Below are 288,358 nucleotides of genomic sequence, written 5' to 3'. Positions count from 1 at the left end.
TGGCTGGCTCCCTATAGGAGCTGGCACCCCCAAAAGTCCCCATAGCAGTTTTAAACTTGCTTGTTGTGGCCAACCCTCAACCGCGATTGCAATAGATTAAAAGGATCGACTGCATTAGTGAAAAGCAGGGAGTTATTGTTTCTTTAAAAATTAATATTCTTAGAACCCTCTGGTGGATTTATGTCATTGAGCAGTCCATTTAAAGATAAACATATAACATATTTTTATTGATTGGTGTTAGATTTTGATTGTGTAGCACTTTCTTCTTACTGTTTTGGTACTTCTAAATGCTTTGCACTTGTTTCTTTGATAAAGCCTGGCTGTTCTGATCCACAGTTACCCAGGACTGAGCTAGGATTTTACAAATGAACCTGACTGGATCTGATATAGATTTGTGTTATTATTACATGGTGAGGTTGCACAACCACATCATATAATAATCCCCATTTCCTCACAGCAACCAGACAGTGGATACACCAGAATTGTTTTGGCATTCAGTTTCTACTACATTCAAAGGCACCCCAAAGTGTTACATGTAAACCCAGTAGACTTGTCAAGCAGGAACTGACATTCAAGCAGGATTAATAATGTCAAAATGAATGCTTCCAGCCCCTCACTGCATATTCGGTCAGCCTCAATAGTCATCTCAGCGCATCAGGGCAGCCTGTTCCCTCCTGGGAAGCACTTAACGCCTATCTAAATGCTAATTACTGGATGGCAGAAGTAAGAAAGCCAAATCAAATACGCCTCCATGAACTTCAGGCATGGAAAAGGTAACATTATAAAAGTTTATTTTTTTAATATTTATTAAAAATCTGTCTTTACCATTGAATTGGATTTCTAACTATTAAAATTATCTGTCTAATTATTTTTCTAGCTGGTCCCATTCCGGAGAGTAGAATCTAATCTGTACTCTTGTTTCTGCATAGGACAGCTAGGCCTGCCACAGTGAAAATATATTTTAGAGCTTTGCGTCTGAAGGGGCATACTAATATTATCTTTTTCATGTACCACTTTTAAAAACAATATACGCAGCTTTGTGGGCTACAAGACTTACAAAGGGGTGACTTGCTGATATTTAACATAGAGGCCAGATTTAAGAAAAGTGGTGCTGCACCCACTGCAGCTCCACATTTCTTGCACCCCTTAGTGCCCCCCTAATGCCACCATGTGTGCGCTGTATCTAAGATACGGCGCACCACAGCAGTAGTTAGGGAAATAGCATCAGAATTATTGACGCTAGTTTGGAGCTTTGCGAGGTCAGCGTAAAACATGTTGTAAACAATGGTGTGCCTCCTTTTAACTCCTGCTCTGAGCAGGCGTTAAAAGGGCTGAAAAAAGACGCAAAGAAATCTCTTAGATTTCTTTGCATCATTTTTTCTGCCCCCCTAACGGGGGAATGCCCCCTTTGCATACACTATGCCTGGTGCAGGCATAATGTAGCACAAAGGGCTACAAAAAAGTGCAATACATGCATTGCACCACTTTGTACATTTGGCGTGGTGATTTTGCTTCGTTGGGTCACCTTAGCGTAAAAGAAATTATGCTAAAGTGGCGCAAGGAGGCGCTAGGGGCTCTTAAATCTGCCCCAGAGTTTTTTACCTGTCAAAAAGGGCTAATTCTGACAAGTCGCAGTGCATGTTTTCCACTGTTGTAGATAAACTGCACAGGTAGACCTGAAGCCATGTTTGCACATCCATTATACTGGATGGCACAAAAGGTGCTGCACTCATCAAGTGGCATTTAACTTCCACGCCATTTGATACATTTTGAAGCATATACTAGAGACATATAGTTAAGTTAAATATACCTATTAGAAGTATGCTAATTCAACCGTGTTTGGAGAGAGTGCACAGGCACTTTACTACTGATTCACAGACGTAAAGTGCTCAGAGTTCAGAAGCCAGCAAAAATATAATGTCTAGGAAAACGTGAAAAATCCCGGGTGACTATGCCAGACAGGCAGATTTCCTACAAGACCATATCAATGGTGAATTGTGCTAAAAAAAATATATTGTTATGTGCAGACATAAGGAAATGCGTATCTCCCTGATATAAGTTGGTATAGTGGCTACATCATTAAATTATGTGACATCCACATAGAGTCTCTTTAAAATACATACGGTGCCGATTCACCAAAGCATTAATGCAGATGGGATTTAGTGCCAGAGGATTGGTTGTTTACTTACTCATAGATGGCTTTGTGCATTGGGCCTAAGACATGCAATCCTATTAGAAAAAGTTCACAGGGCAAAGCCCTTTGTATTTGTACTAACTGTATGTGAATGGCCCCTGAATATTTCCATTTCAGTTACTTGTGGGCAATTTACAAAGACATGCAAGAGTATGTAAAAGGGTACTATAAGAGTAGCCCTGCATGTATTTTTATGAGTAGGCCCCCTTGCTACAAAATGAAGAGCCTCATTACAACCACTTTACACCAAGTTCTGCAGTTCCTGCTTTGGAGCCTAGTTATTTCCTATATAGCTGGGTTACTGGAGCAACATTTAGTATTTGGAAGGAGTGAGAAACATTCTCCAATTTCTGGAGGAAACTGTAAATAAGGTATAGCATGCACCGGCAACGGCAACATTTCCTTCATCACAGCGATAGGACTGTGGAGGAAATTCAGCTCGTGGATTATTCTCAGTATTTAAAGTTCCATAAGAAATTGGTGAATTGTAGTCCCCTCCCAACAATAAATGAGGTCCTGTGTGTGATACATGTTATAGGTCAAGCAGAGGGACATGGATTGGAACACAGAGTCATGAGTCTTGCCTAGCGTAGCCCATCCAAAAACCATGCATAGGGCTACTGTTTTACATTGAAATGTAGGCAATATTTTCTCTCAGAGAGTGCTTGCTTTGGAGCAATTTATTCACAGCGATTCCCTATCATGACTGTTAGTGCTATAATCATTCAGTAAATGGAAACAGAAGTAAATAAATATATTTATGGTGTAGGAGCCGAACCCCAATAATCATCTGAACCGCAATATTCAATGACCCGATATTTGACCAAAATAGTGTAGCTTCAGAGTCTTCAGTTTCTAGCAGTTCGAGACTACAATCCTCGTCAGGTAAACACAATTTAGCAGAATTAAACAGAATAAAACATTGGAAGCAATAATAACTGAGCTTGCGATAAAAAATAAGGTAAAACAGGAATTTAACACAGCATAATTAAAATGTGATACAGAGAAAAATGATGAAATGCCCAGAAGGTCTAACACAGAAGCAGAGATAAATACAAAATCAATAAAACTTTATAATGTCTGGTTAGTAAAATTCTAAGGGCCAGATGTAGGAAACACTTTGCGAGTCGTAAACGGCAAAATCTGCCGTTTGCGACTCGCAAATGCGTGTTTCCTATGCAGAAATGCATTTTGCGAGTCGTTACCGACTCGCAAAATGCATTTCCGAATCGCAAATAGGAAGGGGTGTTCCCTTCCTATTTGCGAGTCGCAGTGGTATGCAACTCCATTTGCGACCGCGTACGCGGTCGCAAATGGAGTCGCAGTTACCATCCACTTCAAGTGGATGGTAACCCACTCGCAAATTGGAAGGGGTCCCCATGGGACCCCTTCCAGTTTGAGACTGGACCCCAAAATATTTTTTCAGGGCAGGGAGTGGTCCAAGGGACCACTCCCTGCCCTGAAAAAACTGAAACAAAAGGTTTCGGATTTTTTTGAAATGCAGCTCGTTTTCCCTTAGGGAAAACGGGCTACATTTAAAAAAAAAAAAAATGCTTTATTTAAAAGCAGGTCGCTAACATGGAGGCCTGCTGACTACAGCAGGCCTCCATGTTAGCGAGTGCCTATACTTGCTATGGGGCCGCAATTTGCGACCCACCTCATGAATATTCATGAGGTGGGTCATTGCGACCCCATAGCGAGTTGCAGTCGGTGTCTGAGACACCGTACTGCATAGCAATTTGCGAGTTGCAAATTGCGAGTCGGAAGGACTCGCAATTTGCAACTCGCAAATTGCTTCCTTCCTACATCTGGCCCTAAGTATCAAACTCATAAAGAGTACTGACAGCATTCCAATAGTAAGTGTAAGAGCATAAGAGGAGGATGGCCTTTCCCTTGGGAGGAAAATAGTAAAGGATGAATCTCCCTGGACAGACAGAAATCCAAATGTCTTATGGACAAATCACAAAAGCTATTAATAGATTCTGCAAATTCAATATGATTGTGATTAGATTTGCATTGGCAAGTCAGAAACAACAATGTAATCTTCTAAATCATTAGTACCAACTAATTTCTTAAAGTAAGAGAAATCTGCTGCTTGCTCCCTCATCAACAGCACTCCAGAGATCTACTACACAAAGGAAACAATTCTTAAACAATAGCTCATGGACTTAACACATCTACACTAACACTTCCAGTGGAAGTCCTTGAAAATGACACTTTAAGCACACAATGGAATCTCCATTCACAATATATATTATGCAATGTTATATTTCACTGATATAGTGAGGTAATTCACTTGATGCTCTGGGAAAACAAGGCGAGAGATGGCTTTGCAGTGAGACACCAATTAGGATTTGGTGAGCAGGAGAAAGTTAAGTATAACACCAAAAAGTGCATCCATTTCAAGAATAATGGCGTTGTAACCGTATTGGCGCGGAGGAAGCACTCAGGACTCGCGTGTTCTATGTACAAGGTGTTTTATTTGTAGGGTTTGGTGGGTTAAAGTTCAGGTAAGTTGAAATCTTTCTTCGACTGCTGTGGATGTGGTGGCTTTTACTCTCGTGGTTCGTTCTTCACTCTTCTCTTTCTGTCTCCTTGTCTCACAGGTTTCCGCGGGAAGCGCATGTGGAGAGAACAGAACAGCAGAGGTAAGTGTTCAGGGGTTTTCCACTCCGTAAGGTTTACTTATTCTCTCTTCCTGTCTTTCTTTTCAGTTCTAGTATTCGTTATCTGTTCTTTTCCTGTTACGGTTTCTTTCTAGGGTACTTCTCTCTCTCTATTTAATCTTGGCCTATGTCTCATGATTCGTGCATCTTCTATCCTCTTCTGTGCCCGTATGATCCTGTGCGCAGTGTCTTGGGTGCGGACTATACGGGATACTATGCTTTGTTGTGGTCTGGTGATAGTGCTTCCCCAATTCTCTCCCCTTTCAGTGCCCGTGCCTTTTATTTCGCCCCCCCCCTTCTCTCTCTCTCTCTCTCTCTCAGGGTAGTGGTCCCACGCACCTGGTTCTGCCACGCTTCTCCAAAAGCGTGGCGGGGTGCAGCGTTCCGTCCTCCCGGTTGCCTGTTGCCAGGGATCCCGTCGGACGTCTCCGGTCTTCTCCCCATGAAGAACACTGGTTTCACCGTCTCAGGGTTCTGTTCGGGCTCTGCTTTCCATCTTCCTCGTCCGCCTGTCCTTCGCCGTCTTCCTCGTCTGCCTGTCCTTCGCTGTCTTCCTCCTGGACTCCTGTTTCCTCTCTCCTTCCTCCGTCCTCCGCAGGTTCTGACACCGGAATATTTGACCTCCCGGCATCCTGCGCCCACCGACCATTCCACCAATCACAGGAAGGGAGGCCGGGAAGGTCTGGATCACAAATGTCAGCGTCAGCACAAGTCAAGGCCATGTGCGGGCGATCTGAATCCAGCCCATCACAGGCGTATTACAGGAAAATGTGGCAGAACCATTCATAGCATTATTTACACTTATAGGTGACCTACATAAATTGTTCCAGGTGCAACATCATTAGTTTATTGGTTACGACTACGTGCATCACTAATTATCAGTTATATTTTTCCCCATATCTGCCCATTTTGCAGATTTTAAAAAACGCTACAACAATGCACTCTTGGTACTGAATATGTCCTTTGTGCCTTTTGAATTCTGCTGATGATAGTGACAAAAGGTCACTGAGTGACTCGTGGTTCACTTTTGCTCAAACAAAATCAAAAAGTACAGTATTAAAGGAGGACACTGTAATTATTCTTTCCCTGATTTTCTTGCATGCATCTGTCATTTCATTATTCCCATAAAGAATAAGATTGCAAGTTGAAATCCCTAAATCCCACAAACTTAAAGAGAGAAGTGATTTATTTCACTCTTGAGGACTAGGAATTTCCACAAAAAGTTTCCTCAGACCCTGAAAACAAGCGCTAAGAAGCCAAGGGTAGCTCTGCCAGCAGAACCTGCAAAGGGGAGGAAGCCTTCTGGAAGGATTGTTGGCCCTTATCAAACAACCACAAGAAAGGGAAAATAAATGAATCCACTAGCGGGCACTTAATGGGGAAAATCCTGAAAATAAATAAATGTTATCAGTGGCATGTGAGATTAATCAGAAACTTGATTGGTTTTCTGCTGTTCGGGAACTGGGACCATTGCTCTCCTCGGATGATGGGCCTTTCAAGAAGAACGTGAACATCAGGCAGTCATTGCAGAGGGAGGGGAATTTCTTTTGGCAGGTACAGGGCTTGGAGCTTAGCTGAGCTGGAAGCACTTTCTGTATCTCATCAATCATGCACAACCGCGCTGGGCTGACGCCCGTTCAGGTTCAAATATTTTCAATTGGAATCCTCTCTCACTGAGCACATATTTAATATTGTATTTTTAATAAAGCTCATGATCGCATCCAGGATGAGGCCGATGGAGGACCAGATAAGGCAGTTCTATGACTACTAAACAGTTCTAAACAGGCATTGCCAAATCCAATAGGCCAGGGATGAATGCGCTAGTTTATTGTAAAGACAGGCATGCACAAGTATGCAGTTTTGAAGGTGCTAGTAATGAGAAGCTGTCAGAGGCAATGGTAGCTGTACTGTCTTCCCCAGCTCTGGAGCATGCAGATGAATTATGCCACACGCGAGCTGAGATCAAACATTAGTTTATTTCTCAGCATACACTAAACCACCATGCAGTACATAATTCCTTCCCTCATCTACACCTTAACACCTCCCCGTACATTGCGTACTTCCTGTTCAGAGTCCGCCCAGGACCACAAGGATTCTAGTGCGCATAACATCAAGATGCTACATCTCCCCCTTTGTTAAATAAAAAAAATTGCGGATATCACCAAAATCACTTTTCCTTGATCGCCGAGGTTCTTTCACTTGTCTGCCAGCTCGGGTGATTCGAGATGATTGGCGTTCACCCTGATCAGGCAGCTGCACCACAGGCTCATGCTCTTGAGCCCGACCTGCTGCCTGGGTCACTTCCTATACAGTTTCAAGTGTTGCAGTAGGTGTTTAAATTGTGATCTGTCCCAAGTGATGGATTTTCCAGGAAGATGCGCTGACACCACATCTCCCTTGCAGGCCACAACCTGTAAAGGAACAGCAGCAAAAGCAGGTCTGTTTTTCGTATGCATTTCTGCTTAACCAGTACCCAGTCTCCTATGTCAAAAACTGTCTCCTGGGCATGGCAACACTGATCTGCATATCTTTTTATTTTCTGAGCTGCATTGGTGGCTTAAATCTTGTCAGTATTCACTGATTGATCAGGGGTCCATTAAGGTAGTTTTTTTCTGATGACTCTCCCAAATAGTAAGGTCACTGAACTCTCACCACTTGTGGAGTGAGGAGTTGATTCATAGAACCAGAGGGCCTGCCACAGGCCTAGGTTTAAATCAATTCCTTCCATGGACACTCGTTGAATGACCCTCTTGAGGTGCCCAAGAATCATTCAAATACACCATTGGCTTGGGCCACGAGGGTGTACACTTTTGGTGTTTGGCCTTGAGTTGCACAAGGAATTCTTTGATCTCTTTGCTGTTAAGGGGCAGGCCATTATCAGATTTGAGGATTTCAGAGATAACCCACATTGGAAAGATGCCATCAAGCCATTCTATGACTTTGTCATTGGTTGCTAAAGATAGGTTTTCTACCAACAGGATGCATGAATATTCACCTATGACTACCATGAGTTAGTATCCATTTCCTAAAGGTCCAAAAAGGCGAACTGCAACTCTTTCCCAGGCCCCAGGCATGGGTAGGAAGATCATTGTCACTGGGTATTGTGCCAATTTGGGGGATAAACAATTAAAAATGTGGCAATACCTTCAGCTCTTTTTCGACTCACTCGTCTAGCTGAAGAACCACACTTGATCTACTAATGCACTTTTGGTGGCTACAGCACCACAGTGTCCTACATGGGCCAGTTCAAAGACCTGCTGTTTGAGGCTTCCAGGTATGACAATTCTCAAGCCTCACAGTATCATTGTTTCTTGGGTGACTGCTACCTCATCCTGCAAATTGTTGAACTTTTAGATTCAACAGCATAAGCAGGGGGTGGTATTTCTCCTCCATGATCTCATGGTAATCAGTTCTGTGATTATGCTCATGTCTTTATCTGCATTGGTGATGATGCCAAGGCACTCATGAAAAGCAATTTGCTGAGTTTTGCTCCCTCCCCAGTTTGTGCACAATCTCATAGTCATACTCTTTTAGTCGTAGCTCCCACCTTTCGATGTGAGGGGACAGCAGAACACTCCAAAAATTGTAAGCAACGCCTTATGATCGTTAGGACAAAGCGCAATATTTGAACATACTTGGTGAGGGCTATCAAACAGAAAATCCATTTTTTTGAGTGAAGTTTTCATGTGAGAACTGTTCATAGATGTTTTTGGCCTGAACCCTGATTTAATTTTTTTTTTAAATGAAGGGCCAGATTTAAGAAAAATGGCGCTGCACCCAGTGCAGCACCACTTTTCTTGCGCCCCTTAGCGCCCCCCCCCCAATGCCACTATGTGTGCGCCATATCTAAGATACAGCGCACCATGGCAGTAGTTAGGGAAATACCATCTTTTTTTTTTTTTTGCTAGTTTGGAGCTTTGCAGGTTTAGCGCCAAAGAATGTTGGCGCTAATCCTGCAAAGCCAATTGAGGCCCATCGTAAACAATGGTGTGCCTCCTTTTAACACATGCTCTGCCAAAAAGCTCTTAGATTTCTTTGCTCCATTTTTTCAGTCCCCCTAACGGGGGTACACCCCCTTTGCATACATTATGCCCGGTGCAGGCATAATGTAGCACAAAGGGTTACAAAGTGGCACAAAGCATGTGTTGCGTCACTTTGTAAATTTGGCGTGGTGATTTAGGCCTTGTTGGGCCACATTAGCGTCAACAAAAATGACGCTAATGTGGCGCCAGGAGGCGGTAGGGGCTCTTACTTCTGCCTCTAAGTGTTGTATGTTATCTGCATAGCTTTCCAGTACATTTGCAGGTCTCTGCCCTTTTTGCATTTGGGGAGGCAGTGCGGGGGAAGTAGTGATGGCAGGAGATGCCATTTTGGGTTAGCGCTCCAGTCGTTCACTCGTAGCTTTAACATAAATGAAGCCTGGGGTACAGATACACAACAGACGTGTGCAGCATGTGCGCCACTGGCAATCTGAAGGCGCACCTAAGACAAGCCTGTTTGCACCCATCCATGCCTGAAAGGGTCCAGGGGCCAGGAACTCTTGAATGTGTCATATAGGTAATATCCAGTATTCCATCCCTCAGTTGTTTGCCCTTCGAGGGGCAAGTAATGACAGACGCCATCATTCTATGGACCCAGAAAGGGTACAACCCCAATGTTCCTTTTGCTGTTGTCCTCATTCCAGGGACTACTACTTCTAGAATCAAGCCTCCTGAGAAAGCCAACTAACAGCTATTTCTAATACATTGTAGGTCTCTCCCTGCCATAAATTAGAAATGTACTCATTTTTGAAGAGAAACAAACAGATGCCATCTTCCTGACGGAAACTTGCTGTGGGATGACTCAGAACCAGATGTTGCACAATCTTTACCTCCAGACTATTACATCTTCAGGAAATATCACATGGACAAGAAAGGTGGAGTAATTGCTATACTTCTGAGAAAACAGTTTAGGTGTCTTATTGAACATCCCGCTGTCCCCCACCTATACCTTCTCAGGGATTCTGTTATACCAGCCTCCAGGTCCCTGCGGGGATTTTTTTAATTCTCTTCCTGATGTGGAGGCCAGTCTGGTCAATCAAAAACCCAGCCAAACTCTCTTGGGTGATTTTAATATTCACCTTGAAGACATTACTGGGAACAAACCAGCCGGGCTGGTGCAGGGCGCCCTGGCAACTGGCCTAATCCAACGGGTGAAAGGTGCCACGCACAATAAGGGGCATTTGCTTGACCCAGTCGTTTTTTTAATGATACACGGCTAAAGGCCCAAGCCCCATTTCCGGTTATATGGTCTAATCATTTTATGATACCTATTACCATTGATCTCCTGCATTCTCGTTCCTCTACCAGTTCATCATCCAGGAAAGAGTGTTGCTGGTCTAAACTCTCTCAGCACTGTGATACCTGACTCCAAACCAGATCCCAATTTGGCTTACTCTAAACTTTCACATTGTATTAATCAATCTCTGGATCTTGTACTCCCAAAAAGAGAATGTTCACCAGGAACCCTAAAACTAACTCAGCTCCATAGTATACTCTACAACGTAGAACCTTAAAACAATTGTGTAAGAAACTGAACAGATCATGGAGAAAAGACTACACAGAGATAAACAAAGCCAAATACAGGGAGACGGTTTGAAAAATATCATGGTGAAATCTTACTGGCAAAAAGAGCTTATTATGATGATAAAATAAAATTGCCTCCCAGAGAAATACGTTGGATTGTTAAAGCACTTTTAAACCTCTCCTATAACTCTTCAATGTTGCTGGAACCATCACCCACCCAGTGTAATAATATAGCAAAGATCTTTCAGAAAACAATCAATGATATTTATGTCACTTTTTTCCAACCAAACTTGAATAATAATCATTTGGTCAATAATGTGGACCTACGACCTTCCACTGTGACCTTTGAAATGTTTCACAATATTACACCAGAGACTTTTGGAATGATCTCAAACCATGTTAAATCAGGTTCTCCATTGGATCCCACTCCCCAGCCCATTGTGGCCAAGGTACTTGAACAGATTCAACCTTCTCTGGTCAGCATCTTGAATTCAACCCTGGCCACAGGGGTGGTGCCCTTGGCTTGGAAACACGCTATGGCAAAGGTCCTCCTTAAAAACCCAATCAGGACCCCATTGATCCAGGGAATTACAGGACTACATTGCTCCTCCCAGGATTAAGTAAAGTTTTAGAAAGACATGATCACATCTTTCGGAATTTCTGGAAGAACATAACATACTCCACCTTGCCCAGACTGGGTTTAGACCCAAGAATGGGACAGAAATTGCTCTTCTAGCAGTGGTGGAGGAACTTAAGGTGTTGTTGGATCGAGGGTGACTCAGCCACTACTGTCCTCCTCAACCTCAGGGCAGCATTTGACATGGTCCACCAGAATACCCTTATTGAGAGGATCCAGAATGCAGGAGTAATGGATCGTGTTCTCTCTTGGCTTCATTACTTCTTCAGTAATAGGACCTTTCAAGTGACCTTTCAAGTATTAGAGGGTGATTGTACCTCTGTCATTTTCCCCCCTGAGCTGTGGAGTCCCTCAGGGCTCTTCTTTAAGCCCTACATTATTTAATCTATACATGCGACCTTTGGCGGACATCGTCCTATCATATGGGGTTTCCATAATCTCATATGCTGACAATACACACTTGGTATTTGCCATTTCCCACTCACAGGACCTCTGAGCCCCAAACTTTGGTCCCCGCCAGAAGGCTGTAGCTGACTGGATGAGGAAATCCGCCCTTGACCTAAATGGTGACAAAACAGAACTTATGATCCTGGGTAATTCATTGACCTCCTGTATGGATTTGGATTAGCCTGGTGCCCTTGGCACTCTCCCCACTGTTAGGGAAACAACGTTTCCAACCCTCCGCAGAGTGACGCAAGGAAGACACAAGAACCAGTCAGGGCTCCGGAATAGATGAAATGTTTGCTAAGGTACCAATGTTTATTGGCAGGCCAAGGCAGAAGGTAGATACACATCCCAGGGTTACGCCTTAGAGACAATCTTCTTCTGCCCTGAGTCATTCTTGTCGGATCTTTACATATGTTAGAAAGTGCTGTCAAAGCAAAACCGCGAAAGGGGACATAGTCCAAGCATGGGCAAGCATATAAAAAATAGAAATGCTGCAGATACACAAACTTCAAGACCATAGTGTAAAATGATACATACCGCAGTTTTGGCAAAAACGAGAGACCAGAAAACAGGTGGGCAGTTTTTAGGCAAAAGGAAACTATGACCTTGTTTGTGGGTTGGTCTGAAGGGCTGAACTTAGGGGCATATTTATACTTGTTTTGTGCCACATTTGCATCATTTTTTGATGCAAATTCAGTGCAAAACTTACTCCATATTTATAGTTTGGCACTAGACCCGTCTAGCGCCACATTTATGGAGTTAAAGTCATTTTTTGGATGTGGAAACCTACTTTGCGTCAATGAGATGCAAAGTAGGAGTTCCTGTGCAAAAAATGACTCTATGGCCTTAGCTCCATATTTATCCCCCTGTGCTAAAATCATGCATGGGGGAGGAGGGGTCAAATAATGGCGCAAAGCTTGCTTTGCACTATTATTTAATACCTGTGTCAGGGCAGGTGTTAGGGGACCTGTGGGCCTATTTCCATGGTGGAACACCATGGAATAAGCCCACAGGTGCCCTCCCCAGGCCCCAGAGACACTCCCACCCATACCAGAGGGACAGCGGAGGATGGGGGACCCCATCCTAGGTAAGTATTTATTTTTTTAAGTGCTATTGGGGGCCGTGAAATGGGACCCCTACATGGCACTGGGCACCCTGTGCTGGCCATTGGGGTGGTGGGCATGACTCCTGTCTTTTGTAAAACAGGAGTCATGTGGTGTGGATGATTTTGTGTCAAAAAATGATGCTAGGCTGGTTAGAGTCATTTTTTTACTCTAACCTGCCTAACGTCAACCTTCTTCTATACCGTCAGCCCCACCCGGGTAACATCATTTTTTTTTTTCGCTGGCCTACCCTTTGCACCGGCTTGGACCATTCCGTAAATATGGTGCCCGGCTGGTGCTCAGAAATGGTGCAAGCCGGTGCTAAACATTTTGGTGCAAAACTGCATTAGAGCAGTTTTGCACCAAAAAGTATAAATCAGGGCCTTAATGTGTGAGAACAGAGCCAAACGTAACGTGGCTTTGAGAGGTTTGTTTGCCCAGCTGCGTAGGTATCAGAGAGGTCAGCAGGGAAGACTTGGTGCAGAGCTGAAATAGTAATGTGATGAAGAGGGAACCACTCTGTGAAGAAGAGGGGAGCATGGAGCACATGAGCAAACAGCTTGGCCAGGGACAGGAATAGATAGCTTAGTGGGTTTCAGATAATGCGGGAGAGAATTGGAACTTAAATATGATATCTATGTGATACACACACACCCCAAAGCCTGCTATAAGAGGCCTTAGATTTTGACGGGATAAAGCTCTTACTATGGATAGTCAGACCATTGAACTGGCCTCAACCTGCTAAGGCATCCTTAGAAGGCTCAGGAAAATTCTACATCTTCTCCCGTTTACCTCTAAAAGAATTGTTGTACTGGTGCTTATTCTGTCGCATTTGGGCTACAATAATTCTCAGTATCTAGGTGCACTAAGAGAAGTGGTGAAGAAATTAGAGGTCGCTCAGAACTCGGCGGCCAGGATACTTTTTCAAATTCCCAGACATGAATCAGCCCATCGGGCCCTTAAGTTTTTGCACTGGTTGCCAGTGACTCAAAGGGTCAAATATAAGTCCCTATGCATTGGTTGCAGGGCTCTTCTGGGCACAGACCCTCGAATAGGCCAATCCCTGATTATTCTTTATGTTCCCATAAGAACATTGCGGTCTACCAACTCCTGCTCCGTAACGGTCCCCCCCTTTAGAAGAACTAGAAAAAGAGGTAATTTGTTCTATTGCAGTGCTGCAAAGCTCTGGAATTCCCTGCCTTCTCTCTGTGAGCTGTAGACTCTGTATTAACTTTTCAAATACAACTGAAAACCTGGCTGTCCTGACCACCCCTGACTGGTTTTCTAAATAATAAGCTGTGTTCTTAGCACTGGGATGCATATGGGTTGGTAAGCACTCTACAAATGCACTAATAATGATCTGTGATGACAGTGAATTGTTTCCATCAATTAATACATGAAAATGTTCACAAGCCCAAATCACAGCCAGATTCTCCTTCTCTGGCTGAAAGTAAGCATGTTCCGTATCAGACAGGCTTCAACTGGCATAGGCCACTATATGTCTCGGAGCATATGAAGGGTCATCATGTTAAGCAAGGATCACACCTAGCCCCACCGGGCTCATATCAACTGTTATTTCAGTTGGGGCCAAAGTAGGCCATTTCTGTTGCATTCTCAATCGCAAGTTTAATGTCTTTTAAACTCTGGTCGCATTACAGAGACCACTGGAATGGTTTCTTAATTGGGTAGTCACTTTAGCAAATTGCGCATGTATCTTGAGCAATAACTGGCCATGCCTAAAATGGAATGAAGCATGGTGATGTTATCGGGGGAACAAGTGCATGATAGTGCTTGCACCTTGTCTGGATCTAGAGTAATTTCCCCTCAGAAAATATGTGCCCAAAAAATGTGAGTTTGGTTTGAGGAAGAGAGAGAAGAGACACTGTCAAGTAGATGAATAAGCAGCACCCTCCCACCCTGGCAAACTTTGCTGGTGCAATGATCCATTGGTAGTGTTTGTGGAGGGTGCGTATTGGCCCGCACCATTGAAAGTTGGGCCCTGGGCAGTTGCCCTTCACAGAAAGCACAGTGAATGTCTAATAAATTTAAATTTGCATTAAACACAGTAGAAGATAGGCTTCCATAAAAGGTGGGCATAAATTTAGGTAAAAATCAAAAAAGTGTATTCAAAGTGTACATTTTAGTAATATGGAGATTGCGCCTAGTGCAAACAGTTTTACAAATGTCCATTAAAAGCAGACACTCCACAACTCAGCTTGAAACACCCCCCACAATATCTCTCAAAAACAGCTGGCACCCTAAAGAGAAAGTTTGTTTCTTGTTTCTGTGTCTGCAAGGGATGAATTGTCGCACGGGTGTCAGGGATTTTTGTCAGCAATGGCCCTTATCACAGTCTGACGCATAGTAGTGCTGTTTCTCTGCTTTCGAGATGAGCACAACAACAGTTATTTATCAATTCAATATATATTAAAAGTGACTATTACCTGACACCAATGCCATTCTTAAAGCTTTGGGGGCCTGAAATGGTCTGCATTGTCACACTGGTATGAGTGTGATGGTTAGTAGTTATGTTGGTACTGTAATTGACAGCACCAGCTGGGGCAATGTATTGTGCAAGCTTCAGTAGCCTCCTGACGAGGGCCCTGGCACTTATTGTTTTGCAAATTAAGCACTAGTGCCTGCCCCTCTCTTGGCATTACGGCACAGGAGACCTTGCACTTCAGCCTAGACATTTAAACCATAACACAGGTCTTTTAGAACAAAGGCTAAAATTACAGACAAATGGCATCCATTGAATCCTTCACCAGGGTCACTCTAACAGGGAGATTAACTGAATGACAGGATGTTGAGCTAACGTGGAGGCTCCAACCTGGTTCCCCAATCCCTTTGACAGTTACACCATATCTTCTCTGCACCAACCCCAAAGCACCCCTCCCCCCCCCCCCCAAGCAGGACCATCCCTACACCCCCCCTCCCGGATCCTCAATTTACATCCAAGATTCAGATGGCCAGGTAGGCCAGCAGGTCACCCGTGCTGAAGACCCTCCCTTCAGCAACTCCGCTTTCTCTATAACACAAAAGAAGCCAACAACACACTCGCAAGCGCTCAGTGACTAACAAGAGTTTTCCCGCCCTGCAGATGGCCGCTGAACAATGTACAGCTGCTGAGACTTGGCAGGGAGCTGCCACATACCGCGAGCGCCAGTGCATTCATCACACAGAATATGGAGCTTTTTCACCAGGCCCAATCGCCTCTGATTGATGATGTATCTCAACATGAGGTCTGTGCAATAAGTGCATGTGTGTGTGTGTGTGTGTGAGAGAGAGGGTGGAACATTCTCAACCCAAATCACGCTTTGGCTTCAACATCAACAAACACCTTAAGGATATGGAGGTCACCTCAGGAAAGTCTTCACCTCTAATTAACCCCCCAGGGCATGGCCTGCTGGAAAGTGAATAGAGCTCTTTTGGAAAGTTACTTTGCAGCTCTCCTTCTGACTTCCTTCGTCTGGCCATGGCACTCCATCTCTCTCATCTTTTCACATTTGATCTCCTCCCCCCTCTTTTTTCAAGGTTCCCTGTAAGGATAGGCTGAGCCATCGGAATTATGGGGCAATGGAGGGACAAATGATGCTGCAGGGTTCACAAAATTATACAGCAAGAAAAGACAAATGATGCTACATAACGCCACACCATCTGAGGCAGTGTTATTTCGTTATTTTGCCCTATCAGCACCAGTTAATATCGTCTGGGCAAGGATGCACCTCATTAGTACCAGTTGTGCACAATCAGCAACAAAAAGGTCATCAATTTACCTTTGCACAACGTCTGCACGCATTTTTTTAAATAACGTTAGTTCCATTTGAGGAAGCAACAAATGGGCAGAACGGGCAGATTTGCTAAATTTTGGTGGAATGCAGCACAGGAAACACAGTTGCTCGCTGCATCAATTGGGAAGACAATGACAGTGCCATATCTATTGAGACATGGGGCTGTTTCCTCACCTACAGCGCTAAGAAACTTTTGGCTGCCATGCACCAACAAGGAAACCCGTGCACTATAGTGAAGTGGTGAGTGCCTTCTGTTAAACAGGTTTTGCACTTGAAGAGAACCGTTTCATTACAAAAAGGATGATTTAATACTTTGTATGTGCAGCACACAAACAATGTTTGAAACGTCTTGAAGAAAGGAAACTTATTTCATTCCTTATGCGTGCCTCGTGAAGGCACAAGTTTAGGTGCAAACCCTCATCTGCCTATGTTAGTAGATAGGATTACTGTCAAAACCCTGGGGTGGCTGCGTGGGAACGCCCATGTACCACCAGTGGAGCTCCCCCTTGACACAAAGTAGTGCATAGCCCTATTACTTTAGGCAACTTTCCAACATACATTAGGATTTGCATTGGAAAGTAAATCCCAATACAACATTTAGCTCGTGTTTGTGTCGTTTTTGACACAAACCCAACACAAAGTGCTAGAAATTTTCCCCACATTTTTCAGCGTCAATTTATGTGGTACATTATGTATTATGTGGCAAATGCGTCAAATGCACAATTATGTGAAATTGCTTCAGACAAACAATTGCATAATTCTACCGGTTCCAACCATAAGTTAAATGTGAATGTTCAGTATTTTTTTTAACTATATATTTAATTAATGTTTGCAGACCCTGTGGTGTGGTAGGTGCTTTATAAATATAGTTAATCATAACGCGGGAACTGGGTTGTTTATAAAACTCCCAACATTATCAGATAAACTGTGCGACTGAGACGTGGTGATTCGCTCAAGATCACACAATTAGATCAGGTGAGACATCTGATACTGGAACTATGGACTCATGGGTTTATAACTATCAAATAAATCACAAGAGCACATCTCCTTCCCATTTTCTATATATTTGTCTTAAAAGGCCAAGACAAGCACACCTTTAAAATGGGCACATGCTGGTGGATGGGTCTCACATCTGAGTCACACATCACTATAGGAACATTATGGAAACCACAGTAACCATTAAAACACATGTTTATAGGCAGATAAGAGGTTCTATTTTCTGCAGAATCCTCCAGACTAGTGGTACATACCAAACCCCTGACAGCCTGGCAAGGCCCTGGTAAGGCAATACAGCACTTTACTTGTTTACGGTAACATGATCCTACTTTATAGGAGCTGATATGATGCAAGATTGGAGCAAGAGAAAAAATAATTCTCACCAGGTAACCATGGACATTGTTCCAGTACAATGCCAGAGATAGCAGAAGATACATCACACATTCGCCAAACCCCAATGGTGTCTTGTGCCTCAATCATATACCTTTCCGTTACCCATCAAAAAGCCTCCTGTTGGATGCTAATGGGATAGAAGGATAAGTAGTGGACACTACTCAACATAGACAAGTGCCCTAGGCTCATTTGTACGTTCTGTTCTTGCCTCCGCCTCATCGCCTCAGAGATCAGGTATTACAAGGACTGTGAGAGGAGTATTAATGGGCAAGCCAGGTGTGGCACTGCTACCCACGCCTACCCCAGCTTGTTGTTTATGCAGGTGGTGTAGGAAGTTGGCTCTGTATATACTATTTAAAAGTAAGAAATAGTGTGCACAGAGTCCAAGGGTTCCCCTTAGAGGTAAGGTAGTGGCAAAAAGAGATAATTCTCATGCTCTATTTTGTGGTAGTGTGGTCGAGCAGTAGGCTTACCAGAGGGTAATGTTAAGCATTTGTTGTACACACACAGGCAATAAATGAGGAACACGCACTCAAAGACAATTCCAGGCCAATAGGTTTTTATATAGAAACATATATTTTCTTAGTTTATTTTAAGAACCACAGGTTCAATATTTACAAACAATACTTTAAATGAAAGGTATTTCACTCAGGTATCTTAGGAACTTTGAATTATCACAATAGCATGTACAGTTTTGGCTACAATGGCAATAAGCTATTTTAAAAGTGGACACAGTGCAAAAATCAACAGTTCCTGGGGGAGGTATGTAAATGTTAAGTTCACAGGTAAGTAAAACACTTACAGGGTTCAAAGTTGGGTCCACAGTAGCCCACTGTTGGGGGTTCAAGGCAACCCCAAAGTTACCACACCAGCAGCTCAGGGCCGGTCAGGTGCAGAGGTCAAAGTGGTGCCCAAAACACAGAGGCTTCAATGGAAATAGGGGTGCCCCGGTTCCAGTCTGCCAGCAGGTAAGTACCCACGACTTCGGAGGGCAGACCAGGGGGGTTTGGTAGGGCACCAGGGGACAAACAAGCAGGCACAGAAAGTACACCCTCAGTGGCACAGGGGCGGCCGGGTGCAGAGTGCAAACAGGTGTCGGGTTTTCAATAGGAATCAATGGGGAGGCCCGGGGGTCTCTTCAACGATGCAGGCAGGCACAGGGGGGGCTCCTCGGGGTAGCCACCACCTGGGTGGGCTAGGCAGAGGGTCGCCTGGGGGTCACTCCTGCACTGGAGTTCGGTTCCTTCAGGTCCTGGGGGCTGCGGGTGTAGAGTGGTTTCCAGGCGTCGGGTTCCTTGAAGCAGGCAGTCGCAGTCAGGGGGAGCCTCTGGATTTCCTCTGTAGGCATCGATGGGGGGGCTCAGGGGGGTCAGCTCTGGCTACTCACAGGCTCGCAGTCGCCGGGGAGTCCTCCCTGTAGTGTTAGTTTTCCGCAGGTCGAGCCTTGGGCGTCGGGTGCAGAGTGGAAAATCTCACGCTTCCGGCAGGAAACATGTGGTCTTTAAAAGTTGCTTCTTTGTTGCAAAGTTGGAGTTTTGTTGAACAGGGCCGCTGTTCTCGGGAGCTTCTTGGTCCTTTTAGATGCAGGGTAGTCCTCTGGGGCTTCAGAGGTCGCTGGACCCTGGCGGATGCGTTGCAGTTGCAGTTTTTCTTGAAGTGGGGAGACAGGTCGGTAGGGCTGGGGCCAAAGCAGTTGTTGACTCCGTCTTCTCTGCAGGGCTTCAGGTCAGCAAGTCCTTCTTTGTCTTCAGGTTGCAGGAATCTATCTTCCTCGGTTCTGGGAGCCCTTAAATACTCAATTTAGGGGGGTGTTTAGGTCTGGGAGGTTAGTAGCCAATGGCAACTAGCCCTGATGGTGGCTACACCCTCTTTGTGCCTCCTCCCTGTGGGGAGGGGGGCACATCCCTAATCCTACTGGGGGATTTCTAAAAGTCAGAGTCACCTCAGCTCAGGACACCTTAGGGGCTGTCCTGACTGGGGAGTGACTCCTCCTTGTTTTTCTCATTATCTCCTCCAGCCTTGCCACAAAAAGTGGGGGCAGTGGCCGGAGGGGTGGGCATCTCCACTAGCTGGGATGCCCTGTGGCGCTGTAACAAAGGGGGTGAGCCTTTGAGGCTCACCGCTAGGTGTTACAGTTCCTGCAGGGGGAGGTGAGAAGCACCTCCACCCAGTACAGGCTTTGTTCCTGGCCACAGAGTGACAAAGGCACTCTCCCCATGTGGCCAGCAACATGTCTGGTGTGTGGCAGGCTGGCAAAAACGAGTCAGCCCACACTGGAAGTCGGGTATGTTTTCAGGGGGCATCTCTAAGATGCCCTATGGGTGTATTTTTACAATAAAGTGCACACTGGCATCAGTGTGCATTAATTGTGCTGAAAGGTTTGATACCAAACTTCACAGTTTTCAGTGTAGCCATTATGGTGCTGTGGAGTTTGTGTTTGACAGACTCCCAGACCATATACTCTTATGGCTACCCTGCACTTACAATGTCTAAGGTTTTGCTTAGACACTGTAGGGGCATAGTGCTCATGCACCTATGCCCTCACCTGTGGTATAGTGCACCCTGCCTTAGGGCTGTACGGCCTGCTAGAGGGGTGACTTACCTATGCCACAGGCAGTGTGAGTTTGGCATGGCACCCTGAGGGGAGTGCCATGCCGAATTAGTCATTTTCTCCCCGCCAGCACACACAAGCTGGCAAGCAGTGTGTCTGTGCTGAGTGAGGGGTCCCTAGGGTGGCATAAGACATGCTGCAGCCCTTTGTGACCTTCCCTGGCATCAGGGTCCTTGGTACCAGGGATACCAGTTGCAAGGGACTTACTTGGGTGCCAGGGTTGTGCCAATTGTGGAGACAAAGGTACAGTTTAGGGAAAGAACGCTGTCTGCTGGGGCCTGGTTAGCAGGCCTCAGCACACTTTCAAATCATAACTTGGCATCATCAAAGGCAAAAAGACATTGGGTAACCATGCCAAGGAGGCATTTCCTTACAGGTGGCATTTCTTAAAAAATGCGCAGTGTGAAAAACATGACACTGAACCCACTGTGATCTGAAGGCCACTATGTTTCCAATGTCGCTCTTGCTACCCTCAGTGGACGAGCAGTTACACAAGGGAGGACGTAGTTATTTTCCTTACTAATGAAAAAACAAGGAGTGGACATGTGTATCCGTGAACAGGAGAGGGCACAAAGTAGGAGTTTGTTCCAGAAAAACAGAAAGTGAGAGACCCTGAGGCACAGGGAGTTTTCCACTTGAATGTGAGGAGCACTGACTGATTTCTCTGCCCAGGACAAGAGGGGTGTGAATGTCACTGTGACCTGGCAGCCCTGTGGCGGATGACCATCTGATCAAAGGTTTCTGACAGCTGGGCCGACTGAGGCCCATCCATCTGAATTGTGTGGTTCCACCAATAGACTCAGGATGGGCATCTTGCCTTCTCATCAGCTCAGCCACTGACTCTGCCTTGTGCTAATCAGTATACGTGACCCTTCTTCCTCTACAGGATGTACTCCAGTCCTCCGCAGACATAAGCGTCACTACTGCACTGCCTCTCTGCCATCGTTTTTAAACACTTAAATGACCTGAACTTTTTGCTTGAAATAAAGTGCATCCCATAATTTGTCTCTATATTTCCAACCACTGGCCACTAAGGTCAGGACAGTTCTCTGGGGCCTGTGTGACTCAATGGCAGTTAGACAGCCCTTGTAATCAGTACTCTTGCTGTCCTTGGATTCCCAGTAACATAGTACTACTGCAAGATCAATTAATTGCCAAATACCTCTTAGGGTTTTGACTTTCAGGGTGTAGGAGGTCAAATAGTCAAGGCTTACTCTTAGAAGGTCATGTGGTGCAGAATGACTAGTTCAGACTGCATGATAGTTAACCACAATACATATTTTGCTTCAGCAGTGGTATTTTTGATACAACATGAGTTTAACTATAATACAATTATTAATAAGTAACAATAGAAATAATATTTCAATTATATTAAAATTTTAGCACGAGGATAAGGCAATTCATCAGTAGTCCAGGCTTGTCAGAGCAAACAAATGAATATTATTTTCAGTAAACTGACTGGAAAAAACGGGAGTCTATCAAATGTTAGTGGAAAGAAATAAAGCTACTCTATTCCACGGCTACATATATATGATTATTGCAAATAGGCCTATGATAGAACGGCTATGCAGATGGCAAGATTCCTCAAGCGCTCTCTTTGCCCCTATGAAAAGCTGTGGCAATATCTGAATGCTTCATCCTGCCAATCAGAGTGGCAACCTTGTTTTGCTCAGTCCAAGAGAAATAAGATCTGTGTCAAACACCTGGCATCGCCAAACCGGAAAAGACTATTAAAATCCAGCCCCCATTGGGATTACTACTAGGCTGGGGAAATGAGGGGTAGGGAAGTGGGGTCGATATGTTCATCCCTGCACCTTTGGCAAGCCTGGGGAGGATTTTGTTCATGCACTCCCTGACCCTTGGACTAGGCAAAGAAGCAGTTTTTCCCGACCTCCCAATTGGCCATGGTAAAACGAGTATTTTTCACCCAAAACACAGTGTTGTTTTTAAAAGAAATAGCCATTTTTCTTCCCAAAAAATAATACTCCATGTTCACCATATTCCAAAGAGGTAGCATATTTTTTGCGGTAAAAAGCAGTCAATTTCAATTTTTTTACCTCCTGTGATTGGGAACATTTTAAGCAACCAGAGGGGTTGTTCCCTTTTTTCAGTTTTCCCTAGGTGCACCGGCATTACAACATAAACTTTCACATGCATTGTAGCGGAAATATAAGTAACTCATATGTGCCCACCCTGGACAGCGACAGTTTGGGGATTTTCTTAAAAATGTCTTTACCAATGTTAATCAGATCAAGGAAAGCTACAGAAAGCATTTTTTTCAGTTTTCATACTGAATGTTTGTCTGGGGGGGCGCTAGATTGCAAAGCTGTGCCTGTTGAACACTTCTTAACTTTGCCCTCCTGTGACAAATTTGGTAAACTCAAGGTCTGTGTAGAGTGACATTTGCCAGTTATGATGAAGTATGTCGCCTTAACACCCACCAGCACAGCTCCTGACCTTCTGATATGATGTCTCAGATGACATCACAAATGACAATATCAGACAGTGAACATAAAGTAGGACATGTTATTGCAGATTTCCAAATACCAAACAGATAGCAAACCATTGCTTTTCTCGGTATCTCCATGCTGATTATATATGTGCACAGTTGTTTCCATTCCCTCTACCCACAACCTGCTGGTCATAGCAGACAACTATCCAATGCTGGGTCTTGGGATAGGGGATCTTGACTTACGCTGAGGCCTTACTTCTATCTGTATGCACCCTGCATACTTGCTGCAGACCTGATGGGCTTCAATATCATGCTTACAGTGGCGGCTCCTCTTGCCTTCCTTGTTTTCTGGTCCGTTTGTGTTTATTACACCAATGTTGAATAATAATCTATTATTCAGTCTTGTTATAATAAAAAGGAGGATCTCTGTCTGCTTCAGAGAGAGCTCTCCAGGGCTGCAGAAGTTCCATCCCTGGACTTGGGGCCCCAGCACGCCCCTATGGCTGCCCCATTTGTGATGTGCTAAGTGTCACAGCTAAAGGTGGACATGGGCGCTGCAGGCGTAAGCCCTCCAGTGCCTATGGCTGAATGCCAACCACCCTGTCACCCAGTGTTGAGAGAGAGTGTGGTGAAAGAGCAGAGGCCAAAACCTCACATCTGGACTGTGCCGGTTTGAGGTTTCTGTTTCATGCCCCAGTGCTGGGGCTGGAAGGAGCAAGAGGACAAACAGGGCTTGCAGCAAGGGAAGTGCGATATGCTGCGCATGTAGGTCAGTGTGAGCATTTGTGGGTAAGAGTGTGTCTGTGAGAGACAGCATGGGCATGATGGTGTGAGTGTGTGTGTGTTTGTGTGAGAGATAGATAGAGTCGGTGAGTGACAGTGCGTGATAGGGAGAGTGAGTATGAGTGTCAATGAATGATAGTGAGCGAGGGAGAATGACAGTGGTACAGTAAGGGAGAATGACAGTGAGTATTACTGTGAGGGAGAATGACAGTGAGTATTACTGTGTGGAAGACTGAGTGCTTTACAATCTGAGTGAGTCAGTCTGAGTGAGTTAGAACGAATGAGAGAGTAAGAATCAGTGAGGCTTATTTTGTCAGAGTGAGTCTGAATGGGCAGGACTGGGTAGAATAGAGTGAGCATGATTGAGACTAGTTGAGTTAGTGAAGTTGAATGAATCAGAGTAAGATTGAGTGCTGAGAATGAGGGGAAATGAGTGGGACTACACAAGACTGATGATGAGTGAGACTGAGTAAGTCAAAGTTTGAGTGAGTCAGAGAACGAGTGAGACTGAGAAAGTCATCGAATGAGTAAGACTGAGTGTGTCAGAGAAAGATGTGACACAGAGTGAGTTGGACTAAGGGACCAAGGGGGTCATCCTGACCCTGGCGGTAAATACCGCCAGGGCGGAGGTTGGCGGTAGCACCGCCAACAGGCTGGCGGTGCTCCGCCGGGCATTCTGACCGCGGCGGTACAGCTGCGGCCAGAAGCGGAAAGCCGGCGGTGTACCGCCGACTTTCCGCTGCCCATGGGAATCCGCCATGGCGGCGCAGCTTGCTGCGCCGCCATGGGGATTCTGACACCCCATACCGCCATCCTGTTCCTGGCGGTTCGCCCGCCAGGAACAGGATGGCGGTATGGGTTGTCGAGGGGCCCCTGGGGGCCCCTGCAATGCCCATGCCAATGGCATGGGCACTGCAGGGGCCCCTGTAAGAGGGCCCCACAAAGATTTTCACTGACTGCTGTGCAGACAGTGAAAATCGCGACGGGTGCCACTGCACCCGTCGCACCCCTTCAACACCGCCGGCTCAATTCTGAGCCGGCTTCCTTGTTGACGGGGCTTTCCCGCTGGGCCGGCCGGCGGTCTTCTGGCAGTCGCCCGCCGGCCCCGCGGGAAAGCCAGAATGACCGCCGCGGTCTTTTGACCGCGGAGCGGTCTTTCGGCGGGAACCGCTTGGCGGGTGGTGACCGCCGACCGCCGCGGTCAGAATCACCCCCTAAGTTCGCACAAGTGAGACAGAGTGAGACCAGAGGTGTCAAAGCAAGATTGAGTAATAAGTGATTCCCGAGTGAGATTGATTGAATAAGAATGTGGGTGGGATTCACTGAGAATCAATGAGATTGAGTGAGACTGAGTTCGACTAACTGAGAATCAGTGCGACTAAGTGATTGAGGAGTCGGAGTGAGATGAGCTAGAGTGAGTGAGTCAGGGTGGGACTCAGTGAGCCCTCCCACCGCCGAACCCACTGAGAAGTCAGGTTCACTCACTGGAATTCAAGTCAAAGATTACCCCTACCACACCAGCCGCCACTCATCCTGTACTGACAAGCGGCACGTCTCCAGCGTCTGAGTTCTCCCTCCATCCATCTTTAATTAGGAAGAAGTCGTATCTCCTTTTGTCCAAGGAATTTCTGTAGAGTTGATTGGTATTCTCTCACTTGAAACATTTTTCCAGCAGGTACAACATTTAGCTGAAAACAAAACTTGTATTTGAAGCATTCAGAAGCACTAGCGCATTGCTTTCTGAGCCAGTAAGTGCGAAATCGATGCTTTAGCATTGTCATTCTATAGAAAAGGATTTACCTTCTAAATAAACACTTGTCTACGTTGAATGCTGCACAAATTAAAAAATATTCAATTTGGAAAACTTGGGGACACAATTTATTTGCCAAAAAACGAATGAGTAATTCTAATGTCCTAAGAGCACTTATGCTAAGCCCATATACTCACATACATAGAATGTGTTAGCATATGTCAAGGCCTGTGACATATATTAATCTCAGCATACATGTAAAAGGCTTCATGGTCACAGGCATGCCCCATTTAAGCATTAAAAAGGCAGTTCAGTCTCCCTTCAAAGGCTATACCAGCTGTTAAAGGCCTTCTATGCGGGTGGTAGGGTCATTACACAGGGCAGGGCCTTTAACAACCTGTACTGGTTGAGAAAGAATATCTATAATGCTTTTAGAATATCCCTCTAGCTGAGGAGAGAATGTTCCAAATTGAACAGGGCAAAACACAAAGGGGGAGACTTACAAACATTTTTCGGTGGGTTAGCGACACAAATGTGAAGCTAACCAGCATAAAATATTTTTTTCCTTATTTACTTTCCAGTACTAAACTTGTTTTGCACTGGAAAGTACCCTAAAAGTAATGGAAAGCAGTGCAACCCCCCTATCTACAACAACAGTAGACAGGGTTTAGCGCCATAAGTTAAAGCCTTTTAAAAGCCGGTGTTAAAAGGAAACTGTTTTTATTTCTCCTTTCTTTTCCGACTTTGCACGTGTGCAGGAATTGTGCCCAGGCGTAGCATGTTGTACTGGAAAAGTACCCTTCTAGTACAAAACTTGTGCTAGACTCACGCACACACCCTTGAATTATGGCACAAAGACTTGTGCGTGACGCATGACAGCTAAAATCAGCGCAGGCGCTCGGGAGAGGGGGGGAAAGAGCCATATCTCTGTAGCTACGGAGCTCTCGTGCTCCCTCCCTGTCAAGCAGCGCAGCATTTTTCGATGCTGCATTGTCCTAAGTGACTATTTGGTAAATCTGCGCCGAAGACAAACCCTGGAATGTTGGAGCAAATCTCAATCCCAGCAATTAATGACCCTCCAATGAGCTACTGTGTTCAATGAAGCGCCCAATATTCCAATGTGCTGCTTGTCAGTGTCAAGTTTGTTTTTAAAGCATTTGCCACTTTTAATTTCCCAACTCTCATATATTTAGCTTCTATCCTTAAGGCTATTGTGTTAAAACCTTGCCTGATTCTCACTCTGAGCCGCAAACTCTTTCAGATGAGAAACACATTGAAAAACTGTGTTTAGCTCAAACTGGTTGCTCTTTGCTGTTGAGGGACGAGTAATACCATGTTGAGAGTTGGCTTTCGCTATTTCAAAGTAAGTTCATTTTTGAAAACTCAGTGGCAATTACAATAGTCCACAGCAGTATAAATGTTATATTTGTTCAGATATTTAATAGAGATCAGTCCTAAAGGCCCTGCACTGTTACACGTCAGGGGAAGAACCCCCTTTGAGGATCTGTGCCTCTCTATGAGGCGATCCGAAGTAATGGACATATGTTTACAATCGAAATTGCGGACGTTGCAGGATAAGTGGAAGGTCTTTCTCTGTAGAAACCTGTTATGGAACATCTTAACAAATAAAATATAAGTGATCAGCAACCAGCTAGAATTCAGAAAAGCAATAAAAAACTGACTTTTCCCCAAAACATGACTCAAAAATATACAAACCCTTTGTTAAATGTATCAAAATGATTCAAGATGGTTTTTCAAAACCCTAATGAGTCGAGCCCACTGTGCTACAGGATAGACCAGGACATTTTTGGAGGACTCCTGATTCTTGAGTACGATGATGAAAGGCTCAACATGGACCCATAAGAGTGGACTACAGAGGCACTCTCATTAGCCACTTCTATGTAGTAATAGCAAAGTGTATGGACGGAAAGTGCTGCTGTTTCTCTCACACTCTCTCTCACCCTTTGCAACACTTCCACACTGCCGCCACCCCTCGTGCCCTGCATCCCCTGTTTCCCGTATAGGTGGGTTACGCCAATGAAAACTGTAGCACTTCTGTGAGTGCCTTGACCTGGTCTGTGCCATGAAGCGAGCAGTTAACAACTCAACAATTGAAAAATTACTTTAGACCTCACAAGTGGTGAGTCCTACACAAAAGCAATGCAATTTAATAGTTAGTTAATGGTGATCCTTTCAAAGAGGGCAATTATTGTCCGGGCAAAAAAAGTGAAGCATTCTGTCATTCGGTAGAAGTGGCCTCTATAGGGAAAGATCAAAGATGGAGCACTCTGACACCTGCCTTTTACCCACCTGAAATGTGATTTCATCTGCAAAGAGGCCTAAAGATTCACCGGGTATGAATCCTAAAATGACACCTCTGTCCATTCCTCTCTTCTGTCCATTCTCACTCCTCCCCTCGCCCCATGTATCTGCTTGTCTGCTGTCAGACCCTATCTGGTTTGTTTGGCGCTGTATGCGTGCCTGGATGTCTGTTGTTTGTTGATGTGCTCCATTTGCTACCAGGCTCTTGCTGATTTGCACTGGCATTTTTCTAGCAGTTGAAAATGTTTCACAGACTACTCTGGCCAGCTCCCTTCTTCCAAATCCTGTTACCTCATGTCCTTTCCTCCTGCCTGGTCAATAAGGTACCTGAGATGGATGCACACTACTGCTCAGGCTTCTTGCTCATTTCCTCTCTCCTGGTTCCTCTTTCTGCTCTGCAGTTAGTTTTCACGTTTCGAGATTGTCTTATAGTAACATCAAGCACAAGACAAGCAACACTCGTACCTAGGGCTGAGTACCTGGCTCCATGTCAGGTGATATATGTGCTTGGGTTTTTTAAATGTGTGGCCGCATGTGTGCCTGTTTGACTGTTAGTGTGGGAGGAAAGTGTGAAGATAGGTTAATAAGAACAGGGGAACGGGCTGCAAACGAGGCCTGAGGTCAGAGCCCTGCCTTCATTCAGCCTCCACCAAACTGAAGGTGATCCAGGATTTGTAAAGTGCAGCAAATCACCTGTGAGGGTCCCGGGCGCTGAATTGTAGGCATGGGGAGATTAAGGGATTTGCCCAGAATCACAGGATGTTGAGCCGACGCTAAGACTCATACTTGGTTCCCGCAGTTATGAAGTCGTCAGCTCGGGCCTTTACGCCACCTCCTCTCCCTGTACGAAGGTACAGTGTTGTGTTAATGGTGTTTTTTCAACATAATGGCTCCTGCCACATGATGCAAGCACTGTTGGTGACAAATCATTTCAGGGTCATAGCTGTCCTCTAAACAATGGTTTTGTTTCTCAGAAACAAATCCCTAAGGCGAGGGTTTGTTTTTTAAAAACAAAAGATAAATGTCCATGTTGCACAGGGGAAAAAGCTAGGACATTTTTTGCTGTTTTCTTCCCAGGACCACCATGCCATGCAAAAACACAAAACAGAATTCATTGCAAAAGGGCAGCCCTTCTGACGTTTTCAGTTCTGTGGCCGATGGTCTGAGGTTTTTGATGGCAGAGTCATCTGAAGTTCTGCTTCTGGAAACAAATAAGTTCCGCACCTCTATATGAGATGGGGAACCACGAATTTGGTGGAAAGGGGTGTATGATGATTTAAGGGAGCTCTTGCGCTCCACCAAACGTAAACAGCCTTCACAACAAAGTCTTTACCCCGCAATGCCTTTAGCATGTAGGTAAGCACCACGCACATAAGTATTTGTACCTTTACCGTGCCTGTCTTTGCCACAATTGGTATTTTTTTTAAATAACGTAATTAATAAATTTTATTATTATTTTAAAGTATAGGTTCAAGTGTGGGTACTGGTGAAGGGAGGCAAGGGTCATTTTAGGGTTTAGTGTTGGACACTGGTAAAGGACGGTAAGGGGAATTTTAGGGTTTAATGTTCGACAATGCTAAAGGTAGGCAAGTGGAATTTTAGAGTTTAGGCATTGGTAGTGGTACAGGGAGGTAAGGGGACTTTTAACACTTAGGGGTGCGCAGTGGTAAAGGGAGGTTGGGGTATTTTTAGGGTTTGGGGTTGGTAGTGGTAAAGAAGGTAAGGAAAGCCTCAGGGTTTATAGGTGGGTATTGGTAAAGGCAAGGGCATGTATGTTGAAGCCATCTGCGTGGTAAAGGCTGTGTGGAAAAGGCAGGCGTGGTAATGGCATGCGTTCTTAGGACATACATTCTCCACCAAAGTAAATGAGCACCTTAATCTGGGTGAGCATGGACATGTTTAGATGTGATGCTCTATTAACGTACCTAAAAGCCAATGTGTGTCTCTGTACAATCTTTATACAAAACAGTCAAACACACAAGCGTTTTTGACGCTTTTGTGTTTTTCGTTGGGGAAACAGACCTTCTGTGTTGCAGCCTTCCATAAAACATATCGAGAATAAGGCACGGGGTGAACTGAAAAAGCTTGATCTATGGCGCTCTCGGGCGTTCTGAAGCTATAAACCAAGAGGCCTGAAGGGTTGAGTGGATTCTGAGTCTGCCAAGTCCCAGGAGTGACATGTGTACACTGGTGCCTCATTACTCATTCCAGTCACGCTTCTTTTCTTTGGATAAAACACGTTGCTATTTGTGAGTTCAAAAAAGGCAGGAATAAGTTACTTTGAGGGTTAAAGAATGTTTTACAAAGGCGTGAGATAACTTTTTTTTTTTATATAAGCGTTTTAGTAAAGCTGCCCATGTCTTATTTCAACCATTATGCATTCTTTCTTGGTAAAAAGTAAAGAGTCATGTGAGTCTCTCCACCACTTTCATTTGTTCCACCGTCTATTCAGAACAGTGGACAGGAAGTGAAAGGTTGTGCAACACTGCTTCTGAAGTTGTGTAGCATTGATTCTGAAGTTGTGTAGCACTGGGTCTTGCAGCTTTGTAAATTGAGAAAAAATAACTTAATCCAAGGTAAATTGCTTGCCCACTTAAGAGCTAAAATTAAAGCATTGCTTAATTTGAATTTATACTGGTTCATACAGGTGGTGGTCAGGGCACTCACTTTTGGAACCAACACATATTTTCTCATTAGCAGATACTGACACAGAGCAAGAAAGAGAAATGCAGAAACGGGGGGAAAAAGAAGGAAGAGCAATATAAAAAAGAGAGTGATGAGGAGGAAAGCATAAGATAATGAGACAGGATGTGTAGGGTGAAGGAAGAACGAGGAATAAGATATTCTCAACACCAGGCAACCATTGTATTCTGCAGCCCCACGCTCAACACCACCAGTACAGCTCTCCTAAAAAACACTTTGGGCACCTGCACTCGGGAGGCATTTGCCATGAATCTGCGTATTCTTGCTGTCCCAACTCCATTAGTTGCCTTACCAGGAGACGTATTAATTGTTGGCATCACTAGAGGTTATCTGCAGTCCTTGAAGAGACAGGGAAAGTGTGGATAATATGTTGGTTACCCTTACTTTACTTCTTGTCAATTTGGCACATAAGGAAAATAGCTGGATTTTAAATGCAATTGGGTCATATTTAGAGAAAGGAACTGTTTGTTTTAGTGTTGATTTGTTTGGTTGCCTATTTATTTAGGTGTATTTTAAGCGTCACCAACATTGGTCCACTGCACAGTGCTGGAACAGCCATTTGCTACACTTACAGACTTTTACCTTCCGAAGGTGTGCCACAGATGTGTCCCTTTCTGATTGATACCATGGACTTCAGGTAAAGTCCTCGGGGAGGTCGTAGAGTAGCTTGCTTTTCATTGGTCACAAATCAATTCCTCAATAGCGGGAAGTGTTTGTAGTGCAACTTCTGCTGGCTCTGACAAGCAGGCATGTGTGGCGACAGGGCTTTGAAATGTTGTGGGGGTGAAATTCCTCTGTTTTGTCTTAGGAGGCTGCGCTGACCTTCCTTTTTGCAAGTCCTATGTGTCTTCAAGCGACTTTGGTAATCATGGGAGCCCACAAGAGGTTTTCCCTCTAACCGTATATTTTTGTCAATATCAGAACTGGGCAGTCACGTCAGATGTCACTCAAACTGAACTCCTTTTGGGAGAGTGGCTCCTGTCCCCTACACCCAGTCTATATGAGAATGACTGTGGTGGTGGCATGTCTCTAGTGCAGGGGCTGCTTACCAGTGAGCGCAGTCTCCAATGACAACTGTCTTTGGTTTTAATCACGTCTTGGAGATGTGGGTGGGATGTGTGTGCACTGTGCTTGCATGACTGCATGTGTGGATGACGGGGGGTGCTGAAGTCCATTGAACTCGCCATGTATGTGCTGCACAATTGGTGATCTACTTTGTGCAGGACTGCAATTACATGTCCAGAATATGCAGGCTTACACGTGCACATTTTATTTCTCCTTCCCTGAAACTAGGTGTGTTTAGTGGACCAGGAAAAGAAACCAACATCATCCATTTGAGTAGCCTGGGTTTTCCTGATAAATCAATCCCACCCATCCCCAATTTCCTGTTTAATTAATGGCTGTTTACCTGGACAAGAGGCACATCCAGACTCCAGAACCCAGTTTTTTCCTGAATCAGCCCAATTGGTTCTAATGTAGGCAGCGGGATATTGAGTGAGAGTAAACTGGTGAGAATTAGCGGGAAGAGCAGCAGAATCCCTGGTGAACTAAAGGCATGCTGCACTTGTTCCGAAGGGATAGAAGTTTCCATCCCAGCTAGTTCTTTGTTGAATGTGTCACCTTGACACCCAGTTGGCCTGTGCATCAGAATCAACAGCAAAAAGACAGAGTTATGCGTGAGACCAATGCATGGTTTTCACTCTCCCGCCAGACTGCCTCAAGGCTGGGAAAGCCTATGGCATTGTCTTTCTACCTTACCTGCAGGAAAAAGGAAGGCCTGCTTGATTGCATGAGGAACATGACTGTGCCTGACAGAAGGTGTGACCTGTTCAAAGGGAAAGGATCTAAGTCCTAGCTGACTGGAAAGGCCTAGATTTGAATATTTCTACAGATGAGACTGGCCACGTATGACAAGGTCTCTGAGATCAGGCACTCAGGAAAAGCATGATCTGTGTCTGGTCAAGGAACTGCTCTATCGCTTTGGTGAGCATGCTCCGTACTCAAAACACAGTATGCCTATAGTGGCCTATAGTCACCTACCTTCATTTCTAGTTGGGCAAGACTGCCTGAAAACATCGGAGAGATAGAAAGTGACATTTTCCTCTGGAAAGCCCTCAATACGTTTCTCTTCTGTTAATTCACAGTACTCTCTGTTGGTAATCCTCTTTTAGTTCTCCTTAAGTGCCAGGAAAGCATTTTTTTGGGAGCACTGTTCTTTACTAAGTAAATAGCTAAGTAAGTAAATTAAGGTCACTTCTGATGAGATGAAAGATTACCTGAATCCCCATCCGATGACAGTGACAGGGATCAATGTTAACTTTTTTCTTTCTATCACAAAGCTGGCAGGCACCATATTAATATTTTTGGTCAGTACTTTGGTCGAAAATGTGCTAGGATCTTCTCGTTTTTGTTCTTGAGCATAGTTTCTAAACCCTCCTCTCCAGCATCCTGGAATAAGTCTTGACTGCTCATCCTCCCCATCCCAAACAGTTAAGAAGCAATAGGGAGTACATGGCTGTTTCAATTGGAGTGCATTACTACTGTGCCCAGGGACACCAGCAGTAAATGACTTTATCCACACAAGGTAAGGCTCAGTAATCCCTGACTACCCCACATGTCCATGAAAAGGCCTCATAGGTTCCGGAGAGTTACAAAAGGAGGGTCCCTGATGGGCATGCCCCCAAGTTTCTTCTATTAAACTCTTCCAGCTAATTGACAGTTTTTTGCCAGACCTAAGATTCTTGGTAGAGGAGTAGAGGTAGGACAACTGCTGTAGACAATAGTGCTGTGTGCCACAGGTTTAAGCATTGTGCGAAGGATTTTGAACTTGGTGTGCTCACAACCGTGTGTTGGTAGTAAGTATGCAAGGAGTTGTCCTTATCAAACAAGATGCTTATATTCTTCAGTTTCTGACGTGGGGAGGGGCCGCTCATAAGACCAGTGACCATGAAAGGGACTGTATACCAATTTGTGTCACTCAGCACCAGGATTCTCTATTCATGCTCTATTCAAGCACAGCTAGTAATCTTCCTTCCAAAAACAAAGGTATTTTAGGCACTGAGATGTTCTCATAATTACCAAGTTAATTTTCCAATTCATTGGGAATCTGGCCATTATGTTCCACTAACTCTCAAATCTCTTCTCCACAACTATAAAACATTTTGTAAAAATAAGATCGGCTCCAAACATAGGCTTTTTTATTCGGAATTTCACTATCTGATGATCTTCAAACTGGCAACATTTATAGTGAATTAATATTGCTGAATGCTGTATATTTGAACATTTGCCACGCGAAGTGCCTACATATTTATTTTTATATATTCAGCTTTGTTTTCAGTATGTTTTAGATTGCACATAGAATTACAGTCTAAGACAAATCGACAACGTAGTATGAGTCCAGCCTGCCCATTTCCGTACCAAAGGAAACCGACAGTGTCCAGTTTTACCCATAATTGCTTCAGTACTATTCACTGCAACAGCTTTGGAACAACAGCTCCCCAACTCCTCTCTGATTTTCGTGCTACCTACGCCTGTTCAATTTAATGTACTATTTAAAATATCTAAAATAATACATTTGATCATCTATTTGCACAGCAGTGCATTCCTTTTGACACTTTATTTTGGGCCATGGTGCGGGCTGATATAGGACCGTTTCTATACAAAGGTCACATAGCCTGTTTCCTGAGACCCGGTAACGAGGCAGGGGTGTCAGCCATAAACCCACAAACTAGAGGAGTAGTTACTTGAGGAACAAATGTAAGGGGGTGCCTCGCCTTAGGCATCAGTACCCTGAGACGCCCGTGCACCCAAGAGGAGTTATGCCAGCTGTCCGGGCTTAGGGTTGCCACCTTTCCCAAGGAACAGATATCAGTCATCTCTACACATTTTAACACTCTGAACGATTCTTAATTAGAAATGATATGAAATGGTCTGTATTTATTTTTAGGAAGTATTTCTTTCTTTATTTAATTATCAGTCAGGGGTAATTAGGGCAGATGTAGAACACATTTTAAAGTGTTTTCTTCTTACATTAACTGCTTAAAGTATGTACTGTTAAGGGGGGAAATGCTGACTTTATGGGATTTCAATTATTTTTGTACTGGCCAGGACATTAAAATACCAGTCGTACAGGTATAAAATCAGCCAAGTGGCAACCCTATAGGTGCCACAGTACACTGTAATGCCTCCTGCATCATTGGTCAGTAGTCACAGCTGTTACATAATTACAGCAATCCTCATGCAAGGCCACTAAACGAAATCGTTCCAAAATAGCTGTTGTGTTGTCATTTATAAGGTAAGGTGAGACCGTTTGGCTTTGCCAATAGACATTTTACCATCATTTTGATTGGATGACTTATATCCCTCTGCAGTACACATGCAGGGAACTACTTTTTTCTTTTTCTTTGAGCACTGCACGGGAGAACAATGGTTTTCTTTCTCTCACTCGTGTGCTGCCTCCCTCTTAAATGCATCCCCCTTTGCTCCATGTTGTGCCCTCCAGCCTACACCTCTCCTCATCCATTGTTTCTCCCACTGGGATTTTTTTTTTTAAATCCTACTATTCACCACCTCAAGCTCTTCTGTTGCTTCCCACCCACTCTCCTTTGTTCCTCCAGCATCAAATTCTCCCCACACATTCCTCCATTGCTCCTACACCCTTTCCATCCTAAAATACAAACATCATTGTACAATCTGTGCTTTCAACAATTTTAGAAACAGGGATCACAGTAAGGTGCAGTAAATGCACGTTTTCCACACTCAACTTGACCATTTGGACCATACAATCACCTCAGAAGGCAAAAAACGTAGGTTTTGTTTGATCAAGGCCATCAGAGGGGCCATTCCACCTAGAGGCATAGCTAGGATTCACTCATTTTTAGGATAGAGTGAATATAATGCCAGACGTGTGCATGGTTATGCTCAGATTATACTGTCTTTGAACTCTTCACTCAAACAGGAGGTGAACTTTGAGTGGTCAACTGTAGTCAGAGAAGCACTTGATGCTGTGAAAAATGTGACTGAAAATGCCCCTGCACTAAGACCTTTAATCTCATTGGAAAAGTGCATGATTACGATAGTTGCAAGTTTATTAGGACTGGGTGCAGTCCTTAGTCAATGGGCACAGGGCAAAAACATATACTCTCCTTTTCCCCAGATAGTCCTTAAGCAACCATAAATGCTTAAAATAGAGTGGGAGGCACTTGATTGTACATGAATAGTAGACAAGTTTAAAAATGATGGCCCTCATTACAAGCTGCCCACCAAACTCGTACCGCCATCAGGCTGCCTGTGCGACAAGGACACCGCCGGCCTTCTTAGGAGTTCACTGCAGGGCCAGCAGGTGGAACTAGCATTTATTCCCACGGGCCCTGCGGTGAACAGGGCCTTAACATTGACGCCTGCTCGTAATCAAGCCAGCGCCACTGTGGTGGTGTGGCGGGTGCAGCAGCACCCGTCGTGTTTTCCACTGCCCATAATTCAGGCAGTGGAAACCACAACCGGGCTGTCCATGGGAGCCCCTGCACTGCCCATGCCAAGTGCTACAGTCATAATGTTGTGGTCGGACCGGCACTTTGGCGGTGGACTGACTGCAACCATGACCCTGGTGGTCTGGTGACCACCAGGTTCACAATGGGGCCCCATTGTGAGGCACTAGTTTTGAAATACACACTGATCATAAACTATTGCTTTAAATGTTGAAGGGTGGTGGTGTTGGCAAGGCTTCAACCGGACATGTATGATTGCTATTTAAACTTCAAGAATACAAATTTATGGTAAAGTATGTTCCTGGACTAAAAACTTACAGGGCAGATTGCTTGTCCTGTATGCCGATAGAACATGATCCTGATAATGCGGAATGGGAGGATACTGGATGTGTAGTGGCTTCCCTCAATGCCATGAGTGAATATGGAGGTGCATTGAACTATAATTGAGAACTGCTTATTGGGAGGATGGAAAGTTATGTGAAGTTATGCAATACATTAAGAATGGTTAGCCCAGAAAATGCTGTTTGAGGGGTGATTTAAACATTTTTTCACAAGTTTGCAGTGAACTTTTAATCATCAGTGGCTTGGTCATGAGTCATGATCTTTTTGCTCCCCTGGAATCCTTAAGAAACAATATAATTGTATTAGCTCATGGTGAACATCCGGGCATTACGAAAACGTATAAAAATTTGAAACAATAATATGGGTTGCCATGTTTGGAAGCATAGGTTATAAAAGTGATTGAAAGTTGCAAAGAGGGTTTGTTGACAGACAAACATTGGAGAACGTCTGAAAACCACTACATCCAGTGTCATTTCCTAGTTCCCCTTAGGAAACAATTGCATTGGAAATGTTTTGGTCTGTACAACCTCTTGTCATCTAGGATAAAGTACCTAATTTTATTCATAGACTATCACTCCAAATTAATGTATGACTCCTTCGCTGGGTCAGCAAGTACAGATTCCGCAATTACAATTTTAGATCACATATTCAGTGCTGAAGGGTCACTAAATGAATTTGTAACTGACAATGGCACACACTTTTTATCTGACCATCTGTGTACATTTGTGGCGGTATATGACATGAAACATTTGTAGGTCACCTTTTATAGTCCGTCTTATACAGCAAATAGATTAATTAGGGAAGGTATTCAGACAGCATTTGACTCTGGTTAAATGTGAAGTAATCTCAAACAAAACGGTGTGTTGTTACAATATACTTCCCCACAGTATCGCTGGACTTTCACTTTTCAAGCTAATCAGAAGTTGTGAACCAAGAAGAAACCTATTTTCAGAATGGTTGAAATTAAAGCGTACTTTGCATACAGGCCGAAAAGAAAAAGGAGAGAAAAATCTTTATGAGAGAGTTCTTAAGAAACAAATATAAAAAGAATTACCTTGATAAGTAAAACAATGCCAAAACTTTGATTTAATAGCAAGTCTGTTGATACTAATCCAAAAAAGATGGAGTTACTGAAGGGAAGTCAAACGTTTGCATGCCTGTTGAGAAGTTGTGATCTCGGTGCAGTTCTACTGGAATTTAAAGGGTGCTGGAATAAGGGGAACGTTGTTCTCCTTACAGATGAGCAGGGTAAGATTATTCCATGATGCAAAGAAATCCTTCTCATCCCATTCCGAGTTTGACTAGTGTTCAAGGTTTGATGTGTCACACAATGGTAATGAAGATGATAATCATATGCTAGTCACATTAATCTTCTAGTTTGCAATTTCAAACCAGAAAAAGTAAAGTGGTTGATACAAACTCAATTTCTTCTTTGCATACATCAGATTCTTCATCCATCTCTGTGAGTGATGGAAAGGAAGTTTCTCGAAATACATGAATTGTTATGAGTATTTTGACCATGCCCAATTTGATAAACAATCATTAGGGAAAGCAGAAAGTTGTATTTGCTTAACTCCTTAAAATGTAATGACTATGAAATGTATTGATGTTGTCTTTTTCAATTTTAATGTTTTAGTTGAAGAGATGTTTTTGTTTTTATATAAAGGTGGGAATAATGTTACCTGTGATGTTTTATGTTATGTTTCATTTTAATGGATAATATTTTATTGTTTGCTTGGTTTCAATGAGCTTAATTGCATTCTTGTGATGCTAATGCCTTACTCATGATCTGACATGTAGAGGGTTCTCTCCTGAAGGTTCCCAGTCCCAGCCATTTGGCAGTTGATGTGGATCTTCAGAGGTGGATGGCTGCACTCTGATCGTGGGCTTGCATTCCTGTAATAAAACCAAACTAAAAATAAATACTCAGCTTCATGTCATTTTCTACACTGCAGGGTTTGTGTGTAAAAAAGTTTCAAAAATCCAGGTGGGCCAGCCGTTCAGGATCAGTCATGGCTGGTTTTAAAACAAAGAATAGTCTCTTCCACATTTACAATCCTTCTGTTCTTGAAGATAGTACATGTAAATTGACTAGATAAGGGTCTAAATGTCCTTACCGGGCTATTCTGTTTAGGGTTTTTCTTAACTATGGTTTAAAGAGGGCATCCTGATTGTTCTTTATAGTTCCTTTTTCCTCGTTATACAAACTACTAGGGGTCTTTTGTGTGTGAAGGCCTAGCCACGACACACGCATCAGGGCTGAAAACTATAAACCAACAGAGGGTATTGGATGGCCTTATGAAGGTCTGTTGGTTGTACTAAGATTAAGAGGGCCTACTCCCCCTACAGAATGAGACAGGGGGCTTGAAGAACATGGTGGCAAGAGCTAGACCATTCAATTTTGGTGCCAAGAAACCCATCAAGATATGGGCAGCAACACCTAAATGAAGAGTGAGAAAATCATTGAGCAGCCACTGTCCAGCTGTGTTTTTTGGGGGGTGCATTCTAAGCCATCAGGCAGGGTGCTTAACCTAAGCCACGGCGCCCAGGGATCATCATTTGGGTGGCAAAGCTGACACATCTACCCACAACAGAAAGAGAGACAAAAAGAGGTAACTAGGAGGGTGAAAGTTGCAGTCATCTGAAACTGATAAGCAGGGACAGGAGGAAAATCAAGCTCTTGATAGCAGTGCCCCAGTTGCAACGTGTTTCGCAAAAGGGGGTGGGAGAGTGGCTCTTAACCCATTGAGCCTTTGGATGGTGAACAGCAAGTGATGAAAAAAGCACAGGATACCACAGTCACACAAGACACTTGCAACCTAAACATGGCAGAAGCCGGCTGATGAAAACAGGCACATGTTAGCAAGTTAAGGCACGAGTCTGCAAGGAGTCCCTAAAAGATTGGAGTACCAAGGACTTCAATAACAACTGATCTTTCCAAAACGCATGTCTAATGAAATGGATATCCCTATTAAATTGATGATGCCACGATAAGTCATGTAGTTTGGGCCCTCCTTTGAGCAGGCACATTTTGATTACTGCTAATAAACTGCAGCCACTGTACTTCAACAATTGACTCTGTGTGCATGATGACAATAGGGTTGTATGGGTTCAAGTGGAAGTCTGAGCAGCTTGAGTACTTCATCTTGTGCCAAATTTTCTTTCTCCTTTACAGTAGTTGCACAGGATGTACAGACATTGCCCAAAGTGTAAGTTCGACCTCAGTTTCATGGGGTGGGAGAAAGAGAAGAACAAAAGGTAATTGTGATCAGTGGGCTTCATCTACGACCCTGGTGCATACAGAGTTATTATATGAATAAATCAACGGGTCTAGAAATGTATTTTGATCAGTCTAATTGAAGTGTCTGTCAGGTTCAATGTGTAATCACAGAAAGGACAGTAGTTTGATTTCAGAGCCTTGCCACAGAGGAACATTTTGTCTGTGTTTTTGTCTGTGTCTCATACAACACACTTTTTGGCACCTGGTACCACAAGCAATATGGATTCTTTCTAAAGAGTTGATGTACAGATCTGTCAAAATCAGCAAGAGGGCCTTGTCAGAAAGGACTGCTGAATAGTTATTTCTGAGGAAAAACAACAAGTGATGGACGGAATGCTGAACATTGTCAAACATTCACCCCCAGTACAGTGATCTGGGCCTAAATCCATCGTTTTTTTGCTGCCCATGCCATTCCATTCCAGTTTGGACCCAGCCATATGCAAATCAGTCTTGACCCTGTTCCCCCATGGGAACAGTCCAGGCCGAACTGCTAGGCCAGGTCGTCCCTGGACTGGAAACAAGCATCCTGGGACCGGTTTCGGGGTTTCACCCCTCATCAGCCAGGCTAGCTTGAATCCAGTGGCATAGGAAGCACGGGACCCACGTCTGGGCATACCCTTCCCACTTACGGCAACAAAGCAAAAACAACAAGTGATGGACGGAATGCTGAACATTGTCAAACATTCACCCCCAGTACAGTGATCTGGGCCTAAATCCATCGTTTTGTTGCTGCCCATGCCATTCCAGTTTGGACCCAGCCATATGCAAATCAGTCTTGACCCTGTTACCCCATGGGAACAGTCCAGCCCGAACTGCTAGGCCAGGTCTTCCCTGGACTGGAAACAAGCATCCTGGGACCGGTTTCGGGGTTTCACCCCTCATCATCCAGTCTAGCTTGAATCCAGTGGCATGGGAAGCACAGGACCCATGTCTGGGCATACCTTTCCCACTTAGGGCGACAAAGAAAAAACAACAAGTGATGGACGGAATGTTGAACATTGTCAAACATTCACCCCCAGTACAGTGATCTGGGCCTAAATCCATCCTTTTTTTGCTGCCCATGCCATTCCAGTTTGGACCCAGCCATATGCAAATCAGTCTTGACCCTGTTCTCCCATGGTAACAGTCCAGACCGAACTGCTAGGCCAGGTCTTCCCTGGACTGGATCCACGTCTGGGCATACCCTTCCCACTTAGGGCGACAAAGCAAAAACAACAAGTGATGGACAGAATGCTGAACATTGTCAAACATTCACCCCCAGGACAGTGATCTGGGCCTAAATCCATCGTTTTTTTGCTGCCCATGCCATTCCAGTTTGGACCCAGCCATATGCAAATTAGTCTTGACCCTGTTCCCCCATGGGAACAGTCCAGCACGAACTGCTAGGCCAGGTCTTCCCTGGACTGGAAACAAGCATCCTGGGACCGGTTTCAGGGTTTCACTTCTCATCAGCCAGGCTAGCTTGAATCCAGTGGCATGGGAAGCACGGGACCCACGTCTGGGCATACCCTTCCCACTTAGGGCGACAAAGCAAAAACAACAAGTGATGGACGGAATGCTGAACATTGTCAAACATTCACCCCCAGTAAAGTGATCTGGGCCTAAATCCATCGGTTTTTTGCTGCCCTTGCCATTCCAGTTTGGACCCAGCCATATGCAAATCAGTCTTGACCCTGTTCCCCCATGGGTCGCCAACTGCAACTCAACAAAGTTCAAGTAAATGAAGGGCTTAACCTGCACATGGGAATGGAAACGTGTAAACAAGGTCAAAAACGACTCGCTGCCTCAGTCTTTTTAACTTAGGGTTGAAACAGACATTGAACCAAGTTGCTCTGCTAACAAAGGAGACTGCTTTAGGTTGTCTACACCTGTGCCAAAATTGTGCTCACGCCGTATAGTGCGGGAAACTTCAGACAGACATTTAACCATACTTATACGGAGAGGGGCTTTAGGGAGAAACGGGGATGTAGTACGTCATTGATAGAGGGCCCTGTGTTATGATCTGACCTTATTGTGCAGTATTTAGTTTTGTTGTGTGATTAAGGTACTTTTTTGTCGTAAAAGATAAGCACTGGGCTGGACAATATGTTATTGTGCCTATTGATTAGCGGTTGAGTTTTTAACTCTTTCCCCCAACTCCCTGAAAAGCCTCTGACTGCTCGTCGTTACTATCCTGAGACTTAGATGTGAAAAGGTTGTCTTTGGCCCACTTTGCACAGCCATTGTAGGATGTACTCCACGACATCATTGCCAAACAAATTCAATCGCCATGTTTGGGTCCTAGTAGCCTCTGTCTGCACTATACCCGCAGTCCCTGAACAGATTCTGACAAGCATTTTTGTTTCCAGTATTACTATAACTCTTGCACTCAATTCAGTGATTAATTTGAGCAGGTAGGGCCCACCGGCACTCATTATTCAGCATCCGCACTTCTTTGTGCTCATTAACCTTTGACCCATGGCAACACTTAGAAAAACACGAAAGAGAAGGACGAGGGGAAAGACTGAAAACAGTGACAAAGAAGAACGCGGGATGAAACAGAACCTGCAAGCGTGAAATAAAGGGGCAAAAAGTGCCCGGGGGCGTGGGTAGAAAGGAATGAGATGAATTTAGGACTAGGGGCTCTAGGTTTAGTGTTTGTCACCCCGACATTCCGTAGCAAAGGGTGCAGAGTTCGAAAACAAAACTTTGGGTACCAGCACTTATTCTTTTACAAATTAAGCACAGACTAAATTCAGTCAAAACAAGTAGGTTTGGAACCAGGTCAGTATTTTAGCTACATGGACATTATTTTTATGAAAATGTCAGTAAAATATTGGTAAAATCAGCAAAATCAAGTATTTTTCAGCCTTTGAACTGTGGAACTTCTGACTTCAAATTAAAAAATACGAGAAGAAATCATACAAGAGCATTAATGGTCATATTAGCTATTCCTAACAGAGACAAAATTGCCAAGCGTATAAGAAATTAAAGATTTTTCATGAAATTTTATTGAAGCGTCAGATCCTAAACAGATATTTTTCTATGAGAAAGGCGACAATTCTAAAAACATGTGTAAAGTACACAGGTTGGTATAAAAGCACATCACGGACCAAATGCAGATTCTGCACACACAAAGATAAACCATCATTGCCCTGCTCCATCCAGTCCGAGGCTTAGATGTAGGTCGGTCAACATTGTGTTTCAAATTATGCAAGCTCCCTTCCAATAACCTCCACGTCCGCCCCTCCCTCCCACAACACCCACCCACACACACCACCACAGGCCTCCCACACGTGAGGAATGAATCCATGGCGGGAAGCCAGCAGCATCCTGATCAGGGGATCAGCTCTTTGTATGGATTGCCATCTGGATGCAGATTTGTGAAGCAAAAAAAAGCAAGGCCCAGCGAAGGAAACACACACGGGTCAGTCTCTTTGGTGAGAACTCTCTGAATGCGCGCAGGACCGTCCCACATAGGAGGCGTTTAAGATTTGTCTTGGGAGCCCTCCACGGCCTGTGGTCTCCCTGTGGTTTGCATCTCTGGCATATGTTTCCTTCCTTGGCTTCACAAGCAGACACGTCCCTCCCAGCTCGTTTGGTACCCAACCTGCCTTCCTCCTGGGTGGTCCTTTTTTGGTGGAAATGCCAAGGAAACCAGAGGTCAGGTGACCCCGGTGCATCCTCAAAATAAGCACACGTCCTGCTTGACAGAAACCTCAGAACAAGGCCACGACAAATAATGCGACCTTTCAGGCACACGTTCCACTCCCTGTTAGCTCTCAAAATAGTTTCTCTCACAACTCGTTTTCTGGTTCCCTGAAATCCTCTCACATTGCTACAGCCTCATCCAAGGGCCTTTCGAGGCATTTTTTTAATTAAAAACCTGAGCCACCGCTGGAAAACAGCAGTCAGTGCTTGTGGAAAGTACTGCTCGAGGGCAGGTCTGCACTTGCAGTATTAGGATATATTTGGCCTCTGCCTTCCAGGTTAGAAACTAGTGCTGAAACCTGTCAGACTTTGAAGTTGATACAATCCATGAATGTTACAGGGCGTATTTTCGGCCTACAAGCTAGTCTAAGAATGTTTCCTATTTTTACTGAATGCACCCTAAATAGCTCCCTTTATTGAGGTGCTAATTATTTCTAGAGTAGTTTGAACGAGTTCTTACAAATGTTCCTTCTTGTATCACCCAAAACCCTGTTTTTCTCAGAGCATTTCGAATTAAAAATGTTATTTTTCCGTGCGCTAACAGGGTTGTGACCTGGCCAGGATTTTAGCAGTGATATTTTCAGAGCAAGACCAGTACCTTGCTGTAGAAACTTTACACAGCAAATACAAACAGAACCATTTAAAAAGTATTTTAAAGCTGCCTGGCCTAATGACAAATTGTTAAAAAACTCAAAAGGGGTGGAATTTCCATATTAAGAAAGCAGACAGATAGATCTGATGAACTTTTCATTCATTTGCCACTGTATGGCTCCTTTATCGTCCGAAAACATTAAAAATCCTGAAATGTGCTCTGTGACAGGTGACAAACCTACCCACAAAACCCAACATTTGAGCTTTGGGAACATGTGAGATTCGAGTATATTTAGGGGTCTGTGATTGGTAAGGAAGCTCTGCTGTCACACCAAAACATGTAGCATGTTCATGGCATCAATCTTTTCTTTCTGTTTGTGGTGCCAAAGACAATGAAGGAGGCGATGGTACCTGCAGATCCTTGGTATCACGTGGCAAGATTTGAGGCTTCTATTGATTAACTCCTGAATGGTATTTATTTATAGTTTCCTGTGCCATTTGAAAGTTCTTGTGATTACATGGCCTGCATTGAAAGTGGAATATTGACAGGTAGGCTGGAGCATACATAATGTAATAAACATGTTTGAAATACACGATATCACATCAATTAAGAATCATAAAAAACGAATTATAAGACTTATATGGCTTTGATTATTGAAATGTTTTTATTTTTCTTGTATTAGTATTAGTCAAATGGCCTAAGCTTTAGTATTTTTCTAGGAGTACAATGTTGAGATGTTATGCTGACTTCATTGAAATTCTTTCGTAAACTTTGTCTATTAGCATTCCCACTGAAAGCTCACAGTGGTAACCTACTGCCCTTTTCACTTGGTTCATTCTGTACTTCTTTGTGATAACTATTGAAAGTTTTAATACGGGTCCTAGTTTCTAGTAGGAAACAATGCTAGTAAAAATGTCATGTTCTGTGCTGTTTTCTACAGTGTTAATGTTTTGCAGAAACTCTCCTCCAGAGAAGAGTGTCAACATGGGTCTATCTTGAGGAGGTATGAAGAAAGATGAATTTGGAGAAAAAATGAAATTCAATTGGTTGCTCATGATCACACCTCATAGCCTTTTCCAATGGAAGACTAGCTAGTAATATTTGGGACCTGAATTAAGCAAAGTTCCAGATGATATGGTTCTGTTCTGCTCTGTTCAGTTAAGTGAGAGTTATATAGTCTGACTTATATGTTTATGATTCTAACAGTTCAAATGCCTTAAGCCCAACTCTACTGAACTGTTGCCCTTTTCATGTTCCTGATGCCTATCGCTGAAGAACTGCTGTTACTGTGCTCTGCTTATGAAGACTCGGCTAACTGCTGTCTCTTTTAGGAGAGGTACAACCAATGTGCATTGGTTTTCATTGCAGTTTGTCCTTAGAAATCCAACCACATTTTTGATAGCATCACAGTTCAGATGTTTTCCTAATTAATTTTTCCAACATTTTAATTTTGCATGTGCCAAAGCCAAGCCCCACACATGCTTTTCGAATTAGAAGTAGAAGTAGGGATGTCCTACCCAACGATTGAATTGAGTGTCTATTAATTGATTATGATTGATTCAACTGCACAATTAATGAAATTGGCTACTATTTCGAAAATAGTTCTGTTGTTATTCTGTATAATTCTTTTGGAGTGTTTAATGGTGATTGTTCTTGTCAGATTAAGATTCCTCAGACGTTTTGGACAGCCTGTGTTATTTCTGTATTGCTGAAATCTGTGTTTTTTCATATTGTTTCATGACTTTAGTATTGTTAATATTAGGGCAGTAAATGTCTAAACACTACTAAATTGGTGTAGTGATTCATGGCCACATAGGTCATGGTGTGTGTAAATTACTGACTCTGTATTGCATATTGTTGTTGTTTATTTCTATTGGTTCTTATTCTTTGATTTGATTATCTTATTGCTCCTGTCTGAGTCAAAAGATTCGAGTCAGCCTCTGAGAGTAGTAGATGTCACTGCCCTATTAAGTGTCACCTAAGCTTAATTTAGGAGGTCACATGCCCACAGAGTTGTGTTGGGGGAAGGGTGCTTTTCTTTTTAATTTGTGCTGTTAGCAGCTACCTAACCTTTGGTCTGCCTCAGCGAATCTGATTAAGTGGAAAGGCTATGGTAACTGCAGCTACTGCCTCACTTCCTGCCTCAGACTGCCATTTTGGAGGTCAGTGCTCTAGTGCTCCCTCCTTACTTGGCTATTTTAGGAGCATGCCCGTGCGGACACGCAGGGAGGTACAGGCACTCCACACACCCCTCCTTAAGTTTTTGTCACGCGCTTGAATTTGCTGCATTTTAACTTTTGAGGGTTGTGTTGGGGGAGAGTGCTTTTGTTTTTAATTTGCATCATTAGCAGTTACCTACCCTTCAGTCCACAGAAGAGAATCTTAATGAGCAGAAAGTGTAGGATAACTGCAGCTTCTGCCTCACTTCCTGCCTGAGACTGCCATTTGGGAGGTCAGCGCTCTAGCTCTCCCTAATTATTTGTCTATTTTAGGAGTATGCCAACATGGACGTGCAGCGGACGCGCACAGTGGGCACACCAAAGGGGCACCAAAGGCAAGCCTGTTTGCGGCCATCTGCATCTGAATGGCACTAGGGGCCAGGACCCCTGCTGGTTTGAAGTCAGCCTCCAATAAGTACGCTAAACGGGAGCTGCTGGAACTTGCCACCATCTTCCCCAGGGCCTGCCATTGTGTGTTAGACCTTGCTATGGCAGATGCTAGGTGTCGGAATTGTGAGTTTTCACCTCAGACTCATTAAAGGCTAATACAGAAGGCAAGGTAACTCACACCCTTAAGACTTCGGCTAAGTTCTTCTCTATGAACTACAGGTCTGTAGTCAAACACAAACTGGATGTGTATGACTTTCTGGAAAAGCATCTGTCCGATGCTGTCTTCCTAACTGAGACATGGCATACAGAGGACTCTTCCCTGAACTAATTACAAGCCATCCCTAGGGGTTTTGGCATTAGAAGACTAGATAGACAAGCACAGGGAAGGGGGGAATTGCAATAATTTTAAAGCAACCACTACAGTGTAGTTTCTCCAAGCTTAGCATTGAGGGAAGTGAAGCAGCCTTCTTTGCGCTTACTTTGACCAGTAACAGTATGTTTTCAGGTGTCTTGTTTTACCGCCCCCTGGGCCCCACCTCCAACTTTGTCTCAAGGCTAGCAGATGTCTTGCCCCCACTGGCACTTCAATATTCGAATTTTATGGTTGTTGGAGATTTTAATTTGCACTTTGGTGACATTAGCGCAGTTTTGCGTGAAAAAGTATAAATCTGGGCCTTATTGTGTTGCAGCTATGGTTGTAACCGCAGATCTGGAAGGTTTGCAGTTGGAGCACACTCTGGATCTCATTTTTTCAAATGTGGCTGATATATTTATTTAGCATCCTATTCCACTCTCATTGTCTGACCATAGTGCTATTCCTTTTCTGGTCCCTTATGAGAACATGCTTAAAAGTCACACACCTGCCTTTGAGGGACAGGCAAGGCGGTTGGCCAAAGTTACCCTTCTGGAATTCTGAGGCACCCTGGCTACTAGCCCTCCTATTTTCGGCAGTTGTACCGACATAGCTGATGTACAGGTAGGAAAATGGATCAATGGAGCACTAGATCAAATTGCTCCTTCACAGATTGTTAGAAACAGGGTCTGTATGTGGCAGTGGTTTGCACCATGTCCAAGTAGGGACCCTCACTCTAGTCAGCGTAAGGGAGTCAAACAGCTAAGATAACCCCTGCTCACCCGCTTGGTAGCTTGGCACGAGCAGTCCAGCTTATCTCAGAGGTAGTGTGTAAAATATTTGTACACACACACAAACACACACACAGTAACACAGTCACAACACTACAAAAGGACTCCACACCAGTTTAGAAGAATAGCCAATATTTATCTGAGTAAAACAAGACCAAAACAACAAAAATCCAACATACACAAGTCAAAATCTCTCTTTTTAAAAGCTTAAGCAAGTCTTCATCTATATGAATCAATGGATGTACCTCTTTACCATCAACTTTCTGGGATGCGTCAAAAACAAAGACGATGCATGCCATAGGGGACGTGAGGCGCCGGAAAAGCAAAGCAGTGTGTCAGTTCCTTACTGCACAGGGGAGGTGATGCATTGATTCTTCCCTCACAGTTTAGATGATATGTGGGTTCCTTATGGGCAGGGGAGGTGATACATCAATTCTTTCCTCGCAGGAAAGGTGATGCATCAATTTCCGAACACATGGCCTCTGTTCCTTACTGAGGTGAAAAATTGGCACCCAGGGAATATGCGTGGAAAATCCATATGCGCTGTGTTGATGAGACTGCGGTGAAACTGTCACTGCATCGATTCTGTAGCCGTGAGACAGGCGCTGCGTTGATTCTTCAGCCGTGAGACAGGTGCTCTGTTGATTTTTCAGCCGCGAGATGGGCGCTGCATCGATTCGTCCGGCACGGCATGTTGATGCATAGATTTTGTCCTTCAGATCACTTCCATGGACCCAGTGACTGGAGGTGGCACCACCCAGGAGAAGAGCCTTGGCACTGGTAGATGAAGTCTTGGCTGTCCCTGAGACTTACTTACAGGAACCAAGCTTAGTTCAAGCCTTTGGAGAACCTTTGGAAGCAGGATGTAAAAAGCCAAGTACACTCCTTTCAGTCCCAGGACAGAAGGAGCATGCAGCTGGCCACCACAACAAAGCAACAGCCAGAGTAACAGTCCCTCCTACAGCATCCAGGTCTTCTTCTTGGCAGAATGTCCTCAGTCCAGGGTATTCTAACTATGTGGTGTCAGAAGTTCAGGACTTAAACCCATTTCTGTATTTGAAGTAGGCAAACTTCAAAGGGAAGACTTTGTAGTGCACAAGAGCCTGCCTTTTCCTGCACTGGCCCAGGCACATTCTAGAGAGTTGGATACTGTTTTGTGGGAGGGCAGGCACAGCCCTATTCTGGTGCAAGTATCAACTTCTAGCACCACTCTAGCACTCGAAGACCCATCAGCATGATGATGGGCCATCAGGATACGCAGGGCACATCTCAGCTCTCCTTTGTGTGACTGTCTAGGGTCAATGCACAAACAGACCAAATTTCATCCTGACCCAGACACGTATTCAGCAGACAGGCAGAGGCACAGAATGGGTAAGCAAGAAAAGGCCCACTTTCTGAAAGTGACATTTTGAAACTCACAATTCAAAAACTAACTTCACCAAAATATTTTTATGTATTTTACAATTGTGATTTCAGAGACCCCAAACTCCAGATCTCTACCTGCTCCCAATGGGAAACTACACTTAAAATATAGTTCAAGGTAATTCCCATGTTACCCTATGAGAGAGACAGTCCTTGCAATAGTGGAAACCACATTTAGCAGTAACTCACTATCAGGACATGTAAAACACCAATACATGTCCTACCTATTAAATAAACTGCACCCTGCCCATGGAGCTGTCTTGGGCCTTCACTAGGGGTGACATACATGTAGTAAAAGGTAAGGTTTAGGCCTGGCAAGTGGGTGCAATTGCCAGGTCGAACTGGCAGTTGAAAACTTCACCCAGAGACATTGCAATGACAGGTGTGATACATGTTTGCAAGGCCAATCAGTGCTGCAAGACCAATAGTAGCATTTGGTTTACAGGACCTTGGCACACCTGGTGCATTACACTAGAGACTTACTAGTAAATCAAATATGTCAATCATGGATTAACCAATCACCAGTACAATTTAGACAGGGAGCACTTGCACTTTAGCACTGGTTAGCATTGGTAAAGTGCCCAGGATCCTAAAGCCAACAAAAACAGGTCCGAAAAAATAGGAGGAAGAAGGCAAAATGTTTGGGGAGAACCATGCAAAAAGGGTCAAGACCAACAGAGAATAAAACCTTCCACAGACAAAACGCTTTGGGCAACTGGTTTAGTGAAGATCTAGTAGTTCTAAAAAGAAGTGCAAGCGCCTGTGGCACACAGAGTATGACCCTGCCAGCAAAAGGGACTATCAGGCAGTAAAAAAATCCACCATTGTTGCATAAAAAATGTTGTTGTGAATACTACACCAACAAATCTAAGGTGGCCCAAAACTTCTCTCGTGAGCTCTTTATTATGCTGAAGTCACTGTCATCCTTATCTGCAGTCTCACCTTTGACCACACCAACAGAGGAAGGATGCAACATCTTGGCTCAGGTCTTCCTTGAAATGGTAGCTAATATATATGACTCCTTTCCTGTAGCATCTAGAGACCCCCGCTTGGTTGTTTGGTTCAATTGGTCGGTGGATAGCTCTAGGTTACCTAATTTCAGGCTCATCAAGATTGAAGACCTGACTGCACTATTTGCTTCAGTAAAGTCAACCTTTCCGTTCGATCCAGCCTCCCCAACCATTTTGGAACAAAGCTTGGAGATGATCCACCAAGTATTAGGTGAGCTGATTAATAGCTCCCTGACCTCTGGCCAGGTACCTGTGAGATGAAAGTAAGCTGTGGTGGTTCCGCTTCTTTAAAAAAAAGCACTGCTAGATCCCACTAAACAGGAAAAATATCCTCTGGTTTCGTTGGCACCACTATTCTTTAAGCTCATGGAGAAATTTGTTAACAAGCAGCTGTTAAGTGTTACAGAGAGGTGTGACTTTTTACACAGAATCTAATCTGGATTCCGCCCCTCATACAGCACTAAGTTGGCCTCGTTGCTGGTGACAGAATCTATTCATCAGATCTTGGATGCTGACGACTCAGCTGCACTGCTCAGGGGCGTAACAAAAATTGAGAGGGCCCCCTGCAAAGTACGTAGAAGGGGGCCTCCAACTTGCTCAGTTAGGAGCTCTCGGGCCATGCTACTGTGCTGAGGAGGCACCCTGGAGCCTGTGGAGGCTGCGGGGGCCTGTGTTACACCACTGGCACTGCTGTTATTGAATCTCAGTGCTGCGATCGACACTGTGTCCCATAATATTCTGTTAGAAATACTCTGAAACTGCAGGGTGGGAAATAAAGCACTGCAATGGGTTGCTTCATTTTTGTAAGGGTGCGCCTTTGAGTTTTCACAGAAGTCCCACCAGTCAAATGTGTTCCAGTTGAAGCAAGGGGTGCCTCAGTATTCCTCTCTGAGTCCAACCCTGTTCAATATATACGTTGACTGGCAAGCGTAATTAAAAGCTACAGGTTCACAATCATGTCATATGCGGCTGACACGCAGCTCATCATTACGCTGTCAAAACACCCACCCACAAGGCCACTTCCTTATGCCTCTACCTTGCATAAGTTGCTAAATGGATGGACTTGAATTGTCTTAAGCTCAATACTGGAAACAGAGGTTCTGACCTTGGGCAATCACTTGAAAATCTAGTTGACTGCATGGTAGGCTAAGGAGACAGAGTTCTTCATTTAAAGCCCTGTGCAACTGCTGCAAAGCCCTGGATAACAAAGGCCCATGATACTTGCAACCAGTGTTAGAGCGTATGTACCGGTGAGGAACCTCAGATCAGCAGGGGAGATGTTGGCAATTGTTCCAAGAGTCAAGAAAGCGTGCATGGGCTACCTGGTGCCAGAACTGTAGAATGCTCTGCCCCTAGCAGTTTGTCAGGCCCAGTCAGAAGACGTTTTCAGGAAACTTAAAACCTGTTTTTTTTTAGCTCAGGATGTAGGGAGGGTTTAATAACTCTAGGGAGGCCTGTGGATAACTGTACCTAGCACTGGGACCCCTCAAATGAGGTAGGTGTGCGCTTTAGAAATAGTATTATTATTATTATTATTATTATGTTGTTCCAATTGCAAGGAATACGGCTTATGGCTCAGGAACCAATACAGTATTCTCAGATGAGAACAATTATTAAGTGACAGATACGTGACAGCAGCATGAGCAGCGTATAATACAAATGAATGATAAAGTAAATAATAGTTGAAGCATCCATAGCCCATGTAATTTCCCAACACTCCCTAATGGTAGACTATTTATTTTATGTCTGGAATATGTAACAGATCATAAGGAAGATTCTCCTTTCCTCAATAGCCTTTTTAGGTCCTGAAACCACAGCTACTCCCAATCTTTGCGAAATCGGAGCTGCTGGTAGAACCTTGTTTGAGACAAATGATAGCAAATAAAGAGCTAAAGGCATCATCTGGTCCAGTTTTGCCTATCTTCGTGCCCTATGGTCCATAAAATGTTTTGTTTTTGTTTTAAGTTTGCTTATACTCTTTAACAGCCCATCTGTTGAGGGTGATAAGCTGAGGTTTATATTTCCTTGATATTAAAATGTTTACATATCTGCTCCATGGTTTTTGACATGACGGGTATAATTTAGGCTGTTATTATCTTCCATTGGAGCCCCATCCATGATAGCATTTTGTCATCTTTTGTGGCCCATTAGTAGCGTGGTGGCGTTTAGCATGTAAATCGTCAAGGAGGTCTCAAGACAAAGTTGGAGACTCAACCATGAGTTCTCCCAGCCTCAACCCCCGGTGCTTTTGTTTACCAAACTATATATGGTGGAATAATAGTGGATAGCACTACTACTTTTCCACAGAAATTCTGGATCAGTGTATTGGTTTTTAATTTATTTTTATGTTCACTCATTTCCTCAGCAACTCCATTACCGTATGGACACCTGCTGGAAACAGGTAGCCAATTCAGGATCTTTCGTTCTGCAAAAATCCCAGTCAGAGTTCGGGCTATACTTAGGGACTGAAACATGTCGACCAGGCATGATGGTTGAAATATCCCCCTCCTAATGTATAGCCTTACCCACTCTCACCAAAATTAAGAAATGAGTTTGAGCGGGCAATAATTTTTTATTTTTTTTGCCCCATGCTTCTTGTACCTTCTCCCACTTGTTTCAAGTGAACCCCTGAAATAGGGATTTCGACTCACAATCCAACAGGTCTTTGGCAGAAACTTGTAAGAGCTCTCTCACCACAAACTTGATCCCACTGGCTCCTTCACATGATTACACGAGTGAGGCGTGGCTTTTTAATGGAGCATGCCACCTCTGGTTGGGTGAGTGCTTTTAATAAACAACCCCGATATTACCCTATTCCTTGGCCCTTGGCAGCATGTGGTAACCCCCATTATTATCACAGATGGTCACACTTCCTCTCTCTCATATTTGGTTTTCAGTGTAACAAGAGCCATCATTAATTAGGTCATTTTAACATACGACAACCTCCCATGGGGACTCTTAGTGCTTCGAAAAAACATTTGAAACCCAAAACTCAAAGAACAACAAATTCTCAATCAAAAACAAAGAAACTAATCAGAATGAGAAATTGAAGAGATCAATAGGTGAAGAACGCATTTCAGACCTTCCTAAAGGCAAGGTGCCAGGATGGAAAGTCACCTGCATGGGTAGGAGACTAATTTGCCCTGTATCAGTTGCCAGGGTTTCTGTTGTTCCTCATAAATGGCTGAGGGTTCATCAAACCGAGAAAGTCCCCGGAGCTGTGCTCTAAGGTTGTGGTGAACTCAAACTGCAATGCTCTTTTACAGAGTGTGGGTGTTCTCCTCTCTACTCGGGCCTCAACTGTGGCAGCAGTGTAATACCAGTGAAGGGATAGGTCTTCTTACCTGTACTCTTTGGTCGGACATGCGTAATGGCCACCATTATCTAAAAGTTCTGCTGACTCTCCTCTAGCTGGCATCCTTCAGGACCACATTTTGTGGGACATGCTTGGAGGGTAAATGCACTTGCCTATATATGTTTGTAGAGTCATCCAAGATTTATGACTGTGACTGACTGCAGGGCTGGCTTTGGGGTGGTCCGACTGGTGCAGCTGCACCTGATGCTGACTTTGGTGGGGGGCACTGTATTCAAAAGTAACATGGGTTTAAAAGCATGTGAGCTTCCTTGTACGTTCAGCAGTTTTACGCAACAATAAACATGTCAAGATTACTGTTGTGGTTAATGTTACTGCTAGTAAGAGATCAGAATGTTGTCTAGTGGCAGTTTTGACTCATCATAAAGTAGCACAGAGGGATAAAGTGCCTGCTGCAAAGAACGTGTACCATGCAGATCACAAAACTGAGTGTGAGTGAACTATGAATAGCACTTTAAAAAATGAAATGTTTGTCAGAGAGGGACTATGGAGAGATGAAGGGTACTGTTGGAGAGTTTTACTGAAGGAAGATGTGGAGAAGGAGGTCATGGGGGAGCAAGAAAGACTGTTGCTCTGGGCATGACCAATGCTAAAGCCGGCCCTGACTGCTCCTGCTGGAATCCACTGCACTTCACATGTTTCTAGCTCTCAAACTGGCAGCTGCCTTTGTGCAAACGCGACACCGGTCACTGCTGACAAGGCGCCTGCATTATTGCATTCCTTTCACCCCTTCCCCTTAGTATGGTTATTCCAGGGAGGAGGTGTGTCTGGCCTCAACCCATTGAAATAGCCACAGTGCCTCTGCCAGAAAGCTCCTTGCTCCTGCCCACTTCCTTCCTTGGTGTGTGTACCAGAAGGACCTGCTCTCTTGTCTAGAGACGTTAACCATCCTGTCTGAACCAGCTGAAACTGGGCCAAGTTAAGCAATAAAGAATGCTCTGCCTGTGCTCATGCATGCACTGTGACAATGCAGTGTCCATGCATTACAGGATCAGACGAGTCCCCGAGAATTCAAAGGTGACAGACAAATTGACCGGTCAACCTGTCTCTGAACTAGTATGTAGTTCCAGGATTTTCTCTACCACCAAAGCAGAGCTGCACACAAGCATAGGTGAGAAGATTTAGAGCCTGATGTAGAATTTGGCAGACAAGTTACTCTGTCACAACGGTGACAAATATCCCATCTGCCCAAATATAAATTCCATTATTTCCTGTGGGATTTATACTTCAGTGGATGAGTTATCCGTCACCATTGTGATGGGGTAAATCCGCCAATATATATATAAATAAATAAATCAGGCCCTTAGTTCCAGAAATGATGCTCTGCTGGTGACTTCTTTCCTTTCAGGCTAGGGAGAAGTCGGAACTAAAGATTGTGAAATAGAAATCATTGCATTAGTATAACTATCATCTGCTTCAGCCAAGTTTTCCTGCTCATGCTAACAAGGCCTAGAGGATAAGCCCATGTCTGAAATCGAGCCATATCCACCTATTAGGTCCTGAAGTTAAAAAAATGAAAACTGGCATGCTCAGCCTAAATGTTTATTCATTATCGTTACAAATTGAAGGTTATTTCACTTGTTCACATTATCATAAGCCTGGTCAAATGTTTATATATTTTTAAAGGAGCCACATGGCTACACTTTAAATATGTCCTTTGCTATTAAATCACGAGCTTTCCTAGGAAAATTCTGACAGGCTGTTTCAGTGATTCACAGACTATTAATTTTTCTTTGGTTAATAAAACCTTTTAGATTTCCTTTAGCATAAGAGGAGATTTTCTTTGGCATGACTCAAGAGAAAGTGCTGCTGTGACCACCCTGTGTGAAGAGTGACTGCTGACTGAGGAAAAAGATGTTGGCAGTCACTGCTCATCCATAGAGGGCGCCAGGGCGTTGACCCTCTGCTTTTCTCTTCAACTAAATACTTTAAAAGTTACAGCTTTTACATGAAAACTAATGATCACACGAATTGTTTGTTTGTATGTAAAAGCTGTAGAATCGCCTTTGCCTGCAGAAGAGGCCTCCACTGACATATTGCACATGTGTCAGGAAGAAGCGGTTACAGCCTGGGCTTCCAAAGACCCAACACACATCTGACCTGCTCCACTAGCGTCACACTATGCAGCATGTCAGATAATGGAGCTCGAAGGTTTGTCAATCATAAGCCCTCTTACACCATCAAAAGTTGGAATAGAAACAAGCCCTTGGCAAAGCCAATAGTTTTCACCTTTCTGTTTTTTTTCCATGTAACTGGCTTACAATTATAAAAATGTGTTTTATTAAATTGATAACAAACATTATTATTATAACATTTTTATAATATTCGTAAGCCAGTTACATAGAAAAAAAGGCAAAGGTGTAATGTATTGGCATGCGGGAAAGATGGAAGAAGACGGCAGAACACAGAGGAAGACAGTGTTATATTCTTGGCATTATTAACAAGTAATCTTGTGAGGAAAATCGGCGTCAGAAGAGCGTTAAAATAAACACACCACACGCATTGTTATTCGGTGCCTAACTGCCGTTCTAGCGCGAGCACTAGAATCTTTATTACTGGCTCCCTGACGTCATAAAAACAAACAATCGAAACTGAATATTGAGAGGGGTTTCTACGCGACCGCATACCAGCGGCTCGTGTAGATTACCCCTCACGAAATAAACTATCGGTAGTAAACATAACATTCCTCCTTCACTCAAAATAAAATAACAATTTAACAAAACAAAAAAAAAAGAAAAACACTGCAATGCATTTCAAAAATTCCTGAATACTCTAATCGCACACAGTCTTTCATTTTAACAGGAGCTGATATTCGGGAACGCAAAGTATATCTATCCCTGCCTCTTCTCGGCACAGTGCCAATCGGGGAAGAACTGTCTAAAGACTTGCTCGTAGGCTTCTCTGTAACAACAACATCATCAGATGATTCAGTCTCATCCATGGGCAAACACAGATCCGCAGCAGGGAGCCTGTCTTGTGCTGGAGAACCCTGAGTCATACATTCCTTCGGCAGAACAACAGGTGTACTCAAAACTGGCTCCCGAGAATCATGTATGGGCAAATAATAGGGTTTAAAGAAAGATATATTCCTAGTCACTATCTCTTGTTGGGCAGTGACCATTGTGCCTTCCACATTCACAACTGTCCAAGGGCTAGCTTCAAATGGGAGCTTGAACTTGCCTCCTGCATGTCTATTTTTTACTAACACCCAGTCTCCCACTCTCAAACGTCGCACCCAGGCTCTCCTCTTCTTAGACATCCGATCATTCAGCACCTGACGACTTCGCAAACGACTGGAAACTTGATCATGAAAACCACTCGAAGCATTCACTTGGGGCAACGTATCTCTCATACCCTGTACATGACACACTTCACTGGGAATAGCACCAGTGGTGCCATGGGGAGTCAGGCGGTACTCCCTTAGAAACTCAAACAGAGCACATTCTACATCCTTTTCCTGAGACACTGCAATTCTTAGCACCTTATTTAAAGTTCTCATAAATCGTTCAACTTCCCCATTAGCTTGAGGCCAGCGAGGGGTGATTTTTCGATGATGAATATCATGTGACACTAAATATTCTGAAAACTCATGGCTCGAAAACGGGGGTCCATTATCTGTTCTCAGCTCTTTGAATATGCCATGGGTGGCCATGATTTTTTCTAAACATGGCACAACTCGATCGGTAGTAGTAGAGGTCAAGACCTCCACCTCTGGGTATTTGGAGAAATCATCTATGGCAACTAGCATATGGCGCCCATCAGGAAGACTGCCTAAATCCACACTCACTCGATGCCATGGAGTGGGAGGAATTGGTTCTGTTATGATCGGAGCAGGCAAATCAGCAGGTCTGAGGATTTGACATGTGTGGCAATGTTGGATCGTCTGTTCTACCCTAGCGTCTATGCCAGTAAACCATACTTTACTTCTCAGTCTTGCTTTGGTCTTTACAATCCCCTGATGGGAGATGGGAGCTAAATCAATCGTTCGTTGCTGCAATGCTTCAGGAATCACCAAACGATGACCTCGCAGTAAGCACTCTTCCGGTGTCACCACCAACTCTTGGCGAATATTATGCAGGGAAGACAAAGTTACTTTGGCTTGTGTCGCTCTACGACCCATGTCTTGTTTTAGTAAATGCCACTTTCCATCACGAACACACGATATGGCCAACTGTAGCACTTCATCTACTCGGGTGGCCTCTTGAATTTCCTGGATTGAAATGGGATGTGGTCTTGACCGTTCCACCACCAATCTTATGTATTCTTCCACCTCCTCCGATTCCTTTTCCTCCTGAGTAGTGAGGGGTCTGGTGTGTCTAGACAGATAATCTGCCGGGTTTTGGGCTCCTGGTCGATACAGCACCACAAATTGATATTCCTGGAGCTGGAGGATCCATTTTTCTATCCTGGGTGGGGGTTGGGATGTTGACTTATTGAACAGGGGTATCAAAGGCTTGTGATCAGTATTTACTGTGAACGGATGGCCATAGATATACAAATGAAAATGACGACAGCCCCAATGAACCGCCAACGCTTCTTTTTCTATGTGAGAGTAGCGTTGTTCTGTGGTCGTCAAAGCTCTACTCGCATAGGCTACCGGGGCCCATACACCATCTGTTCCTTTTTGAGATAAAACTGCTCCCAATCCTACGGGACTGGCATCCACAGATATCTCGGTATCTTTAGAAGAGTCAAAATACACCAACGTGGTGTCTGCCGACAACGCCCGTTTAGTCGCTTGAAAAGCATCGTCCTGGTGAGCCGTCCACTCCCACGGAGTGTGAGTTTTCGTGAGTTCTCTTAACGGCGCTGTGAGAGACGTCAGATTAGGAATAAATCTTCCGCAGTAGGTCACCATTCCTAGAAAACTGCGAACACCTGTGACGGAGGTAGGAGGACGTGCCACCTGTATGTCAGCCACTTTTCCTGGATCAGGCCTGACCCCTTGTGTCGAGAAATGATAGCCAAAGAATGCGATATCTTGTTTCAAAAATTAGCATTTCTCCCTGTGTAGTGTCAGTCCATTTTGTCTAAGTCTGTGGAAAGTAGCACAGAGTCTTTTGAGATGCCCTTCCACAGTAGGGGCATGTACAAGAATATCATCACTCACATTGATGACCCCTTCAAGCCCAGCTAACACACCACAAATCGTGTCCTGAAACACTTCTGCGGCACTAGCAATGCCAAAACTGAGACGCTTGTACCACCTCAGCCCCACATGAGTTGAAAATGTTGTTATGGCCCTTGATTCAGGAGAAAGCAACAGTTGGTGATATCCGGCCCGAAGGTCCATTTTAGAGAACCACCGTGACCCACTTACCTCTGCCACAATGTCATCCACCGTTGGTGTGAGGTGCCGCTCTCTCCGAATGGCCACATTCGGCAACCTCATATCCACGCATATGCGCACCTCACCTGGTTGTTTTGGCTTTCGAGTGACAACTATGGGTGACACCCATGGTGTCGGCCCTTCAACTTTTTCAATAATGCCAGCTTTTTCCAATTTGGCCAATTCCTCTTCCACCTTTGGCCTCAGGTGAAATGCTATGCGTCGATGTTTCAGGGCTACAGGTTCAATCGTTTTGTCGATGTGTAGTTTCACTTGTCGCTCCTTCAAACAACCAATGCCTTGGAAGATATCTGCATATTCTTCTTCCAGACTTTCTACGGCACCCACATGAACACTGAAAGCAAAAGTGACTAGTTCCAGTTCCTCAGCCGTGCGACAGCTCAGTAACATCCCTGTTCCAGTTTTTGTGACATACACCTTTGCTCTGGTAGCAGTGTCCTCATGTACGATGTCTGTCGTGAACACACCTGCCAAAGGAATTGGGGTTGCCGACCCAAATGCATATACCTGCACAGTGGTTGGCCGAAGTTGGGGACGATTTGGAAGCTGCCGGAATACCGACTGTGCCAGTATATTTATCGAGGCCCCAGTGTCAATGAGAGCAGGCACTTGATGACTATCAATTTTCACTGTGCACCTTGGAATTCTCTTCGCCCTACCATTGCCTGGTTGTGTGGTGTGAATAATATACACTGTGCCTTCCGGTTCGTCATCATCATCCATGTCTAGAACCTCATTCTGTTGTTGGATGGTTTGAGCTTCATGTATCATTTTCCGTCCCCCTGGCTTAGGCTTCTTAGCTGACCTGCATACTTTCGCAAAATGGTTGAGACGTTGACAATTTGTACATTGCTTCCCCATTGCTGGACATTTTCCTTGGTGCGGATACACTCCTCCACACATGTAGCAGGTGCAACCCCCTCCCTCAGATTTATTCTTTTCTTTTTTCTTTATAGGTGTCGCCGCCACCACTGCGTTCACAGGTTCTGTCTTTATAGGTTTTACAAGTGCTGACTCCATATGGGCCGCCCTCACACGTGACAATTCCTTGGAGCGCCCCATTGTAAGTATGTCCACCATTGACATGCCTGGGACTTGTAAGATATGTTCCCTGAGCTTGGTAGAGTGACAGCCTTGAATAAACTGCGCACGAATCTCGTCAGCTGTATCAGGTAACGTACATGTGCTCGCTAACTCCCTGAGTCGAGCATAGAAGACATCTACAGACTCTTCCGGAAGTTGCCTGGCTTGCCTGAGAAGGAAACGCTCATAGTCTGGATTCGCCAATGGCTCGAAATATGCTGTAATTGCACGTTTCATAGTTTGATATGTGAATGGGGGACCATCTTCTACCACCGATTTGCTAACCTTGTGAATCGCAGGCCCTCCCAAATGTAAAAGCATCGGCCTTCTTCTTTCAGGGTGTATTGCTGCTGCCTCAAAATAGTTCTCCAAACGCTCCACCCATGTTCTCCATTTGGCAGTATGTGCTGATGGAGGACCATCAATTAGCAATGGTTCCAACGCCGGGAACGAATTCATGTTGCTGACAGTGTGTACTTGCCAAATAGGGACCACTAGCAACTGACGTTGACGTCCACTCAGTAATCTAAAGTGTCCCAAATACTCTGTGTTGTGTTCACAGGCACCTAGTTATTTTATTATTTATTTATTTATTTATTTATTTTTTGACCCATCAAATGTGCAGTCCTACTGCCACGCCATGAAAACCTTGAATATAGGTTTATTTTTCCATTTCCTCACCTGCACTGCCTCAATGTTGTGTCTTCTCCCTGCTCCTGTCACTCATCAAGAGTCCAGTGGCTGCAGCCTCTGTCTGAATTTCTTGAATAGCGCTCCCCCACGCACTTTCCTCTAATCTCCTGATGGGGGCGTGGTTGTTTTCTTCTTCCTTTCTCTTTTCCTTTTTTTTTTTTTTAACAACAATTCTCCTGATGAGTTGAACTCACGTCAGCTCCTTCTGCCGCTGAGCGATTTAGAAACACGGCCGACTGCCCATGCTTCTACAGAGTCTACCACTTGAGAGACTCACCTCCTGAGTTTCTGCTCACCGAACACCTCAAAACGATGTCACATCAGCCACGCACCCGCCTGTTACACCAACACCACAGGCCACTTGAGGTGAGAAAACAAATCTAAACTGGCATTGATTGGGGTGCGAGGGTCGTATCCCATCCTCGTCGCCAATTTTGTTATATTCTTGGCATTATTAACAAGTAATCTTGTGAGGAAAATCGGCGTCAGAAGAGCGTTAAAATAAACACACCACACGCATTGTTATTCGGTGCCTAACTGCCGTTCTAGCGCGAGCACTAGAATCTTTATTACTGGCTCCCTGACGTCATAAAAACAAACAATCGAAACTGAACATTGAGAGGGGTTTCTACGCGACCGCATACCAGCGGCTCGTGTAGATTACCCCTCACGAAATAAACTATCGGTAGTAAACATAACAGACAGAAGATGGCAGAAGAGAGAAGACAGAGGAAGATGAAAGAAAGATAGAAGACGGAAGAAGAGAAAGATGAGAGCAGACAGAAAACGGAAGAAGACAGAAGGCGTGAGACGAGAGAAGATGGGAGAAGAGAGAAGACAGAAGATGTGAGAAAAGTGCAGACGTGAGAAGACAGAAGATGGCATGCGGTAAAGAAAGCAGCAAAGACAGAAGACGGTATGCAGAAAGAAAACAGAAGACAGACGGCAGTGAAGAAAGAAGCCAGAGAAGAAGGCATCGAAGAAAGAAGACACCAGAGAAGAAAGACGATGGCATGCAGGAAGAAAAAAGAAGACAGCAACGAAGAAAAAAGACAGAGAAGACTGCAACAAAGAAGGAAGACATCAGCAAGGAAAAAAGACGGCACGCAAGAAGACAAAAGTACCTTCAGCATCACAGTCAACGGGAAGGACACTGGCCGGTGTCCAATAGGAAGTGACCAAAAGGAGTACTAGGCCCACAGGCAACTCGACAGCAAGATCGGCGTAGAAGACGCAGACGAAGACAGGAAGTGATGTGAGGACGACGTGCTGGCCAATCTGAAGCACGTCAATCAGAACGATGCTGGAGTAAGCCAATGGTAAGTTCAGGTAAGCAGGGGCTGGTTCCAAACCCCTTTTAAGTTTTTTTTACCAACAAAAGATTTCGCAAGCATGCGTGCAAGCGCTAGTATAGGCGAAACCTAAGAACTGATTTACTTCCAACCCAGCTTCGGCTTCTGATTCCTAGAAGCTTGTGAACCTGGCCGTGGAGTGCTATTTGAATAGTTGGATTTAAGGGATTTGGGAATTGTGGCCCCATGAGAGCATGCCAGCTTATGTTGAAGTCAGAGAACTAACACAGGTAAGTTTTATTTTCAGCTCTGGCACTTTGTATGAGTCTCTGTACGTGTGTTTGCCTGCTTGCCTAGAATTCCATGTGTATGTCTGTGTTACTGTCGCTGTTATATACGTGTGTCTGGATGTGTATTTATGTGTATTTCAGTGTTTCTATGTGTGGGCATGTGCGGGTGCTATTTGAAACTAAAACCCTGTGAAGAAGCAGGTCTTGGGACTGGGGGGTTGGCAGGAATAGGGCCCTGTGGAGAGAAGTACACCTGCTTGCTGCATTTCCCTCTTCCAGTTCACATGTTCAAGTCATCTCTCACATTTTTGCCCCACCACCTTTAAATTCCACAGGCCACCACTGGATGCTAGACTGTGCCTTTCAGGAAAGGTGAGCCTGCCAGTGAGGTCTAGAACCCACTGATGGTAGGACTAGGGAGAGCGAAAACATTTAATTTGCATTATTAAAACATTTATAAACAAAATGTGATTTACATTGCTAATGAGTGCATATTAATCACCTAATTTGTAGCTGTTATGAGCAGTACTGAGATAACATTTTAAATAGTTACCAGAAAAATGGAGACGAGGAGTGGATTGGTGTGCACAGCGTGAGAGGCTGGTGTATGAGACCAGGGGGTGCCCAAACAAGTATGACAAAGTGTGGGGGAAGTGGGAGGCCATGACGTTCACCTAGCTTGTAGGGAGCAGTGCAATTGGAGGAGCGGTGCCGTCACCAAAGGAGATGGAGGGAGGATTCCCTCCCTTCCCTTCCCCCCTATCTCCCCTATCCTTCTTTAAGAGGCTGAGTTCATGTCACTGACTATCATCTCAACGTATAGCTATTGCTTACAGAGTTCTGACCGGGACCGGGGGTTGACCGTACTCGAGCACCAGTTGGTTTCATGTTATTTGTACATGTATTATTATTTCATTGTTTCCTGCAAAAGCAATAAAAATGTCTTTTTTTTTAAAAAAAAGTTACCAGTAGGCACTTTTCTATTGCTATTTTAAAGGTCGACTGTATTAATTAAAGGTCGAAAGGCCTGCACATTTTTTAGTCGCTTGTTTTGCACATTATGCGTTTTTCCATTGCAGATGCTGTTTCTTTCCAGATGCCTTTAGTTAGCTAGTGAATAGTTATTTGTTAAATATTAGAGGACACATAGTGAGGTTCTCATGGAAGAAGAAGATGCCAGTGTGAGAGAGTGTCTCCTTGGGAGAGCTGTCTGTGGCTACTTCCTTGAATAATTGGTCTAACAATTCAAGGATATAGCCATGCCTGGGTCATTGTTTAGACATACCTGCTCCCAGTCTGGAGACAACTGATTGGTTTCTAAGAGTGGGAACAAGCTGAAATGTTACAATTAATGTTTTTGTCAATAATAATAGTGTGTGCTCCTGAGACTAGTTAGGAGAGGTACTTGCTGACTTTGAGCTGAGCAGTCCCTTCTCACGACTGATGATCTCCCCAGCCTGAGTAAGAAGTCTTTATGCCTAAGCCTTTCTTATTCTCTCATTCAGAGACATTTTTGGGGGTTTCCTGAAGCTGTCACCTCATTTGCTTAGACTAAGTGTCCTTTTACCCGGACCATACTAGCTACATTAGATTAGGGATTTCCTTTATGGAACACACTTTCTGGATATGCTGTATTCTTTAGAAACTACTCTCTGATGTTCTGTTTTCCTTATTCTGAAAAATTGGCTCTTGGACCCTTTAAATGTGTAACTAATAATGCTTGAATGGATTAATACAATTGCTTTAAATAAATATTTGTTAATAAATCCTTTTTCTGTTTATTTAAATTCTCTTTGTCGTTTCCTGTGGAGCCAAATGGTTTCACTGTTTATAGAAATGTATTCGAATGTTAGCTCCTAAGTTCCTCTTCACATCGACTAACAAAGGACCATAAACCAGTGGCAGAGATTGTATGATTATTATGCCCATAGACTAAGATTTGAGAACCCCCTCAGCTCCTTCCTACTCAAATACTCCAATATTCCTTTAAAAAGGGATGCTCAGCCCCAGCTGATTCTGAAACTGGAGCTGAAACTTCCTGCCTGCATGACCTGACCCAACCAGGTCAACAGCTGATTTAAGCACGTAATTATCATTCTATGTCCCACCCAAAGCTTCTGCTTTACAAAACAATTAAATAAATAAACAAAAAAATTAAATTAGATAATCAATTGAATTAAATTAGATCACTGACTGTTAAGCTCCATTTACGTTTGCAATACAGCAGTGAAGGAAACTTTGTACAGTGAAAACCACTGTATAAATTTAAGGCACTAGTTTTTCTGCCATTTATTTGTCTGACATTTTCGTCTCCATTCATCCATCCCATACTAATTTTTGTCACCTTGTTGGAATTTACCTATACTTAATTTTTTGTCATATGCCTATTTTTATTTTGGGGGTGGGTAGCAACAAGTAGCAACTAGTAAATGGAAAGTCATCCTTTTTAGGTCCGGCTTTACACACGACCTTTTGAGTTTATTCAATGTATATGCTTAATATACTTACTTATAGGGGGTGCCCACCAGCCCTCTTCCTGAATTGGTCTGCTACTGCATCATTCACATTTTTCTTCCACTCACTATAGCATACAGCATTTGGCAATGGGTCAGCACCGTCAGGCACTGGCTAACTTTATGTGAATTATGGCCTTCTGCCATTTACAAGGAACACATCTACAAGTAAAGTAGTTTGCTTCAGTGTCAGAGGCTGCAATGGCAATCAGTGATTTCAGAGAATAGAAAAAAACTTGCTTTCAGGGAGCTTTTTTATTGCTGAGAACCTACCGGCTTCTTAAACTATGGAGTTTTGCAAAATAAAATGACAAAACTAAACAATCATTGACAAAGTCCAAATATTGGCATACAACACAGACCTACTGCCCATGCCAGTGCTTGCTCTTTCTGTCTGCATTGTCAGTATGCAAAACTATTCAATTGGCAGCATGGGGGCTACACTAAAAAGAAGTCATAATTTCTAATGTTTTCCTTTTTCATATGTAGGCCATTACAGAAATTGGGATCTCATTTCCATAACAGACGTGGAAATGTAATTTTAATTTACTGCATTAAGGCATGTCACATGTTGCTAGCTTGCAGCTTGAACCATTTTAACAAAAATAATAGCACGGACTAGGGAGATTATATAGTAAGCACTGACAGAATATCGGAACCAAAAATATCGAGGACCAAAATATAGAGAAGGTAAGTGCGAATAGGTAAGTATAGATTTACTATTCTTAACTCCACATCTACATACCTTGAAGATTTATACATTGTCAAGGTACCCTATATGTGGAGTTATATATGATAAACAAAGTGCTTGCCTATAATAACTTACCTTCACAATATTTTTTTCCTCGATATTTAGACATGATATTTTGTCCCACAATATTTTTGGTTCCGATATTCTGTCTAAACAACTCAAATACTCCAGCGCCAGTAGCATCTGTTTAGAGGAGATTTGACTTTTTCTTCTCAAAGCACAGGTGTAAGGAAATGCCTCCTTGGCACGGTTACCCCCTGACTTTTTGCCTTTGCTGAGGCTAAGTTATGATTTGAAAGTGTGCTGGGACCCTGCTAACCAGGCCCCAGCACCAGTGTTCTTTCCCTAAACTGTACCTTTGTCTCCACAATTGGCACAACCCTGGCACTCAGGTAAGTCCCTTGTAACTGGTATCCCTGGTACCAAGGGCCCTGATGCCAGGGAAGGTCTCTAAGGGCTGCAGCATGTCTTATGCCACCATATGGACCCCTCACTCAGCACATACACACTGCTTGTCAGCTTGTGTGTGCTGGTGGGGAGAAAATGACTAAGTCGACATGGCACTCCCCTCAGAGTGCCATGCCAACCTCTCACTGCCTGTGGCATAGGTAAGTCACCCCTCTGGCAGGCCTTACAGCCCTAAGACAGGGTGCACTATACCACAGGTGAGGGCACATGTGCATGAGCACTATGCCCCTACAGTATCTAAGCAAAACCTTAGATATTGTAAGTGCAGGGTAGCCATAAGAGTATATGGTCTGGGAGTCTGTCAAACACAAACTCCACAGCACCATAATGGCTACACTGAAAACTGGGAAGTTTGGTATCAAACTTCGCAGCACAATAAATGCACACTGATGCCAGTGTGCACTTTATTGTAAAATACACCCAGAGGGCATCTTAGTGATGCCCCCTGAAAACTTACCCGACTTCCAGTGTGGGCTGACTAGTTTTTGCCAGCCTGCCACACACCAGACATGTTGCTGGCCACATGGGGAGAGTGCCGTTGTCACTCAGTGGCCAGGAACAAAGCCTGTACTCGGTGGAGGTGCTTCTCACCTCCCCCTGCAGGAACTGTGACACCTGGCGGTGAGCCTCAAAGGCTCACCCCCTTTGTTACAGCGCCACAGGGCATCCCAGCTAGTGGAGATGCCCGCCCTTCCGGCCACGGCCCCCACTTTTGGCGGCAAGGCTGGAGGAGATAATGAGGAAAACAAGGACGAGTCACTCCCTAGTCAGGACAGCCCCTAGGAGGCCCTGAGCTGAGGTGACTCTTACTTTTAGAAATCCTCCATCTTGTAGAAGGAGGATTCCCCCAATAGGATTAGGGATATGCCCCCCTCCCCACAGGGAGGAGGCACAAAGAGGGAGTAGCCACCCTCAGGGCCAGTAGCCATTGGCTACTGCCCTCCCAGACCTAAATACACCCCTAAATTCAGTATTTAGGGACTCCCAGAACCAAAAAAGATAGATTCCTGCAACCTAAAGAAGAAGAAGGACTGCTGACCTGAAGCCCTGCAGTGAAGACAGAGACGACAACTGATTTGGCCCCAGTCTCCCTACTTCGACAAAAACTGCAACAGCGACGCATCCAACAGGGACCAGCGACCTCTGAAGCCTCAGAGGACTGCCCTGCATCTAAAGGACCAAGAAGCTCCCGAGAACAGCGGCCCTGTTCAACAAACTGCAACTTTCTGCAACAAAGAAGCAACTTTAAAGACTCCACGTTTCCCGCCGGAAGCGTGAGACTTTCCACTCTGTACCCGACGCCCCTGGCTCAACCTGCGGAAAACAAACACCTCAGGGAGGACTCCCCGGCAACTGCGAACCCGTGAGTAGCCAGAGTTGACCCCCTGAGCCCACACAGCGACGCCTGCAGAGGAAATCCAGAGGCTCCCCCTGACCGCAACTGCCTGTAACAAGGGACCCGACGCCTGGAACCAACACTGCATCCGCAGCCCCCAGGACCTGAAGTAACCGACCTCCAGTGCAGGAGCGACCTCCAGTGCAGGAGCGACCCCCAGGTGACCCTCTGCCTAGCCCAGGTGGTGGCTACCCCGAGGAGCCCCCCCTGTGCCTGCCTGCATCGTTGAAGAGACCCCCGGGTCTCCCTTATTGCTTCAATACAAAACCTGACGCCTGATTGCACTCTGCACCCAGCCGCCCCTGTGCCGCTGAGGGTGTACTTTCTGTGCCTACTTGTGTCTCCCCCAGTGCCCTACAAAACCCCCCTGGTCTGCCCTCCGAGGACGTGGGTACTTACCTGCTGGCAGACTGGAATCGGGGCACCCCTGTTTCCATTGAAGCCTATGTGTTTTGGGCACCTCTTTGACCTCTGCACCTGACCGGCCCTGAGCTGCTGCTGTGGTTACTTTGGGGTTGCCTTGAACCCCCAATGGTGGGCTACCCTGGGCTCAAATTTGAACCCTGTAACTGTTTTACTTACCTGTGAACTTAACATTCACTTACCTCCCCCAGGAACCATTGATTATTGCAGTGTCCACTTTTAAAATAGCTTATTGCCATGTTTGTCAAAACTGTATATGCTATTGTGATTATTCAAAGTTCCTAGAATACCTGAGTGAAATACCTTTCATTTGAAGTATTACTTGTAAATCTTGAACATGTGGTTCTTAAAATAAACTAAGAAAATATATTTTTCTTTATAAAAACTTATTGGTCTGGAATCAGTCTTTGAGTGTGTGTTCCTCATTTGTTGCCTGTGTGTGTACAACAAATGCTTAACACTACCCTCTTATAAGCCTACTGCTCGACCACACTACCTCAAAATAGAGCATTAGAATTATTTCTTTTTGCCACTATCTTACCTCTAAGGGGAACCCTTGGACTCTGTGCACACTATTTCTTACTTTGAAATAGTATATACAGAGCCAACTTCCTACAGCAGGTAAGATGCTGGATCACTGCCCATGAGGATGACTTCTGATCTCAGTTGGACTCAGACCCTCAGTGCGCTTCTGGGTAAAGCTTGCACATGTCTGTGTTTGAGAAAACACTGCACTCATTGGTCCTCAACGAGGCATCTAGATGAGGCCAACTCAAGCCTCGGTCCCTCGTGTCCTGCGGGGACAGTACACCTCATCACCCTAATCCAAGGGCATGCTAACAATAGTGCAGCAAGTGCAGTGGCACCAGGGCACAGGGGTGTATGGGGCTCACTGCATTGGAACTATGTTTTGTTTCTGCTACCAAAGAAGCGAATAGGGGCCTCATACTGCTTAGATGTATTAGGGTCCATGGTACCTCTGTTACCTCGCTGCCCCAATACAATCCCAGAAAAGGAGAGAAGTGTTTCAGGCCTCTATCGTACAGCTGCTTGCAGCTGGCCTTGCATATGCACTGGGCCAGGAAGATGTCAACCAGACAGAGTAACAGCCCAGTGTCTCACCACATGTCCCCAGGAAGCTTTTCTCTCAAGCTGCCAATTGGCCCCCGTTTGGCATTTCTAACCGAATGTTGTTTCTGGGTGTTTTTTAGAGCGAAGAATGCACACAAAACCTAAACTAAGGAAATGAAAATTAAGCAAAACAATAATAAAATGGCATTTATTAATGATTCAAATTACGAGTTTTGGCATCGACCTGCATGTGCAATTCGACATTTGCTAAGAAAAGCAAACAATGCTTGTTTTTCACTGATGATTCCCATCTGACTAAATGAAGTCAGTATTGTTCTTTTCTTTTCCAAGTAAAATGGAAGTACAGAGTATTTAGCCAGACAAGGCGGAGTGGGAAGGTGCATGTGCCCACACCAGCTTGCTGCCTGCCAGTCAGTAGGGCATGTGCTCATTGGTGGCACGCTGAAATCAGAAGGATTTATCCATGGCTGGGTCATGCAGTGACCTCAGTGGACTACTGTCTAGTTTGAATATGGCCGTGTTATTGCCCTCTGCTGAGGTCGTTTACAGCTGTTAACTTCCAGTTCTGAAATGATGAGCCTGAGGTGAGGGAAATGGCTCTTAATGGCTGGGAGCATGATGCCCAAAAGACTAGTAGCCATTATCCTCCCATTTTCACTCCTCATGTGTTAACATGCCCACGGATCATGTCTGCCTCGCGTCCTTGTTGCACCTAGAAAAGAGAAACCATTGTTAAATGCCATGATTCTATCTAATCTGATTGGCTGAGCTAATTTAAGCACTTTATAGAGAGTTATCATACTGCATGACCTCCTCGAACTAAAAAAGTAGCCAAAAGCCTTAAAGTGGATAGAATGCAATGTTCTTCATCAAGAATACCGCTCTTTCTCTTGAGTTCGCCCCTTAGAGCATGCTCCTACCTGAATATTGCTGCAAACATCCAGGCAAAATATATCAAACGCATTTACATCCGTAGATGAAAAATCCATCCTCGGAAAGAGCCTGGGAGCAGCTTTACGCCAAAGCATACCAGCCATAGAGCACAAATGAGGTTATGATTTAAAGGTTTGGAAGCCATTGACTTTTTTCATGTTACCTTCACAATCTACCCTTATGGTAGCACTGACAGTGGAAAGAGTTGACAGCTAAAGTCGTCAGGTTAAAAAATAAACCATGTGATATTAAATTAAAAATGTAAAACTGCTTAGAAAAACCTGTGTGATATTTCTTCTAGTTGTGTCTTCTTTTTTGTTATAACAATTGTGGGGATAAACAAGCAGGCTTCCGCTCTCACAGGTGCATGAAGGCGGCCATGTCTATACACTGACGACTCTTGGGACCTGGCGCTTCTGACGCTTTTGAATCAGTAGGATTGGACACTCTTGAATACTCTACACTGTTTGATAGGCTTGCGAGAATTGTAGGTGTGTCGGGGTGCTGCTAAACAAAGTGGAGTCTTGGTTGTGAACATAAAGGCGTGATAGCGAGGCAGACATTGGCTAATACTTGTAGGGTACAATGTGGTCTTGCCGTGAGCAACAAGGATCATGACTGCCATGGCTCCTCTTTGTTATCTAAATTCAGCCCTTTCAACAGCTGCTGGTTAATCTGAGCTTCAAATTTAGGAACTCTGCTGGAGAAACTCTAGTAGCGCTTCACCTGGCCAATGATGCCCCAGGAGATGAAACTGAGGTGTTGAAAGGGCTGCTTCCATCCCAAAAAGGATGAACAGTTGAATGGGAATGTCTGGGCTTGAACTCTTCTCAATCAGAGTTTTATCTAGACAGAACCGATCATTGACAGGGAAAGAGAGGAGGAAGTGAGTGAGGATGGGCGGCAGGGAGGGATTGATTGACGAGGAGAAAAGCTGGGAGTAAATATTTCCCAGATTTTGCCAGCACAGTTTGGAACATTGGCTCAGATGACTGATGATAGCTCTTACTGTTAACATGTCTCAAAGTCTAATCTTTTTGAGTAGTTTTTTCCTGGCTTTATTAAGCACCTAGACATCCTTCCAGGTTTTCTGGTGCTTTGCAAATATGTTTGATTGATTATATTTGTGTTTGCAGTACCAGTGCTTAGCCTTGTGTGGTACTTGGCTTATTCCAAGGATGAGCTGGAGTACATTAACACCTGTTTTGCCACTTTTCTTTGATACAGTACCATCAGAACTGTATTTTGTGAATTGCAATTGTCTTACTCTTTTCTTGGTGTGTGTAATCAGTGAGCACTCGTGCCAGAGATGCCTCCCAAAGATCTTCCTCATCAAGGACATCATCATGAGCTTAAGTCATTTGGAAACAATCCTGTATCATACATAAAAAGAAAGTGCGCTCACTGTCCACATGGAGGTTGCTATTAATCTAATGATACTGTGACTCTCTTCCAGAGAGTTGCCAGGGACACACTTGGTATCCCACGGCCATCTGCCTGCAAGGCCCTGTGTACAGATGTTCTCAAACCTTATATCACATGACATGCCACTTTTTCACTCCCAGTGTAAGAGATCCTACAAGCCCAGCAAGACTTCTGCTACCTAATTGGTTCTCCTCAATCCATAGTGGGTACTGGCTGAACAAACCAAACCATCAACAAGCCATACAAATGGCCATCTGTGTGCTACAGTGTAATGGATTTGCAAGTCTCAACACCCAGTTGGTATGCAGTAACTACTTACATTTCACCACACAGGCAAAACACTTCCTTGCGTCGTGACAACACATTGTGATCCAAGACATTAGTGGTGTCTAGTAAGAGCAACAATATAGTCAAAGGACTAGAACCTAATACTGCAACAACATACCCATACAGACATTAAACTGCAGAGCTTTTCCCAACCACTCATGACTATCTACTTCTCACCTACAGGTAACAGCAACCATCCTAAGAAGAGATGGTTGACATCATACTACAGCTAGCTAATGGGGAGTGTAGGAGGCTGGCCTGGCTTGTAGTGGGTACCAGAGGTACTTACACCTTGTGCCAGGTCCAGTTATCCCTTATTAGTGTAGAAGATGTGTTTCTAGCAGCTTAGACTGATAGAAGGTAGCTATGGCAAAGCAGCTTAGGCTTAACTAGGAGACATGTAAAGCTCCTACTTTACCACTGGTGTCATATGCATAATATCATAAGAAAACACAATACACAGAGTTGCTAAAAATAAAGGTACTTTATTTTTATGACAATATGCCAAAGGTATCTCAGTGAGTACCCTCAGTATGAGGATAAGTTATATACACAAGATATATGTACACAAACCAAAATTAGGTAAGTAATAGCAAGAAAAGTAATGCAAACAGTGTAGAATTACAATAGGTTGCAATAGGAGCACATAGGTTTAGGGGCAACATAAACCACATACTCCAAAAGTGGAATGCGAACCACGAATGGACCCCAAACCTATGTGAGCTTGTAGAGGGTCGCTGGGACTGTAAGAAAACAGTGAGGGTTAGAAAAATAGCCCATCCCAAGACCCTGAAAAGTAGGTGTAAAGTGCACCTACTACCCTCAGAGAGCACAGAAGTCGTGATAGGGGGATTCTGCAGGAAGAACAAACACCAGCAATGCAACAACAGTGGATTTCCGGACCTGAGTACCTGTATGACAAGGGGACCAAGTCCAATAGTCGCGACAGTGTCGAGAGTGGGCAGGAGCCCAGGAAATGCCAGCTGAGGGTGCAAGGAAGCTGCCACTGGTTGGAAGAAGCTTTGAGTTCTGCAAGAAAGAAGAGGACTAGGAACTTCTGCTTTGGAGGATGGATGTCCTGTGTCGCGATGAAGCTTGCAGAGGTGTTCCCACGCAGAAAGACAGACCGCAAACAAGCCTTGCTAGCTGCAAGGGTTGCGGTAGAGGTTTTTGGATGCTACTGTGGCCCAGGAGGGACCAGGATGTCACCACTTGGAAGAGGAGACAGAGGGGGTGCCCAGCAACTCAGGGAGTCCTCACAAAAGCAGGCAGCACCCGCAAAAGTACCTGAACAGGCAATTGGAAGGAAAGTGAACCGGAGTCCACGCAAAGTCACAAAAGGGAGTCCCACGACGCCGGAGGACAACTCAGAAGGTTGTGCACTGCAGGAAGGAGTACCGGGGACCCAGGCTTGGCTGTGCACAAAGGAAATCCTGGAAGAGTGCACAGGAGCCGGAGCAGCTGCAAATCACGGGGTACCCAGCAATGCAGTCTAGCGTGGAGAGGCAAGGACTTACCTCCACCAAACTTGGACTGAAGAGTCACTGGACTGTGGGAGTCACTTGGACAGAGTTGCTGAGTTCCAGGGACCACGCTCGTCAGGATGAGAGGGGACCCAGAGGACCAGTGATGCAGTCTTTTGGTGCCTGCGTTAGCAGGGGGAAGATTCCGTCGACCCACGGGAGATTTCTTCTGAGCTTCTGGTGCAGGGTGAAGGCAGGTTACCCCCAGAGCATGCACCACCTGGAAACAGTCGAGAAAGCCGGCAGGATTAGGCGCTACAATGTTGCTGGTAGTCATCTGGCTACTTTGTTGCGGTTTTGCAGGCGTTCTGAGCAGTCAGCCGTCGATCCTTTGGTAGAAGGTGAAGAGGGAGATGCAGAGGAACTCTGGTGATCTCTTGCATTCGTTATCTGAAGAATTCCCCAAAGCAGAGACCCTAAATAGCCAGAAAAGGAGGTTTGGCTACCAGGTTAGGAGGATTGGCTACCAAGAGAGGTAAGAGCCTATCAGAAGGAGCCTCTGACGTCACCTGCTTGCACTGGCCACTCAGAGCAGTCCAGTGTGCCCCCAACACCTCTGTTTCCAAGATGGCAGAGGTCTGGGACACACTGGAGGAGCTCTGGGCACCTCCCCTGGGAGGTGCAGGTCAGGGGAGTGGTCACTTCCCTTTCCTTTGTCCAGTTTCGCGCCAGAGCAGGGCTGGGGGATCCCTGAACTGGTGTAGACTGGCTTATGCAGAGATGGGCACCATCTGTGCCCATCAAAGCATTTCCAGAGGCTGGGGGAGGCTACTCCTTCCCAGCCCTTCACACCTATTTCCAAAGGGAGAGGGTGTAACACCCTCTCTCAGAGGAAATCCTTTGTTCTGCCTTCCTGGGCCAGGGCTGCCTGGACCCCAGGAGGGCAGAAACCTGTCTGAGGGGTTGGCAGCAGCAGCTGCAGTGGAGACCCCGGAAAGGCAGTTTGGCAGTACCCGGGTACTGTGCTAGAGACCCGGGGGATCATGGAATTGTCCCCCAATACCAGAATGGTATTGGGGTGACAATTCCATGATCTTAGACATGTTACATGGCCATGTTTGGCGTTACCATTGTGACGCTATACATAGGTAGTGACCTATGTATAGTGCACGCGTGTAATGGTGTCCCCGCACTCACAAAGTCTGGGGAATTTGCCCTGAACGATGTGGCGGCACCTTGGCTAGTGCCAGGGTGCCCACACACTAAGTAACTTTGCACCCAACCTTCACCAGGTGAAGGTTAGACATATAGGTGACTTATAAGTTACTTAAGTGCAGTGGTAAATGGCTGTGAAATAACGTGGATGTTATTTCACGCAGGCTGCACTGGCAGGGGTGTGTAAGAATTGTGAGAGCTCCCTATGGGTGGCAAAAGAAATGCTGCAGCCCATAGGGATCTCCTGGAACCCCAATACCCTGGGTACCTCAGTACCATATACTAGGGAATTATATGGGTGAACTAGTATGCCAATGTGAATTGGTAAATTTAGTCACTAGCCTGTTAGTGACAAATTTGGAAAGCAGAGAGAGCATAACCACTGAGGTTCTGGTTAGCAGCGCCTCAGTGAGACAGTTAGGCATCACACAGGGAACACATACAGGGCACATACTTATGAGCACTGGGGCCTTGCCTGGCAGGGTCCCAGTGACACATAGACTAAAACAACATATATACAGTGAAATCTGGGGGTAACATCCCAGGCAAGATGGTACTTTCCTACAGGGAGAAATTGGGTACAATAAGATCTAGATCTCCACATGGCTTACCATCATGTCAGCCACTGTGGTACTTAAATAAAGCTTAATTTGTCTACATTAAAGGACCTCAAGGTTGGAGACCTTGTGCTGGTGTGTCTCATGAACTATAATATGGCGATGAATAGTCAACTTCCAGTTCTGAATGGTCAGGGGCAACCTCCTGCAGCTCTCACGCCACAACTACTCAGGCAAGGAGTATTCGAGCAACTATTACAAAATCTATGTTCTCACAATGCCCATCACCTATAGTCAGTCACAATTCTCAGTGAATCTCAATCAATGAAATACAAACAGCCAGGGAGACACATGCACCCGTTTCTTTTTATTTTAATGAGTGTAGGCAGTAGTGACATCTCTGAGAAGTCCCTGCATTCTGGCTCCAGCTGCCAGCATCGTGGGACCCTGACACTCACAGCTACTGTACCCAGCAACAGGATCAGGGGGTCGAGAGGGACAAATGGAGGGGGCGTCAGACTGTTCCCACCATGGGCAGCAGCCCCTGAAAGATCCAACAGTGAGAGTACGTACGATATCGGCACTTGGATTGCATGTATGCCCATGAAATTAGCTAGCAGTCCCTGAAAAACAGACCTGCTGAGACATTTAGATGACAGGTGAAGAAGAAAACTACCTGACGTGTTCCAGTGCCATAATTATTACAGTCTAATTCAAATGGATAAATGTACCCATGAGGAAATGCCTCCGTGGTGAGGCGGATGCATCATAAGTAGTTAATTCCAAAGCATAGTCAAAAACAAAGGGCCTAATTCACAAGCCGCATGTTGCTGTTCAATTTTGATTTATTAGTGCTGTAGCATTTTTTTTATTTTGTTTTACATTTAAAGTAAATATATAAAATTCATGGCAGGGTCCCAGTGACACATAGACTAAAAAAACATATATACAGTGAAATATGGTGGTAACATGCCAGGCAAGATGGTACTTTCCTACACAACTCCCCCCCCCCCAAAAGAAGGACAAGAAGACTAGCCATGACCTGATGAGTCTTCATTGTCTAAGTGGAAATATCTGGAGAGTCCCTCTGCATTGGAGTGGGTACTCCCAGGTCTATGTTCCACTGTATAGTCTATTCCCTGTAGAGATATGGACCACCTCAACAATTTAGTATTTTCACCTTTCATTCGTTTTAGCCAAAGTAGAGGTTTGTGGTCTGTCTGAACAATGAAGTGAGTGCCAAACAGGTATGGCCTTAACTTTTTCAGTGCCCAGACCACAGCAAAGGCCTCCCTCTCTATGGCAGACCACCGCTTTTCTCTAGGGGTCAACCTTCTGCTGATAAAAGCAACTGGTTGATCCTGGCCCTCAGAATTCAGTTGTGATAAGACTGCCCCTACCCCTAATTCAGATGCATCAGTTTGAACAATGAATTTCTTGGAGTAACATAGGATTTTTAGGACAGGTGAAGAGCACATGGCCTGTTTGAGCTCCTTAAAAGCTTTCTGACAGCTAGCTGTCCATAATACCTTTTTAGGCATCTTCTTACTAGTGAGATCATTAAGAGGGGCTGCTATGGAGCCATAGTTTTTAATGAATCTCCTGTAATACCCTGTGAGGCCTAAGAAGGCTCTCACCTGGGTCTGAGTTGTAGGGGGAACCCAATCCATGATTGTCTGGATTTTCCCCTGAAGTGGTGCAATCTGTTCTCCACCTACCAAGTGTCCCAGATAAACCACCTTTCCCTACCCTATCTGGCACTTTGAGGCCTTGATATTGACACCTGCCTTTTGCAGGGCCTCTAAAACTTTCCAAAGGTGAACCAGGTGCTCATCCCAGGTGGAGCTAAAGACAGCAATATCATCTAGATATGCTGCACTAAAAGCCTCCAACCCGTGCAGGACTGTGTTCACCAACCTCTGAAAAGTGGCAGGTGCATTTTTCAAACCAAAGGGCATCACTGTAAATTGGTAGTGCCCTCCTATAGTTGAAAATGCAGTTTTTGGTTTAGGATCCTCAATCAATTTGATCTGCCAATACCCTGCAGTCAAATCAAAGGTGCTAAGATACTTGGCAGATGCCAGTGTATCAATGAGCTCATCTGCCCTGGGTATAGGGTGAGCATCAGTTTTTGTTACCTGATTGAGACCTCTGTAGTCTACACAAAACCTCATCTCCCTTTTTCCATCTTTTGAGTGAGGCTTTGGTACAAGCACCACAGGACTCGCCCATGGACTTTCAGAAGGTTCAATCACTCCCAGATCAAGCATTTTCTGCACTTCTTGTTTTATGCAGTCCCTGACATGGTCAGGCTGCCTATAAATCTTACTCTTGGCAGGCAAGCTGTCACCAGTCTCAATTGTGTGTTTACACCAGGACGTTGTACCTGGCACAATTGAAAAGAGGTCAGAAAACTGTCCAAGGAGATTTATGCAGTTGTCTTTCTGTTCTGCAGTCAGACAATCTGCCAAAACTACTCCCTCCACTAAAGCATCAGTTTCAGTGGTGGAAAAGAGATCAGGGAGAGGGTCACTCTCTTCTTCCTGTCCCTCATCTGTTGCCATGAGCAGGGTGAGATCAGCCCTGTCATAGTAGGGTTTTAGGCGGTTGACATGAATCACCCTAAGGGGACTCCTGGCAGTGCCCAGGTCTACCAGATAGGTAACCTCACCCTTCTTTTCAACAATTAGATGGGGTCCGCTCCATTTGTCCTGGAGTGCTCTTGGGGCCACAGGCTCCAATACCTACACCTTCTGTCCTGGTTGGTTCTGGATCAGAACAGCCTTCTGGTCATGCCATTGCTTCTGGAGCTCCTGGCTGGCCTGAAGGTTTTTACTGGCCTTTTTCATGTACTCGGCCATTCTGGATCTTAGGCCAAGTACATAGTCCACTATGTCCTGTTTGGGAGCTTTTAAAGGTTGTTCCCAACCCTCCTTCACAAGAGTGAGTGCACCTCTTACAGGGTGTCCAAAGAGGAGTTCAAAGGGGCTGAAGCCCACTCCTTTCTGGGGTACCTCCCTGTAAGCAAAAAGGAGGCAAGGTAACAGGACATCCCATCTCCTCCTGAGTTTTTCAGGGATTACCATTATCATACCTTTGAGAGTTTTATTAAACCTCTCTACCAGTCCATTAGTCTGTGGATGATAAGGAGTGGTGAACTTGTAGGTTACACCACACTCCTTCAACATTGCTTTCAAGTATGCAGACATGAAGTACCCCTGTCTGATACAACCTCTTTAGGGAAACCCACCCTGGAAAAGATTCCCAGGAGGGCCTTTGCCACTGCATGAGCTGTAGTGGTCCTTAGAGGAATTGCTTCAGGATATCTTGTAGCATGGTCCACAACCACCAAGATAAACCTATTGCCTGAAGCAGTAGGAGGTTCAAGGGGGCCAACTATGTCAAACCCTACCTTTTCAAAGGGCACCCCAACCACAGGTAGTGGAATAAGGGGAGCCTTTGGAGTGCCACCAGTCTTGCCACTGGCTTGGCAGGTCACACAAGACTTGCAAAAATCTTTTGTGTCCTCTGACATCCTAGGCCAGTGAAACAGGGGGACAAGCCTTTCCCATGTTTTGATCTGGCCCAAATGCCCAGCCAAAGGAATGTCATGTGCAAGAGTTAGGAGGAACTATCTGTACTGCAGGGGAATGACCAATCTCCTGGCTGCCCCCGGTTTTGGGTCCCTTGCATCTGTGTACAAGAGGTTGTCCTCCCAGTAAACTCTATGTGAGTCACCGTCATTCCCATTTTGCTGCTTGACAGCTTGCTGTCTGAGACCCTCTAATGTGGGACAGGTTTGCTGTGCCACACTCAGCTCTTCCCTGGCAGGCCCCCCTCCACCCAAAGGCTCAGCAGTGTCTGCTGCCAGCTCATCTGGTGAAGATTCTGCGCAGGGAGGAAATTCTTCTTCCTCAGAAGTTGAATCATCTGTAGAGGAAGGGAGGGATACTGGGTAGGGATTTACCCTTGGTCCATTGTTCCAGGATCCAAGTTACCCTGTCCTTTTTGCTTTTTGCCTGAGCCTTTGTCAAAGCAAAAATATGCCCAGGATTGCCCAGCATTGCTGCATGAGCCTCCAACTCCACTTCTGCCCAAGCTGATGTCTCTAAATCATTTCCTAGTAGACAGTCTACAGGTAAATCTGAGGCAACCACAACTTTCTTTGGACCAGTAACTCCCCCCCCCCCTAGTTAAGATTCACAGCAGCCATGGGGTGGCTAAGAGTATTGTTATGAGCGTCTGTCACTTGGTACTGCTGACCAAGTAGGTGTTGTTCAGGGTGGACCAGTTTCTCTATGATCATAGTAACACTGGCACCTGTGTCCCTGTAGGCCTGAACCTCAACACCATTTATTAGGGGAAGTTGCTTGTATTTATCCATATTAAGGGGACAAGCAACTAAGGTGGCCAAATCAATGGCACCTTCAGAGACTAACACAGCCTCTGTGGTCTCCCTAACAAGACCAACCCCAACTACATTACCAATAGTGAGCCCAGCTACTCCCTTGGATTGGCTATTTGTAGGTTTGCTCCCACCACCAGTGCTTTAAATGGAAAAATAGAAGTGCAGGTACTCTGTACCAGAGTACCTGCTTGTTTCTGAGAAGTGCCGGTACTCTCCAATTAAAAGTATTACATTTTTCCTGAGATATGCCGGTACTCTTCCTCACAAAATAAAAAAGTGCTGGTACTCAGTACCGGAGAGTACCGGCCCATTTAAAGCACTGCCCACCACCACTGCTATTACTAGGGGCACTAGAATTTGCAGCAGGGGTTGTGGTAGTGGGAGGTTTGGTGTTTTTCTTTGGACAACTGGAGTCAGTTGCCCAATGGCCTTTGACTTTACACAAATAACACCAAAGCTTTTTACGTTGATTATTGGAAGAGGATTTGGACCCACCACCCCCACCAGAGGATTTTTGTGGGCCTGATGAAGACTCAGTTTTACTTTTGTCCCCACCCTTGTCAGAAGACTTACCATCCTTCTTCTTGCCATCCTTGTCACCCCCTGTATGAACTTTTCTGTTCACTCTTGTTCTGACCCATTTATCTGCCTTCTTTCCCAAGAATTGGGGAGAGGTCAGATCTGAGTCCACTAGATATTGGTGTAACAAATCAGACACACAGTTATTCAGAATATGCTCTCTCAGAATAAGATTATACAGGCTTTCATAGTCAGATACTTTACTGCCATGTAACCACCCCTCTAAGGCCTTCACTGAACAGTCCACAAAGACTGTCCAGTCTTGAGAGGACTCTTTTCTGGTGTCTCTGAACTTAATCCTGTATTGTTCAGTGGTTAAGCCAAATCCATCCAAGAGTGCATCCTTCAAAACTGTAAAATTGTTAACTTCACTTTCTCTAACAGTAAGGAGCCTAACCCTACCCTTTCCAGTGAAAGATAGCCACAATATAGAAGCCCACTGCCTTTGTGGGACCCCCTGTACCATACAGGCCCTCTCAAGTTCAGCAAACCACTTGTTGATGTCATCCCCCTCCTTGTAAGGGGGGACTATCTTGTGCAGATTCCTGGAATCATGCTCTCTAACAGGATTACTATCAGGAATACTGCTGCTGCCACCATGGGGTCCAAACCCCAATCTCTGTCTTTCCTTCTCCAGGTCTAGGGATTCCCTATCTAAGGCCAGCTGTTGCTGTTTAAGCTTCAGTCTGGTCTCTTCAACCCTCAACTTTTTGAGTTCCCTTTCTAACAAGTTATCCTCAGGGTGGGTGGATTGGGAATGCTTAGACACAGATGACGAATTGGAAACAACAGAGGGGGATCTGTCCCTAACTGACTGGAACATAGCAACTTGGCCTCTAGGAATAAAAACTTCCCTACTGTGATGGGAACCTCCATTACTACCAAGATTACTAGGTGTTCTGCTGGGGGGCAGATCCTGTTCAGAACCCTCCCCACCTCCCTCAAGGTGTTCTCTTGAGTCAGAATGGGAACCTTCTATTAACCTCTCATCTGATGTTCCTGCTTGGGACTCATCATTTACAATAAGCATGTTAAATAGAAACTCTTTTGTAGGGTTCTTTCCTATCACTAAACCTCTATCTAAGCAGAGACTCCTTAGGCTCTTGTAATTCAAATTGTCATAAGTTGTATTGACCATTTTAAGAGCTGACTCTGCCACAGACATTATAGCAAACGGTTTAGAGACAGTGAGAAGGAAGAAAAAGTTTCAGAACGTTTTAAATAACAGAGAAAAAAACTTTTTCTAACTTTTAGAATTGTTTTAGAAGTTTTAGCAAACTTTCCAGAACTTTGTAAAAAGTTTTAGAGAAGAAAAGCAAAACTTTTTGGTTAAGTGTACATGCACTGAAATGTTTTGTATATGATTCTCTTATGATAAGTACACAATGACAAAGTGGTAAGTAGTTACAAGTACTTATCCCACCGCTGCACAACCAATGTAGGAGGCTGGCCTGGCGACAGTGTCGAGAGTGGGCAGGAGCCCAGGAAATGCCAGCTGAGGGTGCACGGAAGCTGCCACTGGTTGGAAGAAGCTTTGAGTTCTGCAAGAAAGAAGAGGACTAGGAACTTCTCCTTTGGTGGATGGATGTCCCACGTTGCGATGAAGCTTGCAGAGGTGTTCCCACGAAGAAAGACCACAAACAAGCCTTGCTAGCTGCAAGGGTTGCGGTAGAAGTTTTTGGATGCTACTGTGGCCCAGGAGGGACCAGGATGTCACCACTTGGAAGAGGAGACAGAGGGGGTGCCCAGCAACTCAGGGAGTCCTCACAAAAGCAGGCAGCACCCGCAAAAGTACCTGAACAGGCAATTGGAAGGAAAGTGAACCGGAGTCCACATAAAGTCACAAAAGGGAGTCCCACGACGCCGGAGGACAACTCAGAAGGTTGTGCACTGCAGGAAGGAGTGCCGGGGACCCAGGCTTGGCTGTGCATGAAGGAAATCCTGGAAGAGTGCACAGGAGCCAGAGCAGCTGCAAATCACGGGGTACCCAGCAATGCAGTCTAGCGTGGGGAGGCAAGGACTTACCTCCACCAAACTTGGACTGAAGAGTCACTGGACTGTAGGAGTCACTTGGACAGAGTTGCTGAGTTCCAGGGACCACGCTCATCAGGATGAGAGGGGACCCAGAGGACCAGTGATGCAGTCTTTTGGTGCCTGCGTTAGCAGAGGGAAGATTCCGTCGACCCACGGGAGATTTCTTCTGAGCTTCTGGTGCAGGGTGAAGGCAGGCTACCCCCAGAGCATGCACCACCTGGAAACAGTCGAGAAAGCCGGCAGGATTAGGCGCTACAATGTTGCTGGTAGTCGTCTGGCTACTTTGTTGCGGTTTTGCAGGCGTTCTGAGCAGTCAGCCGTCGATCCTTTGGTAGAAGGTGAAGAGGGAGATGCAGAGGAACTCTGGTGATCTCTTGCATTCGTATCTGAAGAATTCCCCAAAGCAGAGACCCTAAATAGCCAGAAAAGGAGGTTTGGCTACCAGGTTAGGAGGATTGGCTACCAAGAGAGGTAAGAGCCTATCAGAAGGAGCCTCTGACGTTACCTGCTTGCACTGGCCACTCAGAGCAGTCCAGTGTGCCCCCAACACCTCTGTTTCCAAGATGGCAGAGGTCTGGGACACACTGGAGGAGCTCTGGGCACCTCCCCTGGGAGGTGCAGGTCAGGGGAGTGGTCACTTCCCTTTCCTTTGTCCAGTTTCGCGCCAGAGCAGGGCTGGGGGATCCCTGAACTGGTGTAGACTGGCTTATGCAGAGATGGGCACCATCTGTGCCCATCAAAGCATTTCCAGAGGCTGGGGGAGGCTACTCCTCCCCAGCCCTTCACACCTATTTCCAAAGGGAGAGGGTGTAACACCCTCTCTCAGAGGAAATCCTTTGTTCTGCCTTCCTGGGCCAGGGCTGCCTGGACCCCAGGAGGGCAGAAACCTGTCTGAGGGGTTGGCAGCAGCAGCAGCTGCAGTGGAGACCCCGGAAAGGCAGTTTGGCAGTACCCGGGTACTGTGCTAGAGACTCGGGGATCATGGAATTGTCCCCCAATACCAGAATGGTATTGGGGTGACAATTCCATGATCTTAGACATGTTACATGGCCATGTTTGGCGTTACCATTGTGACGCTATACATAGGTAGTGACCTATGTATAGTGCACGCGTGTAATGGTGTCTCCGCACTCACAAAGTCTGGGGAATTTGCCCTGAACGATGTGGGGGCACCTTGGCTAGTGCCAGGGTGCCCACACACTAAGTAACTTTGCACCCAACCTTCACCAGGTGAAGGTTAGACATATAGGTGACTTATAAGTTACTTAAGTGCAGTGGTAAATGGCTGTGAAATAACGTGGACGTTATTTCACGCAGGCTGCACTGGCAGGGGTGTGTAAGAATTGTCAGAGCTCCCTATGGGTGGCAAAAGAAATGCTGCAGCCCATAGGGATCTCCTGGAACCCCAATACCCTGGGTACCTCAGTACCATATACTAGGGAATTATATGGGTGAACCAGTATGCCAATGTGAATTGGTAAATTTGGTCACTAGCCTGTTAGTGACAAATTTGGAAAGCAGAGAGAGCATAACCACTGAGGTTCTGGTTAGCAGCGCCTCAGTGAGACAGTTCGGCATCACACAGGGAACACATACAGGGCACATACTTATGAGCACTGGGGCCCTGCCTGGCAGGGTCCCAGTGACGCATAGACTAAAACAACATATACACAGTGAAATCTGGGGGTAACATCCCAGGCAAGATGGTACTTTCCTACAGGGAGAAATTGGGTACAATAAGATCTAGATCTCCACATGGCTTACCATCATGTCAGCCACTGTGGTACTTAAATAAAGCTTAATTTGCCTACATTAAAGGACCTCAAGGTTGGAGACCTTGTGCTGGTGTGTCTCATGAACTATAATATGGCGATGAACAGTCAACTTCCAGTTCTGAATGGTCAGGGGCAACCTCCTGCAGCTCCCACGCCACAACTACTCAGGCAAGGAGTATTTGAGCAACTATTACAAAATCTATGTTCTCACAATGCCCATCACCTATAGTCAGTCACAATTCTCAGTGAATCTCAATCAATGAAATATTAACAGCCAGGGAGACACATGCACCCGTTTCTTTTTATTTTAATGAGTGTAGGCAGTAGTGACATCTCTGAGAAGTCCCTGCATTCTGGCTCCAGCTGCCAGCATCGTGGGACCCTGACACTCACAGCTACTGTACCCAGCAACAGGATCAGGGGGTCGAGAGGGACAAATGGAGGGGGCGTCAGACTGTTCCCACCATGGGCAGCAGCCCCTGAAAGATCCAACAGTGAGAGTACGTACGATATCGGCACTTGGATTGCATGTCTGCCCATGAAATTAGCTAGCAGTCCCTGAAAAACAGACCTGCTGAGACATTTAGATGACAGGTGAAGAAGAAAACTACCTGACGTGTTTCAGTGCCATAATTATTACAGTCTAATTCAAATGGATAAATGTACCCATGAGGAAATGCCTCCGTGGTGAGGCGGATGCATCATAAGTAGTTAATTCCAAAGCATAGTCAAAAACAAAGGGCCTAATTCACAAGCCGCATGTTGCTGTTCAATTTTGATTTATTAGTGCTGTAGCATTTTTTTATTTTGTTTTACATTTAAAGTAAATATATAAAATTCATTTACATTAATATTTGACACAAACATATTTTTAGTATATATTTTGAGGTTTGTACCGTTTTTAAATTTCCCTATGTATTACCAAAGGAAGTCTCTGCAGTTGGGGCGGGAATCTCCGCGGGGTAAAGAATAGTTTTTTTTTAATTAACTTGAAGATAGATAGATAGATAGATAGATAGATAGATAGATAGATAGATAGATAGATAGATAGATAGATAGATAGATAGATAGATAGATAATATCTCCCATAATATTTTGTCAGGTCGCGGTTTTTGATCACTATATTAAACCCATGAGTCAGGCTTCCCAAGGGTCAACCTCTTCATCTCAGCTCGATGGACATGCTCACGGGAACTTTGACAGAACTCTACCAATAATTTGGTTAATTTGGCTGACATAGATATGGGAAAATCAGTAGATTCCCCTACCCATCCAGACTCGAGCATATTTTGCCTTACAGCACTCAGCAGTGAGCCTGCGATACATTTGCTTCTGGGCGGGCCACACAGATGAAATAAGTGTGAACATTCTTCCGTGAATCAAACGCAGACTTTTCCACCGCTCTGATTTCATTTCACTTCATTCCATACCTTTTAGCAGCCACTTGGCTGAGCGGCTGACAAATGAGCGTGTGTGCACAACTGAAGTGCCCGAGATATATGCGCGATCAGAACCTCCCAATCCGTTCCAAATGGGCATTAAAAGATCTTACCAACCGACATAACAAATGTCTGCTGAAAAGCAGACTCCGGCCCGAACCTGTCGTATATTCTCCCAGTTTGAAGTATGAACATCGGGGCTTGGTGCGGTCCGCCACCCCGACTCGTGAGTGCAGCCTTCCCTCCAACGCTTTCCACACCTGTGAACACGGCGACTGGCAGAGAAGCGCTGTAATGAGCCATAGGCGTGCACTTAAGGCTGGTGAGGGGAGCGCGCCCGGGCGGTGGGCAGGAGAGAAGAAGACGGTATGTTTAATATCAGGTTCGAGGCTGGCACATTCCAATGGAGGGGCTTGCGGAGATGAGAGCGCTCTAGTCTCCGCATATTCGGGACAGGGGAAGTGACGCCAGGGGGAATAGGATAGGACGAGGGTAGATGGGGGAGGGTTTAAGAGTAGGGGATAAAAAGGGCGCGTGGGAGGGATTGGCCTCTTTCCGCGCCGAACAGATATCAGAACGGAATTTGGCCAAGGGTTTTTTTCCAGTTTAGGTAGGCGGTACAGGTTTTGGTAACGGTTTGCACGTTTTGTCTTACCTGTTTTTTATCTTCGTTTCTGCGGCTTTATACCGCTTCGGCGCCATGACGCTGAAGCTGTCAAGGCCGCGCTTCGCATTCTTGGTGAAGCCGGGCGTGCCGATCTCCTCAGGTCTGGTGTACTCGACCAGGCCTGGTGCGGCCGATGCGCATTGCGTCGAGCCGGGTAGCGGCAGTAGTGGCCGCATGTACATCGCCAGAAAGGGGGGCCCAATTTTTTTTTAAAACAGCGGGAGGGCGTGGGCGAAGCCCGTCCAGCCCGTCCCTGGATAATGAGGCAGGGAGCAAGGAGCAGGCAGGGGAAGGGGCACTAGAAGGAACAGGAGCAGTGGATCTTGGGGAGCAGACCCCTGGGGGCCCCCAGGAACTTGTGAATATGGATGGGCCTGGTTTGGCCCTTGATGCTGGAGAGCAGGTATTGCCTGGGCCCAGCCAGGAGTGGGCCCCTTTGGACCTTTCTTGCCCAAATGGGGGGGAAGGGAAATACACATCATGGGCCCCAGGCCCCCAATTAAAAGAGGGGGCAAGTGTTCAGGCAAATTCAAAGGCGGGCCAGGTAAGGCAAAAATTGTTGGTAGGCAGGCCAAGAAGGTTAAAAAAGCTGGGGTCAAGCAAGGGATGGCAGGGCAGGGGCAAAGGGGAGGGGGCAGGCAGTGTATGTGGGACCTGGTTAAGGCTGGGGATTTAGGGGCTAGGATCAAGGAGCAGCGCCGTATTGTGGCGGAAACGGAAGAAAGGTGGGCCCAACTATGCAGAGACAGGGAAGAGGCAGGGGCACGAGGCAGGCAGTTAAAAAGGGCAGCTGAGGGCATAGAAGGGATGGGCTCTTCACCTACAGGTATGGGGCCCGGTAGTTGGGTCTGGGTACCTCAGGTAGAGGAAGGGAGGGGCAGGAGGCTTGTGCGGCCGGAGGTCATTTCGGCACAGAAAGTCCTGGTGGTGCACACAGCCATTTTGGGCAAGGACATACAATGCCAGCGTCAGAGGCTGGCAGAAAGAAGGTGATGCCAACAGGGCGCAACACGGCCCGCACGTTGGTCTGAAGCGCTAGAGGGGTCTCCGGCGGCCTTCTCTACACCGCTGAATCGAGGGGCATGCAGAGATGGTATGCGCCATGAGGGCCAGGAAGAAGCCTCAGCGGGTAATATGCGGATGATGGGAAGTGCGGGCAACATGGATGAGATGGTTGAAGAGGATGTGTTTGACCTCGATTTTGAGGAGGAGGTGGATGAATGGGAGGACGGAGAGATCCATGAAGCGGAGGTGAGCAGTGTAAAAGGGGGGGGCAAGTGCCGCGCAACCCCTTCTTCTGCTTCTATTTTGCAGGATCCCATGTCCGTTTGCGGGCCGCTGGAGGTGCGGCATGGGCCGGGACGTGGTCGAGGGGCAAAGAAGGTGGCACGGCCCCTGGGGGGCAAGGCAGTGGTAAGGGGCAATGGTGGTCAGTTTGGGGGGATAGTTCTGGTTCTAGTGGGTCATGCATGCGTAAGTCCATAGGTGTATGGGATTTTTCAGTTCACGAACCATCTACGGAAGGAGTGATACACGGGGGTGAAGCGGGAAAGGCTAAGGGAGCTCTTACAACAACAACGACTGAAACAGGTAATCAGATGGTTGGGGAGGTCACTGGGTCTGAGGACAAGGGAGGGGGGGTACACAAGAAGCGGCTCCCGTGCATGGGTCTGGCCATGCCTTTGGGGTCGCACGTAGCGGAAAGAAAAAAGCTAGGATTTAGAAGCATGAATATGTGGACGTTTTTAAGCTCCTACATAGAGACATACAGGCTAAAGAGGGATACAAGGAGGAGTGGGAGTTAGCGCGCAGACCTAGAGTGCCGATCACGATGGATAACTAGACATCAGCCTTTTTGATTTTGCCAGTATATATTGCTAGAAGTTCCCGGACAGGGCCATAGCGCTTTTTAAGTATATGGATATTATAAGGAAAGCCCAGATGCATTTTGGGGGTTTCGTTTGGCTGAGCTATGACAAAGAATTCAGGGCTAGGGTGAGCGTCAATCCTGATAAACCCTGGGGTGATGTAGACCCAGAATTGTGGATGCAGTGGATGGCTTCAGCACAATCCACAGCGTCTACGCACACCGCAAGTGGTTTGCCTGTAGTTTACAAGCCTTTTCAGGCGCGTCCCGCCCAAGGAGGTGTCCACAACAGGAGCATGTTGGAACTTTAATAAAGGTTTTTGTTCCAGACAGCCCTGCAAATTTAAGCATGACTACTCAACGTGCGGACCGTCATCCAGTTATACAATGTTTTACTCTCTCCAGCCCAGCTGAACAATGTAGAGCGTCCAAAGGGCGAGGCATGCAGGGCACTCCTGTGCCTAAAGGCTCTTACGCCAATTAGGTTGAGGACCCTTCTGCCCTGGTTACATAGCTATCCGGATAGCGACACAGCTTGCAAGTTGGAGTGGGGTTTTTGGGAGGGTTTTCGGGTGGGTTACCAGGGTCCACGACTAAGGAGATGGGTGGATAACCTGCGGTCCGCCATGGAAATGCCACAAGTAGTGCGGGCAAAAGTAGACAAAGAGGTGTCGCTGGGCAGAATTGCGGGGCCTTATTGTGATTGCCAAGTGCAGATTTGATGATATCACCTTTAGGGGTAGTGCCTAAAAAGCCCCCCGGGGAATTTCACCTGATTCATCATTTGTCCTGGCCGGAGGGTACCTCTGTCAATGACTTTATTGCACCCGAGGACACAAGGGTGGTTTATGCATCAGTGGATGATGCCATCAAGCTGGTTAGGGGGTGCGGCAAGCATGCCGAGTTGGCAAAGTGCGTCATTCAATTGGCTTTCCGGCTGCTGCCAATACACCCGGGTGATTTTGATCTGCTAGGTATGCAACTCGATGGGACAATTTATGTCGACAGGGTGCTTCCTATGGGTTGTGCCATTTCATGTGCACTTTTTGAGGCTTTCAATACTTTCCTACAGTGGGTTTTTGTCAAACAGAGTGGTCATCAGACGGTGACACACTACTTGGATGATTTTCTTTTCGTAGGGACGGCCTCTTCTGGAGACTGCGAAAGGGCGCTGGCGGCTTTTCAGGATTTAGCTCAGAGTTTTGGGGTGCCTTTGGATCTGGAAAAGACAGTCACAATCAGTTTTAACCTTTTTAGGCATAGAACTGGACGCAAACACCATGGTGGCTAGATTGCCGGGGCCTAAGGTGAAAATGATGCTGGAATTCTTGGGCACAGTGAGGGTACTCCGCAAGATTGATCTGCGGTCAGCTCAGAAGCTGTTAGGCTACCTTAATTTTGTTTGCAGGGTAGTACGTGGAGGCAGGACTTTCTGTAGGCGCTTAGGCTTAGCCATGTCGGAGGCTGTGCTGCCATACCATAGGATACATGTTTCGGTAGGTATGAGGGAGGATATGAAGGTGTGGGAAACTTTTTTGGCAGATTTCAATAGTGTGTCCATGTTTTTCTGCGAAGCCGATACGGTTTGGCAAGTACAGATATTCTCAGATGCAGCGGGAGCCACAGGTTTCGGGCTTTTCTGGGGTGGGAGATGGTGCGCAGAAACATGGCCATCACGGTGGCTGCAGCAAGGGAGGAGCATTGCATTCCTTTAGTTTTTTCCCCTATTGGTGGCTTTGGCTGTGTGGGGACATGAGTTAGCGAACAGGACAGTGGTTTTTCACGTTGACATCATGATAGTAGTTGACCTAGTTAACAGACAGAGAGCGAGGGATCTCAGGGTTTTGCACTTGTTGCACCATTTTATGCTTCGCTGTCTATCATTGAATGTTATTTTCAAAGCTGCACACATACCTGGGGTGTACAATGAGATGGCAGATTCCCTGTCTTGTTCACAGTGGCAACGTTTTCGCACATTGGCACCAGGAGCGGACCGGAACAAGACCACAGTCCCGGCAGAAATTTTGGGAGTGGGGGGCGTGATGATCACTGGGCTGGTGGAGATGTCCTTAGCGGAATCCACTCGGCAGAGTTACAGGCTGGCATGGTTGGATTTTCAATCCTTTGAGTCCTGTCAGGGCAATTTTTGGTTACAAGGAACTGAGGCGCTAGGGTTACGCGCGTTGCATTTTGTGCTATTTCCGATTGGGAAGGGTTTGTCGCCCGCAACCATTGGTGGAAAATTGGCAAGGGTATCTTTTTACAGGAAACTCTTTTTTGGTTGTGACCCAGCGCGCAATGATTTGTTAGGAAAGATGCTAAAAGGCTGGGGCAGGGTCAGGTGAAGTTCAGGAAGGGCAGTTAGAGAACCCATCACTTTTGAGTTGTTGCTGGAGCTCTTGCATGTGTTGCCAGTTTGCTGCGCTGATGAATGTGAGTTGGCTTTATTTAGTTTGTGCATGGTGTGGATGCTTTTTGGGGCTTTTCGGGTATCAGAATTGTTAGGGGTGGGTAAGGGCTTTGGGGTGAAGGTTAAGGAGGTTTGCCTGCATGGGGATCGTTTGGGGATTTGGCTCAGGCACTCTAAGACAGATCAGTTGGGGAAGGGAAAATGGGTATGGCTGGACAGAGGTGGTAACGCGGTCGCTTGCCCGGTGCTGGAATGGATGAGCTTTCGGGGTGTGAGGTGCTTGGCAGGAGAAAGCGGAGTTTTTGTGCACAGGTCAGGGGCAAAGCTTACTAGTTTTCAGTTGTTGCAGGTGTAACGTATGGCTTTGAGGTGGACAGGCCGTCAAGCTCCTGACTTTGGCTCTCATTCCTTTAGGATTGGGGCGGCTACTGCTGCGGCTCACTTGGGCTGGGACTATGCGAGGATTAAGGCTATAGGTAGATAGAAGTCTAGATGCTGTGAGAGCTACGTGAGGCCGTAGTAAGTTGGGTTGTTCAGGATCCATGCGGGCTAGCCAATGTTCGGCAGTGGTTGAGGATGAGGTTTAAGATCTAGAGACCGTCGTTACAGTTCTTTTTCTTTGTAGGATGCATATACGGACCACAGAAGGACAAGATGACCACATGGCTGGTCGGCCATTCTTTTATCCACTGGGCGGCGAAGTTTGCAGAAAAGCAAATTTATTGACGGGCTCTGGGACTTCCTAGCGGTCAACATGAAGTTCGCTGGTGGGGTAAAAGTGGCAAGAGGTGGGGAAGTCTGCTTCCGTTTATTACTTCTAGCCTGCCGAACTGGGGTTGTCCAGACTTGCTGTTGATTCACCTACGGGAAATGACCTTGTGAAACTGTCAGGCCTCACATTACTGCAACACATGCAGAGAGATCTGGAACTCCTTAAGCAGAGGTTACATGGTACCTGCTTGGTCTGGACCGAGTTTGTGCCTCGACGAGCGTGAAGAGGGGCAGTTAGGCATGGAGCCATAGAGAGGGCTCGCAAAAAGCTCAATCGGGCTATGAGGGTTTTTTGTTGGTCACATGGGATAAATGTTTAAAAAACATGAATTCATCAAGGAACAAGATGAGGCAGTTTTCAGGGCAAACGGAGTGCATCTGTCACAGTTGGGGAATGCCTATTATTTGATGGGTTTGAGGCTGCTGGTAGAGGATTTGTGGGGGGAGAAGATGTGGCTCAGAGAGCAGGTGTGAGGGAATAAGAGTGTAGCCGTGTGCAAAAAAAAAAAGTTTATTTTGGTGGGGCAGCAAAACGCCAAGTGGGTTATTGCTGGATGGCAGTAGATGGGGGAGGGTGGAGAGTCAGATGTGGGCTTGGCCACACTTCCAGGAGAAAAACAAGCAGGCGAAGGATCAGAGTGTGGGGGATGCACGAAGCAAGTAGGGCATGAAAAGAAAAGGGGAGTGTCTAGGGGAGTGGAAGCGAAAAAGGCGGATTTTGAAGTGAAAAGATGAGCGAGGAAATTTTAAAGGTTGGGCTCTGTTAAAGTTGAGGTGTATACGTTTAAAAGTTAAAATATGTATTATTGTTACAATTCTGTCCTAAATAAATGACCTTTTACACTAACGACTGGTGTCACTGAGGTATGTCCCGATGGTGGGGCCCACGGAGATGAGACTCGCTCTAGTCTCCGCAGGCATATTCGGGACAGGGGAAGTGACGCCAGGGGGATAGGATAGGACGAGGGTAGGTGGGGGAGGGTTTAAGGGTGGGGGATAAAAAGGGCGCGGGGAGGGATCGGCCTCTTTCTGGGCCAAACAGATATCGGAACGGAATTTGGCCACCCACCCTCCGGGCAATAGGCAAAGAGTAGTTAGGAGATAGCGTTGAGGGGCTATGCTGCAGGTTTCAGTTGGGGGGGATTGAGGAGTGTCAGTTAGGGCAGGTTGTAAGGCAGGAGAGTGAGGCAGTAGATGGGGGAGGGTGGAGAGTCAGATATGGGCTTGGCCACCCTTCCAGGAGAAAAACAAGCAGGCGAAGGATCAGAGTGTGGGGGATGCACAAAGCAAGTAGGGCATGAAAGGAAAAGGGGAGTCTCTAGGGGAGTGGAAGAAAAAAAAAGGCGGCTTTTGAAGTGAAAAGATGAGCGAGGAAATTTTAAAGGGTGGGTTCTGTTAAAGTTGGGGTGTATACGTTTAAAAGTTAAAATATGTATTATTGTTACAATCCTCTCCTAAATAAATGACCTTTTGCACTAACGACTGGTGTCACTGAGGTATGTCCCGATGGAGCTCAGTTGGCCTGTTTGGGAAAATGCAGCTTCTTTTTGATGACGAAATTATATAAACACGTTACACACGTCATGTCAATGGAATCATGGCAATCAGGTGCAGATACGTTCGCACTTCCACAGCAGAGTAATTAAGGTGCACCTCTGTAAAAATAAATACACACGTGCGTAGGGCCCACCTTTTTCTTAGGAATCCCCTGCCCTTGCTTCCGAATCCCTGGGTTGTGAATTTCAAGGGTGCCTAGTCTTGATTTCACCTCAAGTCTCTTTATTCCTACAGCTTACCGTTTCGCCATTTTAACCTACTCTTACGGGTTCCTTTTCTTCGTGATTTCTGTCTGGCCTTTGCCACAGGGTCGATCCTGCGAGAGCATGTGCTAGCGAGACCCTGTTGTTATCTAAAAAGGGCTTGGAGCCCACCCGTTTTTTACCATTTGTTGGCTTGCATGGCACTCTTCTTCAAAGCATCCTAGTTTGCCACTGCAGGCCAAGCACAATTTACGTTCCAATCTGTGGAGCAGGAACCAAGCACTGATTGATTCAACTTAGTCAGTGCTAGTCCGCTGCTCCCGATGTGATGTGGAGGTAATTATTTTTAACTTCCAGGGCCCCACGTCAAAAGGAGTGCAGCTGGCAAAAATGTGCTCAGCAGGACAAACAAAATTGCAAAGTTTTGTTTTCTATAGTTACTCTTTTCTTTTATCTTGTCAACTCATCTTTTCTCACTTTGCACTCATTTTTTGTTTTTGCTTGTGGGCCCTGTTCTCAAAGATGATGATCTTGTTCTAAATATTGCAAAGCTGCATTGTTTCTTGATTATGTGTAATTTCTGAAACTATGCTTTAACACATAAATGTGCAGTACACGACAATCCACCCCACTCAAATCAAATCTCCCCAGCTCCAATCCAAACCAATCCACTCCATCTAACCCCACAACAATCCACCTCACTCAACCCAATTGACACCAGACAATTCAATCCACCCCACTCCAAACCACACACCAAAATCCACTCCAATCCACCACACTCCAATCCAGACCACTCCAATCTGCCCCACCCCAATCCAAAATAATCTGCCTCACATCAATAAAAAACAATCCGCCCCACTCGAATCTAAAACAATCTCCTCCATTCCAATCCTAAACAATCTGCTCCACTCCAATCCTAAACAATCTGCCCACTCCAATACAAATCAATCTGCCCCACTCCAATCCAAAACAATCTACCCCACTCCAATCTGCCCCACTAAAACCCAAAACAATCTACCCCACTGCAATCCAAAGCAATCTGCCCCACTCCAATCAACCCAACTATAATCCAAAACAATATGCCCCACTCTAGTCTGCTCCACTTTATTGGGTCCCACTCCCATTAAAAACGATCTGCCCCACTACAATCCAAAACAATCTTCCCCCTCTAAACTGTCCCACTCCAATCCCAAACAATCAGCCCCATGCCAATACGAAACAATCTACCCCTCTCCGATCTAAATCAATCTGCCCAACTCAAATCTAAAACAATCTCTCCCACTCCAATCCAAAAGAAGTACCCCGCTCTAATCCAAAATAATCTCCCCCACTGAAATCCATAACAATCTGCCACACTCTAATCTTCCCCACTTCAATCCAAAATAATCTGCCCATATCCAATCTGCACCACTCTACTCCAAAACAATCTGCTTCAATCCAAAAAAATCTGCCTCACTCATCTGCCCCACTTCAATCCAAAATAATCTGGTCCACTCCAATCCAAACCAATCTGTCCCACTCCAATCCAAAACAATCTGCCCCACTCTCATCTGACCAACTCCAAACCAATATGCCCCACTCCAGTCCAAAAAGACGAATTAGTTTTACTCCAGTCTTCTTTTGGCATTCTTTTCCACTTCAATCCAAAGCAATTTGTTTTACTGTAGTCTTCCCCATGCTAATCCCAAAACAATCTGCCCCACTCCAGTCTGCTTCACTACAATCTGCCCCACTACAATCCAAAACAATGTACCTCACTCCAGTCTGCTCCACTCCAATTCCAAACAATCTGTCTGACTCCAACCTGCTCATGGAAATCCAAAACAATCTGTGCCACTCCAGTCTGAAACAATCTGCTCCATTCCAATCTAAAGAAATATGCTCCATTTCAATCTACCCCACCGCAGTCCAAAACAATCTGCCCCACTCAATCCAAAACAATCTGCCCCACTCCAATCTGCCCAACTACAATCCAAGACAATCTGCCCCCCTCCAATTTGCCACTCCCATCCACAACAATCTGCCCCACTCCAATCTGCCCCACTCCAATCCAACACAATCTGCCCACTTCAGTCTGTCCTACTCCAAATAAAAAATAGCAATAGAAAATAAACACTTATCTTCTGCTTTGAGACATGCATTTGTCCCTCCTCCATCCTCATCCTCTTCCCAGCAGCACAAAGGCTCCAGACTCCCCTCAGCCAATCACTACGCTGCTGTCACCAGCATGACAGCAACATTGTGATTTGTGTGAGCAGCATGGTTCAGCGGTCACACAGGGAGTGGGACCCTGTGCACTTCCTCCTCCTGTCTGTGCAGTACAACCAGGAGGAGAATTGCAAAGTGTGTATGTGTGTTTGGCCGGCCCAACACGGCTGGCCAAACAGACATGTGAACTTATGGTGCACATACCCTCCTCCGGCCCAGCCCCACCCCTAACCTGGCTTGCAATGAAAAATAAAATGATACTAACATTTCGTTATTATCATTTTCTTTTTTATTTTCTTAATGCAGTGGGCGATGCTCCTCCTCCTTAGCGGAGGACCCGCCGCTGACAGACTTTCGAATTTGCCATATGCAAAGCTTGGCCTTTGAAATTCTAAAAGCATACGAGGAGAAGACTTGGAGCAAAGCAGCCTCATTGTGAGACAAACAGCACTAGCCACCCTCATCCTCATAAAATGTTGCCAGGGAGACCTCACCACAGGCTGATGACAAAGGACCCTTAAGTGTGAATGGCTCATCTTTAGGATGTTGCCTGAGCAGTGCCCTACTGAGGGCTGCATGGACGGGGCGCTGGTGTTTGCGACCTTTGTTAACCAGGATATCTCATACATATGAAGCAGACTGTGCTATTACATACTCCCTGGATGCATCACAAACGGGGTAAGGGCCTTCAGTAGGCTGAACCTTATCAAGTATAAGGAAAAAAACCTGGGTCTAGCGCCTATGGCATTCCAATACTTTGAGTTTCAGTCACATGGAGGATAGGCTTCTCCTTCCTACTTGATTTTCTAACCTCACTTAGTTTCATTGGCAGCATGTTGATGAAGCAGAAAATGAAGGTTTTGATTTATTAACGCTTAAACGTAGTACTGAAATGATCATGTGTGACTTTAACCGAACTAATAAAGATTGTACGGGGACAAAATGTGCCCTCAGAGTAGTTTGCCAACATTTATACGCGTGCTTTATATAACGTGGTGTATTAGAATTGCACTAATCTGACATAATCATAAACGTGTGCTACGATTTGCTTGTTTGAAATACTTTAGCTTAGCATTACTTTAGCGGAGGCTTTGGCCTAGTGGCCTGGTCTCACGGTTTAGATGCTCGTATTTTTCCAATGTGCTATTAAACGTGTATTTCTGCTTGAAGCTGTACTTTTCCACAGAAACCGTTCACATGCTTATCTTAAAGTTTCGTGCCAGCCTGGCATATTTTCTCTTTACTTCAAGGTCGACTTGCAGGTGCGGACAATGGAGGCTCTGAAAGTGAGCTAATTGGTAGACAATGTTGCAACTTGCGTACCCATCTCCAAGGATAATGTATGCTTAAGTAAAAGCTTGAGAACTGTCGTTTTTGATTGGACAATTTGAAGCTAACCTATGAACCCTCCAATGGAAGACCCTACTGGATTCGAACTGTTGTCTATAAAAACCAGGTGCACGAGAAGAAGGTAGCTATTAGCGGCCATTACCCGGACACTACGCCATTTTGTAGACTTCGTAGCTATTATGGCCCACTTTGCTGCGACGCCATTTTGAGAGACTTTGATGCTTTCTCTAATCGAGAGAAAGAGACTTTAAATGATTCTTGCCCTAGAGACTTTAACTTTGATTTGTCCCTTTGCATGAAGTAGTAGTCTTACTTTGCCGCCGTGAGGCAATTGTCCCGTCCACCCCTGCCCCTTTGTCCCGTCCCATGCTGATCGAGAAACGGTACCTGTGAGACGAAGACTTCCTTGTATGCTGATCGTAATTGGTAAATATGAAAGGAAATTGTAAAATTGCATTGTGTTTCTTTTAGGTAACCAACTGCTGATTTTGATAAGAGCCCTAGCTAGGAGTTTTTCTAAATTAATGTTGCTAAATTGTTTTTGCATGAAGTCCCACATGCCGATGCTAATTTGAGGTTAGATGAGGATTCCATATGTCGCACGATGCAATTTGAGATCTTGTTATGCTGACTAAATGTATGCAATTAGTTCATTACAGATTATCGTATTAGTGCTTTGCATTGCCATTATCGAATGCCTTGTGATTCAAATGCTACATAGATTACACTTGTTTCGCCGTCATGGACAGCTATTAATGTTCATTTATGTTTACCATTTGGTGTTGAGACACATATATATTGTGCTAGCTTTGTTAATATAGGGAAATAAATTCACTAACTTTGCAATAAACTGGTGTGGTTATTCCTGACTGAAAGGTCAGGGTTCGCCGAAATGTATTCTGGATTAATTGTTAAGTGTTATGTTGATCAAGGTATTGCTTATGTTCGTTATTGATTATTGATTTGATGCGACTGATCGATATAAGAGTACGGAGAGTTCCCACTTAGTCAAAAGATTCATCGGCCTAAAGAGCGTCCGAACACAGGTAAATTATTACTACGGACCGCTCTATCAGTAGATGGTAGCAGAGGACGGTTTCGTCTTTTGGGACCCTGTACTCTTAAAGTACATGGTGTTGAATTAACGGTTACGCATTTTGAGACTCCACTCGAGAAGTTGAATTAGATTTTTTTGGGTAAAATAGATTGACAGAATGATGATGGGCTAGGTCCACCGCGACTTTCCCGGGATCTCGGAGCTTGCGAATGGAGAGAACGGAGGTGTGGAAACAGCGTTGGCGGTACTAGTGATGGTATGAGTGAAGTTAGGGTTTTGCGCTTGCACAGCTTATTGCCGCAGGGTGTGTGAAAAGGGTGCGAGGGATTTTTTTTCTTTTAAGGATAGCGGAGGTGCGACTCCGAGTGTAGAAGTAGAGAAGTCGTCGAACTTCACAGAAATAGCGGAGGTGCGGCTCCGAGTGTGAGAGTAGGGAAGTCGTCGAACTTCATGTGCGTGTGGCGCTTCGTGCATAAAAAGGTCCACGTGGTTGTTGTTGTTGAGACGGGCCCTGCGAGGTCAAGAGACTCCAGAGTATGTTGATCCATGTTGTGGTCTGGGCGGTTTAGTAGGTTGATCGGGCGTGATCAACGAGTCGGTACGTGTGGTAGGGAGTGAAAGAAACTTCCACTTCGGGCTTTGACAAGATTCTAAGTGCACTAGAACAGATCATTGTCAAGTTGAGAGTAGGTCTGCAGGTCAGATTTGCTTGCGAACGTGGGGACCGAGAAAGACGGAATAGCGGCCGAGGCTAGTGAAAGGTCCCTAAGGTCCTGAAGCGACTGTGTTACCCTTCCTGTAGTAAACCGACAGATCTGTTTTATTTTTTTGGTAGCTCGCAATATATGCAAGAAGTTGTTACGAAAAGAGCTGAGTGAAGGAAGACTAGCCGCGAGGCTTTGTCAGCCGCAGTGTGTGTGAGTGTGACGTCACTAGGAGCCGCGCTGGGATAGATTGGTTGCAGAGACGGGTCGCGCACGGATTGGACGCAGTCCGTGGGGCTCGATTGGGAAGGGAAAGGCAGGCGAAGAGTATTCCGGGAATTAAAGTCACCTATTGATTACAAATTTTGTGGAATAAAAGTGACCTATTGATTACAAACTTTGCGAAATAAAAGACGAGAAAATGAAATTCCTTAAAGCATTTAGGAGTGCGATGAAGGGGGAGTCTTACATTAAAGCGAGCGTAGGAGAGGAGACGCCGCCCGAAGGTACACCAGCTTATATTGTAATGGAGGAAAAAGGGGTAGCTCCGTGTCTTTGGCTAAAGCAATGGCACAAACTGACAGAGAAACATGGGAGCGTAGCGTTCCCGATACATGGGACATTCAATATAAGGATCCTGGAGAATTTGAGATTCACGATGTATGACATGAAGGTGCCTCCAAGGCCAGCCCAGTTTGAGGCTCTAGCGATTTGGGAATTAATGGCTAGACAGCAACAGAAAAATAAATTTGAAACAAGGATGAGGAAGGTAGAAAAGACACTAGCGGATGCTAGGTGGGATAATGCACAGAAGGTGTGGAGGTCAGATGTATTGCAGGGGATAAAATTGTTTCCAGCAATTACTAAGGAAGAAGAGGAGACAGGTAAGAAAGCTACCTGTAAGACGGACAGGAAGTGTTCCAAGGATAGAGAGGATGAGGAAAAGTTGAGAAGAGAAGAGGAGTTAGAGGATGAGGAGTTAATAATGCAATTGCTGAACGACCGTCCACCACCTTATGCGGAGAATGGACAAGGTCCAAGTACCAGTTCTGCCCCTCCGGCACCGGTACAGAACAGTGAAACCCAGAGTTCAGGAGCGTCATCGGGATCTAAGGACCCGAGTTTACTGTTCACCCAGCAGATACCGCAGGTTAGGAGAATATATCCAGATGTGCCCATGTTGAAACCAGCAGAAAATTATCAGCCGCAGATGCCAGGGTACTACAGCAGTGACAATAGTGGAGGAATGGTTCTAGAACAAACAGTAAGGGGAGTACAGAATGGTCACAATCCAACAATGATACAGGCTGAATCAACTCAGTTTATGATGCCTCAAAAGCAGATGCAGGGAGGAAACGCACATGCTCAGATGACGGGGAGTCAGATGGGGATGCCGGCAATGATGACCCATAGTATGGGGATGAACATGCCTCAGAACATGGGAAATGGACAGAACCCAGACGCGATATCACTACCCATTACTGTAGGTCCACCGGTACCTCTGTACAGTCAGCCTAACTTAGGTATGAGTGGTCAGGGATCAATACTGCAGAATGGGACAGAAAGGAGGTGCATAGAGAACACTCCAGGGATAACTCCTATAGCGGCTCAGCCAAATGGATCTGGATCCTTGATGGAGTTTAGTCCCATATGTGCTCAGTCTACACTGGTGAGGTCGAGTCCCCCACTGATAATACCTTTAACATCGAATACTGAAAAGTTGCCGCAACCATCAATGGCAGTCGATGTGAACGCTACACTGATGGGGCTGAATGCGCAACAGCTGACACAGTGGTTCAACAGTTTAAATTCCACACAAAGTTCAGCCAGTGGGAAAGGAGAAGACTATATGAATAGGGTCAGGTTGAACATGGAAGCACAAGAATTGGTGGAAGGGACTATGGGTGTAAATAGGTTAGAGTCCTACACGGAAGAAGAGCTGAGGTATCTATGTCCCAGGATTACGAAGGAAGTGAACAAGGTACATAAGAGCTTGCAGGAAGCAGCTGACAGAAACGGGGTTGACATAGACAAGATGAAACACTTGAGCAGAAGCTACAGGTTGGATTTTGGAACCACAGATTTTGAACACATGAGGTCAGCAGGCATGAAGACACACCTTAGAGAATTGCTACAGAGTGCACAAGTGTGGAGGTGCTTAGACAAGTGGGAAAGCAGATGGGTAAAGAGGAAGGAAAAGAGGAGGGACAGTGCTACAGAGCATAATGAGAAAAGACCACAAAGCAGCGAGACAGTAACCATGTTACCAATGAGGGAGACAGCAGGGGGAAAATTAATACATGTACCATGGCACAGAAGCGACATTCAGTCATTTACGGATGATTTTCCCAAACTGAGAGAGAAGCCAATTGAATGGTATCAACAGACTGATAGGTTTGTGAAGCTTGCAAAATGTCTCTGGGAAGACCTGAACACTCTCTTTGAGATTGTGGTTCCAGCAGATTTGTGGGAGGATTGCAAAAGAGCGGTAGGTTGGCCGACAAGTGAACCAGAGAGAGACAGGGAGACGGGTGCACCATCACCTATGGTGATGAGCTTGTACTATAAGGTGATTGAGCATTTGAAGACGAAGGTTGCCGCGAAAAATGTGGATTGGCAGAAGATTGATCGAACTGCCCAAGAGGCTAAAGAATCGATTCATAGTTACTATGAGAGGTTGTTGAAGGCGTTCAAGAATTACAGTGGCACGGAAACAATCGAGGCGAAGGATATGCTTCATTTTGTGTTCAGATTTGTGGAAGGGTTGAGACCAGAGATAAGTCAGATGATAAAGTCGCATTTGATTTGCTGGCAGTCGAAACCGATTGATGAGGTCTTGAATTATGCGAAATACTGTAGCGACGAGATTGAGGTGAAACAGAAAAAGCTGAAAGAGAAGGTGATGATGATGCAACTTAAAGCAGCTCAGACAGGTCTGCAAGGTTTGCAAGGGATGCAAGGGTTCCAACAGCAGGTGCCGCAACCGCAGCCGCAGTTGCAGGGAAACATGTCGTTTCAGCCACAGGCCAGAGGCAGAGGCAGAGGAGGTTTTGTGAATAACGGTCCGGATTTAAACACTGTTGTGACGGGTGTGCAGGCAATGAAGAAGGTGATGCCATGTCACGTGTGCGGAATTGTCGGTCATTGGAAACGCGAGTGCCCGATGGTGGTGCAGGAAGGTGCAGGTGCAGGTGTAGGTGTTGGTCAGCAAAACAATGATGTCAATGCATTTCAGACAATGAGGGGACCGAAAATGAGAGGTCCAAACCAAAATTTTCAGGCCATAAATCAATTGCAGGGATTACAACCTATGCAGCCGCAGCAGATGCAGATGCCCCGTATGCAGATGACGCAAATGCAGCCGATGCAACAGCAGTTACCCATGGTACCTAATCAGCAAATGCAAATACCTTTGGCACCAATGAGTCAGCAGCAAGTGATGGTTCCTCCACAGGTCTCGGGTCAGGTAATGAGTACAAATGGCACCGTACAACAGTTCCCATTACACAGTGAGAGTGGAATAAACAATGTATGGGAGAGTGAGAGCTCAGAAGAGGAAGGAGATTGTGTGCTTGCAGCATCCTTAGAAGTTAATCAAAAGGGTCCGTACGTAGAGGGAAGAGTAATGGGTCATCGTGTTTCATTCTTGGTGGACACGGGAGCCACACGTTCAACTGTTAAGAGCAGTGAAGTACCAAATTTGCCACTCTCAGGGAGGACAGTCCAAGTGGTGGGAGTAGCAAACAGGCACCTGACGAACCCAATAACAGATCCGGTACCAGTCAGCATCGGTAACTATCAAGGGGTGCATCAGTTTGTTATATGTGACTCAAGCCCGATAGCACTGTTAGGGAGAGACCTATTGTGCAAATTGGGTTGTTCGATCATGTGTTCGAACGAAGGAATAACAATCCAGACGAGCAGTGATGGGGAAGAAGAGGACAGTGTAGAGGGGGATGAAATGGAAACGGTAGATGAAGAGTATCCTCTGATTTGTCTTTTCCCGATGATAACTGAAGAAGATATTCCAGCTGAATTACGGGAGACAGTCGGAAAGGAAGTGTGGGACATGACAGGGAAAGAGGTGGGATTGATGAAAGGAGTGGAACCAGTGAAAGTGACTGTAAAGTCCAATGCAATCTTTCCCCAGACCCCACAATACCACATGGCACAAGACACCCTCATGAAAGTTGCTCAACTTATTGACGAATTTGTAAAACAAGGAGTACTGAAAGAAGTGTTAAGTAGTCCATGTAATTCACCAATAATGGGACTAATAAAGCCGAGTGGAAAGGTCCGACTTGTGCAAGACTTGAGGAAAATAAATGACATCATAGTCAAATGCTGCCCAGTAGTACCGAATCCAGCTGTGATAATGTTTCAAATTCCTTGCGATGCCGAATGGTTCTCGGTCATCGATTTGTCACAAGCCTTCTTTTCTGTGCCTCTTCATGAGGACAGCCAATTTCTCTTTTGTTTCAAATTCCTAGACAGAGTGTACAGTTGGTGTCGAATTCCTCAAGGGTTTTCTGAGTCACCGTCGATATTCAATCAGATTCTAAAGAAAGACTTGGAAGAGTTAGAGTTGCCATTCGAGTCAACCCTAGTACAATACATTGACGACCTGGTTGCATCAAAGACAGAAAGCGACTGCACGGACGATACCATTGCTCTGTTGAACCATTTGGGAAGGAATGGACACAAGGTGTCTCCTTCCAAATTGCAGTTCTGTCAGAAGAAAGTGAAATACTTGGGTCACCAGATAGAGAAGGGATCACGGAGAATAATGAAGGAGAGAATAACGAGTGTACTTCAAATGAGTCCGCCCAAGACGAGAAAGGAAGTGAGGAAGTTTTTGGGAATGGTGGGCTACTGTCGCCAGTGGATTCCCAACTTCTCGACTCTAGCAAAACCTTTACTGAAACTGACCCAGAAGGATGCCTTGGATCAAATTGAACTGAAAGGAGATGAGATGGATGCTTTTGTTGAATTGAAAGAGTGCATGTGCAGGGCTCCAGCTTTAGGTATGCCTGATTACACAAAGCCTTTCACATTGTTTTGCCATGAACGTGATGCATGTTCTTTGTCTGTCTTGACTCAAGCCCATGGTGGCGTAAACAGACCAGTAGCGTATTTTTCAGCTACTTTGGATCCGGTCGCAGCAGCACTCCCAGGGTGTTTGCGCGCCGTAGCAGCAGTTGGTATCAGCCTCACTCAGAGTGAAGGAATAGTGATGGGACACCCAGTAACAGTCATGGTCCCTCACTCAGTTGAGATACTTTTGACCCGCTCCCGAACGCAACACATGACTGGAGCAAGACTCACAAGGTATGAAACGATTATTCTGGGCTCACCGAATGTGCAGCTGAAAAGGTGCACTACGTTGAATCCAGCAACCTTGCTTCCTGGAGAAAATGCCGAAATTGAGAACGCTGAAGACGTCGAGCATGACTGCCTTCAGGTGACTGAATTTTGCACAAAACCTCGACCGGACATTAAAGATACTAAGCTTGATGAAAATGACCAAATTCTTTTTGTTGATGGCTCATGTCTAAGAGACGGGATGGGGATTTTGAAAGCAGGATACGCTGTATGCACTGTAACAGGGGTCTTGGAAGCGGGATGGCTCCAAGGAGTCTATTCTGCACAAGTAGCAGAACTTGTAGCCCTTACCAGAGCATGTCAACTGTCTGCATTGATGAAAGTCACCATTTACACTGATAGTCAATATGGATTTGGGATTGTGCATGACTTTGGACAACTATGGTCACAGAGAGGGTTCCTGACTTCTTCAGGATCCCCAGTGAAGAACGGGGAGAGGATAAGGGAATTGTTACACGCCATTCAAGTGCCAGCCGAAGTTGCAGTGGTAAAGTGTAGTGCTCACACGAAAGGACAGGACTATGTTTCTCTGGGAAATGCATATGCGGATCAAGTCGCAAGATTTTGTGCCTTGAACTGTATATTACTCAGAGATGAATGGAATTCGATAAGTGAACCAGAACTCGAACCAGCTGAAGCATTTGCCTTGAAAGTCGTAGATACAATAGAGGAACTAAAAGCACTACAGAATAATGTCAGGGAGGATGAAAGAGATTCCTGGATCAAATCACAATGTATAAAAAGACCAGACGAGTTATGGGTTTCAAATGAGGGAAAATTTGTTTTGCCAAACAGTCTCTTATCACAGCTTGCGCGGTTCTATCATGGGCAAGCTCACCTAGGGAGAGATGCCATGATAAGATTGTTCAAAACTGATTGGTTTAACCCCAGATTTCGTCAAGCTGCAGAAGCAGTTTGCCATCGATGTGTCACTTGCCAGCAGATGAACCCAGGAAAGGGAACAGTTGTGAACGCGAGTCACATTGGTAGGGCAAGCGGGCCTTTTAGTCGAATGCAGATGGACTTCATTGAGATGCCTGTACATGGAGGTCTGAAGTATGTGTTGGTGATTGTGTGCATTTTTAGTCACTGGATTGAGGCGTACCCCACACGTAGAAATGACAGCCTTACAGTTGCAAAGCTACTGTTGAGAGAGTTGATACCACGTTTCGGATTCCCGATCTCTTTAGAATCAGATAGGGGAAGTCACTTCAATAACGAGGTGATAAAGTTACTTTGCGAAGCGCTGAACATTGAGCAGAAACTGCATTGTAGCTATCGCCCTGAAGCATCAGGACTGGTGGAGCAGATGAATGGTACACTAAAATCAAGAATGGCGAAAATATGTGCATCGACAAATTTGAAATGGCCTGACGCATTGCCCTTGGTGCTAATGTCAATGAGAAACACCCCTGATAGAAAGACTGGATTGTCTCCGCACGAAATTCTCATGGGCAGGGCTATGAGACTTCCTGCAGTTCCCGCAAACGCGCTTTTGAATATTACAGATGATATGGTGTTAGACTACTGCAAAGGACTGGCTGACGTGGTTCGCTCTTTCTCTCACCAGGTGGAAGCGACCACCTTGCCACCGATCCAAGGTCCAGGACACGCACTGAAAGCAGGTGACTGGGTCGTGGTGAAGAAGCACGTGAGGAAGTCGTGCCTGGAACCCCGTTGGAAAGGTCCTTTCCAAGTGATCCTGACGACAACTACCGCTGTGAAGTGTGCGGGGGTTCCCAACTGGATTCACGCCAGTCACACAAAGAAGGTGTTGTGTCCCACAGATGAGGAAGTTGAAGCGCTGAAACTGCCAGTGCCTGATAAAACAGTGCTGAGTGCTGAGACAGAACAAAACCGAACTGAAAGCGAACAGGCAGAAGCAGGAGAGAAAGAGATATTATTGGAGGGCGAAGAGTCCGACTCACTTGGGGAAGACCAAGGAGAAAGTTCAGACAGCGACGAAGAAGCTACAGGTGACAAAGAACCTGAAGCAGCTGAGGGTAGCAAAAAGCCTGAAGCAGCTGAAGGTGACAAAGAACCTGAAGCAGCTGAAAGTGATACAGAGCCTGGCGAAAGTAACGGTGACGAAGGGCTCGAAAAAGGTGAAAAAGCAGGAGAGCCTGATCAGAGGAGGGCTTTCCCAGAAACAGACGATACAGAAAAAGAAAAAGAGAACGTGATCGATTCCCCTGAAGGAGGGGACAAGGCAGAGCAGAACGAAAAAGTTCAAACCTCTACAGAAAAGGTCGCAGGTCCATCAAATGGACATGGTGCAAAGAGGAGACTAAGTATATCACCAGTAAAACAAAGGTCCGGAGAAGGTTTGAACGACGGAGAAAGGCCAAAAGTAAAAGAGAAAAGAAAAGAAGTGTCTGTCGTGGTACCAACCTCGAGTGAAGAAAAAGACTTGACAAAAGAGGAAAGTACCAGCGAGGCAGAATCGAAAAGAGAAGCAAAATTGAAAAGGAAAAGGATACCGAACAGAAGGTATTCCGGTCCAGAATGGGCATATGCAGTCAATGACGATTGGACTGACGAGTTTGTATCTCTAAGCATCGAGAACGAAGAAGAGGAAGAGATACCAATAGAAAAGAAAAGTTTTATGGACAGTGTTGATTGAAGGGGTGATAAATGATATTGCTTGCTACAATCTAACGTGAAATAGACAACCAGCTGAGACATTGCTAACCCGGATGAGACATTTGCTAAACCGATAAAGACTGAGTTACTGCCGAATTGAGACAAATGCTGCTAACCGATAAGTGACTGGCCTCTTGAAGAAGACGGTGTGAACATTGCGCTCGCTCAGCTTTGTAACTGAATTGCTAAATAAGTTTCATTTATAAGTGCTTCTAGCTCTCTGATTCTATACAGATCATGACGCAAAACAATAGAAAGAAATATTGTAAATATGTGTGTATAGGCTTGGTAATTACATGTGTACTAATAGTAATGGCGATTATGCTTGGAATACGTGGTAAAACTGAGAATAAGAGAATTGAGGCTTCTACTTTTGCTCCTGTTACTGTCACTGAACTAACCGCATTGAAAAGGCTAGCACTGGATGAGAGACTCTTGCATGATAGGAAAGAGCTTTCGTATAATGTTTTCTATCGCTTACTAACAGAATATGTTGAGACAATGGATGCGAAAGATTGTTATGTGTGTACCCAGATACCGACATCAGTGAAGGAAGGGGTGACATATCACCACATGCCTCTTATATACAGGATTACATGTAGTATAGTAATGTCTAGATTTTATGGTCAAACTAACATACAGTATTTTTACTCAAATTATGATGTTACCTTTGCTTATGTTCCTATAATAGCGCAGCTAAGCCAGACTGCAAAAGATTGGGATGCAAAAATTATGAGGGAATTTTTCGAGCCAATGCAACCTTTTGAAACGGCTCACGCTCATAGGGAAAATCTTACCTGCTCGCTCTCTGCAGTAGAAATAAGCTTTTTAGATCGCACAGATGATAGAAGGGCTCAAATGAAGGCGAAATTAGAAAAGGAGTTACATAAGAGGACTTCAGTAGATAATTATGATTTTGCTGCAATAAAGACACAAGGAAAAATTGCTTTAGATGCTTGGCATGTAGGGAAGTTTTGTATATATCGAGGTGAATCTTATTTTTGTAGGAGCGAGTGAGGGTAAACACACGTTTATCTTTAAGGCCAAATGGACATTCATGATGGACGGACTTGACCCTGTCATTCCAGGTGTATATTACATTTGTGGGTATAATGCCTATTATCGTCTTCCAAAGGGATGGTGGGGAAGATGTTATTTGGGTATAGTATTCCCAAAGGTTTACTATACCCAAATAACATCTGTGCCTATCGATGATTCAAAAGACATCTGGATCCCATCGTATCCAGAAAAGAGAGACCGCAGCTGCTGTGGTAGGTGATATATTTGGAGCCATGATTCCTTCATTGGGAGTTGTGCTGAATTCCATCAAAATAAGAAAGTTGTCTACTATAGTGGATAACATGCTGACAAAGTTTTCAGGTGCTATAATCCTGATAGATGCTGAACTTGCAGCGGAAAGAGCTATGACTCTTCAAAATAGGCTTGCTTTAGACATTCTTTTAGCAAAGGATGGTGGTGTTTGCAAAATGCTTGGTGCACGACACTGTTGTACCTATATACCTGACAATAGTGTGAAAATTAAAACTATGCTTGCTAATCTAACAAAAGAGAGTGCAGATTTGAAGGAACTGAAAGAACCAGGAGTGTGGGAGAAGGTTGGAAAAGGACTTGCTTCAGTGGGACATTGGATTGGGGGAATTTGGAATGGAATATTGCTAAAAATAATAGAGGGAATTTTAATAGTTATAATTTGTGTATTTGGAATTTGGGGAATAAAAAGGGGAATAATAATGATTATGGAAAGAATAAAAAGAAGAAAGGAGGAGAAAATTATGAAAAGAATGGCAGAAGAATACAAAGCGCAAACTAGGGGAACTAAAAGGAAAAGAGAACTGACAGAATTTTAATGGAATAAAATTTGTGGGCTTAATTTGTGTGATGACAAGTAGTCATCAGAGGAGGGATTGATGAAGCAGAAAATGAAGGTTTTGATTTATTAACGCTTAAACGTAGTACTGAAATGATCATGTGTGACTTTAACCGAACTAATAAAGATTGTACGGGGACAAAATGTGCCCTCAGAGTAGTTTGCCAACATTTATACGCGTGCTTTATATAACGTGGTGTATTAGAATTGCACTAATCCGACATAATCATAAACGTGTGCTACGATTTGCTTGTTTGAAATACTTTAGCTTAGCATTACTTTAGCGGAGGCTTTGGCCTAGTGGCCTGGTCTCACGGTTTAGATGCTCGTATTTTTCCAATGTGCTATTAAACGTGTATTTCTGCTTGAAGCTGTACTTTTCCACAGAAACCGTTCACATGCTTATCTTAAAGTTTCGTGCCAGCCTGGCATATTTTCTCTTTACTTCAAGGTCGACTTGCAGGTGCGGACAATGGAGGCTCTGAAAGTGAGCTAATTGGTAGACAATGTTGCAACTTGCGTACCCATCTCCAAGGATAATGTATGCTTAAGTAAAAGCTTGAGAACTGTCGTTTTTGATTGGACAATTTGAAGCTAACCTATGAACCCTCCAATGGAAGACCCTACTGGATTCGAACTGTTGTCTATAAAAACCAGGTGCACGAGAAGAAGGTAGCTATTAGCGGCCATTACCCGGACACTACGCCATTTTGTAGACTTCGTAGCTATTATGGCCCACTTCGCTGCGACGCCATTTTGAGAGACTTTGATGCTTTCTCTAATCGAGAGAAAGAGACTTTAAATGATTCTTGCCCTAGAGACTTTAACTTTGATTTGTCCCTTTGCATGAAGTAGTAGTCTTACTTTGCCGCCGTGAGGCAATTGTCCCGTCCACCCCTGCCCCTTTGTCCCGTCCCATGCTGATCGAGAAACGGTACCTGTGAGACGAAGACTTCCTTGTATGCTGATCGTAATTGGTAAATATGAAAGGAAATTGTAAAATTGCATTGTGTTTCTTTTAGGTAACCAACTGCTGATTTTGATAAGAGCCCTAGCTAGGAGTTTTTCTAAATTAATGTTGCTAAATTGTTTTTGCATGAAGTCCCACATGCCGATGCTAATTTGAGGTTAGATGAGGATTCCATATGTCGCACGATGCAATTTGAGATCTTGTTATGCTGACTAAATGTATGCAATTAGTTCATTACAGATTATCGTATTAGTGCTTTGCATTGCCATTATCGAATGCCTTGTGATTCAAATGCTACATAGATTACACTTGTTTCGCCGTCATGGACAGCTATTAATGTTCATTTATGTTTACCATTTGGTGTTGAGACACATATATATTGTGCTAGCTTTGTTAATATAGGGAAATAAATTCACTAACTTTGCAATAAACTGGTGTGGTTATTCCTGACTGAAAGGTCAGGGTTCGCCGAAATGTATTCTGGATTAATTGTTAAGTGTTATGTTGATCAAGGACCGCTCTATCAATGTACATGTGCGCTACAGAGCAGTACATACGCCATCCAATGATTATTTCATGCTAGCACGCACAATAAGCAGTATTTACTTGTCTTACCAACAGAGAGATGCAGCACTGTCTTCTGTCTGTTTTGAAGTGTGGCCTGCTGCGTTGCGACACTCTTGATCTCTCACATTGCAATCTGTCTGAAAATCCTCCTCCCACTATCTTCCTGAAACTCTGTATGACAGATAGACCTTGACTTAAAGCTTCCCCTTGTTCCCTCTTCTTTCTTTCTAGTGAATGACCCTCTCTACCTTCCATCTTTTGCATGTCTATGCTACTCTATGGGCCAGATGTAGGAAACTGTTTGCGAGTCGCAAACGGCAAAAATTGCCGTTTGCGAGTCGCAAATCGGAGTTTCCTATGCAGAAATGCATTTTGCGAGTCGGGACCGACTCGCAAAATGCATTTCCGAATCGCAAATAGGAAGGGGTGTTCCCTTCCTATTTGTGATTCGCAGTGGAATGCAATTCAATTTGCGACCGCGTATGCAGTCGCAAATGGAGTCGCAGTTACCATACACTAGAAGTGGATGGTAACCCATTTGCAAATTGTAAGGGGTCCCCATGGGACCCCTTCCCCTTTGTGAATGGACCACAAAATATTTTTTCAGGGCAGGTAGTGGTCCAAGGGACCACTACCTGCCCTGAAAAAATACCGAAACTAGAGGTTTCAGATTTTTTTTTAAGTGCAGCTCGTTTTCCTTTAAGGAAAATGGGCTACACTTTAAAAAAAAAAACTGCTTTATTGATAAGCAGTCACGAACATGGAGGTCTGCTGACTACAGCAGGCCTCCATGTTAGCGAGTGCCCATAGTCGCTATGGGGCCGCAATTTGCGACCCACCTCATTAATATTAATGAGGTGGGTCTTTGCGACCCCATAGCGACTCGCAGACGGTGTCTGAGACATCGTTCTGCATTGCAAATTGCGAGTTGCAATTTGCGAGTCGCTCGGACTCGCAAATTGCAACTCGCAATTTGCAATATTGCTACATCTGGCCCTAAGTTGCATCACTAGCTCCATTAATCTCCCACACCTCCTTACATAAATCACAACTTCTTCATCTTTAAAAACCAAATACATGCAGCCTAACAATACCAGAACTGCTCCAGTCTATGCACCCCACAAGTCATTTGCATGAATTCAGTGTGCCCACTGCGGATCACACCTAACTCCCATTAATGTAATCTACCACAAACAAACTGGCATAAATCCACTGAATGATTTCCTTGCGAACACAAGACTAACTCCAACTAACTCCAATAACCAACTTCAACCACTGAAATAACCACTAGCTTTAGACTCCTGAGGAGCGGGCAATTCCTATAAAGCATCTCAAAACCTCGTTGGAGGTAGCAAGCAAGCACGCCAACATTTGAAAAGCAGAAAGAGGGAGTATTTGGGGGATATGTTTCGCCATGACTTGCACTGAACTTAACTTGCATTGAACTGGGGGCAATTGCAAGCGGTAAAAAAGGTGGAAAAGGGTCAATTATATTTTCGACTTTAAAAATCGGGAGTCGCGATCTTAAATCAGGTCTGTTGTCATGAATGAGTAGGCGCTATATAGGTGCGATTACAAATGGAATACAAAACAACCCGTTCTCCGTCTGTGGTTGCGATTTCACCATACCTGAGGCTAGGGAGACTCAAAACTGCTCATGACCTGCACTAATTGTTCACAGGTGCAGCAACAACCCTCCGGAACTCTTGCCTCCGCTTTTAAAAGTTTGTCCTGAGCTTCTATCCTTTGGAAATCAGTTACAAACACATATTTTGTCTTCATTTGAACTGATGAGATATATATTTTTGCTGCTTTGGCAATGTCGATTCTGTAACTTCGACTTGTCAGTTCCTATCTAAATTGCTTATTTCCGCTATGTTTTTCTTAAATGCACGATGCTGTTGTGCTATTGTTTTACGTAAAGTGAAGTACGCTGTTCCCAAATACAGGGCAGAAGAGCTACAGAACACGGTTATATTTAATAAAAACAAAACACGCTATCTCCAACAGAACAATAGCAAACCCACGCACGCTTCCACATACACATGCTACATAAACACAATTTACCATTCTGACAAACCAATGTAAGCACACACATACTCACATCACCTACTCCCACACGCGCTAATAGGTGCCCACGCGCTCGCTCCACATTCCTTTTCGCCAGTAGCGCCCACTTGACAGTTCATTCATCGCTAATGGCACTTTTAATAATTAATGACAAAAGACCGTTTTCATTGGCTCCCTGGGGTGCTTCCTGCCATCCATTGTTGCACTGCGCACCTTCGCGCTGATGGCGTTCGGTGGTTAAGCACCAGTGAAGTGGAAGCGGGGGACCTGTCTGGGCACCCGAGTCATTCATCATCCCCGGCGAGGGACAATTAGCCCGGATTTTGCTAAAAGAAGCCTTTCTTGGGAGGCTGGTGAATGGGTAGCGAGAAGGGGAGGGAGTTAAATCCTAATTACTGTATTTCTATGGGCTGAATACACAGGGATCAGCCACCATTGTTCCCCGCACTGACTTCCGGGGGCGCGCGGCGTCTGCTCTGCAGCGGCCCTTTCTGCAAGCGTCATGCTAAGACTTAGCTCGTCCAGTGGCGTGGACTGGCGTCATTAACATTTATTCTTTGGGGTCCCCCCATCCTGCGTGCTCATTGACAAAAGAGAGTGTGCACGCTGGCAAACAGCCCCGTTTTTGTGGAAGTGAAATGGCCACAAACATTCAGGCAGACTCTCGTTCCTTAATTTGTAAAAGAATAAGTGCAAAGCTTTCCTCAGAAGGCCTCTTCCCGGGCAACTGGAAGAAGGAGGTGACCAACACTGTGGCTGTCTAGTGCTGATTCCACCTCATGGCTCTTTTATCCAGCCCCTACCCCTTCATCTCACTTCTGCTGTTTTTTTCATCCCTTCTCTTTAAGTCCGTGTTTTCCAGTTGTATTCTTCGCCTTTCTTTCATCCTTTGTGCAGTGCACAGAGAAACCCCTTTCCTCTTCATCCTCTTCAGTTTTCTAAATTGCGCTCACCCTTTGACTGTAGGCCTGGCGGGATTACTCTCAATCTATACTTCAGATCATTGGTAGGGGAGTCTTTGCTCTCTGCTAAACATTAATCCAGGCAAAGGCATTACCGTTTATTTAGGAGCCACCAGCTGGTGCCGTTGAATGCCATGGTTGCCAAATACCAAGACTCGTTAGTTGCGCCTAGTGTTAGGCTTGTTTCCACCTCATGCCTTTTTCTTCCACCACTGTACACTTTCTGTTTCTTTACCACACTTGCTTTCCCTCATATTTAGTTTTCCTAACTTCTTCTTACTCCTTCTTTCTCCCCTTTATTGGCTTTTCTTTTGCTCTGGGTCAAAGTTTGGTGATGAAAAATAAGACCCAGTCGCTGGAAATGATGCTGGCACACACCACCAGGAACCACAGACACAGATGACTCACCGTCGGGCACCCCCGGGCCAGCATCATTTGCAATCCGTCCCCGGGTCGCTAGCACAGAGATGGTTTAGCCCTCTGGATCTCCCTTGTACAGGGACCCAGATTTCACTAGTTCAGAAGGTGTAAGGGTCCCAAAGGCCGAGGCAATCAGGGAACACACTACAACTCAGTTATGGTTGCATTTTAATACTCAAGCAAGGGACAGGTGTCCACATATTTTTTTGCTTGCATTGAGACCCGTGACGCCCATAATACGCTAGGGTGTGAATATATTATTTGACATTATTTCATAAGGGGACGCTTTAACTTTCACCTGTGCTTTGTACCATTCACTGGTGCCTTCGGTGTCAGGTTCGAAGGGGCCTTTGAAGGAACCATATCCGCGAAGCTGATACATTTTATATATGGGACTCTCAGGAGTGCAATAAGATTACACAAGTAAAAATGACATATAGCACCAGATGGTATTACCCAACAAGAACATACAAAATAAAACAATACACTGATCCGTGTTATTAAAACTGAGTTTTTGGCAAGGATCTTCTTTCACACGGTACACATAACCAGGGCAGACTGTGAAATTATCAGTGCAAGTTATTTTATGTCCTGATGAGTCCTATTTTTTACTGTGTTTGTGGCGTCACAAGCGTTGGCCCAGGAGCAGCCCCTCGTCCTGGCGTTGTCCAGTCATACCTGGAGGCAGCTGGGACCTATAACAGTTCACCCCATTAAGCAGATTTCAAAATGTTTGGATGTTGGAGCGAGTTATCTGGCCGAGCAGATAATGCTGTCTAATGGCTGTAGGCCACAGTGTCCAAACAAGACGATAACCTCCTATATTATCTCGGATAGGCTTGCATGCCATTAGCAGATATGGAGCAGGGCCGGCCTGAAGGGGAAAAACGTCCATTTTCCTTCCCAGACAGCCCTTCTTAGACTGGAGCAGATGGGCCCTCACAGCCAGGTGATGGCGCAGATGAAATGCCTGTTTTCCTTACACGTTTGAGGACAGAGCCAGGGCTCTCCCGGTTTCAAAGGCTCCCCGCTATTTGCAGCTCAGTTCATTTGTTGTTGGCAGGAAAGGAATTAGTTTTTTATCGCATTCATTAAAACGAGGTGTTTGCTGCGATGTGCGCCTGGGCCCACCCTGGAGAGGTGGAGGAGGACACCCTGTTAGTATGGAACAGAGGCAGCTTCTTGACACTGCCTTTTATGCCATCCCTTAAATCATCCCTCCCTTTTCTTGGGTTATCCAAGGGTCCGCGTGCAGACTGGGATCCCCCATTAAAGGCAATCAATTCATGGCCTGAGTACAGGCAGGTACAGACTGTCTGAATCGTGCTCCGCCCTTCAGGTGTTTTATGCCGCGCTTCGCTTTAGTAATAATCCACTTGAAGGGGCCCTGCGTAGGGAAAAGTTCATGGGTTTGTGATAAATTCGTCGTTAGATAGCAGAGAAACACAAACACCCTTGATAGGGTGCTTTTCTGTCGGAAGACATTTTGGGCCAGGTATGAAGGGGTGGGCTTCACTGAGCGCAGTTGGCGTAGCAGGCCCTCAGAGGCCGAACATGTGCCCCAGACTTAAGGGCGCAAGGGACAACCCTAAAAGGTAAGCAGGCCGAGGGATAGCACAGGGCCGGGGAGGGCGAGTGCCCCCCTCCTCTGCAAGCGAGGCGCGGCATGAACAAATGGGAGGGTGTGCAGAACGGCGCCACGAAGCCAAACCACCCTCAGGTCACCACCAGCAAAGTGCAAAATCCCGGCGGTGGGAATGGGTTGCGCGTTTCCAAGTGGCCAGTGGGAGGTGGGTGATATAAGTAAAAGCCCCATACAAGGGTCATTCACACTCCTACTCCCCCTTGCTTCCTCAGTGGTCACTTTCCTGTGTCTCAGCAGACAGGCGTCCCAAGGCCCAATAGTATGGCAAACTTAGGCCTTCGCGCCACACGCCGGTGTTCTTGACACCGATTAATACCTGCTGCCTCTGCCATGCTGCTACGGGTTCAGGACCCTTGGGAGCTCCTCACTTTATGATCTGTCCTCACCTTGCTACCTCCTCAAGGTAGGGTGACCAGACATCCCGGATTTGCCCGGACAGTCCCTTTTTATCGATGACTGTCCTGGCGTCCCGACACTCGTTACAAAAACAGATAAATGTCCCGGTTTTGAGAGGAGGTCAGATGAGCACGCACATTTATCACTGTGCTCTGAAGGCTCACTTTCAGACCTGCCTCTCATGACACCAAGGAAAGGGTTTGGTTTAAGTCTCTCCTGCTGTGCTGCCTGACCTAATTCGGGCAGCACAGCAGGATTTAATGGGGGGGGGTTTAATTAACCTCTGCAGAGCCCATCGCATGAGGCCAGATTCACAAGCTCCCCTTGAAACACATGGGAGCATGGCCAAGAAAGTCTTTAATGTTCATGCTACAGAGGTGTGTATTTCTGTAGCACGAAAATTAAAGACTTCCTTGACCATGCTCCCTTGGCCATGCTGTAGTGTGTTACATAAGGCCGTCCCTATATATATATGTGTATATCTATATATATATATATATATATATATATATATATATGACAGTGCACTGACCAGGGTCAACACATATATATATATATATATATATATATATATATTGACCCTGGTCAGTGCACTGTCAACATTTAGTCCTACTTCTATGTCAATGCCATCAAGGTTTTTTGTTCCGAAAATCTGGTCACCCTAACTCAAGGCCAAACCTAAATTCCATGCCATTTGGAGGTTGGCCACGTCACTCACAGGGTGACTTTAGAGTGGAGAGCCCATGGTGTTTCCTCCAGCCCCCAGAGATAGTATTTTTAGGTCGAGCGAGCAAGCTCTTTCACCTGTTGTAAGTATTGTGGGCTTTTAATAACGCCCACCTCACACCCATCACTTTAACTTGTTTGTGGGCTTGCCTTTCAAAATCACTTGATGTCATTGGTAAATGCTTTACGTTTGTCCCACCTTGAGGCTGTTTTTTCACACCTTGCAGACTGCCCTTGTTACATGGATTAATACACAATTGCCGATATACTTCAGCGCGGGCAAACAATTTTTTTCTTGTCTCTCCCCTACACGCTGCATGGAGGCCGTGGCTCTCACAACGTGAACAGGCACAACAGCTTGAACTCGATCGGCAGTATTGGAGCGCTGGTCACATTGTTCACAGTTACCTAGTCAGAGTCATTTATTGTGCTTCCCCCCTTAAAACACTTGACATTGGTAAATGCTTTACGTACAACAGAAATGCTCAAAGGTAAAGAGGCAGTCCCGAGACAGCAGGAGATCCGATAGTAAAATATTCATAATGCTTTGCAGGGCATTACTTTTATGAAACATTTTTCCCATAACTCACCATGTGGTGGTCCTAGGACAATAGGACCACCACCAAAACATTCAGCATGATGTGTTCTTTCTGTCAAGTTCACCTCTGGGTCCCCACCCTAGATTAGTGGGGACCCCCAAAATAATAACCCCTCCCACCTGCAATTTTTTTTTTATTTATTTTTTATTTTTAAAGTGCTCATAGTTTGACTTATTTTGTAGTTGAGAATAGTTGATGTTTTAAGGGCTTTGTTTGTAAAGTTTTTCCTATAGGCTTGCTACTCCTGAAAATATGCAATGCGCTATATCCTTTAGTGGTTCAATATATGGTTGTACTACATTAATTATTGCCATTTTTTGTGTGGTTATGTTCTCTGGGGGCTAACTATATAGTTACATGACCATGTTCTTACAAGTGCTATTTTCTATGTGTTGCCCTCTAGGGGCTGTTCTAAACATTACAGTCATAGCAACATATTAAAATATTAATGGCATGGAAACTTTCCCCATAATGCTTTCCAGGGCATTACTTTTACAAAACATTTTTGCTCATAACTCAGCCTGTGATGGTCCTAGGACAATGAGACCACATTTAAAACATCAACCACAATGTGCTCTTTCTGTCTGTACCAACTCTGAGTCCCCATACTATGTTACTGGGGACTCCAAAATAATAACCCCTACCACTATGCATTATCTTTGCAAGCTTTCTTATGACTAAAACTTTTTTTTTTTTTTTTTTTTTAATAGTTTGGGGGAAATTATGTATTATGGGCTTTGTTTATAATGTCATAGTTTTAGGTTTGTTAGCCTTGAAAATATGTACCACACTATGCTTAGTAGGAGCTACGTATGTGGTTGTACTGCATTCTTTTCTCCTGCTTTTTTCATGTGGTTATGTTCTCTAAGGGTTGAATATATGGTTACATGACCATGTTTCTTCCAAATGCTATTCTTATTGGGGTGTCATTTAGGGGTTGTTCTCAACATTCCAGCCAACATACTATAATATTCGCAGCACAAAAACTTGCCTCATAATGCTTTACAGGGCATTATGTTTACAAAACATAACTCAGCCTGTGGTGGTCCTAGGACAATAGGACCACCTTCAAAACACTCTTTCTATCTATATCATCTCTGGGTCCCCACACTAGGTTAGTGGGGATCCCAAAATAACAACCCCTCCCACCATTCAACGGGCCATATTTATACATTTACATGCAAAACTGTGTTAGCGCAGTTTTAGCGCCGGCTAGCGCCATTCTTGGACACCGGCCGGGCACCATATTTATGGACCGGAGCTTGATGGCGCTAATTCCCTGTTGCTAACCGGGTGGGAGAGATATAGGGGAAACCGGAGCTTGTGTGCAGAATTATGGCACTACACTGTTTAGAGGCAAAAAATGCCTCTAAGCAGTGTAACTCTATTTCCTGGCGCACAACCCACATGGACATGGCTCCTGTCTTAGTAAAGACAGGAGCCATGCTCACCACCCCAATGGCCATGCCCAGGGGTCGAATGTCCCCTGGGCATGGCCAGTGGGGCAAGCGCCATGCGGGGGGCCACAGGTCAGAGCCCCCAAGTGGGAAAAAAAATATATACCTACTTACCGGGACTTACCTGGGATGGGTCCCTATCCTGTGATGTCCCTCTGGTATGGGTGGGGTTGTCCACAGATCCCCTAACGCCTGCCCATACCCAGACGTTAACTAATTGTGCTAAGCAAGCTTAGCGCCATTATTTAAGGCCCCCATTCTCCGTGCTTGAATTTAGCACAGGTGGAATAAATATGGCATTAAGGCCATATCTTCATTTTCTGGACAGGAATGCCTACTTTGCATCTCATTGAGGCAAGGTAGGTTTTCACGTCCAGAAAATGACGTTAACTCCACATCTTTGGCGCTAGACTGGTCTAGCACCAAAGTATAAATATGGAGTTAGGTTTGTGCTGAATTAGCGTAAACAAATGACGCTATTTCAGCGCAAACAGGGTATAAATGGGCCCCAACGTCCTTTAAGCTTTCTCATGGTTCGAACTTTTATTTTATAGGTGGCAGTAGTTTTGTTTTAAAGGTCTTGTTTGTAATATCATTGCAGTAGGTCTGCTAGCCCTAAAAATGCTCTCTAGTGGGTAAGCATATAGTTACACTGCATTACTTTCTCCTGTGTTTATTTTTCATTGGGTTATGACCTCTAGGGGCATGTTAAATGACCATGTTTCTTACAAATAATATTTTTGTTATGGTGGCCCTCTAAGGGCTGTTTTGAGCATTACAGTCTAATGGCAAAAGTTTATTTCTGATAAAGGTTTATATGACAATTGTACATGTTTTTATAATCTCTCCTTATTACAATTGTGTCCATAATTCAGGCCAATTTAACATCCTTATTACACTATGACTGTCTGAACACTCTTGATATGTTTGGGTGACCCTTCTAGTTTATCTCTCCTCTTTGGCTGCCTTGTCTCATTTTTGGGGGAATTGTTTTAGCCAGACAGCAACTCTCATGGTTGGGTGGTGAAAGTGGCATTCTATTGGAATTAGCATGGTAGATTTAAATTAGGATGCTGAATGGCAACATTTTCATTTTTTGCTGTAGATAGAGGAAGAAGGTAAATTGAAGTGCTTTAGTTATATGCAGGAGCACTGGAATTATATGTCAGGAAAAGACAAAATTATGAGGCAGAGTTGACCAATTTATGTGGCAAGAAAAGTCCAGTTATGAATTTACAATGCCAATAGCGCTAACTCAAGCAAATGCAAGTCCTATCGCATTGCAAATGCTTGTTTCAGTGTCCTATTTGGTGACCAAGGTAAGCTACAGCTAGAGTGAGATCCCTTCCCACATAGGCCGTTGTGACATCATGTCTGGGCTAAGGCTGGGTAATTATGAACCCTCCCACTCCTGCTTTGCATCTTTTTCTGCAGCAGCAGACAAAAAAAACCTCCCACCCACCCAGCACACACTGCAATGAATAAGGAATAATTTGTCTGTTTCTTTTCAGCTTCACAAGCGGAGTTACTGGGCCATTCTAACCCACGAAGCAAAGTGTTGTCAACTGTAGGAGATGAGGCAGCATAATTGATGTCCTCAGGGCATAATTAGCCATTAGAAGATTGCAACAGCAACCCATTCATCCCATTAAGGACACTTGGTATCCCGACAACTTGAAGGTTGGCCTTACTTCACTCCATGTTGGCATGGGCTCAGCAGATTGAGAGCATGGGGCCATAGTTCCAAAGTAAAATGGCAAGCAATGAATACTACAAATTATTGTGATTTTCGTTGGATCCCTTTGTTTTTGGTTAGTGTGGTCAAGCAGTTAGGCATATCAGAGAATAGTGCTAAGCATGTAAAACAGACTCTCATGCAGTAAATGAGACACACAGTCAATAAAGAAACCCAACACCAATTTATAAAATTAACACATACCTATATATAAATTTAGATACCAAGATCATCAGAACCAGGTGAGTACTTTTTGGGTTATGAATTTTTACAGTTTTAAAAACGGCAGTTAATTTATCAGATGTGGTAATGTTATCCTACGGAGGAAGAACAAGCACTGCATACAGGTATAGTACAGCGTCTTACAAGATCAATCTCCTGGACTTAGGGTCAGTATGAGGCAAGGTCCAAGGTCACACAAACAGGTCACCTCGGGCAGCACAGGGGCAGCTGGGCACAGTGGTGAAGTTCAGTGTCGGGTGCGCCTTGTAAGTCTATGGGGATCGGTCTGGCCACAAAGTTGCTGCAGGGGTGAACTGAGAGTCCAGTCCAGTTGAACCATAGAGGGGGTTCAGTTCTTGCGATGCTCGGTGAACATAGGGACACCAGTGGTCCTGTTCTCCCCAGTTTAGGACATCCAGGTCCAGAGGCGGTTTGGACTGTTGGGTTACCTTCACCGGAGGTGGTCGCGGTGCAGGGGGCCCACAGAAACAGGCTACAGATGTGGACTGGGTGGCCAGTCCAGCAAACCAACAGGTGGACTTGGGTCTCACAAGCCTTGGGGAGGTAGGGGCACCAGTGGTTCTCTTCTCATCAGTCTGAGGTGTCTGGGTGTAGAGGTGGTTTGGACTGTCAGGTTTACCATCACCGGAGGGGGGCGCGGTGAAGGGAGGATCTGTAGAATCAAGCTGCAGGCCCATAAGGAAGTCTACAGAGGGCAAGCTGATCTGAAATAGCAGAACATCCCTAGGTGAAACCTACCTGCCTATTGCTAAAAATCAATAAACCTGCAACAGTTTTTTCCAGGGCACATGTGGGGGATGGACTTTGGTGGCTGGAGTTCCCCAATATTTATAGTGAACTGACTCAGTTACCAGTAGCCCAAGGCTGTAAAAGGTGGAGAGGTATCAACTTGAGCCACAGCACTGAGGCTGCTATGCTTTAAAAACACTGCAGACACATAACCTGGCAAGGGGTGTTTTTAAGCCCCGACCCTTCCACAAGTGTATAGCATCTTTGAATCTCTTATCTCGTAACTGGGAACTTAACAACATTAACCAGGCTAATGCCTAACATACTGCAAATGTGTTGCTCTTTTTTGCTTTGAAGCTGAAGAAAGACCACCAGCAGAAATCAAACATGCATTACCAGCAAGTTTTAATGTTAAAAAACATATCTAGCAAATTTTGCTTACATTTTAAACGCAGTTTAAAGACGTTATAGAAAATTCCACGGCCAATATTTATGGAAGCTTGGCATCGCCTTAGCAGCATTTATTTTGGCACTAAGGAGGTGCTAACTTTACTCCACATTAATATTTTGAAGCTAGACCGGTTTAGCGTCAAGATATTGGAGTTAGCGCCATTATTAGGATGTGCAAACCCACCCTGCGTCAATGAGATGCAAGTAGGCGTTCCCTTCCTCAAAATGACTCTAGCCCTCCAGCAACATATTTAACTCCCAGCCTAGAAACGACCTGCGGATGGGAGGCGGGCCTAAATAATGTCACTAAGCCCACTTACTGCCATTATTTAACCCCTGGTCAGACCAGGCGTTAAAGTGCAGGTAAGCCCTATTCTTTGGGGAAAAACCATGGAATGAGCACAAAGATGCCCACCCCAAGCCCCAGCAACACCACCACCCACACCACAGGGACACTATAGGAGGAGGGAGCCCATCCCAGGGAAGTGGCAAGTAAGTGTTTGTGTATGTGTGTGGTGTGCCATTGGGGGCCCCCTTACATGGGGCCCCCTGCTGGCACAAAGTATGAGGGCCTGCCCAGGGTACACTGGTCCCCTGCGGTGGGCATTGGGGCAGTGGTAATGACCCCCGTATATACTTAGACAGGAATCATTTTTGGCTGCTTGTGAGTCAAATTATGATGCTAGGCTGATTAGCAGCAGAAGTTTTGCCACTAACCAGCCTAACGCCATTTATGACCCACTGGCGCCATTTCCCCTAATGCCATCCCCACCGGCTAGCTTCTTTTTTTTTGACGCTTGACCTTCCTTAGCGCTATTGTGTGTCATTTCATAAATATGGAGCACTGATGGCTTTAAGGAATGGCGTTATGTGGCATTAAAAAAAGTGACGCACAACTGCATTAGCGTAGTTGTGCGCCATTTTTCATAAATATGGGCCCACATGTCTCTATAGAAACGGTGTCCCTTTCTGGCATTTCTGATCTCAAACATTAATATGTGGAAAACCTACCATCCTACCATCCATCATAAAAAAGTAAAACACACCAAAAAGGATTGCACATTTCTGTATGATTATGTGATCGTCTAGTTTTCAGGTCGAGCGCACAATCACTTTGACCTGATGTAAGTATTGTGGAATTTTTACCACGCCCACCTCACACCCATCAGTTTTACTCACTTGTGGGTTTCCCTTTCAGAAATCACTTGATGTCATTGTAAATGCTTTACATTTGTACTGCCTTGAGGCTGTTTTTTTCATGCCTTGTAGACTTTCCCTGTTACATGGATTATTGCACAATTGCCGATATACTTCAGCTTGGGCAAACTATTTTTTTTGTCTCTCCCCATCGTGCTGCATGGTGGCCATGGCGCTAACAGGCACAACAGCATGAACTCGATTGGCGGTATTGGAGCGCTGGTCACATTGTTCACAGTTGCCTAATCAGAGTAATTTCTTGTGTCTCTCCCCTTAAAACACTTGGGGCCATATTTATACTTTTTGACGCAAAACTGCGCTAACGCAGTTTTGCGTCAAAAAAATTAGCGCCGGCTAACGCCATTCTGAAGCGCCATGTGGGCGCCGTATTTAATCAATGACGTTAGCCGGCGTTAGCCGCCGGCGCTGCCTGGTGTGCGTGGAAAAAAACGACGTACACCAGGCAGCGCCGGCGTAGGGGGATATGGGGCTTGGGCGTCAAGAAATGGGGCAAGTCAGGTTGAGGCCAAACCCGATGTGCGCCATTTTTTTCGACTCCCAACCCCCATAGAAATGACTCCTGTCTTAGCAAAGACAGGAGTCATGCCCCCTTGCCCAATGGCCATGCCCAGGGGACTTCTGTCCCCTGGGCATGGTCATTGGGCATAGTGGCATGTAGGGGGGCACAAATCAGGCCCCCCTATGCCACAACAAAAAAAACAAAAAAACACTTACCTGAACTTACCTTACTGTCCCTGGGATGGGTCCCTCCAGCCTTGGGTGTCCTCCTGGGGTGGGCAAGGGTGACAGGGGGTGTTCCTGGGGGCATGGGAGGGCACCTCTGGGCTCCTTCAGAGCCCATAGGTCCCTTAACGCCTGCCTTTTGCAGGCGCTAAAAAACGGCGCAAAAGCGGCCGTACGTAATTTTTTTTGACCCGCCCACTCCCGGGCGTGAATTTTGCCCGGGAGTATAAATACGACGCACATGCCTCGGAGTCGATTTTTTAGACGTGAACGCCTACCTTGCATCTCATTAATGCAAAGTAGGTGTCCACGCTAAAAAATGACGCAAACTCCATGGACTTAGGCGCCAGACGCATCTAACGCCAAAGTATAAATATGGAGTTAGTTTTGCGTCGGAATTGCGTAAAAAAAAACGACGCAATTCCGGCGCAAACGGAGTATAAATATGCCCCTTGACATTGGTAAATGTTTTACACAAAACAGAAATTTTCAAAATGAAAGCGGCTCTTCCGGCACAGCAGGGGAGCCAAAACTGCAATGTTCACTGCCTCTGGAAACTTGCCCCATAATGCTTTGCAGTGTATTACTTTGACAAATTTTTTTGCTCATAACTCGGCCTGTGGTAGTCCTAGGACAATGGGTCCACCACCAGAATGTTCAGCACGACTTACCCTTTCAAATAATTTCTGGCCCCCCAAACTAGGTTAGTGGGGACCACAAAATAACTCTGTATCTTTTTAAACATTTTCATTGCTGGAACGATTGTTTTACAGTTAGGAATAGTTTGTTTTTGAAGGGACTTGTTTCTAATAATATTGTTATAGGCCTGTATATATATAATGCACTGTGTTCTCTAGAGACAAAATATATGGTTACACTGCATTATTTATTGCAATATTCTTTTTGTGTGGTTATGCCGTCTAAGGGCTAACTATATAGTTACATGACAATGTTTCTTACAAATGCTATTTTCATTGGGGTGTCCTCTAGGTGCTGTTCTAAGCATTACAGCATATTAAAATATTTGTGGCATGGAAATGTGTCCCATAATGCTTTTCAGGGCATTTATTTTGCAAAACATTTTTGTTCATAACTCAGCCTGTGTTGGTCCAAGGACAATGGGTCCACCTTCAAAACATTGACCACAATGTGTTCTTTCTGTCTACATCATCTCTGGGTCCTATACTATGTTAGTGGGGACTCTCAAATACTAACTCCTACCGCCATTCATTTTTTTTGTGGTTAGACTCTTTGTTTTATGGCTGGGTGAAGGCATGTTTTATGGGGCTTGTTTGTAATATTATTGCAATAGTATTGCTAGCCTTGAAAATGTGTAATGCATGGTTCTCTTTAAGTGCTAAATGTATGTTTACACTGTATTCTTTTTTTTCCCATTCTTTTTTCATGTAATTATGCTCTCTAATGGGTGACAGCATGGTTACATGACCATGTTTCTTCCAAATGCTATTTTTATTGTGGTGTTCTCAAGGGGCTGCTCTGAGCATTGCAGTCAACATACTATAATATTTGCAGCATGAAAACTCACCCCATAATGCTTTGCAGGGCATTACGTTTACAAACATATTTGCTCATTACTCATTCTGTGGTGGTCCTATGACAATGGGAACACCACCAAAACGCTCTTTCTGTCTACATCATCTCTGGGTCCCCACACTAGGTTAGCTGGGACCCCAAAATTATAACCCCTCCCACCGTTCAGTGTCTTTTAAGTTTTCTCATGGCTCCAACTTTTGATTTGCAGCTCCGTGAAGTTTTGTTTTAAAGGCATTGCTTGTAATATCATTGCTGTAGGCCTGCTGGTTCTAAAAACATTCTCTCAGGTCTAAGTATATGGTTCCTGTCAGGATACTTCAATTCGATTTCCTCAGAAGCAGAAAATAACTCCTCAGTCCCGACCCGAGCTACTCACAACGAATATTAATCCTTCGTGCTGAGTACCCCGGAGGGGGAAAGGGGAATGGGATGGTAGAGAGACTGCCACAGAGATGATGAACGCCAGTACTCAGTCTGCCTCTTCACATCTAAGATTGGATACAGCACCTGCAAGAGTCACAGTCGCAATTACTAGGGACATATAACATCAGTTTTTCACTTTCTACTCTCAACACTTAATTCTCTTTAATTCTATTATTTCTTCACTCACCCGGAGTTCTCTGTAGTCTTGCTTCTCTCTATAAATGATTGCTCTTCTTAAAAAAATGCTTATTACTGATTCTGGAAGAACTTCTCAACCTTTGTTAGAGATTGGTTTTATGTTGCTATATATATATATATATATAGTTGGTGATAATGCGTTCTTCAAATCAGCTGATGTTATTTAATTTCTCCTGTCTTATTGTGACTTCTGTCAATACTTGTATTTGTAAATGCTTGCTTATTAAAGTTTGTTTCTCCTTTCTTACTTCGACATTTGTTGCTAACTTGTATTTGTAAATGCTTGTTTATTACAGTTAGTTTCTCCTTCCTTACTTCGACATCTGTCGATAACTTGTAGTTGTAAATGCTTGTTTATTTAAGTTCGTTTCTCTTTTAAACTCTATTTTGGTTTATTACCATTGAATTTGTAAATGCTTATTTGTTGACAGTTCGTTTCTCCTTTAAACTTGGCCTTTGTTTATAACCTTGACATTTGTAGATACTTGGGGCCATATTTATACTTTTTGACGCAAAACTGCGCTAACGCAGTTTTGCGTCAAAAAAATTAGCGCCGGCTAACGCCATTCTGAAGCGCCATGCGGGCGCCGTATTTAATCAATGACGTTAGCCGGCGTTAGCCGCCGGCGCTGCCTGGTGTGCGTGGAAAAAAACGACGTACACCAGACAGCGCCGGCGTAGGGGGATATGGGGCTTGGGCGTCAAGAAATGGGGCAAGTCAGGTTGAGGCAATTTTTTGCCTCAACCTGATTTGCGCCATTTTTTTCGACTCCCAACCCCCATAGAAATGACTCCTGTCTTAGCAAAGACAGGAATCATGCCCCCTTGCCCAATGGCCATGCCCAGGGGACTTATGTCCCCTGGGCATGGTCATTGGGCATAGTGGCATGTAGGGGGGCACAAATCAGGCCCCCCTATGCCACAAAAAAAAAAAAAAAAAACACTTACCTGAACTTACCTTAATGTCCCTGGGGTGGGTCCCTCCAGCCTTGGGTGTCCTCCTGGGGTGGGCAAGGGTGACAGGGGGTGTCCCTGGGGGCATGGGAGGGCACCTCTGGGCTCCTTCAGAGCCCACAGGTCCCTTAACGCCTGCCTTTTGCAGGCACTAAAAAACGGCGCAAAAGCGTCCGTACGTCATTTTTTTTGACCCGCCCACTCCCGGGCGTGAATTTTGCCCGGGAGTATAAATCCGACGCACATGCCTCGGAGTCGATTTTTTAGACGTGAACGCCTACCTTGCATCTCATTAACGCAAAGTAGGTGTCCACGCTAAAAAATGACGCAAACTCCATGGACTTTGGCGCTAGACGCCTCTAAAGCCAAAGTATAAATATGGAGTTAGTTTTGCGTCGGAATTGCGTAAAAAAAAACAACGCAATTCCGGCGCAAACGGAGTATAAATATGCCCCTTGCTCTTTTAAAGTTCGTTTTTTCTTTGACTTTAATATCTTAAACAAGAACCTTGTAAACATAAGGTTAATTCATACATTAACTCTGTAGCCTTGCCGACTTCCACGGGAACGGTCTACTATCAAACTCTTCGAATAAACCTTGACAATATTTATCCGTTTTCTGTAATATAATCTTCAAATGTAATTTTACCTCACAGGAGTTTCTGTTCTGAAGCGCGCTCTCTCTCCACACAGCTGATTCCTGTCAGACCTCAGTTGAAGTGCAAGGCTTCCAGCTGGAGAGCTCGTAACCTAGCAACCAACCGATTGCAAGACTAGAACTGTAACTAACCTTCAGGACTCACAGCGGCCATCTTGGATCTTCTCTTCTTGATTCTTCCTTTGAAATAAGCGCAAGATTACTCTGCAAACCTTCTTCCAGTTTGGGCTTTGCTGTCTCCACTGAGGATATCTCTTTGCTTTTCTCATGCACTTCTTTGATTTGACTTGGCAAGTTTGTGTGGTCATGACAGTACTCCCCCTCAAGGAACAGTTCTCCAATTTAGGTTTGCTTGGGTAGGTTCTATGAAAGTTTCTCACTAATCTTGAAGCATGTACATACTCGTGCGGCTCCCAGGATCGTTCCTCTGGACCATAACCTTTCCAATCAATTAGATAATAAAGCTGGCCATTACGGATTTTGGAATCTAAGATTTGATTGACCTCATACTCTTCTGCAGAGCTAATCTGGATAGGAATTGGAGGGGAGTTTTGACATAAATTTGGAGGACTGTTCTTTAACAAGGAGACATGGAAAACAGGATGTATCTTTAGATGAGCTGGCAACTGCAATTTAACTGCCACTGGATTGATCATCTTGTCAACTTTGAGTGGGCCTATAAATCGTGGCTGAAATTTGCGATTTCCTTTGAGACGTAAATAACGAGTGGATAACCAAACTTTGTCTCCTTTCGAATAAATGGGGCTCTCTCTTCTTTTTCTATCAGCCTGAGTCTTATATGAGTCTTTTGCTTGAATGATGTTTTTTCTAGCCCTAACTAACGTGGTCTGCAAATCCCTCACCATCTCTTCTACTGCAGGCACTGAATCATCTTCTTTACCCAACATTACATTAGGATGTCTACCATGGTTCAGATAAAAGGGGGTGAACCCAGTGGTTGAATGAACAGCATTATTGTAAGCAAATTCAGCTGCCCACATCAACTCGGGCCATTCCTTCTCTTTCTCGAATAATTTGAGTCTTAAATACTGCTCTAACTCTTGATTCACTCTCTCTGTTTGCCCATCGGTTTCAGGATGGTAACTGGTAGAGTAACGAGAATCAATTCCTAATCTTTTACTAAAGGCCTTCCAAAAGCGAGAAACAAATTGGGATCCCCTGTCTGAAACTAGAATTTTTGGGATACCATGGGCGCGTACTATGTGTTGTGTAAACAACTGTGCAACCTGTGGGGCTCGAGGGATTTCTTTCAAAGGAATGAAATGCGCCATTTTAGTGAAAGTGTCTACAAAAACTAGGATAGTGTTAAAACCTTGGCTACTAGGGAGGTCCACTATAAGATCCATAGTAACAGTATGCCAGGCATGGGGTGCAGTGGGCAAAGGTCTTAACAGACCTTGTGAAGCTGTTCTATTTGATTTCCCTCTTTGACATTTGTCACAAGTTGACACATATTGTCTTATCTGAGTTTTCATTTTTGGCCACCAAAATTCCCGTTGTATTAGATTTTGAGTCTTTTGAATTCCTTTGTGTCCAGCCAATTGATCGTCATGATAAGCCTGAAGAATTTTTTCTTGTAGCTCCACAGTCGGAACATACAGTGCACCTTTAAAGTATGGCAAACCTTTTTTGATTTCTCTTCCTTGGCCTTCTTTGGACCACTTCAGCATTCCTTCGAATGTTAAGTTTTCTTGAATTTCTTTGGTTAAATTTTCATACAATATGGCAGATATGAACTTCTCTTGTGGAATAATCAATTCTTTTTCTGGAGGCTCTTTAACTGCACCGGTATCAATTTGAGATAGAGCATCTGCCTTCCCATTTACTTTTCCTGGTCTGAAAGTGATAACAAAATCAAAGTCTGCAAAATATAGGGACCAACGCAGTTGTCTAGCTGTTAGAGTTCGAGCTGATTTTAAAAACTGTAAATATCGGTTGTCCGTGTAAACGGTCACTTTATGCTTAGCTCCCAAAATGTAATGCCTCCACTCACGAAAAGTTTCTTTGACTACCAATAGCTCCTTATCCGCAATTGAATAATTTATCTCTGGTGGTGTTAATTTTCAAGAGAAATAGGCCACTGGATGTAATTGACCTGTATCTTTATAACGCTGGGAAAGGATACCTCCTATGGCAACATCTGAAGCATCTGCCTCCACATAATATGGCTCATCTGGATTGGGAGTTGGAGCAAGATTGGAGCTGAGACGAAGGAATTCTTCAAAAAATTTAAAGCATTTTCAGCTTCTTTTGTCCACTCAAACTTCACTCCTTTCTTCAACAATCGAGTAATGGGTGTAACTGTTTGAGAAAAATTGGATATGAATCTTCGATAAAAATTAGCGAACCCCAAGAAACTCTGGATCTCTTTGACATTGCAAGGAGAAGGCCAATGTTGCACTGTCTTTATCTTGGCAGGATCCATACTAACTCCTTCTGGTGACAAAATGAATCCTAAGAACTCAACTCTTTCCACATGAAATGCACACTTCTCCAATTTTAAATAGAGATGGTTTTCTTGCAACCTTGTGAGGATGGATCGAACATGGGAAATGTGCTCCTGTAGATTGTCGGAAAAGATTAAAATGTCATCTATATAAACCACGGCAATCCGGACGAGGAATTCTCGTAATATATCATTAACGAAATGCTGGAAGGCAGCGGGAGCATTGCATAACCCATAAGGCATCACTTGATATTCAAATAATCCGTATCGAGTCCGAAAAGCGGTTTTCCATTCATCCCCTGAAGCCACTCGAATCAAATGATATGCTCCTCGCAGGTCCAATTTGGTGTAGATTCTAGCATTCTTTACTTGATCTAATAAAACTGACACTAAAGGCAGTGGGTATCGATTCTTGATGGTAACCTGATTGAGGGCTCGATAATCAATGCAAGTTCGAAGACTCCCATCCTTCTTTGGTATGAAAAATAGTGGGGATGACACTGGAGATTCAGAAGGACGAATAAAACCATTAGCAAGATATTGATCCAAATACTCCTTTAAATGTTGATTCTCTGCTTCGGTCAATGCGTATATTCTGCTACATGGCAATATCGCACCTGGCTCCAGTTCAATTTTGCAGTCGTAGGGTCGATGTGGTGGCAATTTCTCAGCCTCCTTTTCATCAAAAACGGTGACTAAATCCTCATATTCTTTTGGGATTTCTGCTGTCTTTAGTGCACAGATCATTGAAGAGTGTGATGATAAACAGGCTGCTTGGGACTTGGTGGACACTTCCACTCCATCATGAAAGCAATTCTCTTTGCAGTAAGAGGAATTCATCTTGATCGTTCTTTTGCTCCAATCAATTTGTGGATTATGTTCTGTAAGCCAGGGCAGACCCAAAATGAGTTGAAATTGTGGAGCATCTATCAAATTAAAGATTATCTGCTCCTGATGTCCACCAAAACCTTGCATCTGAATTGGTTCGGTCTCATGGGAAATGGGTCCTGAAGAAAGATTGGTTCCATCCACAGCTCTTACTACTTCCAAAGTAGATTTCTTGATAAATCGAATACCCATTTTACGAGCGTATTTGATATCACAGAAGTTGCCCGTAGCTCCAGAGTCTATCATAACTGAGATCCCTTGAATTTCCTTCTCAAGGGTCTTAACTGATACTGTTTGTACCAAATGTGGCACTGCGGTTTGTAAGGTATTCGCCACTCGTTGATCTAAAGGAGTTGTCTTGGGTTCTGCTTTCATCAGGGCAACTCCCTCTACTGATGAAGCTGGCCTTTTCCCGACTGAAGAGCTTTGGGTTTCTTGGGACAGTTTTTAACAAAATGCCCAGATGCACCGCAATCTAAACATAGTTGATTCACTCTTCTTTTCTCTTTTTCTTCCTTAGATAAAGGACCTCGGATGGAACCAATTTGCATTGGTTCTTCTATCGTTATCCCTTCTCCGGCTCTCGTATGATCATTTCTTACACGATCAATTCTCAGGGGAAATGGTCGATACTCTCTTCTCTTTTCTGCTCTTCGTTCAGTTAACCGGTGGTCAATCTGTAACACAAGATCAATTAACTCCGAAATTTCGGTGGGTCTATTTGGAACTTGTGCTAAGGCATCTTTCACTTCATCTCTCAGTCCACAATAAAATATGGCGGCTCTTTTTGACTCCGGCCAGGCAGTCTCTACAATGAGTTTATTGAAATGAGCCAGATAGGCTACTAGATCTTTATTACCTTGCCTGATTTCCAGTAGTTCATTGTCAGTGGCTTGAGCTGCAGTTCGCCGATCAAATATTCTTAAGAACTCTTCCTTGAAATTTTGGAAATTATATAAAACAGGATCATTTCTGGAAATTATTGGCATGGACCATGCGGCCGCATCTCCTGTCAGATAAGACAATATAAATGCCACTTTGGACTGGTCTTCGGAAAAAATGACTGGTCTACATAAAAAATGCAATGAGCATTGGGTCAGAAAAATCTGCGCCTTATTTGGATCCCCACCGAAGCGCTCGGGTTGAGCCAAAGGAATAATAGGGGAAACCGCATGAATTACTTGAGTTTATATACCTGCAGACTGTGAAGGGCTAGGGATTTGTGAAAACACAGATTCATTTGATTTAGCGGTGTTCCCTAACTCATTTATTCGCTGTTTTATTTGGACTGTTTCTTCTATGGTGTTATTTAATTGTTTCTGTAACCCTTCCAAAACGGTGGCTAATGCTTTTATATCAATTCCTTCTGCCATTCTGCTCAGGAGGAAATCTGTTTTTTCCCTAAAATTAGGGTGATGTCACTTCAATCTGTCAGGATACTTCAATTCGATTTCCTCAGAAGCAGAAGATAACTCCTCAGTCCCGACCCGAGCTACTCACAACGAATATTAATCCTTCGTGCTGAGTACCCCGGAGGGGGAAAGGGGAATGGGATGGTAGAGAGACTGCCACAGAGATGATGAACGCCAGTACTCAGTCTGCCTCTTCACATCTAAGATTGGATACAGCACCTGCAAGAGTCACAGTCGCAATTACTAGGGACATATAACATCAGTTTTTCACTTTCTACTCTCAACACTTAATTCTCTTTAATTCTATTATTTCTTCACTCACCCGGAGTTCTCTGTAGTCTTGCTTCTCTCTATAAATGATTGCTCTTCTTAAAAAAATGCTTATTACTGATTCTGGAAGAACTTCTCAACCTTTGTTAGAGATTGGTTTTATGTTGCTATATATATATATATATATAGTTGGTGATAATGCGTTCTTCAAATCAGCTGATGTTATTTAATTTCTCCTGTCTTATTGTGACTTCTGTCAATACTTGTATTTGTAAATGCTTGCTTATTAAAGTTTGTTTCTCCTTTCTTACTTCGACATTTGTTGCTAACTTGTATTTGTAAATGCTTGTTTATTACAGTTAGTTTCTCCTTCCTTACTTCGACATCTGTCGATAACTTGTAGTTGTAAATGCTTGTTTATTTAAGTTCGTTTCTCTTTTAAACTCTATTTTGGTTTATTACCATTGAATTTGTAAATGCTTATTTGTTGACAGTTCGTTTCTCCTTTAAACTTGGCCTTTGTTTATAACCTTGACATTTGTAGATACTTGGGGCCATATTTATACTTTTTGACGCAAAACTGCGATAACGCAGTTTTGCGTCAAAAAAATTAGCGCCGGCTAACGCCATTCTGAAGCGCCATGCGGGCGCCGTATTTAATCAATGACGTTAGCCGGCGTTAGCCGCCGGCGCTGCCTGGTGTGCGTGGAAAAAAACGACGTACACCAGACAGCGCCGGCGTAGGGGGATATGGGGCTTGGGCGTCAAGAAATGGGGCAAGTCAGGTTGAGGCAATTTTTTGCCTCAACCTGATTTGCGCCATTTTTTTCGACTCCCAACCCCCATAGAAATGACTCCTGTCTTAGCAAAGACAGGAGTCATGCCCCCTTGCCCAATGGCCATGCCCAGGGGACTTATGTCCACTGGGCATGGTCATTGGGCATAGTGGCATGTAGGGGGGCACAAATCAGGCCCCCCTATGCCACAAAAAAAAAAAAAAAAAAACACTTACCTGAACTTACCTTAATGTCCCTGGGGTGGGTCCCTCCAGCCTTGGGTGTCCTCCTGGGGTGGGCAAGGGTGACAGGGGGTGTCCCTGGGGGCATGGGAGGGCACCTCTGGGCTCCTTCAGAGCCCACAGGTCCCTTAACGCCTGCCTTTTGCAGGCACTAAAAAACGGCGCAAAAGCGTCCGTACGTCATTTTTTTTGACCCGCCCACTCCCGGGCGTGAATTTTGCCCGGGAGTATAAATCCGACGCACATGCCTCGGAGTCGATTTTTTAGACGTGAACGCCTACCTTGCATCTCATTAACGCAAAGTAGGTGTCCACGCTAAAAAATGACGCAAACTCCATGGACTTTGGCGCTAGACGCGTCTAAAGCCAAAGTATAAATATGGAGTTAGTTTTGCGTCGGAATTGCGTAAAAAAAAACGACGCAATTCCGGCGCAAACGGAGTATAAATATGCCCCTTGCTCTTTTAAAGTTCGTTTTTTCTTTGACTTTAATATCTTAAACAAGAACCTTGTAAACATAAGGTTAATTCATACATTAACTCTGTAGCCTTGCCGACTTCCACGGGAACGGTCTACTATCAAACTCTTCGAATAAACCTTGACAATATTTATCCGTTTTCTGTAATATAATCTTCAAATGTAATTTTACCTCACAGGAGTTTCTGTTCTGAAGCGCGCTCTCTCTCCACACAGCTGATTCCTGTCAGACCTCAGTTGAAGTGCAAGGCTTCCAGCTGGAGAGCTCGTAACCTAGCAACCAACCGATTGCAAGACTAGAACTGTAACTAACCTTCAGGACTCACAGCGGCCATCTTGGATCTTCTCTTCTTGATTCTTCCTTTGAAATAAGCGCAAGATTACTCTGCAAACCTTCTTCCAGTTTTGGCTTTGCTGTCTCCACTGAGGATATCTCTTTGCTTTTCTCATGCACTTCTTTGATTTGACTTGGCAAGTTTGTGTGGTCATGACAGTTCCACAACAATACTTTCTCCTGTTATTTTCATGGTGTTATACTCTCTAGGGGTTTAGAGTATGGTTACATGACCTTGTTCCTTACAAGTTATGTTTTTGTTGTGGTGCTTTCTAGGGGGTGTTTTGAGCATTACAGTCTAATGCCAAAAGGTTATTTCTGATAAAGGTTTATATGATAATTATATATGTATTTATACTCTCTCCTTATTACAATTATGACCACAGTTCAAGCCAACTTAACATTCTTATTACACTTTGACTGTTTGAACACTCTTGATTTGTTTGGGTGGCCCTTCTAGTTTATTTCTCCTCTGAGGCTGTCTTGTTTCTTTTTTGGGCACTTGTGTTAGCCAGCTAGCAACTCTGATGGTGGGGTGGTGAAAGTGGTATTCTATTGAAATTAGCATGACAGATTTAAATTAGGATGCTAAATGGCAAGATTATCATTGTTTGCTGCAACAGAGGAAGAAGGTAAATGGAAGTGCTTCATTTATATGCAGGGCAATTGGAAATATATGGCAGGAAAGATGACATTATGAGGCAGGGCTGACCATTTTATGGCGCAAGAAATGTCCAGTTATGAATTTACAATGCCAGTAGCTCTAACTCAAGCAAATGTGAGACCTATTGCATTGCAAAGGCTTGTTGTAAAATAGGCCAGTTCAATTTTATGTGAGAAATATTGTATGGTTATGACATTACTTATTGTGACATCACTGAATTGGATATGCTAATTAGTTCCCCCACTGTCTTTCATAGGACTTGTGCCCTGGTTCCCCACAAATTAATGTGTGATCTGTTCTGTGATATATAATTTGTGTATTTGTCTCAAGAGCAAGGATAAGAAACTAGGGTGGAAACTCTACGCAGAGTGCAGAGAGTATGTAACTAGGGTACAATGTGTGTACCCACCGCCCAGTGTCATAACCTGCAGCCAATGTATGTTTTTTGTAGCCAAAGTTTGAACCCACCACCTAAAGTATACACAAAGCTGCCAACATGTGTACCCAGAGGGCAACGTATCTCCCCATTGTTTGATGCATGTATTGTGACCCACACGTATACCAGTGACCAGATGGCCTATATATATTTTCCTTTAGTCTGACATGTACATATGAGGTATGCACCTATGCACCTAACTCCTGTTTGCTGAGAGCAATCAATGTATAGGCTCATGTCCCAATGTATGTCCCATGCAACCAGCCTATGTTTCTAGTAACTGCTTTAATAATATGGTTTCTGTTAAATATGTGCCTAGTACCTCAGTGTACAGTAACTCTGTATTAAAACAGTATGAAATGTATCCAGCAATCAATGGGCAAACCCAATGCCAATCATATATATCTACCATCCAAAGCATACACATGTGAATGAAATATGGACCACGCAGGCCATGTAGGCATCAGAGTCTAATATATTAACCTAGTGTTCAGTTATTGTATAAGAGGCCAATGCTTATACCCAACATCTGATGAACATAAGCTGTCTCATAACCATGCAAACAGGACTTGATGTAAGAGCTCAACATCTGATTTATCTATGCAGTCCCACACATATGTATCCCAGTACCTGTGAATGCACCCCAGTACCAGTGTGTGCACTCCACAAACAATTTATGTATTCTTCCCAGCAAAATGGACCTAGCACTGAATGTATGTACCTAATGTAGGAAATTGCCCTTGTTACAGTCATAATGTGAGCTGTAACCGACCCCCTGTCTGAAAAACAGGTTAATCCGCCAAGGTAAACAGGATTCTCTAATGGTACCTTTGCTCACCTTTGGGTAATGTGGCCAGAGTGTGAAAGCGCCCCCCAGAGAAAATGTGTGTGGTGTGTGCAACAAGTTTTAATACAGCTATGTAACTGTAGAAGGAAAGAATGTTCAATGCTTACACTCAGTTAAGTAAAATGCTAAATGTTTTATAAGAAAAATGACAATTGTTTTTAAAGAAAATGGATAAAGTGGCTAAAAAAATTAATGAATGCCGTCAACGCCCATCATATTAGCTACCCACACTAGAAAGATCACGTACATGTGTGTTGTGTTATGTTATGTTATGTTATGTTATGTTATGTTATGTTATGTTATGTATTTTTTTAATGCCATACCACCTGGGAGGGTATCTTGGACCAACTTGAACAGCCAGGTCTTCAGCTTTTTGTGGAATTCAGGAAGCATAGAAACCCTAATGAGGAGTGGAAGGTCATTCTATTCTTTGAGGCGATGTGTGAGAAGGTACAACTTCCTCACCTGCTTTTGCATATCCATGGTACATGAGCCAGTGAGACTACACCTGAGCCCAGGTGCCTGGAAGGTTGGTAGAATCCCACATGGCTGTTCAGGTAGCCTGTGTCGTATAGCGCTTTGTATGCATGGGCTAGTTGCTTGAATTGTGTGCGCTGATGTATTGGGAGCCAGTGTGGTTCCCGAATGTGAGGTGTGATGTGTGGGAAGTTGAGGACCAGTCTAGCTGCCTTGTTTTGTATGGTCCTGAGGTGTTTTTGTGAGTTGGTTGATAATTCCTGTGTAGAGAGTGTTCCCGTCATCTAGTTTGGTGGTGATGAGGGCCTCAGTGACTTTTTTCCAGGTGTCGTTAAGTAGCCACCTACATATCTTTTTCAGCATCCTCAGGGTGTGAAAGCAAGTCAGGGTGACAACAGTGTAGACTTGTGTGGTTATTTCCAGCTTGCTGTCAATGATGATCCTGAGGTTCCTTGCGTGTGTGCTCGGAGTGGGTCCTAGGTACGTAGGCCACCAGGCAGAGTCCCATGGCAAGTTGATCAGTTTTAGGTGGTGATGCACCTAAGGAATTAGTGATGTGTTTGCTGACATTAGACCCTGAATCTGAAACCAATACTTGCCTGTTACATCCTGCAAGGATAATATCTGTGACACCCAAGTCCGTAGAAATTGATTCCTGTTCTCTGTAAGACACATTTGTAACTCCTCATTGTCTATGAAGGTTTCTTCTGCGTTGATGGTAGACTGGATATTTGATCATTTTTTTTTTTTTTTTTCCTTTTTATTGAGCAGAAGTGAATAAAACGAACAACAACAAGTGAGCAAACCACTTTTGATAGAAGAGCAACACAGCACATAAATCCATAATGCTTTCCGATTTCAATTCAACACTGATATTCCAGTGAGCTCGAAATGTGCAGATGTGCATTGGCAAGGTAAGCATAAGTGCCTCAAGTCCAACTTTCTTTAGTTCTGTATCCACTAAAACCAATAAAGAACAAATATGTGAGATCCCATCATTGACTACCAGAGGTCTAATAAACGGGACATGTGCTAAAATGGACTTATGTGAAAGTGAACAAGAAAGAAAACACTTTTGATAAAGGAGTCGCCACACCAGGCTCATATCTCTTGCCATGTCATGCATTTACCCTGTAACAAAAAATGCCTTAACTCCTTGGACCCATAAAGATTCTAGGATCTAGCCTGAGAGGAAGGAATTGACAAGCCTGCACTGTCAGCCTCTCAAAGTTTCCAAAATGCATAGCCCAATGGAATGCGATTCAAACGATATAATGCTGCAAGTCTGGTGCTCAAATCCTGTGAAACCCTATATCATTTGTTTGTCTGTAGTTTTAGAACCTTAATAAAAACTGGAAGCTGGGTTTCGGCATCCTGTGTCACTGCATCCAAAAAAAACAAATCAATTGTCCCTTCCTTGGCGAATGCTCTCACCAGAATATCTAGGAGAGCTGCCTCGTAAACAGTCTGAATATGGGGGAGGGCCAGCACATCCTGTTCAATATCAAGTTGAACTGCTGAATACCTTACCCCAGGTTCTCTCCGATTCCAGACAAACTGTTGGAACATTGCATCAAGATCACTAAAGTAACTCTTATTGACTTTAATAGGAATAGTAGAAAATAGCAACAATAATAGAGCGAGAATGGACATTTTAATAAGGGCCACCCTTCCAATTAGAGTCAAGGGGAGAAGAGTCCATCTATCAAGAAGCACCTTAATCTCATAAAGCAACAGAACATAGTTGAGTTGGAAGTGCTGAGAACAGTTGTTTGTGACATATATCCCCAGGTAGCGGATTGGGGCTTGAGGTCGAACTCACTGCTGGAGGGAAACCGGAAAAGAACTACTTGGAGTGTTGAAAAGGAGCGGCTCTGTTTTCTTTTGATCACTTTTGTAGCCCTATATTTTTTAACTGCTTTGATTCATCCAGGTCTCTCTGAACATTCTCCATGTCAGGCTTCAAATAAAGGATGACATAATCCACGAACATTTAACATTTTTCCATTTCAGGAATAAAAAAAAGATAAATAAAATGGGAGAAAGTGGGCATCCCTGGTGGGTCCCTCTATTAATGACAACTGATCCCGCCAGCTAAGAGTTCACAAAAAACTTTGTTGGCTCCTTGATATAAATTTGTGAGCATTTTAATGAATTCAGGAGGAAAGCCAAATTTCTTGAGAGAAAAAAATTAATTAACCAAATCAAAGGCTTTCTCAGCAATATAGTCCAACGCTTGCACTAAAAAGTTTATATTTGCGGCCATTAACCAACCAGCCACGAATCCAGCCTGATTCTTTTGAATTAAGTCCTGGGCAAGAGAGGTGATACCTATAGCCCATATCTTCATCAGCAGCTCATAGCCAGCATTAAGTAAGCTAACAGGGCAATATGAATTTGCGTTCCTGAGCTCTTTACCAGTCTTTAAGAAGCTAAATATTGTAGATTCCTTAAAAAGAGGGGTAACTTCACCCCGTCTTTGACAAAATTAAACAAATCAGTGAGAAAAGGTAGCAGATCCCTGGCAGAGATTTTAGAAAACTCAGTTGGAGAATCATCATTGCCAACAGCCTTACTGTTAGAAATGGGGTTTCTAGTTGGCTAAGGTAGGCACCTCAGCCAGGCAGTAAGCACCACCCTAGTCAGGGCAAGGGAGCTACACACCTACCATAACCCCTGCTCAACCCCTGGTAGCTTGGCATGAGCAGTCAGGCTCATCCCCGAGACAATGTGTAAAGCATTTGCACAACACACACAACCCAGTGACACGGTAAATACACCACAAAGAAAACTTCACAACAAGTTAATTAGACCAAAAACGGCATGAATCAGTAATACCCTGCTAAGCAAGCAGTTGTCAGACCCCATCAGGAATGCAAATAAAGGGAACATTTCCACATTGCATATGTCCTGCAGGGCACACACCCTAATGCTTATAAGGCAGATCCTGAAAATACCTATGTCACCCCATCATGGCAAGCATGCCATATAGCACCAGACAGGTCATAAAAAAGAAGAAATGCATCATACATAATGAGGGCAGAAGCATCGTGGGGAAATATAATCTTTCCAAGAATCCCCCACACCATCTTCTAAATGAAGGTTGCTGCACACCTGAGCTCCTTTTAGACGGTTCATAGTAAAGGTAGTTCTCCCCATGTCAGTGTAGGAGTCCCTGTGCTCCTATTAGGGAAAATACAGTACTTCCTCACTCCTAGCTGGAACGGGGCCTCCGCTGAGGTTTCCGTCCCATTCCACATATGGCTAGTGACCCAAGAATGTCCCTGGCAGTATGGACAAACAGGGAAGCCCTCCGTGGGCTTCCTAATGCAACACTGGAAATGGGGGGCGCTGCCTGTGAATATGCAGCATAGCAGCTCCGGCAAACCTGGTTCCTGCTGTATGTGTCTCCCAGCAGGAATGAGGCCTCAGTTGAGGTTCCATGCACATCCATGCAGTGTCCAACAACATTGGGAACAACCTCTGTACTTATACTCATTTTGTCTTTGATCTCAAGGGGCACTTCAAAGGACCTTTAGAAGTGCACAAGACCCCCCTACAGCCCCAGCCCTGGCTCCAGACATCAGTAGGGGATAAACAAGCCCTTTGTGTGTGTGCAGGACACAGCTTATACAAACGTAAGTGCGTCCTGCCTCCCCTCTGACAGCCCAGGGACACCATTCAGCATGTGGATGTAATCCTGTTAGACCTGTGAGGGCTGTCTGGAAAGTATTCACAAAGCCCAGCTGTCACTCTACCCCAGACATGGATCTAAGTCAGGCCGCAAAGCAAAAGAGTCATAAGCACAGAGAAATGCCCACTTTCTTAAAGTGGCATTCCTACCATGGTAATTAAAGAATCCACCTACACCAATAAGCAGCATTTCTTACTGCTGTTCCAACCATACAGAACATGCCTACGCTGCTTTCCATAGATCAGAAAATACCACTTTGATATATGCAAGGGCATTCCTGATACAAACCTATGAGAGAGGCAGTACTCACAGCAGTAAGAAACCTAAAAGGCTGTTTATCACTACCAGGACATTCCACACAATAAGGCATATGTCCTACCTTTTACCTCCAAGGCACCCTGCCTGTATGGTCACCTAGGGCCTACATTAGGGATGACCTATATGTAGTAAAAGGGGAGGTCCAGGCCTGGCAAGTAAGCTTAGATGCCAGGCCAGTGTGGAAGTAAACTGCGCACGCAGGCCCTGCAGTGGTAGGCCTGAGACAGGTTTGAAAAGCTACTTCTGTGGGTGGCATAAGATGCGCTGCAGGCTCACTAGTAGCATTTAATGTACAGGCCCTGGGTATAAGGGATACCACTGTACAAGGGACTTACAGGTAAATTAACTGTGCCAATCAGGTGTAAGCCATTATACCAACTTTAGGAGGGAGTAAACATGCACTTTAGCACAGATCAGCAGTGATAAAGTGCCCAGAGTCCTAGAGCCAACAAAAAGAGGTCAGAAAAACAGGAGGAGTAAGGCAAAAAGTTTGGGAATGACCCTGCAAAAAGGGCCAGGTCCAACACTTACCATTCAGCTTAGTGGAGAGAGCTTCCTGCGCCTTAGTTGTGGATATTTTGGAAATAAAGAGAGTTCGACTAACACAGTAAGTTAATCAAGTGGAAATAGTCAGCAAGATGTGACCGTATGGTCGCATAGCTAGTATCATACAAAGCTTTATAATGCTGCATAAACACTTTGGAGATCTTGGCCCATATTTATACTTTTTGACGCAAACCTGTGCTAGCGCAGGTTTGCGTCAAAAAGTATACCACTAGCTAGCGCCATTACTGGACGCCAGCCGGGCTTTATATTTATGCTATGATGCTAGCCGGTGGTAAGGGCCAGTTAGCGTCAAAATTATTGACGTTAACCGGGTGGGAGAGGCGTAGGGGAAACTGGAGGTTGTGCGTGAAAGAATGGCGCTAGACAGGTTAGAGTAAAAAAAATGACTCTAACCTGATTAGCTTCATTTTTTCCACGCACAATCCCCATGGACATGACTCCTGTCTAAGTAAAGACAGAAGTCATGCCCCCCAGCCCAATGGCCATGCCCAGTGGACTTAAGTCAAGTGGGGCCCCCCTATGGCACTTTGCCAAAAAAATAAAAATACTTACCTGGACTTACCTGGGATGGGTCCCCCCATCCTTAGGTGCCCTTTAGGTGTTGGTGCGTGTGGGTGAGGGTGTCTCTGGGGGCAGGGAAGGGCACCTGTGGGCTGTTTCCATGGTCTTTGACCATGGAAAAAGGCCCCCAGGTCCCCTAACGCCTGCCCATACCCAGGCGTTAAATAATGGCTCTAAGCAGGCTTAGCACCATTATTTAAGGCCCTCCTCCTCCTGTGCACGAATTTTGAATGGGAGAATAAATAAGGCGCTAGGGCCTTAGAGTCATTTTTTGCCCAGGAACTCCTACCTTGCATCTCATTGATCAAGGTAGTTTTTCGCAGACAAAAAATGACGTTAACTCCAATATTTTGGCGCTAGACATGTCTAGCGCCATGACATAAATATGGAGTTAAGTTTGCACCGGATTTGCGTAATTTCCCATGCCTGGTAAGCTGTTATGTGACCCTGTGCTGCTGCCTTAAAAGCCTCCCAGACGGAAAAAGTCAAAGCCCAACCCCTATTTATCACAAACATTTTCCCTAATAAATCGGCTCATGTCAGCGAGCCATTACTGATTGGATAGTGACCAGTCCAGCTGCCACCTAGGCTTTTCCCCCCTTGATGTCTCCACCTTGATCGTGATAGAGACCACTGAATGATCGGAAAAATAATTGGCCGAGGTGATGAAATGAAGACTCAAGATAACAAGAGACTAAAAAGAAGTCAATACGAGAGGCAGTATGACATTTCAGAAAAAAGCAGTAATATTGAGAGATGCCTGGATGATTGTACCTCCAGGGATCCTGCAGAGCAAAATATGCTTACCTGTATCTAAAACCTTTTCAGTATTAGGTCTATGTTTATTTATTTTTTTCATTTTATTCAAGGTATCCAGAGCTAAATCCTGAATGAAGTTGAAGTCTCCTCCCACAATCAGAGGCCCAACAGCACCCATGGCAATATTATAGATCTGCGACAATGAAACTGTCTCATCAGGCACTGGGGCAAAATAATTGACCCAGTTCAACAGAGTACCATTGACCGCAGCCTTCAACCATAGCCACCTGCCCTGTGAGTCCCGGATTGCCTTGGTAACCTGCCAATCCAGCCCCTCCTTAACAAAATTGCCACCCCCTTACAGAAAAATCACATTTAGGCTAGGCTAACACAGGTGAGCAAGACAACCAGAGCATAACATAGCAACCGAGCACTCATTAATACCTAAAACCCTGATTGACCTGCCTAACAAGGTCCAGGACACTAGTGGCCAACCATCTGATTGTAACCCTTTTGTTACATACTAGATTAATTAAAAATCTCATGCAGAAGCTGCTGAGCCTCTGCCACGCTGGCAAAGAGATGGAGTTGTCCCCTAGCCAAAACATTCAATTCGGATTGTTGTACAATTGATGCTACTAAGCCCTGAGCTTTAAATAAATGCATCATTTTCACAGACTGCTTCAGACGACGAGGAGCTGAAGCAGTCATCTCGGAGAAAATGCAGCCTTGAGAAATCTCTGGTGTGGAAAATTGTTTTCACTTTTTGGCCTCTGCCAGGACCTTTTCTTTAAACCGATAGTCCATGAAGTTTACCAGAATGGTACATGGGAATTTCGAGCTAGGAGAACGTTGGGCTGGAACCTGATGAGCCCTTGTTATCGATAAGTTCCCTGAATACTCTGGAAGAACCAGAGATCTGATTAAGGAGTACACCAATTGAAGAACTTGGTAGCCTTCACATCCCTCGGGAACACCCACTATGCATAGATTGGTGCATCCAGAGTGATTTTCAAGCTCCTCTATCTTGGCTATTAGAGAATAATTGTGTGTTTTTAAGCTGGGTAACTTGCTTTTGTATCAACAAGACTTGGTCTTCCAGTTGCAAAACTCTGTCCTCTGCCTCCTTCAGCCCTTTCGGGTAACTGCGCTATCTTCTCCTCAGTTTTGGTGAGCCTTGCCTGGAGAGCTGCTACTTCAGATGCCTGTGATGCCCTGAGTTCTCTAATCTCCTCAAGTATCATATTAAGCAAAATCTTGGCTTCCATTTGCATAGTTCCAGACTTTCTGGAGGAAGAATGTGGCTGCTGCACCACCTCCTGTTCACTCCCCAGCACAAAATGATCCTGAGAATTGGTACCATGGGGGCCGGAGAGAGAGGCTTTGCGGGTATCAAGGCCTAAGATGCATGTAGCAACTGATTTAGGTGAAGCTGCCCTTGAGTTGTCTGACTGTAAGGATTCCGAAGCCTCAGAGTCATATTTGAGTTTGCAAAACATAGGATACGCCTTTGCTTTTGCAGTGCTTAATGCCAGATCCTGACCGTCCCCAGTGCAGGAGGCCCCAAGAGACCACCCGGACCTCCAACATCAAACACACCATGGGGGAGTAGCGGCCATAGGAACCTGTGGTGGATACACTGGGGACACGTGGGGGATCCCGCAGAGGAGCCCTTTGGCGGCACCCAACACCTCCTCCTCCTCCAAGAGGCCTGACGTCTGAAGGAAATCATCAACACTAGGAGAATCAGATGCCATTCTGGTTTCCTTGTGTTGGCGGGGGCTGCGATTATCTCTAGCGGTGAGTTGTACTGCAAGTTTGTTGACTCTCTGAGCAAGGACGGAGGTATCCATGTTTCCTCTGAACCCCCGGACTTAAAATGTTTTTTTCATTCTGGTCCTCTCCTGTTCACTCCCTCTATCCCTTCTGTTCTTTACATTTTATCCCCCCCCTTTATGGGCTCTAGTGGTGGCCTAGTATAGACCCTGCAGACAGAATTTTGTTTTGCGATGGCCGCTGGAGCAGTCAAGTAAGTCACACAGTAGCAATGGGGTGGCAGATCGGGGCAAGAAATCCTCAGTGGGAAATGGCAACCAGCAGTAGTTTCACCAGCCATTTCAAAGAGTTTGCTCAGATTGAATACAGAAAGTTTAAATCAAGATGGAATACAAAGTTTTTCTCTTTCCACTTCTTCCCAGCTTAACAAGGAGAAGAGAGAGGGAAAATAAAATATGTGGGAGGAGCCAGTACACACATACTTAAAGTCAATGGTGGTTACATTCCACCAGTGCCTCCAAGTACCACCAAGATATCAGGACAGTTTCCCTGGTATTTTTAGCCACTGCTCAAGCACATTGCACTGTCATCCGAAGTCGATGCCCCCAGGCTCAAGACAGAGGCCAGAGGCTGTGTGAACAGGCGCCGAACAGGCGATAAACAAAAGCACCCAACTTTGCAGGGCTCATCATTAGTCCCTTACTCTGTCTGCCTCCATGGGTGACCTGCGTCCACTATGCCACAGTTTTCAGGAAGAGCCGCATGGTAGTGCTGCATCCAGAACCTCCTCTCTGCCTCCTCTCCGTGACTCGCATCTCACCACATCACTGCTTGCACGGCCCTGGTTCCGGCGTCTACCCCTGAAGTGAATGCAGCATGACGATGGAGGGTCAACCGGACGACTCAGCAGCAAAGCATGTGGGATCCACCAGCTGCCCAAACTGATATTTGATCATTCATGATGTACACCAGGGATTCCAGGCAAGAACATACTTTCGTCACACTAGACTCCACATTATGTTCAGACGGCCCCCTGGTCTCGCATAGGTCCGCTTCCTAGACATTACCGTATACAGTGACCCAAGTCCTTTAGAGGTACTGGACTCTATCCACACAAAGGAATGCTGCAACATGTGCCCCGCATTCAGATTACTTGCCTCTGGAGACAAAAAACGAATAGGCGGAATTTCAGTACTTCGTGCTGCTCAAGGGTATTTTTATCACCGGGAGCCTGTCCCGCACTGTAAAACAATGCGAACTGCACCATGCGGCACACCAGAGGGAGCTGCTCCTTCCTGCCTTTGGGGCATTTTTCTACTCAAGCAGCAGCTTTCTCATTGCGAACGGCAGCTTTGTCAACGTGAGCAGTAGCAAACTTCCTCGACTGCCTGTGCTGAGAAATCACGCCTGGAGGCATTCCAGCGCCTAAAAATCATGCTAGGAGACGCAAATTCTTGCTCACACTCGCCAACTTAACATTGGCAAGCCACAGCAAGAAAAAACTCCACCACTCGGTGGTTGGTGGAATTTTACTGGAACTCCGCTCTCCAAGCAAAACGAGGAGTGGGCAAAACTTTGTGAACTACGCCGGCGGAGCAGAAGTTTTTGCCCACCCCTCAAAATATCAAGGAAATCAATAGTAACGACTGGCCCAGCAGACCATATAAAAGGCCCTCATAACTCAAAAAAAGAAGCCCACATTCAGCTCTACCAGATAAGCCATTCAGGTACTCCCTTACTGCTGCATTGGCCAGTCAGACTTTATCTGGAGCTGAGAACTTTAAGTTCACAAACCTTTATTGTTTCAAGAATTCAGATCAGGAATGCCTTTTTTATCCCACAGCTTCTTCCGAGGGCTTTGCCCATTGCTATACAATGAAAAGCAAACTCTACTACCATGCAAGACTCATTCTTACACCCTTCCACATTCCAAGCTTCATTCTCCTGCCAAGCCTTCTGTGAATGCAAGATTATTCCAACTTGCAGCAGTGTTCAAAGCCACTTAAACTATCCAGGCTGTCAGTGTGTGTGTGTGAGTGAGTGTGTGTGTGTGTGTGTTGGTCTGTTCCACCACCACACAGTGAGCAATTGGTTGACTGTAACTGTAGTCTCTCATGCTCTGGTTTGCCTGCCTGTCACTAGTGTAAAGTACAGACAGAGAGAGTAATCAAGCAGCACACCTTCTATATGAGGGTAACTCTATTTGAAGAATGGACCCCAGAGGACAACACACTCCACCACACTGCTTCACACACAAAAGTGCAGCCCAGCACCCCTACACCTCCAACACCTAGTCGCCCTAACTGGCTAAACCAACATGACTAAATGCCAGACCAAAAAATACCACCCACATCTGCACTTAGCAACACACCCTTTAGAAGACGCACACAAGTCAGATGGAACACAAAGATGTCAGTCTCCAGTATGCACAAACTGAAAATTTGTGAGACAATAAAACAATCAAACAACAGTGCAGACCAGCACCTTCATTCCTAACTCCAGTCAATGTCAGCACAAGAGACCAATGTCAACATGCGCTATGGGTCAGAAGCACCCATATACTACTCTCTACAGTTACGAACCCCTAAAGCCAAGTCAGATCCTACCATCCATATACAATGATGCCTGACCTCAGTATACATAATCACATGCCCAAACGATCACCCATGTACTCATCCACCAGTAACACAGACCTGTCAAATATTCCTTTTGTACAAAATGACAGCTGGTCTTAAAGCACATATAGATGGATTAAAAAAACACAAGACGTTTCACACTGATGTACCCTTCCTGCAGTACCATGGATCTGTCAAAACATCCCATTCATACACAGTGGCACCTGGCCCCAGAGCTCATTCAGGCTGAACCTGTGGCTATCAACAACAAGTCCACAGGGCACTTACAATTCTCAAGCTTCCTCTCTTGCATTGTACTCCTCTTCCCCACCTTCACAACAAAATAATTCATAATTTGTGACAGGGTACTCCTCTTTTCCAACTACTCTACACCACATTAAGGAAGCCTAGCTGCAGGTACTAATTTCCCCCACCTTTTTAGGACATTATACATAGGTCGCGACAGGGTACTCCTCTTCTCCACCATCACACGTTCATGAACAAGTGAACTACTGTAGCACCCTTGTAAGAAAGTTGAATATTAATTGGGGTAGATGATAGTCCACCACAAGTAACAAGGTCACCAGTGTGTTAAGACCAACACAAGGTTTCAATAATTTAAACCAGAACTCAACCCCTAGTTGCTATGTCACAGAGCAGACAGGCTCAAATTAGAGAAAATGTGTAAAGCACTTACAAGTTCTAAAACTGTTAGAAAGTCAAAAGTACAACCCAATTAAAATCCCACTCCAATTTATAAACATGAAGAAAAATGTAATACACAAAATCACAAAAAAGTGACAACACTCCAAAAAGGGGAACCAGAGATATGATATTAAATATATTTAAGAGAAAAAGTAAAGCGAAATAGAAATTACTGTTTGCATTTAACAGGGACCCAGGCACAATTTCTAGCTGGCCATGATGTAGCGTGGTCACATACACCAAACCGTGTCATCTTGGTCAAAGTTTTATATTCGGAATTGGAAGTTAGAATGCTCCAATGAGGCAAAGCAGCAAGCTGCATCTTGTGAAGTCCCTTCAAAGTCAGTTAAATGTTAAGTGAGGTCCAGCTTAAGCCACTGGTTTTTGTAGAAAAACCTCAGAGAGGGAAAAGTTATATTTTGCACTCAGAGAAGTCCCCTCATTGACTAGATACTTTTAGTGCCTTTGCCTGGTCAAGATTTCTACCTTCGGAGGTAGACATTTTTTGTAGCTCGGATTCCTCCAGCAGGGCAAGGCAAAAGGCTGTTTATGAGAATGTTGCACCAAAGTTGGATAGGCAGCTGCGAGAGTCCACAAAACTAGATTTTCAGGTGGCAAAAAAACTCCAAGCAGGACCACCCTGATTTATTGCCAGCAAGTTTGTGCCTTGGGTTAACTGACCTGAGTGGTTGGTCACAGTCCTTCAGAGGTTTGAAAATTCCAAAACTGTTCTGAGTCCAAATTTTTCTGAGATTCCAAAATAAGTTCTAGGCACCACCAGACTTGCCAAGATCCTAGGGACATCAATTATGAGTCAGCATTCATTCAAGCATAGGCCACCAGTAGGGTCCATTCCTCTTCCAGATGCAGCTGGTAGCTCCAGAAAAAAAGGTCACTTGCAGCTTTTGATGTCCTTGTAGTCAATTGACCCTTGAAGTTCACTTCTCTGACAGGGGTCTAGTTTGATTAGTAAGATTGGCAGAGTGCGAGCTTCATGTTTAAATGCAATATACAACAAGCGCACTAGAGGTGCCTAAGGGGCAGTGGAAAGAAAGAAGAATGCGGATTGATAGGAAGACTAAGAGAGAACACAATATTTTGTAAAATATTCAATATTTTTTAGGACTTTTGAAAACAGAGTTAGAGAGTGTCTGTGATTTTTTGCCTGTCTGTATGTAAAAAAAACCTGCTGAAATCCGACCACCACACTGAAGGCACCTGTACCCAACCATGTATCTGAAAATACAGTTATTAAGGGGATGTAACACCCCAAACACCCCCTTGAAATTGTGCCTCTGTTCTTTGATGTGGGTACAAGTAGGAGCAGGTCCAGCCCTTCAGGTTTCAGACAGCTTTTTCAGTCCTCTTAACCCACAGTTCCTGAAAGTGTTCTGTTGAGCTGTGGATGAGGTCCACTTAGTGAAATCGCCTGTTAGGAAATTCAGCACACAAAGGAGGGACATTTCACAAAATGCATCAATAAAAATGAAGCATTTAAGACAAGCACAACAAAAAATGAATAGCAGTAGTGGGCATGGTTAAAAGCCCACAGAGATTACAACAGTCCAGAGTGCTTGCATGTTCGACCCTAAAAATGAACTGCCTGTCCAAGAACCATTGATTGTACCTGTGATAGCACATCAAAGGACACAATGCTAGATTGAAATAAATACCTTTAAACTCCAGTGCTGACAAAACTCACTTGGCAGCCAGGTAAAGCAAAGGAAAGCAGACACTGTCCTCAAGTCCTGCAATTTGTCACCCTCCATTTTCCAGCTGGCGTAGGATGCAGCACTTCCATTTCCCTTGGTCATATTGACTTGCTCACTGCTCTTTGCATAGCCAATGTCTTCTCAACTCATTATCTTCACATAGCTCTGAACATTGCCTTATATTCTGGACACTTCACCCTGTTCAGGGGACTTCTTATCCTTGCCAACCTCTTCATAGGGCTCCCCATGCCCAGCAGATAGTGGTGACACCGCTTGCCAATGGATTTAAGGGTGGGCAGCACCGGGCTACTCCTCCACGGTCACACAGCCATTCTCTGTCTCTTGACATGTCAGTTCTCTGGCAGAAATGGCTCCCAGTCTTGCTGCATCTCCACACATGCCATTTCTAACAACTTTTCACCAAAAAGTTGTGGTTGGAGGGCAGGGTCCTCACACAAGAGTCTGGAGCTATTTGGGTATAATGTAAGTTATTTAATTCTTGTTAGGCCCGTTGTTTACAACCACAGCCTGATAGCCCATGATCGGGCTACATTCTCCCTTGAACTGCACCTAATGTCCAGGCCTCTCCTAGAACAGACCACAACATTTCCTGCATCATCACCGTCTCACAGCTCCACACTCAACATTCTACAGCATGCCCACTCACTCAGCACATGCCTACACAGTCAACCCAACACACTACACTGTCCTTTGAACAAAAAGATTGATTTCTTTCTCGACTGCGAGTTCAAGAAGCATTAAGGGAATTCCGTTCAATGATGCGTTCCGTTGCTGTTCCTAGGTTTTACTTCACGATGAACGGCATACATGTCCCTATTTTCTAGGAGTATTTCCGTTTCCCTGTTGGGTTTCAGTAATTTGCTTTTCATGCAGCGTGAGTCTTGCATAGTGCATACTAGGAAACGACTCTCTTCTAATTGGCGGTGTGAGTTCATTGGGTGGATCGGTGCTCACGACAGGGCACAACTGAAAACTCTTGAGCTAGGGGTAAAGGTAGCACGTGTTTCTGGTCCCTGTCACTGTGTCACTAAAGGTGTTCTGATAACTGCTCATCCTTTACTTGGCCTCTCTGCAGAACATAGAGAGTGATGGTCACTTATGTGCCAATTGTAATTGACTCTGAAATGGCATGATGAAGTAGAGGGGAAGAAAGGAAGAAGATGCAGAAGGAGGGAGCGACAAGAGTGATGGGGAAAAAGGAGATGAAGATTTAGATATGCAGACGAGAAGGGGAAATACTCGTGGAGAAAAATGGCAGGACCAATGCAGAGAGATAGATTGAAGAGGAAAATATTTTGCAGGGTAGAATGGGAGTTGGTATTCATTTACCTGATAATTAATAATATTCCACGCTAACAAGCATTGATAAAACCAATAGTTCTGACCTACTTCAGGTGTGTTCGTTGTTTTGTTATGCATTTGTATGCACTTAAAATAAAACACTGATAGAGACACTGGAATACTGGCCAGGTGGCGTGCTGTGTAAAGTACTGGATTCTAGTTGACATCTTTTCGGTCAAATTCGTTATTGTTTAGCCCATGCCTCTTGCAAAGGACACCTAGGTAAGCTTCTTTGGCCACGACCCTTTCAGAGACACCCCCCACCACCACCTTTTGTGACACTTAAAGCACTGATTGGAGTCCACAAACAGAGGTAACCTTTAAAGTACCACACGCTGCAGCCTACTACTGGAAACATAGTACAGACAACCTCAGGACCTTCCACAAATAATAGAAAAGTCTGATGACGTGGTGATTGCATCACATCATTACACACTACACACCGCCTTCTTTGATGCTTCTCCTGGACCAAGGTAATGCAGTCTGACAGGAGTGACCCAGGTGCAGGAAGGGACTGTGTCTAGAAAACGTATTTTGTCTCAAAGATGGATTAAACTATTGGGTGTAATTTCAAGGAAGGTTTTTTCTGAACATCTTCCAATGCGACCTTTAGAGGTGATTTCACCTTCACCAGACTGCACTAAGACTCTTTAATCAACATGGTTCCTTAAGCATGTGTTGCAAAATGTGGGTATTTGATTAGAACATTGTTCATTTGCCAATTTAAAGTTTGGTGATCTTAATACTGGTTGCTACAAAATTAAAATACACAAAAAAGCCTTCCGTGGATTTTTTTCTGTCACACAGAAGTCTGGCAGATTGTTGAATTATCTTCAAATTGAAAAGACCAGTCCAAAGATTATGAGGTCAAGGGAAATGCACTGAGTACACAGGCAAATGTTTTTGTTTAAAAAAAAGATCCCAAAATGACAATCTGGATCCATTTAATCTCCGCGATGACAACGTTTAGCACAGAAGAAGCATTTTAGTCACTAAGATTAAATTGTTAAGAAATATGCTAGGAGGCTGGCAAAAAACTATGAACAAGATGATTGATTTAGTAATCCTGTATTGACATTTGCAAGTGTTCTTGTCTGTATCAAAAGGGGGTTTCTGCGTCAAGAGGACTTTCCATGGGTGGTAGATGGGCTGTCCCACGTAGCCAAGCAGCGGTTTTGACGCAAATCCCTATCTTCTAAGAATAGTAAAGAGGAATTTGTGTCAAAATCGTACACCTCCTCGAGGTAGCTGTAACAGAGGAGAAATGCTTTAATTTCTCCTTACCTTTCGAAGTTTCCATGTGTGCAGAATTCTGCAGCACCCACACAAAGTGGGAAAAGTTTTAAACTCTTTCAGAGCATATTATTTTGTACTGGAAGGGTATTCTTCCAATACAAAAACTATGCTTGAGAGACACACACATCTGTGTGCTTTGGTTCATGGCAGGAGTATGCGCGCCAGGGCAGGGAGAGAGAGAAAACAATACCATATCATAGTACATATAGCGCCATATGCCAGTTTCCTTATGACTCAACGCAGCACAACTTTGGTCGCTCTGCTGCACGGCGTCACTTTTTCGAAAAGTTTCCCTTATATGTTTAAACCAGTTTAGGACCGAAATAAACTCAGGACAGAAAAACTGGCCTGTTTTAACTGCAGCATCCCTGTTGGCATTGTTTATTGGATTCTCAGTGTGTGAAACAAGTGAAACGAGAACAGGCTTTGTTGAATGAGAGGGACTGTCCCAGCTCATGCACTGGAGAAGTACGGTTCTCAATGATGCAAAATATGAGGATTTGGGCTAGTGCTTAGATTTGCTATAGCGTGGGCGCTAGCACGAGACTACAAATTGGTAACCAATTCAAAGAGGCGCCAACCATAGCATTGATCAGCTCTTGAGTGCAAAAATTATTTTTGCATTGAAAATTGTTGCAAAGATGCAGATAGGCTATACAAAGTGGATGTAACCAGGCAGGGTAGCACTAGCAACCTTAGGATGGGACCTAAAACTAGAACAAAAGTCACGAAAAGAAGCACAACTTGGCATTGCATGCACCAAATGTAAACAGACACAAACAATGGTCAAAAGATAAATTGTGTGATATTTCCATGTGTGATATTCATATTTTTAAAAGAATTACACATAGCACACGATTTATCCTTGGACGGTTGTCGGCACATAGAACTTTGCATTGGTGGGTGTGCCTTGATACAAAACATGCACAAGCCAGAGCTTGTTCGCTTGTGACTAGTGTGGCAGCGCAAATAAAGCATTTTTAGCATGTTGATGACTTATGATATCATTGCCACAGAATGTATAATTAATACTGCGTTATACAGTTCTTTGCTTCTAGACCGAATCTTGGTAAATCTGGGCTTCTTTTGTGTTCTCGGATCTCAGCTGTTTATTGAGCATCTCGTTAAGGTTGAGCTCAGTTTCGCTTCTTGGTCATTCTCTATAGATATTCTGAATTGAATGGAATCTCACTCATGCACTCGTTATTTTCTTGTTGATGGTGGGCTTTTGGTCTAAAGTCATTGTTGGACCTGGCCCTTTTACAGGGTCATTCCCCAGACTTTTTGCTTTTTGCCTCCTTATTTTTCTGACCTTTATTGGCTGACGTTTTGACTCTGAGCACTTTCTCACTGCTAACCAGTGCTAAAGTGCATGTGCTCTCTCTTACAAATTTGGTATGATTGGATTATACCTGATTGGCATATTTAATTTACCTATAAGTCCCTTGCAAAGTGGTATCCCTATACCCAGGGACTGTAAATTAAATGCTACTAGTGGGCCTGCATCGCTGCTTGCGCCACCCACTGAAGTAGCCTGTCAAACCTATCTAAGGCCTGCCAGCGCAAAGCCTGTGTGCGCAGTTTCCTGCCACAGGGACCTGGCATCTAAATTTACTTGCCAGGCCCAGAACTCCCCTTTTACTACATGTAAGTCACCCCTAAGGTACGCCCTAGCTAGCTCTTTGGGCAGGGTGCCATGTATGTAGAAGTAAGGACATGTGCCATGTTGCGTGGCCTGTCCTGGTAGTGACAAACAGCCTAACTTGGTGTCTCACTGCTGTCAGTGCTGCCTCCTTATAGGATTGCATTGGAAATGCCCTGCATTATGTGGAAGGGGTATTGTCTGATTTATGAGGTGTAGCGTAGGCATGTTTAGTATGGTTGTGATAGTGGTGAGAAATGCTGCATACTGGTGTAGGTGTATTTTTTATTACTATCACAGAAATGCCACTTCTAGAAAGTGCACATTTATCTGTGCTTATGACTTTGGTGTTTTGCAGCTTGCCTCCAATCCACGTCTGGGCAGACTGACAGTTGGGGCTTTGTGCATGCTTCTCAGACAGCCTGAAAACAGTGAAGGGTGGAGGTGACACAGAGGTGCATCTACATATTGTAAAGCCTTCCTAGGCTGAGAGAAGGGAGCGGCGCGGCACACCTGCATTTGTAAAAACTGTGCCCTGGCCTCACACAATGGGCCGTTAACCCCCCACTGATGTTTGGAGCCTGTGCTGAAAGGAGAGTGGGGCACTCCCAGAACCAGTTGTAACTGGCTACAACCTCCTCTCCCTACCATTATGAAACACACTGTAACCCTAGTATAAGTACAGGGGAATTTTCCCCACAATTTGAACATTCTTGGGACTTGAAACTGGACACAGAATGCTGATGAATGGACTCACCAGGAAACCACCTTGGACTGCTGCTGCTGTGCTGGTCTGTGACCCACCTGGTCACTAGAGGAAACTGCCACCATCTGCACCCTTTGTGCTGGCCTGTAGCTGCCCCCCCCCCCAGCCCTGTGCTCCTTTGTCTCCTGGTTGCTCCCAGGGGCAGGGTGCTGTGCCCCTGCCCCCCCGCACGAATCTCTGTAGGCTCTCACTGAGCGCTGTAAAGAGCGCTCTCTTGAAACTGCTAAAAAAGATCACCGCCGCAGCCCAGGCTGCAGGCTTGGCTTTAGCGCTGTAAAAAGCACTTTGGTTTGCTTCCTGAAATTACCGCCGCAACCTGGGCTTTTGATTTACATTCAGCGCCGGGTCTGCGCTGTTTCTAGTGCCCCCGGGGCATGTAAAGGAGTAAACGGAGGAGCAAGCGTGCTCCCCTCAGCGCCCCCGGGGTACGGTCCGCTCTCAGGAGCGCCTCTGGGGCACCAGCCGCCTACGATCCTGCAGGAAGCCTCGAGGCGGCTCGGGAGCAGCTTCCCTGACTCGCGCACCGCATCGGGTGCAGGCGAGTGTTTCCCTCGGGCCCTCGGAGGGGTCCGAGCTCCCTTTCACCGTGAGGCAGCACTCGGGGAAGGCGCGGAGAGCGCCCCCCTTTCCTGGTCGCTGCACAAGGAGCGGGACGCTCCTAATTTTGGGCAATTTGTTATCCCGATACAATCGGGAAGGGAGACCTCGACGAAGGTCCCTTCCCACCTTTCTTTTGCCCTTTTAATTGTCGCTTGGCCCCGCCCGGCACCCACCCCACGGACAGGGTGTGAGGTGGCCGAGGCAGGCCCCCACCAGGATCACGGGTCCCCAGAGGGGCCCGTTCTAACCACAAGAGAGCGAGAGTGCTGAACGCCCCTCCCCCAAAGAGAACAGCGTGACCCCCGTTTTTGCACATAGGAGCGCCGGGGGCCCCCATGCTCCACTTCTAGGCACTGGGAGTGCCTCTCTACCAGAAACCAGGTACTCTTTAGGAAATCTAGGCTCTAGGAGCCTTATACAGACTTGTGGATGTTTTCTATTTCCTACCTGTTTATGGTTTCTACATATATGTGCTAATGTTCCTCTTATGGGCATTTCTAGCTGATATGTAATTGTATGACTGGTGCTATATTCTCTAATGTTTCTTTTATTTAGGGATTGTTCGTGACAAGTGCATATATCTTTTACTCTAATTCCTGACTACTGCTTATGTTGCAGAATCCTGAGTACTTACGTGTTCTAATGTGACAACTGCATATTCTTGCAGAGTATTAGTATAGCCTTAGAACCCGCCGTAGCGGGCTCTACCGGCTATTAAAGGCCCGCTCCCCGCGTTAAATGCCCGAGCCGAAGGCCGCTACGGCGTGTTCTAAAGCTATTAGAACTTTCTGCCACTCAGGGAAGAATGTTCTATTAAAAAAAAAAAATGTTCACGGAGCCCGAGGGGATTAAGATCCCCTCGGGCTCCGTGAGGCTTTGTTCACAGCTGTTGCTGTGAACAAAGCGAACATTGGAATGTTGGCGCTGCGGGCTTTTACCGGCCAGTAAAAGCCCGCAGCACTCCATTGTTTTCAATGGAGCTACCAACATTCCAATGTTCTAATAACTTGTGTAACATTCTGACAACTGCTAAGGTAGCAGGGTATTACTTACGTGTAATGTTGGTCTAATTATGTTTTGTGCAATACAGATTATTTTTACATAGCTCAGTGTTGTATTTACTTTGTGGTGTACATTTTGCGTCACATGTGTTGTGTGTTGTGCAAGCGCTTTACACATTGCCTCCAGGTTAAGCCTGACTGCTCGTGCCAAGCTACCAAGGGGGCGAGCAGGGGTTATCTTGGACGTGTAACTCCCTAGCCCTGATTGAATGGGTAGGTTCTGCCTGGCTGAGGTGCATACCCTAGCCAACTAGAAACCCCATTTCTAACAGTCATCTAATCTAATTTCCTTAGATTCTTGGGCCTTCAGCTTCCTGGGGAATTTGCACTTTGCCCAAATCGCAGCACATTATATGCTGTACAGGTAGGGTGACCAGATGGCTCCATGTCACTAGGAAACCACTTTTCCATTCCTAGACGTTCCTTTTACATATCAGTTAATTTGGGGAATGAGGTCCTGGTGAGGTTTACTTGAGCCAATCAGATCAACCCCTGATAGCAATGATATGTAAACTCCAGGAATGGTAAAGCAGTGTCCCGGTGACACAGAGCCATCTGGTCACCCTATTTACAAATACGCACAAATGGGAGGTGCACTCATTGAATAGTGAGGAGTGTAATTAGGTCTTGCAGCATCATGAAAAGACAAGAACACTGGGTTTTCTCACCTGCGCCTAACTCAGTGCATCTTTCTTAGTCACTTGTCCTCTCCTGTTCTCTTAGGTGTTTATCCAGTTTAATTATCCTAGTTGTAGGGAAGTCCACGTCTGCTTTCTGCTAGTTGTTTCACCTCGTCATTTGTCCAAATTTCCTGTTATGTTAGGCTTCTGGAGAGCCCAGGTAGTCCATAATCTAGTGCCATTTGTAAAAATAAAATGCAGGGAGAAAAGTATTTTAGGAACTCGCCGGCAGCATTATCAAATGCCAGGGTAACCAAATACTCAAACTGCCCAGATTCACTCCACCACTTGCTCGCCCTGCGACCCCCATACTTCCTGTCTCTTAATTTAGCTCTCACCTATGATGGGTTTTTTCCTCACGGTTTTCCTATCTGACTCTTCCTCAAGCATTCTCCTTTTTCTGCCTGTCTGTCTTTCTTCTCTGGTCCATAGTCTGAAGATAAAATATACAGGGAGTGCAGAATTATTAGGCAAGTTGTATTTTTGAGGATTAATTTTATTATTGAACAACAACCATGTTCTCAACGAACCCAAAAAACTCATTAATATCAAAGCTGAATATTTTTGGAAGTAGTTTTTAGTTTGTTTTTAGTTTTAGCTATGTTAGGGGGATATCTGTGTGTGCAGGTGACTATTACTGTGCATAATTATTAGGCAACTCAACAAAAAAAAATATATACCCATTTCAATTATTTATTATTACCAGTGAAACCAATATAACATCTCAACATTCACAAATATACATTTCTGACATTCAAAAACAAAACAAAAAAAAATCAGTGACCAATATAGCCACCTTTCTTTGCAAGGACACTCAAAAGCCTGCCATTCATGGATTCTGTCAGTGTTTTGATCTGTTCACCATCAACATTGCGTGCAGCAGCAACCACAGCCTCCCAGACACTGTTCAGAGAGGTGTACTGTTTTCCCTCCTTGTAAATCTCACATTTGATGATGGACCACAGGTTCTCAATGGGGTTCAGATCAGGTGAACAAGGAGGCCATGTCATTAGATTTCCTTCTTTTATACCCTTTCTTGCCAGCCACGCTGTGGAGTACTTGGACGCGTGTGATGGAGCATTGTCCTGCATGAAAATCATGTTTTTCTTGAAGGATGCAGACTTCTTCCTGTACCACTGCTTGAAGAAGGTGTCTTCCAGGAACTGGCAGTAGGACTGGGAGTTGAGCTGGACTCCATCCTCAACCCGAAAAGGCCCCACAAGCTCATCTTTGATGATACCAGCCCAAACCAGTACTCCACCTCCACCTTGCTGGCGTCTGAGTCAGACTGGAGCTCTCTGCCCTTTACCAATCCAGCCACAGGCCCATCCATCTGGCCCATCAAGACTCACTCTCATTTCATCAGTCCATAAAACCTTAGAAAAATCAGTCTTGAGATATTTCTTGGCCCAGTCTTGACGTTTCAGCTTGTGTGTCTTGTTCAGTGGTGGTCGTCTTTCAGCCTTTCTTACCTTGGCCATGTCTCTGAGTATTGCACACCTTGTGCTTTTGGGCACTCCAGTGATATTGCAGCTCTGAAATATGGCCAAACTGGTGGCAAGTGGCATCGTGGCAGCTGCACGCTTGACTTTTCTCAGTTCATGGGCAGTTATTTTGCGCCTTGGTTTTTCCACACGCTTCTTGCGACCCTGTTGACTATTTTGAATGAAACGCTTGATTGTTCGATGATCACGCTTCAGAAGCTTTGCAATTTTAAGAGTGCTGCATCCCTCTGCAAGATATCTCACTATTTTTGACTTTTCTGAGCCTGTCAAGTCCTTCTTTTGACCCATTTTGCCAAAGGAAAGGAAGTTGCCTAATAATTATGCACACCTGATATAGGGTGTTGATGTCATTAGACCACACCCCTTCTCATTACAGAGATGCACATCACCTAATATGCTTAATTGGTAGTAGGCTTTCGAGCCTATACAGCTTGGAGTAAGACAACATGCATAAAGAGGATGATGTGGTCAAAATACTCATTTGCCTAATAATTCTGCACTCCCTGTAAGTCCCGATCCCCAAAAATGAGTTCAAGGGCCCACCATTTGCAACCTCTGGAACAAAGTAAGTACGGCCCTATTCTAAGGGGACACTCGCATATTGGCTGGAGTACACCCAAGTGAAGACCTCGGGATTGCTTGTACAAAGAGCACCCCACCAGAGCCTTCCTGCAGTGATTCTCGAGATGAGCATCCCTGACTTGGGGCTACTGGCTGGTGGCGGAGATTTATCATTTTTGGTGGTAGAGAATTTCTGAACACCTGAGTTAAGGGCTACTAACTCCTTCCCTGTGCAAACGTTCTGTGGCCCCATGTAAAGAGGACCCATTTTCACGAATCTAGATTATGTGAGGTTCCGGTAAGTATGGATTACACATGTGGCCCTTAGGGTATGCCTATGTCTATCTAAATTATATAGCTGTACCTGTCAGCACAACTAATCAGACCAACCCTGCTTCCTCTTCCCGGTCAAAGGGCAGTCCACAAATTTTCCGTGCCACTTCATTTTAATGAAGAAAAGTCTGTGAAATCTGTCAAGCAATGTGTAAAGTGACACGTCACACAGAATGTGGAAGGCAGAGCAGCTCTCTTCTTCCCAGCAAGAGAGCACCTCAGCTCATGATGACTCTAGAATACACTTCTAGCTATTCCATAAGGAGGAAAGACCAGAGAAGTCATAGACAATCGGATTCACTGGTGCAAGATGTTTGAACACTGCATTGTCTCTGTTTGGCTGTGGACCGATGGCCCAGCTGCTGCAGCCTGAAGCTATCAGGGGCAGGTTCTCCACCTGGGAATTTAAAGGGCTGCAAGGAACTGGACCTGTGTAGACTGTTGGTATTTCTGTTGGTATTTCAGGGCCCTGTCTCCTCAAAGCTGCTGTCTTCTGGCTGCTGAGTGGAAGTACTGCCTAAAAGGAGATCTGCAGCCAGGCCACGGAGACCAGAGTAGTTTCTTAGGTTGCCTCCTGTAGATAAGCCGTCGCGAGAGATGGCCGAGAGCTGCAACAGTGATGACAAAGGGCAGAGGAGGTGCCCTCAGGAGATGTGATTGATCGATGTAAACACAATTGACTGCATTACTGAGTGAGGCTTTGAGACCATGAAGACCTCTTTGTTCCACCCCAGCCCATTCTGTGGGCCTTTCCCAGTGCTTAATTTGAGCTGGTGGTTGCAGGCGGGAGCCACTGGCACTTATTTTTTATCAGCAGCCTTTGAACCAGAAAAGAGAGGGAAACACACAAGGAGGAAACTAGGAGAAAGAGAGATAGACAACTGTGACAAAGAGCGAAACCAGGGGTGGGAAATAACCCGCACGAATGAGCTAAATAGGCAAGGAGTGTTTGGTGGTGCATTAAAGAGACATGAGGTGGAATTAATACTACACCGCTTTTGTATTTGCCACACAACAGCGCCGAACATGGGCCTCTAAGCAAAACTTTGGGCTCTGGCCCTCATTCTTTTGCAGACTAAGCACTGGCCTTTATCCTGGGTCCTGCAGCAGTTGTGGTCACTGGGCTGTATCCTCACTGGGAGCAGCTGTTTACCACTTGTCTTTTTGGGTGTCAGAGGCAGAAAGTATTGAAAAAGTATCTCTCGTGGACACTCTTCCAGTACTACCCAGGACCAAGGTTGGAGCTTTGGGGGGGGAGGTGCTACACCCCCTAGTAAATGAATTTTCTGATAAATAATTGGGTACATATGCTTTGTATATGGTGAGATGTCTGCCGGATTTCACCAGGAACTTTAACATATATTCCGACAGAAACGCACACATACTCTCCAAGTTTTTAAAGTCGTCAAAAATATTGGTAATTTTGCAAAATATTGTGTTTTCCCTCACTAAGTACTCCCACACATCTGCATTCCTCTCTCTTTCCACTGTCCCTTAGGCCCCTCCCATGCATCCTGCTTGTCATATAATGTATTTAAGCATTCTATGCCGGTCTGATCCAATCTTACTGACCAAGCTACGCCCCTGCCAAGGACAATGCAGGTGGAGCATGTGGGCATGTTTTCAAACTATGGTTCACATAGGATCGGGACTGTAGAACAGCATGCCCACTAGATTTATGAAAAGTTGTCCCAATTTGACTTTTTGTTTACTTATCATGTTTTTATTCCCTTAAAAATTAAATTCAAGAAAATTCTAAAGTTGCTTCATGTTTTATTGCTCAGGTAGCACAGAGCCAGGCTTTGCTGGTCAGAAGTTGCACCCCAAGAGGGTTTCCACAAATAGGAATGTGTTACTGCTGTCCCTTCAACAGACTGACAGAGGAAGGCAGGCGAACCTTTAGTGCACTAATTTAAAAAAATGGTCAAACTGTCCTTAATTAAAGAAAAATTTAATTTCACTTATGCCAGCCTCCACAACGAGCAAACGTTGTATGTGTAAACAATATGGAAAACTGCCCTGCACATTGTCAATCAATAGTCCGTCTTTTACAAACTACTGACTCGTGTGAGTCACTGATTTTACTCCTAGACCACCTTCAATCACGGGCACGTAAACTCAGGGTCTTTCCTATGTGCTGTGATGTCACGCTGCAGGGCTTCTGTGGCAGAGGTACGCACTGTCAGTAGAGTTTGCTTGTGTGCCCTTCACTAGGGATATGGTTTAGCATGTGGTTTTCTGACGTCTTGCGGCAGGTGAACTCCAGGGGATGAAAACTCTTCCAGTACCATTGCCTTGATGAAGGCCCAGCAATTGCCTGAATGCAGAGGGTCGAAACATGACAGATTCTTCAGTGGGTGACACTTATGATGTTGAAATTAAATTTCTGCCTGCAACACACAGCAACAATATATGTATTTGACCTTTGGTATATTTTCACTGTGACTGACAGCGCTTTGCTTGTGCGCATCTGCCTAAAAAGAAGTCTTCTCTAGTGCCAGGTCCGGTGCCACAAACTCTGTTTTCACTTCTGCTTTAAATTCAGATTGCTTGCGATGCATCATTTTTTACACATTTTCTTTGCAAATATATGCAGCCTTACTTTAGGCAGTAGAATTTGTACTATTTGTGGCCTTTAAACTTTTAATCCATATTGCAGATATTTGCATATATTCGAAAAATAGTAGAAAGTAAAGACCAAACGTATTGACTTTGTTAGTGCTTGTCTCTTTAGGTGCCAAGGGCTGAAATATCAATTAGATTCGGGGTTGGTGCTTTAATAAGGAAATAACCTAGCACTGTTAAAGCCAATAGGTCTGCCAATTGTAGTTTCAACATGTAATGATAACCTTTTGTTGGGGGAGCTGCTGCCCCTCGCCGATATGAATAAAAATATTTCTAAAAGAAAATATAGTGTTTGGCCTCATAAAGTGCATATTGCCATTTTAGCCTGTGGTACTGAAGGAACCGCTTTTAGTGTGGATGTGCAGACTGGCATAATTCACAGTCAAATTAACCAACAGCTGAAATGAATTTCCCCATTACCGCATGCTGCAGTGGGTGAAAGAAAATTAGGAATGATACAGCAGACTAATTATTGAAGAGCACTGGCTGAAAGCCCCTATACATAAGTATATTACATACATCATTTTAGTAAAATCAAAAGGTATTCGCTACCCCAGAGCTAAAAGTGTTTGTTTTAGTAGCCAATGTAATTGGATAATATTCATAACATTTAATTATGTCAGTAGCATCCATAATAATAATCATTATCAAAATCAATAGAAAGAACATTTCAGAAGAATCACGTGACTGGGTTGAGGTAGATATTTAATATTACATGGGCCAGGACTGTCCTTTTTCTTTAAAAAAATATATTTTATTATTTGACATTTAGACATTCCAATGGAGTGCTCTATAACTTGTATGACCCTGTTAATGTTTCGGTCGATCTCCTCGTCCCGATTTGTGTTATGTGTATTGCTGAACAGTTTAAGGATTAAGGGCCAGATGTAACAAAAAAGGCATTTGCGATTCGGAAATAGCGATTTCTCAAAAATCGCAAATGCTATTACCGAATCGCAAATTGCGATACCGGCCCCATTCGCACCTATGGGCCTGTAGGCCCATATTTGCGAATATTTTGCATTTCCCAAATTGCAAATTCCTAACTGGAATTCTCAAATTTGGGAAATGCAAACCCCAGGGTGCTGGGGGCCTAAGGCCCCCTCTGCTGCACCCCAAGAAGTTTTTTAAGGACATGTAAGGTGCACACATGCCAAAGGGGCATGTGTGCGTTACATGTCAATTTTAAAAATGCATTTTTAATGCATTTTTTAAATTTGCACATGCTTACCACCAAGTTCAACTTGGTGGTAATAACGATTCCTTAATGCCCAATTGGCATTAAGGAATTGCTTGTTACATGTGGTTTAGAAATCGCAAATAAGGATTCCTTATTTGCGATTTCTTATTTAGAGAATCGCAATTCGCGATTCTCTAAACTAGCTCTCAAATTTAAGGAATCACTATTTTAGCGATTCCTTAAATTTGCGTTGCAAAAAGGCTTGATACATCTGGCCCTTAGACTGCCGTCCATTCCCAAACCAGGAAGCTGGTTCTCCTCTAATTGAGTCATGTCATCCATGGGGAACAGACCTGCTTTTGTCCGGTCAGCCGGCAGTGCAGATCTTTCCCCAAAATCTTCCAAGACCTGGAGCATGCGTCGCCCTTAGCATATACAGTGCTCTTATGTAAATAAGCGAATTGACCGCATAGAGTGAAATCATGTCCCTTGTTCTAATACTATTCTGCCATGTCCAATCTCAACATCCTAGCTAGTGGTCCCTTGACAGGAGATTACAAAAGCCCTTTCCAGTTCCCAGTTTTCTGAAATCATGTCACCCGTTTTGACTCTTGCCATTGAGCGGGTGTACACCAGCCTAATCCAGTGCATCAAATATGGGCCAAAATTCAGTGCCCCCAGTACCTTGAACATGAAATCCTACCCCACATCATCAAGCATTTTACCAATATCCTGGGACGCCACCACGTAGTTCAGTGGCGGAACTAGAGTTTGGGCCAGGGGTGCTGCCCTCTCCTCCAGCTTGCTTAATTGTTCCCGGTGCACCCTCTGCCAGGGGAGGACAGGGCAGGCTTTAGCATGCTTCTACCCTCCAACAGTTGGTGGAGTTCAGTCGTCACTGTGCCCGTCAGAGTGGGGTGCCCTGCATCTCTCTTTCTGTAGTTCTGTCTGAGCTGCGCTCCGGTGCCCTAGGCCGCACCCCCTGAACTCAAGACACGGGTGCTGGCTCTGCTGCCTCTATGAACCCTGATCAAGGTCGGCCGTAGCTTTTGTTTCAGTGCCATATCCCCATAAATGGCAATGGAGGCAGCCAGCAGGTGATATGTGTCATGCAATGGAGGTATGGTGCAGCACGGAGCACTGCATGCCAAACTGTGCCTCCTACTGCCCTCTCCTGGCCAGTAGCATTATCACATGGTGACATCTCTAAGGGGAAAGAGGGACTGGTAGTAACTGACTTAGCTTGCAAGGAACAGAGCCAGGGGCGTTGGCAGCAGGCATTGATAAAAAAAGCCTAAGGCAGGTTGATGATGATGACACAGTTTTATGTGTCGAGCATGAGCATATCGGCTGCGTGGGAGCTGGCAGTCTAGGATACAGAGCAGCCAGATTTCTTAAATTGCAAACTAAGATAGGTCTATGACTTATAGCTACATCTTCCCAATTTCAAAGGTAACTACAAATCTATCGCCTTTTTTTTGTAGATTGTAGTACACCTTCCATGAGTGCTATGTGGCTACCTGTCTTGTGTGGCACCCTCTACCAGTCCTGGCTTCTTAGGCAATAGCAAAGGCAACCTTGGATCCATACCTTTAGTGGAAACATCAAAATACAAGTCGCAAAGATTGCATGGTGATGTTGGATTATGCAATAGGACTGGTTAAAGATGTCACACATGACATGAGACAACTGAGAGTACCGAAATAAAGACTGCTTCTTCTATTTCCCGGGACATTTCTGCTCCACCACACGCCTGCAAGCTGAAGGCTCGACGTTCACCACGCAGATGGTGGATGTAATTGCAGGGTTGGATTCAAGAGAAGCCACCCTATATTCCAAAAACAATTGAGTTTTGTTTCCTCCTCAGCACACTGGGCATGACTAGGCTGCTACACTGTGCATTTTAAAAAAACATGCAGTCATTGAAATCTCATCTTCCTGTCCACTTACCCCCTACAGCATACTGCCATCCACCCCACGCTACCCAGAGTCCAGTAGTGATGCCGTTTGCATTCAGATGCACTGCTCCTCAATCTATTCCCACCACTTGTGGTGTCATCCAAACACAAGGGCGGCAGGGTCTGGAGACTTCCCAGTCACCACCCTTGAGCCTGCTAGAACCCAGAACCAGCCATTAGAGGCTCCTGATTGGCAGTGAGGGAGGCTCATGCTGGCCCACTATGATAATCAGAAGAAGGCATAGAGTGACACCTAAACTCGCTAGAAAATCAACTTAGCTCCTGAAACCCAGTGCAAAACACATTCTTGGTATACTTGCTATTCTGTTATGTTTTAAACCTAAGGACAGGTCGCATACTTCGTGGACAGCAATTCATTTATTTAATCAGTCCCATCAGAGAGTTCCCAGTCAGATTCTCTACTCACCCCCCCCCCCCTTTCCCAGATTCCACACCAAATCTCATAATGAGAAAAACAGTCCAATAATCCACAGAAAACGTCCCTGGTTTCATTTCTAAAGCGATGTATCTCCTTAACAATGCATAATGCATAAAGTCTAGCGAGATGGTCTGGACCAGTGCTCCCTTAGGACCTGTTGACACCCTTTGGAACCAAAACCTGCCTCCGCCACTGAAGTAGTCCTGTTCATCCCTCTCCAGTTGGCTTTTCACTTGGACCATAAGCTCTTTCACATAGTCTCATCTTTTACCTCCAGCAACTTGCTCATAAACTGAACAGTGGTAAGTCAGTAACATTCATGTGGCAGCCCCTCCACACCTGTGGTTTTGCCACCTTTAATTTCTCCTAGTGCTTCTTTTAGCTCCCCCTACTGTGTGTGGGAGTTCCCATTTCCTCTCTCAGGAGCTTAGCCTTTAGCAGGTAAGCATCCACATGTTCTACGTCTAAAGATTCACTTTGTGAGTATAGTTTTTCCAATTAATTCCATAAAGTGCAATTGATAGCGTCTTGTATTTTGTTTGATTTTCCCATTTCTTCATTCACTATCACAATATTTGTTCTGTTCAACTTTCTTTGGAGAAGCCAATCCAGCATTATACAAGATTTATCTATTTCAGTGTGGTGTCTCTGGCATTATGGTCTGTAGTAATATTTATCTAGTATATTGTACAATTCCCCTAAAAGGCACTCCCTTCTCGCAGATCACCTTTGTTCTAGGTCTTTTGTCATCTTGTATTTTTGCCCATCGTTGTCCCCTAACCCCAACTAGTTTGGTAATGGTGAGCCCTCTGATCACCACCCTTACTGCTTCCCACTCAGTTGCCCTTGAGTTTATTGTGTCCATCAGAGTTATCCATGATTGCATTTTTAATTGTTGCAGTGAATTCTGCACCTTGCAGGGCTTATTATCTCAGGGGCCTGGTGAGATTGTGTGTCCTCTTCCGACCCGGAGTGTGTGTTTGAATTAGTGGAGAGTGATCTGGTAAGCCCATGTACTCAATGCAAGTGCATCCTGCATGTTATTCCTGAGTGATACAGACACAGGGAAGCCTGCTATAGGAACCGTGGAGGGGCGAGTGATCGGATGGTTTGGTCTGGTCCTTTAAGTCCTCAGCACACTATGCATATGTAACCAGAAGATTATCCGCAGATTTTCCAGCTGGAGTTAACATCCTTTGAACTTTTCAATGACTTTGAGGACAATGCTGGCAAGTCACAACTAGCTCCGACTTTAATGTAACTGTTTGTGTCACTTCAAAGAGCCCCTTTGGTGTCTAGACAGTGCTACACACCCAGGCGTTTCAAAGGATTTCCAAAAGATCTTGATCTCTTCTCACCTTTTTTTTTTTGCAAATGTATTTTTCAAGAGGAGAAACTTGGGGCCCTTTCTCGGCCCTGCTCATCAGAAGGTCCGGTGTTCAAAGGCGAGAGAGGGGGGCCGTCAGGGCTGAGTCGAATAACTGTCCCAGGCCTCCACGGCTACTGTGCACCGCCGCAAACTGGCCTCACGACTAATCACAAATGCAAGTGGCAAATGTTGGATGGAGATGTGTACACAACCTGTTTTTTCCATTTGTTTTAAAATGTTATCATGACTGGTGACTCGTGTTTGGGCACTGAATGCAGTTCGTTGTACACATGTTTCATTTATGTCTGTACCTAAGTAAAGTGCACTTAAGAGAACAACTGAACCAGCAACACTGAACTAGGAGTGCGCGAAAGCCACATAATTTGCTTTGTATTTTCAGAAAAAATACAAGAAATTACATTAAAAGCAAATCCTGCATTCAGCTACATTTTATTGCGAATGTGTCCTTATGTTTATTTAAGACACCAGAATGCAAAAACGCAAGGGTTATGAGCAACAGCCACAAGTTCTGGCTGGGCTGTTTGTGTTGTTCCTAAGCATTAACTGTAATGTTTTGCTGCAAACTGCGCATAACTACACAAAGGGGCAAAGTAGCATAAATGCACGTAACAAGAGTAATACAAAATTATCGAAATTGTGCAACATTATGATGCCAATATAGCATAGATGTAGCCCGTGCCTACCCTGGTCCAAGCAAAGATAAAGATATGCAGGGCAGAGGACGCCATTTTCTTTACCAGTCTTGCTTTCCATATGTCAAGGCTAAAAACAGATTCCTCCCACATATGTCTCCATTCTCGTATTGCCATTCCACACTCTGTGGAGTACTGAGAGCCCGCCAAGCCTCTTCCTGCACATTCCACAGGCAATGGAGTCTTGATGCGCAGTTCCTATGGTTCATGTCAAGAGTCCGCCCATCATCTCCACAGCTATTTCATGGTTCACCACAAAGTATAAAGAAAAAATGGGGCATCATTAAAAAAATGAAAATGTCTCTGTTAACCTGGGCTTCACCTTTCTTTTGGTTTTTTGTTCTCCTATAGGCAGACATCGCCAGCGCCTTCCAACCCCAGTCTCTCCTGGAGCGCGGCTCACAGGAGCCAAACCTCAGAGAAAGCCTTAATATCCTGCTTGCTGAGTGAGGTGGTCTTGGGATGGCGCCTGCAGACAGCTGTTCCTGACGGGATCCAAGGAACTAGGCAAAGCAGTTTTCTGTGAGCCTCACCCCAGTCATCAATGGTAATCAGAAATTAGTGTGGTGGAATGGCCAACGCCCTCACACACAGGGTGACGCTGCCAACAACTTAGTGATATATTGATGGTCAGAATAGGTGATTGGGAGAACTGTATGTGGCCCTATTCACCCGTTCCAATTTACATTTATATGAGCCTGTGATGTGGATCTCTACATTTTAAGGTATGATTTGTAAACTGTCATCGGCTTATTAAAAAGCTTTTTAAGTCTCAGTTAGAGACAGCTTTGGCTGACTATTGAAGACCTATTGTGGACAAATCTAGATAGATATATAAATAGATAGATAGATCGTGGGCTTTGAGTCTGCCCCTTCCTCATGGCTGCATGGCTTTCTTGTCTGTATCAGTTCTCTATTTCTTGTTAAATGGCTGTCCTCTATATTTAAATAAATATGTTTTACAATATTTCTGGCTTGATGAATTGCATCCTTCCACTGCTGACATGAGGTTTTTTTTTTTATTTCAATGTTATCACTAAATGGGATCACCTCACTTCCCCAAACACTGTCTGCCTATACTTTTTTTTTAATGAAAAAGCATTTTTTTTTTTCTATTTTCTTTCTTGAAGAAAGCACAGGTTTGCCATTAACAATACATTTAAAAAAATCCTGAGCAATGGGTGTTGAACTCATCATTGTCTAGTGATCACCTAACCCTTCCACTTATTGCCTTACCCTTTGCTTGCCTTTTATCTCATCATTCACGCGCTTGTTCCTCTTTCCTCTCTGCTCCCATCAGTCCCCTTCCCACTCCCTTCTTTACTTAGTTGTTTTTCCTCCGTTCGTGCCTATCCAACCCCTTCCCTTTTCACCCTCTTGTCCCGTCTTTATCTGTTATTTGCAAGGCCTTGCAACTACACACTGCTACTGTTCACTTCTTTGCATTTGTGCAGCATTCTGCGCATACTTTTTAAAATTAATTTACAGTCTGAAAGTGGCTGCACGGCATAAATGACTGTGAACAATTCATAAAAAAGGCAAAGATGACAGCTGAAGCGTTAGTACACATGCACAAACATGGGCTGCCATCTTGGAACCCTTTTTGTTGTACTGCATGAGAGAAACCATCCCAAGATGGCTGCCGCTAATATACAACAGGGGCCATTTTGGTGCTTCTCATAAAGTACAGTAAAAAGCCTTCTCAGTCCTCCTGCAATCCGGCCCAGATTTCCACTTGCCTCTGCTCGCAACCGGGACTGGCCTGTAATCCCATCATTGAGCTTTCTCCCTAAACACTCGTGACCTGATTCTCTGTCTGTCAATCGACTCCCTTTGTACCATTCTCAGTCTGCCTCTGTTGCTTGGATGGAACCTGCAGCCTCTCACAATCACTGTATGTATGCCAGGCCAGTGAAATAAATAAGATAACATACCTTCTTTAAAAAACATTCTGCTACAGCCCAGAAGTCATTTTTCATGTTATTACCATAGAAACGTGTAACTGATGTAAAACACACTACTTATTGTCTCACAGGTTGCATTTTACAATGGATTCACACAGTTAAACAACTTGCAAATCATCATATGGCATATTCAGTGTGCTTTTTTCTCAATGCATGGATTTAACGTCTTGCATCCTGCCTCTGGGTAAATGCCGCTGTGTAAAACTACAAGACAGGAGAAAACAGCAAAGCATAAACCGTATGTGCAGAAGAGCAGTGTAATATGCGGTTTATTACCATTGTTAAAGGAGGGGACTGACAGCAAGTCCCACAGGAGACTTTGGTCCTGATTTATACTTTTAGACGCAAACCTGCGTTAGCGCAGGTTTGCGTCAAAAAGTATACCGCCGCCTAGTGTCATTCCTGGACGCCAGCCGGGCGTCATATTTCAGCTACGACACTGGCCGGCTGTAAGACCCAGTTAGAATCAAAATTTTGACGCTAACTGGGTGGGGGAGGTGTAGGGGAAACTGGAGGTTGTGCGTGAAAGAATGGCGCTAGTCAGGTTAGAGTAAAGAAAATGACTTTAACCTGATTAGCGTCATAATTTCCACGCACAACCCCATGCCCATGGACATGAGTCCTGTCTAAGTAAAGACACAAGTCGTGCCTCCCAGCTCAATGGCCATGCCCAGGGGATTTAAGCCCCAAGTTATGGCCCGCTATGGCACTTTGCAAAAAAAATAAAGATACTTTCCTGGACTTACCTGGGTTGGGTCCCCCCATCCTTAGGTGTCCTCCAGGTGTGGGTGCAGGTGGGTGGGGTTGTCCCTGAGGGCAGGAGAGGGGACCTGCGGGCTTTTTTCCATGGTCTCTGACCATTGGAAAAAGGCCCACAGGTCCCCTAACACCTGCCCTGACCCAGGCATTAAAAAATGGTGCTAAGCAGGTTTAGCGCCATTATTTAAGGCCCTCCTCCTCCCATGCGTGATTTTTGCACGGGAGGATAAATAACGCACTAGGGCCTTTGAGTAAATTCTTGCCCGGGAATGCCTACCTTGCATCTCATTGATACAAGGTAGTTTTCTGCAGGCAAAACATGATTTTAACTCCAATATTTTGGCACTAGACATGTCTAGCGTCAAAATGTAAATATGGAGTTAGGTTTGCTCCGGATTGACGTACAAAACATGATGCAAATCCGGTGCAAGCAGAGTATAAATATGCCCCTTTGTCTTTTCATGAATCATGGACAAGCCCCCACACCCAACAATAGTAATTACTATCATATTGCATTCTGTGTCTCTGCACATAGACTATTTATTTACCGGTATATGTATCTATATGATAGATTTTCTGTAAGTCCTCATGTTTGAACGAGAGATTGTTTATATACCTTTTTTGTGATATTGGAATTAGCTAGCAGAAGTGTCTAGGAGGAGGTGAAAACACTAGAGTGAGTAAGTGTTCGGCATTGTACTCTGTGAGTGGACAGTGGTTGACAAGTGGGACAGGGAGAGTTTTACATTATGAGTTCTGAGGCTGAATGAGTTAGTTTTTGAGGCTCATGGCGTTGTTCTCAGCATTACCTTTGGCAAGAGAATGGGCAAGGACATTTTCATTGTTTAGAACGTGTAAAGCATTAGTTCATTGCACTGGGATTGAAGGTAGAGTAGACACTGTGGTAGATTATACATGCCAGAGGGTTAACTTTTAGGAACTGGTAATGGATTATCATAAAGTTCTTAAATGATCATAAATGTATAGTAGGTGACTTACCTCAAAATGCACGTCATTCAGTTGGATACACGTACAGTGTCATTTATGGATTTAAATGGGAAGTGTCTTTTTGAGCAATGAAGGAAATTGAGGGTTTAGGAAATACCCTAAAATTGGCAGACTATAGTCCTAATAGCAGGCTTGTCAGGCAATTGTTTTTCTGAAACTCTAACTTTCTTTTTGGCGCCGTCCTCTGGATGTGCCAACTACACATGGCAGCTCTGCCACCAATTTAATACTTGCTCCAGAGTGCCATAAAAACTCATAACCTCCTAGCCCACCATGATGTTTAAGTGAAGGCTATCACAGCATCCTAGAGCAAACACTACCGAAACGTCCGAGAGTAGGTACACTACCACAGCATCAAAGGGAACACTATTACAACAGCTGTCGCGCATCCAAGAGTAAAATATACCAAGGCACCCGAGAGCAAACACTACCCCGGCACCTGAGAGCAAACACTACCAAGGCACCTGACAGCAAACACTATCACGTCATCCGAGAGCAAACATTACAAAGGCACCTGAGAGCAAACACTATCACAGAATTCCAGAGCAAACACTACCGCAGAATCCGAGAGCGAACACTACCACAGCATCTGAGGTCAAACACTAACATGACATTCGAGAGCAAACTCTACTACATCATCCAAGGGCAAACATTACCACGGCATTCAAGAGCAAACTCTACTACGCCTTCCAAGAACAAACGCTACCACAGCACCCACGACCAAACACTACCCAGGCACCTGAGAGCAAACACTGCCACAGCATCCGAGAGCAAACATTACCACGGCATCCAAGAGCAAACTCTACTACCACTGCATCAGAGAGCAAACACTACCACAGCATCACAGAGCAAACACTACCACGTCATCCGAGAGCAAACACTACCACAGCATTCTAGAGCAAACACTATCACGGCATCAGAGAGCAAACACTAGCACAGCATCCAAGAAAATGTACACTACCACAGCATCAAAGAGGAAACACTACTACAGCAGCTAACACCAGGCACTGTCACGCATCCAAGAGTAAAAGCTACCCAGACATTTAAGAGCAAAGCCTAGCATGACATCCAAGAGCAAACACTTCCACAGCATCCAAGAGCAAACACTACCAAGGCACCCGTGAGCAAACACTACTCCGGCACCTGAGAGCAAACATTATCACAGCTTTCGAGAGCAAACAATACCAAGGCATCTGAGAGCAAACACTACCACAGCATTCGAGAACAAACACTACAGCAGCATCCGAGAGCAGACACTACCGGGTAACAGCATCTGAGAGCAAACACTAACATGACATTCGAGAGCAAACTCTACTACGCTTTCCAAGAGCAAACACTACCACGGCACCCATAAGCAAACACTACCCAGGCACCTGAGAGCAAACACTACCACGTCATCCGTGAGCAAATACTACCAAAGCATCCAAGAGCAAACTCTACTACCCCATCCAAGAGCAAACACTACCACGGCATCAGAAAGCAAACACTACTACCACTGCATCACAGAGCAAACACTATTATGTCATCCAAGAGCAAACACTACCATGGCATCTGAGCGCAAACACTTACATGACATTCGAGAGCAAACTCTACTACATCATCCAAGGGCAAACATTACCACGGCATCCAAGAGCAAACTCTACTACGGTTTCCAAGAGCAAACACTACCACGGCACCCACGAGCAAACACTACCCAGGCACCGGAGAGGAAACACTACCACGTCATCCGTGAGAAAATACTACAAAATCATCTGAGAGCAAACAGTATCACAGCATCTGAGTGCAAACGTTACCATGGCATCCAAGAGCAAACTCTACTACGCCATCCAAGAGAAAACGCTACCACGGCATCAGAGAGCAAACACTACTACCACGGCATCACAGAGCGAACACTAATATATCATCCAAGAGCCAACACTACCACGGCATCCGAGAGCAAACACCACCACAGCATTCAAGAGCAAACACTACCACAGCATCAGAGAGCAAACACTACCACAGCGTCCGAGAGTATGTACACTACTAGAGCATCGAAGACGGAACTCTACTACAGAAGCTAACACCGGGCACTGTCACGCATCCAAGAGCAAAAGCTACCATGACATTTAAGATCAAAGCCTAGCAGCAGTTCCAGGAGCAAACACTTTCAGGTCATCCAAGAGCAAACACTACCAAGAAATTTGCGAGCAAACACTACCCCAGCACCTGGGAGCAAACACTACCATGGCATCTAAGGGCAAACACTATCACAGCATCCGAGAGCAAACTCTATCATGGTATCTGAGAGCAAACACTACCACAGCATCCGAGAGCAAATACTATCACTGCATCCAAGAGCAAACACTACCATGGTATCTGAGGGCAAACACTGCCTCAGCATCCAAGAGAAAATACTATCACTGCTTCCAAGAGCAAACACTACCATGACATCCGAGAGCCAACGTTACCACGACATCCAAGAGCAAACACTACCCAGGGACCTGAGAGCAAACATTACCCAGGCATCCAAGGGCAAACACTACACAGCATCTGAGAGCAAACACTACCATGCCATCCAAGAGCAAACACTACCACGTCATCCAAGAGCAAACACTACCCAGGCATCTGAGAGCAAACACTACTACTACATCCGAGGGCAAACACTATCACGGCACCCAGGAGCAAACACTAGCATGGCATCCGAGAGCAAACACTACCGTGGCATCTGACAGCAAACACTACCACAGCATTCAAGAGCGATCACTACTGCGGCATCCAAGAGCAAGCATTTCCATGACATCCGAGAGCAAACACTACCGCGGCTTCTGAGAGCAAACACTATCACGGCATCCGAGAGCAAACACTACTACGACATCCAAGAGCAAACTCTACTATACCATCCAAGGGCAAACATTACCACAGCATCCAAGAGCAAACTCTACTACGTCATCCAAGAGCAAACACTACCACAGCTTCCAAGAGCCCACACTACCACAGCATCAGAGAGCAAACACTACCACAGCATCCAAAAGCAAACACTACCACAGCATTTGAGAGCAAACACTACCATCGCATCAGAGAACAAACACTATCACAATGTCTGAGATTATGTACAGTACGACAGCATCTAAGAGGGAACACTACTACAGCAGCTAACCCCGAGCACTGTCACGCATCCAAGAGTAAAAGCTACCATGACATTTCTAAGCAAAGGCGAGCCCCACATTTAAAGGCAAACACTTCCACATCATCCAAGAGCAAACACTACCAAGGCATCTGTGAGCAAACACTACCCCGGCACCTGAGAGCAAATACTATCACGGCATCTGAGAGCAAACACTAACACGGCATCCGAGAGCAAACACTACCACAGCATCCAAGAGCAAACACTACCACGGCATCCAAGAGCCAACGTTACCACGGGCTCCAAGAGCAAACGCTACCCAGGCATCTGAGAACAAACATTACCCAGGCATCCAAGGGAAAACACTACAACAGCATTTGAGAGCAAACACTACCACGGCATCCAAGAGCAAACACTACCATGGCATCCGAGAGCCAATGCTACCACGGCATCCAAGAGCAAACGCTACCCAGGCACCTGAGAGCAAACATTACCCAGGCATCCAAGGGAAAACACTACCACAGCATTTGAGAGCAAACACTACCATGGCATCCAAGAGCAAACACTACCGCGTCATTCAAGAGCAAACACTACCACGGCACCTAAGAGCAAACAATACCCAGGCATCTAAGGGCAAACACTACCACGGTATCCAAGGGCAAAAACTACCATGGCACTAAGAGTAAACACTACCACGACATCCGAGAGCAAACTCTACTACACCATCCAAGGGTAAACATTACCATGGCATCCAAGAGAAAACTCTACTACGTCATCCAAGAGCAAACACTTCCACGGCATCCAAGAGCAAACCCTACCGCAGCACCCAAGGGCAAAAGCTACCAAGACATTTAAGAGTAAAGCCTAACACGGCATCCAAGAGCAAACACTACCCCGGCGTCCAACATCAAACACTACCACAGGATCCAAGAGCAAACACTACCACGTCATCCAAGAGCAAACACTATCCAGGCACCAGAGAGCAAACACTACCCCGGCACCTGAGAGCAAACACTACCACGGCACCTGAGAGCAAATATTACCCAGGCATCCAAGGGCAAACACTACCACGGCATCCAAGGGCAAACACCACCACGGCATCCAAGAGCAACCACTACCACATCATCCAAGAGCAAACACTACCCAGGCACTTAAAACCAAAAACTACCACGGCACCTGGGGGCAAACATTACTCAGGCATCCAGGGGTAAACGCTACCACAGCACCCAGGAGCAAACACTACCACGTCATCCAAAAGCAAACACTACCCAGGCACCTGAGCAAGCACTACCCCAGCACTTGAGAGCAAACACTACCACGGCGTCTATGAGCAAACACTACCACGGCATCTGAGAGCAAACGCGATTATGGCACCCAACAGCAAACACTACTGCAGCATCTAAGAGCAAACACTACCTCGGCATATGAGAGCAAATACTACAGTGGCATCCGAGAGCAAACACTACCATGACATCCGAGAGCAAACACTACTGCAGCATCCAAGATCAAACACTATCATGGCATCAAAGAGCAAACACTGCCACAGCATCCGAGAGCAAACACTACCAAGGCACCAGGAAGCAAGCACTACCCAGGCACCTGAGAGCAAACACTACCACAGCATCTGAGAGCAAACACTATCATGGCATTTAAGAGCAAACATTACCACTGCATCTGAGAGCTAATTCTACTACGCCATCCAAGAGCAAACACTACCACAGCATCTGAGAGCAAACACTACCACAGCTCCCAAGAGCAAACATTACCAAGGCATCCGAGAGCAAACTCTACTACGCCATACAAGAACAAACACTACCACAGCATCTGAGACCAAACATTACCACAGCTCCCAAGAGCAAACATTACCACAGCATCTGAGAGCAAAAGCTACTGTGTCATCCAAGAGCAAACACTACCACACCATTTGAGAGCAAACTCCTACAGTGGGATCTGAGAGTAAACACCACAATGAAATCCAAGAGCAAACATTTATTATGGCTTGGTTTGATGGCTGCTGTGGTTGGGAGTAAAGGCCTGGTGTTAGAAGGAAATCTGTTAATAAAATAAGACAGATCAATTTGACAAAGTAATATAGGTTTAATCGATTTTCAGCTGGGAACGACAGGCAGTCTCAACATAGATGCCATGACTGAAGTTCAAAGTTCTAGTAAACAAGCAGTGGTATTTATACTGTAAAAACCACAAAAAACTACAGTCACAAGTTCAGCATTGACGTAAGCAAGAACAAGCAGTACAGATAAGATAATAGGGGAGAGGTATCTCTTGAAAAGAGCACATGCACGATTATTGGTCGCCTCATGGGTGGGTAAGTAACATTGACGTCATTCAACATCTCTGTCTTTCTGCACGACAAGTGATTATATGTTACATGATGCTCACGGTAGCCCTGACTTGTGCAAATGCTTATCTGACCCTTACACAGTTCCCCTCACCAAGATATGAATGACTTGTGGTTTTTAGGACCCTTGCGCTAAGGAAGGATACACCCTTTTGTTCCACCCTGTTCGTTCTAAGTGAAGATTTTGAAAGCGACAGTTGGTGCACCTCCAAAGAAAAACTCTCATTCTAATGTGGTTTGGGCCTCTTGTGTGTTTCAGCACAGCTAACTTAACAATGCAGCAGGTGTATAAGTTTCCCAAGTAATAAGTGTTTGTTTGCCATAAATATGACCTGCCTTTTCTATTGAACCCACAGTCTGTCTTTTTTGTTATGTCATATATTAAGCCTTTCACTACTTACATTGGTTTACAACTATCCCTAGCCTAAAATGTTTGTATTGGGGTTCGGGAACTTATGTTTGTATATATGTGATGTATGTGATGTGTTCCTATTCTTCCTACATTATCCCCATTCTAGTTGATTATTCAACTACTTTTCCTACCTTCCCATCTACTAATGAAACTAGGGGAATCACCACATACCCTCTACTCCGTCCCTCCCAATTTAGCTGTCATCCTATTGCAACATGCTATTATAACTTGAAAAATAAGACACATCAAGAGCAACAACATGATCAAAGGCAACAAGGCCTTGAACAACCTCGATATCCAGGACGGCACCCATTCAAACCAGCCCACGAACCACCCATCAGGGGCACCCCCCTCATCGATCATTTTCTTTTGTAGATCATGCAATGTCTGAATGGCCTAAGTTAATGTCCCATTGTCCGCATCATTGGCCGGCACATAAGTACAACAGGCCGATCCAATCTCCTTACACACTCCTCCTTCCATGGCCATCATTATATCAAGTACATATCTGTGTTGTATTACCATCAGCCTAAGGGCTCGGAGTTCTTCCTTGATAGCATTGAACCCATCTTTGGTCGCATTTATGGTCTTCATCAGTTCAAAGCGCGTGATCTGCAGCCAGCGTGCAGTTGCTTTTGCCTGAATAAATGGTAGGATGCTACCAAAAAAGATTTGGGCACTATCAAATAGTCTATGTTCCAGTAGAACGTCTTTCCACACTGCAGTACCAAAATACTCAGCAGCTCATTTTGTCCGGTAATGGTGAAGCAAGGTTGTTGGACGGCTCATAGGATGATCATGTAACTGAGAGATGTCCACACCTTGTATCACCAGGGAGGGGGTGTGCAAAGTCACTAGGGAGCAGAGGCCATTCCAGTTTGGGGGTAGTTGTATGTGGAGCCGGGCCCCACACATCCAGTAGTGATCCATCAGGCTGGAGATGCCGCCCTGCATATCAGCGGTGTAGGTGGTGATGTTGCAGTTTAGGTTACTCCCCACCTTCACTGTCCCATTCCCTCGGAAACAAAGAGAAAACTGGGTTAATTTCATTGCTATTCTAGGGTGTATGGTAGTTCCCGTCCATGTATATATCTGTATGTTTGCATCCCATATTTCCTGACATTGGCCTATTATCTTATTAAAACTTAGTGGACCTTGTGTCTTGGTGCCATTCCATAATGATATTGCTCTACATATGACCTTGGCCTCGGTATGCCATTTATCATGGGCAAAGAATGATCCTGTGATACTAAGAACTGGCCTGCCTGCGCAATCAGGGGGCAGGGGTTTAGCTAAATAGTTACTGCATTCAGATGATGGGTAAGACCTTCCAAAAATACCTTGAAGTAATACCCCTTTTTCCCAATCTGGGTGAGACCTTTTTTGCCCTGCTTTTTTCATTTTTGATATTTCTTCCGTTATCCCTTGCTTTTCTGTCAGGACTTGTAGGACTTCTGGGGTGGTTTCAAATCTAGTTGTGTTAACTATTGCAGTAACAGGACTAATGTGAGTTGGTTGTAGCTGTGCTCTCATTCTGCATAAAAATAGGTGCAGGAGACAATGTGTAATGTTTGGGGATGCCTCTTTAGGGAGGTGCAATCTATCTACTCCAGCAGCATGGGGGATGAGTGAGCATACACAACAACTGGTGTTGGACATGGATGTGCCTATTCTATGCATGTGCTGGTACCACATATTATCAAACAAAGCAGTATGGAGAGGGTGATGGTCAATACCATTATCAACAGTTCTATGCATGCGTGTAATAATTGATATAGGATCAAAAAGTTAAAATATCCAAGCGCTAAAAACATCAATATTAGTGCACAGAGGAGGAAAAACAAACATAAAATACATAACTGGAAAGAAGAATTGTAAAATATTGGAGCTTTAGAGGGAGGCTTTACTCCAGTTGCTTCTCCTGTTCTCCCCCCTCTTTTTCCTGCTCGGTGTCCAAAGGAATGGATGGCATGGTCGGGGCCAGGCAGATGTCCTGGAGATGGTACCATAGTTTGTGGCCTTGGACTTTCACTGCTGTAGTCATGCTGTCTGTCACTGGGAAGGGTCCATTGAATTGCAGTCTTTCCACTTCCTTACAAAATTGCGAATATATACTAAAGTTCCTAAAGGTAATGGTGTTTGTTGATCCTTTACAGGAGATGCGTGGGTGCACTTATTGGCTGCACGTGTAACCTGTTTAGAGAAGAATTGAGCAACTTTGGTTAGCTCAGACATGTATTCATTCATTTCAGTTTGTACAACTTCAGGTGCACTCTCAGTCTCCAACTTATGTCTAGTTGATGGCACAAATGTGCTCATTGTTCTACCTATCACTATTTGATGAGGAGTCATATAGTGATCTGATCCTGGGGTATTTCTCAAAGCAAAGAGTGCTAATGGGAGACAGTATAGCCATTTATTTTTCAATGTCACACATAATTTACTTATTTTGTTCTTGAGGCGGCCATTAAGGCGCTCCACAATTCCATTGCTTTGCGGATGATAAGCTGAGGACAATTTGTGTGTTATTCCTAACAAGGTGGTGAGGTGAGAATAGATATTATTGACGAAGTGGGTGCCATTGTTGGATCTGGTCCCCTCAGGGACAGCTCACCACGGTATTACCTCATGGATCAGAAAATTAGCAGCAGGCTTGCATCACAGTGAACACAAGGTTCTGCTTCAATCCACCTTGAGAATGGGCAGACTACAACTATAAGATAGCGATAATGATTTCATCTGTCAATCATATCAATCTAATCAATGTGCAGTTCCTTAAGGGGACCTTGTGGGTGAGGTATTGTGGAAGCTATAACCTTAGAGGTGGGACTTGGTGAATACTGCTGGTACACTGTGCAGGTGTATATGTACATTGTAATCACCTCATGTAAGTCAGGGACAAACCAATCCTGACGTATTTTGAGGGACATATTGTATCTAGCAGTATGTGAAGGAAGATGTAGCTGGGTTAGAGCTATCAGTAGCAATGCTTGGGGCATGACAGGCTTTCCTGTTGACATTTGTCTGTATATTAAATCGGTTCCTGTCTGTGTGCATCCTCTGGCTTCCCAGAACTGTTTCTCATGCTCTGGGGCATTTATTTGCATCTCTCTTATATGCAGATGAGCTGCCTCTGTGTAATGTCTGGATGCATTCAAAGGATCTGAAGGTGTCAATGTTTCACTAGCTAATAAAACTGTGGTATGTGTGTCACTAAGAGGGCGTGTTGCTGCATCTATGGCTGCCCAGTCAGCCAAGGCATTTCCAAAGGACACAAAATCCTGAGCATTAGTGTGGGCTGCACATTTAACTACTGCAACTGCATGTGGCCGTGTTAACGTTTGTATCAAGCCCTCTAAAAGGGGGCGGTGCATGACAGGGCTTCCGTCAGACTTGAGAAATCCACATCTGTTCCACCGCATAATGCTGGAATGCACGGTTGTAGCAACATAGGCTGAATCAGAGTATACTGTTACTGTTTCTCCTGCCCCTTGTTTGACGGCTGCCACTAAAGCTACTAATTCAGCAGCCTGGGCTGAATATTGAGATGGCAAAGTTATCTGTTCGGTTATCTGCAGTGTCTGAAGAGTTGTGCTGCATCGCTCTGACTACTGCAGCACCTGTATGTCTTACCCCTGTGTCCTGATCTATTGTGGAAGACCCATCCACAAAATATACAACACTACCTGGAATGGGGTCTTCTGTTGCTTGGCTACACTCATCTGGAGTATATGTGGCACAATCATGGGCATCATCGTCAGTGTCTGAAATGGGGTGTGCAAAGAAGGTGGCAGGATTGACTATGTGGCATTTAACCACCTTCAAGGATGGTAATGATAATATTATCTCGTGGCCTGATACTCTCTGTGTTGTTAGTGTTGTTTTTGCTTTCTGAATTATTGCAAACACAGTATGTTCAGCATACAGTGTCAGAGGTGCTCCCATGACAATGGGGGCACTTTTCTCTACTGCAAAGGCTGCTGTGGCTAGTGCTTGTTCGCAAGGGTAATGGCTTTTCATGACAGAATCAAGTAGGCCACTAAAATATGCAATTGGTTTGTGGCCTAAAGGATATTTTTGGGTGATGACAGCCGTCATCACCTGGCCATTACAAGTGGCAAAAAAGAAAAAACTCTTTGTTGTAGTCGGGTGTTCCTAACACTGGTGCATTTATTATCTCTGTTTTTAGCTTACTGAAGGTTTGTTCCATCTCCGAAGTCCATGTTATCCTGTCTTTCTGTGTTTTCGCCTGTTTGATAGATGCAAGCAGTGGGGATATTAAAGTACTGTAGTCAAACACCCACTGTCTGACATAATTACATAATCCTAGGAATGTCTGCATTCCTTTCCCAGTCTCAGGCTCTGTCATCTGCCGAATGGATTCTGCTCTCCCGGGCATAATTTGGCGGCCTGATGCTGACAGTAGTTGCCCCAAGTATTGAACTTCTTCTTGGCAGTACTGTAATTTGTCCCTGTCCACCTTGTAACCTCTTTGAGCAAGGGTGCACAACAGGGACACAATGGGCCTGATTCTAACTTTGGAGGACGGTGTTAAACCGTCCCAAAAGTGGCGTATATACCACCTACCGTATTACGAGTCCATTATATCCTATGGAACTCGTAATACGGTAGGTGGTATATCCGCCACTTTTGGGACGGTTTAACACCGTCCTCCAAAGTTAGAATCAGGCCCAATGTCCTTTCTACACTGCTCCTCTGCTGGACTACAGATCAGTAGGTCATCGACATACTGCAACACTGTGCTGTCACATTGAAAATTGGTGAGGTCATTCTTGACCGTCCTGTTAAAGGCACTAGGGGACTCACAGTACCCTTGAGGTAATCGGGAATGAAGGTACTGTGAACCACAATAGGAAAATGCAGTCAAATAGTGACTGTCTTGGTGCAGGGGAATGCTGAAAAATGCATTCTTCAAGTCTATGACTGAAAAGTATTTAGCATCTTGGGGTATGTTGGTTAGGATGTAAGGGTCAAGTACTACAGGGAATTCTGGTATCACTATGTCATTAAGGGGGCGCAGGTCTTGAATCATGCGGCACAAATTTCCCTTGGCCTTCCTTATAGGGTAAATAGGGGTGTTGCGGGGGATACTCCTGGGTATATGACTCCCTGCTCCACCAATGCCTATATAACAGGTGCAATGCCCTCCTCTGCTTCTTTGGATAGAGGGTATTGTCTCACTCTTGGCAGTACTGCTCCTTCCTTCAAAATTATTCTGAATGGTACTGCTGTGCGAACGAGGCCTACATCATAAGGGCCTTTTGTCCACAAGCTGGTGGGTACCTGCGCAAGGTCATTATCTTTGATAGGACTGGAGACATTTATTGGTATCACAGGCCTTGTCTCCAGTGTGGTGCGTAGAGGTACACTGTTTTGGAAAACAATCTCTATCCTTCTAAGGTCATCAGCAAACAAATGGTCATCTGATATGTCGCCCACCTGCATGTTGGGATCATAAAAGATGACACATGCCCATATCGCACCAGTGTGGTCACTTGCCATCAGTGTCCCATAGGTGGGGGACACTTCTAGAGCCTCTATTTCCAGAATTAGGTCTTTGTCTAATATTCCAATATGGGGGCCCTGTCATCTAAAGAGAAAGCTCTTGGGTAATTCAACTAATCAATCAATCAATCAAGGCATTTATAGAGCGCGCTACTCACCCGTGAGGGTCTCAAGGTGCTGGGGGGGAGGTTACTGCTGCTCAAAGAGCCAAGTCTTGAGGCGCTTGAGGTTGCATGCGTGGTCTGAAGGGGTTGGTGCGGTGCCAAGGGTCGTGGGCCACCAAGAGTCGTCCCAGGTGGATGGGGAGTGTCCGAGGATGAGGACCTCCGTATTGTCTGAGTTCAGCTTCAGGTGGCTGAGTTTCATCCATTGAGCGACGTCTTTCATTCCATCCTGTAGGTTGGCTTTGGCGGTGGCTGGGTCTTTGGTGAGGGAGAGTATCAGCTGTGTGTCGTCGGCGTAGGAGATGATGTTGATGTTGTGTTTGCGAGCGATGTTGGCGAGGGGGCTCATGTAGATATTGAAGAGGGTAGGGCTGAGCGAGGAGCCTTGTGGGACACCGCAGATGATCTCGGTGGGCTCTGAACGAAAGGGCGGGAGGTAGACTCTTTGGGTTCGGTCAGAGAGAAACGAGATGATCCAGTCCAGGGCTTGTCCTTGGATTCCAGTGGAGCAGAGGCGGGTTATTAGGGTGCGGTGGCACACGGTGTCGAAGGCTGCCGAGAGGTCTAGGAGGATGAGGGCGGTTGTTTCTCCGTTATCCATCAGGGTTTGATGTCGTCGGTGACTGCGATGAGGGCGGTTTCCGTGCTGTGGTTGGCCCGAAAACCTGATTGGGAGGGGTCGAGCAGGTTGTTATCTTCAAGGAAGTTGGTCAGTTGCTTGTTGACGACCTTCTCAATGACCTTGGGAGGAGAGAGATGGGGCGGAAGTTCTTTAGGTCATTGGGGTCAGCCGTAGGTTTTTTCAGGAGAGCGTTGACTTCCGCGTGTTTCCAGCTCTCGGGGAAGGTGGCAGACACGAACGAGCTGTTGATGATGCTTTGGAGATTGGGGGCGATGATGGCGTCGGCTTTGTTGAAGATGTGATGGGGGCATGGGTCCGATGGGGAGCCGGAGTGGATGGTGTTCATGGTGATTCTAGTCTCTTCGGAGCTGATGGTGGTCCAGGTGTTGAGGGTAATGGCTGGGGCCGTTGGTTCAGTGGCGGGGGGGGGGGGACTGGGGTCCGAAGCTGTCTTGAAGGTCGGTGATCTTTCGATGGAAGAAAGTAGCGAGGGAGTTGCAGAGTTCTTGTGAGGGCGTGATGGTGTTGGAGCTGGCGTTGGGATTGGAGAGCTCTTTGACAATGTTGAAGATATCTTTGCTGTTGTGGGTGTTGTTGTCCAGCCTCTCTTTGAAAGATGCCCTTTTGGTGGAGCGGATCAGCTGGTGGTGTTCACGGGTGGCAACCTTGAGGGCTGACATGTTTTCTGCGGTGTGTTCTTTGCGCCAGGTTTTTTTGAGGGAATGGCAGGTTTTCTTGGATTCTTTGAGGGCGTCCGTGAACCATGGGGGTTTCCTGATGTTGGTCTCTCTTGGGTGGCTTCTGTGAGGGGCGAGGATGTCGACGCAGTTGGTGATCCACTGTGTGAGGCTGAGGGCTGCGTTGTTGGCGTCGGTGGTGATGGCTGGTTGGTTGCGGTTTAGAGTAGAGAGTAGTTGCTCTGTGGAGATTTTGTTCCAGGGTCTGCGGGTGATTTGTTGTCTGCGAAGGTGGTGGGTCTCATGTTTGAAGGTGAAGTGGACACATCTGTGGTCAGTCCAGTGTATCTCAGAGGAGTGGCTGAAGGATATGTGGTTGCTGGCGGAAAAGATGGGGTCGAGCGTGTGGCCAGCAGTGTGGGTGGGGGTGTTCACCAGTTGCTTGAGTCCGAGGTTGGCGAGGTTGTCGAGCAGGGTGGCGGTGTTGGTGTCGTTGTTATTCTCCAGGTGGAAGTTCAGGTCCCCGAGGAGGTTGTAGTCTGGCGAGGCTAGGGCGTGCATGGTGATGAAGTCAGTGATGGATTCGCTGAATGGGGCGCGTGGGCCAGGGGGCCTGTAGACGAGAGTGCCTCTGAGGGTGGTTCTGGGGTCGGTGTGGATCTGGAAGTGCATGTGTTCAGCGGCGAGGAGGGTGTCTTCGGTGGAGGTCGTGATGTTGATGTAGTTTTTGTAGATGATGGCGATTCCTCCCCCGATTTGGTTGGCGCGGTCTTTTTGGGTGATCTTGTAGCCGTGTGGAATGGCTAAGGCGATGTCAGGAGCCGAGAAGGCGTTCATCCAGGTTTCTGTGATGAAGGCGACGTCAGGTGCTGTTGTGTCCAGGAGGTCCCATAATTCGATGGCGTGCCTGTGGACGGAGCGTTTGTTGAGGAGGATGTACTTGAGGTGCTTGTTGGTGCGTGGGCCGGTGGAAGGATTGCAGGTGCGGTGGAAGGTGTACTTGCAGGCTTGACAGGCGAAGGGTCCATGAGTGCGTTTGGGGCTGGCTTGGTAGCAGGCGGTTGTTCGGCCGGGGTTGAGTGCATTGAGGGAGGCAGCGTCGTATCTGAGCTGGGGGTTTTGGGAGCGGTGGGGGCCAGGGGTTCTGGTGCTGGGCGCGGTCCAGGCACGGACGGGCGCAGGCGGGCTTTCCTTTGGTGCGCCTTCGGGGTGCCAGCGGCGCGGCCGCCATAAGAGGGAAGGGAGAGGGTCAGCTGGGAGGCGGGAGGTGGGAGGGAGGGCAGCGAATGGGAGCAGGGGGGGTGGGGCCGCACAGGAGGCAGCGGCGGGAAAGTGGGAAGGTGGGAGAGCGGGAGGGGGGAGAGCGGGAAGTGGAACGGGATGGAAAAAGGAGAATTGGAGATAGACAGAAGCGCAACAAGAGAGCAAATAGAGGAGTAGAGAATTACCACAGCAGCGAAAATGAAGAAATAGTGAGGCACAACAGGAGATACAGAGGAGAGAAATAGAAGCACAACAGTAGCGACAACGGAGCAATAGAGAAGCACAATCAGGAGAGACAATGTAGAGAGACAGGGGCACAACAGGAGAGACAAAGGAGCAATAGAGAAGCACAATCAGGAGAGACAAAGGAGATGGACAGAAGCACACCAGGAGCGGAAATGGAGAGGGGCGGGAGCGGAGCACAAAGAAGACCTAAGACCTCCAAAACCAGTGGCAGGGGCCTGGGCAGGTGGAGCTGCAGCGGTGGGGAAGCGACCTACCGGAGGGACTAGCTTCCCTTTCAGTTCCAGTGTTTCTGCTATGATGGTGTACACTGCTCTAGTAAAGGCTAAAATGTCTACAGGTCTGACTCTAACTTGGTTACCATCTGGGGGGTGTGTAACCATTGTCATGATGCTTGTACTAGATACTCCAGGTGTTGAACAGATTATAGTCCCATCCTCTTCAAAGTGAATAGTCATGTTTAATTTTGCCATGAGATCACGTCCTAGCAGATTAGCTGGTGCATTTGGGGAGCATAAGAAACATCCATCAACATACCTCCCCCTATTTCCATCTCCACAGGTTTAGTGAATGGAACCCTCATTACAACCCCGGAGAACCCCTGTGTGTCCATTGATAAATTTGACAATGGCAGTCCCCTTTCACGGATACAGGACCTAGTGGCCCCAGTGTCGATGAGAAAGGTGTACTCCTTGTCATTTATGGCTACCATCACAGTGGGTTCCTCATCTGGCCTGTGGGTTACCGATAAGACTGGACACATGAGACTTCTCCTTGGGCACCTTCATTGGGCATATCCTCCCATGTAGTTTTGCTGGAATGGGTTCCCTCCCCTGACAGTTACCCCTCCTTGTAAGTTCTGGTGCTGCACGGTGGGCTGTACTGTCTGCTGTGCCCCATACTGTATTTGGGGCACTGATTGCTGTAACTGCTGAGGCTGTATCTGTGGTTGAGGCTGCAGTTGTATTTGGGGCTGTGGGAGATATATCACTTGGGGACCATAATTTGCCCTTGTCTGGTTGCTAATTCCCCCAAACCTTTCTCTCCCTCCTCTTCCATTATTCTTGTTATTGCTTCTCTGGGCATACTGGTAGGGTTGCATTGGGGTGCCTGAAGGGGGCACTCCCAGGGACACTGCAGCTAACTGGGTGGTGGCAGTGGCAATTCCTTCCTCTGTTTTCTTAGCCAGTTTTTGCTGGACCAATTTAGCTGCTGCTTTCTCTATTTTATCTTTATCGTTCCTTTTCTTGTCTCTTCTTACAAAATGTATTATGTATGCTTGTATCTCTGTCCATGGTTTGGCCTCTAAGGCCACTATATTATCTAATTTATCCTGCACTTCAACTGGCAGACCCTTTTTCACTATATTGTAAAATAGTATTGCATTCTGTCCAGTTACATCCCAACTCTCCTCCACTTCCTGTGTTCTTATTTCCTTCATTCTGCTAAGGAATTGGGCTGGGTCCTCATTTGGCTGCATTTGCCATAAGGGACCCAATGTCTGGCCTGTCTGGATACATTTTCCTCAGTTGTTTCCCACAATTTCCCTTACTCTATTAAAGGGTGCCCCATAAAATTTTGGGTTGGTCAATGTCACATCCTTTACTCCTGCCTTTGTGAACAGTAGGTCTGTCTCATCTCCTATAAGGGAACTTAGTAAACTCTTAATGTCCCCTATTGCAAAAGTAATCCATGCGATATGTTTTTCCAGAGCTGCTATCCATTTCCCAGCACCCTCAGCAAGTTGTGGCAACTGTTTTTTAAGATTTTCTTTGTCCATCTGGGGCCATAGTATATACTGAGGTGCCCCTAGGCCCCTGAATATCAAGGGCAGTTGTGACAAGACTGTAGTCCTATTGCCAGTAGGGTGACAAGAGTCATACTTACAAGCATATTTCTGCCACACTCTTCGACTTTTCTGCATATAGGGATAATCCCAGTAAGGATCCCCTGTGCCCTGAAAAATGCACATTTCTGCATTAGCCATGTCTCGGGGTTCAAAGGAAACCTCTCGCGGCCATGGTGTCATCTGTGATGCCAATCCTTCTGTCCAACCTGCTAGGTTGTCAGTAAAAGGGACAACATTATACCAACTATTTTCATACTGAGCTACTATTTCATTGGGCGACAAATTATTGCCAGGGCATACAGGGAATGCATGTGCCATGTCTTGTCATTTTTCCTGCCATATCAAATGTTCCCTTTCTCTCATATGGGCGTGCATGCGCCCCATCAAATACTAATCTCTGTAATTCTCTTGGCTTCTTTTGTAAAGTCTGTCCTGTCTTATTGTTTTCTTCTCCCTCACAGGCATATTGTGACTGTTCCCTGTTATGGTCCTCAAGAAGGGACATTCTTTTAACATGTTCAGTGGTGTCATCTAATGCCCCCTCTGATCCTTTGTAGGATTTTTCTAAATCCAGATCTTCTTCACCTAAGCTGCTTTGTGTGGAGACTGTGTCCTCTAGTCCTTCGTGTTCAATCATTTGTGGCCCAGTGAGGGCCCTTGACTGCCTCAAGGGTCCTTTCTCCTTTTCCCAAGTCGCTCTTTGCTCTACCCGTCCATCTTCCTACACTGTGCCCCCCTTGCCTACACTATTCTCCTCTGCTCCTGGGTGCATAAACCTCCAGCACTCTGTGGGAGGACTTTCTGGTGTGTAAGCTAACTTTCTTGTCTCATTTTTAATGTTGGTACTTAGTTTTTGCAAAACACCTTTCTTTTTTCTAGCCCCATACATTCTCTGTGCCTCTCTTGACCCCTCATTAGGTATAACTTCATTTTTCCTAGTGGGGGACATCTCGTCCTCCAAATGAAGTGTAAATGTGGCATCTACTGTCCATATGTATTTAGTACAGTCACCACCCAACATTTCCTGTGGTGTACTGGCCATTTGAGGACATGGAGATGGGTGGACATATTCTCTATGTTCAGAAAAATATTCTAATGGTGGGCTATACTCGGGGTCTTTATATCCCACAGCAGGGGGATGTGAAGAGGTGGGTAGTGAGTATGGAGCACCAGGTTGCATCGTATGCATGCCCTGTACCTTTTTACTGCCTAACCTTAATTGCTCGTCTTGATAAGGGGGTGGAGGAGCTGAAGGGAGGGTCTGAGGCTTTGTCTTTGACTCATTCATATGTGTTTCATAAAAGACCCTATATATACATGTTTATAAGTTACTCATATCCTAAATTCCACACTGGGAGGTCCTTAATAAATGCATACAGTAGGAGGTCTAATGCTAGATATGAGTCTGTTATTATTGCAGGGAATTCATGTGACTGTTGCCCACGGTTCTACTGAAAAATTGCAGTGACTTCAATATATTCACTTTCTGGCCACAAGGTGTCACCATTGTCACACATGGAAAATTAAATGGAATATATTAGAGGCCTTCAAAGGGGTGCCTCACTCTTGGAAAGACAACTGCAACAGGTTTTGTAGATTTCAAAACAAACACTTTTATTCTAATTATGCGAAGGTTCTGTTCACAACTATCTGAAAGGTAGTTAAATATATTTGTATGTATAGTAGCTGATAATTCTTCTTCTATTTGTATACCCTCAAGATATGTGTATATGTCCCAGTCTATACTGTTTGATAATTCATCTTGCCTCCAATCTTGATGCTCTATAGTTTCATAATGGGGATAATAGTTAGTAGTGTCAGTATTTGGTATGGGGTTCATGAGGCTACTACAGTACATTTAACTTGGAGGACAATGTCCTTATATTAGTTCTTTGAATAATTATTTAGAATTGTCTAATGGGCATTTGTCTTATATCAATGTAGATTGTTTTAAGACCTAGAGGTGATATACTATAAATATCTAGGCATTCATAAACTTCTGACTTCTGACTATGGTATTGATATTGCTGGTCTACTAAGGTCAGTTCTGTTGCAGAGGGCGACAGCCTGACCGTTATAAAAATGAACAATTAATTCAGGGATGTGGAATTAATTAGTTGCCTTTTTTGGGACATTTGCCCAATCCAGTCAATTACTTTACTTTTGAGTATACTGTTATAACGTAACTTTCATAAGAATAGGAGGTCTGATACTAATTCCTAAATTATACACTAAATAACATAAACTTATATATTGGCATTATTATGTGGCCACATTTCTATCTATACATGCATATATATATACACAGTAATTCTTAATTTCATACTAGGGCAAACAAAATACTACTGGTCACTTCCCTCCGGATTCATAGAGGGGACAACTTTTCACTATTTGCAACTACAAATTGTGACTTCCATACTTAAGGTCTGGGTTAAGTTGACTTGAGTGTTCTTTGGAACATACACTGATTGCTCAGCCCCAAGTCCAACACTACTCTTGACCACTTTTGACTACTTAGTCAAGTTCCCTGTATCTTCCAGACTTACTATCGGGATCCCTTAATATTGTATCAATTTATACACAATTTTGCATGCAAACACCAAAGTTGTATCCATTACAGTGTCAAAATTGTAAATGTCTTTATAAAATAAAAGGAACAGACCTCGTACTTTGTCCACCTCAATGCCAAATACCTGAGTCCCATCCGTCCCCATGAAATCAGAGATTTTTATTTAAATGTTGGCATCTCCCTTACCTCTTTAAAAAGTGCGCAAGTCACCTTGTGGAGACAGGCAGGGCCCCCACTCCAGCAGTTGGTGAGATCAAAGTAGAGCTCCTGGCTGGCTCACCAATATGTTAGAAGGAAATCTGTTAATAAAATAAGACAGATCAATTTGACAAAGTAATATAGGTTTAATCGATTTTCAGCTGGAAACGACTGGCAGTCTCAACATAGAGGCCATAATTGAAGTTCATTCTAATGTGGTTTGGGCCGCTTGTGTGTTTCAGCACAGCTAACTCAACAATGCAGCATCTGTATAAGTTTCCTAAGTAATGAGTGTTTGTTTGTCCTAAATATGACATGCCTTTTCTATTGAACCCACAGTCTGTCTTTTTTAACATGTCATGTATTAAGCCTTTCACTACTTACATTGGTTTACAACTATCCCTAGCCTAAAATGTTTGCATTGGGGTTTGGGAACTTATGTTTGTATGTATGTGATGTATATGACGTGTTCCTATTCTTCCTACATCACTGGATTTGGCCAGGAGGATGCTTTGCTTATAATCCTTCCTCAGAGATTTGAGTTTAGTGTGAAGGATAGATGGCCATGCATTCTGCTTTGAGGGTCTATAATATTGTCATTTTAATTTCAGAGGTGCAATACTATTTGTTGCTTGGGTTGTAATTTTGTTGTAGGTACTCGTCATGATGTTGACATTGGTGTTTTGTAGGAGAGAATACGTTCTTTGACTTGTCTAGTTCTTGCACCGAGGTCTGATAGGTCCTTTGTGGGTAAAGATCACACAGCCATGATCAAATGTTTCTTAAATTTAGCCTCCACCACATTTTAGCACACGTATGACTTTAGCACCAGAGGTCATGGGATCAGACGTATGTCAGTGGGAAGGATTACCATTGGGACATTTGTGAATGAGTAAGTTTGTGGGACTTCATTCAAACAGGGGAGGGGCTGGAACACACTGAGAGCATTAAAGAAAGAGTTAAAAAGCCCATGGCAGATATGGGAGGGGGTATAGGCTATATTATAGGAGCAGCGGTGTCCATCGTGGGTCAATAAGGACCAGGTCCTTGCCAAATTTTGAGAATAACCACTGACATTATCAAATTATTCAGTTTAGATTCACTCCATGTAAATGTACCATTTGTGTCTATCTTGAAACTATAAACTCTAAAAGGCATCTAACCCTCTTAGTGCTGAGTTGGACCCCCTTGCATTAGAGAATAGGCATATCAATACATTAACACCGTCATTCAGACCCATGCAGTTTTACTGTTACTACATGTTTTATTTGAATATCTGAACATCAAAGGTAAAAATGTACATCCTGTGTATGAGATAGTAATTGTACCACATGTGCACATGCAGTGTTAGCACACATGGTTTACTCCATGCAGTGTTAGTGTATGTAGCCTTATTGCATAGTAAAACCATGTATACTATTATCGCAGGTAAAAACCAGCACTGACAAAAGCAATGGGTGTCACCTATGCAAGAGCTATTGATTTGGCAATGTGCATTAGCCACGTTATACATCATCTGCTGTTCAGCATGGTTAACAGTTAGTGGCACAGAGTATCATACAGTGGAGTAGGGGGAGTAGAGTGTCGTAGAGTGGAGTAAGGGGAGTAGAGTAGGGGAAGTAGAGTGTCATAGAGTGGACTTGTTGGAGTAGAGTATTCCAGAGTGGAGTAGGGGGAGTATAGTATTGCAGAGCGGAGTAGAGTTCCGTGGTTCAGTGGCAAAGAGTGCCTTAGAGTGGAGTGGTCTATAGTAGGGGGCAGTGGCTGAAAAAGGGCAGAGTGTGCTAGAGTGGATTGAGTTAGGGTGGGGTGGTTTTGACTGAGGCATAGTGGGGTGGGGTGGATTGGAGTGGGGTAGAGAGGAGTGGATTGGAGTGGAGAAGAGTAAGGTGGATTGAGTGGAGTGCGGTGAATGGAGTAACTGGGTTGTTGGAGGACTGAACTGGATTGGGATGGATTGGAATGCTATGGATTGGGATGGATTGCTGTGGATTGGATTAGAATGGGGTGGTCTGAAGTGGGGTGAATTGGAGTGGGGTGGATTGCAGTTGGGTGGGTTGGATTGGATTGGAGTACAGTGGATGGGATTGGGGTGGATTAAGGTGCATTGGGCTGGAGTGGGGTGGGCTGGATTGGCATGGGTTGGATTGGAGTAGGGTAGATTTGATTGGTGTGGGTGGATTGAATTGAAGTGGGGTGGATTGGAATGGAATGGCGTGGGATGGATTTGAATGGGTGGATTGGAGTGGGGTGGATTTGACTGGAATGGTGTAGATTATATTGGAATGGAGTGGAATGGATTGGAGTGGGGTGGATTGGGGTGTGTTGAATTAGAGTGGGGTAGATTGGAGTTGGGTGGTTTGGATTGAATTGGGATGGGTTGTGTTGGGGTAGGTTGGAATTGAGTGGGATGGATTAGATTGGAGTGGGGTGGATCAGAGTATGGTGGATTGGACTGGAGTGGGGTGGATTGGATTGAATTGGTGTGGGGTGGATTGGATTAGTGTGGACTGGACTGGGGTGGTTTGGATTGGATTGGATTGAAGTAGAGTGGATTGGGATGCAATTAGGTGGAGTGAGGTGGATTGGATTGGGGTGGTGTGGTGTGGACTGGAATGGGGTAGATTAGATTGGGCTGGATTGGATTGGGCTTGATTGGAGTGTGGTGGATTGGGGAGCAGGGGTGTTTGGGGATTACAGTGGTTTGGAGTGGGGTGGATTGGAATGGGATGGGTTGGGTTGGTGTGGGGTGGGGTAGATTGGATTGGAGTAAGGTGGACAGCATGGAAGTGGGGTGGACTGGATTGAACTGGATTGGTTTGGGGCAGATTGGAGTGGGCTGGATTATATTGGGGCAGATTGGGTTGGATTGGGTTGGATTGGAGTGAGGCAGATTAGACTGGGGTGGATTGGTGTGGGGTGGATTTGATCTGGGTGAACTGGGAGGATTAGAGTAGGGTGGATGGGGGTGAGGTGGGGTTGATTGGATTGGTGTGGTGTGGATTTGACTGGAGTGGGGTAGATCATATTGGAATGGAGTTTGGTGTATTGGAGTGGGGCAGATTGTGGTGGATTGAATTGAAGTGGGGTAGATTGGAGTTGGGTGGATTGTATTGGTATGGGGTAGATTGGATTAGAGTGGGTGGATTGGAGTGGGATGGATTGGCTTTGAGTGGGGTGGATCAGATTATGGTGGATTGAACTGGAATGGAATGGATTGGAGTGACGTGGATTAGACTGGTGTGAGGTGGATTGGACTGGTGTTGGGTGGACTGTATTGGGGTGAGGTGTGGTGGGTTGTGGTGGATTGGAGTGGAGTGGAATGGGGTGGAGTGAGGTTGAGTGAGGTGGACTGACTTGCTGTGATGTTGACTGGATTATTGTACATTGGATTTGGGCTGGATTGGAGTGGGGTGGTTTGGGAATTGGGGGGTTGTGAATGCAGCAAATTGGATTGGGATGGATTGGATTGGATTGGATTGGGGTTGATTGGATTGGATTGGAATGGATTGAACTGGATTGTACTGGGGTGGATTGGATGGGAGCAGGGTTGACAGGATTGGAGTGGGGTGGACTGAATGTGGATGGATTTGTTTGGGTGGGGTGGATTGGATTGGGGCAGATTGGAATGGGGTGGATTAGATGAGGTGGAATGAGTTAGAGTGGAGGTAGACTGGAGTGGGCATATTGGATTGAGGTGGAATGGTGTGGGGTGGATTTGATCAGGTGGGCCAGGAGTGTAGGGGTGGGGTGAATTGGGGTAAAGTGGATTGGGTTGGGATAAATAGTTTGGATTGGAGTTGGGTGGGGTGGAGTCGAGTGGATTGGAGTGAAGTGGATGATTGAACTGGAATGAGATGGATGGATTGGGGTGGAGTGGATTGGAGTGGGTGGACTGGTTTGGAGTGGATTAGATTGGAGTGGGGTGGATTGAAGTGGGGTGGACTGGATTGGAATGGGGTGGATTGGATTGGGATGGGGCGGATTGGATTGAGATGGATTGGAGTGGATTGGAGTTGGGTGGGTTGAAGTGGGGTGAATTGGAGTGGGGTAGAATGGGGTAGCTTGGAGTGGAGTGGATTGGATTGATGGACTGGATTGGGGTGGGGTGGTTTGGATTGGATTGAGTGGAGAGGATTAATGTGCATTGGATTGGAGTGGGGTGGATTGGATTAGCAAGAGGTGGGTTGAAGTGGGGTGGACTCGATTGGAGTGGAGTAGATTCGAGTTGGGTAGATTGGATTGGAATAGAGTGGGCTGTATTGTGTGGGTTGTATTGGAATGAGTGGATTGGAGTGGAATGGATTAGATTGGAGTGGGGTAGATCCGATTATGGTGGATTGGGCTGGAGTGGAATGGATTGGATTGCTGTGGGGTGGACTGTATTGATGTGGGGTGGGTTGTGGTGGATTGGATTGGATTGGAGTGGAGTGAATTGGCATGGAGTGGAGTGAGGTGGAATGAGGTGGACTGGGTTGGGGTAAAGTGGACTAGATTTGGGTAGATTGATTGGGCTGGATTGGATTGGGCTAGATTGAAGTGCGGTGAATTGGGGAGTTGGAGGGGTTAGGGAGTGCAGTGGATTGAAGTGGGATGGATTGGAGTGGGGTGGATTGGTGTGGGGTGCATTGGATTGTGTGGTTTGGTTTGGAATTGGATGGATGGGATTAGGGTTGAGACAATTGGAGTGGGTGGGCTGGATTTGTGTGGATTGGTGTGGGTGAGTTGGGGTGGATTGGGCAGGATTGGGGCAGATTGGAGTGGGTGGATTGGATTGGGGTGGATTGAATTGGAGTAGGGTGATAGGACTGGGGTGGATTGGTGTGGGGTAGATTTCATCAGGGTTGACTGGGTGGGTTAGAGTGGGGTGGATTGTGGTGAGATGGATTAGATTGTAGTAAGCAGTTTGGATTAGAGTGGGGTGAGTCGGGTGGGCTTAAGGGAGGTGGATTGGATGGGGTGTATTGGATTGGATAGGGGTGAACTGAACCGGAGTAAGATGGTTGGTTTGGGGTGGGGTGGATTGGAGTGGGAGGATTGGACTGGAGTGAATTAAATTGGAATAGAGTGGATTGAAGTGGGGGGTATTGGACTAGATTGAGATGGGTTGGATAGGAGTAGGCTTCACACGATTGGAGTGGGATGGACTTGATTGGGGTGGATTGATGTGGATGAGGTGAGGTGAATTGGATTGGATTAGACTGGGGCAGAATGAAGTGAGGTGGATTAGAATGAGCATATTGGGGTGAGGTGGATTAAATGGAGTAAGTGGTTTGGATTGGGTTGTATTTGATTGGAGTGGAGGTTGTTGGATTGGAGTGAGGTGGATTGTGGGGTGGATTGTATTTGTATTGGTGTAGGGTGAATTCTATTGGATTGAATGGGGAAGATTGGAGAGGGTGGATTGGTGTGGGGTGAGGTGGGGTGGATTGGAGTGGGCATATTTGTTTGGAGTTGGGTGCACTGGATTGGAGTGGATTGGTGTGGGGTTGATTGGGGTGTACTGCACAATTATGTGTTAAAGCATCATTTAGAAAATTACACATAACATAGAAACAATGTTGCTTTGCAATATTTAGAACCAGATAATCGTCATCTTTTGAGAACAGCAAAAACACAACAAAACATGAGTCTGCAAAGTGAGAAAAGAAGACTTTGCAAAATGAAAGAAAGTTAACTAAAGTAAAATAAAACTGTGATTTTGTTTGTCCATGTTTTTTGCCAGAAGTTAAAAAGATCAAACTAGTACCTCAATCACACCAGGAGCAGCGGACGGCTGCTGATTAAGTTTAATCAATCACTGTTGGTCTCTGCTCCACAGAAAGGAATGGGAATGATGCATGGCTGGCAGTGACCAATTATAAGGCTGTAAAGAAGAGTGCCACACAGCCAACAAATGGTAAGCAGGGGGTAGGCTCCAACCCCTTTTTTGTTCACAATAGTGTCTCAGAAGCACATGCTATTGCAGGATCAACCCTAAAAAGAATCACAATTTGTGGGCCCACAAAGCCTTATGAAAACCTAAATCCTGTTTGTATCATGCATATATAGTGCCATGCATTAAAGTATTAATGCTCAATGCATGTGATCAAAAATATATATTTTAGATTCAAATCTATATGTAATTTACAATGGTTTGGAGCATCTAATAGCTTTGGTTATGCTTATTCATTTTTATAGTTCAAGCAGACCCAGAAGCTATGTAACTTACAGCTGCATATTTGCACATTTCTAAGCAGCCTAACCTAGCTTTCAAACTTGGTAAGTGGAGGTGGGAGAATAATAAGCCTAGTATTGTATTTATGAATGGTATCTTTTCCTCAAGGGCGATCAATGCTTCCTCAAGGAGAAAACCCTGCTACCTGCTGATTATGTAAGTTTCTGTTACAGTGGTTAAGCTCCATCGACTTGTATTAGGATAAAGCAGATATATGTATTTTGAGCTAAAATGTTATGCATTTTAACACTTATGCTCCAACTGACCTTTTCTAGTGAGACTCCCTGGTCAGCTGAAATGACAATTGTCTTTGATCCGTTGCTATGCTGCTCGCAGTTTTTCATTTAATGCTACCTGGACTTTAGGCTTCCCAATGTGTTGCATTTTATTATTAACAGCATCTTCTAGTGAAAAGCAGGCGGTAAATCATTTATATCAAGGAGCAGGCCTCTTTTGAAGATGTAAACTCCACAATAAACCCACGACAACAAATATATGATGTGATGCAACAGTAAAAACGATATAAAATATAGTTTCCTTGCTACCCTACTTGAGAATCACAGGGCTACACTGAACACAATAATGAACAATTGAACACAACCCACAACTAACCATGGAGGTCTACAGATGCAGTCATCATACACACTCACAAATACTTGCAAGCATCAGAATAGACAAACGGATGCTTGCCATTTCATAGCACTAGGTTGCACTGTTCCAGAGAAGGTCCTAGGTCCTGGTAACCTATTCTGTTAACATGAACACCATGCACCACATATTGTCTGCCACCCATTCATTAAATGGCTTTTAGTGCTGATGTTTTCATACACGATGGAGATGCAAGGCCCACTTATTATTTAGCTAGTTGGTAAAGAGTGAGCATGTACCCGGCCCCCACATGCACAAATGATCACTGGTGAAGTAAAAACATTTTAGGAAAAAGCAAGCAATTGCTTAGTAAAATTGTATTGTAGGTGTCATGAGTGCATGATAAACAGTTTGCTCTCTTGTTGGTGAGTTGCTAGTGCCCATGAATCATGAACGGAGAAATATTTTCACAAATGTAATTCAGATGTGAATGGGCAAGTTGATGGGCATTGTCAGTGTCACTGATTACCTGTGCCCTTCTGTGCAGCCTGGTCTGCAACTCTGGATAATCCCTGATACAATTGCTAGAGACCTCTCTGCAAGCTTGAGCTACGTCTAAGGAGTAAACATAAAGCAAGACACACATTAAGAGACACAACACGACAGATATGACTTCTGAACATGTGCTGGCAGGAAATTGAGTCTCAGATGACCAAAAACCCTAAACAATTCCTGGGGGAGCATATCTCTTGTCATCAGTCACCGCTCTAGGTCTAAATGAAGCCTGGGCCCATCCCATGGGAATAGCATCCTTCTTTTGGGGAAGCAACACCTCGGTCAGAGTCTTGTCACAGCTGCATGATAAAAACTCATAGTTGCAAAGCTCCCGGGCCCAATTATCAGCACTCCACTATGCACCATTGAGACATCCTGAAACCATAACGAGCCATGGATGGCCCCCGGGCGATGGGCAAACTGGCCCCTATATTCAGCAAGCTCCACTATATCTGTGGCTTCCCACCGTGACATTGGGCCTGACTGAGCTGCCCAACATGCCTTCGCCACCACAGTAGGATAAGGGCTGAGCGCCTGCCGTGTTCACTGTGGTCCTAACTGCTGCCTGTCCTTGAAGCTGTGGCCTGAGCTAAAGACGTGGCTCTGTGGTGCCAAGTGGGGCTTACGCGAGGCACTCTCTCCTTAATCATGGTCCCGGCGATGGGACGGAGTGGTGTGGTTGTAACCCGTGATGCTGGTGGCATCCCACCCGGCGTACATGCCACCAAGGAGGCAGCTGCGGGCTGCAGGCTGCGCAGTGATCACTGCAAATGAAACCCATTCACCCCGACTGGAACAAGCTAAAACCCAACAGATTTACCGACATGCTGCTCCAGTCAAGTGATTTTTAAATATTACCCGACTACTTGCGTAAACAAGAGGCCCACACTGTGCTGCACACATAATTTAGTGTTGCTGAACACATTCAGTGACGACAAGGTGAGGACAAAGATGGCGCTGTGAAGAAGGAGTGGTGAATTCCTCTTTCCTGACTGTCTTGACTCTTGTGGACCCAGCTTGGTATAACTCTGGACCACCTAGGGCCTGACTCGAGCCCTGGCATGTCGTTGCAAGCGTCTCTCATTAGGACCATAAGGTTTATACCAACTAAAGCCCAAAATACAACACATGGAGAGAAGTAAAACATTTAATTCCTCTACCGGGGCCCTGTTCCACTGCATGAACAGACACTGATTTGGAACAACAGAACTGTTTGACTCCCCATGCACACCGTTTGGACTAACCTCCCATGCTATTCACCCTCTTGCCAAACAAGGTCGGTTCTACTTACTATCTCATATCCAACTGGACAGGCCCTGGACTTGGGACATATTGCTGCACAGGCCCGAGCTGCCTGATGACACAGGATGAGGTCCTGCAGGAGATGGCCGTGCGTTAATAGAGGGAAAAAATAACCCTGCTTAGTTGGTACACCACAACGAGGGAGAGAATTGCTCTTCAGCTTGGGGTAGTGAATCTTCAGCGTTCCCACACTACTGGCTCCCCACATAAACCACGATGGGCCGCACAAAAAACAAAACGGCAGACATGCCAGAATATCCCCATGTGCAAACTGTGACATCTGATTGTCCTCCTCTGATGGTACGAGAACAGTGTTTACCTCCAACAATACGTGGTGCATCATTGGATAAACTAGATATCATACTACAAGAAATCAGAGAGTCTCAACAGGTCATCAAACAATGACTAGAAGCACTTACTGTAGACCTCAGCCTGCGCAAAGATGATCATAAACAGCTAAGTGACAGAGTTAAATCCACTGAACAGGCTCTCATCTCACTCACCCTATGGCAAAAAGAACAGTCAGCAGCCATGGTGCTCCTCCAATGGCAGGTTACAACTCTACAGTAGTGAGCGGAGGATGTGGAACGACGAGCATGCAGGAACAATATAAGGAATATTAGCATGCCAGAAGGAGTTGGGGTCCCTTACACCAACCAGTATCTTGAGAATTGGCTACGTGTCCAGGTGGCTCAGAGAGGCTTCTCACTGTTCACTGCTCATGGTGGGAAGAGCAGAGTGTGTACCTGCTGAGACCAGCCCAAGGGGCGCCCCCACATGCATTTGTGGCTCGCATCCTAAACTAAAAAGACAGGTATGTGCTCCTCCAAAGTGCAAGAGAACATGCACTTATCCTCATGGATAATACTCAGATCACCATCTTTCCCGATTACACAATAGCTGTCCAAAACACAAGATCCTCCTTCCAAGTAGTCAAGCAACAACTTTGCTCTGTGGGTCTTAAATTTGCCTTACAGCTCCAGCCAGGCTTCAAGAGATTTACAGGTAGTAAACTCACTTCTTTGATACCCCTGATACCCCTGAATTGGCCTGGGTATGGGTGGAGCAAAATTCCTGGACGCCCGTATACCTATACCTTCACAATCTGGGACCCCGAAACCACAGCAACCACCCCGCAATAGACGACAGGAGAGAGGTGTGGCTCCATCTCCACAGCTAATCTGGGAGGGACGAAGGGCTGCTCTCTTATCGGCCTCCTCTATCGGCCTGGGCTGACAACCAGCCAGTCCTATGTCAGTCATCAGACAATTCATCGGACTTGGTGTCCAGGGGCAGCTCTGCACTGCTCCCTTAAATTACACTGCAATAGGTTAATTACCTATTTGGCTGAAAGTCTTGTAAGTACTTGATTCATTGGGCCATTGTTCCAGGGACCTGAAACCTTGAACTTCCAGGGCCTGATGGACCTTACTTTCCCTTTTATGCTTTATTGTTTTACATACCACTATTGGTCCAGCATCATGGGACTCATTGTCTTCATGACAACCTCCTCAACCATGGTGCCATATGATCTTATACATTACCGGGGGCCTGGCCTGGACAGCTAGCAATCCCAAATTAGACTTCATATCTCATCAGTATTTCACATGCCTTGTGCCATGTACCCCAAAGGCGATTGCACAAGATGTTTTGTTGTTTACTGTCTTCTTTTACAGTTTTGGTTGAACAAATTTATTTTGCTGGACCTTGTATTGGGGTTTATTATTGTTTATGTTCTTCTTTACAACTATATGGCATTGTCACATACACCCACTGAGTATCTGAGTGTCAATGAATGTACATTACATAATAGTTATTACTTGTTGTTGATTCACAATGACTGTTCCACACAAATATAATATTATTTCCTGGAATGTCAGAGGTATGGGGTAGGTACAAATATGCTTTAGGATACTGGTGTTAGGGAAACTATGAACAGATTAAATGTTTGTTGAGGTACCAAGGTTTACTGGCAGGCCAAGGCAGTAGGCAGATGCACATCCCAATGTTACATCTTACAAGCTGGCATCTTCTGCCCTGAAACATTAAAGTCAGGCAGATATATATGCTTGAAAGTGCTGTCACAGCAAAAACCCGAAAGGGGACACAGTCCAAACATGGGCGAGCATATACTAAAAGAAATGCTGCATATACAAAACTACACAGTAAAATTATACATAATGCAGTGTGGGCAGAAACAAGTGAACAGACAACATGTGGAGTGTATGGAAAATAGGGACGGGTTGCTGACTGGCTGAACTTAAAGTGTGAGGGAGCAAAACTTAACAACATGGCTTGGAGAGGTTTTTTTGCACAGCTGGCATAGGTGTCAGAGAGGTCAGCAGGGAAGTCAAGCCTTGGGGCAGTGCTAAAATAGTATATATATTTTTTTCTCAACAATTCCTCCTTTTTGATAGTAAGATCAAACACAATTGTAATAATATATGATTGATATATATATATACATATATATATATATATACGGCAGAAGCATTACTAACAACCTATCAATAAAATACATATCTTTGGATGGCATTACACATTTGTTAGATGAAATACAGATATTGTTGTCTAGTTATACACCTATGAGATATTCATTATTCAAACAGACAAAATGATATGCTAGTATCCAATGCATTCATGTGTTATGGGTCTATAGCCATTAAATCAAACATTTCTTTATGTTCTTCCTCTACATCTATAGGAGGTAGAACTGTAACTGCTGAAATTGAATAGATGCTCTTAATACAGAATTGCTGGAACACGAGCAACAACACTGAAAACAACACAAAAGTACTATTATTGTTATAAAGATACCAAATAGTGCTAGATCCAAGCTCTTCATCCATCCTGCTGGTAACTACGACCACAGCTAGGACCAATCATCAGAATCTGTCATTTTCTCTGCTTCATGAAATATTCTAACTGCGTTCTTAATTTGGGACACATCACTTGCTATGTTTCCACTTTCATAAAAAAAAAATAACAGCAAGAGGAAGTCAATAAAACACAGTCTTCCTTGTTGTAGTGTCAGGCGGTCAAGAGCAATTCTATGTTGGATAGTCATGGCAGCCACTAAATGTATTTTCACCTGCAACTCTTGAAGTGCATCTCTTGTGGCATTGAATGGTATGGCTAGCTCAGCAGACATGTTAACAAGGGCCAATTCCAAATCATATACACCATGTCCAGGGATTAATATCTGCATTAGCTCAAAAAATGGACCTTCTCTAGCCTCCAGAATATGTCTATGTATATCTCTTTTATACTTTGAGCAAAACTCCCCAAATGTAATGGCTTGTGTACTGTTATGTGTGGCACAACTGAAATGTTTGGTGTTAGATAAGAAATAGCACACATGCCTTCTCAGTGCTGGGGAAGCACCTTGTAAGCCTTAGTTCCACAAATGAAATACATACTGACCTGTAACTGTGTGTCCAATGTGTGATATTTACTGAGAGGAAGGCCTACCCCCTCAGGGAAAGAGTTCTGAAATTGATCACACCATTTATAATCAATCCATGTAGAATTTATAAGAGTAACATTTGCCCACGGTGCAATGCAAGAGCAGCAAGTTGACCATAGAGGATATTCTAATATTTTAGAAATCACATTTGGTGCACTAGCATAATCATTTTCTTGCTTAATTAATGGATCGTATAGAAGACCATCAGGTGTTATCAACAGTGTCTCTCCCTGCATAGTGATGTTCCAGTAATGTAAAGTGTAGTTAAAACAATGTCCTTGTATCTTGGTTGTCCAGATCCTACTTATTAACAGTCCTCCCCTTATGTTCCAATTACCAGTGGTATCATCAAATCCTTATATGTTAGGACACTTGCTACTTGCTAGATATCCTAAGTATTGGGATGCTGGGTTGCAGCCTGAAACTTGATTCTTTATGCACACAGGAAAAGCACTGCCCTCTGCATTGTTTTCAACCATAGGAGACACTGGGTATTCAGCTTGAATATTTGGCAGTATGGTACAATGGGTACCACCCAATCCTTCCTTCTCCACAGTCCCAAGTTACATTTGGTATAAAGCATCCCTTTCCTTGTGCGTAATTCTGAATAGGCACAGGTGTCCTGTGTAAACCAATGTCGTCATTGGGGTGTCTGGATAATTCTCTACACATCCAGCAATTTTGAAAACCAAATGACTTGGGCTACTTTCTCATGTACTGCAATGATGGGATGGTCAGCTGATTGCCCAAATACCCAGTAGCACACACGAAATTACGGTACTAAAAAATAATAATTGTGTTGTGATCTATGCGATGCATTTTTTTTTTAAGTTATAGAAATAGATATGAAGTCTTTCTGTTACTCAGTTCTAAGCCACTTTCTCTAATTGTCAGTAAGACAATAGCCTGCAGCGTGCTGTCCTCTGCTTCTCCTACTGGTTTGCAGTCATCTTGCTCAGGGGCCGTTTCACGGACCTGCCCTGCGGTGTCCTCTTCAGTCTATTTTTCTACAGGTGTGACCTGACACTTGATGAGGGGCCCTCAGTGTGGCTCTTAGGAATAGTCTGGTCTGTCTCCCCCTTTTCTGGTATGTTGTGCTGCTCCACGGGTTGCAGGTGTTCATCCGTTGCAGGCACCTCTGTTTTGGTGGTTGTTGGCGTGGATCTGCACCTAGTGCTGTGAATCCACTCAGGACATCACTGCATTTTTCTCACCATGACCATGACTCCAGCTTTAAAAGGATGAGTGGGCTCTGAGGATGGATGGAGCAAAGCTTCCTTCACCTGAGATGGTGATGCCTCAAGACTGCTGACAACTTCATAGAATAGTCAGAAAGGGTTTCATCAGTCTACAGCAGTGCTGCTTGAGATGCTGGGAGAGGCAACCTCAACCCCACAGGCAGAGGCAGTCCCATCAGTACTTCATGGGGGACAAAAAGTTTGTTCTAGATGCAGTTGCCCTTATGGCATGCAGCACTAGAGGTAGTGCATCAAGCCATTTCAGACCTGTTGCATCAGTTTTCTCTGCTAATCTATTTTTTATTGTGAAGTTCATCCTCTCCACCTGTCCTGAACTTTGGGGGTGGTAAGGGCATGCAGTTTCTACTCTATTCCCAAACATTCACACATCTTTTGCACAACTGCAGCCACAAATTCACCCCCTCTGTCACTCTTTATGATTTGGGACCCCAAATCAGGGTACGATATCTTTCATCAAGCATCGTACAACAGTTGCCGCATCATTCTTCCTTGTGGGAAACACCTCCTCCCATATTGAAAATGTATCCACACACACCAGCAAATACTTGAATCCATTCACTCAGGTCAAATAGGTAAAATCTATTTGGACGTTGATAAAGGGACCCTGTGGTACTGGTAAGTGACCATGTGTAGTAGTATGTTGGACACAGACAAGACATCGGGAGCAGAGTTGTGCAGTGAAGGCTGTTATCCCTGGTGCAAACCATTCTTTTCTAATCAGCTCATTCATCCCCCCTTGTGCCATATGAGTGGGTCCATGAGCAAACCTTGTAAGGGGAAGGAACATACTGTGAGGAACATCCCAGTGGACCCACAATCCCTCATCATTTTGCTCACATCCAGCATCAACCCACACTCTCTCCTCAGCGGGTGTTGCAGACCATTGTGCTTCCTTCACATCAGCTAGCAACAATTGTCTCTGAATGAGCAGAATTTTTGGAATGCTTTTTGGCATTAGGGGCACCATCTGTACTGGCTATAACATGTTCGCTCTTGCTGCTGTGACAGCCATGGTGTTTCCTCTGGCTAGCTTGGTATTAGCTCCTGTATGTGCCTCGCATTTTATGACTGCTATGCTGTTGGGTATTAGTATTGCTTTTAACAAGTTCTTTGCTAAAAGGCCATTTTGAATGGGGCGCCCTGCTGCTATCATGAAACACCAATACTGCCACAGCTGGCCAAAGTCGTGGACTACTCCCAAGGCATACCGTGAGTCAGTATAAATGTTAACAGTTTTCCCCTCGGCTAGGATGCATTCTCTTGTTACAGCATACAGCTCAGCTTTCTGACCAGATGTGCCAGGGGGCAGAGCTGCACTTTCAATGATGGCGTCTACTGTTGTTGTAGCATACCCTGCTCTGTAATTAGTATGTGCTAGTCTGCTGGAGGAACCACCAGTGTACCACTCATAGTCTGCCTTTTCTAATGGTGCCTGTTGAAAATCTGGTCTGGGGATGGTGCATGTTTCTACAATTTCAACGCAATCATGGTGAGGGGTCTCATCAGAATCACCTACTGCATGTAATAATGTTGCCAAATTAACAGGTGGGCTTTTTTTAATGGTGATATTAGTGTTAGACAACAACGTGACCTCATGACCTGTGCGCCTGGCCACCGAAAAATGCTGTGTTGCTGCTGATGACAACATCAACTGTACCGATTGTGGCACATAAACAATACAAGGATAGTCCATCACAATCGGAGCCGCCCTCTCTACCTTCACAGTGGCTGTGGCAACTGCTCTCAAACAAGCTGGATGCCCAGTTACTACTGAAGGCAAAGTCACAGTGTAAAATGCCACAGATCTTTTTCCAGAGCCATGCTGCTGTGTCAGCACAGCATTTGCAAAGACGTGTTGCTCTGACACTTGGAGATGGAATGGCAGTTTGCAATCAGGCAGCCCCAATGTTGGCGCAGTACATAATGTCCCTTTCAGTTTCTTGAAACATTCTGCAAGTTTATTACTCCATACAATGTTGTTGGGTGCATCTTTTAGTGTGCATTTTCTCAAGATTGCATCTTAGGATCCATACTCAGGGATCCACTGGTGGCAGTAGTTTGTCATCCCCAGGAAGGACATCATTTCTTTCTTGGTGGATGGGGCTGCATGCTTTGAATCACTTTTATTCTGTTTTGCAGCATGTACCTTTGGATATCACATAACCCATGTAAGTCACCTCTTTTTGGCTGCACTGACATTTTAACAATGAGGCTTTGTGTCCTCTCTCTTGGAGGCGGTTCAGCAGAGCTACAGTGTCTTTTCACAAGCCTCAAGTGATGGAGATGCCATGAGGAGATCATCAGCGTACTGCAAGATAACACTGCTGCCTTCCAAGTGTAAGCTGTCCAGGTCTCTCTTTACTGCCTGTGCATAGACCGTGGGACTCTCTGTGAAGCCTTGGGGGAGTCTTGTGAAAGTGTACTGGGTATCTTTTATTGTGAAGGCAAAGAGGTACTCACTGTCTGGATGGACTCTAATACTGAAAAACGCACTTGCAAAATCTATAACTGAAAAGTACTCTGCCTCTGCAGGTATAGAAGATAAGATAGTATTGGTGCCAGGCACAACAGGTGCTAAGGAAATCACAATGTTGTTTATCTAGGTACTCACTGTCTGGATGGACTCTAATACTGAAAAACGCACTTGCAAAATCTATAACTGAAAAGTACTCTGCCTCTGCAGGTATAGAAGATAAGATAGTATTGGTGCCAGGCACAACAGGTGCTAAGGGAATCACAATGTTGTTTATCTGGCGTGAATCCTGTATGAATCAATATTGCCCAGTGTTGGCCTTGGGCAATGGAATTATCGGACTATTACAGGGCCTATTGGTCTTTTTAATGATACCCTCTTGTAAGAGAGACTCAATCACAGGTTTTATTCCCTCCTCTGCCTGAGATGACAGTCTATACTGACGCACATAAGGTAGTTCTTCATTTTCCTTAAGCGTCACTTTATGAGGAGGGCATGTATTTAACAATCCTGCCTCCTTTTTGTGTTTTGCCAAAACCTCTGAATTCACTTGTTCTAAGACCTTGTTTTCAGTCAGCTGTAAAGCCATACTCCCTTCAACCTTGTCAAAAACTGCAGCCCTGTCATTTCTGAGCATACCCAACGTCCAACACCATCCTTCTCCATCTCCCATCACAGACTCTCCCAAAGGATATGTAAAATCCTTAGTTCTTGGTAAGTCCCGGAGATGTTTGACCATGGGGCCCGAATCTTTAGGGTAGAATCCTGGTGCTACAGCTATAGATACATGTGGTCCTAAAGCTGGTACGTGAAATAACCTCTCTTCCTGTGGTCCTAGCTCAATGCTTACGGCACACCCTTCTTTTCCTACATACAATGTGTCTTCATGCAGTTCCATTGTCCAGGACAAATATTTGTCTGCCATGTGGGCGTACCATTCAGTTACTGGGCCTGTAAACAATGCTGCAGTACAGTGTCTGGGCCTAGGTACTAATGCCAACTGCACTAACTTAATCATCAAGTCATTCTCAATGTCAGGGCTCTATTTAAACAGTTCTTGAAACATGTCATTGTAGAAATCTCCTTGTAACGGAGTCCATTGGTAGTGTGTTGCAGAGAGAGGCAAGACAGGGGTTAGACATAACATAGAATCCTCTCTTAATTTGCAAGCAGTTAGCACTCTATTAGCCAATTCTAAACTATCCTCAGGTACTTGTAAGTAATTTCCATTGTGTGAAAAATATAATGTTGCATGCAATTTACAGAGGAGGTCTCTTCCCAGCAAACTGATGGGTGCATCTGGTGACAGGAGAAACTGATGGGTCATTGTGAAACACAAAATGGTAGGGGTTCTCAAAGTTCTTCATGCATCAGCACTCCATTTACCACTCCACTAGTTACTGTTTCACCACTACTGGGACCCAACTTGTTTCCTACTTCTGAGATGGTAGCACCACTGTCTATAAAGAAATCAATGTCCTTACCTCCTACCTTAATTGGGAACATGGGATTCTCCTTAGGTGTGTCAGATACCTTCATCATAAAGCACTGGGCTCGCCGGTTTTCTGTTGTTTGGGTCATCTCTCTTTCCACGTGGTCCTATGCCGATCCATGTTGTTCTTTAAAAGGGTTCCTCAGGGAGTCCTATGTTTGCTTGATGTCAATAGGCATGAGTGGCGCTGATGGCTGGACCTCATCCCTATCAAAGCTGCCATACCTGTTGTTTCTATCTTTTCACTCATACAAGTCATTTCTGTCATTTCTCTCTCTTCTACCTCTATAACGTGTACAATTTTGGCCCCAGTGCCCATACCTCCGGCAAACATAGCATTGATCACTACTCTTGTCTCTCCTCTGGAATCCTTGTCCTTCATCCTGTCTAAGCTGTACCCCCTGATAGTACATTCCCTCTGGCTCCTCCTCTCGTTATACGAGCTGCAACATCGTCCCTTTGTCAGTTTTAGCTGAGTCCTTCTTTACTTTGAAAATACCATCCTTTTCCATAGTTGCCAGAAGTGTGCACAACTCTTGATTTTCTTTAGTAGAACAGTCAGGATGGCGTAGTTTACAACTATGGGCCACAGATGCTAATAATCCATTCATAAGTGTCTGAGTAGCCAAACCTTTATATGTCTTTCTCATTCTCTGTAAGACTTTGCTACTATTATTTCATGTAATGATACGGATAACGGAGTTACTCCTCAGTCCCCTGTTTAATTGCCAGTTTAATTTGTATTTACACCTCAATCCCCAGTTTTACTATCAGCTATATTGTAAGCTTTGAAAGGCCACAACAGCATGGCATTTAATTAACTTACCAGTGGTGGCATCTCACGCATCCCACTTCTGACGTCATTTGTTAGGGAAACTACTTTTCCAACTCTCCTCAGAGTGACGCAAAGAAAACACAAACACTAGTCAAGGCTCCAGAACAGATGACATGTTTGCTGCGGTACCAAGGTTTATTGGCAGGCCAAGGCAAAGGGCAGACGCACATCCCAGTGTTACGTCTTACAAGCAAGCATCTTCTGCCCTGGAACAGTTAAGTCAGGCAGATATATATGCTTGAAAGTGCTGTCACAGCAAAACCCCAAAAAGGAACACAGTCCAAACATGGGCAAGCATATAAAAAAAGAAATGCTACACAAAATTTCAAGTCTATGCATAATGCAGTGTGGGCAGAAATAAGTGAACAGGCAACAGGTGGACTGTAGGAAAAAGGGGGCTAGGTTGCTGACTGGCTGAATTTGAAGTGTGAGACCGAGCTAAACTTAACAACATGGCTTGGAGAGGTTTGTTTGCACAGCTGACATAGGTGTCAGAGAGGTCAGCAGGCAAGTCTTGGGGCAGTGCTAAGATAGTAATGTGGATGAGTGGAACCATTCTGTGAATGAGAGGAGCAAGCATCTTGGTAAGAGAATAGAATAAATAGCTTACTGGGATTCAGATAGTTACAGAGAGAATTGGAACTAAAGTATGATATCTATTGGTACATACATGTGTATATATACATATATATATATATATATATTTTTTCTCAACAACTAGCCCAACTTCATCGCAGCAAGGACCATTTAGTGCGCTTACAAAAACCCCACCTGACTACCACCGAGGCCCTTAAGTTGGGCAAAAAATGAAGGGTCCAGTTATTCCATACCTGATACTCTGCCTATACCCTTGGTGCAGTGATATGGATCCTTGCCAAGATCCCATTTGTTGTTTTGAAAACCAGGATGGATGTACACGGACAATACATCCTGGTGTGTCGTACTCTGGATGGCACACCTATGGTACTGGGACGCATATCGCCTCCAATTCAGATCAAGACACCTTTCTCATACATTTGTCCACTGTCCTAGTAGAGTGGGTAGAGTATCCCTGGGTGATAGGGGGTGACTTTAACACGGTCCTAGATTTCGAGCTGGACAGATCACAACCCCCTTGTCAAATGCTGGCTCAATACGCCAGGTTAGAGCCCTACAACAATGAGCAACTGGTTGTCCATCTCAGATATTTGCCGTAAAAATAATGCAGGCATGTGCAAGTACTTATTCCATTCACCACCTCATATGCTACATACATGCATCGATCGGATCCTATGCTCAACCATATTCCTACCCATCGTTACTCAAGTGACATACCTGGGAAAAACGTTATCAGATCACAATTCCTCATAAACTACATTCATGTTAGGTAGGATCACATCTTCCATCCCCACATGACAGCTGCAACTGCAATTATTAGAAGATGGGGCATTCTGGGACACACAGGCCACCACAACAGACAGCTTCTTTGCCAAGAACACCGGTGCAACATTGTCACCATACGCTAAAGGGGAGGCTTTTAAAGTAGTAATAAGGGGGACGTCAATCGCCACTGTGGCAGGGTCCTCTGAGAGCATCTCCGAGTAGAAGATAGCCTACGACTGCTAGAGGCAGCAGCAGCAAATAATGAGACACATGCTCCCAAATTGCAGGAGGCCAAGATAGAACATGCTGAACTACTGGAATGTTTATGCATAATTGACCTTAGAGTTTTCTTGCAAAAAACTCACACTGAGGGTGATAAATCAGGCACCTTACTAGCTTGATTGATTCATCCAATACCACCTACCACTCCCAACCTATTGATCACCACACTACGGAGCACTCAAACAACTATCCAACTGGACATTAACAAGGCATTCCATGACTTTTTCACCACTCTGTATGCGGCCCCATGCCTGGCGTCCCCCTGGGACACAGTCTTTTCTAGATGGTCTGACACTGCCCAAACTGACACTTGTGAAACAAGACATTTTGGGTGCCCCCATCACACCCAGTGAAATTAAGATGCTATCAAGGAAATTAAGGAAATGGCCCATAATAAAACTCCTGGTGCTGATGGTTTGCCAATAGAATTTTACGCTACATTTGCCACTCACTTAGTCCCACAACTGGAACACCTTTACAAACACTCTAGAAGTAGGTAGCCTACCTCCTACAACAGCACAAGCCCTGGTCACCTCCCTATTGAAACCTAACAAGCCCCTGAAAGACATGACCTCGTATAGGCCTCTGTCATTACTCAACACTGAATACAAAATCCTCAGTGAAGTATTAGACCACAGACTAATTCATATGATTCTGAAATTCCTCTACTGTGACGGGCCGGTCGGAGACAGCCCGCTGACAAAACCAACTGGCGCTGACACTGCCCCAGGTGCTCGGGAACATCCTGGGGCAGGAACCAATCGGAGGTCCCTAATGGCCGTGACGTGGAGTCCAGGAAGCGGAAACGCGGAACCTGGAAGACAAGAAAGGCCGGAGTCCCACAGACGGAGTGAGGGCGACGAGGAGGAAGAAGAGAGCGGAGTCATTGGAGTGCAGACTTTTTACACCAGGAGAGAAGAAAACGAGGAGGAGGCAGACAGAAGAACGAACTCCGCGGTGGCCCCGGGAGGCAGAGCAAGGAACCCCGCCACGCTTCTGGAGAAGCGTGGCACAATCAGGTGCTTGTTCATGCCAAACTAAGGGTAACCAGGGGTGCGGGAGGACGGGAGGAGCAGGAATAATAAGCAAGGGGGAGTGGGTGGCAGGAATAACGGAAAAAGGAGAAGGAATATGAGCACTTTAAGGGCGCAATCCCGATAAAAGAAGGCATTGAGGGATAAACCCGCTACAGAACAAAGGCCCACAGTAGTTACAACACCGAGAGGAAGGGCCTCAGCAACAAACCACCTAAAGAGCAGCAAAGGAAGAAGAAGGGCTATCAGAGGAATGAATACATGAAAGATAGAGAGGGCAGTAAGAGGACAGTAAAAGCTACGCGAATGAAGGGAAAGCCAGTATAGCAGAAGATAGTAGCGGAAGAAAAGAGACGCAGAACTCTAGAGAGGAAAGAGACAAGAAAGAGAGAGAAATAAAGTATACAGTAATAATCGTAACAGATAAAAGGAAGAGAGAAAGAGAGCAAGACATATGGAAGACAGAGGAGGAAGGAAACAAAGAGGTAGAGAAGGAAAAGAGACAGACAGAGAATAAAACCACTTACTGATACTTCTCTTGTTCTTCTCCACGCATGCGCTTCCTGGGAGCCCTGAAAGAGAAGAAAAGAACATAGAAGAGGTGAAGATCCAGGGAAACGAGACAGAAGCTATCCTGGAAACAAGACAAGAAACACAGAGAAAAACCTAATTCGTCACTCCTCTATATTCTTCAATAAATCACATTTGTAATCTAATCCAGAGCTTCGTGCCATCCTTTAACCCGGCCAACCACATCCACATAGATCAGTGCGGCTTCATACCAAATCGTAATAATTCACTAAACATACACCGACTGTATCATATCATGGACGCCGTCAAAGAGTGCCTTCCATGGGCGGGTTGTGTCTCCTTAGATTTAAAAAAGGTATTTGATACTCTTAGCTGGGATTTCATGGTGGCAGCTCTCAAGTGGATTAACCCATACCCTACTTACATTCGATGGGTGCGACTACTCTATATAGATCACACCACAAAGGGATGAACGAGCCAACATATTTCTGATGCCTATTTGGTTCACTGCGGTACCAGACAAGGCTATCCACTATCACCACTTCTTTTTGTGCTGGCGATGGAACCAGTAGCCCAAAGTCTGTGGGAGGACGCCCACACCTGGGGAATCCCAATAGGGCCTACCACTCACACAATATAATTATATGCAGATGATATTATAATATACATAAAGGATATTCGTATGGATACATCCAATGTGGCTGGCCTACTTAGTACCTTTGTAACACTCTCCAGACTACAGATCAACAAATCCTATGCTTTCTCATTTAGTGATATCTATACCAGACCATCTCTCCCATTAAGAGATATGAATATTCAAGTGACACCTCACCGTTTTCTCTACCTGGGAATCCAGATATATTGAGACATGGCTGATGTCCTTGATGGTACTTCAAGAAACTATCAGGGCCCTCAAATCACAGATACGTTTCTGGGGTACTCTACCACTCTCGGTGGCAAGACGTTGGCCATTGCCAAAATGGTGGTATTGCCACGCTTGCTCTACCATTTTGTTAACATAACAGTTGTATTTCCTGTTCAAACTGCTTAATGCCTTGTTAATTGATCTAAAATGGGATGCAGGCCATCACAGGGTTAGCCTGTCCAAGCTCCAATTACCACCAGATGAAGGGGGAATGTGTGCCCATGATTTTAAATCAAATTTTTTAGCCAGACAATTACAATGGATCGCCTATTGGCTTGCCGGTCACTATTTAATGGAAATCAGCTATACTATGTCTATGTTGAATTGGGGCAAACTCCAGAAAATATTCTGTCTGGGCTCTGCCTTGCCAACAAACAGCCCATTGCTATTGAGAATCGCATTTTCCTACTGGAAAATGGCATTGCACCACACTGTCCCTCAGAAAATTAACGTTCCAAACATACCATTGCTAGCCCTTCCCACGGCTTCCAGTACCCTGACAGCGATTAGATTACAACCTTGGACGCAAGGTGGGATAAACAACATAGGTGGCCTGTTTGCCGATAACCTCCATCTGAACCCCACAAATTGTACACATACTCATGGACTTTCAGAGACACTCTTCTTAGCTCACAATAGTGTCACCGGTTTGGTGCGCCTCCACTGGGCCGTGCACAACACTCAACGTCCCACACATGAACTACTTTGGGCACTACATATTATGGGACATCAGAAGCATTTGGTTTGCTAGCTTTATAGCGGCCTTCGCAAACACCTGCTGGGCTACTGAGCATAATTGTGGACTAAATGGGAAGAGGATTTGAACTGTGACCTTAGAGACCAGGAATGGGCCTTCCCTTTAGAGTAACCCCAAAAAATGCAGGTAATTCCTGTTTTAAATGTATTCAATCTTCCATTCTCCATCGAGCTAATCTCATGCCACATAAGCTCCACACCATGTTCCCCTCGATTCCGTCTACATACCCACAATGCCACACCTCAGACACCAAGCTGCTACACATATTATGGGACTGCCCATTAATACCCCCCTTTTGGGCTCACATTGGATCGCCCCTGGTAGACCATACCAAAAAGATCCATTGGCACACACTTGAACACTGTGTTCTGGGCCTACTTCCTAGACACAAAAGCCATAGGCTAGTGACAAGATTAGTGGATTTGGCACTATTTCTGGTAAAACGCCTCCTGACGAAACACTGGAACTCCTCAATGGCGCCTCTGGCCTCCCATTGGTGGGCAGAGGTGGAGAATGGAGCGCGTTGCATACAGGATCAGGGGGTTGGGAAAAAGACCCATAGTGCTAGAATGGGATGCGCTGCTGGAATCCTTTAAAGCTACGGAACCCATAGACAATTAAATTGCACTACAAACACGACATTGCATAGACTCTGCATTTGAGGTATAACTTTGTTGTTACACCTTTAGAGAAAACACTCAATCTACCTCGTTCGGGTTACTTCAGCAAAATGCTTTATACACCATTAGAAGTCAACGCCTTATTTATTTTCATACACGCTTGGGTTTCACTGCACGACCCAGCTACAACTGTCGACATTAACATAATCAATGTTCATGATGACGACGCATAGCTTAGGGATGGGAAGCTTAGGGGTTAACTGGATTCATGTTGCATTAATTGTATTTTTGGAAAAGTAGTTTGTGTGCTCCATAAAATGGTTCATCAACTACCGGTTCATGAATGTATTACTATACCATGATACTAAGATCACTTCTGTACCTTGTTACACTGTCTTAACTCTTATACATTGTCTTATCCTGGCAGCTATTACTACTAATGCATGCAATAAAGTTTGTGAATAAAAACACTCTAGCTGCCAAACACCACACATAGATGGCTATAAACTCATACAAACATCCGAAGCCCCAAGCAAGCTTAACAACTCATTTCTCACCCACGTTGAAGCATCAGTTTATGCTCTTTCGTTTTGGGCAGTTAGAAACTAAAGACCTAATGCCATCCAACAGCCTTATACTGCCGGCTATGTGAATACACACACCAGCCATTAACCCACATTCTTTGGGCATGTCCAGCACTCCTAGCGCAAAGAAGAAAGTTACTCAGACCCGCTTTTCTACAACAGCAAGCGCGCACCTGCAGGCAAGCTGTAATCATTGGCTTAGCGAAAGCTCAATTGTCTTGGTGCGCCAAGGGACAAAATACCTGTTCCAGGTGCCAAAATTGTTTGATGGCCCCCTGCAACCAGGGCCACCAGTAAATTCTCCTATAAGACTCAAATGTTAAAGGTTGTTAGAGCCCTCCCAAGAATTCCTGCACTATAACCATCATAATAGCATTAATTCAGACTTGCAGGCTTTGATGTTCAATAGATATGAGACAATAGTCCGGGCTGTTTAAAATTTCACATTTGCTCTGGGGGTGCCCGGTAATACAGAGATATTGGAGGGGTGTGGGAGAACCTATGTTCCAAGTTATGTCAATAGAGAAGACATTAGACGCAAAATGGCTCCTATTATGTGTTGAGAGAGGAGACCTGGACTACGCTCCAGAAAACATGGCTGCAAATGGCTGCAGGAGTGGCTAAGTGAAACATTAAAAGGGCTTGGGGGAGTACTGACCCACCGAGACTTACAGACTGGAAGTCAGACTTAGACTGGTGCTAGAGAGCTGAAAAGGTAATCTATTAGAGCCGCGGTTGCCACAAGAAATGGAAGAAGGTGTGGAGAGCATGGCAGACATACAGAGGGATCTGATGAAAGGGTGTACAACCCCCTGGTATAGTGAGATGCCATACACCAATAGAAAACTGATATTGTGCCTAATGAAAAATTGGCCACAAAACACCCTTACCAGCTATGCTGAGTCTCTGGAACTGACTGTCACGGTTTGTACTACAATGTGTAACAAACACGTTTGTTTGGCCTGTATGATAAGCACAGTTTGTAAAATAATAAAAAGAGTTTATTAGAAAAAAATCACATTTGTATCATAAGTTGACTTGTATAAAGCTCTCGCAGTTTGGCCCTAATGCACTTTAATCGATTTTGGTTTCCAGCTTCAGAAATGTCAAGTCAACGTGTTTTTTAATTAAATTCATTTAAAATTTCAGCTTTTTTTATAACCTTTTCAATCGAAAATGATTTTAATTAATCAATCAATAAATAATTAATTGAATTGAATTGACTTATGAACAGGAATTTATTGAGTTTGGGAAGCTTGGTTGGTGTACAAGCCCAAATAAGCACCATTGTTTGAATGTGGCCTAGACATTCAGGCTGGATGTAACTACTGAGGCACAACCAAACTGATGTGCATGTGGTTGGTCACTGTCTGTAGTGGCACATCCAGCAAAACAATGGACTGGAATGAATGGCATGGTTAAGCATTAGTGCCCACACCTAGGGGTATAACAGCTGTTTAGTTGTCTTCCCTTATTTATGGACCTGGCAGGTATAGGTGAGGGGTATAATATGAAAGGGTAGTTAGAAACTGCTATTTCCCTAAAGGGTGAGGGCAATAAGGCTATTAGCATCGTCCCCCCCCCAACCGCACCCCACCTAAAAATATGGTACGCAGCAGAGCATTAGCAGCCCATGCTTGGATGTTTGTGTGAAAAATCTCCATCCTCCTGCGGTACTCCCTGAACCCTTTTTTTCTAGCAACTGTTCTTTCAAAGATGGCTGTTACTTTCGGTGAAGGGAATCCCAATCATCCCAAAAAAAAGTATAAAAACTAAAGATAGTTTGTGACTTTCTACTCTTCTTACGCCTACCGGGCTTTCCTCGCACCAAAAGCAAGTAGAGGAGCGTAGACTGCAGATATGAACTGGCAAGTGTTAGTGAAGAGACTTGGGCCCAGATTTAGGAGCGGCTAGCACCATTCCAACGCCACATTAGCGTAAATCTTTTTACGCTAATGTCGCTTTGGAATTCCCAAAAATGCTGTGCCATATTTACAAAGTGGTGCAATGCTTGCAATGCACCACTTTGTAACCCATTGCATTTTATGCCTGCGCCAGGGATAATGAATGCCAGGGGGGGCGTTCTGGAACTAGGGGGGTGCAAAAAATGGCACAAAGAAGTTTAAGAGATTTCTTTGCGTCATTTTTATCTGCATTTTTAACACCTGCTAAGAGCAGAGGTTAAAGTGAGGCTCCTGTTGTTTTTAATGGGCCTCTGGGTGCTTTGCAGGATTAGTGTCAATATTTTTGATGCTAATCCTGCAAAGCGCCAGACTAGCATAAAAAGATTTATACTAGTACCCCGACTACTGCCATGGTGCGCCGTGTTTTAAATATGGCGCACGCATTGTGGCATTAGGGGGGTGCTAAGGGGTGCTAGAAAAGTGGTGCTGGACCTTGTGTTGCACCACCTTTCATAAATCTGCCCTTTGGAACGCCACAGGAGTATGGAGTTGTTTTTTCATCAAAACATTAAGATGAGAAACTACTGACGCTCTCACAGCACTCCCTAGTTTCCCACAGCACACAGGAGGGAAGTTGGCAGCTTATCAGCCACAGAATGCTCCCTTGAGAGGTCTGTCATGTCAAATATATTCAGAAAAAGCAACCTTCAGATTGACTGGCCAGCTCCAAATGGTCCATAAGGGGACCTAATTAATAATCAGTTAGTCCAATTACCACTTTTTTGTTTTCCTAAGTGAGCGCCCTAGGTGCAACAGGTACTCCAATATGTAGGTCACACAGCTCAGTGACTTAGGGCCAGATGTACCAAAACTCCAAATTGCGACTTGCAATTTGCGAGTCCCTGCGACTCGCAAATTGCAACTCGCAATTTGCTATGCAGAAAGGTGTCTCAGACACCTTCTGCAACTCGCAATGGGGTCGCAAAGACCCACCTCATTAATATTAATGAGGTGGGTCGCAGTTTGCGACCCCATTGCGAGTATGGCCACTCACGGGGATGGTGGCCTGCTGGAGACAGCAGACCACCATGTCCGTGACTGCATTTTAATAAAGCAGTTTTTATTTTCTAAGTGCAGCCCGTTTTCCTTAAAGGAAAACGAGCTGCACTTTGAAAAAAAAAACGAAACCTTTTGTTTCGGATTTTTTCAGGGCAGGTAGTGGTCCCTTGGACCACTGCCTGCTCTGACAAAATATTTTTATGTCCAGTCACAAAGGAGAAGGGGTCCCATGGGGACCCCTTCCCGTTTGCGACTGGGTTACCATCCACTTCAAGTGGATGGTAACTGAGATTCCATTTGCGACCGCTTTTGCGATCGCAAATGGAATTGCATAGCATTGCGAGTCGCAAATAGGAAGGGAACACCCCTTCCTATTTGCGAGTCGGAAATGCATTTTGCGAGTCGGATCCGACTCGCAAAATGCATTTCTACATAGCAAAGAGGCATTTGCGCCTCGCAAACGGCGATTTTCGCTATTTGCAAGGCGCAATCTCTTTGCTACATCTGGCCCTTAGTTCTGTAACGACTGCACTAACCTGGCAATCTGGGACCATATGTACCAAAGCATTTTCCCATTGACACAGAATGGGTAAAACCCTTTGATACATCTGGCCCCTGGATCCAACTAGATAGATGCCAATCTCACCTTCCTGAACCCACTGACAAGCGGTGCTTATTTTGAGCCAGTTGTTTCGGTTTTTGCACCAGCATTTAATTGTCAACAGTGGCCCTTATTTCAGTCTGCCACATGATGGCACTTTTTGTCTAATTTAGAGTTGAGCATGGCAGTTGTATATCACTTCAATATAAATTAAAGATGACTAATACCTGCCACCCCAGACATTCTTATAGCTTTGGGGGCCTGAAATAGTCACACCTAGACATGTGATGGTTAGTAGTTGTGTTGGTGGTGTCATTGGCAGCACAGGCAGGGAGGGGAAATAGGAAGTATAAGCTGCGGCGGCCTCTTGGCGAGGGCCGTGGCACTTATTTTTTCGCAAATTAAGCACTGCTGGCAACCATGCAAAGCATTATAAACCGGTCAGAAGAAAACCTGGCCTGGGACAAGAGTGAGAAACAGAGAATTGAATAGCTTCAACCTGCATGTTGATTCTGCTGAGCTCAACTGCACTGCAGAAGCAGTGATATCTAAAACAAGAAAGATTATTTTAGTAATTGATCATTGAAAATCCAAGTGTAGGAGCACATGAAGAAGGTAAATGAACCAAACATGAACAACTGTTGTTCACATTGAGTGTGATTTTGGCATTTTATATTGCGAGATGCGTCTTTGTGGCAAAAATGGATGCAAGGGCACATTTCCTGTTAACAAATATTGCAAAGTTCACATATTGCCCCATTCCATATAATTTTACATAATTTTTATGGCTTTTTCACTAAGTTCAAAAAGTAAATTATGAGAATTTCATCCACGCCTTATAATAGATACAAGGAAATACCTGAACTACAGTACGTGCTTTTGAATTGATAACTCAGTTCATTGAATTGTAAATTAAGGCTATGCTGTGAATGATTCTTAATGTAACATGTTCATCAGCTGTGACATAATGAATAAACATTAGTCTTGTGTGTTTCCATGTAAGAACAAGCAATCACTTTGTTTTGAATCCTATCTTGTTTTAATGGGAAGCAGGAGTTAGCTCGGCCCTCGGGTTTGTAGACTCGTACACCCGTCACCCAGAGACTTTCCCCCTACTTAGTTCACTGTTTTAGCACATTTATTTAATTATATATTTTAGGATGGCTGCATTGTTTCTAGTTAGGCTAATGTTTTAGTTTCATGTTATCAGTGTCACCATTTTCAAGCGACAAAGATAAACAAGCTGAGTACTTTAGGTACTTTCCCTCTTGTGTGCTTTCGAGGGAATTGTTTACTGTCCCAAGCATAGCTTGTTACCTATTGTTTGGGAACAGACCTACGTCAGGGATCCGATCAGATCTGTGTAAATACATCTCACACAGGCAGATATAAGGGTTCCGACCGGATGCCATCGCTGCTATCAATGCTGCATGTCGCATTGATGCTGACCCAGCCTTTGTGTCCCCACGGAGTCTGTGCTAGAGACCTCATTCCAAGGTAACGAGGGATGAGGGGCTCTTCTCATGGACATGGTACTGGCAGATTAGGTTTACCAAACCTAGCTCTCTTTAGGTTAGGGGTTAGGTTCATCATGCTAGGGTATTAGGACGTATTTCAACCTGCATGTCATTTCATGTTATTGCAAGATGGTGGGGGTCTTTGTACTAATGACTCTCATTTTCACAATTCTGTTTCTTGCACTGTTCATTATCCTAATCATTGGAGCCCATGCAATTCATCGTAGATTGCAGTATTGTTAATAAAAACATATTCAGACTTTTACTGCATCTCTCTTCATTTGCCTGTGTTTGACTGAGACCATGTTGTTCATGTGAGAAAGGGGTAATCTCCGTTTAACCAGGACACTCCCTGAGATGTCGCACTTTTGAGTCCATGAGGAAAGGCTGCCACAAATCACCTTTTACTGTTTGGGTTTTTGGTGAGGTACTGCTTGTGAGCCGGGAGGGTTGGGACAGCAGTTGCGACTTGTAGCACTGGCATAGTCACCTACAAACATAAGTACTGTCATCCTTAAACCAGCAGTCTTACCTAGAGCAAGAGTCAAGCTATGACATGGCGCCACCAACAATGGTGTTTAGGCACTAATTTACGGATACCCTGACTATCACTGACTCACACACAGTAGTCTCAGTACCATTATACAGAGATGTCCGTGGTCTTAGGGAAGGTCCTCCTCAGCTGAACAGGGAGTACCTGAGTAAGCTGTAGGTTGTTCGAGCTCGAACTATTGAAAGGACTTTTCTCCCCAATTGGTGTTCCATCTCTCTTACCCATTTCACAATACGGCTAACGCCGTAAACATTCCTGAGAATGTTAGACACTCATTAACATTACACTTAATAGCATGGATTGTCAGATGGGGGCGGGATGTTACATTCATAGTAGAAGGTAATGAAGCTTATCAAACAGCAGCATTCTATTCATGGGTTACCTTTCCTGAGGAAGACAACACTACATTCCAATTCCACACATGTAGAATAGCTAATGTACCATTACGGTACCAAGCATACCAGGAACTTTGAAATACCGATCACTTATCAAGAACATCAGAACTGGTTTAATGGCGCCCTACCACATGTAATGCAACCAATGAGACTAAGGGGGTCATTCTGACCTCGGCGGTAAAAGGCTCTTACCGCCGGTCAGAAGACCGCCATTCTACCACCGCGGCCGCGGTAAACCGCCACGGTCATTCTGACCCACAACTGCCAAACCGCCAAAAACCCGACATCCACGGAAGGCCGCCTCATTAGCGGTCAGCGATAAACTGGAGATGACCAAACCTCCACCGTCACGCCAACACAAACACGCCCATGCCATTACGACCCACGAATCCACGCGGCGGTCATTTAACAGCGGTATTCCATTAGAGGTACACACCGCCGCGGTCAAAATACACACCCAGCTCCAAAACACTGCCACATTGGACAATTAGAAATACACACACCTGATACACATACAAACACCACTCCCACACATCCAATCAACTATAAAACACACACCCACATCACCCACAAACCCCCACTACTAGAAATTCGGAGAGAAGGCGAGAGAGAGAGAGAGAGAGAGCACAGCTATCGAAAACCCCAACACACAGAGGAACACAACATCATCACCCACACTACATCCACGCACAAAACACCACACACCACCACCCACACCACACTCATCACCACAAACACCACCCCACACCACCCCATGGCACCCCAAAGACACCCCAGGTTCTCGGACCAAGAACTCAGGGTCATGGTGGAGGAAATAATTAGGGTAGAGCCCCAGCTATTCGGCACACAGGTGCAGCACACCACAATAGCCAGGAAGGCGGAGCTATGGCAAAGGATCGTCGACAGGGTCAACGCTGTGGGACAGCATCCCAGAAACCGGGAAGACATCCGAAAGCGCTGGAATGACCTACGGGGGAAGGTGCGGTCGATGGTGTCAAGACACAACATCGCTGTGCAGAAGACTGGCGGCGGACCCCCACCCACTCCACCCGAATTCACAGCATGGGAGCAAGAGGTCTTGAACATCCTGCATCCTGAGGGCCTCGCTGGAGTAGGCGGAGGAATGGACTCTGGTAAGTCTAATCCCAACTACTTCACCCCCCCCAACCACCAGCATGCCAACCCACACCCCCACCCTCACCCCCAACCCCCCAGCACACATCTTCCCTGCCAATGTCTCACCAGCACAACCCACCCAACACAACACCAATCCCTGAATGCCAACACAAACCATGGACACCCATCACCTAAGCATGACCACTGCACATACCCATCCCCCCCCCCCACAAACCACCCTCACAACTCCTCCCACAAGGGAATGCCAGCACTGGGGGACAAGGGCACCCACAAATCGCACGCCATGGCACACACAGAAGCAATAACCATACTCTTTTACCCCTGCAGGGCCCGAACGCCAACACACCGGCCAGGAGGGTCCAGATTTGTCCATCCCGCCCCCAGAACAGGTCCCCAGTGATGACAGCAGCTCTGTCGACCTAGAACCTGATGACCAGCCCGGGCCATCGGGGACCTCTGGACAGTCGGTTCCCCACACACAGACACAGGCCACAGCAGACCCAACCCCCTCTGGGAATACCAGCACAGCTCCCACCCAGCGGGCCCATGCCTCTGTCTCCAGGACGTGTCAATCAGCGGAGTGTCCGCCACTACAGGGCATCCAGGCTGACCCAACAACAACAGGGACCTGGGGGCAGTGGTAGTGGGCACACCGTCCAGGGGACAGAGGCCCGGGGAAACAGGGCAACTGGGAGGGCTGCTGTGCGAGAGGGGGTTGACCGGCCCAGGGAACCCACTCTCCAAGAGGCCCTCACCACCATCATGGGAGCATACCACCACTCCCAGGAGACGATGGCGACGGTACTGGCCAGGTTCCAGGAGATCCAGGCACAGCAGGAGGAACGGTACATGGGGTTCAGAGACGAACTCAGGAACATCGGTACCGCAATGGGGACCATCGTCCTGGCCCTCAACCAGATAGTCACCACATTGCGGGACCATGTGGCACCCCAAAGGGCCCCTGTCACTAGCCCGGACGACGAACAGCCTACCACCTCCGCCGGCGCTAGTGGACAGGAGGCCCCCACACAACGACAGGCCACCAGAACCCCACCTCCTGCTGAAGATTAACCACCCCGCAAGTGGAACCTGAGATCACACAAGAAGACAGAGTAGGATGCCAAGACCCCCGCCAGCATAAGATACCCCCTGATGTCATCCCACTGTCCCACATTGTCACCCTGTCCAACCTTGAACTGCCCCTGCTCCATCCTTCCACAGGCATATGGACAATGCACCTGTGCTACTGAGAACTGGACTCTGCCATGGACATTACTCCACCCCCACCCATCACCGTTTTACTATCATGGACCTATATGCAGCACTTCAAATAAATCACCAATTGCACTTCAAATTTCAGGAGCCTGCTTGTATTCTTTACAAATGTATTACACATTACGGTGCAATAATGTTCAGTTACATTGTGATGACAACATACCAATGTCAATAAGCATAAGTCCATGGGCAAACAAAGCAGAAGTCACGCTGTGGGTCATACAGCTCTGAAAAGGGAAGGGAAAGTCAAAAATCAGTTAAAAGGAACTGGGGGGAAACACAGAAAGTAGAGATGCAGGAGGCCAGAAGTAAATGTAAAATGGCGTGGGTGATTCTTACCTGTGTGCTACTGAAAATACTGTTGTATAACTGTGTCCCTGTTGTCCGTGTCGTCCCCGTCGTCTTCCTCCTCTTCACTCTCCACAGGCTCCACAGCTGCTACAACACCACCATCTGGACCATCCTCCTGCAGGAAAGGCACCTGGCGTCGCAATGCAAGATTGTGAAGCATACAGCAGGCCACGATGATATGACACACCTTCTTTGGTGAGTACATTAGGGATCCACCTGTCATATGCAGGCACCTAAACCTGGCCTTCAGGACCCCGAAGGTCCGTTCTATAATCCTCCTAGTTCGCCCATGTGCCTCATTGTACCGTTCCTCTGCCCTGGTCCGGGGATTCCTCACTGGGGTCAATAGCCAAGGCAGGTTGGGGTAACCAGAGTCACCTATTAGCCACACACGGTGTCTCTGTAGCTGTTCCATCACATAAGGGATGCTGCTATTTCGCATGACATACGCGTCATGCACTGACCCAGGGAACTTGACATTTACATGGGAGATGTACTGGTCAGCCAAACAGACCACCTGGACATTCACCCGAATGGTAATTTTTTCTATTTCTGTACACCTGCTCATTGTCTTTTGGGGGTACTAAAGCCACATGGGTCCCATCAATGGCACCAATGATGTTGGGGATATGTCCAAGGGCATAGAAATCACCCTTCACAGTGGCCAAATCACCCTCCTCAGGGAAAACAATGTATCTCCGCATGTATTTCATCAGGGCAGACAACACTCTGGACAAAACCTTAGAAAAAAAAAACATAGGCTGAGACATCCCTGATGACATGGCCACTGTTGTCTGAAAAGACCCATTTGCCAAAAAATGGAGTACTGACAGAACCTGCACCAGAGGGGGAATCCCTGTGGGTTGGCGGATGGGGGACATCAGGTCTGGCTCCAGCTGGGCACACAGTTCATGTATAGTGGCTCGGTGAAGTCGGTATCGAAGTATAATATGTCTTTCTTCCATTGTCGACAGGTCCACCAGCGGTCGGTATACAGGAGGATTCATCCTTCTCCTCGCAAGTCCCAGCGGACGGTGCCTAGGAAGGACAACATGGAGCACAGAGTCAAGCAACCCACAGGTTCGTTCACACAGCTTGCACAGTACACGAATCGCTATGCATGGAACGGCTTGTATGAGTGGCAATGCAAGGCCTAGGCCTGTGTGACACAGTAGAAATCATGCCATGTGGGCCCTTGAAATGGCGGCTGCCTGACTTGTGAAGTGTGACAGTGGGATGTGAGGTCACTGCGCTGGCGTGGCACACCGTGGCGGTAGGCGGTCGAAGACCGCGGCACAAAGCAGCATTGGTTAACATTGAACCCTATGGGTCTCAGGAGCCAATGACGATGTGCGCCGGCGGTCGCGGTACGCACCGCCGCGGTACGCACCGCCGCGGGCGTGACCGCCATTTTCTATCTGCTTAATCACTCGAGACCTGATCATCCACAGGAGAGGACCTATACTGCAAGTGCTGCTGTGACCTCGGTCTGGAAGAGACAATGGCTGCTGCGACTGGGGAAAGGGCCCCTGCCTTCACTTCAGAAGAGTTGGAGAAACTTGTGGATGGGGTCCTGCCCCAGTATGCGCTACTCTACGGTCCTCCAGACCAACAGGTAAGTACACTGGGTGCACGTTGAATGGGCTATGCCTGGGTTGTGTATGGTGGATGTAAGATGGTGGGGTGGGGAGCGAATGAGGAGTGCAAGGCACGACAGATGAGAGCATGTGCCATATGGCAGGGTTGGGGAGGGGGGGGCAATCACATCTAACATGCAGAAAATGTTGAAATTTCCTTTCCCACCCTGTACATGTCAAATAGGTCAGCGCCCATCAGAAAATCGACATTTGGCGTGCCATCGCCAAGGAAGTCCGGGACCTGGGGGTCCACAACAGACGGGGCACCCACTGCCGAAAGAGGTGGGAGGACATCCGCCGCGGGACCAGGAAGACCGCCGAGTCACTGCTGGGGATGGCCTCCCAACGTAGGAGGGGTGCCAGTCGTACCTTGACCCCCCTGATGTCCCGGATCCTGGCGGTGGCCTACCCCGATTTGGATGGGCGCGTGAGGACATCACAGCAGACACAAGGGGGTGAGTACCAGCACATTCTGCTATCTTTACGCGCAGTGGAGGTGTCTGGGTGGGGGAGGAGGGCTGTGGGTGACATTAGGCCAGGGCGCTTTCTGTAGTATAGTCCCCTCCTTTAGGCATGGCCCTGTGCCCCCGCCCCCCACCTCTGTAGGATGCCAAGTACAGCAATCCATGGTCAAGCATCACCCATGTGTGCATTTGTTGTCCATAGACCTGTAGGCCTAGTCACAAGTACTGAGTAGTGTACCCCGATTGCGCGGCGTAGTGCTGGAGGCTCCTGTGTCTGTCCTCTCCGACAACGGTGTTGACAATGCATGCACTCAACCTGTCTTTATTTCTCCCCCCACCCTTTTTCTTTATCTTCTTGGGCATGTGTGCATTAGCATCATCAGGCGGAGGAGAACTGGCATCGGAGCACGAGGGAGCTGCAACTCACAAGGCCCCGGTGGGCCATGCTACAGACACCGAGGTCACCAGTGATACGGAGGGCGAGGGGAGCTCCACAACGGGGACCCGTGGTGACACCAGCAACACTGACACGTCCTCGGAAGGGAGCTCCCTAGCGGTGGCGGCAACATCTGTGCCCCCTGCCTCAACAGGTACAGCTGCCACCCAGCGCACCAGCTCCGCCCTCCCAGCAGCCCCTCAGCCTTCGCTCCGTGCCCGCTCGCCCAAGAAGGCGGGCATCTCCTTCGCCCCAGGCACCTCAGGCCCTGCCCCAGTTACCCCTGCTGCCCTCAGTGAGGAGGTCATTGACCTCCTACAGACCATCATTGTTGGGCAGTCTACCCTTTTGAATGCCATCCAGGGGGTAGAGAGGGAGGTGCATCGGAGCAATGCATACCTTGAGGGCATTCATTCGGGTCAGGCTGCCCATCAACGATCGTTCAATGCTCTGGCCTCAGCACTGACGGCAGCCATTGTCCCTGTTTCCAGCCTCCCTCTTCTAACTGCCTCCACCGTCTCCCAGTCTCTTGTTCCTCAGCCTATCCCATCCACACCATCAGACCAGCCTGCACACACCCCAACACCCAAGGGCAGCTCATCCAGACATAAGCACCACAGATCCCACAAGCATTCACCCAAGCAACATCCAGATGCAGCCATGGCAACAGTCACTACCATCTCTGTGTCCCCCTCCTCCTCGTCTCCCTCCCCCCTCCCTGTGACGTCTCCACTCACACCTGCATGCACACCACCATCAGCCAGTACTTCCATCACCACCACACCCTCCAGTACAGTCCGCACACGTGCAGTCACCACCCCCACTGCCATTTACACGTCCCCTGTGTCCTCTCCCACTGTGTCTGTCACCCCCTCTTCCAAAACACACAAACGCAGGCAGCCACCCACACAACAGCCAACCACCACACGACAGCCTACGTCACAAGCACCTACACCCATAGACAGCACACCTGACTCTCCTACAACCACATCCTCTCCCTCCACTCCCATACCCACTGCACCTACCCTTCCCATTGCTCCTAAAAAACTTTTCCTCTCCAAACTTGACCTCTTTGCACCACCTGACCCACCCCCTCCATCTGGTAAGAGTCCGAAGAGCACCTCAGCCACCACCAGCCCTGCATCAAGTCTGACCATTGTGCACGGGTTTTGGAGTCCACCCTTTCCCAGCACAGATACATCGGCCAGCAGCAAGGGAACAGCCAGCCCCCCCCCTGGAAAGAGAACCCGTAAAACCAAGGCCCGCCGTGAGAAGGCTGACACGGCTGCCCCCAAGGAGCAAAGTCGTGGCCCGTCACCTGCCACAACATCAAGGGCAGGCAAGGGCCAGAGAGCCTCATCGAAGGAGGGCAAGGGCGGCAGGGCGGAGAAGTCAGCCAGCAGAGGGCGCGGACCAGGAGGGCCCCACAAGCCCCATCCCGGGTGTGACGGAGGACACCCACGGGCCCAGGACTCCGTCACAGGAGGGTCCAGCAACTGCACGGTTGGAGGGCGACTAAGCAGGGAGTCCTGGCCAGGTCTGGCTCCCTTGATAGACAAGAAAGGCACTGCTGAACAGGGCCCCGCCGTGCAGACAGGCACCGCTGAACAGGGCCCCGCCGTGAAGACAGGCACCGCTGAACAGGGCCCCGCCGAGAAGAAAGGCACCGCTGAACAGGGCCCCGCCTTGAAGACAGGCACTGCTGAACAGGGCCCCGCCGAGAAGAAAGGCACCGCTGAACAGGGCCCCGCCGAGAAGAAAGGCACCTCTGAACAGGGCCCCGCCGTGAAGACAGGCACCGCTGCACAGGGCCCCGCCGTGCAGACAGGCACCGCTGAACAGGGCCCCGCCGTGAAGACAGGCACCGCTGAACAGGGCCCCGGCGTCTCAAGCACCGCTGAACAGGGCCCTTCCTGTCAAGCACCGCTCCGCTGGGCCCCGCCGTCTCAAGCACCGCTCCGCTGGGCCCCGCCGTCTCAAGCACCGCTCCGCTGGGCCCTTCATCTCAAGCACCGCTCCGCTGGGCCCCGCCATCTCAAGCACCGCTCCGCTGGGCCCTTCCTGTCAAGCACCGCTCCGCTGGGCCCCGCCGTCTCAAGCACCGCTCCGCTGGGCCCTTCATCTCAAGCACCGCTCCGCTGGGCCCTTCCTGTCAAGCACCGCTCCGCTGGGCCCCACCGTCTCAAGCACCGCTCCGCTAGGCCCCACCGTCTCAAGCACCGCTCCGCTGGGCCCTTCATCTCAAGCACCGCTCCACTGGGCCCTGCCTGTCAAGCACCGCTCCGCTGGGCCCCGCCGTCTCAAGCACCGCTCCGCTGGACCCTTCCTGTCAAGCACCGCTCCGCTGGGCCCCGCCGTCTCAAGCACCGCTCCGCTGGGCCCTTCATCTCAAGCACCGCTCCGCTGGGCCCTTCCTGTCAAGCACCGCTCCGCTGGGCCCTTCATCTCAAGCACCGCTCCGCTGGGCCCTTCCTGTCAAGCACCGCTCCGCTGGGCCCCGCCGTCTCAAGCACTGCTCCGCTGGGCCCTTCCTGTCAAGCACCGCTCCGCTGGGCCCCGCCGTCTCAAGCACCGCTCCGCTGGGCCCTTCATCTCAAGCACGGCTCCGCTGGGCCCTTCCTGTCAAGCACCGCTCCGCTGGGCCCCGCCGTCTCAAGCACCGCTCCGCTGGGCCCTTCATCTCAAGCACCGCTCCGCTGGGCCCTTCCTGTCAAGCACCGTTCCGCTGGGCCCCGCCGTCTCAAGCACCGCTCCGCTGGGCCCTTCCTGTCAAGCACCGCTCCGCTGGGCCCCGCCGTCTCAAGCACCGCTCCGCTGGGCCCTTCCTGTCAAGCACCGCTCCGCTGGGCCCCGCCGTCTCAAGCACCGCTCCGTTGGGCCCTTCATCTCAAGCACCGCTCCGCTGGGCCCCGCCGTCTCAAGCTCCGCTGGCCCATTGACAGTGCCGGTTCTGTGTCGAGCTAGTGTTCACGCTGCACTCTGGGCACCCTGCCTCCTCCATGACCAGTGGAGTCTGTAATCCACCTGATGGACTGTGGCTTTGCACTCCCCAGGATGGTACAGTGGGCATGGAGGCCCCTCGTGGATCTGGCGTCGTGGACTCCTGTGGCTGAGGTGCCCCCCCTTCCCTTCCCCCTGAGGTGCCTGTAGTTTTGTCATCTGATGCCGTAGCAGTGTTCTCTCCAACTGACTCAGGTCTCCTGTGTGGGCTTTGCCCATGTGTTTGGTAGACATTGGCCCACGGACTGTGGATAATTGACACACTGAGCAGGACTTATTGACTATGTACATAGCTTTCGCACTGTTCATGATTTTTGCTTGGATATTTCATGACGATAATTTTCCATGACTTCAATGAACCTAATTTATACATAAATTTAAATTAACATTTTATTGTGTCTTTGCATTTTTCAGGGGGGTTGGGGGGGGTCACTCAGTTGTTGCTCTGCATTGGTATGTTGATAGTTGGGGGGTGGGTGTGTCGCGTATGTGTGTGCCCGTAACCTTTCGTCCTCCCCCCTCCCCTGTGTCGTAGGTGCAGTACTCACCGTTGTCTTCTGCGCCGGAGTTCGTACTCGTGGTAGATGAGCAGGTAGACAAGAGCTGGTAGGATGTTTAATTCGGGTTCCATGCTGTCCTCCGTCCTCGTGGAGTGTATAGAGGTGAGCGTTTTCCCGTTCGTAGTCTGTTTCCGCCGTGTTTTTATCGGCGGGGCTCCCGCCCCGGAAAAGATGGCGGATTGGTGAGTTGTGATAGGGTGGGCGGTACATTGTCTGCCGCCTGCCTGTTGGCGGTGACTGCCGCGTGTTTGTCTGTCCCGCCGTGGCGGTCGGAGTGTTAAAGTGGCGGCCTGTGTTGGCGGTTCCCGCCAGGGTCAGAATTCCATTTTTTTGACCGCCTGCCTGTTGGCGGGTTGGCCGCCGCTTTATCACCGACCGCCAGGGTTGGAATGACCCCCTAAATCCCTTAGGTAATGATGGACCAACGTGGCCTATGTTTGCCACATACACATCTCACCCAGCTATACAAATATGCAGGCAGCTGATCTGCACAATCTATACCTATTCAGTTCGTAATGCGAACTTTGAACACTACACCAGTGCGTCCAGCACTACCAGCACCTGCTGGACACCAATTGGTTACTACTGGGATTAATCCACAAACAGTACATTCTATCATGGGTAAAGTACCTACAGAGCGAGAGAAAATCCTGTTCTGGATAGCCCAGAAAACAAATCAGCTAGAAGCTGTGTTTACCCATTCGGGACCACAGGAAAAACATAGAATTCTCACAATGTGCTTGCCTTTCAGGATGGTTTCCTCAGTGGATGACTGCGCCACATGGGGTACAGTCTTTGTTACAATTTACACTACCACAGATGGTACCCCGACACTGGCCAATTTACCGGAAGTGTTAAAACAAACTCAGAATGAGCACAGGGCAGATCCAGCCCAAGATTTGGGGATGTAATTAATGCGTAACTTTGAGGCAGTTTCTTCAATCATAATCAGAAACATTAAAGGGGAAACGGTAGCACTGACTATACACCAGTGCCTCCGGGAAATTCCACATTTGGAGCAGGAGAAACAGCTACTGAAAATTATTTCCAATACCTATACTAGTATAGGACGGGAGAGTTTGGGAACCAAACCAAAAAAGCCTGAAATACAAAGTACCACCCCTAAGGAAGGTGCTAAACAAGGGCAGCAGGGTTCTAAAAAGCACTAGGATAAACAAAAACAATTTAAAGACAGACAAAGTCCGAGAGCAGATTCTCAACACCCAGAGAACTCCGACAGAAGATATAATCTCAGAAATAGCGAAAATGTAAAAACTCCTGACAGATATACTGATTCAAGTGACTCTTGTTCCTTTCAGGATGCACCAGATAGACGTAGCAATAGAGGGGGCTGTCCTGATCGATGTCCTGAATACGTGAAACAGAAGAAAGACTCACCACAGTCTTCAGACAAAAAAGAAGCTAAGTCCCCACAACAAAAGCCACAGTTTAAAAAGAAAAAGGTGCCAGCACTGTCAATTAAAAATGCCAGTACACTTGAGGACATTGTTGAAGAACATGATGTTGGCAGTGACACTGCTACAAAGCGCAGCAGAGGTCACGATATGTCGCCAGAGTGTGAAAGATCATCTGGATGCAACAGCAACTAGCGATGTCACTGCAGTTGAGACTGTGGATGGGCATGTCCTCCCAACCTACATGGTTTATGATTTAAACATTAATATTGAGGGGGACGTAGAATGCACTATTAGTGTGATATTCTTGGATGAACTTAGTTGTGATATCCTACTGGCCGAAAGGGACTGGCCACCAGAGCACGTCTGTAAGCTCCCACATGGGGAAGATGTAATTTTGCCTTCTTTCTCTGATCTTGTTCCAGAAGCGATAAAACAAGCCTACGCTGTCAACTGCGCTTTAGCGCAGGCACCTGCATTAGACCGCAACCATGTAGGTTGGGACAAGGATTCTCCTTGTCATGCAATACCTATTAGGCCTACATCCAAGCCTCAGCCACAATATTCTGTTAAACATGAAGCAAAAGCTCCAGTGAGGGAGAACCTCACTCAGCTCGAGTACCAGGGAGTAATTGAGCCCTGCGTCTCTGCAATGAATAACCCGTTATTCCCTGTTGCAAAACCAGACCATTCGTACAGAATAGTCTTAGACTACAGACACTTAAATAGTCATACACACATGCGCTATACAAAATTCACATAGCACAGCACTAATAAACAACATAGTGCATAAAAAATACAAAACAATCTTAGATATCGCCAGTGTTTTTTTCTGCCAAAACTTAGCACACGAAAGTTGGGATCTGAGTGCATTCTCATCTGGCTCCAAAAACACTTTTGCCATTTGCCCCAAGGCAACAAGAACAGCCTAGGGCTGTTCTCAGCCCGTGTAACATCAATATTGCATTATATTGATCCCGAGACGTTATCCTACGTGGATGACATCCATCTTACAGATGACGACCTCAACATTCATCTTTCCTGGGTCGATTGGATTATTTTAGGATTCGCAGCCCTTGGTTACAAATTACATTTTCGGAAAACTAAACTAAAATATTCTTTCTCAGCGTATTGTTCATGGGATACGAGCTATCAACCGAGGGCAACTCCAGGCACCAAATACAATTAAGATATTACAGTCCTTACTTGGTTTCTTCAACTTTGGCAGAACATACATTCCTGACTATGCACAACGTATCAAGCCACTATATGACTAAACACACCCTGATTTTTCTAGCAGACACTGGACAGTTGTACACACATGCATCCTTAGGGAATTGCAACAGGACATGCTAGAAGCAAAACACTTACACACCCGTGATTACAAACCAAATTTGGTCATCAGAATAATTGCTGGTGCCATTGGATTCACTTATGTCACCTTTAACGAGGGTGACACAGTACCCATAGCATATACATCACATTTAGAACAACGTTTTGCACCCACATAAATTTGTTTAACTGCAGTTCAGATGGCTGTCATCTAGGAGAGGCCACTTGCCCAAGGAAAAGCATCATTGTCGTGACCCTGGTGCCAGCATTAGAGGCTGTCACCAAAGCAAGCGTTTCTAATGCTAAGGCATTACATCCACAATGGATTCAGCGGACAACCTCCCTGACTGCCACCAATGTAGATTACATCTTTGATCCAAAGCTTCAGACACAAGAATTTCTCCAATACGAACGAGAGTGCCCCGCATCTCTAGATATTTTGCCACTTGATAGAAACCACGCTGTCATTTACACTGATGGTTCAGCACAACCAGCTGTAGGTACCAAAAATCAATACTCAGCTGCTTGTGCAGTGGTGAGTGGAGTGAGAAAGGATGGTGTATTCCACCCTCATAATACTTACACACAGACCCTAGGGGACTGCACAGCCAGCTGGATGAACTCAAATACCTTTTACTTGCGCCAGAACATACAGAGCCAGGATTACTAACTTTAATTGTCTCTGATTCATACTACTGTGTGCAACCATACAATGATTATCTCAATCATTGGAAGATTAACAGGTTTAGAGATTCCAAAGAGAACACCATAAAACACAGAACTCTATGGGGGAGGGTGGCTGATATCAAGGATAAGCTACCTTGTGTCTGTGTAGTACATCCATTGGGCCACCAAGGTGTAGGAGTACACATTATCGGCAACACTTTGGCTGATGAAGCAGCCAAATCTGCAGTAGCTATGGCTTCTGTGGCTGCAGTGACTCGTTCTCAGATAAGACTGGATAATGAAATTCTGACTGCCGTGAAAGCTTTGGCTGAAGGCAAGCCTCTTTCAAAAGCATACCCTACAAAATACTCTTACCACATCAGTGCACAGAATGTTGCTTATGCAACGCTTCCTGGGGTTAAAGATCAAGTGCTAGCCAATCAAGACCAGAGATTAGATCTCATCAAAGCAGTACCACTCTTACAGAAACACTTCTGGTGGCCTGCACTATATGAACAGACAAAACAATATGTCCTTTGTTGTGACATCTGCCAGGAAATTGAGGGCTCCAACTTCAAACGCCCTCCACCGACATCCCTCTTAGGGTCCAACAGGCCACTACAGTGTATGTACCGGGACCATTGGGGTCCCCTTCAACCTGATGGTGCATACAAATGTATCCTAGTCACTGTAGATTCTTGTTCTAGATTCCTGTGGGTATGGCCTCAGTGGTCGGCTGACGCTCGAACTGTTATAAGACACTTGCTGATCTTTATCAGTACATATGTGGTTGCAGCATTCCATTCGGACTAGGGCCCTGCATTTGCTTCTAAGGTATTCAGGGACACCATGGGGACAATGGACTCCATTACTCCTCACCATAACATCCCAAGGGAAATTTGGTCATGGAGAGGAGGAATCAAGATCTCAAGCAGTCCTTAAAAGCCAATGTGTTAGGTTCAGGCCGCAGTTTGCTTCATCACCCATATGGGGTCCAGAGAGCACTGAATAATCTGCCAAGACAGTGCCCGGGGGGACGCACTCCCCCTGAGATTCTCTTTGGGTACCTATGTATGTCCCAGATCTTGATGGCCCTGGTATGGTGGCAGCAGATGCACCATTTGACATAAAGGAACATCTCACTGTCTTACAGGAGCTTCAGCAATTTGGTGATGATGATTGATTCACCAGTGCTGCCACCTTAGGAATAAGGGATCTACCAACAACTTCTACTGGCTGTATTCCTAAAGTCGGGGATCTGGTTTGTGAGAAGATCGCTGTGAAGAAGGAATTTGGCCCATCCTACAGAGCACCAGTCCCAGTCCTGGGAATACAAGGTACCAGAACTGTCATCTTACCACAGCTGCCAGGCTCCAAAGCTAACAGATTAATTTCCAGTGACAATGTCAAACTTCACCATGTGGCCTTCCTGCACAGTAGACCCAGAGGTCCCTAGTGTGGTTCCTGGTCCCCTCTCACTACCCAACAGAACGTACCTCTTCAAAGCAGAACTAACAACACTACTTCTGACTACACAAGCATGTCCCACGATGCTACAAATACCTCCTCGACCATGGGGCGGGCCGAAAACGAGCTCTTGCTGATTCCTGTCACCAATTCAACGACATTACCTGTCAAAGATGTGGCTGTTTTTTGTCCCGCCACAAAACAAACTGAAGACATCATCTACTATGAGCCTCCATGTGAAGTGGACCCATCCACCAGTAATGCACCTGTTTCTGCGTTAGCAGAGAATGCTTCCGGTTACTTCATCAACATTAACAACTTTTCTTCTACTTCATCCACTCCTGTGATTGAAACTGTTTCAAAGACACATAAGCTGTAATTATGGCTTATAATTAACTATCTAATTCACCCATGGAACTCTCTATGTTTATCATTGACAGTATTTGTATTGTTCCTATGGATTGGTTTTGTGACTGTTTTCTTTCTGCTTATAAATGGTCATTACCTTCCTGAATGCTCCTCTGTTGAGCCTGTGGATGAAGTCTTAACGCCATATCATTCCTCACATTAAGTCCGTAGAGACTTGTCCCCTGTGGACATTTCAGGTGTGCCAATTCTTGATGGGATTGTGTGGGATAAAGTTTAATTCGATATATAGGACCTACTGTGGTCATTCAAATTCCTTACGTTTTCAAAATATCTATGACTGATGTAATTACACCGGGTGTTGCATCTAATGATTGGGATGTTCAGACAGCTGATTCAATGTTAACTGAAATGAAAGACTATGCAGTATTTGAAAGTGATGGTGTGTATTCCAACACAAAGAATTATGGGGAAATGTTCTGCTACAACAATTGGGGACATTACTACCTGTACCGTGCTACTAGACATAGACCAGTACTTAATTACACACAGTGGAAACACTGTTAAACTCCACCTGTGCAGAGTCATATTACATCAAATTACCACCTTAAAAAATTTGGAAAATGTTGCTGACTAATACGAAGTTAATTTACTCAGATTCCTTTGTTTCCCGTCTTGCAGTTGAAGGTTACGAATACTGGAGGAACACTTTTGATGTAAAGAGTGAATGGGGAACACAAGATTGGCAAATACAGGGTAGAGAAACTGTTGGACCCGGCTTTTTGACAGGGTCATCCCCAAACTTTTTGCCTTCCTCCTTTTCTTTTTCTGACCTCATTTTTGCTGGTTTTTAGACTCTGCGCACTTTACCACTGCTAACCAGTGCTAAAGTGCATATGCTCTCTCCCTTAAAACATGGTAACCTTGAATCATACCTGATTGGACTATTAATTTACTTATAAGTCCCTAGTAAGGTGCACTTTATGTGCATAGGGCTGGTAAATTAAATGCTACTAGTGGGCCAGCAGCACTGGTTGTGCCACCCACTTAAGTAGCCCCTTTTCCTTGTCTCAGGCCTGCCATTGCAAGGCCTGTGTGTGCAGTTTCACTGCCACCTCGACTTGGCATTTAAAAGTACTTGCCAAGCCTAGAACTCCCCTTTTTCTACATATAAGTCACCCTTAATGTGTGCCCTAGGTAACCCCTAGAGCAGGGTGCTGTGTAGGTAAAAGGCAGGACATGTACCTGTGTAGTTATATGTCCTGGTAGTGTAAAACCCCTGAATTCGTTTTTACACTACTGTGAGGCCTGCTCCCTTCATAGGCTAACATTGGGGCTGCCCTCATACACTGTTGAAGTGGCAGCTGCTGATCTGAAAGGAGCAGGAAGGTCATATTGACTGGTGAAGTCGGATTTAATATTACTATTCTAGAAATGCCACTTTTAGAAAGTGAGCATTTCTTTGCACTTAAATCCTTCTGTGCCTTACAATCCACGTCTGGCTGGGCTTGGTTGACAGCTCCTTGTGCATTCACTCAGACACACCCCAAACACAGGGTACTCAGCCTCACTTGCATACATCTGCATTTTGAATGGGTCTTCCTGGGCTGGGAGGGTGGAGGGCCTGCTCTCACACAAAGGACTGCCACACCCCCTACTGGAACCCTGGCAGACAGGATTGAACTGAAAGGGGACCTGGTGCACTTCTTAGCCACTCTTTGAAGTCTTCCCCACTTCAAAGGCACATTTGGGTATAAAACAGGGCCTCTGCCCTACCTCATCAGACACTTGCTGGAAAAGAAACCTGAACCAGAAACTACATCCTGCCAAGAAGAACTGCCTGGCTGCTCAAAGGACTCACCTGTCTGCTTTTCTACAAAGGACTGCTGCCTTGCTGTTAGCCTGCTGCCTTGCTGAACTCTTGCCTGGCTGTAAAAGTGCTCTCCAAAGGCTTGGATAGAGCTTGCCTCCTGTTCCCTGAAGTCTCAGGACCAAAAAGACTTCACTCTTCCTCTTGGACGCTCCGTGCGCCGAACTTTTCGACGCACAGCTTGTTCCGCGGCAAGAAAAACGCCGCACACCGACGCTGATCAACGCGACGCCTTCGGGACGACCGAAACTTTGATGCACGGCCTCGCAAGGACAACGCCGCCCGACTTCCTGGGAGAAATCGACGCGACGCCTGCCGTGAGATCAAAACTTTGACGCACGGCCTCGCAAGGACAACGCCGCCCGACTTCCTGGGAGAAATCGACGCGACGCCTGCCGTGAGATCAAAACTTTAACGCACGGCCTCGCAAGGACAACGCCGCCCGACTTCCCGGGAGAAATCGACGCGACGCCTGCCGTGAGATCAAAACTTTGACGCACGGCCTCGCAAGGACAACGCCGCCCGACTTCCCGGGAGAAATCTACGCGACGCCTGCCGTGAGATCAAAACTTTGACGCACGGCCTCGCAAGGACAACGCCGCCCGACTCCGCAGGAGAAATCGACGCGACGCCTGCCGTGAGATCAAAACTTTGACGCACGACCTCGCAAGGACAACGCCGTCCGACTCCGCAGGAGAAATCGACGCGACGCCTGCCGTGAGATTGAAACTTCGACGCACAGCCCCGCATAACGACGCGCAGCCGGAAAACAAGCAGGAAAATCCATGCACAGACCCGGGACATCTGGTAATCCCCGCGACCCACAGAAAGAGACTGTCCGCGCGCCGGAAAAACGACGCTCGACTTCCCCGCGTGGAAAATAACGACGCAAGTCCGTGTGTGCTGGGGAGAAATCGACGCACACACCCTTTTTCCACGCATCTCTTCTTTTGTGGCCCTCTGAGGAGATTTTCCACCAGAAACCAGGTACTTTGTGTTTGAAAGAGACTTTGTTTACTTTCTAAAAGACTTAAGACACTCCCTATCACTTTTCAGTGATATCTTTACAAATTCGTATTGCAACTTTGATCGTTTTGACCTGAAGATACCCAGATAAATATTATATATTTTTCTAAACACTGTGTGGTGTATTTTTGTGGTGTCATGCTATGGTGTTGTATGATTTATTGCACAAATGCTTTACACATTGCCTTCTAAGTTAAGCCTGACTGCTCGTGCCAAGCTACCGGAGGGTGAGCACAGGCTGATTTTGGATTGTGTGTGACTTACCCTGACTAGAGTGAGGGTTCTTGCTTGGACAGAGGGCAACCTGACTGCCAACCAAAAACCCCATTTCTAACAGAAACTTTATTTAGAGTGTGCCTTATTCCTGTGCAAATGATCTTTCTTAATGACACCATTCAACAAACATCCTATCTGGGGTTAGCAAAAATGAAGGAAATGAGTGCGCCCAGTATCCCCACACCAGCTAAATTTAATGACTGGCAATCTTTCCTGAATGTCACTGAGGAAGAACTAGATGCAAAGGTTCAGGCTGGTACCTATAACTCTTCACTTTCCAGTCCCGGTGGGTGGTTGGTATGGCCAATAGAACTGAATGGGTGTAAGGCGCATTTTGTGAATTCTTCAGGGGGTTTCAAAATTAGCCTGTCAGATCCTCACTTTGTCTCGGGTCAAAACACAGGTATAGTTACAAAATACAGTGTGGGTAAACTGTGCCAACAGTGGGTACAGACTAACACATTAGGCGCACTTAAGGAAGACCTTAACACTCTTTCTGAAGATATCGGCTTGCAGGACTTCTTGCTAGGTCCAAGAAAGCCACGCTCTAAAAGATTAATCTTTGCCACATATAAAGAGATCTGGAAGCTTTCTCAGATAGAAGCTGCTGCATGTTAAAGACAGATAGACAAATAAATTTTTTAAAAGGCTTTAGCTGTTGTCAACAACTGCATGAACACTCTGTCCAACAGGATTTATTCCCTAACCAACATAGGCCATATTTATACTTTTTTAGCGCCGCATTTGCATCGTTTTTTGACGCAAAAGCAGCGCAAGCGTCCAACATACATTTGTATTTTGTACGTTTGCGCTGATTTTGCGTAAAAAAAACAACACAATGTGACGCTAAAAAAGAATAAATATGGGCCATAGTGTCATCTGCGATTGATATCATTCAGACAGACATGTCCGTTTTATATCACTGACAAAGTCAGCTGTGTTCCATCATGCAGTTAGGTTGGACATTACAGACTCTGAAAAACGGCTGCATTCCATGGAAGTATATTAACTGTAGTGACTTGTTTGCTGCTTTTAATTTATCCAAGGAACAACAGACAATGGCTAAGAGGGAAGCAAGTTTCACCATGCTTCACATAAAAAAGTTAGAGAAGTTGCCTTTTACTGTTGCAGAAAGTCCATTAACGGTTGGCTTTTACATGGCATTATTATTCTGCCCATTTCCACTTTTCCTTCTTTGAGATGCCTGAAACATCTTGTCGTGGGCATATATGAGCAGCTAGGTGATAGCTATATGAAAGAAGAGAGGGAGTTGCCCTTTGAATATAAATGTTTGAACAGCAAAACAGAGGTCTTTCTCAGCGGAAGCAAATGTAAGACTACAGTTAGACATTCAATGATCTGCAAACAGGTGTCCCTTCATGGCCTTTGCAATGCGGGGGTTGCGAATTTGGCCTGTTTTCTGAAGGGTACTCCTGCACCCTCTAAGGTCATTATGTGTTGTGGACATCTTTTACCCCCCCCCCAACCCAGGAGATAAGAGCAGCAGAAATGTGGCCACACATTGATACTGCTGATGTAAATTATGACAAGCTGAGCAGACTAAAGGCGCTACGGTTTCAAAAACAAGTGGCATTGACTTCAGCTAGAGAGACGTATGCTCTCCAGGTAGCAAGATCATCAGCAGAGATACAATCCCTATTAAATACCAACTTCCCCAAGCACTTTGGAGAGCTGGTATTCAGAATATTCAACACCTCGAGCATTACAGGGATTGTCCATTTCTTTAAGGCTTTTGGGTCTGGATTCGTGTCCATCTTCCAGATTGTCTTCAGAGTCATTCCGTCAGCCATCCATTCACTCTTTTCAAGTGTGTTTGGCAGCTTTCCTATAATTTTGGCATTAATAGGCAGAACACTGCTGCTGTTGGTTCTGATTCGCAGTGGTTGTGCCTTTCCAGCTAAGTGGAGTAATGGAGCCACTACCACCAGCCCAGCTGTGTCATGAATGCATGGTTCAGTTCTTTAATGCTCCGTTGCTGGAAGAGTTAGAGCTTGACTGGTCAGTGTCGTTCAGACCCGTCCTAGGGTCAGCCAGTCGTTAGCTGCGTGTGGTGCCTCTACGAACATTTGCCTACTGTGTGCCTTGCTGTTACGCCGGTGCCTCCTGTGGACCAAGCACTGCTGATGTCCGCCATGAGGGTTCATCCACTGTTGTGCCCCTTGAAACTAAGGCTAATTTGCGAGGCCACTTATGAGCCGCCCTTGGCGAACGATCTGGCTCTCTTTGGCGCTGTGCAGAGTACCACCCCTGCAGGAAGTCCAGCACAAGAGACTGACACACACTACTGCTCTGTGGATCCATCTGCCTATCCTGTCATCGATCTAACATCTGACGATGTGGCATCCTTTCTGAGGGCCTTTCAATTTAATGACTTTGAAGACTCTCTTCAAGATCATGACTACTGTTAAATGAAGCCGATGATTGGCTTTAATACTAAATCCAAAGATTGTCTTGTAATTTTGGCCTGCTGTGCTTGTCATGGTCAACATTATTTCTCTTTGTATGTTTTTAGCTATTATTTTTTATCACGTTTTAAATGCCATTTTTTAGCTAGTTTTTAATGATTTTAGCCTGCTTTAGTCCAGAGCACTTTTTAGCTTGGCTTAATTCACCTTCGCTGGCATCATCCTATGGCATCATACTTGTTACGGTAATGGGGAGGGTGTAGTGAATCCTATCTTGCTTTAATGGGAAGCAGGAGTTGGCTTGGCCCTCGGGCCTTTAGACTTGTGCCCCGTCACCCAGTGACTTTTACCCTACTTAGTTTCCTCTGTTTTAGCGCATTCATTTAATTATATCTTTCAAGACAGCTGTATTGTTTCTAGTTAGGCCAAAGTTTTAGTTTCATGTTATCAGTGCCACTGTGCTAAGGAGTCACTATCAAGCGATAAAGATAAACAAGCTGAAGGGATTCACTTTAGGTACTTTCCCTCTTGTGCGCTTTCGAGGGAATTGTTTATATAAATTACCGTCCCAGGCATAACTTGCTAATCAATTGTTTGAGAACATACCTATATCAGGGGTCCAATCAGATCTGTATAAATACATCTCACACAGACAGATAGTCAGACGGATTCTTACCAGATGCCATTGCTGCTATCAATGCTGCATGTCGCCTTGACGCTGACTCAGTCTTCATCTCCCCACGGAGTCTGAGCTAAATACCTCATTCCAAGGTACCGGGGGTTGGAGGGCTCTTCTCATGGACATGGTACTAGCAGATTATGTTTATTAAACCTACCTCTCTTTAGGTTAGGTGTTAGGTTCATCATGCTAGGGTATTAGGACATATTCCATCTCTCATGTAATTTCATGTTATTGCAAGATGGTGGGGTCTTTATACTAATGACTATCGTTTTCACAATTCTGTTTCTTGCACTGTTCATTATCCTAATAATTGCAGCCCATGCAATTCATCATAGATTGCAGTATTGTTAATAAAAACGTATTGAGACTTTTACTGCATCTCTCTTCACTTGCCTGTGTTTGACTGAGACATGTTGTTCATGTGAGAAAGGGGTAATCTCCGTTTAACTACGACACTTCCTGGGATGTCGCACTCTTGAGTTCATGCATAAAGGCGGCCACACGTCACCTTTTACTGTCTGCGTTTTTGGTGAGGTACTGCTTGTGAGCCGGGAGGGTTGGGTCGTCAGTTGCAACTTGTTGTAGGACTGGCATAGTCACCTACAAACATAAGTAATGTCATCCTTAAACCAGCAGTCTTGCCTAGAGCAAGAGTCAAACTACGACAACTTCCCCACAACTGTCAATACCTTAATATCATATGTGAGTCAAAAGAAAAATATAAACAATGTACAAGTTAAGAATTCCTCTTGTAGATTTGAAGATGCGAGTAGAGTTCATAATCATGGGAAGGATGACTTTGGTACATAACACAGAATGACAAAGTCTAAACCTGTGATCTCAAATATTGTCCAGAATTATCCAGCAAGTCGTTGATTTCTCCAGGGATAGCTCTTTGGATTCCAAACCCTGTCAACAAAAGTCGGCTGTATCAAGTTAGTACCTTGAATGTCTGCAAAGAATGCTCTGAAACATGAAGAACTTATTCTCATGCACCTGTTGGCCACAGCCATTGCAAGTGTCATAAGATTCCCATGGCATCCTGGGACTTGTAATCTGTCTTGACTCCACCTGTGTGGTTTGCTTGGCGCACGCATCGCAGGCAGGAAGCCTCACACGAAACAGTTCCTATACTCAGCACATGCTGTAGACCTTGTCTGCAGAGAAAGACTCAGGTACCACAGATGTTTGAAGGAGAGCATTACCTTGCTTGTCTTATATTTTTGGAGGGTAGATGAGCTGAGTTGCTGGGCAGCATAAACTATTAGACTCCACTGCTGGCTGGGTCCACTGCACGGAATTATAAAGATGAAAGGAAGAGACAGAGAATGGTGTTGTGCTTCTCTAGCACAGAACACAGCCTTCTCTGGTGGTCTTTTCCTACCTCTCTAGAAGATTGGACGGGTTGTTGAAGACTGCCTGCCTGGCCATCCCACCTTGCCAATTGTCATCTGATGGTCAGATCAGAAACCATGAGTCTGTTTAGTGTACATCAAAGGGCCCAATCATGGAGATTTTGATCCTCTGTGTGGCACTGGGCAAACCTTCCTAATGCTTCATTACAATCTAGATTTTGTGCATTGTGTCTGAAAAATACGGAAGAGTCCTACCCATACCCTAAGGTGGTCACCCCATTGGAGAATTCCAAGATGACCTCCTGCAAAGGTGCCCCCTCTCCCATAACAAGTTGACAGTATAAGCTTATGAGTCAGCAGAGATTATGGTATTCCTGGGGTTGTCACGTACACCACTGCTGAATGTTTTTACCTCATCCCCTGTATCCTCCCCTTGTATGATGAGGTGGATGTTTTCTGATAGCAGTGGACTCATGATGTTTTTCACTACAACAAGTTTGCAAAGATGATGGTGGTAACGCTGATGCTGGTGGCAGATGCTTTGATGGTGGCAGCAATGGCTGAGCACTGGTGGCTGTGTCAGTTTTGGTGGTTGCAACAGTGGTAATTGTAATATTGGTGGTTGTTGCAATGGTGGTGATGGGTCTAATTAGTGCTCCTGCCAGAGCAGATGGATTGAAAGCAGAGGGTCCCTTCACCCTTATCTGAGTTCAAGGATTGGGATTCGTCTACAGCGGACTGTGGAGGTTGGTGTGAAGCACATGTATTTCCATCCCCTCATCTTGTGTTCCACAGATTAAAACCCAATGGAAAATGCCATTACTGCCTTGTCATGGTTTTACTCCAGGTTAGATCAAACTCTCGTTGTGCCCATGTCTTCATTAGTGCCCCACTCACAAGCCCATTATTATGCCAGGTCTACATGATGGTGTCATGAGGTAAACGAAATACACACCTTCCTCACTCCGGATGTGAAGTGTCTGTAGCCTCTATATCTTCTGTAACACCAATCAAACCAAGAGGTCCAAAATAGACATGACTCTGTGTATCAACATGACTCTCTTTCTAGAGTCACAGAGTCAGTTTGGATAGAGTCTCATCCCCAAAAGGCAAGCTATCCCAGTGGTAGGTAGCCACAAAGTCACACACCTGCCTCTACATCTCATTCCATCTCTTCTTGATATCTTTTGTGTCTAGCAAGTAAGTGGATTTAGCATTCACACTGATGGTGAAAGCCTAGACTGTGTCTTTGAAGGCATCATGGCGATGGGGGGGCCAACCAGCTAGCCTCCTATTTAACCACTTCTTCTTCAGCTAGTGCTGGTTGGAGAATGTAAAATGTGGTAGTCTGCAGTGAGAATTTGGTGCAATTTTTAGGTCTGCCATAAGGTAAGACCTTTTGATTTTATCAAATTAGATATACAATATACTTATATTGACTTTCAGACAGCCTTCTTCATCATTTGCTCTGTTGCTGTACCATTCTTATTTGTCTTCCCTTAACTACAGGACAATTGGTCAGCCCACTTCAGCCATGAGCTTACTTCACTGTGAGTAACTGCTTTATGTTTCTCCACAAAGAGCACATCCTCATACAAAGTAGCTTCCTTCACTGCCATTGACAACTACAGGAGGGTGTAATTTTTTAGATAAAAACATAGTTTTGCTTTTAACCAGTGTTTTCTATTTTATAAGGTTGAGGGCCCTACAGTCCCTACTATAGAGTTTCACTGAAAATGACAAAACAACCATTGACAAAGCCAAAAAGATAGCAGTCAATGCTACACCTGTTAGCTTTGCCAAAGTTTGTTGACTGTAAGGTTTGGCAGGTGCAGAGCATGGAGCTAGATGTTTTTTCCATTGGTTGGGATAGGCTGTACTCACAAAAATAATTGTGTCCTTGGCATTCTTTATTTTAAGCCAATATGTGTGAAGAGGAGTGTCAACAAGCATTTGCAATGTAATGGGTCTCGCTTTTGCTCGAGTTAGATCTATTAGAGTTGTATATTCCTAACTAGACTTTTCTTGCCACATAAATTGAAAATGAAAAGTAAAACAGTTGACATAAGCGAGCCGATTCAAAGCGCAACGGTTGCCATGAGAATGAGCACGAAGGAGAGACACAAAAGGAAAAAGACGTTTGCTCGCAGTCAAACGTACCGGCAAACGTCCAATTATCCATGGAACAGGGTTGATGGCCAAGGCGGTAACAAAACAGCCCCAGGGAGGGACAAACATAAAGCATTTACCAATTATAACAAAGCATTTTTGAAAGGCAAGCCCATGAACGAGTGATGGGCGTGCGGTGGGTGTATGTAGTTAAATGCCCACAGATAGATTAAAACAGACCAGAGCGCTTGTGCAGTTGACCTAATAAAAAGGGAGATCAGAATGTATTCTACTAGCTTATTCAGCAACTATGAAGTCCATCAAATCAAATATATGGTCATATCAATAGTAGTGATTGTCACTTGTCTTCTTTACTGAATTCCTGTTATAAGCAGTACAACCATAACCAACGTGTTTCGATCAATGGAACTTCTTCAGGGAGTAAATCATAGTAAGTAGTGTATGCATCTATCACAATTCCTGTAGCCAATTTCAGGGCGAGCAGGGATTTCCCAAACTCATAAGGCTGTTCCAGGAAGTTTGAATAAATGAACCAAACTTATGTGCCCACCAGGATCCACGACTGACACCGCACATCAGGTCTACCGTTAAGTATGGAGTGTTTCTAATGGTCTCTATGTGTCCTGAAAGCTTCACAAGTATTTCTGCATAATTTTTAGTGGCAACAAGGTCCCAGTTTACTATTCCATTGTAATTGTCCATTTATGGTATTTGCGCATGCGCCAAAATTGCACACTCTTTTACTGCATTGCACATGATCAAGCCACTCTATTATTGCCGCCTGATGAAATATCTATATTAGTGGAATTTTTTAAGCATAACTTCATTTTTCACACGGTATCCATATTTGCAAAACCCGCTCTGATGTTTATGTTTGATTTTTTTTGTTTACAGGCCTCACCATGACAGCCGAAAGGATTGGGCAGAATCCAGAGTGGGTTGGGTTCACAAGCCTGTTCAAAGTTCTCTTTGTGTGTAATTCAGAAAGGATCGCGTGCTGCTGGTGTTTGAGGACACAGAGAACTGTTTGACAAGCACAGCGAAAACACCGCCATTGATTCGGCCTCCGCTTCCTACAGACATAAGCAACACGGTGGGCCCATCTGGAGTCCAGAGTCCATCTCGGCCCCATGGGGAGCTCTGCTCCACATGCCTAAAATCACACGGGGCACACCACCACCTGCACCCTCTGGCACTCACTGCTCGGTGAAAGGAAGCAGCTACACCAGGACGGACAGAATGAGCCAAAGCAGACAGCGCTGGGGTGCACCCAGGGGCCGATCGAGAGGGATGGCTGACCTTTGACCCACAGGGGATGGCTTTGATATGGTTCTCGGTTCACAACACGTGTCAGCTACGCCACAGAACCCGCTCTTGCCTCTTCAATAGGTTTCAATGGTGCAGGAAAACTCCCCCTCTACCTCCGAGTTTCATTAAACCTTAAAGGTTAACAACAAACCTCGGATGACCTGGGATGCTTTCACCATTTGTTTTTCTAAAGATAAAAAACTCAGTAATACATACAAAGCGATTCATTGCTGCAAGCATTTCAGTGAACGGCAGGATGTCACCTTTGACCTCCACAGCTTGGTGTTCATTGTCAAAGTCTGTCATTAAGGAAGAAGGACTCAGCAGCTGGAAAACAAATAAATGTATTAATTAAAAATAATATTTTTGTCCCTGCCGATAAACAACTGGAGCAACGCACGCCTCATCTCCTCCAAGGTACAGTGTTATCCTTAAGGATGACTGAACTCGAGGGTGGGTGGGTTCCCTGCACCCTTGAAACCTGATAATGAGGGAACTGTGTGGGCATCGATGTAGTTGACACACGTTGTGAGCTGAGGGCCATATGCAAGCTCCAGTTGCCCTAAGTAATACTCTGTGCGCTGTCTATAGCCACAATCCAGTCTTGTGGATGGAACAACAGTGGGTGAGAGAGGACATACACCTCGATTAGCAGTGCCTCATAAATTAAACACCTTTTTTCAGACAGCTGCATGTGTAGGCCTTGCAATTACAAGTGGTGGAATGACTGTAGCTCTCAGTAGTTAATGGGTGCAATAAAAAAATATCTTCTGATTGTCCCCCCCGAGTATATGAATTTCAGTAGGACAAACCTGTTGAAATGTGACCTGCAGAACTAATATCATGGGTGTGGGGTGGTTTTGGAATGCAAGATTAACACAGTGACAAATATTTTAGTATTTAAAGTATGAACATCCGTGCTAATGCCCCATTTTGGATCCTCAACTTGTAAAATATGCCATTTATCCAGGGTCGCAAATGCAGAAACAAGGTGATGGATGAAATGCTTGAATTAACCTCAGCCACTGACAATCGCTCTGGGCTGCATTCCAATCCATCGTTTTTTTCCCACCATGCCACCTCAGTTTGGATCCAGCCATATGCAAGTCAGTCTCGACTCTGCCCCTTATAAAAACTGTCCAGCCCGAACTTCCAAGCCAGGTCCTCCCTGAACTGGAACACAAGCAACCAAGGGCTGGTTTTGCCCTAGTTAGGGCTCTTCAGCCAGTTATAGCTTGGTTCTAGTTTCACTGTGAGCCCGGGTCCCACATGTGGACATACCTGCCACACTTAGGACATCAAATTGAAAACAACAAAGTGATGGATGGAATGCTTAAATTCATCTCAGCCACTGGCAATCGCTCTGGGCCGCATCCCAATACAGGGCCACTGGAATTATGAGGTTTTGTAGCACCATTGTTTTCTGCTTGTGAATGAATTTGACAAATTTGCTATATAATCCATCATATGCTGCATAATCTGCATATTAAAAAAAATGTTTCTAGCTCAAACGGATCAAAAGTAACTGAGAAATCATCAACATTTATTGCAACACAGTGAAAGACTCTGCACAAAGGTTGATAGGTTACCTTTCTGTTGCTTGTTATGGTATTTGTGTGTTAAACTGGTTCTAATGAGATGAAATCTCTGCCCAGACAGTGTTAACGTGTAGACATTACAAAATAATTAAGTAATACTATAACAAAATCTACTATATAGCTTACACTTTCTCGCCACATAATTTAGCTAACACTATGCATAATTTGTTCTCCACTGCTGCATAATTCTAGTGGACCATATTTATCATACTGATTGAATTCCAAATCCATGGATATTTATTTAAATGAGTGCAAGAAATTGCCTACCTTTCTGGGGCACTCATAATTGAGCTCTTCAATTAGGTTCCTGATTGTGCAGCCAGTTTTTAATTAGTAAAAAAAAAAAAAAAACCAAGTGTAGGGTCCTAAAATCACCTTGTTTTGAAAACTCCCACTGTGGTGCTGCTGAATGATGGAGTTGTTGAATGCTTTTGCTACCTAGTCTTGATTCCACATCATGCCTCTTTCTTCCACTACCCTGGTACTTCTGGTCTCCTTAGCTCACTCTTGTTGGTTGTTTTAAAACTTTGCCTTCACTAATCATCAGTGTTTTTCTACCTTTCCTGCCTTTGTTTCTATTTTGTTCTTGATTATAGTCTGGCGATGTAAAAGACAACCTGGTCCTTACATCTGAATGGTGCTACCCACAAACACCAGCACAAATTAGGTACTGGGAGCAGTCAGCAACTGTGGGGCGAAGGATCAGTTCAGCGCTGACACACAGTGTGATATAGTGCAAGTCACCTGGCTGTTACCCCCAGAGGAGAACCGGAACCCTGATTGATAACTACCTTAACAAGTTTGGATGGCACAGGAAAGTGGCCTTCCTTGTTTCAGATGACCATGTGACCTGCAGAATCACGTCCTGCCTTCCATTGTCAAGCAAGACACATCTGACTGAAGGCAACAAGAGCTTTTGATCGACCAGCAGATCCAAGATTATCCATGTAGCTTTCAAGATGTGCGTTGAAAACTGCATGTGAGAAATTGGGTTGTTGGTTGAGGGAGTGTTTGCCTTTCTCAAGCAACAGCCACAATCTTTCTTAGGATAGACAACAAAAAGTCACTAAATTAATATGTGCTTAACCCATTAGTAGCTTGGCACAAAAGCAGTCAAGCCTAACTTAGGGACAATGTGTAAAATATTTATGCAGCACTTAAAAAGTAATAAAGTGAAAACACAACACAAAAAAATCCTACCTCATTTTAGTAAAATAGTTTAATTTTTAATCCAATATTTAACAAACATCCAATCATTAGTACAGGAGTTATGAATTTTTAAAGTTTAAAGTGACAAATAGCACCCAAAATATCAATGCACCAACCACGGACATCTAGTTGCACGAGACCGGAACAAAGTCGAACATTATGGCTGATTGCGATGGAGCGCGGTTAGATACACAAAGTGGATTGGGACTGGTCTCTGCTTACTTTTGGACTTAAAATAAATGTGAAGAAAAATGTCTGTAAAGGTAAAGTTCAGTGAGGCAAGGCAGTCGGCAGTGTCTGAGGAGGAGGCATTGTCATTGGAGCCACTGGACCAAGTTGTGGCGAAGATTTTTATGTGTGGACTTAGGCCCTCATTATAACCTTGGCGTTTGGACGAGGCCGACCGCCAAGGTTGTCCCGCCAGTCGGCCGCCCATGCGGCCAGAATCCCGCTGGCCGCATTTAGACATCCCGCTGGCCCAGTGGGGATGTCGGCCGTAACATTGCAGCCGGCTCCCCAGGGGCCCCGCCACTCCCTTTCCCGCCAGCCTTTCCATGGCGGTCTCTACCGCCATGGAAAGGCTGGCGGGAAGGGGAGTCAAAATCCCCTGGGCAGCGCTGCCCTGGCGGATTCAAACCGCCGGGACAACCATGGCGGAAAACTGCTGGTCCCGGCGGTGTGACCGCGGCGCTACCACCACGGTCAAAATATGGCGATTTGTACCGCCAGCCTGTTGGCAGTACGATCGCCACTTCAACCCTGGCGGTCTTTGACCGCCAGGGTTGGAATGAGGGCCTAAGTCTCTTTTTGGAAGACAAAAATCTCCAGTAGCACTGAGCTGCAGGCTGTAGCCAAAGAAGGTTCTAGGAGGCAGGATACCCCTTCTGCAAGGAACCACTGAGCGACATTTGCTGTAGCGGCCAAGAACGTACTGAGCACGGCCGCAAAGTCAGGCTGACTGGTGATACACTCTGGGTGGATGGGCAAGCAGGTGGTCCCGGACTCCTCTCAGATCTCAGTGCACTTTTTGGCTAAACATTTTCTATGTCCCAAGTTTTGGATTTGGGCTATCTGGGCACATTTAGCACCACTTTCAAGGGTCCAGGACTGAAGGGGCACCCCTTGGAGAGTTGAGACTCACTCTGGCTTGGTCCAGGTGCAGGTTCATGATGGTTGGAGCCTTTTCTGCCCTTGAGGCTCTGATCAGCCAATTAGCCCTTGGAGTGACCCTCGAAGTCCTGGGTTCAAGCAGCTCGACAGTCCTCTGAGGTACAAGGCAAGCTTCAGGCAGCAGGGCAGTCCTCGTGGCACAGCCACACAGTCCTCTGAATTAGACAGCAGGCAGTAGGGCAGTTATCTGAGAGTACTTCCAAAGATCATTAGGTGAACTGAAGAGTGGGTCTGGGGGTCCTAATTTTAGACTTGGAGCCAACTTTGAAGTGGAAGAAACATCTAGGGCTTTTCACCCCCAGAGGTATTTGGGATTTCCTGCCTCCTTTTGCTGGTTCCCAGCTGTTTGCAGTCACAGTAGGCATGTGTGAAGGTCTTTGTGTGTGAGCTGAGGCAGCTGCTTTGAAATGCAAGTGGGGCTGTGCACAGCCCCCTCAACATCCTGCTTTGAAGGCCCATTCTGTCAACACCCAGTTTTTCTGTTGTGTAGCTGTCTACAAAGAATACACGAACCCCCAGCTGCCAATGACACCTAGTCATGAGGCCCAGGAAACAGGATGCAGGCACCAAATGGTTAGGACAAGAAAATGCCAACTTTCTAAAACGGGAGATTTCTGAGCTGTGACTTAAATCTGACTTTATCATTAACAACAAATTTAAATTTGAATAAGACACCAAACATGTTATTTCGACCTGCTACCAAACAAAAGATTTCACTAATTAAATGCAATAAAGTGACCAAATGTTATCCTGTGGGAGAGGTTGGCCTCATAGTAGTAAAAAATGCATTTGTGAGTTTTTCAGTAGCAAGATATGTAGAACTTAAAAGTACATATCCCTCTTTTGAAATATATTGGATCCTGCACTTTGATCTGTTTAGGGCCTACCTTGGGGTAACTTATATGTATTAAAAAGGGAGTTTTAGGCATGGCAAAGGGTTTATTGTGCCAAATCGAACTGGCAGTTTAAAACTTCACGCAGGCTTCAGTAGCAGGCCTGAGACATGTTTTAAGGGGCTATTTAACTGGGTGGCACAATGAGTCCTGCATGCCCACTGGTAGCATTCAATTTACCAGCCCTGAGTATATGGTATACTACTTTACAAGGTAATTATAACGAAATTAACTATAACAATCACGTGTAAGTAAATTTTACCATGTTATAGGGAGTGAGCTCAAGCACCTTAGCAATGGTTAGCAGTGGCAATGTGCACAGAGTCCTAAGACCAACAAAAACAAAGTCAGCAAAACAGGAGGAAAGAAAGCTAAAGATTTGGCGGAAGACCACCCTAAAGCAGAGCGGTTTAACACCACACTATGAGGAACAGTAATGGAAACAGATTTCTTTTGGCATTTGAAAACACATTTTGTAAGGATGTCTATCCCACATGTATGTTTTCAAACTTTTCCAAACAGTAAAACAATATACAACCTAAGATGATAGGTCTAACTTGTCTCACCCCAGATAGACTATGTTAACTATCCATTTCTTCAGATTTCTAATTTGAAACATAATATAATAGGTCATTCAAAATATTAGCACTTGTCTCGCCCTGGACAGACTGTTGTAACCCTTGTTTTCCTTGGATTTCCAATCTGAAACCTAAAATGATAGATTTTCCAGAATTCAACAATTGTCTTACCCTGGATAGACTATTGTAACCCTCCTTTTCTTCAGATTGCCAATATGAAACCTAAAATAATAGGCTTTTCAGGATGACAGCAACTGTCTCACCCAGGACCGTCCTTCAATCTGAAACCTAAAATGACAAATATTCCATGATTACAATATTTGGCTCACCCTGGAAAGACTATCATAATTCTCCTTTTCCTTAGATTTTCAGTTTGCAGCCTAAAATTACATATTTTCTAGGATTACCCCACTTTTCTCACTCCAGACAGATTATTGTAACCCTTTTTTCCTCAAATTTTGAATCTGAAACCTAAAATAATAGAGCTTCCAGAGCAACAATGTGTTTCTCACTCAGGACAGACACTTTTAACCCTCCTGTTCCTCGGAATTCCAATCTGAACCATAAAAGTATAACATTTGTCTCCCCAGACAGACTATTGTAACCTTTCTGTTACATGGATTTCTGATCCCGACCTAACATGGTAGGTCATCACAGATTATATGTATCTTGCCCTGGATAGACTATTTTAATCCTTCTTTTCCTAGGAATTCCAATCTGAAACCTAAAACGAGAGGTCTTCCAGGATTACACTTGTCTCACCCCAGATAGACTATATTGTAACCCTTCTTTTCTTCTGATTTCTAATCCAGATTTAAGATGATAGCTCATCGCAAATTATTACACATCTCACCACAGATAGCCTATTTTAACTGTCCTTTTCTTCATATTTCCATTATGAAACCTAAAATTATAGGTCATCATGGGTTAAAACACATGTCTCACTAAGAGAAAACACTATAATCCTCTTTCTTTGAGATTTTCAATCTGAAACCTATAAGAATAGGCTATAATGGATTACAACACTTGTCTCACCCCAACTAAACCATCATAATCCTCCTTTCCTTTGGTTTCAATTCAGTCTCTTTAACATGCTTTAGATTGTGAGATGAGAAGCAACCACAGCACTGAAACCGCACTCTTAGCAGCCACCAACAACATACACATCGGAGTGGACCGCGGAGGCACTGCTGCACTCATCCTCCTTGACCTCTCCGCCGCATGTGACACCGTCTTCCACCCCACCCCCTCTGGCATCCGAGACAAAGCCCTGAACTGGATTGGGTCCTTCCTCCCTGGAAGAACACAGTGGGTCAGACTACCACTGTTCATGTCAGAACCTAAAGACACTTGGGCCCATATTTATACTTTTTGACGCTAAACTGCGCTAACGCAGTTTAGCGTCAAAAAGTTTTGCGCCGTCTAACGCCATTCTGAAGCGCCATGCGGGCGCCGTATTTATGGAATGGCGTTAGACGGCGCAATCAGACCGGCGCTGCTTGGTTTGCGTGGGAAAAAACCACGTAGACCAGACAGCGCCGGCGTAGGGGGAAAATGGCGCATGGGCGTCTTAAAATGGGGCAAGTCAGGTTACGTCGAAAAAATCGTCTTAACCCGACTTGCGCCATTTTTTAACGACGCCCATCCCCCATCAACATGACTCCTATCATTGGAAAGATAGGAGTCATGCCCCCTTGCCCAATGGCCATGCCCAGGGGACTTCTGTCCCCTGGGCATGGTCATTGGGCATAGTGGCATGTAGGGGGGCACAAATCAGGCCCCCCTATGCCACAAAATATTATTAAAAAAAAAAAAAAAAAAACTTACCTGAACTTACCTGAATGTCCCTGGGGTGGGTCCCTCCATCCTTGGGTGTCCTCCTGGGGTGGGCAAGGGTGGCAGGGGGGGTCCCTGGGGGCATGGGAGGGCACCTGTGGGCTCATTTTGAGCCCACAGGCCCCTTAACGCCTGCCCTGAGCAGGCGTTAAAAAGTGGCGCAAATGCGCCGTTTTTTGCCACGCCAACTCCCGGGCGTCTCTTTTGCCCGGGAGTATAAATACCACGTAAAGGCCTGGGAGTCATTTTTTAGACGGGAACGCCTCCCTTGCATATCATTAACGCAAGGAAGGGGTTCACGCTAAAAAATGACGCACATTCCGGGAACTTTGGCGCTATTCGCCTCTAACGCCATAGTATAAATATGGCGTTAGTTGGCGTTAGTTTTGCGTCGAAATTGCGTCAAAAAAAACGACGCAATTTCGGCGCAAACGGAGTATAAATATGGCCCTTGCTGCGGAGTACCCCAAGGATCCTCACTCAGCCCAATGCTTTTCAACATCTACATGACCCGCTTGCTAAGATCACAAAACAACACAAGCTGAACAGTCTCCTACGCCGACACCACCCAACTGATCCTCTCCCTCTCCGAGGACTCTGCTCAAGCCAAGAGGAATTTCCACAATGGGATGAGAGCAGTCGCTGCCTGGATGGAGGCCAGCTACCTCGAGCTCAAGTCAGATAAGACAGAGATCCTTGTGATTAGCTCCAACCCTTCTGCCTAGAATGACTCCTGGTAGATAACTGCTCTGGGTAACGCCCCTGCCCCCACTGACCATGCACGTAACCTGGGCATCATTCTGGACTCCTCTCTATCGATGACCCACCAAGTAAACGCCATCTCTTCTTCAAGCTTCCACACCCTCCACCTGCTACGGAAGATTTTCAAATGGATTCCCCAGACACGTGGAAGACAGTCACCCACGCATTCATCACCAGCAAACTGGACTACGGCAACTCACTCTATGCCGGCATCAACAAGAAACTTCAATCAAGACTACAAAGAGTCCAGAATGCAGCAGGCAGACTCATCCTGGACATCCCCCGAAACAGCCAAATCTCCTCCCACCTCAGAAACCTACACTGGCTCCCAGTCAGCAAGCACATCACATACAAAATCCTGATCCACACCTTCAAGCTACTGCATAACATTGGAACAACATACCTCAACCACCACCTCACCTTCTACATCCCAACAGATGTCTCCGTTCATCCCAGCTCTCCCTTGCAGCCGTCTCCAAGATCTGGAAAAGTACAGCAGGAGGAAGATCCTTCTCCTACCTAGCAGCCCGGACATGGAACACACTACCTCTCGAGCTCAGGCAGACAACATCACTAAAGCATTTCAGGAAGGACCTCAAGACCTGGCTCGTCGACTGAGCAGCACGCCTACATTCAGCGCCTTGAGACCCTATGGCTGATTAGCCACGCCTTTACAAATCCATGATTGATTGATTGATTGATTGTGCACAATCAAGCAGCCAACCTCACAACTGGTACATACTGTGAAGAGCATGATATTCTTCATCTTAGTACACATAAATTAGAAGCCCAACCATCAATGGGCCACATTCAAGGTCATAGACCTCTTTCAGAAGATTCATTACACATACTCGTGAGAAAGCCCATTTGGAAACATTTGGAAAGAAAATTAATAATATTTGTGGATTATGGGGGTCATTATGACCCCGGCGGTCGGTGGTAATGTGGCGGTAGTACCGCCAACAGACTGGCGGTACATACTGCCACATTATGACATTGGCGGGTTGGCTGAAGCCAACCTGCTAATGTACCACTCCGACCGCCATGGTGGTAGCAGCCGCCGGGCTGGAGATAAGAATCTCCAGCCCGGCGCCCACTATTGTACCGCCTCTCTTTCCTGTCACTGATAGGATGCCCCCTCCCCCCAACAACTCCCCAGACGCCCCCCAAACCTCCGCCATCCATGCTCCCCCATTCCAGACCCGCACACCCCTACACACACACACATGCAGACACGCACCACACATACACCCCACTCACACAGGCATACACGCATTCCAACACGCATGCATCCATTCATTCATGCACACATCCGCACCACATTCACACTGACACGCAGACATGCATTCACATATCCATACTTACACACATTCTCACACATGCAGACACGCATGCAAACAACACTACACCTGCATTCTCATTCACGCACACACTCACACACTCATGCACACACAACCACACACACACACACACAACTCCCCCTAACCCCCTCCCCTGTCGGAAACCCGATTTACCTGGATCCAGGGGGTCTTCCAGCAGGGGACTGGACAGGGCGTTGCTACCACCAGCAGCGCCCGCCAGCAGAACACCGCCAGGCCGTATTATTTGACATAATACAGCTGGTGGTGGTCTACTGGCATGGCGCTGCTCATGGTAGTAGCACCATCTTAACACCGTGCACCAGCATGACCACAGCCGGATTTCCACCCTTCTTGTGGCGGAAATCCGGCTGGGGTCATATTATGGCAGATGGATGTTAGCTACAGCGATGGTCTTATGGCTGCCATTGCCACGGCGGTAGGCGTTTTTTACCGCAAATGTCATAATGAGGGCCTATATGTTATAGATTCAGAAGCAAAATCCTGAATGAGTAATTAGAAATGTGAATGGTCAGTCAGAAAAGTGCTTACAAATGCGTGTAGACTGCTCTCAGTATTGCAGGCCAATAGGTGGTGTAATTGGTCATGTGAGATGTCAATGCCAGAAGAGTGTCATTGCACCTTGTAAATGCCCTTTGACTCTAGCTGAGTAAACATCTTTCAAATTCCTTTTAACTTTCATTGAGAAATGTTAATTCTAAAAAAGAGTTGATTTTACAGCAGTTATTAATTCTGAATGAATGGCTGCTGACCTATAGTGCTCCTACAATTTCTGCAACCGTTGCCTTAATTGCAATTAACCCATTCTTAACCCCTGTTGACTTTAATTGAAGTATTTGCCTCTGAATATCCCTTGACTTCCATGGCCCTACCAATGCTGGACACCGCCTGACTTCCAATACAATTCTAAATTCTAATTACTATCATTCACTGCTATACAAAATCTAATTGCATTTGACTGCCATTGCTCTTGGTAATCCTATATTTGGCAATTAAAAATGCCTATTGACTTTTCATGTGATCGGATATTTTTATTGCAGTTTCAAACTGCAGTCAAAGACTCTGAGCTTTAAAAACGATGTTAGTTCAGTACTTATTTGAATTGAATGTCTTAAATGGAAATTTTACACCCTTGCAGCTAGAATTTACATTGGGCTATCAGAATAACAGATGATAATTCCAAATGCCAAATTACCAACAAAAATGTCAAACAGAAATGTCAAATTAGCAACTCTAGATTTGCTCACCTCAAATATCTGTTTTTCTAGTAAAGTTTTTAAGGATACGATTAGTACAGTGCCATTCATGTTGACCTATAAAAGGACACATGGGGAGCAAACCCAGAGTGTCTCCACTGTTGCAGGGGGCTCTCACTTAAACCCAGTGTTCTCTTGTTGTCTTTGCATAATTTATGCATCACTCTAACCCTGAAAGGGTTTTGATTCGACTTATACTGGGTGCTCCCTTGTGTTTGGACAGAGCCAAACCTCTCCGATGAGCTATAATAATAACAAAACATGTGTCAGGGGTTGCTTTTGTTCTTTCCATGGTGGATTGGATGGTATTTTACCAAAACAAAGCTGTAATACTGTGCCTGGAGTGGTGATAGGATTTAGTCATTTTACAGCTCGGCAAGGATGGCACTGTGCCAATCCTATGCTGAAAGATTTTGCTATACAAATGGCAAAATACTTTGTCCCTTTCTACACCGGCGTGGATGGCTCTGTGCTAATCCAATGCTTGAAAATTTTGATAGAAAATCAGATATTTAAGCCCCCCCCCACAGAGGAACGCTCCCTTTGCATAAATTATGCATGGCACATGCATGATGTGGAGCATATGGTTACAAAGTGGCGCAATGCATGCATTGCGCCACTTTGTAAATATGGCACAGCCACTTTTTAGGTCTAACACCACATTAGCGTAAAAAAAAAAATGTGCCTCTAGTGCTTCTTAAATCTGGGCCTATAGCTCATGGCCTAAAGTTACTTAACGGCACACGTTATAGTTTCTTCAGATAAGTATAACTATAATTTAACTTTAACTGTTGAATGTATCTGTTTTTTTGTGTGGGTAAAATGGCAACCTGACTACAACGTCCTGTAACCTTTGTTTTTTCCAGTAAATTTCTACATTTTTTTAAACATACAGTATTATATAATTACCGTATTTTAATACAACCACCTGCGCATAGCCGAAGGTCGTACGTGGCAAGGTTGGCCCCAGGGCCTGAGGCCAACACCCCACATGCACCCAAAACCATGCTGCCTGTGACTGTGCGCGGCACGGATATGCTGTGTTCCACTGGGCTTTGGATCCTAGAATCTATCTGGGATTAACAATGGTGGTCATTCAGTGTGCCATGGTGGATCCACAAAAAGGCAATTTTTTTGCTCATAAGGGGTTCTCAGAGACCCATCTATGTGTTCTATGGAGGCATGCTGACCCCTTATGTGTGTTTTTATTGTTTCTCCCCAGAGGGCCAGCCAGGAAACAAAATGGCAGCCGCAAATTTGCTTTCGGTTTGCAGCCAGCCAATCAGGGCCTTGCTTTTTTACTGGATTCATACGTGCCAGTGGGTACCCGTGGATCCCCTTAGGATCCCGTACAGGTAGCCGCAGATCCGCAAAGGATCCGCGTCCCTAGACATCTATATTTTTTTCTTCAATAACTTCAAAACTACTTAACAGATTTAGACCAAATTTCAAAAAGGCCTCTTTCTAGACCAAGATCTACCTTTCTGCAAAATGTGGTGTAATTCCGTTCAGTGGTTCAGACTGTACTTTTAACTACAAACTGCCAAATTCCCATGGACATTGCATGGGGAAAAAGCATTTTTGAATCCCCCTTTTTTTCAGCCCCTGCTCGACAAATGACCCCAAAGCTTTCCAGACAGCAGCTGAAGTAACTGGTACTCTCTGAAGGGGGATTGGGAGCACACTGCCTTACATCCCAGCACAGTTCGCCCCTTTGCATCTTGGTCGATGCAGTTCATAGTTAGTGCTTTTTTGAAAATTATCTGTAGTTTTTCACCAAAGTTGGTGCAGACATTGCTGTCCCTCTCTAGACATGTGTTTCTGGGTTTAGCCCTTCATCAGTAGATAGTAGAGAACAAAGAAAATTCATCTGGGGTTGCTGGAAATGCTGCCAAAATCTTCTCAGGTCAAGTACCACTCACAGACACAGGTGCATCTCCAAAGCTCGTCAGCTCACTGGCTCAAGTGAGCCTTTTAAACAGGAAGAGGGGTTGGGAGCACACTGCCTCACATCCCAGCACAGTTCGCCCCTTTGCATCCTGGTACATGCAGTTCATAGTTAGCTCTTACTTGAAAATTATCTGTAGTTTTTCACCAAAGTTGGTGCAGACATTGCTGTATATCTCTAGACACGTGTTTCTGGGTTTAGCCCTTCATCAGTAGAGAGTAGAGAACAAAAAATATTCATCTGGGGTTGCTGGAAATGCTTCCAAAGTCCTCTCAGGTCAAGTACCCCTCTCAGGCACACAGGTGCCTCTCCAAAGCTCATCAGCTCACTGGCTCAAGGGAGCCTTTTAAACAGGAAGGGGGTTTGGGAGCACACTGCCTCACATCCCAGCTAGTTTTGGACATTGCAAGAAGATACGTCAAACGGCGCCAAAGTTATTAGCAAAACAAAAAACACTTTGCCTATGGGAAAAGTTGGTTATAACAATAACTACCTACAGGCTACATGTATAACATTTATATAATGCAAGAACATTAAGCATTAGAGCGCTTTTACAGGAGAATTTGATTACATTCAGCATTCCTAGGCACTGGGAAAGTAAGTGGTTGGCCCAGAATCGCAGGAAGTTGAGAGAAGACCAGGACTCAAACCTGATTGCAGCGTTACAGAGTCATCAGCTGTGGCCCAGGCATTTTTGAGGAAGGTATGCATGTTTAGACATATCAGGTGGGCCATCATGTTACACTTTGGCTATTCATAGATTTTGTTTTGTATTAGAAACATATCGCCCACGTTGATGACATCTCTTTTTGTTTCAGATACAACTCACAACGTTCTCACCAAGTGACTCCATGTTCAATTTTTGGTTACCTGGTTACCAAAGTATTAGGGATAGATGAGGTTACAGGATCTTCCTTTTTAAAAAGAAAAAAACTATTTTTCAAGCACACAAAAGATGAAGCAATATGAACATTGATTAAGAAGCGTACACTCGGAGAAGTAATTTTTGCTCAAGCAACCCCACATTATTTTGCACTTCATCTTTAAAACCATAAAAATTGCATTTGGGAGAATTCTCAGGATCTGTGCCCCATTAAAATGTTTATGAGGCAAAAGCTTAATTTGTGAATCCCTCAGAAGAACACAACTTGAACTTTAACATTTGCAAACTGCTGTATTATATTTCTTTACTGCAGCCTCTGGTCCCCTGGACCATTGCATGGCCGTCCTCATCTTCTTGCTTACCTTCACAGAGTGGAAGCTGACCAAGGTGGACAGTTTCCACTCTACAAATTGAATACCACCCCTTAAAGTGCTTTGCGACCTCTGCTCAGTATCAAAGCATTGATGCATTTCAGTGAGATTAATTTGGAGAGGGAGGCACTCCTTTCACGCCCACCCTTCTTCAAAATCGCTGGGATTTGCAGAGTGTAAATTCTGAGTTGCAGAGATATTTCCGAAGTAGCATGTATGTATCTTTGTGCATTGTGACTTAGACCCTGATTACAAGTATGGGTGATATTTATGACATCCACAGGTATGTTATTTATCCGTGTGATAAATAGCAACCTATTACGAGTTTATGGGAAATAACACACAGATTGTGACGCTTAAAGCACCAAACTCTCCACGATATGGAAAATACTGTTTGCTTTTCCTCTGTTAAATTTCGTGAGGTTTGACCTGCGGAGATTTAATGAAGATTGAGGCATTTAACATATCCCATAATTGTGGAAGGCATTTAACACAACCAAACTCGTAATCACGAACCCCGTGCAAACAGGGGTTTATGCAGGGGTCGGAAAATAACCCACTTATGATCAGGCCTGTAGGGATTCGTGGCTGCAAAGCCTCGATTTTAAGAATCAGAGGCTTTGTGACCGCAGAACCCTTCAATACATCACACCCGATATGCGTTTTCCAGTCTCACTGATGCCAGGCCTCCCAAATTACAATTCCCACCAATGCAGCATTTCATTCAGCCTGGTGCAATAAACCATGTTCTTCGCTCTGTTGTATGGCATTTGCAGCCCATAAACAGAAAGGACATTTTCATAAGGAACACACACACACGTTTGCTGTATCAGTGAACAAAATGTTTATTTTTCGTACAAATTTCTTTTCCCGCATTGAAAAACGGGACGTTTTCAATTACAGCTTCAGGGTTCTCATCTTGGATGGTCTGGCTCTGGTCCTGCTCAGTTTCATGGGATGTGACATGCTAACCTGGCTGGTTCGTGTGTAGCAGTACCTCTGCGGCGAAATGGTGGGATCTGCCTGAAAAACAACTGGACAAGGCCTCTCACAACTTTAAGGACCAGGACAATTGATTCAGGCGGTATACCCCACAAAAGAGAGGCAGAGGAAAAACTAATTTCATACGGTCCTCCCTAGATATTAAAAAATAAATACAAATACTCCGTAGGTATTTCAAAGGGACAGTTTCTCATATCTTTTGTTCCGTCGCAGAGATCAGAAGATATTGGAGGAGGGCACTTCACCCACTAACAATCGTGGCTTCATCATCAGTGCCCTCAGCACATCCAGGCAGGTAAGTACCACCTGGATGGGCTCCATGTTGAGGTTCAGAAATTGTCAACTGGAAAATAACGGAGAATCAAATTAGTTAAAATGTCCAGAAGTATAGCCAAAATATTTCTCTTTTATTTGATGGGCATCTCTGATGTAGGTACAATCAATTAATATTGGTTGTCTGCTGAAAATGTTTGATGCATTCATACGCATTCACCTATACACCGAGAATGACTGATATTGGGGGCATCGGTAATTTCGGGTCTCAGTACTATCAGCACATCCGCAGTTGATCCATTATCACACATTGATTTCCGCTTAGAATTTTTTTAATCCTATTACATTCACCATACCTGCGATATCATGTATAGTAATGTTCCACCACCTGTTATGCCCAATGAGGTCCTTAAGTCCATTTACTGGTCTCTTGGGAATTACAGGCCACTCGTACAGCAGGCCACGGTAGGGAGAGGATGACACATTTCCTCTGTGTAAAGGTAGGCATGCAGTGCTGAGTGCATCAAACTATACTACTATCAAGTTGATCATCAACCCTAAGGAACAGGAAACTAGCAGCCAAACTGGTCCAGGACCAGCAGGATCCATTTTGATTGACAGATAGTGACAGAATTCTGACCTTTTCCCAAAGTCATCCTAACATTTCCATCCCTGTTGCCTCAGTGTTCATCTGTTTTAGCTGCATGATTATTAGATTGTGGATCTATATACAGTTAGTTCATACTTCAAGTTGCACAACACTAAGAAAGAGAACGTCTATAAAAATAGTTACAACATAATAACTTATAGTTATACTATAAGGCCAATATAACACTTGTGATATTGAAATTCACCTTCCTAACACTCACCTTCGTGATACTGATGTCTGCCTCCTTAATTCTGATATTTACGATTCAGGATCTGATGTTTGCTGCAGCAACCCTGGAGTTGTATTAAATGTCCCAGAAATGTACCATGTTGAATTTCACCTCTATGATTCCAAAATTGAGGATTAATGTCATTAATCACATCATCACCTCTTTTTTCCATTACCACCTTTCCTTCTTGAAGGAAAAAAGCAGTGACAATTCCACTGCTTAAGAAATCTAATACGGGTCTAGCTTTCCCAATCAATTTTAGACCAATCTCTTTGGTCCTTTTTATGCAATAATAGCCAGGAGAGAACAACTCAGTTGCTTCTGTGAACCAAATGTTCTGATGAGACGCAAGCTGGTTTTTAGGCTTTTCGCAGAACTGAAGTGGTCCTTCTATATTTCTATCCTGACCCTTGCGCATGATCCAGGATGAGGCAGGTTTTACCTCCCTTATTTTATTAGATCTTTTATCTTCATTTAATACAAGGTCTAATTCAGCTTTGACATATAGACTACTGGATAGGTTTGGTATCCTGCATAGGGTGCGGCAGGTGGTTGACATACTGAGAGATTTTATTCAGGTCATCTCAGGGCAATCAGATTTTACTGAACTCTAAGTGTGACAATTTAAATTGTTTACTTCTGGTGCCCTGAGCCCATTAACTTACTGGCCCCAACTGGATTACCAAAAACTCCCATTTAAAACTTGACTCTTAGTAGAGACAGGGAAATCGAAGGTTTACTCAACGAAGTGATGAGGATTTGAGTCTCAAAAGACAGTAGACCTTAATATTATCTTGCAACAAGGCTACTGCTTCAGTCACTGGAACACACATAAAAAATACTGCCCTTAACTAAGGATAAACAAAGTTAACCAACACAATTATCCAGGGGCGAGCTTCCGATTTCCTAACAATCAGGCTAGCACATACCAAATTCTCATGCAACCAAAATTGCTGTGCTGCAGGAGGAGAGATGAAGAGACACCATATTCACAGAGATGTGGCACTCTCCTCCCCTCTCCCTTGCGCTGGCACACAGTCAGGTAGCCGTGCACCCGGCACACACCTTTGCACCATGGTGCAAGGGTGTCGATGTCAGTGTAGCATAGGTTTTGTACTGGAAGGGTAGACTTCCAGTAGAAAATACAATGTTTAGACTAGCTGTAAAATGTTTCCTACTTTCTGTGTATGCTGTACAGTGCAGGGCACACACAAAGTCGGAAAATAAAGGAGAATTATTGTGGATTGGTAGGGGTACTACGTGAAACAAAAACACTATTTTGTGAAATAACCAACAATTTTTTTCATTCTCTTTCCAAGCAGAGAGACAGAGTGTGTGTGCGTTTTTGGTCTGTCTGTGTAAAAATTCCAGGTGAAATCCAACAGAAACCTCACCATACCCGACTGAAAGCATCTGTACCCAACTATTTATTACAAAATAAATTTATTAGGGGAGTGTAAAACCGCAAACAACCCCCTGAGGTTACCCCCTTGCATCTATCTTTTTCCTGGACAGAAATCTGACCTCAAACGTAATTTTCACACCCATGTACTAAGCACTATAGCTTCCCTCAACATTGGAGCTGATGGACAGGGTTATTCGATGGATTGTGTTTGTGATCCTTGCATCTCTGGTCTTGGAACTCAGACTGCGGTCTAGACAGTCGAAAACAAACCTTAAAGCTGAGGCTTTTACCACTCTACAGCCACAAGCTCCGGTTACTTTGAGGGCACCGGGTTTCTCCTGTAAGTACTTATGGAGATCTGTGCTGGTGTGAAGCATGTGTTCAGTTTTTGCTAGGTTTCTATACATCAAGGAAGATCTCTCAGGACCCGCAGGATTACCTGCAATCCTACTGCCCAAGAGTCCAACGGAGTACCCATCAAAAATCCTGGCAAATAATCAGCCAGAAGGGGGAGTTGCAGCGATATCCCTGGGTGGTCTGTGTTGAAGGAAGTCTCAGAGGAATCCGCTAGCCCAAAGCAATACCATTGGAAGACAACACCTGTTTCTAGTACCAGTTCCCTGGGATCCTAATTTAGGGTGCAAGTATTATTACATACAATGTAACTTTTAAACCACCAGTACTTATTACATTTTATGTCAGAATATTGTATACCGAAATATCTTCTCACCTATTGTGTCCTACTGCAACGGGGAGATCTTTTGGTAAATGATGTTATGCGCACAGTACTTATATCAGATAATATTCTGACAATATTCTGATACCACGCCCCTGTGAGTGCCCATCAATCCAGTTCTGGGCAAGCTGAGTGAAATGGTGGGTAGCTGTGCCATACCACACATAGTTGTTACTGATATTTTACTATTAAGCACAGAGCGGTGTGTATATTTGTGTCTTAGGGGCACATACTGCGAGACTGAGCTTGTATAATGTCCAAAAATAATACCTGTTCATTACATTGCTACAGTATGTCACATTCGTGGTCTTAATGAGCCCTTCAAGGCTCATTCAAAGACGAGGGCATTTAGCGAAGGGTTAGTGGGGACGAATGCAAGCCAGATGAGGTAAATGCGGATACCATTTACCTAAATTGAGCTAAGTTACAGAATCAGTGAGTGTCCAGAAACCTTGACCTATAGCGAATATGCATGCTCTAAGAAATATCGTCTCTAACTCAACATGGTTACCTTTATTAGTAGGATGAGTCATATTTGTATTCCGTTTTAAGCAGATGCTTGGTAAAAATTATCGCCATTGAGAAAAATATATCTTATGAAGCTTGAGAGTACCAGCGCAGGCATACCAACACTACGAGCCAGTGTAAAACCATTCATAACAGATAGATGGTAACAGATCTGCCTTCAGCGGTGTCCTGAAGATGAAAAGGTCCTGGATCACGCGCAATGAGTGAGAGGGCGAATTCCATGCTGTACGAGGAGAGAATGAAAAAGAACCACCACCAGCTCTGAGCTTGCTAATTTGAATTTTGAGGAGCACCAAGAAACTCAAAGTACCCGGACTAAGAGCTCTAGAAGGATGGTACACAGTCAATTAATTTTGAAGAAACATTGGACTTTTGCTGCGGATAAATTTATGGTAAAAACACAGACTATTGAATTGAACATGTTTGGCATTGTGGAGCCACTGAAGAAGTCTGAGATGTGAAATGGGAACCTATTGGGGAGCCCAAGAGCAGTCCTGCTGCTAAATTTAAGGTCAGCTGTAGCTTTTGAAGGTGGAATTTTAGAAGAGCCGAATAAAGCACATTACAATAATCTAGCCTCAAAGCACACGATTAACCCGAAAACTCTTTACCACAGTAAGATAGGGTGGTACCTTTCATAAGAGTCTCAGGGGGAGTAGGTGGGCAGAAGGAGTCTAGGAACCGTGGCAGAGCAATCATACTTGTTGTCATAGATAAAGCCCAGACTATGCACAGTAATCACGGGGCAAGGCAGGCTCCCAGTGAACTAGGACAGAGTTTTGAGACCGGGTTGAAGGTGGATCGTCCTCCTATGAATAAGATGTTGGTCTTATCAGAATTAAGCTTCTTGACAGGAAGTTTTGTTTCATCCATGAAGCTACAGTAGTCAGACATGCCAAAAGTTGGAATGGGATACATGTATATCTGTGTTCAGTCTCAGTATGATCTGTGTAACATGTCATGACTTCCAAGTTGAAAGGTTTGATAAGCTTTACTAATGGAAACATACATGTTAAACAATGTTGGGATCAGGAATCAGCACTGAGGCACCCCACCAGCTAAGTTGCGAAATGTTGACTGGAAAGGAGAAATGGAAATCCCCAGATAAAAAAAATCTAATCCAGTCAATTGCCATGACCTTGACACCATTCAAATCTCTTTAAAAGGTCACTGCACACACACAAACACATGCGAACCCACAAACCAGGCTACAGCATCTGTCAGAGCAGGGAACCGCGGCGCTTCAGGCATAACACACATGGTGGAACCTCGCGTTACCGCAAGCCGTTGCCCTGGCAACGCAAAATGTTTTGCCTCTATTTTGTTTTTTAATCTTTGGCCTCTCTAAGTTTGTCCCCCCACTGCCCGTTAATTAAAGCGAAATGAAATAGGTGTTGCGTGTCTGCGTTTCTTCCCCCACTGGCGAGCGCAGCGATTTCATTTTTCTATTTTTATTAACATTTTTATGGCCCTGCCGTAGGAAAGGTAACAGGAACTCTCATCACACCCCAACATGTCGCTTTCAGAGTCCACATGGACCAATATTACAAGAAATACTTGCTGTGCAATACGTAACGCTTATGTTTTATTTGCAGATTAGCCTCGGGTTCATATTCAGTCCCGACCTGGCTATATTATTGTTACAGACATAATATAGCCCTTGGAGGAAAAATGCCTTTTAACTGCGCTGCAATGTAGATTTCAAATTCTTGCATGATTATCTGAGCTTGAGTGATTTATAAGGTGTGAACATGCAGCCCAGGTGGTCTCCAAACTCCGGTGTTTCTGAAACACTAGTTCGCACATTGGACTGAGAGGATACCAGTGGAAAAGCCATGACGTGATGGTTTCTGGAAGTCCTGATGGAGTGTGGGCAGAGAAAAACAGGAAGTTCTCGAGTATGGCAGCAAACACAGTGAGAGTCCCCCTTTCAAGTGATCCAGTATTAAGGCATGGAAATACAGCACACGGTATTTCTGATAACAAGTGCACCTTTATTGGCCATTCCGACTTTTGAGGTCCGGTGTTACCACCAGGCACGGCCTGTCCTTTAGGGCAGAGGGGCCACGCCCCCCACCTTTTGCCCCTCATGAAGAGTGTCTGTCAGGCTGAACAAAGATCATCCTGACAGACACACTTCATGTTCAGGTCAGGCAGCCAGGAGCAGGCATGCGCGATTTGCGCAGACTCCTGAAGAGGTCACATCTCCTGTGGGCGTGACCTCCTCGGCTCAGCAAAGGTGCCTCAAGGCCCTCCCCTGGGTGACGAGGAAAGCGTCACCCATTGACTTTGACCTGGGCGCTTCAGGTTTAAGCCCTGAAGCACCCAGGGCGAGTGTCAATTAGTAACAGCTCGTCACAGAGTGGGGGGGGGTCAGCAGTCTCACTTACCCCATCCCACTCTGTGACAAAAGTGGGACTGCTGCCTTCCCTCATTGGGGAAGGCAGCAGTCCCAACCCTCCTGGGACCTCCGATGCAGAAGGTAAGTGTTTGTGATCTTTTTAAATGAATGTTTGGTGCATTTGTGTATGTTTGAATGTTGATGAATGTTGTTAGTGGATGTGCGTACGTGCATGCGTGTGTGTGTGTGAAAGAATGTGTGATTGTGCTTCCTGCCTGCCCCCCTCCCCCCTAAAACTGCCAGCCGCTACTGATTACCACAGTGATTTAGTTTCCCCAAAATTGCAGACTGTTTTTTAGGCTTATTTTCACCTGCTTTTTTTCCAGGCGGAGATGTGTCAGTCAGTGGCGGTTTCTGTGCAAAACGTAGGCCCCCCCCCCCCTCTACATTTACCATAAAAAATAAAGCAATAATAAATCTGCTTTTTTTGTTTCTCTTGAACTGGGGTCTGTTGTACCTGCTGTGATGATGACACTAGTATGTCAGGGCGCTTTCCCTAAACTTGCTCCCCTGGGCGGGCCCAAAAGTCTAGAGTATTTGCCGGGCTAACAGTCTCACAGCCCTGAGGCCTGTGAGGTCATCAGCTCGGCAAAGACCTAGCATCGAGGGCCAGTCTCCACCCCCTGATGACATGGGGATAAAGTTAGCCCTGGGCGTTTCACACTCAAGCCCTGTAGTGCTAAGCCTCCACGTCAATGAGGGAGGAAGAGCATTGTCACCCCACCCTTTCATAAGTTGGGAAAGGGTGGGGTAAAGGCTGCAAGCAGGAAGCCAGGAAATCAAGTCTGCACAGTTTGTCATAAGGACTTAAGACATACTGCGCAGACTCGACTTGCTTCCCACGCGCAAGTTAATGCTGGATCTGGACGCCATTATTTCATTCTGGTGTGTTTCTTCAGTATTAGACCTAGACTCATGGCGAGTAAAGAGCGAAAGGCAAGGTGTTGCTTTTACCCACTGCACTTCGTGTCATGAAGGAGTCGCACAGGGGCTCAACTTCGCTGCCATTGACCTATGTCATGTTTTAAAGTCTGCAGTTACCCCTGCAAAGGCAGCCTGCCCATGAGCCCCTGTTAAAGTCACAATGCTGTTAGTGGGACTTGCTCTTGAAATGACAGGCAAATGCTGGAGCTATGTTTATGAATAAACTATAGACAACGCAGAATGTACACAGTGAGTAGTGATTGCTTTTCTCTGTTTCCAAATTTTGCAGTCTGGAGCCCATGCACTAACTCCGAGCAATTCTGACTTAAATGAATGCGTTTCAGATAGTGCAAGCTCATATATGCAGCTACCCAGCTCTGAGCCAGCACTATCCTTCACGGTACCTAGATCTCTTATCCTTTTCAGCTTTACTAGCCAGTTTTGCTTCAGTAGCATGAGATGTGTACAGAAGGTGAATTAAAGACTATTTGCTAATAAATTATCACATACATCCACAGTTGCTTAACATAATAAAGTGTGGTAAAGAGTTTGCCCTTTTTGTTGTTTTTTTCTTCTTCTCTTGTCTAAGAAAATGTTGCATCCATTATTTTATTTTAAATAGCACATCTATACCTGAAAAGCAAGCCGTAAGTATATAATGTCATCGCAGTGAGGTTTGTTTATTGTCTGTGCTGCTGTGATGATGCTAAGTGCATTATCAGGCAAGAATAACCAGTCTAGAATGGACGTACCTGGCAGGTTGCTGGAAATGGGACTAAAACCTTTTTCCATCAGTCCTTCAACTCATCATTTATCCTTGTTGGGGTTGGTAACAAGGAAGGCAGCAGCACAAGAACCAGAAGAGCTTCAGTCAATGGCCCACACTGAGGAGGTTAAAGGGAGCTTTAAATACACTTGATTCAGAGCTCGGGGACCTCAGCTCTGTCAGTAGGGCCCTTGACATATAGAGTAGTGTCTGCATGTAACCCCACACATGAAGAGGCAGATTTAAGAGCCCCTAGTGCCTTGTTGCACCACATTAGCGTAATTTTTCTGAAGCTAATGTGGCCCAACGAAACCAAAATCGGTGCTCCAAATTAGAAATCACTTTGTAACCATATGCGCTACATTATGCCTATGCCAGGCATAATGTAAGAGATTTCTTTGCATCATTTTTTTCAGCACTTTTAACGCCTGTTCAAAGCAAGCGTTAAAAGGAGGCACACCATTGTTTTCAATGAGCCTCAATTGGCTTTTCAGGAATAGCATCAATATTTTTTACGCTAATCCTGCAAAGCTCCGAACTAGTGTAAAAAATGTTGACGCTAGTTCCCCTTACTACCGCCATGGAGCGCCGTATCTAAGATACGACACATAGTAGCGTTGGAGAGGTGCTAAGGGGTGCACTTTTCTTAAATCAGGCCCTAAATCTCTTTTCAGTGCACTGGCATTAGATTTGGAGCAGTGTCATCTCTAGTGGACTTTGGTGCTCTACGCTACATCCGTTACTCTTAAAAAACAAAGTAAAGAATGTGCAGAAGGCATGAAATAAGTATTTCTGCCAAGGGCAGCAGACAAGGATCTCAGGTTTAAAATACAGACAATTAATTAAACTAGAGAAGTGCATAAGCTGAGAAATCAATCAGCATACAAATCGCAATAGAATACAGCTAAGAACTCTATGAAGTTCTAGTACAAATCCAGCATACAGCTGCCTTCTCAGAATGGGTAAAGGGTCTCCTCTTAACATGAAGAAGCCACACTTTTATAGTGTTTAAGATAACAGTTTCATACATTTACTACATCAGTACATGGTTCAAACCCTCATACCCAATATAAAACAGGCAAAGAGCAATAGTTGCAATGATATACATTCAGAGATATTCTCGCTAATTGAGCTCTAATGTTCACAACGTGTGCACTCAACACATGAAATGTTACATCTTGTATCATTCAGTCTAGGACATTACTCTGTTGTTGGGAAAGCACACTCTACCCAAGAACTACGAGAATTACTTTCTCAGTCAGTGAAGTCTACAAGTCATTATTATGACACAGAATAAACAATAATTCAAGTCACGTGTTAGACAGCAACATCCCAGAAAGATGGGTGATGAGGCCTAGTTGTTCTAAATTACAAAGTACATGAATTCTTACGTGCTAAGCATTGCAATTTCAAACACTTCAGGGCACCCTTTTTGACAAATCCCCCACTCCTCATTCACCATAGACATCACAGGACAATTATCATCAGTTTTGGGCTCTTGAATCTACATCCTTCTAGCTCCTTCATGTAATCAAAAGAGATAACTTTGTTATGCCTCAAATTCAAAACATTTTCACTTCCTCTTTCTCCGGTCCCTGTGTTCAGGTTCTTTCAATCAGGATTTAACCCACCATTTGATGAAATTCTGCTGCAAAATGTAAGGAAGAGAAGCATATATGCTGCACCTGATAGTATCACCCAACAGAAGGGTTAGCAACAATTTTAGTATCCTGCCTCCTATACTGAGTAGCACCTCACCTACTTTAGAAAATCCCTTTTCAATACAGCCAAATAATGAACCTATTCCTTCCTAGGTACCGATCTCTTCCATTTCCTTTAACTCATAGGTTACGTTAGTGATGTTAGTAATGGAGTTTTCAAGCTGATTATCTATTCTGGGAATGTTCACACAGCATTCGCTTGCATGGGTTACCTTGCAGTTTCCGCCTTCCTTTCCTAAAAGCATATCAAGCATAAGGCTGTTTTGCATTATATAGCATCATGGCTCTCATTGCAAGCAGCTCTTTGTTAATTACAGTTAACATGCTAGCAGTGTTAGTTGCCAAGCTATCTACTAGGGTTGATAATTTTCTAATCTTAACATTGTTATGGGCCATGCCTACAGGACGTAGCAATGCTTAAACATTTTTACTCATTATCTGTCTAAAACTTTGTCGGCTTAGTCTCAAATATGTGCCAGGTCTTACATCTAAATTATTTGTGTGATACATTTTCACGAAAACATAAGCAGCACAACAACTGCCTACCCAATTGTACAGCAGTTGGAAATAAGGTCATTTACCACACATATAATATACACTGTTAATGCTCACTTGTAATCCTGCAAAAATTCTACTTGTAGCTAAATACTTATAGTCACAGTCACTCCATCCTATGTCTTCTGCTGACAGTGCCTTGAGACCCTCATGGGTGAGTAGTTGCGCTTTACAAAAACTGACTGATTGTTGAGCCATTTCCTTCCTGTCTGCGGACCCTACATAATGTCCCCATGTTCTCCATGTCTCAGTTCAGGTTTGCATGCAGTTCTTTCTTTTCCCCTTTTCTCTTTTTCCACTTTCCCTCACCTGACTTTCTTTACTTACCTTTTTCTCCTCCTCTGTCTTTGAGCTTATCTATGAACGTTCTCTCGCCTTGACAAATCTTGAAAGTTAAATTTTTAACATCAAGGTTAGTGAGTCATTTGCATTAATTTGGCAGGTAAAGAATGTAATCATATATTCACGCTTCTCCATTCTCTTGAGAATTTTAGAAAATCGATAAGCGTGCTTTGTTGCCCAAAGATACAGGTTAGAATCTCTAGTAACTGGTACATTTTCTAACGGACGTTCCTAATTGGAATGAAACAATTTTATTGAACGCTGATTGTAGAATAAATTCATTAACATGTTACAGGAAACGGCATAGGAATGTGGCAGGTGGAACTACGTGGCCGCAGAAACTGGAAGATAGGAACCAACGAAACAATTGTGACTACTCAAGATTTTCATACACTCTGACATAATACACATTATAATTGGAAACACTATATTCTTGGAGGACATGGAAAAACCAGCAATAATACTAGAATTGTTAACCCGTTTTGGCAAATAGCGGTCTAACATCCACCCAGCAACAGAAACAGCTATGGGAACTACCAAAACTACCAGGACAATTTTACTGGGTCCCTGCACCATTTTTATGTTGCTCCAGATCAAGTAGGAGTCACTATATGTTGCAATCCTTGTGTTTCTTCCTGTTCTTCCCCAATAGTAACTACCCTATCTCGAAAGCTACAAGGACCTTTAGTCTTCTAACCTTGATCCTGTCTTATTAAATCGTTCTTTGACTTTGTCAAAATGTCCCTTCAGGTTTCGCCTTCTGTTCATGTTTTTCAGGTCACAGGAGTTCATCTGAGTCAGTCAAACAGTCACCTGTTTCGTTTTTAGTTTGCACAACGGTGTCCATTTAGGACCAGCATATTTTCTATCTACTGCCCTCTCCCTCTTCAGTCTCCTAGACCCTGTCAGTTCCAAGTTTCTGTCACTAAATTCTGACTGTTCCTGCTTCTCTGGTTCTTCTGTCTTACTAACTCAAAGATATTCTAAGGTCTCTTGGTATTAGCTAACAGTATCTTTCATCTAAGTCTTGTCATTGGCCAGTTATCTTCAAGAAGCACCTTTTCCTCAAAAGTACTGGTTATTTCTGACTCATGGGCAACTGGATCTCCTTCAGAAGCAGAGCCCTCTGTTACCATCTCTCTGATTCAGAGACACCTGTTCCCGGCTGCTCAGTATCTATTTCCCAAGTGTTTCTGGTTTTCCTACAGATAAGCATCTTGATCTGGAGCCTGGTTCCCCTGTAGCTGTTATCTCAGAGTTCTCACTCTGTTCTTGATGTTGTTGCTGCTCTGGTGCATGCTGTGGAGCTTCAGATAGGCCTCCATCGTCGTTCTTAGAGGTGTCCGAAACTTCAAATCGAGGGGGACTTTTGGAGTCGGTGGAAGTCAATTCTCCCTCTTCATTTGCTCATCTTGCCCTCCTCAGGTGGGAAGCATCTACCCAGTTCAGAATATCAGTGCACTTCACAGCCGTACTTATTGTAAAGATGACCTGAGAAGTCCCTCCCCAGACTTCTTCCAAGCATGACTTGCCGACTGCTGTTTCACAGGAACCCAAACTCCAGGGTTTAAATCATGGCATGGAGCAGTGTTCATGGAATGGGTGGCAACATCAACCTTATAAGACACAGAATGCACCACATCAGCCAGGCCTTTAAAATATTCAAGCACCAAGTCATCAGCAATGCTTACAAGAGCAGCCGCTGGAAATGAAGGAACTCTTGTGGCTCTCCCCTTTCGAACTTTGACGGTGGAGAAACATGCCCTCAATTGCCAACTGTCAGACTGTCACCTATCCCAGTGGGATATGCTTTGATCAGGCAAGAAAATAGATAACCATTATATAACTCAACTGATTGCAGCAAGGCATTTACATGAAGTGAATCAGAAGATGGTTAAAAGGGTTTTACCAATATGACTCATAGTCACCACTATCCTTTTGCCAAAATTCTGTTTCTGACACACTATGCACCTTTGGCATAGGACCTCGGCCAATTTTCGAAAATGGGGGTTAAACCAGTAGCACTTGAACGTGAGTACCATACCATCTCAACCTACATGGATAGGATTGTGCATGTGCCCAGTGGTGTAACAAAACTTGAGGCCCTCTCCCCTGCACTGTCAATTGAGACGCCACCTCTCCAGACACACTTCAGTGGTCTCAGGCCAGTGTACTGTGCTGAGGGGGCCTTCTGGAGCTCAGGGTCCCCCCCCCCACCACAGGTGCTGCAGGGGCTTTTGATCCACAACTGCATGTGCCTCACAATGGTGGGTAACATGGAATTGGATAACAAATGCTTGCCATTGCCTGATACTCAAATGTTGCTCGCATCTTTCATACATCCTATCTTTTCCCGTCTCTGTATCTTGATTGGGGGGCGGGGGTTCCTGTTGCAGGTCTATAAACTCATTGAAAGTTTGTACTGTGTTCAAAAGCATATTTCAGTAAAACAAACACATGTCCTGAATGTTAAATATGCCATTGGAACTCATATCTTTGCTTTTCATTTTCCTGTGGGTTTTAATGTAAAATGTAAGCAGCCTTGAAAAAGCTCCAGGTGTACACACCATGTGAGGTGAAACACATGTTGGCTGGGAATTATCTGCTACATTTTGTAATTAAATATTTGACTTTCAAGACCATCGAGGACAGCAAGATTGATCAAGAAATGATTATATAAGCAAATTATGAATTTTGGACTCCAATAATTTTCTCACAGTTGATTAGGGAGTTATTCGTGGGATGCTGTGTGCATGTACAGGTCAAGAGGATCTCACTGGAAGGGGGCATCATGACTATTAACTGGTGACCCATCACAATTCTTTCAGTCTGCTTTAAGCTCAAACTACCTGCTACAAACACTTTGAGACACCCAGGTAAAGTGGTGTTTCAGGATCGAGAGTTGCTGATGGATGCCACAAGCCATTTTGGAATCACCATAAATCTGTGTCAATAAAGATAGTGTGCACCCATCACATTTATGGCAGAAACGAGTAAAATCATTAGTATAGTCTGGCATTCTAAGAGTGGGTGAAATGCAGAGTAAATATTTGAGCTCTTGGAAGGTTTCCATGCTCTCACCATTCTTTGGTACCGGGACACGATATCGTTGTGCTTAAGCTGCTGTCAGGGCTTCGTCACGAGACAAAAGTTGGGAATCCACTGTCAGCAATAGCCAACCATGCCCAAAACATGCGCACATCTTGCTGTGTGGTTGGAAATTTCATTTTAAGAACAACCTCAATATGCTCATGGAATACCCTCCTGGCTCACTTCTCAATCTGGTGTCCAGATTGATTTACCTCCTTTTGACAGTACTGCAATGTCTCAGGGAACCTTGTGCCTACTTTCAGCAATATCTTTGAACAGGGCTATGGTGTCCTGTCTGCATGCCTCTTTTGTTATCGATGCCGCAAGCAAGTCTATGCTATAGTGGACTAAGCTGGACCTACATGGTAACTGCAGTGTCTTTAAATTTTTCTTCAGGCCCTGATCACATAAACATGCATCCACACAAACTTGGATATTCTTCAGTAACTTTGCATACAATAAAGGTGTATCAACCGTATTCCATTTTATTGCTAGGCTGTTCCGTTTCACATCCACAAGGCCTTGGATTGACAAAGAACACACATCAGCAGTTAAAGTAAAACGACCACTCATGCTCAGCAGGGTCATATAAAAACTGTTTATCTTGAATTTAGGATTCTCACTAACTAAAATAAAATCGATAGTGCTGGAATGGTTATTACCCACAAAACTGGGCAAAGTTAGATTAGACAACGGGCATACGTCCTTACAAATTATATAACAATTACATTTAATTAAAAAGTTATTTAGAGACTCCTCATTAACATTGTGCATAAAATGGCTCAGGTCTTCACCTTTTGTGTTGGTCACACCACAGAGATCCTTTGCTGATAACTTACAGAGGTGTGCATTAAAATCATCTAACCAGATAATATGTAAATCTCTTCCCGAAGTTGTTAGAAATTGCTGAAGATTTCTATCCAATGTAAATAACATTAGCGCGTGTGTGATCAAATATGGTTGTTATAATAGTTGATGAACAGCAGATCACAACCTACATTAATTTCAAATAACAAAAGCTGATAGAAAGGAAATTCAGGGATTGCTTTGCCAGTTAACCGTGAAACATGGTAGATATCATTGTAGATTACCCATCCCTTGACGTCCCTGGAACTGAGCGAATAGCTTTGGAACAACTTGATGTATAACCATCAGTATAGAAGGGTTTGGTGGCCATGTTCCTTAAAAACACACTATTGAATGTTTACACGCAAAAGATGCCCTGTCAGGATTCTCAAGTTTTTGCCTAATGTCTGCTACATTCCAACACAAAAGATTCAGTGCTGCATCCTCGCTTACATTGTTTTGATAATTCACATACGGGGTATCAGTTGACAGTCCACCTTGCATGTGATTGCAGATTGGTATCCCTTCCTGGCGATTCATCGCCTAATGCACACCACTGGAACTGTCAGTCCTGTTCATTCGGGCAACTGTGTGGTGCGAATCTATCATAAGTCTAAACCAGGTTGGCAATTGGAAGGGGAACAGGATGGGTGTCCTTAGTTGATAATGCTACTTGCTTAGTCCCCAAACCCAAAGCACTCTGCGTGGGTTTGTTAAAAGAACAAAACTAAAGGTACTGCTATTATTTAGCTGTGGGCTGAGATGTGGAAGCCACAAACGATAGTGCCCTTTTGGGGGAGGCAACGTGAGCCACCCCACAGTCACCATAAGATGCCGTCATACTTCTCCCAGCCCAGGCCACGTCATACTGTTTTGATGTCATCCAGAAGTTCATTTAATCTGCCAAGTCTGGATACCAACCAATGCCTCACTCTGTTCCTCAATTTTCTCCAGCTCTCACGTTGATCAGATTTAAGTGGGGAACATCTATCAATACCAAAAACATAAGGTGTAGCTTCAGGCGGAAGTTGAAGATAGTTACTGTTTGGCACAGCAGAATGACAATCCTGCACCTTAGGAGGCTGTCCTTGTGAGTCCTCGGAGTCACTGTGAGCCACACTGTTAATTCCTCCTAAATTCCTAAGAGGAAAGCTACAGTAAGGGGGCTGATTAAAGTTATGTGACCCCCAACCTTTCCCCGTCATAGATAGCTTGGTCAGATGCCCTATTATAAATCATTTCATTATTGCTGTCATTGATTTTAGCAATATGGGATTCTTTAATTAAACCTAGGGTATTATTTTGCGCGGCCTCCAGTGGCTCCAACCTTTCAATAACATTATTAAACGACTAAGTTATCAAAAGTTCCAAAGCCATTGAGTTACCCCCAGGGAGTCCTGAGGTGTCTGCTTGGTCTGCTTTGAAGTTGGTGCCACACCAGATACTCGTGAAACACCAGGAGTGTTTGGCTGATTCCCCATGGCGTCCAAGGATAAAATCTCTTGACCTTTATATTTCCTCCTGGTGCTACAGGATGCAGATTTCAATTTCTTAGCTGGTGTTTTTGCAACATGATCAGTAGATGGGGCAGATTCAATTAACAAAGCATGATTCACAGAACAGTCTTTGTTGTCCTCAGCACATCTAAGTAGCTGACAGCATTTAAAAGAAGGGAAGCATTGCGATCAATATGAGTATCGTGATAGATAACAGTCGGCTCATGAGCACAGGCCATCTATGCATGCTTCAATAATAACAACTCACCCTTAAAGGAGTATTGGCCTTAACTTGTATTTTTCCCTACAAATAAGTCAGCCCTACGGCCTTTGTTGTAAATGTTCAGAGTAACAGACCTCATGGATCTCACAAATTACATAATTGGCTAGTCACCATTACCAATTAAGCTTTCCTAAAAGGTAATAAATTGCATACGATCATGAAGTTACAAATACATAAAAAACTGCAGTTGGCAATCATATACATCACCTCCAAAGTAGACAAAAAAAAATTGCACAGTGCAAATCTTTTACCCTAGGGGTTGTCAGAGAGCATACCCTACACTACAATTCCTGCCTATCATGGGTTCTGTGAGATTCCCTTTCATAAACTACCTTGTACAGATTGCACCAGAGGGAAATAATAATATACCTTGAAAGGGGGCGTGGCCAAGATGGCGGCGCGCTAGGACGTGCCTGTCCAAGCTCCGCCACCCTGGCCCGGAACACCACTGACTGGCCCAGCAGGGGGACACCCTGAGGCCCCCCCAAAGCGACGGGCGCTGCCGTGGGCTGGTGGTCGCCCGGCAGAGGCTGTGAGGCGCGCGACGCTGCTCCCAGTGGGAGAGGAGCGGCCGGCCCTGAAACGCGATCGGGGCCGCGGAGCGGCTTGGGTGGCGGCCTGGGCCGCGAGGCGGGCCTTTCCTCAGCGGCTTCCTGGGCCCTGTGCCGGAGGGGCCGGAGCCCTAGAAGGTTTGTGTTGGGCCCCGCGAGCGGCGGGACCACAGTGGGGGCCTAGACCCCAGGATTGGCAGGCGCCCTGGGTGCGGAGGGCGCCCCGTTTACAGGATCTGGTCAGGGGCTGGAGGGCAGCTCCCCCCACCCCAGGGGGTCTCTCCAGGTCTGCGGAGAGGCATGAAGTTCCGGGCAAAGACAGGAGAGGCCATCGCTTTGCCCCGAGGTTACCATACTCACCCGCAAGGAGGACAAGTAAGTGCGGGCCCCTGCGTGAGGCTGCAGAGGCTATAAAAAGCGAAGATTCATAAGAGGAGGCTACAAAGAGCTAAGGCCAGGCGCAATCTTTGACACGGCGACACCTGGTGATTTAGTCCCAGACAGAGCTTTTGGAGAGACTTGTGGGGGTGATCAAGCGAATCGAGACCGTGCCCGTGTGCCATGGCGGCGTCCAAATCTAAGCGGGAGCGTTCAGTGAGAGAAATGCTGACAGGGGCCCGCCTGACATCGAGTGGTATGGCTGAGGACTCATCGGCGACGAGACCCCTGGAGGGTCGGACGGAGATGGATCCGGATGAGGGTTCACCTGTAACGAAGGGCTTTTTGACCTCCCTGTTTGATTCGCTTCGGAGCGACATCCAGGAGCTGCGTAGGGACATTTCCCAGGAGGTGAAGGTGCTGCGAGGAGAGGTTACCTCCCTGGGAGAGCGAGTGTCGCAGCTGGAAGATGGTGAGATTCCTCGTGGTGAAGAGGTGGCGGGCCTGCATCAGGAAGTCGTCCGCCTCCGAGAGCAGCAGGACCTCCTCCAGATAGCAGTGGAGGATTTGGAAAATCGTTTGAGGAGACAAAATATCCGCATCAGAGGGGCTCCGGTGGGGGCGGAAAAGGAGGACATTGGGGACTATGTGGTGGGCCTGTTTCGCTCTCTGCTTGGCCTGGATGAGACTCAGGAGATAGTCCTGGATAGAGTTCACTGTGTGGGCCGCGCTGGTGGCCCTGGAGACCGCCCCTCGGATATCCTAGCCTGTCTCCACAATTTTGTCCTTAAAGAAAAGATCCTACAGCGGGCTCGCAATCTTCAGCAGGTACTTTTTAGAGGGCATGAGCTCCAATTATTCCACGACCTCTCTGTGCGGACCTTGCAAAGGCGGAGAGAATTCAGACCTATCACGGAGCACTTGCGGGCGCACAATGTGTCTTACTCCTGGGGCCACCCATTCTGCCTGGTCTTACGTTGGGAGGAACAGCTCCGGCTGGTGAGATCCGTTTCGGAAGCAAATCGGATCCTGGGCTTGGAGGAGATCTGCCAGGACGCGAGCGAGAAGGCCACCTTGCCTGATGGGGGTCCTCCACGTTGGCGTCGGAAGGAGAAAAGAAGGAAGCTGCAGCGCCCTACGGCCTCGGAGCTGAGGTCAGAGCGGGAATCTGTTCTGAACAGCGTGGCTGCAGGAACTTCAGCCTAGAAGAGGGGGGGCAGGGGAGGCCCGAACTGCGGATGGCCTTGATGCTAACGGCATGCCGGCCGCTGAAGAGGGTCGGGCGGCGGGGGCGACGGACCTGGTTTACCAAACATGGATTGATCTACTGCCCTGTGGAGACTTTTCGTCGTGAAGATGGATGTGTGAGGACTTCTTGGTTGTGTGCACCATTTGTGCGTATTGGTTGAATGTTGTTGGGTTTCCCTGCGACGCTGGCTTTTGTGTGGAGATATTCTCAGGCCTTGATGTTTGAGGTGGTGGATAATCTGGCACGGGGGGTGCTCTCCCTGTGAGGTCCCTTTCTTCTTGCATACTGCCCTCATTTTAGGGTATGATTATTAAATGTACAAGCTTGAATGTCCGTGGGCTCAACAATCCTACCAAGAGGCTAGCCATCCTGTCCGCCTTAGAGAGGTCAGGGAGTCACATATGCCTGCTGCAGGAGACACATCTCGTCCCAAAAGACATTTATCGTATGCGCTCTAAGTGGTTCCCCAGGCAGTTCTGGTCTTCGGCACCATCAAAGCATGCAGGGGTTGCGATACTATTAGCGCGCTCATTCCCTGGGGAAGTGGTGACAAAACTGCATGAGGTGCAAGGTAGGCTTCTAGCTATGAGAATGAGACTGGGGGGGTTTTCCTTCACTATTGCTTCTCTATACGCGCCTAATTCCCAGCAGGAAGTCTTCCTAAAACAGGCTTTGACCCCGCTGCTACAATCCCCGGACGGTGCCATCCTGGTGGGGGGCGATTTTAACCTGGTGATGGATGGTGATTTGGATCGTTCAGGTTACCGGTATGGGCAGACGGGGTCAATGACAGTGGTGGGTCGTCAGTGGCTGAGTGAGTGTGGCCTGGAGGATGTGTGGAGAAGGGTGCACCCCACGTTAAGGGACTATTCCTTTTACTCGGCAGCGGCTAAGACATATGCTAGGCTTGACCTTTTCTTGGCCTCGCAAGAGTTTCTTTCCTGGGTTAGGGAGTCAGTGATTGAGCCTCGAGCCCTGTCGGACCACGCCCCGGTTACAGTTGAGGTTCTCATGAGCATGGAGCGCATGGGCGCATCGGGGTGGCGATTTAGGGACTCAATGCTTCAGAACGGTGCAACAGTAGAGGCGATTCGTAGTGCAATAATAGACTACCTTAGCCTTAATGACGATGGGACTACTTGCTTGGCGAGGCTGTGGGAGGCACTGAAGGCTGTACTGAGGGGTGAGGTGATGTCGCTGTCCGCTAGGGATAATAAAGCAAGGAGACTGCTTAGAGAGGATTTAGAACAGAGAGTGATGGTATTGGAGCATTCACATAAGCATACCGGTGCACCGAGAGTATGGCGAGAGCTTGAGAAAGTAAGGAAGCAGTTGAGGAGGTTGGATTGGGACAGGGCAGAGTATGCAGTAGTGCGCCTTAAGCATAAGTATTATATAGGAAGTAATAGATGTGGGAAGCTATTGGCACATCAGTTGTGAGCGCACTTTTTTATAAGACCTTCTGTATGGAACTTGTACCTGTATTAGTGCGACTCTTCAATTCCTTTCGACAGACGGGGGCTCTCACGGCCAGCATGTTGGATGCCACTATCGTGGTTATTCTGAAGCCGGGAAAGGATCCCAAGGAGTGCGCCTCATACAGGCCGATCTCCCTCTTTGGTGCCAAATTGTTCACTGGCACACTGACACACGTCTCAATTATTACATTCCGGGCCTTGTGGATCCCGACCAAACAGGATTTATACCGCATAGGCAGTGTAGTGATAATAACAAGCGATTGCTTCATCTATTGGATAAAACTGATCGCTCAAGCAGGGAGGCGCTCTTCCTTTCTATCGATGCCGAAAAGGCGTTCGATAGGGTTCATTGGCCATACCTGTTCAGGGTGCTTGAGCGCTTTGGGCTGGGCCCGGGTTTTATGGCATGGATCCGCTGTATCTATCAGGCGCCTCGGGCGGCGGTCCGGGTCAATGGGACGCTCTCGTTGCCATTCTCAATTCAAAGAGGGACTCGGCAGGGGTGCCCGCTTTCGCCCCTCTTGTTTGCGCTCTATATGGAGCCCATGGCGCAGAGGCTTCGTGATAACCCTCAGATCACGGGCGTGAAGTTTCGGGGAGATGAGCACATCATTTCATTGTACGCGGATGACGTGATTCTTACCTTGGCGGAACCCGCGACCTCACTGCCTGTACTAATGGGTATACTAGAGGAATTCGGACGGGTCTCGGGGTTCCGGATGAATATGCTAAAGTCGCCGGCCATGAGCAGGTTTATCAGTGCCGAGCATGAAAGAGATCTGAAGGCCCGATTCCACTTTATATGGTCTTCTTCAAAACTCCTGTACTTGGTGGTTGAGTTAGGGTCCACTGTCGCACGTTGAATTACACGAAACTGACTCGGGAGGTGCAGCGCGACCTAGAGACCTGGGGGAGACTTAAACTGTCTTGGTTGGGTAGGGTGGCGGCGGTGAAGATGACCATCCTACCACACGTACTGTACGTGTTTCAGGCACTTCCGGTGGCGCCCCGCCACGAACTATAGCAACCCTTCAAACAGCGGTTCTAAGATTTATTTGGGAGGGAAAGGCGACGCGGCTACCACGTCGGGTGTTGTATCGCCCTAAGCAGGAGGGAGGATTGGCGGTCCCCTGCCTTCTACGATACTTTCAGGCAGCACAATTGCGTTTTCTATTAGAATGGAGTCGCCCATCTTCCGAGAAACACTGGTGCTTCATGGACCAAGCGGTGGCGGGTTCCCATATATGGAAGGAGCCCTGGCTTTGGCGCCGTCACAGAGCGCGGGGGTTGTACGCATCCCCGGTCACAGAAGTGTCGATGAAGGTGTGGGAGGGGGTGGCCAGCAGACTGGGCTTGACGACATTCCCGTCCCCAATGACCCCCCTGGGTGCGAACCCTGATTTTGGTCCGGGCCTGCAATTGGAGGCACTGCACCGTTGGTATGAAGGGGGCTGCAAAAGGGTAGGATACCTTTTTGACGAGCAGGGGGTGATCCCCTTTGATCAGATGAGGGAGACATATGGCTTAACCGAGGCTGACAGGATGATGTATTATCAAATACGACACTGGGCCTTGTTGCCAGCCAATAGAGCATTAATAGATAGGCCGTTAACACCGTTTGAAAAATTGATTTTAGTGAAAGCGGGTGATTTCTGAGCTTTACGGTTCTTACAGGGGGAGGCCCGCTCGCCTAAGACTGAGGGTCAGCTGAGGTGGGAGAGGGAACTGGAGAGGGAGCTCTCTGATGAGGAGTGGGAGAGCATCTTTTACAGGACACATCACACGGCTTACAATGCGGCAAGTACAGAGACAGCCTATAAAGTGGCATCCTATTGGTACTACACCCCGGCAAGGATTCATGCTTGGGATCCCACTAAGTCCAGCCTTTGTTGGAAGGGGTGCAGGGGAGGAGGGTTGCTTGTTCACCTACTATGGCATTGCCCTAAGCTTCATCGGTACTGGGAGAATATTATAGACACTATTGACGAGGCGTTTGATACTCAGATCCCCAGATTTCCTGCGTACACTTTGCTGGACCTGCCTAATCCGCTTACTTTCCCCCTGAGATCATTGAAAGGACGGCAGATGGCCTTGGCTTTAAATGCGGCACTACAGCTGCTATTAACCGTGTGGGGGACTGACAAGACCCCGACAGTAACATCATGGCTCCATAAGCTGTGGTTTATCCTTGCTATGGAAAAGCTCACTTTGACTTCACAGCAGCGCAGTGGTGACTTTAAGGAACTTTGGCAACCATTCTTACAAATACTGTCCGCGGAGTTCATAGAATTGACATGTCCGGCCTACTTGAGGGTTCTGGAGTTGAACTTGAGCGAATGGGAGCGAGTGTGCAGTGGAGACTTATACGGAGGGCCAAGATCACATTGGAACGAGGCCTGGGATCGATTGATTGTTGTATGATGTGCCAGTCGCGGGGAAAGAAAGTTAAAGTTGTATTCAGGTTTTCTATCACTACACATGGAACATGCTGCATATCACAGCAATTGTATTATTTAGATGCGTTGCATTTGTGATGTTTATAATTGAAAATAACAATAAACAGATTTGATCCATAATATACCTTGAAAGGCTCTTTGACTTTAGCATATGCTTTTCACAATTTAAAAATCTGACTTTGCCATAACTTTTCATACTAACAGATTAGACCAATGTCAGCTAATAAATAGCATTATTGACTTGTAATCAAAACCAAATGAGGCCTACTGTATTGAGCATAAACTTTCCAACGTGTAATACAAGCACTCTTTTTCAATGGAAGCATTCAACTTCTGCTCAATCAAATGCTGTAGTAAACGTAATCAACATGTAGGAGGAGCTAAAGCCCCTCTCCACTAGAGCTTCTTAATGTTCTTTTTCTGTTGATCACAAATGGTCTGACCACAGCTAAGCTGCCAAGGCAAACTGAAAAAAAGCACTTTCACTCTAAAATCTGAATCCAGCTCTCTCTGTTTTCGTAACTGTTTAATAACTTGGATATCCCCTCGGTTTCCCCGATCCCATTTCACTAACCTGTATGTAAGCATACTCCTGCCACGATTGGAATACAGCACTATACGAATATAAAAAGTAATGTGTGCAATATCCTTCCTACAACACACCAAGCAATTATATCTTCACATAGCCTACTCATCAACAAAGCAATGAGATGATAATGACTTTTGGTCATTCTAATTATTCAATTGCATTCTTTAGCCAGGAATATGATTCTATGTGTCCATCAATGCTATCTCTGCTATGGTCTTTGGCCGACAGGACCAACAATGAGAACGCTTGCGCTGATATTGTGTTATGGTGTCACTGGCACTCTGTCCAGAGAGCCCATGTGATACACAGCGATAAACATGCGCAGAACCACACGTTATCGCTATTTTTCATTGCCTGACAACTTATTATATTTGACGTTGGTCATGTTATTCTAGACTGAATGTCTTTTAGGTTTTGTCATCATCTTACATTCTTACATTTTGTGAGCAATCAGTGAATTTTAGCAGAAGAGCTCCATCAACACAGTAAAACCGTGAAAGTGCCTGAAATCTCCAGGCTCTCTCCAGTGTGATAAAAAGCACCTTTCTTCTTATATGTTTCCCATCTCTTAAGATCCGGGGAAATCGTCTGTTTCCTACAGTAACAGATCAAATGCTGGAACGCGAGCAAGTGATGAAGTGTGCAGAGTTCCCAGTCTAGCGCACACAACAAGGGCGGACTGATCTGCCAGACCCACTCATTTGGCGCCTTGATCAACAGAACAGTGAAAACGTAGACTATCTCCCTGGGATTCCTCTCCAGAGCACAAGGAAGTGCATCTTGCATCTTCCCATAAAGAAAATTACTTATCCAAAACCAATCAGGCAGATTCCAAAATGACCGCCAAAGGCTGTGGCAGGCAGAGAAATACCAGGCCCTGCTCAAACTCTAGAGTTTATGAACTGGGAAATGGGATATCCATTGGGCCGGCCATCATGAGGGCTCCAGATGTCTCCCCGCTTGTGGGACTGCTCCATTCTGTGCTTTCCCTCTCATCCCAAAGCATCCTGTTTTCTCACCGAGGAAACCAAGACCTGCAAATCCCACCATGTCTAGTTAAATAAATAGGACTGGCCGAAGCAGATTCCGTTCTATACAGGACCATCTGGTCTGCAGAGCCGCTCTGTTCACTGTAGCTCTACCAATGGAAATCAAGCTTGTTTTTGACTTAGCTACTGGTTACAATGCTGTGCGGGGCCTGACATACCTGCGGGCAGAGGTTGGATGGTATTACACGAGTAAGTCTCCTTATCGTTATCACTGCCATGTATTCACATGCATGCCTTTAGAGCACAAAAAAAAACGTTTTTGCCTCGTCCCGGCTCTCTAACAATCAACAGAAAATTGGTACTCAAGGATGTTCCTTTGTTTGGTGATGGCTGTCTGAGGCCTGAGACATGGCGTGACGTCATCAACCAACCAAGTGAAAAACCTGTACTCTTATCCGAACCTACAACACCAGCAATAGTCAATTATAAGGGTTCAAGAATGTCGTTTTTTTTTATTTTGTCAGTTTGGTCACTAAGACATATGATGGCATCATTCGATAGGTGCCCCTCTAAAATGATGTTTGACAATGTCATCCCGTGCCACCCGGTGTTCCGATATCTGCACTATTGTGCACGGATCTCTGCCAATAATTCTTCCACTATAACTTATTTTATACTGCACGGAAAAGACCCACGAGCAGGCAGTGAAAGGTGGAATTAAACCAAAAGGAATGTCTCAACAAACAGATGAAATTAAATTAACACATCATAAAATCAAGCATCACGTGGGTAAAGAAACAATAAAATGTAGGTATTTGCCATGGCCCAAGAGCAAACCTGTTGTTATCACTATAATAAAATAGATGAAAGATATAAGGGTGTATTTACTTGTAATCTTTATTACCCCGATTAGGGAGCCTCCTCGTCCCAGTCGTTATTAAATGTATATATATATACAACATATATATATATATATATTTTTTTTTAAGCTATTTATTGGCTCCTCCCCTCCACCTCTGCCTGCAAGTACCCAAGCAGTGCCCAACAAAAGCACCCGGGATGGAGGGAGGGAAGAGGACTGGGACGAGGGGGATCCCTAATTGGGGTAATGAAGATTCCCGGTAAATAACTGAACATTATCCCCTCATGTGATCCTCCTCGTCCCACGTTACTAAATGAGGAAATAACCAAGCACAAATAAATAAGCAAATATCACAAGGTGGACTGCCATCAAAATTTATTCTGTGAAAAGCAGCAAATTATTTAAAAGCCGCAACCAACCCAGCAGAACCAAAATGACCCTTCAGATCATCACAAACAGAAACACAGAAGTGAGTAAGAAAAGTATGAGGGAACAACGAAGAGGCCATTGTTCAAATCTCTAACAGAGCAATCCCTTCCACTTCAGCCCAAGAGGTAGACACGCCCTAGTAGAACTGCCCTGAACATCATCTAGGAAGGACTCTCCCATCTCATCATAAGCATGAGAAATAACCTGCTGAACCCACTTCCTATAAGTCTGGGTGGAGACCTTCTAGCCCTTGGAAAACAAAACCATAAGCCACAAACAAAGACTGGGAAACCGGAAATGGTGTCCAATCTAAAAAAAATCAGAAGAGCCCTCCTGACATCCAGAGTAGAAGGAACCTCAAAAGAGGCCTCAGAAAAACAACTGGCAACCCAACCTCCTGAGAAAAATGAATAGAAGAGGAAGCCTTAGGAGTGAATTGTGGATCGAGGCGGAGAACAACCCTATCTGGAAATAACCTAAGGTAGGGAAAAGAAGCCAACAAAGCCCTCAGCTCCCCCAGGCACCTAGCCGAGGTGATGGCTACCACCTTAGCAGACAACCATACCAAGTCAGCCGACTCCAACGGCTCAAAGGGAGCCCCATGCATGCCCCTCAAGACAACCGATAAGTCCCAGGAAGGAACCAGTTTGCAGACCGAAGCCTTCTAATCAATCTCAGAACCAGGGGAGACAGGGTAGGAAAATTATCTGAAAAAGAAAGACAACCCGAACTGCTGTCCATTGACCCGTAAGAGTGCTGGGAGTCAAGCCCTTCAAAAAACATCTTGTAAGAAATCCAGAATTTTAAAGGGGTCAAAGTGAGCAGGATCCTCTGATCGAGCTTGACACCAAGCCAATAAAGACCTGCAATATTTAACTTAAGATTTCAAAGTAGACTGTTTTCTTGAGGATTGAATCTCTTGAGCAACTTGTGAAGAACAACCCAGCAGATCCAAGCCTACCCGCTTAATAGCCAGGCTGTCAGACACAACCGAGCCGCCAGACGCAAACCAGGAGTGGAAACTGAGGGGGGGATTGACAACGAGGAAGCACCCAAAACCTCTTGTGGGCACAGAAAAAAGAAGAGGAAACCAAGGACGGCAGGGCCAGTAAGGGGCAATGAGAATCACCATCACCTTCTCCACCTGGATCTTCTGCAGCACCTTCAGCAGAAGAGAGATCGGAGGGAATGCGTACAGCAACCCCTGAGGCCAAGAGATTGATAGCGCATCCACCGCCCAAGCCTGTTGGGATGGAAGCTCCGTTCAAACCTGGAGACAATGGGCATTCCCTGGAGAGGCAAACAGATCCAACCAAGGTGTCCCAAACCTGCGACACACTGAGAAACAGAGGGCAAGCCAAGCGATTCATCACAGAGGACGGAAGGTTCGGCTGAGACTGTCCGTCCAAAATTGATTCTCCCCCATTATATAAACAGCGCTGAGACTCACAACAAAAGCCTCCACCCATGCACAAATCTGAGAAGCAACCAGATTGAGAGACACAGAGCGCGTCCACCTGGCTGTTGAGGTAAGTTCTCGCCACCTGATTGTCCATCCAGACCACCAACTTCTGACCTGCAAGAGATTCCTGGAATGCCGGCAATTCAAAGTAAAAGTAAAGACACATAAAAATAAACAAGAAGAGCACCACCACGCTTACCATCAGTGACAGGAAACAAAACAGGCAGAGGTGGAGGGCAGGAGTCAATAAATAGTCTAAAATAAATACATGAAAACAAAGAAGGGACTTCTGTGTGATTTCTGTCTGGGAGGTAACAACCTCATTTAGTACCAACTGGGACGAAGAGGATCACATGAGGGGTTAATTCAGTCTTTATTGCTATAGTTTCTTCTCGGATACAGCCCAGGGATCAGAACTCTCAGACACAGATGGAGAAAACATATAGGGGGTCATTCTGACCCCGGCGGTCCTTGACCGCCGGGGCCAGCAGGAGCACCGCCAACAGGCTGGCGGTGCCCCGCAGGGCATTCTGACCGCGGCGGTTTGGCCGCGGTCAGAACAGGAAAACCGGCGGTCTCCCGCCGGTTTTCCGCTGCCCTGCTGAATCCTCCATGGCGGCGCAGCTTAATGCGCCGCCATGGGGATTCAGACACCCCATACCGCCATCCTGTTGGAACAGGATGGCGGTATGGGGTGTCGTGGGGCCCCTGGGGGCCCCTGCAGTGCCCATGCCAATGGCATGGGCACTGCAGGGGCCCCCGTAAGAGGGCCCCACAAAGTATTTCAGTGTCTGCTCAGCAGACATTGAAATACGCGACGGGTGCAACTGCACCCGTCGCACCTTCCCACTCTGCCGGCTCCATTCGGAGCCGGCTTCCTCGTGGGAAGGGGGTTTCCCGCTGGGCTGGCGGTCGCCTGCCAGCCCAGCGGGAAACACAGAATAACCGCAGCGGTCTCCTGACCGCGGTGCAGTATTCTGGAGGGGGAACTCTGGCGGGCGGCATCCGCCGCCCGCCAGAGTTAGAATGACCCCCATAATGTGCATTTAGTAGGTCAGAGCATGTATCTCATAATATGAGTTTGAAATATTGTGCTACCAAAATATCATGGCAAAAATATTAACAACCAAAAGATTCACAAGTAAATATAGGTAAGAACATATTTTGCATTCTAAACTCCAGATATACATACCTTGACAATATATGTATTGTCGAAGTACATAAAGGTGGAGTTATGTTTGGAAAACATTTACTTACTTAGATATGCTTACTTTACCTATATTTTAGTCATCAATAATTTTGCTACACTATTTGGTGGGACAGTATTTAAAACTAGATATTTTGGCACCCTACTAGGTCAGCAGGTTCATGAGTTTGCTGTAGGGATCAAGGTGTAAACTTCGTGTCACAATATCTAATTTTGGTGAGAAAGATGAGCGAATTAAGCAACTGCTGGAATAAGCTAAGTTCAGTTTGGAATGGCTCATTTTGAATCCAGTTTGTGAACTTTCATGTTGAAAATCATCTGCTTTACATAGAGATTAAAAAGTTTTGCTTTGATACCCCTGTTCATTTTACTGATTCTTTGAGCTTTAGCAGTGAGCTGTTATAGTTTACATCTGACTTAAGCGTAACTCACTACTGAATTTCCAGGAAAGAGACACACTTAAACATGGAAACAAGCACTATGAATCATGTCATTATTAAGGGATATGTCAGCATAAATCTGTGCTCCCTCTGACTTCCCACAATTACACCATCTAGGATACCTCATTATCCGAAATAGAACTGCCATAAGGTGTTACTGATTGTGATCAAATAATAAGGTGACAAAGAGCAAGGAGGCCGCTCCTATGGTTTTACATTCATCAAGGAAGGCAGCAAGGATACATTGGGAGAGGGGTATATCCTTCTCCTGGAGAAGGGCCCTATCAGGGCCCTGACATCAGACAACCTTTCGAAGTCAGTCTGTGCAAAACAAAGGGTTCTTCAAATGACCAGAAGCACTGGGTCACTACTTGACAGCTCCCAAACGTTCCATGTAGAAGATAAGATCCCACCCAAGAGACTGCACACCAAACTCTTACCTAACGTCACAGTATTGGTCAGAGGTGTGATGGCTCTTGGGCTAGCGTATCCTTTTTCGGGAGTTGTAGATTCTGTATTCTCAAGTCCTGACTGGCCTTTATGTTTCTCACAAATTCTACAGATCCTGGGGCTTAGATG

This window comes from Pleurodeles waltl, chromosome 7 (genome assembly GCF_031143425.1).
Source record: "Pleurodeles waltl isolate 20211129_DDA chromosome 7, aPleWal1.hap1.20221129, whole genome shotgun sequence".
Taxonomy (NCBI): domain Eukaryota; kingdom Metazoa; phylum Chordata; class Amphibia; order Caudata; family Salamandridae; genus Pleurodeles; species Pleurodeles waltl.
This window is presented reverse-complemented; position numbering follows the sequence as displayed.